Source organism: Lepus europaeus, chromosome 4, assembly GCF_033115175.1.
Source record: "Lepus europaeus isolate LE1 chromosome 4, mLepTim1.pri, whole genome shotgun sequence".
Taxonomy (NCBI): domain Eukaryota; kingdom Metazoa; phylum Chordata; class Mammalia; order Lagomorpha; family Leporidae; genus Lepus; species Lepus europaeus.
The window spans coordinates 134,135,000-134,361,680 of record NC_084830.1 but is presented as its reverse complement, the minus strand read 5'-3'; the positions used below and the strand labels follow the sequence as shown (position 1 = coordinate 134,361,680).

At 45.1% G+C, this 226,681-nt stretch overlaps 2 protein-coding genes across 4 annotated transcripts; one reads left to right on the top strand and one right to left on the bottom strand.

Moving 5' to 3' along the window:
- Positions 1 to 26,910: 26,910 nt before the first annotated feature.
- GRXCR2 (glutaredoxin and cysteine rich domain containing 2) lies at positions 26,911 to 40,781 on the bottom strand. Its single transcript, XM_062189738.1, has 3 exons — positions 40,446 to 40,781; positions 33,695 to 33,919; positions 26,911 to 27,093 (listed from the first exon to the last, which is right to left on the bottom strand). The coding sequence occupies exons 1-3, from the start codon at positions 40,779 to 40,781 to the stop codon at positions 26,911 to 26,913; spliced, it is 744 nt and encodes a 247-aa protein (XP_062045722.1).
- Positions 40,782 to 91,059: 50,278 nt separating this feature from the next.
- Positions 91,060 to 224,604, top strand: SH3RF2 (SH3 domain containing ring finger 2). Of its 3 annotated transcripts, none has more exons than XM_062189735.1 (11): positions 91,060 to 91,091; positions 92,119 to 92,607; positions 147,890 to 148,159; positions 151,824 to 151,919; positions 158,737 to 159,060; positions 191,563 to 191,654; positions 192,941 to 193,111; positions 201,580 to 201,812; positions 204,905 to 205,260; positions 207,667 to 207,975; positions 224,197 to 224,604. In XM_062189735.1, the coding sequence occupies exons 2-10, from the start codon at positions 92,230 to 92,232 to the stop codon at positions 207,940 to 207,942; spliced, it is 2,196 nt and encodes a 731-aa protein (XP_062045719.1). In that variant the 5' UTR covers positions 91,060 to 91,091; positions 92,119 to 92,229; the 3' UTR covers positions 207,943 to 207,975; positions 224,197 to 224,604. The 3 variants fall into 3 exon arrangements, with proteins under 3 accessions (XP_062045719.1, XP_062045720.1, XP_062045718.1); XM_062189736.1 differs by lacking the exon at positions 224,197 to 224,604 and adding an exon at positions 218,350 to 218,407; XM_062189734.1 differs by lacking the exon at positions 224,197 to 224,604 and having other exon boundaries at positions 207,667 to 208,331.
- Positions 224,605 to 226,681: the final 2,077 nt, after the last annotated feature.

Below are 226,681 nucleotides of genomic sequence, written 5' to 3'. Positions count from 1 at the left end.
TTTTGAGATACCAGGTGTCATCTGTACCTCCAAAGTGAAGCCCAATGATCTGAACATGGTAGACATCCAGCACATTTTAGTTCACAGAATGAATGGTTGACCCTTCTGAATGTTCTAGGGCTTAAGTGGATGGAAAGCTTCAGTCCTCTCTCCTTGCCCTCTCCTCTCTGTTCTTGTCTGACCTTCTTCACGCTGATTCACTTCCACTTTCTGACCATTTCTCTATCACTGATCTTTTTTTATGCAATCTTATTATTGTTTGTGCATATAAATTCTCCACTGGACCTGAAGGTGCTCAAGATTGGGAAAACTGTGTTACTCCTTCTTCTCTATCCAGTGTCTAGGATAATACTTGGCACATAATATGTGTTTAATAAATTCATAAATGAGATTTAAAGAGACTATAACCTTGAACAAATTCTGTCCTACCCCTGAAACTTAGTTTCTTCACCAGCAAAATGACTGAGTGAGCCAAGATTATATCTAAATTCCCTTCTAACAACCTAATATTTCAGATATGGATGAGAGACTTGGGCCAGGGCAGGCAACAGGGATATGGCTGCTGGAACCAGGTTCTTTAATGAGATTCCTTGGCAGGGGCGGGAGGAAGCAAGGGGAGGTATGGGGGTAATCAGGACAACTGTACTTCTTTTTGACTCAATCATATAAGTGAATCCCAAACCCTATCTGTGCTTGGTGTTGGGATGAAAAAGACAAAGTTAGCAAGTCTTTGGTTCTAATTCAGCTTCTAAGATCTTCTAATATCTTTGAATTCAAACCACCAAGAATCACACTTTGGGATATGGTTTTCTGAGTGCCAGTTGTCTGAACTTGATGTTTTAATAGAATCATTGGCAATTTGGTGTGGACAGGTGACTATAGAAGGCAGAGGGAAGCCCAGCGCTGTGGCTCACTTGGCTAATTCTCCACCTGCAGCACCGGCACCCTGGGTTCTAGTCCCAGTTGCTCCTCTTCCAGGCCAGCTCTCTGCCGTGACCCAGGAAGGCAGTGGAGAATGGTCCAAGTGCTTGGGTCCCTGCACCCACATGGGAGACCAGGAGGAAGCACCTGGCTCCTGGCTTCGGATCGGTGCAGCGCCGGCCACAGCGGCCGTTAGGGGAGTGAACCAACCGAAGGAAGACCTTTCTCTCTGTCTCTCTCTCACTGTCTATAACTCTCTCTCTCTCTCTCTCTCTCTTTCTCTCTCTCTCTCTATATATATATATCACTGTCTAACTCTGCCTGGCAAAAAATAAAAAAAATAAATAAATAAAAGAAGGCAGAGGGAAGACAGGCAAAGGCGATCGGGAAGCTACCACTGTAATCCAGACAAGAGACTGCGGTGGCTGAGATCACAGTGGTACCCGTGGAGGAGCTGAGAGGTTTTTAGATTCCAGATCAATTTTAAAGGGTAAGAAGGCAAGGTGTGCTGAAAGATGAGCAGTGGGACAAGAAAAAGGAGCCAAGGGCCTCACTAGCCACCACCCTGAGAAAGGCTGCCTGATGGCAGAAGGAAATGCATCCACAAGTATTACTTTCCTGGGACTGCAGTAACAAAGTACTGTAGGTTAAGTGGCTTACACAAGCAAAGTTAACTGTCTCACACTCTCAAGGCCAGACATCAGCTTCTGAGTGGGCTCTGTCTGGTGCTAGGAGAGAGACTCGGTAGCAGGCCTCTCTCCAGTCTCTAGGAGTCTCAGGCATGCCTTACCTCACAGAAGGGATTCTCCCTGTATTTTCCTTTTTTTAAGTTTTTATTTAATGAATGCATTTTTTCAGATTCCCTGTCTGCATGTCTTTCTGTCTGAACTTCTTATAAGGACACCAACTTATTCAATTAAGAGCCACCCAAATGACCTCATCCATTATGAGCTAAATGGTGTCATCCCAAAATTCTTGTGTTAAAGTCCTAATCCCCAGTGCCTCAGAATGTGACTGCATTTAACTTTGAGTTGGTAATTAAGGTCAAATGAGGTTAAGTGGGTTAAGTGGGCCCTAATCCATGTCTGGTACCATTATAAGAAGAAGTTAGAACAGAGACATATCCACAGGAAAGGCAGTGTGAAGACAAATGGAAAAGACAATCAACTACAAACCAAGGGAGAAAATCAACCCTGCTGATACCCTTGCCCTGGGCTTATCATCTCCAGAACCATAAGGAAGTACATTTATTTATTTGAAAGGCAGAATTACAGAGAGAGAGGGAAAGACAGAGAGAGATAGCTTCTATCTGTTGTTTCACTTCCCATTTGGCAGCAATGGCTAGAACTGGGCCAGACTGAAGCCAGGAACCAAGCACTTCTTCTGGGTCTCCCATATGGGTGGCAGGGGCCCAGGGACTTGGGCCATCTTTTGCTGCTTTCCCAGGTGCATTAATAGGGAGCTGGATTAGAAGTAGAGCAGCCAGGACTCAAACTGGTGACCACGTGGGATGCCAGGACTGCAGACAGCTTTACCTGCTATGCCACAGCCCCAGCCTCGGAATTACATTTCTACTGTTTGGTTCACTCATCCTGTGGTGCTTTGGAAGCTCACACAAACCAGTACGTCATCTTAACTTGATCATTGGGTAAAACTTTCTTTCCAAATGAGATCACATTCTTAGGTAGGGAGGTTAGCAGTTCAACATCTATTTGGAGGGCACAACTTAACCCAGAAGATCAGACTCAAATAAGCGGGATGCAACATACAGACAGGTTCAAGTGGCTCCTGATCTCTAGCTCTGGCACCGAAATGCACTTGCCCTAATTCCTGCAGCCCCTTCTTGGATCTCTGAGCTTCACCAGGAGCTTTCCAGTAAATCTCCTTTTGTATTTCATTTAATTTGAGTTGAAATTTCTATCACTGTGAACTGAGACTCTCATCTAACATGGAGTTGTGAGTTCATACACCGAAAAAGCAGAAAGAAAAAACAAAACTCTCTATAGCCCCGTTTTTTTCTATCTACAAATCAGTCCAGCTGCTGAAACCTTTGAAAGCTGAGCTGCTTGTCACATTTATATTTTCAATACCCTATTTTTACCCTCTTCACCATGATTGTTTAGAAATCCAGTAAGAATTTTAGTCATCATGTTTGTTTGGTAAAATTGCATCCTTTAAGGCCAATTCACCTCACAATTTAAGTACAAAGGGGGAAATTTTCTTTGTGATGGTAGGAACAATTAATGGCATGAATTTTAAAAGCATCTATTTAAGACGCTTGTTGTCTGGGAAGACCAATTTTAAAAGACTGATCTCATGCCAGACTGAAGGCTAGAAATTATTGAAGGGCAATTGTTATTGTACTATAGGCAATAATAATAAAACCAAAGGCACACAGAGAGAATTTCAAATGAAGTATAACTTATAAAGCCAAGGGGTAGCATATCGAGCCTCATTTAATATCAATATCAAATTTAACAATTCCTTTCCCTTCCCATGTATTTTAGGGAAGAAGGCATTGGCAAGAAGGTCCTGAAAGGTTGGGAAAGAGAGGAGGGGGCACAGAAGAAGTCAACCATGACAGGCCCCAGGACAAAGGAAGAGTAAGTTGAGGGACAAATAACAAACTTAACAACTTTGCTTTGGGCTGGTTGTTACATTTTTTTTTTTCTCAAAGGACTATTTGATTGATGAGATAGACTGAAATAGGAATGTTATCAGACAATGAAATACCACCCAAGAATAACGACAGCTATCAAATAACAAATCTATTCCAAAATCCAGGCGCTGTCCAAAGGGCTTTATGTACATATAAGCACTCAATCTTGGCAAGAAGCTGTCTTAGATTGTGTTCTCTGAAACAGACTATCTGACAAGGCATTACATAGAGATATGGGCCAGGGGAGGGGGAGAGATTACCTAAGAGGAGAAAAATGCAAGACTGAGCAAAGCGATAATGCACCCCCAAATTTGGTTCCAACTGAAGCCTCAGCCAATCCTACAGGAAGCTCTGGAGCTGAGTGGCCCCCACTGAGGCAAGGGGTTGGATGGGAAGTCGTCTGCAGTGGAGGACAAGCCCCAGCAAGCAGGGAGTAGTGAAGCGTGGGCCCTGAGCAGGGGATGTGGGTGGATGCTGGGCCACATCATTACCGTGACTGTCCACAACTCACAGATGAGTAAACTGCAGCCCGGAGCGATTAATACATTCACCAAAAGGAGCAGGATCAGATTTATCCCAAATTTTTCCTGCAAAAACGTAAATGAGTAGGTACAAAATCAGTGCAAGAAAAATGGAATGATGTGAAGACACAACACAAAGAATTGTTCAGATTGAAAGCCCTGATGTTTTCAAAGAAAGGATAAGCCAATCTAAAGAGGCGGTAGTGACTTACAAAAAATAAAGGAAAATAAAATTCAAGAGGTAAATATGGATACAGGAGAAATTATCCCTAAAAATAGAAGATTTCCATAAGGACTTAGAATAATCAATTCCTGTTTGGGGGCAGGAGGAAGGGGAATCTCTTCCTAAGATGATCATCTCAAGATTAATCTCAGCAACTACATTATTCCCATTTTGATTGACTCACCAAGCAAACTGATCTTAGCAGTAGGGCATTTCTTTTTTTTTTTTTTTCTTTAAGATTTATTTATTTATTTGAAAGTCAGAGTTACAGAGAGGCAAAGGCAGAGAGAGAGAGAAAGAGAGAGAGAAGGCCGGCGCCGTGGCTTAACAGGCTAATCCTCCGCCTTGCGGCGCCGGCACACCGGGTTCTAGTCCCGGTCGGGGCACCGGATTCTGTCCCGGTTGCCCCTCTTCCAGGACAGCTCTCTGCTATGGCCCGGGAAGGCAGTGGAGGATGGCCCAAGTGCTTGGGCCCTGCACCCGCATGGGAGACCAGGAGAAGTACCTGGCTCCTGGCTTCGGATCAGCGCAATGCGCCGGCCGCAGCGGCCATTGGAGGGTGAGCCAACGGCAAAAAGGAAGACCTTTCTCTCTGTCTCTCTCTCTCACTATCCACTCTGCCTGTCAAAAAAAAAAAAATTTAAAAAAACAAAAAAGAGAAAGAGAGAGACAGAGGTCTTCCATCCACTGGTTCACTCCACAACTGGTAGCAACGGCCAGAGCTGCTCTGATCCGAAACCAGGAGCTTCTTCCAGGTCTCCTACACTGGTTCAGGGACCCAAAGACCTGGGCCATCTTCTACTGCCTTCTCAGGCCATAGAAGAGATTCTGGACCAGAAGAGGAGCAGCTGCAACTTGAACTGGCACCCATATGGGATGCGGGGGCTGCAGGCTGCAGCTTTACCCCCTATGCCACAGCACCAGCCCTGCAATAAGGGCAGATCTAACTGGCGTGGTAGTGATGCCTCAGAATAAATAAGGAGGTTCCTGATTTTGCTTTACCTTCCCAATAGGTTGAACGGCTATTGTGTATGACTGTAAGTGTTGATCATACGTGCTCATTTCCCATAGTACACACTTAAGGCTCTTCATTAGAGAGGAGACAAAGCAGATGGGGAGACAGAGCAAACTGAAGTGTTAATTCCAGGGAGATGGCAGACATTTCTATGTCACATGCACCCTAATATTGTTTTCATATGTGATTGGGCATGACAGACTTGCTTTTCTTTCCGATAGTTATTACCGTTGGGTTTTTATATATGGTGACCGGGAAACTAAGCCACCCTGGCATTTCTGCATGCAATAACCACTCCAGTGTTGCTCTCAGAATCTCTCTGGGACAACCAATTAAACAACTGTTAAAGGATGGGAAAATCATTCTTAGTCTCCCTAAGATGCTAATTAGTCCATAACAGCTGCTTCCCTAACCTGGGAGCGAGAATAAAGAGGAAGCTTAAATGCCAGTTTTCCTGGGAACAAATCTTAAAAGATTGATTCACTGGCTACAAAACATGATACCAAGCATCCGAAAGATGCCCTTGTCCTCAGAATGAGTCATGATGACCACAGCTTCTGATTAGTCAATAGGGTCTCCATCAAGAAGGCCCTATGCAGACCCTCCTGCTAACACTCCAGGTACTAGGTGGAGTCCATGGCTGTACTGCTAAGAGAGCACATTTGGGCAAGAGTGTCAGCTCCTGGGACAAGTGTTCTGAGGTCTCACAGGCTTACATAAGGTGAATAAACAACTCTTTGGTAAGTCTATTTACTAGCCACTCTGTCTCCCAGGGTTTATTACATATTTTCTGTGCATCTACCACAGAACATATTAGAGCATAAAGAAAAGTAAGATATGGCTCTCTCTTCCCAGGGTAGACTGCAAATTGTAGTTTTTTATTTAGCATTCATTCTACTCTTCTGTCTTCAAAATAAATCCTGTTTTCCTTCAAGTTTTTATCCCACCCCTAATAAACATTAGCTCAGGGACCTGAAGGAAAGTTGACCCCACCTCCAGCCTCAGAGGTGGGCCTAATTCATCTAGGTACAGTCTCCACTGCCAAAGATTAGCAAGATTAGCAATAGAATAGGCATATCACCCCATCTGTTCGAACAAGACAAGAAGTTGGAAACTAGCTGCCCATCGTCCACTCTCCCCACCCGACATGAACAAGGAAATGTCCCTAGCTGGTGCTAGCAGACGTTCCATGGGTACATAGCTTTGGTTTGACATCATCCTATGATGAAAGGAGTCAACGGCTGGGGGGAAATTTGGGCTTTCAGTGGACACTGGGGAGCTCATGGACAAACCATCCCCAAATATAACACTATTCTCATTGTCCAATATCAGCAAACCCATTCTGAAGTTTAAGTTAACTTAAATTGAATTCCATTGCTTATAAACTAAAGAATTTTAACTGATAAAAAAGCTAACAGTCTAGAATCGGCTTCCCTAGAGCTAAGATCAACGTCTCTGTTGGAACTAGACTGCAACTTTCGCAAAGACAAGACTGAATGAATCTGGTATTTCTTCATGTCTCTAGCACCCTAAAGAGATTTAAGTGCTGGATCCTTCATGATATTCAGATAAAATAACAAATAAATAAGTGCTCTGACATTGAAATTACAGTTCAAATAAAATAATAAAGGAAATAAGACACTGGTTAGCATTTTTTGAGCACTTAATATGTGTCATGTACTGTTCTTCATGTAATCATTTTGAGTAATTTCATGTATTAGCTTATTTAATCCTTAATGCAATAACCAGGTACTATTATCCACAGCTTACAACTAACGAAGCCAAGGCACAACTTGTTTAGGTATGTTTTCTTGGGCATGTGTCATTACATAGCAGGTTAAGCTGCCCTTTATGACACTAGCATCCTACATAGAAGTGTCAGTGTGAGTCCAAGCTGCTCTGTTTCCAACCCAATGCATCCTGGAAGACAGAAAATGATGGTTCAAATATATGAGTCCCTTCTATCCCTGTGGCAGTCTCAGATGGAGTCCAGGCTCCTGGCTTTATGCAGACTCAGCCCTGGCTGTTTCAGGCATTTGGGGAGTGAATCAGCAGTAGATGAAAATAAATAATATAAGCCCCCCCAAATTTTCCTTACTTAAGATGAAAATTCTCTGGCCCAGAGCTGTGGCATAGCAGGTTAAACTGTTACCTGTGATACTGCATTCCATATGGGCACTGGTTCTTGTCCCAGCTACTCCATTTCCAATCCAACTCTCTTCTAATATGCCTGAGAAAGCAGCAGAGGATGGCCCAAGTGCCTGGGCCCCTACACCCATGTGGAAGACCTAGAAGAAGCTCCTGGCTCCTGGCTTTGGCCATCTCAGTCCTAGTACCAACCACTGCAGCCATTTGAGGAGTCAACCAGGAGATGGAAGATATTCTTTTCTCTCTCTATCCTCCCCTCTCTCCCTCCCTCTCTCCCTCTCTCTCTCCCTCCCTCTCTCTCTCCCTCTTTCCCTCCCTGTCTCCCTCCCTCTCTCTCTCCCTCCCTCTCCCTCTCTCTCTCTCTAACTCTGCCTTCCAAATAAATAAGTAAATCTAAAAAATGAAAATTCTAGGTAGTCAAATAACGACTGACAATTAAATTCAAAATTTTAAAGTATTGTACATTAACCAACAGGGCTTATCTCAGCCAGCTCATAACAGGACTGTGTTTCACCTTCTAAACAGAATGAGAGGTAGAAATAGAAATTTGCTTTGTTTTTCTTTTTCTTTGTTGATTTAGATTCCTGGAAGTCTGTTTCTTCATTTTACTGCAATCTAAAGGTTACTATCGGAGCATCTGATAACATGCTTTTATCTGTCCAATCTGTTACCTGCACTGTCTTACTAAAATGCGTCTACTTATTAACTTAAACATACCATACCACATGTCTTTGAGCAAAAACTCCCAATATTCAAATCGGTATTAGGATTCTTCAAAGAAAGAGAACCAATGGAATATATGAGTATATAGATATATACGGAGGATTTTATTATGGGAATCGGCTTGCATGGTAAGAGGTTTAGAAGCCCCACAGACTAAAGAACCAGGGAAGCTAGTCGTGTAATTCAGTCCAAGCTCAAAGATCAGAAGCCAGGAGAGTTGAGATCGTAACCAGTGCAAGGCTAAAGTCCTAGGAACTCAGGCAGCCACTGGTCTAAGTCCTGGAGGCTGAAGGCCCAAGAATCCAAAGTTCTGATGTCCAGGGGCAGCAGAATACAGATGTCCCAACTCCAGAAGAGAGATGAATTCGCTCTTTCTCAGCCTTTTTCTTGTAGCTGAGCCCTCAAGAACCCCTTTACAAGGGCCACTGATGCAGATTCTAATCTATTCTAGAAACATGCTCCGGAAATAACATTTTACCAGTTATCTGGTAACTTAGTCCAATCAAGTTGACACATGAAATCAATCTGTGTAGTATTTGCTGTCGTTTCATTCAGTAAATATTTTTGGGCAGACAATTTTCTAGATGCTGAAGAAATATCAATGAATAATGCAAATACTACTGATGCCCTCAAGCAGTTTACCTTCTAGTGAGGGAAACATACCAAACAAATTGTCGAACAAGTAAATGAACAACTATGTTTTCCCTTGACAGAAAGGTAAAGTGTGCTATGAGATAAGAAGAGGGGTATCTAAAATAATTTTGATGTTTTCCAAGGAAGCTTTTCTAAGAAAGAGACAGGAAACATAGGCTTTAAAGGAAACAGCTGATGATGTCTTGTGGGGTTTTTTTGTTTGTTTGTTTGTTTGTTTTCTCATCAAGCATCCATTCACAGACTTCCTGCATTCTCAATCTGTAGGCTTTCCAGACATTTCTACCACTCCTGGCTGCTGGGTGGAACTAAGGTCTAGGCTGAGTCTATCAACATAGTCTATCTTCCCAGTCACAGTGATGCATTCAGTTGGTTCAGGGATGAGCACATGACCTCTCTTAGGCCAATCATAGTAAAAAGACTCCACATAGCAGCTTGGCTTAAGCTACTAGTGAACCAGACTGTCTTATCCACCACAATGAGTATTGTGAAGATACAACCTTGAAACTAAGAGAAGGATGACCTAACAGAGGCAGCTAAGTCAAGAAATTAATTCTCTTGAGGCTGGCACTGTGGTGTGCTGGATAAAGCTGCCACCTGCAAGGCTAGCATCCCATATGGGCTCCAGTTCCAGTCCCAGCTGCTCCACTTTTGAGCCAGCTACCTTCTGACATGGGAAAAGTAGAAGAAGATGGTCCAAGTATATCAGACCCTGCCACCCACAAGAAGCTCCTGGGTACTGGCTTCAACCTGGCCCAGCCTTCTGGGGCATAAACCAGCAAGCAGAAGATTCTCTGTCTCTCTCTCTCTCTCTGTCTCTGTCTCTCTCTATCTCTCTCTCCTCTCTCTGTAACTCTGATTTTCAAATAAATAAATAAACCTTTAAAAAAGAAAGAAATGAATTCTCTTGACATCATTTGAGACCAGATTCAAGTTGAGCATGACCATACCCACCTGTGAGCTGTTCAGCTCTATGAGTCATATCTTATTTCTTTTTGGCTAAAGCAAAAATGATAATGGCTAACATTAGTGCTAAGCATTTCTTTTTCTATAAGGTCTGCTCCTCTGGACACATGGTAGAACTGTACTTCCTCACTCCTTAGACATAGGATTTGTAATCTGCTAAATGCCTGTCATTTCTGGACAGAAACTTTAAAGAGCCAGTGCTCACTCCACCATGCTTTCTATGCTGGCCATGGCAAGCAAGAGTATTCTGAATAGTGGTGACTCTGCTCTAACTAAGCATAACAGGGAGCACAGCTCCAACCAAGATGAAGAAATGAAAGCACTGACATTTTGGAGTTCTTTACTACAGTATCACCTAACTCATCCTGACTTACATCCACTAGTTTGAATTTTTTTTCTATCTTTTACAACAGAAAGTTTCCTAACCAACATAATGAATATAAGAAAGTGGTTAAAATAAAAGATAAAGCATTCCAGTGAACAGCCTGTGTGAAGGGAATTAACTGAATTGGAGGGAGCAACTCAACTGGAGGTTAGAATGGGGAAGACCTGTTTTGAAGCCATTGTGATAGTTCAGGCAGGAGGTGTTATTGATGGACTATGGTGATGGTAGGGAAAATGGAGACGGATGCAGGCACTTAAAACATATTTTGTAAGTAGAAAATGGGCACTGCTTTCTCATTTTGACTCTATGTTTACAAGACCAAGGAACACCATAGAAAAGGAATGAGCTGAGAATCAGGAGAAGCCAATTCTGGGGTTAAGTTGATGAATAAACAGGGTGTAATCTTGCCTTCTCAGACCTCTACATCTTTGTCCCCATAAAAGGAAGAATGGATTAGAATGTCTTTACTTTTCCCTTTGCAAACTAACAGTCTGTGAATGATTGTTGGAAGGAAAATGAAAAGAGTTTCACAGGATAAGTGCCTCTGGCCCAATTAAAGAAATACAGAATAAAAACCTGTAAGACTTGCCATAGTCTAGTCTTTTTTGTGAATGATTAAATACATTCCAGAGAGTAAATACATAACCAGAACCAGGTTTTAATTATGATTTCGTGATGATAGTTTCTTTAACACAAGTGACAGAAAAATGGCCAAGATGGTATATGTGCCATATTGTCACAATGACTCAGTGTAAGTTGGATTGCAATGCAGAAAAGGTGCCGCATCAACATTTGATGAGATGAAACTCACCAGCTCTTTATTATAACACTTCTTCACTCTAGTAGACTTTCCCAAAACATGTAGTTGAGATACTACAACTCACTCAATACACAAACACAAGTGAGGGGTCTTCAAAAAGTTCATGGAAAACGCTTATCACAGGGTTGGCACTATGGCATTGTGGGTAAAGCTGCTACATATGATGTCGGCATTCCCGGTGGATGCTGGTTTGGGTCCCAGCTGCTCCACTTCTGATCAGCTCCCTGCTAATGCACCTGGGAAAGCAGCACAGGATAGCCCATATCGTTGGGCCCCTGCTCCCATGTGGGAGACCCAGAAACTCCTGGCTCCTGGCTTAGGCTTGGCCCAGCCCTGGCCAACGAGGCCACTTTGAGAGTGAACCAGCAGATGGAAGATCTGTCTTTCTCTGTTTCTCCCTCTTTCTCTAATTCTGCCTTTCAAATAAATAAAATACATCTTTTAAATAAAAAGAAAATGTGTATCATGAAAATACTATGCACGATTTTTTTTTAAAGTTTAGACCACAATAACCTTATCTTTAGATTCTGTTTTTCCATGAATTTCTGAAGCACTGTCATATTTTTGGTAGTTTTCTCCCCTGATTTGATGTTTTAATTAGGGGAAAGCCAGACACTTAGTTTCTAGTTCAAATCTTTTCCTTTACTCACTTCGGCCCAACTGATGAGTTTGGAGGGAAATCTAAGTAGCACCGTCCTTCCCTTCCTTGGCATTTTTGAAAATGTCTCTTTCAGAGGAGGCGACATCTGCAGTGCTCTTGGCCAGGAGGTAAATGGGACCATACACACGAAAGGCTTGGCTGTGGAAATGCTTGTTGAACCCTGGCTTTCATCCTTGGGGAGTCCATCATTGCTCAACACCTAAGCTACATCCTCAGATGCAACTGTTGTCAGTAATGAAGATGACATCTTGAGCTCCACCTTCCCAATTCTTGTCTTCCAGGTGTCACTAAACTTGTGTGAAGGACATTGATATTTAGAGTCTTTTCAAATTCCAGTATTTATATATTCACCTTAATACATACTATATTGTCAATTAACTAAACTCTATGATTTCAGATACTATTGTTTAATAGGCAACTTACTGTTTTTAGAAGACCAATTTAATGTTGATTAAGTAAATATATTAAGAAAATAATATAGGCCACATAAAATTATGAATTTGGAAAATACAGCAAAAAATAAATACAACATGCATGGCCAAAGTTTGGAAATTGCTATACCAAAGAGAAATGAATATAATGTATGTCTTGGCTGCAACCAGGAGTTTCATGATACCCAAGAGACTGTCAATTCAGGGGAAAAGTTTGTAGTTGATGAAGCCTTATATAACACAAGAGAAGTATGAGATCGCAATATAGTGACTCAAATTGGAAATAACAGTGTGAAATAATCATCTGGAAAAGTGTTTTCCAGCTCTGAGTGGTCCCAGCAGAGCATCCACAGTACCCTATCTCACAGCACATCTCACATGCACCACCACAGAGCCTAGTGCCTGGTCTGTTAAATTAATGCCTAATAAAAGGAAACGGAACCTCTTGGAGGAGAACTAATTTCATTACTCAGGACAGAAAAATGGAAAACTTTTCTCCAACATCTTATTGTTGCCAAATGACAGAAGGTTTTCAAGGATGTCAGGAGTAGTATGTAAGGCTAAGGGGAACAACATAACCACACCCCCACAACACACACTGGCTATATGGTGGCAATTTTTGTTAAATAGAAATATTATTGTAAAAAATAAAGCATAAATAAAACAAACCAAATGCATACTCAGGTCAAAAAGTAGAACTTTGTCATCCCCCTGTATACTCCTTCCACGAACACTGACATCCCATCTTTTTCTGCATAGCTTCACTCGAAGTAATGAATTCTTTATATTTTTTATAGTTTTATCACCCAAAAAAAAAAATCAATGATTATCTCCTAATGAAAAAAATTGATGGCCGGCCCCGCGGCTCACTGGGTTAATCCTCCACCTGCGACACCAGCACCCCGGGTTCTAGTCCCGGTAGGGGCTCTGGTTCTTTCCCGGTCGCTCCTCTTCCAGTCCAGCTCTCTGCTGTGGCCTGAGAGTGCAGTGGAGGATGGCCCAAGTCCTTGGGCCCTGCACCCCATGGGAGACCAGGAGAAGCACCTGGCTCCTGGCTTCGGATCAGCGTGGTGCACTGGCCACAGCGGCCATTGGAGGGTGAACCAACAGAAGGAAGACCCTCCTCTCTGTCTCTCTCTCTCTCTCTCTCTCTCACTGTCTAACTCTGCCTGTCAAAAAAAAAAATTGATGATTATCTCCTGATGAAAATCACAATTCATTTCCTTACTTTAATTTTATTTGAAAGGTTAGAGAGAGACAGAGATCTTTCATCTGCCAGTTCACTCACCAAATGCCCATAAATAGCCAGGGATGGGGCCAGGCCAAAGTCAGGAGCCTAGAACTCCATACAGGCCTCCCCATGTGAGTGGCATGGACTCAAATATTTGAACTGTCATCCACTACCTTCCAGAGGGAATATGAGCAGGAAGCTGGATTAGAATGAAGGGAGCCAGGACTTCAGCAGGCACTATGAACTGGTGTGGGCATCTCAAGCAGTGACTTAATCACTGTGCCAAACCCTCACCCTGAAGTTACAGAGTCAGCATCAAAATCACTATCATTATCAACATCATTACCTCCATCTCCATCACCATGATAAGGAAAGAGGAGTCTTGTGAAAGTCCATGAATTCAAAATCACTCAAAATATAAAAGTTAATATGGGGGCCAGTGCTGTGGCATAATGGGTTAAGCTGCTGCCTGCAAAGCCGGCGTCCCATACAGGTGCTGATTTGAGTCCTAGTTGCTCCACTTTTGATCCAGCTCGCTGCTAATGTGCCTGGTAAAGCAGTGGAAGACATCCCAAGTGCCTGGGTCCCTGTACCCAAGTGGAAGATCTGGAAGAAGCTCTTGGCTCTTGGCTTTGACCTGGCTCAGCTCCAGCCATTGCAACCATTTGGGGAGTGAATCAGCAGATGGAAGATCTCTCTCCTCTCTCTCTCTCTCTCTTTCTGTGTGTGTGTGTGTGTGTCTCCTCCTTTCTCTGTAACTCTGCCTTTCAAATAAATAAATTTTAAAAGATGATAGTTTTATGGGAAAAAAGTTAGCATGAAGTCTTCTTCAAAGGTCATTGTAATAGAATAAAAGAGACTATAGACATGTTTACTTTGTACTGATTTTAATCATTAGGGAGGTTTGATATTCCATCTCATAACTTTGTGTGTTTATAAGGCACAGTCATATGCCTTTCTTTGTTTAAGGAAAATAAACATTAGAATCTGTAAGCCAATGGTCTCAGAAAAAGTAGTTAACAAGAACAGGAAGAGCTCTTAGATTTGAGTGGCACCCGGAGAAGGGCAAGATGGCGGAATAGGCAGGGAGCACACTTAGTCCAGGGGGACAGAAAGTTTAATATAAGTGGAGATACTGCAGGGTCAAGGAAGAGTAGGGGATGAAACAGCAGAGGAAACTCTTCCGGAACTAGTGATTCACAGTGGACCTTCATGGAGAGCGTGGGAGCCCAAGTTCGGGACACCAGCGGCAGACTCAACGCACCAGCGCTGGAACCCAAGGTGAGCCGAACCTCCATAGCCCGAGACACCAGCGGGCAAGCGGAAAGAGGAGGCTAGAGGGAACGAGGCTTGAAATTCCGTGGGGAAAAGTTCACCAGGCTAACTAGAAGAGAGAGAAAAAAAAATAAAAAAAGTGACTGATACGGACACAAGTTTCTCTCTCTCCGCTCACCTCTCAAAGGCGAGCAAGACAGAGCAGGCGCCATTTTGGACATACATCATAAGCAGGGCGACCTCAGGTCTGCACCAGCCCTGAGCCTAGCAGAAAAACCTGACTCTGTGGGGAGGGGTGAAATAACAGGAGATTAGCATCTAACTTGGCAACCCAGTGGGAGACTGCAGGAAAATTGGAGCCCACACTGAGGGCAGCAGAGATTCCCTGTGTGGTCCTCGGGAAAGAGCTTCTGATCTCTGGCTCCTGTGGGTATATCATTTGCCTGCTAACTACCTCCAATTACGTTCAGCTGTGTGGAATTACTTCCCTTTTAAATCAAAAAAAGAAAGAGAGATTTACCACACCTAACCTGGGAGTGTCATCTTTGACACACCCTCAACCCTGAGGAACCAAACACAGCTCTCAGTCCACACTCATCTCAAGCCTCTAAGGCTCCACTGAAAGAAGACAGTCCACTTAATATAGAGCCATAGTGTAACAAGAAAAAACACCACAGTGAAGAATCCAAATATCTCCAACATGCCAAACAACAAACGCAAAAACCAAGCTAACAAGAACAAGGAAGAAACTATGACGCCCCCAAATGAAAAAGACACCCCAATTCAAGATTATGAAGATGATGAGATCGAAGAAATGCAAGAAGCGGATCTCAAAAAATTGATAAGAACATTAAGAAGTTCTCAAAAACAAATTCTTGAACTACAGAAATCCTTCATGGACAAGATAGAAAATCTCTCTCGTGAAAGTGAAATATTAAGGAGGAATCAAAATGAAATGAAACAACTAGTGGAACAAGAAACTCTGATAGTGACTAGAAATCATAATGAAATGAAGAGTTCAATAGATCAAATGACAAACACATTAGAGAGCCTTAAAAACAGAATGGGCGAAGCAGAAGAGAGAATATCAGACTTAGAAGACAGAGAACAGGAAAGGAAACAGGCAAACCAAAGAAAAGAAGAAGAAATTAGAAATCTAAAAAATATTGTCGGGAATCTACAGGATACTATTAAAAAACCCAACATTCGGGTTCTAGGAGTTCCTGAAGGCATGGAGAGGGAGAAAGGATTAGAAGGCATTTTCAGTGAGATACTAGCAGAAAATTTCCCAGGTTTGGAGAAGGACAGAGGCATCTTAGTACAGGAAGCTTATAGAACCCCTAATAAACATGACCAAAAGAGATCCTCACCACGACATGTTGTAATCAAACTCACCACAGTGAAACATTAAGAAAAGATACTAAAAGGTGCAAGAGAGAAACGTCAGATCACTCTTAGAGGATCTCCAATTAGACTCACAGCAGACTTCTCATCAGAAACCCTACAAGCTAGAAGGGAATGGCGAGACATAGCCCAGGTACTAAGAGAGAAAAACTGCCAGCCCAGAATACTATATCCTGCAAAGCTCTCATTTGTGAATGAAGGTGAAATGAAGACTTTTCACAGCAAACAGAAACTGAAAGAATTTGTTGCCACTCATCCTGCCCTGCAAAAGATGCTTAAAGATGTGTTACACACAGAAACACAGAAACATGGTCACCAATATGAAAGAAGGTAAAAGAAGGAAACCTCACAGCAAAAGATCACAGGAAGCTCAATTTCTCTTTGACATAGAATTAAACTCTGATGCTCTGTTAAAGCAATGGGTTAAAGTAATCTATTATGTTCTCTTGATGTCTGTTAAATTCTAATTGTTCAAAAACAGCTGAATTTTTATTAAGAGCTATGGGTTATTTAAATATGTGCTTTTTTCAAAAATTTGAATAATCACCTTGTAACAATGATCAAATTTGGTCTATGTTATGTCATGATTTTAAGAAATCTTATTTCAACCAGATATTTTGGATTTTGAGCCTTCTTGGCATTCTTGACAGGCATTCAAAAAATCAAAGTTTCAAACAATCTGGTCTCTAAAATTTCCAGTAAATCCTGGACTTTGGTTTTTCCAGTTTGGGCCCAACTGAAAAAATCGAAGGACCTATGTCTCTCATCCTATAGAGACACCAACTAATCAGTCTATTTGGAGTATATTAGAAGGACTGTCAAGATGTGATGTGGTACCAGACTTTAAGTTTCTATAATGGAAAATGCTATTAATACAAATGTTTGAGAATTAAAAAGTCTAATGATCTTGTGTTACTAGACATGATAGTTATCTTAATGAGAAAGCCCCAGAGGCTTAAAGGGTGAAATACTTGTAAAATCCTACAGGTGCTTTCAAAAATACTGTGAAGTAAGCAAGTGCCTCTTGTTGGTTGATGAGTTTATAATTTTAAACATGGCGACTTAAAGTCTTTTGTCATCCACAGTTATATATGATCTGCTGCTCATAAAACTAAAGCGTTGTTGGTTCTGTGTTTAGCTGTCCTCCTATAGGTTCCTATGGACTTTTTCCAGCCACTTTTATTGTATTCAGTACTTTGGGACGGCTCTGTAAACAGATGAAGCCAATAATGTATTAACAGTACCAACTGAGAGAAAGTATGGTTAACTGAGGTTACTAAAAAGAAAAAGCAACTCAAATCAACTGGCAATCTACAAAAAGAGTTAAAGATTTTAAAAGCTATTATTAAAATTGCTATATTGGTCTATCATGCTATATTATATGTGTGTACATATTGTATGTCCACATGGGGAAATTTTATTAAGAGTTTTATTTTAAATGGCTTTTAGATAAGATTGTCCATAAATTTAAGCTGCTAAAATCAATCAAAGATACATTTTAATTTGTGTGACCTGAATCTGTGTATCATATGTTTTAGACTTGTTGGTAGAAAGAAACTAAAAACATTTTAGATGGTTGTGCTTAAGTTTACTGGCTAAACAAACTACACCATGTTAGATATTTAAGAGGTGTTTTCAAATACATGATTCTTAAAATTTATAGAAGGCATTGGACCTTCTGGTAAATGTTTTCTTAAGTTGTTATCTAATGGTTGAAATGGTTTGCTAAGTATTCATGTGATATTGCTATTGTCAGCAAGCGATCTAGGACTTGCTCCCTCATTTCTCTATTCTAAGCCCAACTTGTTCTTTCATTTCTCTATTCTCTTCAAGGTAGGAAACTAATTCTATTATGAAGGAATCTGTAGGACGCACAATTTAATCTTTAGACCTTATAAAAGAGATGGCTAACATTTTTCTGCAATAGCATAGCCAAAATAAGAACTTAAATAATAATCTCATAGCTAGATTCACTTCGCCATCAGCGAAGTATACAGTAAGTAGAAAAAACCTCCCTTTCAGACCAAAGGGAAAGAAAGTTTTAAAGTGAGAATATAATTTTCCTCATGGGCATTGTCTACCTTAGAAAAACTACTACAGAACATGCCTGTGACTATAGACTTGTAGTTCAGGCCACCGAAGATTAGAGATGGGACACGGGCACTCCCTTGACTTGCATCCTCTGGTCTGCTTTAACACAAACCAGGAGGAAAAGAAAGCTAGGCATCAGAAGCAATGGGTGGCAGGCCTATTAATGGCTGATCTGTACAGTGATCTGCCCTCAAGGAGACCCAACAGGCCAGTCCACTGCAGTGGCTTTCAATGTGGTAAGCCTGGGCTTCAGCAGAAGTCAGCTTGTGAAGAGCCCTGGCAGCTCTGCCAAGAGTTGGATCACTGGAAATGGACCTGCCCTGGAGTCGAAGGATGCCCAGGTCAGAGCCACAGATCTTATTGGCTCTAAGCTGAAAAGCCCTTCACTCAGCCCAACTTCCAAAGTGACCACTGCAGCTGAGGGTGTGGTCAAGTAGGGTCAGCAACATTGCAGGCAGAACTGTCAATTTCTTGTTAGAGATGCCCCCTGCCTTTACCTGGCCAGCTCTCCTCCCAGGCCAGCCAAGTAATGAAAGTCAACAGAGTGCCTTCCCCTAGGAGGTTCACACCTCCCTTAGGATATACCCCATGTGAAGAGATAGATAGGTCTGGGCCTCTGAATTTACAAGGCCTAAAGCCCACCAGATTATTATCAAGCCCCTTCTATCAGGTTCTATTTGCCTCTCAATCAGAAAACTTAATTGTAGCTTAGACAGCACCTTTCTTAGCTCCTCTAATAATGACTCTGTCCTTTGTTCTAGGCCCTGTCTAGTGCACTTGGGCCTCATTCCTTTGTAATCATAACCTCTACTCTACCACCAATGGCTCTACTCCCAACCTGTGTGTACTGATGGTCCTCTTCCCCACTTAATGCTGTATAATTGTTCAAACCTGGTAAATGCCACTCTTAGGATCATTGGTTACTATCCTCACTCTGTCTTTTATGACCTTGTCTAAATGTGATCGGAGTCGGCAAACTTGGAAGGCTTCCATAGCCTTGGCAACTCGTGACGACAGCCTAGGATGGTTGCTGGCGCTATAAACTAGAGTGTCAATTTGTTGGGTCAACAACAGGAGCCACTGTGCACTTGCTCCTCATGTGGGATCTCTGTCCTTAATGTGCTGTACATTGTAATTTAATGCTATAACTAGTACTCAAACAGTATGTTTCACTTTGTGTTTCTATGTGGGTGCAAACTGTTGAAATCTTTATACTAAATTGATCTTCTGTATATAAAGAGAATTGAAAATGAATCTTGATGCAAATGGAAGGGGAGAGGGAGCGGGAGAGGGGAGGGTTGCGGGTGGGAGGGAAGTTATGGGAGGGGGAAGCCATTGTACATAAGCTGTACACTGGAAATTTATATTCATTAAATAAAAGTTAAAAAAAAAAAAAAAAGATTTGAGTGGCACCCACAGCAATCAACCAGAAACAGGGTTTTAGAGTGTTTACCCAAGTAATGAATTAATAGATGACCTACAAAGAAACACTAACTATACAGATTCAATCCTTCAACTCCTAGGAGATTAAATCTCAGTGCTAATAAGGGAGATGTCAGTTTTTAATGCTAAGAGACCAAATCAATATTTGATTGTGACAGGATAATCGGTTATATAACTATGGCCAAGGGATAATTAAAATAATTTTTCAAGGGTAGATACTTGCAAAATTAAACCCTAGGCATAAGATAAGGCCTAAAATTGACTCACTGACATGACAGATAGGATTTAACTACAAGAAAGCTTACTATAAAAAGGTGGTTTGGGTTAGAATCACCTTGGGAGAAGCAAACAAGTCTAAGAATTAATCAGTCAATAAACCAGGTCCTGAAATCTAGGCTGTTCTGATAAGATAATATTTTCTTTGGGTCTGTTAACAATTTTGTGACTCCAGAAAGGAAAAATAATAGTACCACTGAAACCCAGCGGGCATATCAGAACCTAGAAAAACAAACACAGAAGTAAGAAAAGCATCATATCCATGATACTGATGCTTTAGAACGTATTTAAGTGAAACCATAGCAGTAAATTCTGTAATCTTTGCATGTCTGTGAATAAAGGTTTGGAAATGTTTTTAAAGAGTAACTCATCTAAATGTATAATTGCCATTAGCTTAAATTATTTTTAAATTATTTGCTTACTAAATTTATAGAGGCCCAAGAAAAATTGCTTTTCAGTTTTTTGGTGTTAGATTCATGAACTCAATAAATTGAGTATTAAAAAAAAGAACAAATGGGCCGGCACTGCGGCTCAATAGGCTAATCCTCCGCCTTGCGGCGCCGGCACACCGGGTTCTAGTCCCAGTTGGGGCACCAGATTCTGTCCCGGTTGCCCCTCTTCCAGGCCAGCTCTCTGCTATGGCCCGGGAGTGCAGTGGAGGATGGCCCAAGTCCTTGGGCCCTGCACCCCATGGGAGACCAGGAGAAGCACCTGGCTCCTGGCTTCGGATCAGCGTGGTGCACTGGCCACAGCAGCCATTGGAGGGTGAACCAACGGCAAAAAGGAAGACCTTTCTCTCTGTGTCTCTCTCTCTCACTATCCACTCTGCCTGTCAAAAAAAAAAAAAGAACAAATGGTTGTGAGTATTCTTTTCCTTGAAAAAACAAACAAACAAACAAAAAACAAAAAAATCCTTCAGACACAAAAATCAAAGCCAAAAAGGACCTAGACAGGAGATGGCCTTACTTTGTATGAGTTATTTATATCTATGTAACAAATCATCTGAAAATTTACTGACTCAAAACAACACTTATCATCCCACAGGCTAAGGATCTGGTAATGGCTTTGTTGAGTGGTTTTGGCTCCAGGTCTCACACAGGCTACAGTTAAGGTATCAACAAAGGGGCATCTCACAGCTCAACTGGGGAAAGAGCACTTTCCAAGTTCATTCACGTGGTCATTGGCAGGATTCACTCTCAGCAGATTTCTGGCTAATGGCCTCGGTTCCTTGCTGGCTGTTAACCAGAGGCCACCCTCTGCTCCTTGCCATGTGGACCTCTCTGTAAGGAAGCTCACGGCATGCAGCTGGCTTTATCAGGTGAGCAAGAAAGCCTTTGTAACCAAATCTGAAACCCAGAATCCTGTAATTTTGCCAAATCCTGTCATTAGAAATCAATCTCTGGTTCCAGTCCACCCTCAAGGGCAGGATATTATACAAGGGCAGGAATAACAAAAGGTGGGGATTGTTGGAATCATTTTAGATGCTGATGCTGTCCACCTGTGAAATCTTCCAAGGGACCGACCATAAAACAACAATGCCCTGTGTGTGCAACCAGAGGCCATTTCTCTGAAAACTACAAGTCACCGACATGTACTGAACATCTATGTGCCAGGCACTGTGGTGGGCGCTGGGAATACAGCGATGGGTGAGGCAGAGCTCCTGTCCACAAGGAGGAGCCCATAGCTGGATGAAGTAGACCAACAACAAAGGAGAGTTAACCACCCTCTACATTCTTTCTATCCATTGATACTTATCATTTTCTTTTGCAATTAATCATTTAAATCTCTGGTTCTCTATGAGATTATGATGTCCTTGGGAGAAAATATGATGTCTCTTTCATCTTCATGATTTCTTATGTCTTGACATACATGGAAAGTTTTCAAAAACATTCACATTTTGAACCTAGAAAAGCAGGCATGATCAACTATCACCCACTTACACATTAGTGTGGATTAAGAGCCCCATTCTTCTGAGAAATAATCATTAATAAGGGAGGAAGAGCTTGGGAGCTGTAGAGAAGTGAGTCCAAGGGCCCCGCACAGAAGGAATGCACAGCACTAAAGGAGATAAACGTTGGCTCCACGGTTATCAAGGTCTGAGTGAACTTCCACTCTCTCCTGCCTGCTTCCTGTCTCTCAAGCATGGAGGAAGTTTCCCCATGTTCTGCTTCCAGGTCTTTCCTTCTCTGAATTGTACATGTCTTTAACACAGGCAGTGATTATATGCCACAGTTTTGACAATGACATAACTCCATTTCTCTCTCGCATAATTGCGTGAATGTGAACTGTCTATAATTACTGCGTTTAATTAGAAAATGAGGAGATGCAGCTAATGAGAACAGGTGATAAAAACAACCACGAGCATTTCTTTCAAATTTACCTTGAGCATAAAATTCACTCCAATTAAGCTCCAGTGAACCACAGAAATTTTTATATAAATGTCACCAGCACCCATCTAAATGAATGTGTTCCCAGAGGGATTCATATTTGTGCAAGATTTAGAATAAGAAGAAAGATCTTTCCTGTGAACTTGAGCTTGATGTCTTTGGCTAGTTTAATTTGTAAAGGCAAATTACAGGTCACAAAGTTAATGCTTAATGCAGTTTTCAAAAACGTTTAAATGTGCAACTCTCTCTTCAACAAGCATCTTATTTGAAAGCCAAAATAAAAATAAAGGGATAAAAAAGCAGAATTGCTCTAGGGTAAGAGGGTTAAGGCCCATGCGCTCTGCCCTCCTCGCCCTCGATAGGCAGGGAGGGAGAGCATAGCGCCTTTTCAAATGATTGTCTTCCAAGAAAGGTGGGGTCTGGGAAAGGAAGCTTCCTTGACTCTGCAGAGCTTTGTGAGTGAGGAGGAGATAGACCTGGAGGCTGAGCCACGTGGAGGTGAGTCATTCTGCTAACAGAGGTATAGGTATAGGGATAAACTGGGATGGGAAGCTAAAGAAAGAAGGAACCAGCAGGATGGCTCTAAGTGGCTAGCGCAGTCAGCAAAAGAGGGCTTGCTCGTTATGTTGTCTCATTACTATGATGCAGCATCAGCGCCCTAAGCATATCTCCCATTGTCAGTACAGTTCCTGATGGCCACAGGGCTTGCTAGGGCAATAAGTTTCTGAGCAGCCCAGAGAAGGCCTATGTGTTTAGTCTGGGTGTGTGTGGCATGGAAAGACACAGCCTATCTTTGAGTAAGAAATGACCAATAATCTCCACTAACTGAACTTTGGTAAGACAATCCAAAGTTTATAAACACAAAGTGCTTAGAAGAGCATCCTGCACACAGTACGACTGTTCTGTACTTGTTATGTGAAAACAACAAATATGTTCTGTAACACAGACCCCAAATGGGCCCAGCTAACCTGGCCAAGCAGAGGAAATGAAAGTCAATGGGAAAAGCAGCATAGGTAGCCAGAGTGTTCTCCCCAAACTGCAAGGTCAAATTCATTTATTATGCTGAGGAGAGGTTCAAGACTGTAACCCCATTAATGATAAATACTAAGCCTTTTGCCATCTTTGTATTCTGAAGACCTTGTACAAATGCCTAGCACATAATAGAAACCCAATAAAATTTTTTCAATTAAGAATTGATGGATAAACATTATATTTTAAAGACATGCAATCACTTAAAATGTTTTGAACTTTCAAATCATTTAGTATTATTTTAATTAGAGTATCACTACAATGGTATTTTTTTAACTTTCAAACTTGTTTCTGGCTCTCAAGGGGATCTTGTAGTCCGATGAGTTGGCTAACCTTGACCTAAACTTACTCCTAAGCCTTTCCCATCCACTTGAAAATATTTGCAGTTCACAAATCAGGAAGATATTTTAGTGCAAACTTATCTCCACTAGTAGGCAAAGACCTCACATATGTTTTGCATGCAGCAGGTCATAAGCAATGTTAAACCACAAATTCTGAAATCAAAGGATCTCTGAATCAACAAGTATATTGAACCATTGCAAATGCTAATAGGAAAAGGAGGAGCCCAGAGGCAAGTTTCTACAGCGAGGCTAGAGAGCAATTTGAAAACATGTCCACTGGACCCAGAGCTAAGAGCACATTTATGAATTTTGGAAAACAAAAGCTCAAGTTATTTACAATGAACCCTCACTGGCTATAGATAACAGGCATGGATAAGGCACAGAGGGTTAAGTTTGGGAGCAGGAGGACAGTCCATAGGGAGAAGCACTTCTTGCTTTGGATTGGTTGAATTTAATGATCTGGGCAATTTATATGCAAACAGGTCACAGAGGCCCTGGAGTCAGGACAGGATTTAAGTCAAAGTTTCCACATACAATCAGAAATCTGAAATAAACTTCTTGATGGTTCCACCTATAGCTATTAACGGATTAACTTCTTTTTATCTCTTCCCCCTCCACCCTTTGGCCTTTGTAATTAGATTTAGGACACCTCAGCTTTTTTTTTTTTTTTATCAGCAATATTTCTGAGTACAAAGGACAGTAGACAAACCCTATGGTTCCACCTTCAATATATGCCCATAGTCCAAGTGCTTTTTACCATAATGGCTCAAGCCACCATTTAGCTGTCACCAGGACAGCTCCCTGGTCTCCACACTGGCCTCCCACTTGCATCCTTGCCCCACTGACTTCTCTCAGCACAGGAGCCGGAGTGGCCTGTTAACACATGAATCAGATCATGACCTTCCTCTGCTCTGAGCATTTATATCAGTCAGTGTCCAAGCAGCAAAATGGAAGCCACTCTAGATACTTTGAGCAGAGAAAATATGTTACAGGGAAGTGATTAGGAAAAGATTAGGAACTGCAGGAAGCCAATAGCATCACTAAGCTGGAGGAACAAAGGAAAAATGGTGCTGCTCTGAACCTGCAATCAGAGCTACTGAAGTGGTTCCTGTTGGCACCAGCTGCCAGAGCCAGCATTGCCATCTGCTGCTGCTGCTGCTGCTACTGCAGCTGTCCTGGGGAAGACGCTGCCAGGAGCCTGGTTCCAGAAGAGGAAGGAGGAGCCTTCCTCCCATCTTGCCAACTCCTGCAGTCCTCCCCTTGTCAGAACCTACTAGAGAGCCAGCAGGAAAGGGAGTCTGGGAAGTGTAGTTTGTGGATCTCTGCCCAGCAGTAAGGGGGGGGCCTAGGAGGAGAGTGTGTGCAGTTGACAGAAAAGAGGCCCCATCCACAGCAGGTCCTAACTGACAGCAAAGCCCAAATTCTTAATCATGGCTCCCAAGGAAAGGCATCCCCGTCGCCTGACACACACACACACACACGCACACACCCCACATACACGCCTTCACCTATGACTTCATTCTCCCTACTTGTCCACTTACTCACTCATCTGCCAGTATTGCCCTGCAGGAGGCGCTCACACAGTATTTGTGGTTAAACGCTCCTATCAAAGAGCAGAATGCGCTTAAAAGTTCTCTTGACGTCAATCCTTCCTCTGGGATCCTGGAAAGGCAGAGCAATCAATAACCGAGAAAACCTAGACAGAGGGAGGAGGTAATTAGGTGCAGAGCCAAGGAAGCTGGTGGAGATAGTAAGTCCTTGATGAGAGGGCCAGGCAATTTCAAAAAGTATTTTGATCATTTTTATTAGAACTGTTTATATTGCTTGAAAACAATTCCATTGTTGGAATATTTTAACAGCTGGATAGTAGAGAATAACAAACAAACCTTGAAAAATTATTGTTATGGAATCCAAATCATTATTATAGAAAAGCAATGAGTCTCGGTAGATAGCAGATTTTAACAGGGTTACTTTCCAAGGGTATGGGAATTGGAAGTTACAGCTACAAAAACTCATGAATAAAGGTACTTTTTAAATTTTTTAAATGATTGATTGATTCAAAAGGCAGAGAGAGAGAGAGAGAGACCTTCCATTTGCTGGTTTGCTCCCCAAATGCCCACAATAGCCTGGATTCAGCTGTGCCCATGCTAGATTCCAGGAATCCATTGAGGTCTCCCACGTGGGTGACAAGAATCCAAGTACTTGGGCCATCATCTGCTCTTTCCCCAGGCACATTAAAGGAAGCTGGATCAGAAACAGAAGTGCGACTGGATGCCAAGCACTTTGACAGGGGATGGGGGCATCTCAAGCAGTGGCTAACCTACTGTACAACACCTGTCCCCTTTTTAAATTTTATAACCAACTTTCAAATGAAACAATCATCTACATGTGTATTCATGGGTAGTAAAACATAATCGCTAAAAATCCACCATGGTTCACTATTCTTTTAGAGGTTTCCAGTAGATACCTATAAAATATCCACAGTCCTTTTTGAAAAGATCATGGCTAACCCTTAGACATAAAATAGATTTCTTTACTTGGTAATAATTCAGAGGCTAAAAGAAGTCCTTATCATACACGCATACTTGAGCACCAAATTTATCATAAATAGCTTTGAGTCGGCTTATAACTTCAGTAGTTAAAGGCGCACAAAAGTGTCTTATCTCATCTCGACCTAAGAAGTAGTAGTGCTCACTGCCTGTGTGAATATTACCCAAGCACATCACACAGGAGACTGGAGACTTTGAAAGGAAAGGCGTCCTTGGCTTCCTTCTCTCCAGAATGAACATCCTGCTTTGCTCACAGTAGTCTGCCTATGCCTTTCCTCTTCTGCTCAATTAGAAATTCAATTTGATCAATAACAATTCAAGATGCATAATAAGCAATGGGAATCCAGCTCATCAAAAACCTGCATTTTTTATTCCTTTCTCACAGCATAATTTTGCAAAATAACTCCTAACCAGAAAATGATTTTAACCTGCTGCCTGAAGTGTACATTTATTTGTTCACTGGTGCAAGGAGAAAATGGAGCTAAGTCAAGTGAGATGCATGCACATGTTTCTGGAAGGATAATTTTAAAACTGGTTTCAAAGCAGACTCTAATTTGAAAATGCCCCTGCTACCTAGACCCACATGGAGATGTTACCAGCTTCACTAAATGTCACAGAATAATTGAGTTTTGCCAGTGGTGGAGGTGACTGCAGTCACTGGGGCTTCCTTGCTGAAACAGGCAGGAGAAGGAGGAGGGAGCAGTTTATTAGAATAGCTTTAGGGAGGGTTTGGGAAAAGCAGACATGCAAAAGCCACAGGCTATTGATTGCAAATCTGGCAAGGCTGTAGGCCATTCTCGTTGCAGGCAGGGCACCTGAGGGCCCGATAGGACTCCTTGAATCTGTTGGCCAGCATCGAGAACTTGCTGCCGTGGCACAGAGAGCAGGTGGCACTGCCCGACCCTCGGCAGTGAAAACAGTTGTCCTCGGGCAGCTCCCCTTCCTGCAAGAGACAGGTCAGGGTTTAGTTGGAGCATCAATCCAAGTCCATTGTTCACACATGCAGGTCAAAATAGCACTGGGCTTTGGCAAAAGCTTGGACAGAATTAGAACGTGTTTCCCACACAAACACCACTGAAGGAACTGGCTGCGACACAGAATAATTATAGCAATTTTATCAGAGATAGTTTCCCTGCTGGACATCCCCTGCCACCACATCCTGCATTCCAAGGTTCTTCATTTCTCTTGGCCCTTATCACGCTCAACATGTTATTCTTGTAAGGCCCAGAGGGCAAGGACCTTATCGTCCTCCTTGCCAAATACTAACAGAGAACCCTTATTACATGCATGGGAGGTGCCAGGCATTGTTCTAAGAGCTTTGTATAAATCAATCCATCTAATCCTCACAACATCCAAATGAGATAGTATAATATTACCATGTTGTCCTACAGATGAGAAAATGAGATACTGAGAAGTTATTTGCCAACAGTCTCACACACAATTTGGAAGACACAGTTTGTTTTTATTATTTTTCATTTATTTATTTACTTATTTTATTTGGGCAGAGAGACAGAGACAGAGATCTCCCATCTTCTGGTTCACTTTCCAGATCCTCAGAACAGCAGGGGCTGAGCCAGACAGAAGCCAGAAATCAGGAACTCCATCCATCAGGAACTCCACCCATCAGGAACTCCATCCATCAGGAACTCCATCCAGGTCTCCCACGTGGGTGGAAGGAACTCAGCCACCTAAGCCATCACCCGCTGCCTCCCAGGTGCACTCTCAGGAAGCTGGAAACGGGAGCAGAAGAGCTGGGACTCAGACCCAGGCAACTCCAGTATGGGATGTGGGCATCCCCACTGTTAAACTCACTAATTGCTGGGTCAAAGGCCCACACAGAGGCAGGGCTGGATCCCAGGGATTTGAGGACCAGCATTCATGCTCCTAACGAGGACATTCACCACGCCTCATTGTAGGTGTCCAACAGTAAGTGCCCAGGAAACGCTGTTTGGTGTGACTGAGCAACTGAGCGGAGAAATGAATAAATGAACCAGTTACATACTCCAGAGCTGCAGCCGTTTATTCTGTTACAGAACTGAGTAAGGCTCAGTGAATTAGAGCTCTGTGCTCTGGAACTGGCAGACTAATGCTGAGGTTGTGTCTGACATCCACTGTGCAACTGGAACAACTACTTCACCCTCTCCCCATCTGTTTCCTTACCTGTGAAATGGAAATAGTCATGTTTACCCCTATGAGTAGCTGGAATATCAGATGAGGGGATATGAGGATGCCTTAAAAAGTTCGTGGAAAAATGGAAGGAAAAGATAAGTTTATGTGGATAAGATTCACAAAATACTTTGAAATCCATACACAGTTTTTTCATAGTAGGCATTTTTCATGAACTTTCTGCAGACATCTTGTGCATATGGATTTCAAAAATTTTTTCCCGGTGCCAGATGTGTGGCACGACAGGTTAAGCTGCCACCTACAGAGCCAGCATTCCAAATGGGTGCCTGTTAAAGTCCTGGCTGCTCCACTTTCCATCCAGCTGCCTGCTAATGTGCCTGGGTAAGCAGCAGAAGATAGCTCAAGTCCCTGGGCCCCTGCCACCCATGTGGGAGATCCAGAAGAAGCTCCTGGCTGCTTGCTCCTGGCTTTGGCCTTGCTTAGCTCCAGTGGTTACAGCCATTTGGGGAATAAACCAATGGATGGAAGATCTCTCTCTCTCTCTCTCTCTCTCTCTCTCTCTTGCTGTAACTGTGTCTTTCAAATACATAAATAAATCTTTTTTTTAAATTCCACTAAAACAAACTTATTTCTTAGTTCCTTTTCACATAAACTCTTAGGAGTGTCCTCATATAGGTAAACGCAATACTACCTGGCATAACAGAGGTTCTCCACAAGAATGAGTAACTTCTAAGCCTTTCCAACAAGATGCTGGTCCCTGACTCACTCCGCAGAAAGTGCCCCTGGTTACTGTCTTGCTCTTCCCCTAAGACAGTGGTGGGGAACCTCCTGCCCGCAGGCCATGTATGGCCCACGTAATCATCTCCTCTGGTCCGGCCAAGGCAGTCACAGGCAGGACTCAAAATCCAATAAATCTATAGCAGGCTAATTTTTAATTTGATAATTTTGCATGGCCTACAAATGATGTTATAAATGTCTAAGCGGCCACTGGCAGAAAAAAGGTTCTCCACCCCTGGATGACATCTTAAGGAAACTGACAATCCTTTTGTTCTCTGTACACTGTGAATCTTCCAGGAAATAAAGAAGATCAATATCAGGTGAATCAGGTAACAAGCCTGGTCTGTTTCACCTTCTGAACTCCTTCTCAAATCCATCCTGTTTTCTCCAGCCCACAGTCACATCAGGAAAATCCTCAGAATAAAATACAGTCTCATTAGTCAATTTAAATTTTTTGACACTTCATCCACTAGTCTCTTGTCTTTGGACGTGGCTACACTTGATCTCCAAGGACCTTTCCCTATGCCCACAAGAGCCAACTCCCACTTGTTCTCAGATATCAGCTGAGTAATGCTTCCTTAAGAAGCCTTGCTTGCCTACGCTTAAGGACCAAGGGCCCTCCCCATGGCCATCTGTACTGTTCATGCCATGGTGGGTGTTACACTCTGCTGGAAGTTTCAGCTGTCTAGACAGGCAGCTCTCTGGGCTAGTACTTTTCACCATCACTTACTGGACAGCTAGCATGGTATCCAGCACAATATTTGTTCACATATTGTCCAAATGAATCAACAAACAAAACAGCAATGTCTAGACCATCCTTCCCATTCTTAAGTTCTAAGGACTAACCAGACAAATGGAGCCCACTGGTTAACTCCACCCAGCCAACAGGTTTTCTTTATAATAAAAGTAATCATGGAAAAGGAAGCATCAGTTTTCAGAATTGCTTCATCATCCTGCAAACTGCTATTAAATTTTATTTATTCTAGATTTAGGGAATAGAACTGATTACCCAACTGACAAAAACTCGAATTATGTCCATGCACTCTGTTGTTAATATTTTATAGATCAGGCCGGCGCCATGGCTTAACAGGCTAATCCTCCGCCTTGCGGCGCCGGCACACCAGGTTCTAGTCCCGGTTGGGGCGCCGGATTCTATCCCAGTTGCCCCTCTTCCAGGACAGCTCTCTGCTATGGCCCGGGAAGGCAGTGGAGGATGGCCCAAGTCCTTGGGCCCTGCACCCACATGGGAGACCAGGAAAAGTACCTGGCTCCTGCCTTCGGATTAGCGAGATGCGCCAGCCTCAGCGGCCATTGGAGGGTGAACCAGCGGCAAAAAGGAAGACCTTTCTCTCTGTCTCTCTCTCTCACTATCCACTCTGCCTGTCAAAAAAAAATATATTTTATAGATCATTGCTGTGTTTTAATGTATTTTGGAAAATTTATTTTCTTTCCTTAAAGTATTCAAAATCAATTTATTTGCCAAGATATTTTTAAAACAAATTAACAGGGCCACCGTTGTGGCACAGCAGGTTAAGCTGCTGCCTGCAGTGCCAGCAGCCCACATGAGTACCAGTTCCAGCTCTCTGTTTGTGCACCTGGGAAAGCAGCGGAAGATGCCCCAAGTGTTTGGAACCTTGCCAATCAACGTGGGTGACCTGAATGGGGTTCCAGGCTCCTGGCTTCAGCCTGGGTTAGCCTTGGCTGTTGTGGCCATGTGGGGAGTGAACCAGTTGATGGAAATTCTCCCTCTCTTTCTGTCGTTCCTTCTCACTCTCTGTAACTCTGCCTTTTAAATAAATAAAATAAATCTTTTTAAAAAAATGCCACAATCCAATTGTCTGCAAAATCCAGTATTTCTAATGTCTTGTTCCTGATCCCAATGAGATTTTAATGATATAAGTATGAGTCAACGTTGCCAAGGAGAATACATTAAAATCCTACCACAATACCACAGATGTTATCTAAAAATTCTCTTGTACGTAGTGCCAGGACAAAAATTGAAAGATTGATGAAATGTTCTGACAATCTCACCAAAGAGAGTAAGAAAAATCTTCAAATTATATCACATGTTATAATTTTCTAAGCATGTGATGAGGAGTTTCATTGGATTTCCCATTTTTATCCTGGTTACCTCTCTTTCTCCAACCACCTACCCTCAACATGCTGTTCTTAATCATTCTGTGAATTCAACAAAACTTTAATGAGACCTACTTTATACAAGGCATTTAACAGTCTTCCTTTCTTTCTCACTATTTTTAAAGTTCTTCTCAGAAAAACTTCTCAGAGGGTTCAGGACATAGGTGCACAGCAAAGCTTAGGTTGTAGAATGCAATAGACATACCCAATCCACCTCTCACTAGCTCCATGACCAAGGAGAGCCAGGGCCATAGCTTTCACTGCAGACTCAAAGGGCTGTGTAACCCTGATGGTAACCAGCACCAGTGTAGAAACTGTTGGGTGGGTCTGATCATAAAATTGGTAGACAGGTGAACTTGGATTTGACTACTGGATCATGTGATCTCTGGGAAGTTACTTAGCTTCTCTGAGCCTCAGTTGTACCAGCTACAGAACGAAATAGTTAATAATCCCCACTTCACAGGGTCCTTATGAGAATTAGACAGACCAATTCATGAAACACACTGGGCGTAGTGCATGGCTATCATGAGCCTTCAATGAACGACAACTATTATTATCATCATCATCATTATTGTTATTACTATTATTATTATCTCAAAGGTGAGATCACATAAACCATATAGGTGCTCAGATGATTTACGGCTTCAAATTCACTAAGCACAAAAGCAGATTTTCCCGATTGCACATTTTATTGTGGCTCAACTCAATTATTCTCCTCTGTTTCTTTTGTGGTTAATACAGAGGTTCAAGTGTGGCCTGGCTTTCAGCCTTGCCCTGCTCTTTCATCAGGTTCACACCGCTTCCCTCTTCTATAAAACTGAACAAAGAGCCTGTGGGTCAGAAGGAGCTCTTTGATGTTCCTTGACCCTCTCTTTTAGAATAAAACTGGTCTGGGCATTACTGCATGAAGGGCTAGGCAAATAAATAGCAATTTAAAAGAGAGTTTAAAGGACAGGCAGGGGAAGCATAGCCTTTCACAGCAGCCTTCTGCTGCACACCTCTGTCCTAGCCCGCAGCATTACAGCTAAACAACGCAGATCTCTCCAAACTGAATTTGAAGATAATTGTCCTATCAGTCCTGCTGCTGCTTTTCCATTCAGACCGCAGGGTGACCTGAATTTTACCATTTCTGCCATTCTTGTGAAAACATATGCTTCTGCAAGTTACAATATGGGAAATAATACAACTTTTAAAGACTTTTAAGTGGGAAGGTCATGCTTCGTTTGGATCACAATGCCCAATCATCTGCTTGTTGCCATGCTGGGTTCTTAACAGTGCTGTGTAGAAGACAAGAGATGGCAATGGCAGAATGAATGCCTCTTACCAGGTGCAACTTTGGTTTCAGATTCACCAACCTTCTCTGTAGAAACATTTAACTAATATTTGTTAAGCACCTGTTATATGCCAGGTTCTACTTTAAACATTGCAGCTCAAGGTTGCACCCAACATAAACATGGCCCCCTGCTCTTATGGAGACTGAATCCTACTAAGAAAGAGGAAACATTAACCAAATAATCCTTAGGAAAAAGACTGCAACTGTGAAGAGGGATGTGAGGTACCCTGATGGGCCCATTCTAGAATATTTTATTCTCCTAGAAGTGCAGATTCCTCTGAGGATGGGTCTCCTTCCTGGGGAAGGCCTGGGGAATCTGGAGAACTTTCCAAACAGAGGGGGTTGCTTCTGGTAGGAAAAAGCAAAGAACACACAGGGAATGGATAGGTGGGCAGTGAGGCTGAGATGGAGAGAGATACGAAGACATGACGCTGGAGACACCAGCAGTGTCCATGTTTCAAAGAGCTTTCGGGAATAAGTATGGAGTTTGCGTCATCCCAAGAAATGAGAGGCCATCAAAAGCTTTGAGGGATGTGATGTTGACTGAGGAGGTGACCTGATAAGATTTTCATTTCAGAAATATCTTCAAGGGGCCTGTGTTGTGGCTCAGTATGTTAAGCCACTGCCTGCAATGTTGCCCACATCTCATATCAGAGCACAGGTTATAGTCCTGGCTGCTCCAATCCAGCTTGCTGCTAATGCACTGGAGAAGGCAGCAGATTCATGTGGTGCCAATTCACATGGCCCAATTCACGTGGCCCAATTCATGTGGCAGACCCGGAAGGAGTTACAGAATCATGGCTTCTGCCTTCTCCAGCCTTGACCAATGCAGCCATATGGGGAGTGAATCAGAGAATGGAAGATCTCTTTATCTGTTCCTCCCTCTCTATATTACTCTGGTATTAAAGTAAATAACAAAGTAAATCTTGAAAACATTATCTTCAGGTTCTAGAAGGACGCGAGTGGTTGTGAACAGAGCCTTCAGAGCCTTTCCTGGTGTCAGGTGGCCTGGGTCCCTAGGAAGAGAGAGAGAAGAAAGTGGACTCCAGAGAAGCTGCGGAGAGTTGGGTACATTTGGGAGATGAGAGAAGTGAGACGATAAGAAATCTTTGGCACCTGGACCCCAGGCTGTCTGTCAAAGCCCAGTGATACCCTGCCTGTTCTGACATACCTGCGCATACTGGCTGTGGAATGTGCTTTCCATCTCTGGCAGAGGCCCATGGTTCTGGTCCCTGTCTCCATAGCTTTCTTCTTTTCCCATCAGAGACTCCTCTTCAGCTTCCTCCTCTTTCTGGAGAATCTTCCTCATGAAGTCTCTCTTGTCCATCGGGGTTCGGATGATTTTCAAGTTATTCGTGTAGATGATTATCTTTCCAAAATCAATAATAGGTGGGGGCTAGAAAAATGAAGAGTGAACATTCCATTGCCACCAAACACCAAAAATAGGGCTATAGAACCTGTCTAATACCCAGAAAATAGGAGAGAAAGAATTTCTATCACCCAACAGTTAATGATCTCATCAAACACCACAGCTACAATTCAGCAATTCTTTCTATGGTTTTTCTCATTTCTCTGAAGCCATGAAACCCAGATTCCTTCCTGCTGTTGATAGTAACAATCAAAGCTCAATTTTAAAAATGTAAAAAATGTGCAAATCTCCGGAGGAAAGATCTAGACTTTCTGTTCCAACTGCATACCACTGTGGAGAACTGGGCACAGTGTATACTTAACAAATGCAAAAGAAGACATTTTGTTTTACATAGATGTCTCCCCAAATCTTTCTAAGCATAAATAGTAACACGAGTGGATACCATCTACTGAGCACTATTTGAGTGCTGGGCATTATGCTAAGCACTTTATCAACATGACCTCACTACTCCCCCTGAACATCACTATGATTGCCACACTTATAGATGAGGAAGCTGTGTCTCACTGGGGTTAAGGGCCTCCCCAACATGACAGAATTGCTCAGAGACTCAGAGACTGTGGCTAGGACTTGAACCCAAGTCTGCCCGAAAAGTCCCACAGTCTTGACACCTGCACTGAGCTATTGACAAGCATTCCCCCAAAACCTGTAAAAAAAAAAAGAAAAAAAAAAAAAAAACCCAGTATACAACTCTGTTATACCACACGCTTTCCACTATGCATATAATATGAAAACCTATTTATGTCAATAAGTACACTTCTAACACATTAATAGCTTTATGTCCCTTGTATAGTTTCAATGATGTGTTACTTAATCATTTGCCCAGAAATAAAGTGGAACAATACCACAATAGAGTAGAGACTCCTAGGGAGTAAAGGTTTAGGAATGACTTCACCAAGAATACATCTTTTTATCCAGAGTTAGGACAGCTTGGAGAGAAACCACATTGGACTTCAATTCTGCTGTTCACTTAGAGGGAGACACTGGAGTATCATGGAGCACGGATCTCTGAGAACTTCAGTTGTGCATCTGCAAACAGGCTGACATCCAGCGAGTGGGCACCACCCAGACAGAGCAGTTATCAAAATGTAGAAATACCTCCATGCTAACTTGTAAACAGGTGTTGTCCTGAGACTCCTAAGTCACCTCCTATTATCCCAAGCTTCCTTCGGAGAATCTCTAACATCCCCGAACCCAGTAATATAAGAGTTAATGGGCAGGACCCAACTCTCAGGACCTTGCCTCAACTCTTCTGACTTCCTTGCTGGTTTGTCAATGTCCCTGGGACTAAATATTTACACGCTTATCCCTGGGTTAATTGTATCACCTTCTAGGGGTCGGAGGTGCTCTGAAAAATACATAAAACATGGTTTGCAAGAGTGGGAGATAATATACAAGTGGCAGGCATTATTGCTATTGCTATTATTATTAAAAACTGTTCAATAATGCATGGCCAGGCGTATTATACACGTCTCAGCGTGAAATATTTTGCCATTTATAGAACTATTCAAATAAAAAATATTTAAATGTTATAGTTAAGCATTTTCATATTTAAAGCTCCCACATATTCAGAGAAAATCTGGCTTCAGCAAGACTTCACTATTCAGGTTCCTTATTAAAACACTCATAAGGGGACAGTGCTGTGGCATTCTGGGTTAAGCTGCTGTCTGCCGTCCTGGCATGCCAAGTAGTCACTAGTACTTGTACCAGCTGCTCCACTTCCAATCCAGCTCCCTGGTATCAACCCTGGGAAAGCAGTGGAAGATGGCCCAAGTGCCTGGACCCCTGTCCCCATGTGGGAGACTCAAATGAAGTTCCTGTCTCCTGGCTTCAGCCTTTCCCAAGCACAGCCAGTACAGCCCCCTAGGGAGTGAACTAGCAGATGAAAGCGCTCGCTCGCTCTCTCTCTCTCTCTCTCTCTGTGTGTGTGTGTGTTTCTCCCTCTGTGTAACTCTTTCAAATAAATAAATCTTTTTAAAAACCACACTCATAAAGTTTTCAATAATTATTTATTAAGCCACGAGCTTCCTATCTGGCCCTGTTTTCTCTCCCTCTCTTTAGGGGATCATGTAGCAGCTTCCATTTCCTATTGTTTCATGCACACTGGATTCCTATTTCACACTCTGGACTATCAGTTTCTGAACGCTGGAAGATAAGGATAGTGGTACCTTTGGAAGGTTCCATTTCTACTTCCAGTAATAGCCAAAGGGGCTCAGTTACTAGGAAGCTTTTTCACATCTGCAGCTGTGTTGTTTTGCTTTGCTTTTTGAAAGCAAAAGTTTCAATATGCTAAGAGAATCTGAGATCACCTAAGTCAACTGCATCTATCCTAGACAATGTTTGAGACACCAAGGACGGCAAACCTATTTTAGAATGTTCTTCCAAGATGGAAGGTCCCAAATCATCTTGAAGGTGTGCTTAAGTTTCAGTCAACATGACAACCAAATTCTTCCTTGCATCGAAGGAAACCCTCTGGGTGTAACTAAAGTTCACATTATCTGGTTACATCCAATTTCCCAGGGAGGAACATGTACTCTTGCATTATAGAGGACCAGGATGGAGCCAGGATCGTTTCATTTCCTTCCATAATGCCCCGAATGGCAACCTGTGTGATTGAACATCTGCAAATGTCCTAGTGTCCGTGGCAATATGCCCAGAGATCGCTACTCAAGCGCTCTTAAAGCTTCCCACTGCTCTGTGTTTAAATGCAGGAATGCCTTGTTGGATACTAAAAATTTAATGGGCTCTGGGGAGAGCCACATGCGAATTGAAATTTTATTCAAACACTATTTGACAACTATGTGGATATGAAAGTTATTTAACCCTTATGTACTTCTGTTTTTCCAATTTGTAAAACTTTTTTCCTAAAAACACTGTGGTGATGAAATTACATAATATGTGTAAAGTGGATATTCAGCAAACATCGCGTACCTTCCATTTTTTTAGTAAACCTTATCAACGTCAGTTGGTTTTAATTCCTCAAAATGTTTTAACTATTTATAACTATTTTCTCTACCCATTATATGAAATAAAAAAGACTCAGTATTTCTGTGTAAGAACCTGCTCATTATTGTAATACTGAGGAAGATTGCTGAGCACATGCAACATGCCAGGCACCATGATAAGTGCTTCTTATTGTTATCTTTTGCACTTGCCACAAGAACCCTCTTATGCAGAAAATTTTAATACCCTCACATCATAGATGATGTTGTTTAAGCTATACAAGATTAAGTCACTTGTCAGAGTTCACACAGCAAGTAGGTAGAACTGGACATCAAGCCAGGTTTGACTGACAGTTAAGCCCTTACTTTTCTCATAAATTATTACTATTATCATTGTTACTGTGAGAAAATATGCACACCATACTATTTTCTTTTGAATAATTATGATTATTGTGGAAAAATAGACATGCTGTAAAATTTATCACTATAACCATTTCTAAGTATAAAGAGTTTAGTAGCCTTAAGTGCATTCATAGTGTTGTGCAACCATCATCCCCACCTATCTCCAGATCTTTTACTTTCCTAACAGAAACTGAATTTATTTAACAATAACTCTTCCTTTTCTCCTGCTGCCAGCCTCAGCAACAAGTTTTGTACTTTCTGCCTGTATCTGACAAAATTTGACTATTCTAGGTACGTTGTCTAAGTGGAGTCATACAGTATTTGTATTTTTGTGACTGGCTGGTTTCACTTTACATTATGTCTTCAAGATTATTCCATGTTGTAGTATGTGTCAAAATGTCCTTTCTTCCAAGTCTGAATAATATTCCATTCTAAGTCCATATCACATTTTGTTTGCCCATTCATCAGTCAATGAACATCTGGATTGTGACTGCTTTTAGGCAACTGTGAATGATGCTATCATGAACACAAGTGTACAAAAAATCTGTTCAAGTTCAGAGTCTTTTCTTTGAATCATTGCTTTTAACCCAATGTGATCTCATTACCAGGATTTACTAGATTTTTTTTTTAATGATTGGAATCACTATTGAAAACTGGTGGCGAGGCCGGTGCCATGGCTCACTTGGTTAATCTTCCGCCTGCAGCGCCGGCATCCCATATGGGCGCCAGGTTCTAGTCCTGGTTGCTACTCTTCCAGTCCAGCTCTCTGCTATGGCCTGGGAGGGCAGTGGAGGATGGCCCAAGTGTTTGGGCCCCTGCACTCGCATGGGAGACCAGGAAGAAGCACCTGGCTCCTGGCTTCGGATCAGCACAGCGCCGGCCATGGCAGCCATTTGGGGAATGAACCAACGGAAGGAAGACCTTTCTCTCGTCTCTCTCTCTCTCTCTCTCTCACTGTCTCTAACTCTACCTGTCAAATAAAAAAAAAAAAATTACAAAAACTGGTGGCATCTCAGCTCCCATTTCTTTGTTTTTCATAAATATTTTGTTGAGTGGTGCTGTAGGAGTTCATTCTGGCCACACTCACACCCTCAGGCTGGCTCAGATTAGGACATGGCACTTGAATGGGCAACAAAGAAAATAAGAAAGCTGGAATGAAGCGGGACTCCTAACCTCAGTAAGATCTCTGGAGTGCTGTACATTAACGAACTGCATCATGTTGTCATGAAACTTCACTTATCTTTTTAAAAAAAAAATCTATGTCAAATCACCCACTTCCATAAGTGCCACATTTGGCACCTGACTTTAGAGCAGTCCAAAAACCATCCACTGTGGTTTTGTACAAGGTCTATATAAACTATAGGTTTGTCGATTCTAAACCCACAAATAAGATATAAAGAAATACTGGGGCAGACATCTAGGGCAGCAGTTATGTTGAGGCTTTGGATGCCTGCATCCCACACTGGAGAGCCTAGCTTGAGTCTCGGCTGCTCCATTTCTGATTCAGTTTCCTGATAATGCACACCCTGCAAAGCAGCAGATGGTGGTTCAAGTACCTAGGTACCTGTCACCCATTTGGGAGACCCAAACTGAATTCTTGGCTCTAGGCTATGGCCTGGCCCAGCCCCACATTTTGCAGGCACGTGGGGAAGGGGCCAGCAGGTGGAAGATCTCTGTCTCTGCCTCCCTGTCTTTAACATAAAAAGGAAATAAATAATTTTTAAAACAAGAAACACTGCAACTACAAGCTAGCGTTTAGCTACTAAGACCTAAGAAGCACTCAGTAAGTGGTACTATTACCATCATCATTGCTTGTATGTAATGATCTTGTTTTCTAGAAAGAAACATGCCATAAGGCAAAAAGTATGGGGAATCAGAAGATATGAGGTCTTGTTCTGACTCCCCGACTATGACCCTGTAAAATTGGGTGGTCTCTCAACAATTTTGCACTCAGCTTTTCTCAACTGCAAAGTAGGAGTGACCATACTTGGCCTTTCTTCTCGAGGTCACAGTAAAGAGCCAATGTGGTAGGTAGAGACAGAGACCGCATGTTACAGCATTTTGTAATGCAAAGGCCACTCCATAAACATAAGCGGTTTTTCATTGCAGTCCCCTTTAATATCAAAAAGAAACCTAGTATTATATTTTATAATTATGGATATGCCATAATTATGTTTTTACCAATGCCAGCAAAGCCAACACACTTGTCTACAACAGTTATATTACCTATTACCTTAGGAAACTAACAATAAAAATGATTAGAGAGGAAGTATCCGAATTTCACACTTTAAAGATGAGAACATATGCTATTTATTAATAAACTGGATATATTATATAACTGTATTTAATCTTCTTTAAAAAGGCATTCATGGCCCCACTGGCAGGGGGCTTATACACATCTCATATGAATTTTGGAAATCAGTGATATTTTCCAGGTTCTTCCAGCCTTAAAGAAAATCATGTCTGGGTTTTCGATTATTCAAGGTACTCGGGAAGATAGTTGAAATTCACAGATAAAACACGTGCTTTCATGGAGCTATTAGCTTAAACTTCTTCTCCATGTAACATAACCCCTGGCTGATTTACTTTTCATATCTCTTCTCGGTACTTCTGCTATGCAGAGCTCATGCTACCAAGCAATGGAAAGGCGAAAAACAAATAGACAAACATTTCAGAAAGTAGATATTAGGAAAGCAATCAGTGTGGGGTAAAAAAAAAAAGGCATAGATAAACCACAAGCTGAATAATTGGAATCAAATGAACACCTTCAAGCACTCAGCTCTTTCAGAAAACAAAACGACCCACTGCTGCATAATTTTCTAAAACAGCAGTCTGGCAACCTGCAAACCACTGCACCTCTATTTAATTTCCATACCACAAAAACCCAGCCAAAGACCCAATTACAATGTATTACCCTGGACAGAATTTGAGTACCATATATACGCTCATTGCACTTTCCAATGGGTAGTCAACAAGCATGCTATTTTTGCCCCAGAAATATTGTTCTAATAACATCTTCCCATTTAGTGCACCTTTAGCTCTAGTTGGGAGGCAAGAGTGAGCAAGATACAAATCGGAAGCACTTAGGTGCCCCTGTGAACACACTGCAGGAACCATACCCTTAAAGCTTATATGCCGCACACAATACCAACCTTATGGTCATTCGCCTTGTAATTGTTGAACAGTGGCTGGCTGCCCGCCAAAGTGTAGGCACTGCCCTCTCTAAACACACTGATCCTCTGAGCAGTGAGCTTAGGGGAGTACACTTGGGGCTTGGGAGGTTCCCCAGACCCATAAACACCATCCATGGGTTCAAGGGACTCCTGGAGAAAACTATGAGGATATTCTTCCTTCGGCGACTCTAATTCCTGCCCGTCCTCAAAGACCTGCTTCAACACTCGGCCACTGTAGGAGGAGGAGATTTTAAATCGCACTTTCCTGGGTTTGTCGTCGCTCTTCTGATTCAGTTTCTCCTCAGGGTCCCCCATCAGCAGAATGTTCACCCTGTGGTTTCCAGGCTTCCGGGCAGCCAGTGAAACAGGGGGCTCTGAGAAAAAGGCATTTTATTTTCTCTCCTCCTGCATATAATTAATTCAAGTTCTTGCTGGGGTATGCTCGGTTTACAGCAACTGACACCACGTGTTAAATATTGATGGACCCTCATGCAAAGGCAGGTGACTGCGGGGTTACAGAGTGCATGGATCACAGACGAGATTGGTTCCCCTCCTAATTCCAAGCTCGCTCGTACCTGACCCCAAGGCTTTCTCTTTCTAGCCTGAGGATGCGCAAGGTTACTTAGACGGAAAAGTGCGAATTCAACAAGGATCAAATACTCAGTGCCATGTTATTGGCAGCAGTAACTTCTATCTAGTGAATATTTAATGTCTCACAGAGTGGTACTTGCATTTTCTTACTTCCTACTCAAATAACCCTATTAAGAAAGTATGCTCTCTTTTTTTAAGATTTATTTTATTTATTTGAAAGACAGAGTGACAGAGAAACAAAGACAAAGTGAGAAAGAGACCTTCCATCCGCTGATTCACTGCTCAAATGGCTGTGACAGCCAGGGCTGGGGCAAGACACAGCCAGGAGCTTGGAAGTCCCCTGGAGTCTCTCACATTGGTGACAGGCCCCGAGTCTTTGACTATGAGCCCCTGCTTTCCCAGGTTTTATAGAAGGGGAAATGAAACATGGGGCCATTCCCTCATATCTCTGCCCTATTCAATATGAATGAGTGACAGGACAGGAATTTGAACTCAGATCAATCAGTCCACCAAGTTGAAAGTTTTCAAATTGTGCCTCTTGGGGTCCTAGATACAGTGGAGTTTCTTGGGGGCTATTGCTTAAAACAGTAAGAAGTGTAGAGTCCTGGATTCTAGACCTTCCATGCTTACATTAACCAGAGCAGCTGCACTTTGTGTATATTTTATATTTCAGAGACCATTCGCAAGCACAGCACTAGTCCCCAGTGCTTGCTGGGTCTGGCGAACGCCCAGCACTGTGCCGCAGCTGCTAGGAAGATCAGAAAACTGTGAGACGTGGGGCTGAGGACAATGCTGTAGTGCAGTTAAGGAAACAGGCCTGACACATATGCAGTGATAACTTCACGCCTAGGGAGCAGCTGTGCACTGCTGCATCCCAGGACAGCTGTTACAGGAAGGAGCCAGGACGGAGGAGAAGGCTTGTGCAGGAAACCGCCCTAGGGGTGGGCCTAGAAGAGTGGGCCAGGCTTCAAGTGCTGGAATGGTAGGGATAAAACTTTCTCCTGGTCTCTGCTGATGGCAGATATTCAGAATATCACAAACTGGCTCCCATGTGGATGCTGGTACTGTAGGCCGACTTAACCTGCTACGCCACCACCGGCCCTGCCTTGGTGTCTTGGAGGCATCACTCTCGTGTGAATGTGCAGACTGGAGTTGTGGATCAGTAGGAAAGTCAGTGGGAGGCAGCTGCAACTCTGAAAGTAGAAGTGATGATGGTTTGATCTTGAGATGAGGTTGTGGGGTGAATGAAAGGAGGTAGTGGAGATAGAAATCACTGGAATGGCTATAGGCATGCGGGGGAGGTCAGTTGGGGCATCTAAATTTGTGATGATGCCATCACTGCTCCACTTCTGATCCAGCTCTCTGCTAATGCACCTGGGAAAGCAGTAGAAGATGGTCCAAGTGCTTGGGCACCTGCACCTGCATGAGAGACCTGGAAGGAGCTCCTGGCTTCTGGCTTCAGACCAGCCCACCTCCAGCTGTTATGGCCCTTTGGGGAGTGAACCAGCAGATAGAAGATCTCTCTCTCTCTCTCTCTCTCTCTCTCTCTCTGACTCTCCCTTTCTCTCTTTAACTCTGCTTTTCAAATAAATAAATAAATATTAAAACAAACAAACAAAAAATGTACCAAGGCTACAGATGTCAGTCTCCTGCTGAGTATTTCTCAGTGGTCCAGTGCATAATAAGTCCTGACTCTTCCACGCAACAGATTTCCACAAAACCTCATCTCCTCTTCCTTCTTTTCCAGCCTCATCCTCCGTCATTTCAGCTGCCTGGAATTGGCATTCCAGGTGCACCAACAAGCTCACCTACTTCTCAGAACTATGAGTTTCTGTCTCTTACCCAGTACTCCATTTCCTTAGTGAAATGCCAAATGCCCACTCTTCCTTCAAGTCATTCCTCCATGTCACCACATCTGGGAGGCCCTTCCATCTGGGAGATTCTCCATCAGGGAGAACGCCGTGCACCTGCAGATCTGCCACCACTCAAGGGCTTCTCACTGCCCCTTGCCACTGCTGTATGAGTACTTCAGAATCAGAGCTGTCTACCATCTCCCCATTCCAGTGCTTATCGAAGTGCCTGGTGCCTAACAGAATACAGGCAATAGCTGTCAAATGAATGACTCCACATGGGAGAGATCAAAGTGAAACTTTTAGAACTAGAATTTAGTGAAGATGCAGGATAGGAATGTTGTTAAGAAAAACAACTTTGGGGCTGGCATTGTAACACAGCAAGTTAAGCTTCCACCTGTGAAGACGGCATCCCATACAGGTGCTGGTTCAACACCTGGCTGCTCCTCTTCCAATCCAGTTCCCTGCTAATTCACCAAGGAAAGCAGCAAAAGGTGGCCCAAGTTCTTGGACCCCTGCACCCTCATGAGAGATCCAGAAGAAGCTCCAGGCTGCTACTTTTGGCCTGGCCCAGCCTTGGCCGTTGCAGCTAACTGAGGAGTGAGGCAGCACATGGACAATCTCAATCTTGCTCTCTCTTTCTCTCTCTCCTCCTCCACCTCCTCTCTCTCTATAACTCTGCCTTTCAAATAAAAAAAAAATCTTTATAAAAGAAAACACTTTTACTATGGAGAGTGGCTGTTTCAGTTATAAAGCCTTGTTACCAGTGCATGAGAAAATAAGCAGAGCAACAAGATTTTAGAAAGGGGATGGGGGCAGCCTTGCTCTTCCTAACATCAGAAGACACATTCCTGTAAGTTCTGCAGGATGCGGAGCTGGCCAGGATGTGTCCTGAATGGTTAATGGGGGCTGACTCCTTGAACCCTGCAGCCTCAGGGCAGCCAGGTGTGCCCTGGACCACTGCAGACTCATTCATTTACTCCAGTGTATAGAACAACATCGCTACTTTCTATGTGTGCCCTAGGGTCCCTCACTAGAAGAGCATTTCTCCTATCTGCCCCTGATAGGGCACCAAGTGAGCAGCAGCTTATCTCCATCAGGAAGATGTATGCCTTCCACAGCTTCTAGGTAAACATTTCCAATTGCCTGAAAAAATGAGCAGCATTAACAAAGACAGCCTAGGGGCCAATGCTGTGGGCAGCAGGTTAACGCTCTGGCCTGAAGTGCCAGCATCCCCTATGGGTGCCAGTTTGAGACCCAGCTGCTCGACTTCCAATACAGCTCTCTGCTACGGCCTGGGAAAGCAATAGAAGATGGCTCGAGTCCTTGGGCCCCTGCACCCACGTGGGAGACCAGGAAGAAGCTCCTGGCTCCTGGTTTCAGATCAGCACAGTTCCAGCCATTGCAGCCAATTGGGGAGTGAACCAACAGATGGAAGACCTCTCTCCCTCTCTCTCTCTCTCTCTCTCTCTCTCTCTCTCTGCCTCTCCTTTCTCTGTGTAACCTGGCTTTCAAATAAATAAATAAACCAAAATAAATAAATAAATAAAAAGACAGCCTATCCAAGGGCAGACTTCAATTAGACCAAAAGCAAGAGATGAGTTTTCCACGTAACATTTGTCCAACACTGTCTTACGCCTTTCCCCATGTCCACAGATTTCAATAAGCCAAAATGAAATTATTGGAAGTTTCAAAGCAATCATGCTTACTTAGTAGTTTTTAGATTTGGGCATATTCAGAATATCACAACACACTTCCAAAAGCAGAATGAGTTGATAAATAGAATGCAATTTTGGCAATATTATCAAAAGCTTTAAAATTTTTCATATCTTTGAACCTTACTATGAAAGAAAATAACTGCATATATCAGGAGACATCATATCAAAATTCTAACATAAATTGCCTCTGGGTAGAGGTTGCAGAATAATTTTTTTACTCAAATTTATTATATTTTACTGTCTATGATAAGTTCATGTTACTTTGTTAAGCAGGAGGAAATAAATGCAAAAATCCATTCCATTGAAGCTAAAAATTTCTTGTAAGAAAACAATTTTTAAAATTATTTTAATTATATATGGTGAACAAATGTCATGTGATTCACATATACATTTAAGAGCGTAATGATACTTCCAACCCTACCCTCTCCCACCCATGCTCCCACCCCCCCTCCTTCCTTTCTTACTTTTTCTTTCACTTTTTACAATGACATATTTCCAGTTTAGTCTATAATCACAAGTTCAACCCTCAACTAAATAAAGAATTCAACAAGTAGTAACTGGAAAAACCACTGTTCCTCAAGAGTATAAACAAGCACTAAAAACAACAAAAATTTTAAAATGTCAATTTCACTCATATACATTTCATTTTTTTGTACTCAGTATATTAGTTACCACAAATCAGGGAAAGTATATGATATTTGTCTTTTTGGAACTGGCTTATTTCACTAAGCATAATGGTTTCCAGATACATCCATTTTGTTGCAAAAGACAGTATTTCATTCTTTTTTACAGGTTAGTAGTATTGCATAGTATATTTATACCACATTTTCTTTTTCCAGTCTTTAGCTGATGGAAATCTGGGTGAAGTCCATATTTTAGGTACTGTGAATTGAGCTGCAATAAACATCAGAGTATAGATAACTCTTTCATATTCTGATTTTATTTTGTTTGGGTAAATTTCCAAGAGTGGAAGCCTGGGTCATATGGAAGATCTATTTTCAGATTTCTGAGGAATCTCCATACTGTCTTCCACAATGATTGTCCTAGTTTACATTCCCACCAACAGTAGGTTAGGGTACCATTTTACCCACATTCTTGCCAGCATTTATTACCTTTTGAACTTTGGATTATAGCCATTCTAACTGGGGTGAGGTGAAACCTCATATAAGAAAAATCTTTACAGACCAGCATTGTAGCGTAGCAGGTAAAACCACGTGGGACACCTGCATCTCATATGGATGCCAGTTAGTATTCTCACTGCTCCACTTCTGATCCTGCTACTGGCCTGGGAAGCAATGGAGAATGGCCCAAGTGTCTGGCCTCTGCCACCCATATGGAAGACCCAGATGAAGCTCTGGTTCCTAGCTTCAGCCTGACCCAGAGCTGGCCATTTCAGCCATCTGGGGAATGAACCAGCAAATGGAATATTTCCCTCTCTCCCTCTAACTCTAACTTTCAAAATAAATAAATAAATCTTTTGGCAGAGGGTGTTGTGGTATAGCACATTAAAGTGCCACCTCCAACATTGGCATCCCATATGGTGCTTGTTCGAGTCCAGGCTGCTCCACTTCTAATCCAGCTCTCTGCTTATGTGCTGGGAAAGCAGGTGAAAATGGCCCAAGTACTCCCCTGCACCCATGAGGGGGAACCAGAAGAAGCTCCTGGTTTCGATCTGACCCAGCTCTCAACTTACTCCAGATGTTGCAGTCATTTGGGGAGTGAACCAGTGGATGAAAGATATCTTTCTCTCTCTGTCTCTCTCTCTCTGTAACTCTGCCTTTCAAATAAATAAATAAATATTTTTTAAAAAGGATAAAAAGAAGAAGTATAAGGGATAGATGGATAAGTAAAGTGGTCCAAAAAGATACAATCAAATAGCCATTCTGTAGGATATCCCACAAGACGGGTTCCATCATAACATTAACATATCAGGGTTGGGGGGAAGGTTGGAGTTAGAGAGGCATTCTAAATGGAAAGAAACTGGATAGTGGTCTGGAGCTGTGGTGTAGTTGGTTAAGCCTCCTGCAGTGCCATCCCATATGGGTGCCAGTTCATGTTCTGGATGCTCCTTTTCCAATCCAGCTCTCTGCTGGTGTCCTGGGAAAGTAGTGAAAGATGGCCCAAGTGTTTGGGGGTCCTGCACTCATGTGGGAGACCTGGAAGAAACTCCTGGCTCTTGGCTTCAGATTGGCCCAGCTCCAGCCAGTGCAGCCATATGGGGTGTGAACCAGCAGATGGAAGACCTTTCTGTCTCTCCTCTCTCTCTCTCTGGAACTAGCCTCTCAAGTAAATACATAAAATCTTTTAAAAAATGTTTTAAATTAAAAAAAAAAGAGAGAGAGACTAGAGAGGCACTAAATGCAATATATCAACTCCAATTGCTTCCTGAACAAATCTGATTCTAGGGTTGGTGTCAGATGGAACCAGAGAATTCTTGTTAATTTCCTAGGCAAGATAATGTTACATTTTCATGTGAGAGAATGTCCTTTTTGTAGCAGACATACACTAAAATATTTAAGGTGAGGTATAATAATGCCTGAAATTTTTATGAAAAAGTTTATTTCCCCATTGTGTACACATGTTTAAAGATGTGTATGTAGATGAAGTGAAAAATGAAGCAATGTTCCCCATTCTTTACAGTTGTTTATTGTACTATTACTCCAATTTTTTGTATAGCCAAACTGTTTATTATAAAAATCAGAGGGAAATCATGCTCTTACAAAAATGTTCAGAAACTTAGGTTTGCGTCTACGCATTTTGATTTAGACCCTTCTGTATTCTGAATCTTTCAAGGAGTCACATTTTTATCCTATCCTGTCTAATGTCATTTACTGGGCTTTATTTTTATGTGTATTTTGGGATTTGGGAGATTATATTAGATATGTATCTTGATGAAAGAAATGTGCAATTACTGCAAATTGAGTATGAACATTATCCTTTAGCAATCTTTCCACATCTATCATTTCTAATCAGAGTAGGGCTTATAAATTAAACATATCTTTCTAGTCTGCTCATACATTACTTTGCAGTGTGTGTGTGTGTGTATTTAAACTCCATTCCTGCCTTTCTCTTTGAAATATTGTTATTGCAGAAGGTTATTATAGTTATTGATCATTTGCAGAGAGCTGTAAGAGTTCATGGGACTTCATAAAAAGGCATGAAAAACAAAATCTGAGTTTATAGTTTACCTCTGCTCCACTACCAACTAAAATAGAAATTTCCAAGGCAATGCTTCCAGAGATGATTGTCACTTGCTATCACCTTTCTATGCTATTTTCCAAGGTTGTCTTGGCTCCCTCTAGAATGGAATTGTCATTACCGGTATAGGAGGCGTGGCACAGACTCTGGGGCTTGCCTTTCTTGTCTTCCTCCAGGTGGGGGGGCAGCCAACCCCAAGTGTGGGGTCAAGGGGCTCTGATTAGAAGGACTTTTTCTCCCACAACATTTCCCAGAGTGGCACACACAGAGGTAATAGCTACTTGGAGGCGGGGAATATATCCTAATAAAAATGAGTTTGGGATCTGTTGCAATATCCTGATGAGTGCAGGATTTCACAGCATGTTTAGTATATGAGTATTTTACACAATATTCATATACTCATTCTTTGTAAATCTCCTAACACCAAAATGGTATCTTATTTTTAGAATATGATTTCATGGGGTCAGAATTCGAAGGAAAATCGGCCAAGAAATGTTCTAAAAGGCTCCCCTGCTTCAAAATGCTCCCCACCTCCCTCTCTCAACCCTTCATGGTACAGATGCTTACTGGGCATTTCCTGGCTACAAAGGAGGTGTTTCACAGTCCAGAAAAGTAGGAACAAAAGTTCACACAAGCTCAGTCACCTGCTCAGGACTCCAGGGCCGGTGAGAAATGTCAGTGGCTCCCCTAACCCAGCTCTGCCCCCAGAGCTCCCATTCAAGCTTCACATGAAATTCTGCACTCAGAAAAAGAAAGACGGTGCCTTAAAGATGGGGCAGAAACTGATTTTGATGCGTTTCATCAGCTTCTAAAACTACAATGGCTTTGGGAATATACATGATCTGTGAGGGTGCCTGGGAAGTAACTGAGCAGGCCGTTGATTCTCTGAGCTCCGTCTCAGGGACCCGCCCCAGGTTCGCCTTGCACGCAGCCACCTGTGTTATCTGTGAGTCTGCAGCATGGAGAGATAAGCTGTCCTCCCTGTGCTTTCAGCGGCCTCTTCCTGGTTGTCTTGAATTGAGCTGGCACATGATTTGGTCTCTGTCCATGTCAGAAGGTAAAATGATGGCTCTCTGGGGACCCAGCCGAGATGAGTATAGTGGAAAAACATCAACCTTGCCAGAACCCACAAGGGCAAAACTGGAGATTTCATCAAAAAATAATCAGCATTTGGGCTGATTCTTCCAATCAAAGACTTTCTCACTGCAGTCCCAGCTTTGCCTTGCTGGAGAATAAGAGACCGATTTTTCTTACTTCTCCCTCATTTCTAACTTACACTGCATTCCTACCAGAGAACAGGAAGACATCTTTTCAAAGGATGGAAAGTGGTCCTGAGCTCATCCACTTGGCGTATCCCAACACTGTCAGCAGAACACGATGTAAGCCACATATGTAATTTTTAATTTTCCAGAAGCAACATTCAAAAACTGAAGAGAAACAGGTGAAATTAATTTGAACACTACTTACTTATGCCAATATTTTCAAAATTTTATCCTTTCACCAAGTCACCCAATGTAAGGAAAGTATTCGTGAGATAATTTGCATTCTGTGTTGTGGACTCAACCCTCTATGGGTATTTGACATTCCTAGAGCATCTCTACTGGTTCACAGGACTTTTAGAGAGAAATGTTTGGTCTGTATTCAGATTTCATAAAATGTGTAGATTCACATCTCCAAGGTGTTCCAATCATACTTAAAAGTTTCCCAATAACTGAATGGAGCATCTATTCTAAAATACACATGTGAATTAAATTAAATTTAAGTTTTAAGTCTTTAGGTGCAATAAAGGCCCTTAGCACTTAGTCAAGTTTTCAATGAGGTAGCTAGTGCCCCCTAGAGGGCATAATGGAAATTCATGCAAACATATGTTCTTTAGCCTTGTACTCCCAATAACTGATCATCACAGGCACACAGTGGATAGCAGGCCCAGGGATGCCAGACAAGACGCAATGTGAAGGCCACTCCTACCCAACAAAAGCTGTCCTCCAGTTCAGACTCGCATCTGCTTACAAGTAACAGAGCCCAGAACATAGCTGTTTGTTTATCTAACTTTTTTGGAGGAAGTGGTGACCTTAGCTTTGATATACATGTTGGTAAACTGAAAATGCATATCAATTAAGAAAAGGCGGTGTTTTGTTTTGTTCAGAGTTATAACAGGAGTTGAGAACCATTTTGGAAAATTATGCCACTAATTGAAATACTGCAGCCAAATCAGACAATACCTGTGGGTGTCTTATCACAGGGGTCCCAGATGTAGACATAGCATCTGATAATTTCACAATACTAAGAAAACCACCCTCAAGCATTTGCTGTTAAAATACAAGGGTACCTCAGAAATTTAGTGGAAAATGGAGGTAAAAAATAAGTTTTTACCTCACAAAGTTAGTGGAAAATGGAATTTAAAAAATAAGTTTATCTTGGTGCACAAAAAAATTTAAATCTGTACATACTTGTATACAATTATTGATACTGATTGCTTTCTTTTTATTTATCTTTATATTGGAGTAGGGGTTGTCTGTTTGTTTTTGAACTTACATTTGTATGTGATTATGCCATCTACTAATGTCATTCCAGAATCATAAAGGGGAACGGGGAAATATGTGTAACTGAAAGCGTGCTTACTACTCTGCAGTGAGAACCAGCCATTTCCAAGAGAGTGGGGCTAGTTCAAGCTGAGAAGACTGCCACCTACAGGGAGGAGAGTGAACTGTGGCTGCATCACAGATCCCACTACGAAAGGAGTGCATAGGACTGGGAAGAGCTGCTTCAGTTGACAAACACGTACTTTGGACCTACTAAGTGCAAAGCTCTGTGCAAGAAGATTCTACTACAGCAGCAATCCAAACAATCACAGCCCTTCTCTCAAGAAGCTCACCATCGAGGGCGGAGAAGAGTGAGCATCCGGGGAGGTGGGGATCAAGCCATCAGTCAAAGACAATCAACTGGTCAGAGATATCCCTGCTCTACTACCTGGCTCCAAACATAACAAGGGTGCTGAAGCTTGCATACATACACTGAATTTTTTTCAATATTTATATTAACTTAGAAAAGCTACACAAAAACACATAAGTAATACATGGACACATCTTTTGTAAGATAAATTTGAAAATTAGAGATCCAGGTAAATAACAGGACAGAAAACCTCCTTGACCCTCCTTAAAAAACTATTAGTGCAAGTCTAGAGTGTGTGCTTCCCAACAGTTTATGCATTTATGTATGTATATATGCAGACACAAATAGATGGCTTTGTTGGAAATTTTTTAAGGTAAAGGAAGTTATATAGTGTTGTGTGTGTGTGTGTACAACTTCTTTAATTTATGAATATGTTTTGGGGACTTTTCTATGTCAATAAATATAAGTCCTCCCTGTCCACGGGTAATGAAATTCCTTAATAAGCCACTATAAAGGAGAACTCATTCATTTATTTTTTCAACAAATATTTATGAAGCGCATATATTTATGAAGCACTTGAAACTATTCTGGTGCTAAGTATATAGAAATAAAGAGTAAAAGCAGAAACAAAGATAAACATCCTTGCTTTCAGGGAGCTTACATTCTAGTCTAAGGAAATAGAAATATGTATAATAATGTATACTGAGTGACAAGTGATTACTGCTATGAAAAAAAAAATAGAGCATAGGGATTGCTGAAGTAAACTAAACTGAGAGAACTCCGTTTAATGAGAAATAGGGTGGCTAAAGCAGGCCTCACTAAGAAGCAGGCTTGAGCAGATGAGGGAAGGAGCTCCCAGGTCATAATAGAAAAGAGGGTTCCAGGAAGCAGGTACAGCTAAGTGCAAAGGCCCTGAGGTAGGAATTAGCTAATAAGTTCAGGGAGCAGCAAGGGTGTCCCTGTAGCTAGAAGGGACAGGCGGGAAAGCAGGGAGGCCTGAAAAGCAATTGCAAGCAGCTGCAAACAGATGATAAGGGCCCAAGCTCAGGGTGGGAGCTGTGGATGTAATGAGAACTAGTCAGACCCTAAACATAATTGAAGATTTACTCCCGGCATCCAGAGCGGAGTGAGAGACTGGCAGGAATCAAAGCTCTGTGCTGCATTAACTGACTTGGGCCACAGTTGCTGGAACTCTGTCTTTATAAACTACGATTTTAGATTATTTCTGGATTTTCTCTATAATAAATGGTTCCATGAGGACTATCCTCCTACATGTATCTCTGTGCACACCATTTGGATCTCCCAAAATACAACAAAAATTTCTCCCACCTCTCTCCTTTGAAATGAACTGGAACCCAGCAGAAAGGGTAGGTGTGTACTCAGGACATGCAAAGGACTAAGTGTGTGAAGCCAAGGTAAACAGGAGGAAGAGGCAGTATTTCTCTACGTATTTCCCCTCCCTGCTTCTCTCTCCTCACCAGGTAAACTGTATTTTATACATCCAAGTAACAGGGCACATTTCTGAGCACTGAGTGTGGGACATGCTTCCAAGTGATCTGCAAACGTTATCCCCCTTGAACCTGCACAATAATTCCATGCGGGAAATGTTAAAATTATACCCATTGCACAGATCAGGAGCAAAAGAAGACCTTGAAAGGGCTGAGTACATCCTCAGGGTCACACAGGCGTAAGTGATGGGACCTGGATTTGTACTTCGAGAGTCTGGCCCTGGGAGTCACACCTTGATCCAGCTGCACTGTGTAGCATTCAAATATAAACCCCTACATATCCTTGTGATTTTTTCCCCTGAGACAAACAAGCAACAACTAATCCTTTCAACTGCATTTATAGTAAGGATCATGCCGAACCCCTTAAAAGCCAGGGCAGTACGAGCAAAGGGCCACAGGCTTTAGGATCAGCTGAGTCTAGCTGTGTGACCTGGAATAAACTGCTTAACCTCTCTGAATCTCAGAAAAGTGGCTCAGGGTCCAGAGAAAAGACAACTTAGCATGGCTAATTTTCTAGGGGGACTTGGGAGTGTAACAACCTCCTAAGGATCTTATATCCAAGCATCCTGTTGGTGGCTGACGACTGATAGTGATAGATGGAGGCTGCAGGGGAAATCTAGATCTTTCTCTCCAATCTCTGAGGACCCCATGATGAGTCAGTCTCCTCTTAAACTCAGCACCTCCCCTGCCTCCCTTCCACAAAATCCCTGCACCCCTTCAGAGCCGCCACTGAGGCCCCCAAAGGATTTCAGAGCTGTGAATAAAGGGTCTGAGTCAGGGTCAAAATTCAGAGCTCTTAATCCGGAAGAGATGCTGTGTGACGGAACTAGCACCTAGCCCTCTCTGGGTCGCTGTTCCCTCGTCTCTAAAAGCATGGATCTCAGTAAGTAATCTCTACATTCTCTGACGATGAGCATCCTACAGCCCGACCTCTGTTAGCACTGGGCAGGAACGGATGATGGATACTGTGAAAAAACTAAGACTCTGGCCTCCTACCCATTCTTATTGATTTGTCAGAGGCCAAAATTGTCTTTCCCTGGAATAAACATACAGCCGTCGCTCATGCAGCAAAAGCCTTTTTTTTTTTTTTTTTTTTTTTTTTTTTTTTTTTTTTTGGACTGAGGAAACAAAATGTTCCGGGAAATTTCACCAAAATCACTTTGGAATTGTCTAAAGAGCCACACATTCACACCAAGCGCAGCATTACTCGAAGCCTGAGGTCTCCAGTGCTGTCCATACACACCCAGGGAGCTGACCTGTGCGTGGCTGCAAGTCGCTGCCCAGGGTCACCGGTACCCAAGGCAGAGTTCAGAGAAGACTGCCTCACTCACACCAGGGCCCCTCCAGCCTAGCCCAGGTGGGACACCTGGACACACGCACACACACACACACAGAGCCCACCTCTGCCCCACTGCCACCGTGTGATACCTGGGTCCTTGCCTGAGGACTGGTGGGGTCTTTGCCCTAGAAAGGATCTTCCCTGGGTCTCAATTTTAGTATCTGTGACATGAAACTCTGGAGTTGAGTGTTTTAGCCTCTGACAGTCCCTTGAGGTGGTGACTGCCTTCCTGACCCCCTGGGGACATGGGCTGGCTTTCAGATCTGCCTGAGGCGCTGTCTGCAGATGTCACTTCCAGGGGGTCCATCCCACACAAACCCCCTTCTTTCAAAGTCTCCTCCCCTGCCAACGGTGGCCCTGGCAAGAGGCAGAACATTCCACAGCCCTGACCATGGGGCTGATGGGCTCAGGGTTGAGCAGAACAAACCAGTCTTGCCTGATGTTTCTGGTACCTATTACAGAATATCAGGTTGTCCTAAAACTTGATGATGTTAAAGATAACCATTATATTCCATCCCTCCCTCCCTCCCTCCCTCCCTCCTTCTCTCTCTCTCTCCCCCCACTCCGGGTGTTCTCTTATTTATTTATTTATTTATTTATATATTTGTTCATTGAAAAGGCAGAGAGATAGAGCAAGACATCAGCGGGCTCACTCCTCAAATGCCCACAACAGCCAGAGCTGGGCTGGGTTGAAGCAAGGAGTACGGAACTCCACTCAGATCTCTCCTGTAGGTAGCAGGAGACCGCTTGGGCCATCATCTCCAGCCTTTCCAGGACCATTAGCAGGAAGCGAGATCAGAAGCAGAGCAGCCACGCTGCAAGCAGCGGCCACAATGCTGCCCCTCTCTGCTGGTTCTGTAACTAGTCTGGCAGCCATCCAGAGGCAGGTGTGGGCTTGAGCATCCAGGAAGTCACTTACACACTGGCTGTGGGTGTTGGCAGCTGCTCAAGACCCAGCTGGGACTGTTGAGGGGAGTGGGGTTCTTCTCTGTGGCCTGTGTGGCTTCAGCCTCTCAGGCTTTGACAGCTGAGTTCCAAGAGTGTTTCAATTAAACAAATTCCAAGTAAACAAGCCAGCAGCTTATCAATATCATCCTCACATCATGCTTGCTAAGTTGGCTCAGTTAAGTCACACATCCACGCTCAGGGTCACTAAGAAGGAGACTACACGAGACAGTGACTACCAAAAGCCTGGTTCTTGGGGATCACTAGTGAGTCCCTTCTGTGCTCAAGTTGGTTTGAGTTTCTATAACTTGTCCCTAAAATATCCATGACTAAGAGTCAATATTGAATCTTAGCTCAATTCTTAACCTTTATCACTTATTAACTATGCAGCCAAAAAGTTAGCTGACTTACCAGGGATTCCATTCCTTCATCCTTAAAACAGAGATAATATCCAGTGCAGCACACCATTAGGAATAGCTATGACTTGTAAGGGCCAAAAGGATTTCATAAGCCAAATGTGCCAAACAAATAAACATATCACAGTGAGAACACAGAAGGAGATGTGAAGTTTCCATCAGTTCAGCTTATTCATTCATTTTACAAGCATTTATTAGATATCTAGTGTGTAGTCAACAAAACTGCCTGGCTGCATTAGAGATGTCCAAGACCTCAAAGAATTGAGAGACCAACAAGGGAAATAGGTCAGAACGTATATAACATCAGCCTGAGGCTCCTTATATTATGTAGAGGAAACAACATATGTTTCAGAGAGCAGTCACTAAATGAACAACAGCTGGGAGATGTATAGTAAGACTTTTACTAAGTGTCACTTGTGGCTGGATTGGTAAATGAATAAGGAAATGGTGGTCCAAAAACAGCAGCACATAGTTCAGTATTTCTGAAGCAAAGAGAATGTGGGAGGGTGTGGTGAGAGAAAATCATGGAGTAGTTTGGGGCTGCATTATGCTGAACCTTGAATCAGGAGTTTGGCATCAATGTATCTTCGGAAGGAGGCATTAAAGATTCTAAGACACAGAGGTGCCGGCACTGTGACATAGAAGTTGAAGCTTCCGGGGGCAGAGCCAAGATGGCGGATAGTGAGGACGTGCACCATAGTTTGGGAAAATAAAGTTTCATAAAAGTGTAATTACTGTAGCCTCAGGAAAAGATTCAAGAAAAAAACTGCAGAGGAAACGCTTCCGGATCTAGTGGATGTGACACAGAGGACCTACAGGGAGCCCACCGCATGGAAACCCAACCGCGGGAGACCAGCCTCAGAATCTCCCCAGCGCGGGAACGAACTGAAGGTAAGACAAAGGCATCAGAAACCCAAGACATTGGGGGGGAAAGCAGAGGCCTCAGAGCAAAACAAAGAGCAGGCACCATTTTACATATGTAAAGCACCGCCAAGGAGTTCACAAACTCAGTAAACTTGGAACTTGGGTGAAACTTGAGAACACATTGAGGGCTGCATAAACTCTTTGTGTGGTCCCAGGGGTAGATCAAACGAATACTCACAGAGGCCAGATTTCAACTACACTCAATTCCACTCACCTGTACCAAATAACTTCCCAAATGAGTCAAAAAGAGAGAGAGAGAGAGAGAGAGAGAGAGAGAGAGAGAGAGAGAGCAATCCAGCAAGGAGCAAGGGAGAGAACAATCTGGGTGAGTCGCTTTTTGCACAGCCTTAAACCCGAAGAATCAAGCGGAGCTCTCAGTCCACACTTATCTCAAGCCTCTAAGGCTCCACTGAAAGCAGACAGTCCACTTAATATAGAGCCATAGTGTAACAAGAAAAAACACCACAGTGAAGAAACCAAATATCTCCAACATGCCATACAACAAACGCAAAAACCGAGGTAACAAGAACAAGGAAGACACTATGACACCCCCAAATGAAAAAGACACCCCAATTCAAGATTATGAAGATGATGAGATAGAAGAAATAAAAGAAGCAGATCTCAAAAAATTGATAAGAACATTAAGAAGTTCTCAAAAACAAATTCTTGAACTACAGAAATCCTTAATGGACAAGATAGAAAATCTCTCTCGTGAAAATGAAATATTAAGGAGGAATCAAAATGAAATGAAACAACTAGTAGAACATGAAACTGTGATAGTGACAAAAAACCACAATGAAATGAAGACCTCAATAGATCAAATGACAAACACATTAGAGAGCCTTAAAAACAGAATGGGTGAAGCAGAAGAGAGAATATCGGAATTAGAAGACAGAGAACAGGAAAGGAAACAGTCAAATCAAAGAAAAGAAGAAGAAATCAGAAATCTAAAAAATACTGTCAGGAATCTACAGGATACTATTAAAAAACCCAACATTCGGGTTCTAGGAGTTCCTGAAGGCATGGAAAGGGAGAAAGGATTAGAAGGCCTTTTTAGTGAGATACTAGCAGAAAATTTCCCAGGTTTGGAGAAGGACAGAGACATCCTAGTACAGGAAGCTCATAGAACCCCTAATAAACATGATCAAAAGAGATCCTCACCACGACACGTCGTAATCAAACTCACCACAGTGAAACACAAAGAAAAGATCCTAAAATGTGCAAGAGAGAAACGCCAGATTACTCTCAGAGGATCTACAATTAGATTCACAGCTGACTTCTCATCAGAAACCCTACAAGCTAGGAGGGAATGGCGAGATATAGCCCAGGTACTAAGAGAGAAAAACTGCCAGCCCAGAATATTATATCCTGCAAAGCTCTCAATTGTGATTGAAGGTGAAATAAAGACCTTTCACAGCAAACAGAAACTGAAAGAATTTGTTGCCACTCATCCTGCCCTGCAAAAGATGCTTAAAGATGTGTTACATACAGAAACATGGTAACCAATATGAAAGAAGATAAAGGAAGGAAACCTCACAGCAAAAGATCACAGGAGTCTCAAACCATATATTAGAAAAAATCTTTGGCAAATGACAGGGCAAAGTTACTCCTTCTCAATAGTCACATTGAATGTTAATGGCTTGAACTGTCCAGTTAAAAGACACTGATTGGCTGATTGGGTTAAGGAACAAAACCCATCTTTTTGCTGATTACAAGAAACTCATCTTTCCAGCAAAGATGCATACAGACTGAAAGTGAAAGGCTGGAAAAATATATAGCACGCCAACAGAAATGAAAAAAGAGCGGGCGTAGCCATCTTAATATCGGACAACATAAACTTTACCACAAAAACTGTTAGGAGAGACAAAGAGGGGCACTATTTAATGATTAAGGGATCCATTCAACAGGAAGATATAACGATTATCAATGTATATGCACCTAATTACAGGGCACCAGCTTATTTAAAAGACTTGTTAAGGGACTTAAAGGGAGACTTAGACCCCAATACAGTAGTACTGGGGGACTTCAATACTCCACTCTCAGAGATAGACAGATCAACAGGACAGAAGATCAACAAGGAGACAGTAGATTTAAATGACACTATAGCCCAAATGGATCTAACAGATATCTACAGAACATTTCACCCTACATCTAAGGACTTTACATTCTTCTCAGCAGTACATGGAACCTTCTCTAGGATTGACCACATACTAGGCCATAAAGCAAGTCTCAGCAAATTCAAAAGAATTAGAATCATACCATGCAGCTTCTCAGACCACAAAGGAATGAAATTGGAAATTAGCAACTCGGGAATCCCTAGAGCACGTGCAAACACATGGAGATTGAACAACATGCTCCTGAATGAACAATGGGTCATGGAAGAAATTAAAAGAGAAATCAAAAATTTTCTGGAAGTAAATGAGGATAACAGCACAACATACCAAAACCTATGGGATACAACAAAAGCAGTGTTAAGAGGAAAGTTTATATCAATAGGTGCCTACATCAAGAAATTGGAAAGGCACCAAATAGATGAGCTTTCAAATCATCTCAAAGATCTAGAAAATCTGCAGCAAACCAAACCCAAACCCAGTAGGAGAAGAGAAATAATTAAAATCAAAGAAGAAATCAACAAGATTGAATCCAAAAAAACATTACAAAAAATCAGCCAAACAAGGAGCTGGTTTTTTGAAAAAATAAACAAAATTGACACCCCATTGGCCCAACTAACTAAAAAAAGAAGAGAAAAGACCCAAATCAATAGGATCAGAGATGAAAAGGGAAACGTAACAACAGACACCACAGAAATAAAAAGAATCATCAGAAATTACTACAAGGACTTGTATGCCAGCAAACAGGGAAATCTATCAGAAATGGACAGATTCTTGGACACATACAACCTCCCTAAATTGAGCCAGGAAGACATAGAAAACCTAAACAGACCAATAACTGACACAGAAATTGAAACAGTAATAAAGGCCCTCCCAACAAAGAAAAGCCCAGGACCAGACGGATTCACTGCTGAGTTCTACCAGACATTTAGAGAAGAATTAACTCCAAATCTTCTCAAACTATTCAAAACAATTGAAAAAGAGGGAATCCTCCCAAATTCTTTCTATGAAGCCACCATCACCTTAATTCCTAAGCTGGAAAAAGATGCAGCATTGAAAGAGAATTACAGACCAATATCCCTGATGAACACAGACGCAAAAATACTCAATAAAATTCTGGCCAATAGAATGCAACAACACATCAGAAAGATCATCCACCCAGACCAAGTGGGATTTATCCCTGGTATGCAGGGATGGTTCAACGTTTGCAAAACAATCAACGTGATACACTACATTAACAGACTGCAGAAGAAAAACCATATGATTCTCTCAATAGACGCAGAGAAAGCATTTGATAAAATACAACACCCTTTCATGATGAAAACTCGAAGAAAGCTGGGTATGAAAGGAACATTCCTCAATACAATCAAAGCAATATATGAAAAGCCCACGGCCAACATCCTATTGAATGGGGGAAAGATTGGAAGCATTTCCGCTGAGATCTGGTACCAGACAGGGATGCCCACTCTCACCACTGCTTTTCAATATAGTTCTGGAAGTTTTAGCCAGAGCTATTAGGCAAGAAAGAGAAATTAAAGGGATACAAATTAGGAAGGAAGAACTCAAACTATCCCTCTTTGCAGATGATATGATTCTTTATTTAGGGGACCCAAAGAACTCAACTAAGAGACTACTGGAACTCATCGAAGAGTTTGGCAAAGTAGCAGGATATAAAATCAATGCACAAAAATCAAGAGCCTTTGTATACACAGGCAATACCATGGCTGAGAAAGAACTGCTAAGATCAATCCCATTCACAATAGCTACAAAAACAATCAAATACCTTGGAATAAACTTAACCAAGGACGTTAAAGATCTCTACGATGAAAACTACAAAACCTTACAGAAAGAAATAGAAGAGGATACCAAAAAATGGAGAAATCTTCCATGCTCATGGATTGGAAGAATCAATATCATCAAAATGTCTATTCTCCCAAAAGAAATTTATACATTCAATGCAATACCAATCAAGATCCCGAAGACATTCTTCTCAGATCTGGAAAAAATGATGCTGAAATTCATATGGAGACACAGAAGACCTCGAATAGCCAAAGCAATCTTGTACAACAAAAACAAAGCCGGAGGCATCACAATACCAGATTTCAGGTCATACTACAGGGCAGTTGTTATCAAAACAGCATGGTACTGATACAGAAACAGAAGGATAGACCAATGGAACAGAATAGAAACACCAGAAATCAATCCAAACATCTACAGCCAACTTATATTTGATCAAAGATTCAAAACTAATCCCTGGAATAAGGACAGCCTATTCAATAAATGGTGCTGGGAAAATTGGATTTCCATGTGCAGAAGCTTGAAGCAAGACCCATACCTTTCACCTTACACAAAAATTCACTCAACATGGATTAAAGACTTAAATCTACAACCCGAAACCATCAAATTGTTAGAGAGCATTGGAGAAACCCTGCAAGATATAGGTACAGGCAAAGACTTCTTGGAAAAGACCCCAGGAGCACAGGCAGTCAAAACCAAAATTAACATTTGGGATTGCATCAAATTGAGAAGTTTCTGTACTGCAAAAGAAACAGTCAGGAAAGTGAAGAGGCAACCGACAGAATGGGAAAAATATTTGCAAACTATACTACAGATAAAGGGTTGATAACCAGAGTCTACAAAGAAATCAAGAAAATCCACAACAACAGAACAAACAACCCACTTAAGAGATGGGCCAAGGACCTCAATAGACATTTTTCGAAAGAGGAAATCCAAATGGCCAACAGACACATGAAAAAATGTTCAAGATCACTAGCCATCAGAGAAATGCAAATCAAAACCACATTGAGGTTTCACCTCACCCCGGTGAGAATGGCTCACATTCAGAAATATACCAACAATAGATGCTGGAGAGGATGTGGGGAAAAAGGGACACTAACCCACTGTTGGTGGGAATGCAGACTGGTTAAGCCACTATGGAAGTTAGTCTGGAGATTCCTCGGAAACCTGAACATAACCCTACCATACAACCCAGCCATCCCACTCCTTGGAATTTACCCAAAGGAAATTAATTTGGCTAATAAAAAAGCCATCTGCACATTAATGTTTATTGCAGCTCAATTCACAATAGCTAAGACCTGGAACCAACCCAAATGCCCATCAACAGTGGACTGGATAAAGAAATTATGGGACATGTACTCCATAGAATACTATACAGCAGTAAGGAACAATGAAACCCAGTCATTTGCAACAAGATGGAGGAATCTGGAACACATCATGCTGAGTGAATTAAGCCAGTCCCAGAGAGACAAATATCATTTGTTTTCCCTGATCGGCGACAACTGAGCACCAAAGGGGAAACCTGTTCAAGTGAAATGGACACTATAAGAAACAATGACCTGATCAGCTCTTGTCCTGACTCTAGATGTACAATGTAATACTTTATCCTTTTTAGTATTTGTTGTTGTTGTTGTTGTTGTTCTAGTACTAGTGGTTGAACTCTATAATTAACACACAATTATTCTTAGGTGTTTAAATTTTAACTGAAAGGTGATCCCTGTTAAATTTAAGAATGGAAAAAGAGAGGGAGGAGATGTACAATTTGGGACATGCACAATCAGACTTGCCCCAAATGATGGAGTTAGAAATGTGCCAGGGGATTCCAATACAGTCCCATCAAGGTGGCATGTACCAATGCCATCTCACTAGTCAAAGTGATCAATTTCAGTTCACATTCGATGGCTCGGATAGGTCTAAGAATCAAAGGGATCACACAAACAAGACAAGTGTCTGCTAATACTAACTGATAGAATCAAAAAGGGAGAGAAAGATCCAACATGGGAAGTGGGATACACAGCAGACTCATAGAATGGCAGACGTCCTAAACAACACTCTGGCCTCAGAATCAGCCCTTAAGGCATTCGGATCTTGCTGAAGAGCCCATGAGAGTATTGTAGGCATGGAAAGCCAAGACACCATGGAAAAGAAAAAAAAAAAGAAGACCTAAATGAAAGATCTCTCTGTGTGAGATCCCAGTGGAAAGAACGGGGCCATCAAAGAAGGAGGTACCCTTCTCCGAAGGGAGGAGAGAACCTCCACTTTGACTATGACCCTATCGGAATAAGATCAAAGTCAGTGAACTCTGAAGGCTTCCATAGCCCTGGCAACTCATGACTAGAGCCTAGGGAGATTACTGACGCCATGAACAGGAGTGTCAAATTGTTAAGTCAGCAACAGGAGTCACTGTGTACTTACATTCCATGTGGGATCTGTCCTTAATGTGTTGTCTAATGTGCAGTGATGCTATAACTAGTGCTGAAACAGTATTTTTACACTTTGTGTTTCTGCGTGGGTACAAACTGATGAGATCTTTACTAATTATATACTGAATCGATCTTCTGTATATAAAGATAATTGGAAATGAAAAAAAAAAAAACCTGGTGTTAAATTGGAAATGGCATAGAAAATTAATTTTTTTAAAAAAATATTATGTAGGATCTCTGTCTTTAATGTGCTGTACACTCTTATTTAATGCTATAACTAGTACTCCAACAGTATTTTTTTTCACTTTGTGTTGTTATATGGGGGCAAACTGTTGAAATCGTTACCTAATATATACTAAACTGATCTTTTGTATATAAAGAGAATTGAAAACGAATCATGATGTGATTGGAAGGGGAGAGGGAGCGGGGGGGGAGGGTTGTGGGTGGGAGGGAAGTTTTGGGAGGGGGAAGCCATTGTAACTCATAAGCTGTACTTTGGAAATTTATATTCATTAAATAAAAGTTTAATTAAAAAAAAAAAAAGAAGTTGAAGCTTCCGCCTGCAGTGATAGCAACCCATATGGGCACCAGTTTGAGTCCCAGCTGCTCCAATTCCAATCCAGCTATCTGCTGATGTGCCTGGAATAGCAGCAGAAGATAACCCAAGTATTTGGACCCCTGAACCCACACAGGAGACACAGATAAAGTTCTTGTCCTGGCTTAAGCCTGGCTCAGCCCTCATTGTGGCCACTTGGGAAGTGAACCAGTCTTTATCTATGACTTCCAAATAAAATAAAAATATCTTTAAAAACAAAGACTCTGGGACATAACAGGGACAAGAACAGAACAGTGGCTTACAAAGATCACTCTGGTAATCATGTGAGACTACTCTGGTAAGGGCACCTATAGCTCCCTTTGCACAAGCACCCCTCCCTCCATCAGTCTATGGGGTATTCCCTACTCTCTCCCTCTATTCCAGGGATGCTCAGATGGGTCACCTTAGCCAATAGGAACATTTCATCCTCTTCGATCACAGTGACTGGTCAAGGGTTGGGCCCTTGACTTGAGCCAGGCCAGTGAGATGCTCTCCTAGGACAGCAGGTAAAAGTGTTAGGAAAGAAGTGCTTCTGACTCACCTGTTGCAGCTGCCTAGCTGGTAGTATGGTAGCTTGAAGTGGATGGTGATGACAAGAACCTGCCTGAGAATGAAGCTGACGGAGCAGACCACAGAGATAATAGACAAGGGAGTCAATGGCTGATGGCTGCATTAGAGTCACTCTGGGATTAATGCTGTCCTGAATTTCCAGCAGCATTGGAGGGGTCCCATCACATCTCTTCTTGTTTGAATTGGTTTTCTGTCTTTTTCCAAGGGAGTGATTCATGCCTATATTTTATAGTCAGGCACTGTGCTAATCCCTTAACAGTCATTCGTTCATTAATAAAGATGTGCAAAGGCCTACTCACTACCAAATAGTATCTGGACCCTGGAAATGAAGTGGAAGAACAGACAGAAATACCTGTCTTCATGGAGCTTACAGTCTAGTGGGGGAGTGGGAGGCAGCCGATAATAAACAGGTCAAATATATGATGGGTTCTCAAACATTTCATGGAAAATGCATATTATGAAAAAATGTATAGATTTCAAAATGTTTTAAACCAAAATAAACTTATCTGTTAACTCCACTTTTCCATAGACTTTTTGAAAACACATAGCATGTCAGATGGTATTACATGTTTGGGGAAAATACAACAAGGCAGGGCCAGGAGCTGCAAGTACAGGCTGGGAGTGGTGAGGCGAGGACCGACAGGGGGAGCTGGACATTGGTGAGGGAGTGAGCCCTGAAGGAGAGAACGTCTTTGACTTCAGAAATAGAAAGCGACTGAAGAGTTTTGAGAAGAAGCACCAATGCAGACCTACAAGGCTCGCTGTGGCTGCCACAGTGAGTATGAAGAAGGGTCAGCGTGAAAGCAAAGGACTCAGGAGAGGGCAGAAACCACAGCGAGGGTGCCAAGAAGTGGTCAGCTCAGGAACTCTTGAAGGTACAGGCCAGCAGGTGTCACAGATGAGTGGGATACAGGATCACGTCTGCCCCCAGGGAAGTGTTGGGGAAGACTCCAGTGGGTTTACTTGAGCACCTCAAAGGACACAGTTATTAGCAGCAGCAGTGAGGAAGGCTGAGGATGAAGATGGGGTTTGGATTTATTGTCTTAGACTGGAGATGCCTGCTGGACTTTTCAGTGGAGGCACAGCTCAGGGGGTTGAATAACAAAGTCTCTTGTCCAGAAGTCTGGATTGGAGTTACCAGTCTGCACCGTCCACACAGACCTCAGAGAACGGTGTTGAGAATCTGCAGCCTTATCCGTTATGCTGGGGAAGATGTCACTTCTCCTCTGCCATGGTGTCTTTCTCTCATTTGCACCTGCAGCTGCCTTGCAAGGCAATGAACTCAGGGACACCTTCCTCCAGTCTTAGATGTAGATATTCCAACAATTCTAACCTAAACCACAACCCCCCCTTTTTTTTTAAGTTTTCAAGTTTAAAGTTCAGCTCTAGGAGTCCATGAGGATAGGAATGGCCAGGTGCAAAAAGCAAAACAAAACTCACCAGGAAGACAGAGTCCTACCCAAGAAGTCACCAGGAAACCTGGACATTCCTGGATTGTACACAAGGAGGAGCAAGATAGGCACAGAGTTAATGCCAGGGACAACAGGTGGCAGAGGAGTTGTCAATTCAGAGCCCTGGTGGGCTTCATCAGCTGATGGGTACTGAAATGCTCTGACAGTTTTGTATCTTCAAATAGAAACAATGAATATGGAGGGGTGCTTTAAATGTTAATAGAAACAGTGTTAAGGAAGAAAATTGGACCTATTGTTTTGCAAACAGCTGGATCTACTGAAGCAAATTTAGGGTACATTTCTGAGGGTTCCTTTCAAAATATACTTGATTATAATAAGAAAAAAATCCAGGGAGGTACACTGGGGGGAGGAGACCATGAAATCTGGAATCAGAAGGTCTGGCTTCCAACTCCAGTTCCCTGGCAAATCAATGCCTTCTGAAGGTCAAGTTCTGTAAGCAGGTTCTCAGAAGTGGTGAAGTGGAAGAAAGCCAATCTACTCAGTGCTCTCAGCCAGTGTGGTCAGCACCCCATGGAGGCCCTCATCTACATCTGGGAGATGTCACAGCAGGAAGGCTGGGGGCTCCGGACCAGCAGAGCCTGGGTGCAAACCCCATCTCTGCCTCTCACTTGCCAGGTGACCCAACACAGTTTGCTCCACTCTCTGCTCTCAGTCTCATCGCCAGCAAAAAGGGGACAACAGTGATTCTTACCTCCTTGTAGGGAGGCTGCCCGGGAGCTTACATGATCTCCTACATGGGAAGCACCCAGCAGAGTGCCCAGCGCATAATAAGCATTCAGTAATTATTAGCAGTCATTACTATCATGTGTTATTCTCATAACAAGGCTATGAGGTGTGCAGTCATCACTGCCATGTCACAGCCATCAAATTAGAATGACCAAAGAATTGGCCCAAAGCCACCTGTCTGGTAAACACTACACATCACCAGTAACTAGTAAAGAACATGGTAGTAGTGACTGTATTTCGGCATTTGAAGAGCGTTAGTGACTGATCTTCCCATTTTCTCCTAACGTAGACTTCATGTCAGGCTCTGCCATGCTGTTTCTCAGTGGTGGGGCTATCAACTTCCATCTTTTTGCAGCTGTCTACAGACACCCAGGTGCCACACACAATTCCCGGTCAGGGAAGTCTTTCCTGATCAGCCGCCTAAAGGAGTCTCTGTCATCCTCACCAGTGTAACTGTCCGTAATGCCACCCTGTTTCACTTTCATGACAGAAGGGGTGGATTGTCCAGTTCATCTGGCTTTTGACTATCTGCTCCCACCAGAATGGAAGCTCTGTAAGGGCACAACTTTCTTTATCCCTCAAGTCCCAGTACCTAGAAAGTGCCGAGCAAAAGCAGGTGCACCCTAAATGAAGGAAGACTACCTAAGAACACTTTTCTCTCACTGATCTGAGCTTCTGACTGTGATGTCATTTTACTTCTCTTATAAATCCTGCTCAATTATTCTACTGTCTCAGATCCATCAGCAAATGTCTGAGAAGTTAACATATACATTCCTGCTCTTAGGAGTAGCCATTCTGATATCAGACAAAATAGACTTTAACACAAAAACTGTTAAAAGAGACAAAGAAGGGCACTATGTAATGATTAAGGGATCAATTCAAAGAGAAGATGTGACTATAGTAAATGTATATGCATGTAACACCAGAGTGCTCACTATTTCAAAGCAATGATAGTGGAGCTAAAGGGAGACATAGACTCCAATACAATAATAATAGGGGACTTCAATACCCTAGTTTCATCAATGGACACATCAAATAGACAGAAATTCACAAAGAAACAAGAGAGTTAATCTACACTACAGACCAAATGGACCTAATATCTACAGAACCTTTCATCCCACAGCTGAAGAATACACATTCTTTTCATCAGTTCATGAAACTTTCTCCATGATAGAACATTTGCTAAGCCACAAAGCAAGTCTCAACAAATTCAAAAAAGCTGAAATCATACCATATATCTTTTCTGACCACAATGGAATGAAGCTGGAAATTAACAACTTAAGAAACTGCAGAAAATACGCAAACACATGAGGACTGAACAACACGCTCCTGACAGTGGATCACAGAAGAAATAAAAAAATTCCTGGAAATGAATGAAGATGACAACACAACATATGGGATACATAACACTAACAAACTGAAGAATAAAACTATATAATTGTCTCAACACATGCAGAGAAAGCATTTGATAAAATACAACATCCTTTCATGATAAAAACTTTAAGCAAATTCAGTATAAAAGGAACGTTCTTTAACACGATCAAGGTAATATATTACAAACCCACAGCCAGCATCATGTTGAATGGGGAACAGCTGGAAACATTTGCACTAAGATCCAGAACTAAGCAAGGATATCCACGTTCACTATTGCTATTCAGTATAGTTCTGGAAGTTGTATCCAGAGCCATTAGACCAAAAAAAAAAAAAGAATTATGGGGCCAGGGCTCTGGCGTAGTAGGTTAAGCCTCCACCTGTGGTGCCGGCATCCCATATAGGCACTGGTTCATGTCCCAGCTGCTCCTCTTCTGATCCAGCTCTCTGCTTACAGACTGGGAAAGCAGTGGGAGATGGCCCAAGTGCTTGGGTCCCTGTACCCATGTGGCAGACTTGGAAAAATCTCCTGACTCCTGGCTTCAAATAGGCTCAGCTCCAGCCGTGGTGGCCAACTGGGAGTGAACCAGCAAATGGAAGACTTTTCTCACTGTCTCCCTCTCTCTGTAAGTCTGCCTCTCAAATAAATAAATTTAAAAAAGTAAGAAAGAAAGAAAAAGAGGGGCCAGTACTGTGGCTTAGCAGGTAAAGCTCCCACCTTCAGTGCAGGCATCCCAGATGAGTGCAGGTTCAAGTCCTGGATGTTCCATTTCTGATCCAGCTCTCTGCTATGGCCTGGGAAAGCAGTGGAAGATGGCCCAGATCCTTGGGCTCCTGCATCCATGTGGGTGACCCAAAAGAAGCTCCTGGCTCCGACTCCGGATCGGCTCCTCTTTGGCCGTTGCGGTCATTTGGGGAGTGAACCAGCAAATGGAAGACCTCTCTTTCTCTCTGGCTCTACTTCTCTCTGTAACTCTTTCAAATAAATAAAATAATTCTTAAAAAAAAAATCAAAAGGCTGAGTTCAGTTATGTGAAGGGAGGATGTGTACATATCTATCTGTGTGTATGCATGCGACTATCCATAGCCACAATCCCCACTTTGTGGATGAGGAAGCCGAGGTGCTGGGGAGTTAAATCTGCCAAAAAGCATTCATGCATTAGCAAACAAGGTTTTGGGGAGCTTCATTTTTGGGTTTTTAAAAAAGATCTATTTTATTTATTTGAAAGAATTACAGAGAGAAGTAGAGCCAGAGAGAAAGAAAGGTCTTCCATTCGCTGGTTCACTCCCCAGATGAACACAACGGCCAGAGCTGAGCTGATTCAAAGCCAGGAGCAGGAGTTTCTTCAAGGTCTCCCATGCAGGTGCAGGGGCCCAAGGACTTGAGCCATCTTCTACTGCTTTCCCAGGTCATAACAGAAAACTGGATCAAAAGTGGAGCAGCCAGGATTTGAACCGGCACCCATATGGGATGCCGGCACTGCAGGCCTGGGCTTTAACTCACTGTGCCACCATGCAGACCCATTGGATTTTAAAGAGGCAAGTTCAAGTGTATCATTCCTTTATTAATTTATAAAACAGGAGTATTTTATTTGTTTCTTAATGAGTCAGTCAGAGAGAGTTTCTCCTCTATCCTCTAGGTTCACTCCCAAATACCCACAACAACCAGTACTAGGCCAGACCAAAGTCAGAAGCCTGGAACTCCATATATGTCTCCCACACAGCAAGGACCTAAGTACTTAAGTCGACACTGCTGCCTCCCGTGGTACACATGAGCAGAAAGTAGGAAGAGGAAGTGAAAGTAGAACTTAAAATCGGGCACTCCAATACTGGACGCAGGCCTGCCAAACAGTGTTTAACCAATGTGCCAAATACCTGTTCCCTATTTATTTAATTTGTTAATTATACATATTCAAGGTATACTGTGTGAAGGTCTGCCATACATATACACTATGTACCAATTATCATAGTCAAATCAACTAATAATAACCCATAGGTGATATTTTCGGAACTGTTTTGGCCTAACTCTGAATTATATACCCTTTTCACAATGCTATGCTGCTTCTCGCTTAAATCAGGTTCCCAGTTCAGCTGCAGGCGTGACTGTGGGTCTGTAGTTTGGAAATGTCCCTGGTTCAGGACCATCAGGGAGAAGGGGAGTGAGGAGACTGAAATGAAAGAAAGCACAAAGACCAAGAAGCACCCCCACCTATTGCCGGCAAGGGATCCAAGGAAATATATAGGAGATGAAACCGTAGGAAGCACTGGCCAGCAGCCAAGATACAATGGACACGTGTCCTGAGGTTGGCCCTCCTCTAGGCCTGCTTCAATATGGGATGCAGAGTTCCAAGCAATGTCTTAGTCACTGCACCAAATGCCCACCTCCAGAAAGAATGTTTCCAGAGGCTACTTCCATCACCCAGGCAAGAGGCGAAGAGACGTACTCAAAGCAATGGGGCAGGGAGTGTTCTCATATCTGCAAAACATCACCTCAGAAAAGACAGTTAATTTTAGCACCCCAAATTAGGAAGGACATAGGCCCAGAATAGACAGTCTTTTGTAATAAATTTAACTTTATGAAAAACTTAATATATTTTCCAAAATTTCCTCATTTTGCCTAAGAACAGTAAAACTTCAGACAAATCCATCCCAGTCTTGTCTAGAGTCTTATCTGTGAAGAACAACCTCTACAAAAGCATATTCAAAGAATCCTGACCACTTAGTCAACAAACATATACTGAGCACCTTTTGTGGGTCAACACCATGAAACAAACACCCCAGAGACCCGTGGTTCCGGGCCCCATAGCCTTTATGGAAGGATTCTGGTTTCAGATGCATGTTATGGATGGAGGAAATCAAGTAACTCATTGCGCAGGGACTGTTTGGAGATCTGTTACAAAGCTAATGGAGCTGGTGATTAAAGGCGACCTGACACGTCTGTGTTGGCTGCAAGAGATGCACAATTAGGGAGTGTTGCTCAGGAGATTGTATCTGGGATGGGAGAAGCAGCCACTCCTCTTCTTGGGAAAAAAAAAAAGAAAAGAGAGAGACTTCTGATGAAGTCGAGGCTTCCAGCAAAAATGGAATCAGAGGAAGCAAATTCTAGAGTGACTTTGGTTGCACCCACACCAAAACAAGCAGCAATTTTTAATAGAATTCTTTTATTTAATAAATATAAAAGTCATAAGTACAACTTTTAGATTACAGTGGTTCTTCTCCCCCATACCCGCCCTCCCACCCCAACCATCCCATCTCCTAGTCCCTCTCCTATCCCACTCTTCATTAAGATTCATTTTTAATTATCTTTATATACAGAAGATCAACTCTATACTAAGTAAAGATTTCAACAGTTTGCACCCACACAGACATAAAAAATATAAAGTACTATTTGAAGACTAGTTTTACCACTAATTCTCATAGTACAACACATTAAGGGCAGATGTCCTACATGGGGAGCAAGTGCACAGTGACTCCTGCTGTTGATTTAACAATTGACACTCGTATTATTTATTATGTCAGTAATCACCCTAGGCTCTTGTCATGAGCTGCCAAGGCTATGGAAGTCTCTTGAGTCCACAAACTCCGACCTTATTTAGACAAGGCCATAGTCAAAAGTGGAAGTTCTCTCCTCCTTTAGAGAAAGGTACCTCCTCCTTTGATTGCCCCTTCTTTCTGCTGGGATCTCACTCCCAGAGATCTTTCCTGTAGCAGCAATTGTTATTACCTGTTTTTCTTGCAGTATATGTTCCTATTTTTTCCTGGTCATTTCACTTGGTCTAAATATAGAAATCTTAGCACAAATGATAAAAATCCTTATCTTCATGAACAAGATTTAAAAATAACAGGGCCAGTGCTGTGGCACAGTGGGTAAAGCCACCACCTGCAGTGCCAGCATCCCATATGGGTGCCAGTTCGAGTCCCAGCTACTCCAATTCCAATCCAGCTCTCTGCAATGGCCTAGGAAAGCGGTAGAAGGCCCAAGTCCTTGGGCCCCTGCACCCACAAGGGAGACCTGGAGGAAGCTCCTGGCTCCTGGCTTCCGATCAGTGCAGCTCCAGCCATTGCAGCCAATTGGGGAGTCAACCAGCAGATGGAAGACACCTCTCTCTCTCTCTCTCTCTCTCTCTCTCTCTGCCTTTCTCTGCCTCTCCTTCTCGCTCTGTGTAACTCTGACTTTCAAATAAGTAAATCTTTTAAAAAATAACAAATATTTCTGAACTTCTACAATAAACACAAGCAGACAGAGGTGAATAGCTCCTCCATCACTTCCTCACCCACAGCAGAGTGAAGAACAAAAGGCAACTATGATCTAGTGGCGCTGGGGTCGTGGGGACACAGCTGGGCTCTCAGGAGTCGGGTGGCACTGTCTGAGGCATTCAGACCACTAACCAACTGGCAAGTTTTGTTTCCTTTTCCTAATGCAACGGGTCCAAGAGCAGGAGTGACTTTTAGATATTGCTGCGGGGTGTGTCATTAGGATCACTGAGGTTCTTGGTTAAGAATGAAAATTCCATGGTGGCTATTGTGCTACAGCATCCCATATCAGAGTGCATGGCTGGAGTCCTGGCACCTCTACTTCCCATCCAGCTTCCTGCTAGTGCATCCCAGGAGCAATACAACAGATGATGGCTCAAGTGCCTGGAACCCTGCCATCCGTGAGAGGGACCCAAATGGAGTTCCAGACTCCTGGCTTCAACCCGGCCCAGCCCTGGCTGTTGCAGCCATTTGAGACATGAACCAGATAATGGAAGATCTCTGTGTCTGTCTGTCTCTCTCTCTCTCTCTCTCTCTCTGCCATTCTGCCTTTCAAGTAGATTAAAAGGAGTAAATAAATATTTTTTTTTAAAAAGAATATTCCTGGGTCCCTCTGAATTGTCAATCAGAAACCCCAGGATTTGCATTTTAGGTAAGCCCAGTGACTCCCAAAACCTTTGAAAATTGGGAACTCCTGATATTTCCAGCAGCCATATGCCATTGGGCCATTCCTGGGCCCTCCTACCAGGTAGAAAATGGTCATTTTTGCTCATTGTAAAAGGCCTGTGCGTGCTCCATAGAGCCCAGCAGGTACTGCTGCTGCTTGGATTGACCTTTGTCCAGGCTATTGCCCACCGTGATCCTTGGGCCCCTTGGGCTGAGAACTCTGAGAGCCAGAAATCACCCTAGTATTCCCCAGCTCTCACCAAGTCTCCACATCAATCACACGCCAGTGAATCCTGCTGGGTGGAAAGGTGGGCTCTAGGGGAGGGCATCTGGCCCAGCCATGGACTGGGATCCCACACCTCCTGATTCCAGCTTTTCCTCCAATGTGTACCTTGTTAGGCACCTGACCACGGCTCAAACAGTTGCCTCCCACCTGAGATACCGGGATTAAGTTCCTGGCTCCTGGCCTTATCCAGCCCAGAGCCAGCCACTGGGGGCCACTTGGGGAAGTGACTCATCCTCTGGATGTGTTCTCTCTACTCATAAATAAATGAACACATAAGAAAGAAGGGAGGCTCTGGAATCTAGCTACTGCAGGGTGTGTGCCCTCCAGCGTCTTTCTCAGCTTCCTCATCTGCACAATGGGTTTATCACCAGGTGGCAAAGGAGACAATCTTTTCAAAGCTCTCCGTCTGTGCCTGGGACAGAATTAACACACGGCAAATAGTCAAACACAGCTAGCTGAAGAGGCTGGTTCTCCCAGGGGAAGCACCCAGAGCACGCCTGTCTGACCTAAGGGTCATCACGAGGGGTGGGAGAAACACCCAGAAGGGCTTCTTGGCGGAGGAGCAGAGGGAGCTCGGTGCAGAGCTCCGTGCAGCTGTGGGGGAGTTAAGGTGGCGCAGGAAGCGGGCACGCAGCTCCGGGCCCCTGCCTGCATCCGGGTGGGAATCGCCTGTCACCCTGGGTGAGCAACAGAGACACTACGAATCCTCAAGACGGGGCTGCATCATTAGGCGAGGAAGAAAAACGCTCTTTATTAGGGGGAAACTGATGCCCTGCAAAACCAAAGCTTGTTGAACAATCCGACTTTCTTCCAGGCTGGGGAAGTGTGGTTTCTTGCACAATCTGTCCCGGCTTTGGGGTCTTTTGCGCTCTTTTATTTCCTGTCCGGTTGCCCCCTTTTCTCCCGTGGCCCCGGGCTGAACCCTGAGGGGAAGCTGTGGGAACGCCCTGCAGGAACGCGCTGGGAGGTGGAGAATTTCTTGTCTGGGAGGACAGTTTGTATTTTGAAGGGCTTGGTTTCAACTGCTTAGCAAATACTTCGGAGGCAGATCTGGATAAGCTCAGTGACTCAACCTGTCGCTTTTCAAAGGAGGCCGCTCAGGGGGTGGAGAGGGGTATAGACAGTTGTCAGGCCTGGATGCAAACTAGGTTCAAATGAAGGTGACTTACTGTATGACTGTGAGGGGATCACTTTGCTCCTCTGAATCTCGGTTTTCTCATCTATAAATTGGGATGGAGATCATAATTAATTCTAGAGGGCTGTTATGAAAAATGAGGCAAAACATGCATGGGGCAGAGGAAAAGCTGTAGGGGAAAGGGCCCATTGCCATCAACATCACCATCAATGCCATTGTTATTATCTTTGGTGTCAATGGCTAAGGAGGTTAGGGAAGCAACAATGGAAACCACCTTAAAACCAAGAAGCTGAGGTTGTGCCACAGGGGGTTTAAGCTGCCACTGGCAATGCTGGCATCCCATATGGGAGCATCAGTTCTAGTCCTGGCTACTTCACTTCCAATCTGTGTTCCTGCTAATGTACCTGCTGCCTGGGAAGCCAGCAGCAGATGGCAAGTGCTTGGGTCCCTGCCATCCACGCGAGAGACTAGGACAGAGTTCCTGTCTTTGGGCTTCAGCCTGACCCAACCCTGGCTATTTGGGGAGTAAAACAATGGCTGGAAGATCTGTCTCTGTTGCTTTGCCTTTCAAATAAATAAACAGTAAAAAAAAAAAAAAAAGAAAAAAAGAAAAAAAAAAAAGAAAAAGGAGAAAGAATGAGAAGGAGTAGTTTCATTCAGAAAACACACAAAGCACCTGTTTCAACCCTAAGCACAATGGGAATTATGGTCAGATTGATTTTGTGAGATCCCTGCCCTTTTTGCAAAAGCAGTTATTTCCAAGCCAGGAAGCCTCCAGAATTCACAACTCCTCTTTTTTTTTTTTAATTTTTTTAAAAAAAATTTTAACAGGCAGAGTTAGAGAGAGAGACAGAAAGAAAGGTCTTCCTTCTGTTGGCTCACCACCAAATGGCTGCTACGGTTGGCATACTGCGGCTGGCGTGCTGCGCTGATCCGATGGCAGGAGCCAGGTGCTTCCTCCTGGTCTCCCATGGGGTGCAAGGCCCAAGGACCTGGGCCATCCTCCACTGCACTCCTGGGCCATAGCAGAGAGCTGGCCTGGATGAGGGGCAACTGGGACAGAATCCGGCGCCCCAACCGGGACTAGAACCCAGGGTGCCAGCACTGCAGGCGAGAATTAGCCAAGTGAGCCGCACACCACCACAGCTCCTTTTAAGACCCTGAACAGTATTGCTATGACAAGACAAATTCTCCACAAAATCTGGCCCTGACTCCCACCCCGCTCCCCCCAATTCCCAAGCCTCCTTTCTTCCCTAAAGGTGATCCCCAAGACATAAAGAGCTCAACATGAGAAGCAATCCTCACGTTCTTTCTTGGATTTCCCTGTTCTTTTAGATCCAAAATGGCAAACATACATTTTTCAGTCTCTCCAGAGCTGCAGGTCACTGTAAGGATATTTCAGAAGGAGAAGAGGTGGGAGAGTGAGAGCAGAGAGAATAGGGTCAAGGCCAATGATTCCCAAGAGCTCACACATTTCTCAGCCCATCAGTCCCGGACCCATTCTGTGAACCTGCCAGCACATCTGCTGAGTGCCGGGTGCTGTACTTGGGGCTGCACAGCGAAAGGGTTCACAGCCTGGAGGGCCAGCAGTGATAAAGGCGGGCAGAGAGGGTTCCTCAGGGTTCTCCCAGGGACACTTCACAGGATTACTGTACTTACATCCTGTGGACCAGCTCCAGGGATATCCTAAATTATCTCCCCATCCCTCTCTTCTCCATACCCGAACTCCCTCATTAGTCCCCATTAGTTCAAGATGGGGCACATCCTTGGGGGGAAGCCAGTATCCCCAGAGTGCCTCATTATCAGTCATGCCAAAATTGCTTTCCTTAGTTCCCTGAACAGAACTCTGCCGTTTACAAAACATCTCTGTGTTTAGCATCTGATGGTAGGGCAGGAAATTTTGTCCCCACCTGACTGATGAGGCAGTTAAACGATTAGCCTGCGGCCTCAGAGCTCAGTGGTGAAAGAGCTGGGACATGAACCCTGCCTGGTCTTCTGACCCCAAGTGTGGTACTCAAGGAAGACAGCCATGGATCCCCACCGTTTCCTGTCAAAACAAACACTTGGCAGTCCTGGTGAGGACGTGGGTTTGGACTGGCCTTAACACCCCACCTTGCCATCTGCAGAGAGCTCTGTGGAAGGAAGGGCTGCAGCAGAGATGGGCCAGTCCTGCAGGTGTGGGGAAAGGTGGAGGTGGAGGTAACCACTGGTTGTAACCACCAGTTCCTGGGTGCTCCCCATGGGCCCTGCACTGTGCAGCAACCTGCAGCTACATCACCCAAACAACCCCCCACATCAATTACGGGACTGCAGCCCTTCCCATCCAAACTTACCTTGTCATCTCCGTGGATGCTGTGACCTCCTGTAAAACACTCTTTTCTTGCCTGTGAGGCTGCCGCCTAGGACCTCAAACCCTTGTGAAATCAAACAGACTTGGGTTCCCTTCTGTTCTCCTGGCACCCTGGGGTAACACACCACGTGTAAGCCCTTTCCCCGACTTGACCCGGCATTTTGCCACCTTAGCTTGAACTACCAAGTCACCCACACGACCTGGGGAAAACAGGTCCTTTAGCTGTGGCTCTAATTACTGCTTCCTAGGGAACAAGAATTCTCCCAGAGCCTCCACTGTCCCTGTCTCCCCATTTCTTTCCCCAGGCCCCATAGGAAAGGCTCCTCCATTCTCTTTCCACCCAAAGCTACAGCCTCACAAACCAGTCAAGGAAAGCGCATAACCTGGGCCCCACAAACCAACTGAACATTGCTGAATAATCCTGGAAAGGTGATAGCTCAGGGAGGGTATGCAGGAGTGGATCCCAATAATAAACTCTTACAAAACCTCCTATAGTCGTAACAGTTGTCATTTATTGAGTCTTTACGAGCATATCTGATTAACCCTCACGAGAACCTTTGGAAATAAGCACTGTTACCATCCTCAGTTGAGATAACAATATGGTGGTCACTTGCAAGGCCACATCATGTTAAGAAGTAAAGAGGTAGGCCCTGCCTCTCTGACCCCATGACCTAGGCCTTTGACCCCGAATCCCACCCTGAGTCCCAACCTTTCCCACCCCAGCAGTGCTGGTGGGTCTGCAGATCCAAGTAGCATTTCTTGCAACTCAACTGCTCTGAGAAACAATGACTAAAGAGGGTTTAGGTGGTAGGGGTGGGAGGCAGAGAGGAGGACAAGCTGTTAATTTTAGATCAGTAGTTCCAACTGCTCATTAGGTGACAGAAATGTCACCTTGCCCCTTATCTTTGCCATCTACCTTCCAGAACGAGGAGTCGGGGCCTATGATTTCCTCAGTGGGAAAAGCCACCTATACACCCTGAGGATAGTGGGGCTTTTGAAAAGTCACCAAAGATGACCCTGGCCTGCGGAGGTCTCCTGTCATCTTCCCCACTCTTTCCCCAGAACATCCCTCACCATGTGGGAGACTTTTGTGCAGTAGGAAAATGCTCCAGACATTTGTTTTTCAATCCAGGCACACCTCAAGGGGGAAGGCTGATACAACTGCGTGGGGACCTGGCCATGAGGTCACGTACACGTCCTTGGCAGCAACAACTTCTGGATCTCAGCTCCTAGAACAACAAGTCCCTCCTCCCCACTCTTCATACTCATTCCACATAAATTGAAAATCGGGCGATTATGGGCATGGCCAAAATAAAGACCCTAAAATTAGGACTATAGACAAATGACCGACTCTGAAATATTAATCCCTCTCCAAAGTATAAAGCATGACAGTAGCCCAAGCCTCCTGGTGTTTTCTGTGTGCCAGGCACTGTTCTCAAAAAGTGAGTCACAAATGCATATTCCCAGGCTCCACCCAAACTTCTTAAGTCAGAAACTCTAGGAATGAGAGACCCAGAAATCTCTGAATTTTTTTTAAAAAAGTTGCTCATTGGGGCCAGCTCTGTGGCGCAGTAGGTTAATCCTCTACCTGCGGCACCGGTATCCCGTATGGGTGCAAGTTCTAGTCCCAGTTGCTCCTCTTCCAATCCAGCTCTCTGCTATAGCCTGGGAAAGCAGTGGAGGATGGCCCAAGTCCTTGGGCCCCTGCACCCGCGTGGGAGACCAGGAAGAAGCTCCTGGCTCCCAGCTTTGGATTGGTGCAGCTTGGGCCATTGCAACCAACTGGGGAGTGAACTAGCAGATGGAAGACCTCCCACCCCCTGGCTCTCACTGTCTGTAACTCTACCTCTCAAATAAATAAGTAAAAAATCTTTAACAAAAAAAAAAGTTTCATTTATTGAGTTGAAAGTCAGAGTTACAGAGAGAGAGGAAGAGACAAAGAAGGAGAGAGAAATTTTTCATCTGCTGGTTCACTCCCCCAGATGGCCTCAATGGCCAGGGCTGGGCCAGGCTGAACCCAGGAGGAAGAAGCTTCATTCGGGTACCCCTCGTGGGTGGCAGGGGCCCAACTGGGTCATCCTCCTCTGCTTTCCCAGGCCATTAGCAGGCAGCTGGGTCACAAGCAGAGCAGCAGGGACAGGAATCAGTGCCCATACAGGCAACAGCCTGACCTGCTGCACCACAATGCCGGCACCAGAAATCTGTGTTTAACAAGTGCTTCAGGTGATTCTGCTGCGTTCTACAGCTTGATAAACCTTGCCTAATTTACTTCAAGGTCAAAAGAAGGAGGAAGGTACAGGAACTAATAGGCACTGCTGTCGCTATTTGGAACCCAGGTCTCAACAATCCTGAGTGACCTGTCCAAAGTGAATGGTGACACCAAGCTTGAAAGGTAGGTCACTCTTTTCTCCAGCTTCCTCCTCCCCTATACACGCGTTTCCTTACTGCATAAAACCTAGCGTGACAGTTACGGAGACAAAAGGCCTTCCCAAAGTCGACCAAAAAAGGGTAGCATCAATTCAGGGTCAGAGAAGAAATAAATATGTGTCAAACCTCAATTGGGTGCCCATCACCACTTGCTATGGTCCGAGTGTTTGTGTTACCCTCAAATTCTTCTGTTGAAATCCTAACCTCCAAGGCGGTAGGATTGGGAGTGTTTCCATCATGGAGCAAAGGCTTCATGAGTGGGATCAGTGACTTTCCAAAAGAAACTACAAGTGACCCCTGCGCCTTTCTGCTGGGCGATGGTACAGTGAAAAGCCACCCTTGGTGAGCCAGAGAGCAGGCCTTCACCAAAACCCCACCTGCACACACTCCACAACCACAGTCAACTTCTATTGTTGATGAGCCATGCCAGTCAGGGGCTTTGCTGATCAGTCCAAACACAAAGACACTGTGCATAAATGTCTCATCTCATTTACTTCTCAGCACAGCTCACGCCAGACTCTGATTCCAAAATCAGATCAGGGAGTGTAAGCAACTTCCCCCAAGCTCTCCCAGCCCAGGACGTTGCAGGGTAGAAGTCGAGTCCTGATCAGTCTCTCTTGAATCTTCAAAGCCTCCGTTGGGGCACAGACTCTGTGGCAAAGAGGCCAGGAGGCCAAGGATGAATGAATATACAGTGGCAAATGAGATCACCCTGTGCCACTGTTGAAAATCCACCTCCCCAGTACCTGGGGGACTTTGACAGCATCACCAGTCACCTCAATCTGCTCCTCCCTCCACTCCCACATCCGCTCTCCAAAAACCACAGAATCTTCCCTTTCCACTGCAAGGGAGGGGAAGACAAGTCCCTACCAAATTGGACACGTCGGTTCTCCTCCCACTAAGTATTCAGCTACCTTTCCAGGGAAGCGAGGCCCTCAGTAGGTAGCAATGCCCGAGTGGGAGGAAATGCCAGTTGGCACCTTAGCAATATTCAGTGAGGATTAGCATAGTGTTGTGCATGCCTTTAACTTGCTCCCCACACACGCCCTCCAAACTGGCTCAGGATGCATCAGCCCCCTTCCAGATCGATGGCTTAATTAACTTCCAGGCTGTGTATGACATGTCAAGAGATGTCTCTATAGTCAAGCACCACAAAGAAGCTACAAAAACACAGATAGGTTTTCATATGAACTGTACTTACCCAGTCATCATCTGGTAGAGTAGATTTTTTAAAAAACAGATGGCGATTTGTTGTCACTGAAAGACACATTATTTTTACCTCTTGGATCATAGATTTAAGGAGACATAATGTCAAAACTTTGGGTAAAAATATGTGTTGACATAAATGTACCAATGGCCCCCAAATCTAAGGGGAATCTCTGTCACTCTCTAGCTTAAAACTCATCATTGGCTCTCAACTGCTGCTGGGATGGAGCCCAGGCAGAACTCACAAATTCTCTGTGATCAGGTAGCTGCCCACACTCTAGCCTGAGCCCGATTCTGGCTCAGGTTAGGCAGAGTACAGGCATTCCCAGAAGGTCCCAGGGCATCCTACCACTTATTTATTTATTTATTTTCATTTTTTAAAGATTTATATTATTGCTTTGAAAGGATGAATGACAGAGGGGAGGGGAGAGAGAAAAAGAGATCTTCTATCCACTGGTTCACTTCCCAATGCTCACAACAGCCAGGGCTGGGCCAGGCTGAAGCCAGCAGTCTGGAACTTAATCTAGGTCTACCACATGGGTGGCAGGGGCCCAAGCACTTGGGTCATCTTCCACTGCCTTCCCAGGCACGTTAACAAGGAGCTGGATTGCAAGGGGAGTAGCTGGGACTGGAACTGGAGCTCTGATATGGGATGCCAGCAACACAAGCGGCAAATTCACCTGCTGTGCCACATCAACCCCACTCCTTTACATCTCCACCTGTTGGGGCTTTCAGCCTGGAATCCACCCTCCACTTCTTTATCGTGCTATCTCCTTCTACTCATCCCTCAAAACTCAGCCCAGGGGCTACCTCTTCCAGAAAGCCTTCCCTGACCTTTCCTGGTGACTTCCATAGCACCACGCACTGACCCCCATCAGAACACTTTTCACAGGGTTCCTTGATGGTCTGCTTACTTCTGGGTCACCTCTAAAACTGGGAGGGAGCTTTAGGAAAGCATCCCAGTGTCATCACTGAGGCCCAGCAGTAGGCCATAAACATAGTAGGTACTTACCACATAGTTGAGTGAATGAATGAAAGATGAACACCTAGGTGTTCATGTTATCCACAGGCCTGGATTCACTACAGAAATGAGGGGTATGATTGCTGTCTCCCCACACTCTGCCAAAGCTGCTTCCACCCCAAGGGATTCACGTGGTTCAAGGTGGCCAGAAACGTCTTGAGGCTACAGAGAGTGTAGCCTAATCGCTATCTGGATGAGCACAGGAGTGGTCACCAAATTCAACATTCCTGGAAACAAAACCAATGTGAGGCCAAACTCTTGGAATAGGATCCAATCTGGAATGGTCTGGAAACTCACTTTGGTTCAGATCTTCCTAACATAAGGCCAGGTAAGTATACCCTGTATATTTGAGGCATATTTTAATTGCAAAAGAGGATACGCATTGCAGGAACCTCAACATGAAGCCATGTATGAAGTAGACAGTGGATGGTTATACCCTGCTATTGACCTATAGATGATTCTCCAGAGACAGCCACTGCCAAGAAGATTTTAAATGCTGACAGATAATGACCCTGCAAGATAATTCCAGCTCATTCCAGCCCATAGATGACCACATACAATGTGTTTCTAAAATATTCTACTAGTTGTCAAAAAATAAAAATCAAGATGGAAGTCACAAACCAGTATGCAAAGTCACGTGAATTCCAGCTTTTCTTGAAAAGTCCAAAGTCTGCCACCTGTGAGCCCGGATTAGCTGAAGTTGAGCGGTACCAGTTGATTAAAAAGCATGTGTTCTCAAAGTTGTCACAGTCCCCACCTGGTCTAGTTACAAAATCAGGCTAGCCTCCATGCATTTGAGTCTGCAATCACTGTTGGATTTCTGTTGGAAAACCTACAATATTATGAGTGTCATGCGCATTGCCTCCAGTCTCCTTTGTTCACTTATATCCATGTCAGTATATGTGATTTTCCCTGTTCCCTCTGGATGACTACGTCATGATGCCTACAACCAATCCTCTCCTAATGAGTATGGAGGTGAGCTCCACTTGTTTTCCATGACAAATCACGTAACCAGGAATGCCTTGCACATATATATTTCTCTTGGTTTAACTTCTATATGTAGAATTACACAGTGAAGGGAATGCACATTTAAAACTTTGATGAACAATTTCAAAACTGTTGACACTGGTTTGGAATCTAAGGCATGTTTAGCCCTGAGCAGGAGGCTGGGAGCAGTGCAGGCTGGTACTGTGCTCCAGTGGAGCCCTCTTCCTCAGCAGACACATTCGTGCACGCCAGCCTACTCAGCTGATTGCCACCACAGTAATATCACAAATGGGAGAGCCATACCCCGTAGGATGAAGATATTTTATTATTCTAGTTGGAAAGTGAATTCACAAATTGAACATGAAAAAAAAATCAGACAAATGTGGTTATATTTACAGGATTTTCCATTTGTTGTTGAAAATCAAAGGAATTTTTAGTGAAACGTCTTAAGTAGGTTTTATTTAGGTTGGTGGCATTTCTCATTATTTTTGTCTCAGAAAGAACTTGTCCTGTGCTCTCCTCTTTTCTGCTTCTTTTAGATTAACCTGATGTTACTGTGAGAAAGCTGCTGTGAACTCTACTGAATGGAACCAAAAATAAAAATGTGGGATCAAAGCTGCAATAAAATATTGATTAAGATCACCTCTTTTTTATATAATAAATGCAGTACAGTGAATGATATGAAGATTAAAAGTACTGCCTGGGAGCCAGCGTTGTGGCATAGAAGGTTAAACCTCTGCCTGTGACACCAGCATCCCAAATGGGCACCGTTCCAAGACCCAGCTGCTCCACTTGCGATTCAGCTCCCTGCTAACTGAGTGGGGAAGCAGTGGAAGCCCAAGTGCTTGGGCCCCTGCACCCATGTGGGAGACCCAGAAGCTCCTGGCTCCTGGCTTCGGTTTGTCCCAACCCTGGCATTTGCAGCCATCTGGAGAGTGAACCAGCAGATGGAAGACCTCTCTCTATCCCTGTCTCTGTAACTCAGCCTCTCAAATAAATAAATTAGATCTTAAAAAAAAAAAAAAAGTACAGACTAGAGCTGGCATTATGGTATAGCTGGTAAAGCCATTGCCTGAAACGCCAACACCCCTTATGGGTGTTGGTTCAAATCCTGGCTGTTCCATTTCTGATCCAGCTCCCTGTTAATGTCCTGGAAAAGCAGCAGAAGATGTTCCAAGTCCTTGGGTCCCTGCCACCTACCTGGGAGACCTGGAAGAAGCTCCCGGCTCCTGGCTTCAGACCAGCCCCCTCCCAGCTGTTGAGGCCATTTGGGGAGTGAACCAGCAGATGGAAGATCCCTCTATGTCTCTCCCTGTCTCTATCTGTAACTCTGTCTTTCAAATAAACAAATAAACCTTTAAGAAAAAAAAGTACAGGCTGTGTCTATGTTCTGAGTTCCCCACTCATTAGCTGGGGCAAAACATAACATCTCTCAGCCTTTGTTTCCTCATCTGTAAAATGGGAATAAAAATAGGGTTATGGTTATCTGCCCAGAATCTTGTACCAAATAATGGTAATTGTTATTATTTATTCTGGCATCATGTCCAACCACGCCCTGTCTTAAATTTCTGCAAGGTGCAGCAATGCCCAAGAACACACAAGCCCCCGGGGCAGCAACTCTGTGGGTTGACAGCCTTGTAATGGCCAAATCAGAATAAATAACCACTCCAGGAAAAGAAGTGAGGAGTTGGGCTCAGTTTTCTACTGTACTTTAGATGCCACATGATAGTTAATAAGAGGCCTGGGAAGGAGATAATAGAGACCTTTACTGAGCACTTACTCAGTGTCACACTCTCTGGGCATTTTAGAAGCATCGTCTCAGTGTGTGCTCACAATAGTCCAACAGGGTAAGTGGGTAAGTGCTATTACTACAGCCTCTTTATACAGATGAGAAGAAAAATCAAGTATACAGGGCTTTAGTAACTTGCTCTAGGTCACACTCTGATCTAATAAGATGGCTCAGGCCACTGTGGTGGGTTAGAAACAATAACAGAAGGAGATAAACTATAGCTGAGACAGAAGAAAAGTACAGAAACTGTGAACTAGCATTTTTTGAGCCCCTTCCATGCTAAGTGCTACCAATGCATTTCAGGAAACTGATTCCTTCCGACAAGGCTGAGAAGAACCTCTTACTGATCTCATTTTTAAGGATGGGGCTTAGAGCCGCTGAGCGGACAGGATCGCAGAGTTTCTAGTGGCTGTTTGCAAGGCCTATCTGCTGATCCTCCTCAGGAATTCAGGGAGAACTTCAAACACAGATGAGTCATCCACAAGACTCAGCAAATATTTATGAAGCACTCACTTAGGGCAGGCAAAAGTGATCAACAGAGACCTGCTTCCCGCACCACGGGACATAGGTTATGTAGGAGAGAGAGAATTTGCCAGGACACGTGACTTCACGACATATAATATGTATAATTAACACATAATGATCATCATCACAGGACCCCCAAAAAGTGTATAATTGATTTGATAAATGTTATTTACAGTCAGTTAAAGAAACACAATTCTAATTCTTCAAAAAAAGAAAAAAACATCTGTTTCTCCTGCATTTTGTATTATCCTAGAAGTCCTACCACCAAAGAGACATCAAGGACCAATGAGAGCACTGGGGAAGTACTGAATTTTGCAATTTTCCCACCTGTGTGAACAAAAGTACAAGATGTGGTTGCCCAACAGCCTAGGCAAATTGTCAGCTTTTGCACAGACTTGCTCTGAGTTTAATGAGAATTAAGTTTGTGTCCTGCTCATGGTTTTGAATCAAAACACTTAGGGATTTCGTCAGAAAGGCACCAGCAGAGGGAGAGGAGGGAGACTGGTTGGGAGGGAGATGACTGCTCACAGCCCTTTTCTTTTCGAGGTCAAAGGATCTAGCCCGGATTAGTGGACTGACAGCAGTTTCGGAGCTTTGTGATTCTTTCTAAGATGCACAGACAAAAACAGTAAGAGAGTGAAACAGAGGGAGAACTCCCATGCACTGGTTCACCCTACCAAAATGCTCACGGTGGCTGGAACTGGGCTGTGTCCAGCGCAATCCAGATCTCCCATATCACCACTATCTCCCAGAGCTGCATGAGTAAGATGCTGGAGTCAGAAGTGGAACTGGAACCCAAACTCAGGCACTCCGATGTGGTTTGCAGGCATCTGAACTGAACTCCAAGGCCATTTTTTAATGGCTCTCTTACCTACTGTAATGCAGAGGCTATCAGGGTTATAGGATTTAATTCCCCCTGTTGTAAATGTAAATTATAATGATTTAAGCCATTGGCATTATCTTTTAAAAATTATTATATAGTAATATACCTTCATTATAGAAAAATTAAAAATATACACAAGAAACAAGAGAAAATAAAAATCTACTAACAAGCACAGTGGCCAGAAATAACCACGGCTGACATTTTGGCATTTGTTCTTCTAGACTCAATATTGCACGTGTGCGTGCATGTGTGTGTGTGTATGTGTGCATGTGTCCCTTTTAAAGAACCTGGACTTATATGACTTAGAAGCTTCTATATTCACTTAATTCTGAATGTCTTTCATATCACTACACTTACATCTCACAGTTGTGCAGGATATACACATTACAGATTATATATATGGCATGTCCCACCATTTATTTACTCACTCCCCTATTTTTCTACCTTAATACTAAGTGGAACGAATTTGGGTACATAGGCCACATTAGTATAAATTCCTAGAGTGGTGTTTCAGTGCTAAGAGGTAAGGACTTAGTGTAGAGCTTTGGCTCTATACTACCTTTTTTATTCTTTATTTGGAAATAATTATACACTCACAAGAGGCTGCAAAAATGAGAGAAGTTCCATGCACCCTTCAACCAGATTTTCCCAAAGGTACCCCTCTTAGGTAACTATAACACATTATTTAAAAAAAAAAAAAAAAAAACTAGGAAGCTGACATTGGTCCAACACAATTAACTAGACCACAGACCTTACTTGTATTTTACTGGCTGAGTTATATTGCTCAACATTAACACAAAGGTCCTTCTTGCAATGTTGCCCTTGGAACGGAGTCCCTTCCAACCTTCGGTGAAGGAAAGAAGACAAATACGCTGTGTGGGACTACTTTCACTTTTTGAAGAATCAAGAGGGCGGAACACAGGGAAGAATCTCTCAGCAGATGCCAAGGTGGGCAAACCACTATTGACCGTGACACAGAAAGTGGGTAGAATTCTGTTCTCCTTGTGACTCCTCACATTTACCCCAGTGCCTTGCCTTTAGCATACACTACAGTGGTTTTCCAAAGCCTGGCATACCCCCCCACCCCGCCCCTACGCAAAATGAGTAACAGAATGAATCATTCCGTAAGAAAGTTACTCTTTTCATTGTCACTCTTCTGATTAGTTGAGGGGAAAGCCTCAGTTTAGGAGAGTCTTTAACGCCACTCTGTCACTTGTTAATCCTGCTCTTCCACACAAATTGCTCAGATTTCAAATTGAGATGTAGGTATGCAACAGCAGTTAACTGCAATTCAACTGTGTTTTATTGCTTTAATTAAATGTACATTTACTTTCACCTACAAAGTACAGCAAAGTGCATCATTTATGTGTTTTTTATAGTTCCTTTTAAATTAAAGTATTTCAATGAAAATTTTGACAATTTTTAATGTTCATTTATTTTCATCTGTTTGAAAGGCTGAGCAACACAGAGGCATGAGACAGAGACAGAGATAGACGGACAGAGGTAGAGAGAGAGAGAGAGAAGGGAGGGAGAACCTTCTATCTGCTGGTTCACTCCCAAAGCCAGACACCCCAAGCTGACATTTTTAACAAGTATGTGACTATAGCAAAAGGAATAAAGATGGTGTGCAATGTATATCCACAGAAGATAAGTTTACATGTGTTATACAACATTTTGGTCATTAATGAGCTGAGCGATTAGATGCCCTACCATGTTCCCTGAGTTCAGTTTAGGTTACCGTGAGAACCATTTGGTTCCTGGTTCTTTTGAGATCTGCTTACAACAACAACAACAAAAATTTAAAAAGGGAAGAGCTCTACACCTATTAAGCATTTATTGTACACAATTTCTCAACTAACTTCTCAAAACAACCCAATGAGGTCCTATTAGTAACCTTATTTTATACATGAATAGTCCAAGGGAGAAAGGAGTGATTTGCCTAACTGATCTATCTAGTAACCAGCAGAGCTAAGGTTTCGTCATGTCTGCTAGAGTCCAAAACCATTTTCCTGACTGCTGGTTTAAACTGCTTCTCATTAAACTTAAGGATCATAAATCGTGTAACAAAAATTTACAATGGCTCTTCAGCCTTGCCAAGAGTTTGGTCACTTTCCTGTGGATCTGCCGGTGGTGTGAGGATATCTTGAAGTACCTTTCTCACCTGCTAACACCCCCTGATTCCAGAGAAAATCCCAGTTGACTTCATCCTGGGCCTCATCTTTCAGACAGAATGTCTGCTGGCCACTCAACCCCGGCTATTCTGCTTTCCCTCACACCCCACGGGTGGAAAGATGCCGTCTCTCCCCCAGTCGTTCTGCTCTTTAACAGACCTGAAAGTTTCCTGGTATCATCAGAAAATGAAATCACAAGGGCACCATGTCGTGGAAACAGATAATACAGCTCCATTTAAATATTTAAAACATATATCTGTTATTATAGCAGGTTCTCAGGGAAGAGAGCAAAGAAGTACCAGCGTCTCCACCAACAAGACAAACTTCACAACCTGAAGCTCTAATCCTTTTGATTTCCAACGACCTGAGCTCCTTTGGTTTACAAATAACTAATTTTATGGGAGATTCTAAGATCATCAAAGGGTTAAGAATCCAAAAAAAAGCACATCTCCAAAATTACTCTTCCAATAAATACATAAGTGTGATCAACAAAAATTATAAGTACCTTAGCTTTGTGGTTTAATTTCAAATTTCATAGTAGCTGTCTCAGCTTGAGACAAAGCTTGTTCCCTTCAAGGTTATTTGAGAGCAAGAGTTAGGGACAGAGGAATGAAACAGGGAATGAGAGCTAACATAAGAATGCACTGTTGTGTTAGCCAGCCAATGGGTGAATGATATTCATCCCACCCAACCTTCTGAAGTGTCTTATGGAATCTCAGGATTGCCTGTCCCAAAAGATGAACACAGGAAGCATTAATCCACAAACCCTCGTAAATGAAAAATGGTCTACACTCTGGATCGTCCACGTGTAGGTACAGAGCAAGTTCCCATGGACCCATGGACAGTTCACATTATAGCATCAGAGAACCCTGGGGCAGGAGGCAAGAGGCACACAGCAGGGTCTTCAGGAGAAACACTGTCAGGTTGTATCCACCTACACCTGGTAAAACTTCATAATTTAAGACAGAGGTAGAACTGAGAACATTCAAGGTGGTAACCAAGGTGTCCCATACACAACCATTGTCCATAGTTTGCTGTAACCTAAGAATAACATTCCTTCTTCATTCATGAACCCATTCAACAGATGTTTACTGAGCATCAACCCCATGCCGGTCACTGTGTCAGATATGGGGACTAGAAGAGTGACAAGAAACGTAAGTTCCTTGCTCTCTGTGCTTGGCAGTCTGTTGGGGGAATCAGCATTAAATAAAACATGATAACATAATTACTGAATTATTAATTGTGGTAACTGTTATGGAGAAGTGTAGTACAAAAAAGTTCTGCATGAGAGTATAAAGGAAAGTTTCTCTGAGAAAGTAGTATTTAAGCTCAAATTTGAAACAGAGTATGTACAAAGCAAAGGTAGGGGGTGGGCATTTGGTTTGGTGGTTAAGATGCTGGTTGAGAGGCTCACATCCCATATCAGAGTGCCTGGGTTCAAGCCCTAGGTTCCATCTCCGATTCCAACTTCCTGAATGTGGGAGGCTGATGAAGTTTCCATCTCTTAGCTTTGATCTAGTACAGTCTCTTTCATTGTGGATATTTGGAGAGTACACTAGTGTATGAGATTTCTCTCTCTCTTCCTCTCTTACTCTTAAATAACTATTTAAGGGGGGGGGGGGGCCGGAGGAGGAAGTTAGTAACTACGAAGTATGTTGCAGACAGAAGAGCAAGAACAAGTATCCTATGGCAGAAAATGTAACTGCCCTAAGAAAGAAGAGAAGCAGCCAATGGGTCTGAACTAGGGTGTGTGAGTGGAGGTGTGGGTATAAGCGAAGGCAAGGGAGGCACGTGTAAGACACAACGTGAGGGCCAGTGCTGCGGTACGGCAGGTTAAACTGCTGTCTGCAGGCTGGAATCCCACATGGGCACCGGTTTGAGTTCTGGTTGTCCCACTACTGATCCAGCTCCCTGCTAACGCACCTGAGAAATGAGCAGAAGATAGCCCAACTGTTTGGGCCCCTGCACCCATGTGAGAGACTTGAAGGAGGCTCCTGGCTCCTGGCTCCTGGCTCCTGGCTCCTGGCTTCAGCCTGACCCAGCCTCAGCTGTTGCAACCATTTGGGGAGTGAACCAGGAGATGGAATCTCTCTCTCTCTCTCTCTCTCACTGTGACCTATAAATAAATAAAATAAACCTTTTTAAAAAAAGACACAATGTACAGGACCTGATAGGTCAGAAAAAGGATTTATATTTTATCCTAAGACCATTAGGAACCAACTTGAGGGTTTTAATGTGGAAACAATATGATCAGATTCTTTTTTGTTTGTCTTTTTAAGAAAATCAAAATGTACTATAAACACAAACAGCAGAAGCTCATAAATATCACACTAATATTTAAAATAAGCACAGCCTATGATTCTCATATAACAGAGGGGAATGGGGCAGCCTAGGCAAGGCATACAGAGCGCACCTTTTTGTTTGTTGATAAAGACTGAATGTTCATCTGATCTGACGCCAAGGTAGCATTTGGGTAAGCTGGGACAAAATCCCCGCTTAGAACTCTTCCTCTTCTCCAAAAGCTTCAAAAGAAATTTCTTCCTCAAGACTAGCCTTCTCTGTGGGTGGTGTTGTGGACACCTGCAGTGCATGGTTTGAGAGGTGCCACAGGACCACTCCTCTTGCTCTTCTGAAACTTTCTCTGGCCCCCAATAGTGCTTGAAATTTTACCACAGTAGCTATCAGGCTTAACTTTTAACTGCCTGGAAAACCAGCAGAGTCCCCCACCAGGTGCATGCTGCCTTCCTGGGTCTGAGCTGGGTTGCTTGTATTTGCTCAGGGATAGGAGGAATCAAAGCTGTTTTAGACCAGAGACCATGCAGGAGCATGAAGGGCCTGAGACTGGGCAGACCGCAGAGCAGATGCTCAGAGAAACCCAGTCTCCTGCTCTGACTTCATTTTGTCTTGAGTTGGCAACAGGATCAGTTGAGGTATATGCTATGGTGTACAGATAAACACATGTGGATTCATACAGTAGACACACGAGTATACTTGTGGCATGTACGTAATTTCCTAACATGAAAACTGCTGGTGATAAGAACACATTAGTATGGCATTAGTGGTCCCGTGGCTTGGATCACAGTTTTGTAAGCTGGAGAAAGTTACTGCAGGGCCAGGCGGAGGCCAGGAGCCAGAAATCAATCCAGGCCTCCCACATGGGTGCTATAGACCCAAGTACTTGAGCCATTACCCACTGCCTGCCAGGGTGCACAGTAGCAGGAAGCTGGACTGAAAGTGGAGCCGGGACTTGAACACAGGTTTGTGGGTTCCCTCGTGCAGTTTAACTACCGTACCAAATGCCTGCATCCAGCTAATCTGTTTAAAGATTTAGCACTCACTGATCTGTGGCATACAGCAAGTGCTCCATAAACGTCACTGTGATTGAGATTATGTGTATGTGCATTCTTGTGCAAGCTTGTGTGTCTATGTGCATGGAGGCACAGTCCTGGATATGTAAGGGAGATGGAGCATGTTTGGGAGTGAGAGAGGGGAGGAGAGAAGATGTTGCCAACCCTGCAGCAGGAGCCCCAGCTCTGTGGCCTAGCCCGAGGGTGAGGGGACTGCAGGGTGGCTCACGGAGGAGCAGGGCTCAGCTTTGACAAGTGGGCAATAGTAATGGACAGCAAAGGGTCTCAGACTCCAAGGGCTTCCTATGGGCACAGAATCGAGAGTAGAAATTCTTAAACATTCATTGATTTATTTGAAAGAGAGAGGATGAGAGATATTCCATCCACTGGTTCACTACCCACATGGTCTCAATGATTAGGGCTACCCCAGCCAAAGCAAAGAGCTAAGAACTCCATCTGGGTCTCCTGCATGGGTGTAGGGGCTCAATTACCTGAGTCATCTTCCCCTGCTTTTGCAGGCGCACTAGTAGGGCGCTGGATCAGAAGTGGAGCAGTCGGGACACGAACCCGTATCCATAGCGGATGCTGGCCTCGCAGGTGGTCACTTAACCTGTTGAGCCATGCTGGCCCCTGGCTAGCACTTATAAGGAGCTGTTTCTTCCAAGTGTCTGGCTTGTGTTTGTTATCATAGTTCTGATGAAAGAGTTTGACCTTCTCAGGGAATCCTCAAAAAGGTGTAAGATAAACAGTCACCTCAGGATCTTTATAACTGAGCTGGCTTCCACTTTTTGTATAGCAGAGAAAAAGGGAGAGGTGAGAACACACACTTTCTGAGTGCTTGGTCTTGGGGCCTGGATTCTGTTTTGCCCGGAATGGATTCAGCACCAGAGTCAACTCCCAGGAGAGGGGTGGTGCAGGTAGGCAGCCGCCCGGCGGCGAAAGCGTTAACAGCGCCTGGTAAGGCGAGCCCTTGAAGTGAGTAAGACTCCGAGTCCTCAAAGTTTTCTGAGCGGTGGCCGCTGGCGGCTGCAGCCGCACCGGGCAGAAAGGAAAGGAAGCCGGCCGGAGGGAGCGCACCCCTGCGCAGCGGAGCAAGGGGCCGCGTGGGCCCAGCCCAGGATCCCGGCGCAAGGTTAGTGAGCGGCCCCGCGCCTTCCCCGGCGCCGCGCCCGCCCCGCGCGAGAGGAGTCCCAGTCCCGGGGAGCCGCCGCGGCGCCGCCTCTCCCCTGCGCCTGTCATGTCCGCCTGCTGACGGCCGGCCGGGGCCACTGGCCCGCCTGCCCAAACTCGCCCTCGGCGTCCCCGCAAGCCCCCTTGTCCTCCGGGAGACTGCCCTACACTGGAGACCCCTTTGCAGACTTCAGAAAGGAAGCTGTTTCTGGATCAGGGATTATTTGAAGAACAACTCCCTACCCACCCACACCCACACCCACACCCACACCCACACCACACACCCCTACCTGCCCGCCTTGGTTTGAACAGGCTGTGGCCACAACCCGGAATTCTCTCTGCCTTACTTGGAACTAACTCAACAGGCTGCAGGGCTCTGCCTTGTAGGAGGAAGATTGTGGCTGAGGCTGGGGGAAAAAAAGAAAAGAAAAGAAAGGAAAATGCTTCCAAGTTCCCTGCCCTGTAGCTAAGGTGAAACATTTTTTTGCAAACGGGTTTTAGTAGAAATGGCTCTCTTACTTTGCTAGAATGAAATGGAGGGAGGGGAAGAAAGGCAGCGGTTATACTGTGAAGGAAATATTCTACATCCACATGAGATTCAGATAACCCGACCTGCCTAAACTCTGCGTGTGATGCAAACGTAGAAGGAGGCAAAGCGCAGAGAGTACACGGGTGTGTGTGTGTGTGTGTGTGTGATTATCCATTGCTTTCCCCAGGCAGGGGTAAGGACAGCAAAGGGAGCCAGCGACCACTTCAGCAGGCCAGAGTCCCTGAGCAGTCTCTGCCCAATCGCTCCCTCTGATCCTCGCAGCAGGCAGGAGCTGAGGCTTCCACCTGCTAGCTGAATCAGAATGAGTCATTTGGAACTTGGGTGCCGGAACAAAGTACTTGCAAACTCCCTAGTGAGACACTGCCTTCACGTAGGTGGGATAGGCCTCCGAGTGAGTGCAGTCACAGCTTTTCCCTCTCTCCCTGTCTCCTTCCGACAGGCAGGGATTCTGCCGCTCGCCAGAGACTCGCAAGCTGTGCCAACCTTGGCTGAGCCGACCCGGTGATGTGGACCCTGCTCCTCCGCGTGGGGACTGGAGTTTGGAAATAAAATGGATGATTTGACCTTGCTTGATCTTCTGGAGTGCCCTGTGTGCTTTGAGAAGCTCGATGTCACGGCCAAGGTTCTTCCTTGCCAGCACACCTTCTGCAAACCATGTCTGCAGAGGATTTTCAAGGCGCACAAGGAACTGCGGTGCCCCGAATGCAGGACCCTGGTGCTGTGCAGCATCGAGGCGCTGCCGGCCAACCTGCTGCTCGTGCGTCTTCTGGATAGCGTGCGCTTGGGGCAGAGCTCCGGGAGAAGGGGCTCCATCCGCAGGCCCGGTACACTGACCCTACAGGACGGCAGGAAAGGCAGGACCAACGCCAGAAGTCTGCAGGCTAGCCCTTTCCACCTGGTGCCCAGTGTCAGAATCCACATGGACGGGGTAAGAAAGATCTCATTTGTTGATGTCACCCACTGGAGGCTGGACTGTGTATACTGGGTGCAGGGATTGAGAACGTACTTAGAGTTAACATTTCCCCTGGGATAAGTTTGTGTAGGCAGTGATCACTTGACTGAAACGTGGTAGAATCCTGAGCCTACCTAATCTATTGCAGCCTTCACTTGAGAGCAGTCAAAGCCTCCTCGTTTGTCCATGCTTCTTATTCAGAAGGTCATAGACAAGGGAAACCTGTTAGATTGTACCTTCTGTTTGGAGGGTATGGGAAATGCAGGAAGGATGGGAAAAAGAGGAAAACAAATCCAATTCCTTGTTGCTTTTGAGATCTCTGAGGAGTTTCCAAATATCAGGGTTTGCCTTAATTTTACCCAAATCCATCTTTCCATGCCCTGCTGTAAAAAGCTATTATGAAAATGCTCATTCATGATCTGTTTGAAGCTATCAAGGTACTTGGTGCCTGAGATTGTGCAGGAGGGAAGCGTCTATGTGGGTGGACAGATTAACTGCAATTAATAGCTGGGCTGTGAAGTCTAACAGTTGTGCATAGGATACCTGCAGATGTGTCTCACTTTACAAAGTGAATAATACATGCAAAAAACTACACACCTCGGGCTGGCGCCACGACCCACTAGGCTAATCCTGCAGCGCCGGCACCCCGGGTTCTAGTCCTGGTTGGGGCGCCGGTTCTGTCCTAGTTGCTCCTCTTCCATTCCAGCTCTCTGCTGTAGCCCAGGAAGGCAGTGGAGGATGCCCCAGGTCCTTGGGCCCTGCACCTGCATGGGAGACCAAGAGGAAGCACCTGGCTCCTGGCTTCTAGATCAGTGTAGCACGCCAGCCTTAGCGGCCATTTAGGGGGTGAACCAACGGAAGGAAGACCTTGCTCTCTGTCTCTCTCTCTAACTATGCCTGTCAAAAAAAAAAACGAAAAAAAAAACAAAAAAACAAAAAAACTACACACCAGGGCTGCAACGAAACAGACCCGGTCCAGCTACATGGGAAATCCCTCAGTGCTGTTTTTCCTGTCTGGAAGCTGCGGATCCCTCTGGCCATCGTGTGGGCACAGCCTGAGGACTCTGTGTTTTAGCCTTGGTGTGGAATGCTCTGTGGGAAGAACATGGCCCTGGTGAGTCGAGCAGGGTGGTTTGCACTGTCACAATTGGAGCTGGCATGTCAAAGCGGACACAAAAAGCCACAGCGTGAGTGGTTGGCTACGCAGAAAGACAGTGCTGCGTTCTGGAAGTCTAGAGCAAGCTTTTATACCCGCAGCGGAGTCCCTGCCGTGAACAGTAATAGGTGGTGGGAGGGTCCTGCCTGGGACCCCTGTCCCCAGCTCAGGGGAAGAGGCTTGTGATGTGTATTCAGAACAATTTGCTCAAGCTGTGCCTCCAGAGCTCGCCCTCCCTGGGGCCGCGCACCTTTCAGCCACCCTTGGGGTGGAGGCCTGTGTGAACTTCCGAAGGGAAGAGCAGTTTGCTGCAGATTTTCATTGCTGCTGCACTTGTGTGTGTGAACGCATTCCAGAAAAAGGGCCTGGCCCTCCTCTTTGAGCACCTCCATTAGCCCCGGTCTTGTCATCAATCAGAACCCACAGGCCTGGAAAAGGTGGAGTGGGCGTGGAGGAGCCAACTTTTCTCAAATATGCCTTGTTTATACAGAAAAGTACTCTGTCTGGGTAGCAAACCCCCCTGGAATTCCTCAGGCCCAGCAACCTCTCCGCCCCCACTCTGCAGCAGTCCGGCTGGCTTGTCTCTCAGAGGAGCATCATCACTCACTCAGTAAACGTTCCCAGACCGGGAGGGCGTGGGCCCCTTATTGGCCTTGCACCTTTTTGTTCAGGTTTTCATTTTTGCCATGTGGTTTGTGTGGCCAAGAAAAGTAGCACTGAAGGGAGCCATGGCACCCAAGATTGTGAACCAAAGAGGATTCCCAGGGCCCTCCTGGAGCGTGGAATCGATTTGAGAGTGGCTCGCATGTAAGAGACATCCATCAAGATGTTGGGTATCTCTGGAACTCTTGCACGGGGACTTTTAACACCAGACTAAGGTGTAGTAATGTGTCTGTGCTCACCTGCCAAGCTGCTCTGGCCCAGTCCCGTCATGAGGCTGAAAAAGAACCAAGGTCTCCTGTGTTCAGGCTGGGCCGGTCAGTACAGACACGGCTGCAGAGCAGAGCTGGCACCCTGTTTCCTTCATTTCCCGAGCTTTCCTTTCTTGATGGGGCTCATCTCGCCCACCTTGCCTCTCTCAGAGAAGCCCATCCCTGCATGTGAATATGGCTGGCACCCTATAACCTGTCTCTCCTCCCCAAAATACAAACATGGAAGTTGAAAGCAACCATGCATCCCTCAAAAGAGAACTGAGGATTTCCTGCTGCCACACTCCACTCTGTTGTGCTGGACAGAGGAGGGGAGTTGCATCCTTAGTCTTAACCCTCCTGAATTACTTGCTTTCTCTGCCTCAGTCCGTGCAGTCTGGTCAGCAGCTAATAACATTTGTCCCCTACCTCCTGCAGGACAGCGTGAAAATTATCTTTGCAGATACCCACATTGCCCTGGAAAACATCTGCTAGGCAGATGCAAAGCATCATCATTAGCACAGATGTCAACTTGCCGCACAGCTCTGGGCAGCCCGCTGAAGTTTGCTGGGTCTCAATTTAAAATTCTGTAAAATGGGAAAATATATTATAAAAGCAGAGAGCTACTATGAGATGTAACTAATTAGTGTTTGCAAGGCACCTTGAGAGCCTTAGATGAAAGGCATTTGGAAGATGATTATCATAGTAAACATTATTATTGACTGTATATTGTGCCCTGCCATGCATGAGGCATTCTATAAAACCCAGGAGGAGTTACAGCCCTTGAAGGAGAGTAGAACAGGTATTATTATTGTACTTGATTCGACGATGAGTCCACACCAAGGTAAAACTATGCATAAAGTACTCCCCTAAGAGGGCATAAATCACCTGTTGTCACAGGGTAGCATTTTGTAAAACACCTCTTGCAGTGGACTCGCTGATAACGTGGCACTTGGAAAGAGTTCATTTAACTTCTGTTCATGAGCTTTTCATGCCCAAAGCCTATTCTGCTCTCCTAGGCTCCTTTCAAAAAACAAGCTCATCAGGATCTTTTTGTTGGCTCCAAGAGGCCTGATGTGTCTTGTACCAGCCAGTATGCTAGGGTGGAACCAATAGTCACACCTCATGGTGCAGCCCAAGAGAGAGAAAAATTAGCCCATTGTGCCTACACATTTGGTACCCTCCCAAGCTGATTGTGTAAAAAGAAAACTTGAGAAACAACTGTAGGTTTTTACAGCATGCGATTATTTCAAACCAACAGGCAGGATCCACAAGGTCCTGGAAAGTGCCTGCTGGTGCAGATCAAATCAAATCACAGGTCCTTCTTCCCTCCCTTTATAAAGTCAACCCAGAGGAACCACGTGAGCTTTTGAAGCTTCTGAGTCCCTGATCTGAATTAGGATAGGCCAGAAAATGGACAATTTGGGGGCTTCGGCCTGAGACATGTCAAAGTGCAAATGCTGATTCTGCCCCTCAATAGATGTGCAGTTTGCATGAGTCACTTCAACCTCTGGGCCTCCAGCTCTCCAACTGCAAAGTGAAGATAATAGGAGGACCCACCTCAGAGGGCTGTTGTGAGCGATGAATGAGATGATTCACACCTTAGCACATTGACTGGCTTATATTAAGTGCTCAATAAATGTTAGCTGCGATTGTTATTGAAGTGACTCAACACTTTCTACTCTAAATTCCATGCCCCCTTTTACCCTCTTGTTAATCGAGTGCCATTCAGAGATGGTCCTGAGGTTCCTGATTTCTGCCTGCTTTTGTTTGCCTCCAAACGATCTGTGGCCATGATTCAAACGTGGACTTCTTCCCAGCATACACTGGCTGCACAGCTCCCTTCTGGGACCCTTAGGGAGCTGTGAGTCAATTCTAGGAGAAAACTCCCTAATGAACATCACTCCTCCAAAGACCAAGTTCAAAGGAAAAGCACACAGAGGGGAAGAGCCTGGTCCACTCCCCCAGCATCATCAATTCTTCAATAACTATTATTTCTGTTCTTCTTCCCCTGCTTCTCAGTCTCTCCCCCCACACAAATGCTGCCACCCTGGGTCTTGCAGCGCTGGACTTTGTCCTTTCGTTGTGAAGCACTGAGCTGATCACACACATTCCTGTCTTCCTCGCCCTGTACAGGGAGAACACACCTGCCACCTCCAGCACACAGACCAGGTGGCTCCGTCCTAGAAACAGTTTCAACTGATGTTGCAAGCAAGCGAGGAGAGGAAAAACGAGGTCAGAAAGCACATCAGGGACTAGCGGTGGGGTGGAAAGCAGAAGGCTGGCCAGCCCAGCCCCATCCTGCGTCTCTGATGTGTCCTCTGATGGAGCTGTCACACAGATGGTGGTTTTGCTTAATTTGCAAGGGGATCAGAATCAACCCAGGCCCCTGAAAACAGCAGGCAGGTGCCACCTGAGATAGCAGGGCACTAGGTGGCAGGTGGAGGAGGACGTGAAGGGAGAGACCAAGGGTGAGAAGTCAGGAAACACAGATGGCTCTCTGGATTCGGCAACCTTTGCAAACACTGTTAAAACCACATGGCCCCAAATTGGCACTGCCCCCAGCCTCTCTCTGCACATCCTTCCTGGTTATAATCCCTCTTTTGTTATGCACTGCATTGTTTAAGGATTTAAGGTTTTGTTATATACTGCATTGTTTAAGGATCAAATGGCCCTGGGTTTGTCCTGGGATTTGATCACTTGGTAGCTGTGCAGCCTTAGGCAAGTCACTGGACTTCTCTGATCCTCAGTTTCCGTATCTGTATAGTAGAGATAATAATGGTGTACATAGATCATAAGGCTATTGTGAGGTTAAATGAGACATAAACAGAACTTAACAAATGTGTCTGGATATAATAGGGGTTACTAAGTGCTGGCAACAGTAAATAATACAACTGTAACAAGAGAAGAAACAGCCTAGGACAATGGAGGTCTCTGCGTGCACACACAAACGTACAAAAGACCCCATGAAAAATTAGTCAAAGGGGACTTAAGGGATGAGCAAAAGGAAAGAGGTTTCTCAGGAACACCCAAAGATGGTGATGGAAAACAGAGCAGTGGTTGCCCGGGGTTATGGGTCAGGGAGAGCCTCAGGATCAGCCTGAGACAGCTTCATGGGAGGACAAGGCTAATCTGTGTCCTGATCGTGATGATTCTAAATGAATCTGTACGTATATTAAAATTCATGGAAACACACCATGAGGAAAAAAGGCAATTTTACTGTATGATAATTTTTAGAAGGTTTTTTTTTTAATTTAATTTTATTTTTTGACAGGCAGAGTGGACAGTGAGAGAGAGAGAGACAGAGAGAAAGGTCTTCCTTTGCCGTTGGTTCACCCTCCAATGACTGCTGCATCTGGCGCACCGCGCTGATCCGAAGCCAGGAGCCAGGTGCTTCTCCTGGTCTCCCATGCGGGTGCAGGGCCCAAGCACTTGGGCCATCCTCCACTGCACTCCCTGGCCACAGCAGAGAGCTGGCCTGGAAGAGGTGCAACCGGGACAGAATCCGGCGCCCCGACCAGGACTAGAACCCAGTGTGCCGGCGCTGCAGGCGGAGGATTAGCCTATTGAGCTGCAGCGCCGGCCTGTATGATAATTTTTAAAATGTACATTTATTTATTTATTAAGACAGAGTTACAGAGAGAGGGAGAGATGACAGAGCCAGCAAGGGAGCTTCCATCCACTGATTTACTACCCACATGACCACAATGGCCAGGGCTGTGCCAGGCTGAGGCCAGGAACCTGGACTTGCATCTGAGTGTCCCAGACAGGAGGCATGCTCCCAAGCGCTTTGGCCATCTTCTGTGGCTTTCCTAGGCACAGTATCAGGGAGCTGGATTGGAAGTGGAATGGCCAGGACTCAAACTGGCACTCATATGGGAATGCTAGCATCACAGGGAACAGCTTAACACACTGCACCACAACACTGGCCCCTGTATATTAATTTTAAAAATAATACTGGGATGGACACTGTGGTGCCACTAGATTTAAGCTGCTGCTTAAGACACATCCCATTTTGAAGTGCCAGGTCAAGTCCTGGCTGCTCCATCTCCAATCTGCCTTCTGGCCAATGCATCCTGGAAGGCAGTGGATGACAGCTCAGTACTTGCGTCCCAGCTACCCAAGAGGGAGACCTGGATGGAAGTCCTCAAAAGTGGCTTCACCCTGGCCCAGCCTTGGCTATGGCACTCTGCCTTTCAAACAGATAAAAATAATCTTTTTAATTAAGAATAATATTGAAAAAAAAAGGAAAGGGAGTGCTTGTTTTTTGTTTGTTTTTTGTCTCTGCCTGATTTTCACTTGGATCACTCTGACTTCTTTTCATCTCTATGTGTATTGGGTCAGTGCTACTTCTAGGAAGGATTCTGGCATCATCCCTGCAGGTGGGCTCCTCCCTACCTTAGGGAGCTCATCTGTCACCTGCTTCAGTTGTCTCATCAGTTAAAGGTGTCTGGACAAACAGTGGACAAACACACCAGCTCGTTCCCCATGGGATGGCCTGAGCTAAGGCTGATGGGTGGAGCCTGAGGTTTTCCTTACTCAACCTCAATTACCCAAGACCTGCACTGGGCACATGTCACCTAAGGGATTAGCCAGCACATATTTTGGTGCTGTTTTCATTTGCTTTTAGGAAAGGTTGCCCACCCACGTAGCCCGCCACACTATGAAGCTCAGCCCTTGACTTGTGAAGAGCAGCCTGATCCGGCCCATTCAGGTGTCATGACATCACTGCGGGTTTCACTGGCACCGGCTCAAAGACAACTCTAGGCACTTTTTTTCTCCTCTCTTTCTCATTCGTTTTATTCATGCGCACGCCTTAGAGCAGCCTTCTGCAAGGCATATTCCGCAAGCTCTAAATGGAAGTTCTGCACAGCTCCAAGGTCAAATCTGAAATTAAAGCTAAACATTTTTTTCTTTGCTGCAGGACACTTCAGAATTTTTAGCATGCTAATGGATTGTGAATCTGTCCATGGGAGATTATAATAAGAAACTTTCACCAAATTCCTGCGACATTGGCACCCCCTCTCCTCCGATAGTAATGTTAATTGTCCATGGAACAAAATTTGGGAAATACTGCCTCAGACTTAAGGTGCTTAGTCATAATGCAAAAGATACTTTTAGAAAACTGCCTGAAATTCACTATCACCTCTCTCTGCAGTATTTTTCTAGTTCCTACTAGTTTCCAGCTATAGGCACTGGGGCAACCCACACAGCAACGTAGATTCTCACCTTCCCAGTGCTTACTGTCAGATGGAAAAATACCAATGCTGACTGGTTGGTAATCCATGTAGTCAGCTTACCTGTCTACACATACACAATACACAAACACATGTGTGTGCATGAGGGATATTGGTACCGATTTTAAGACATTATCCAGTAGAAGATGTATTGTCTGGTGAGTTATAGATAACACAGGAAAACAGACATGCTACTGTGTTAGATGCTCACCATAAAATGCATCCAATTTTAGAAATGATAAGGTATAAAAACATGAGTGTCTTACTCAAGAGTACATGTTATCTTATTCCATTTATATAAGATTCTAGAAGCAATCAAACTATAAACAGTAGTGATTTGGGGAGTAATGAGGATGTTTTATGGATGGTATATAGGGTTTTCAAAATGCATCAAACTGGACACTTGAAATGGGTGTATTTTATGTGTAAAATTTTTAAAAAGATTTAAATTATTTATTTAATAATTTAATTATTTATTATATTTAATTATTTTAATTATTTATTTATTTGAGAGGTGGAGTTAGAGAGAGAGAGAGAGAGGGAGAGGGAAGAAGAGATAGAGAAAAAGGTCCTTCATCCACTGGTTCACTCCCCAAATGCCTGAACAGCCAGGAGCCAGAAGCTTCTTCTAGGAATCCTAAACGGATACAGGGGCCCAAGCACTTGGGTTATCTTCCACCACTTTCCCAGGCCATAAGCAGAGAGTTAGACCAGAAGAGGAGCAGCCAGGACATGGACCAGTGCCCATATGGGATGCCCGGCGCCACAGAGTAGGCTTGGCCTACTAAGCCACAGCACTAGCCCCTTTGTGTGTAAATTGCAACCCACTGAAGCTGTGTGGTTTTTAAGATTTTATTTATTTATTTGAAAGGCAGAGTGACACAGAGACAGACAAACAGACACAGACAAGGAGAGAGCTTCTGTATGCTAGTTCACTCCCCTTATAGTGACAATAGTCAGTACTAGGCCAGGATGAAGCCAGGATCCAGGAACTCCATTCGGGTCTCCCATATGGGTGGCAGGGACCCAAGCACTTGGGCCATCTTCCTCTGCTTTCTCAGGTGCATTAGCAGGGAGTTGGATCAGAAGAAGGGCAGCCAGGACTTGAACCAACACTCTGATATGCGATGGTGGCGTCTCAAGCAATGGCTAAACCCACGGTGACGCATGCCAGCCCTTAGCTGTGTGTTCTAAAAAGTCTTAGACTCAAGAAATGATAGTATATGAGAATGTCAGTGTGGAGCTTCAGTTGGAAGAAAATGAAGCCTACTGAACAGAAGGAAACTTCCAGGGGAGGGGGAGAACTCGTGTCTGAAGGGCCAGGAAGGGTCTGGTGCAGTTTAGGAAAGGCTGGTCTCTTCTGAGCAGGTGGGTGCTGGGAAAGGCAGGCTGCAGCTGTGATATCATGAATTAGAATGGAAGCTGGAGGAGAGGCGGTAGGGAACAGATGGGAAAGGGACACCTGCCTTCTTATCAAGGCAACTAGACACCAGCAGGAAGGCGCACCCAAACTGCTCTCTGTAACGAAGTCTCTACAGTGGCCATCGTGCCAAACCCGTGTCATGCCATTGGGCGGCCACATCAGCTGTGCTGCTACAGCGTGCTGGAGTCTGCAGCCAAGCAAGAGATCTCCGCTCCAAGCAGATAACTGAGGAGCAGTCTCTATGTCACTGGCACAGAGCCAATCTCTTCCACTGAAATGGTCAGGTTACCTGATAGCCCTAACACATGGGAATGCCAGCCAAGGCACCTAGAGCAAGTGATAGGACACGCACAAGGAAAGACAAGCCCACTCAACGTGTGCGGCGGCCGGTCCTTCCAGGCCATGGCAGCCCCCAGGGTCCCACTGCTCCAGTGCTCACAAGCCAGTGTCCTTGAACACTGGCTCAAGGGGTAGGTTCTGTCTCAACAACACACCAGGGACGCTCGTGGGCTCAGACAGCAGAACTCAAGTGGTAACTCAGTCCATCTCAGATCTCTGTCACTTCTCCAATCTTTCGTGCAAGCACAAAAAAGAATAGTAACTCATCTTATCTCCTAAGACTGTGTACAGAGTACCCAGCCTACAACCTGGCCCCTACTGGGAAGGGCAAACTTTACTCCAAATGGAAGAGTAAATAAATAAACATGTTCATTTCTGTGGCAGACTTCATGGACCCATGAAATAATTCCTCGCGGTGCAGAAATGAAGCCTTCCCGACTTAAGCCATTACAGAGCTATGTGGGGAATGAGCAACACACTATGTTGGCTGTAAAGTCATGTGGCAACTGAGCTATTCATGACATGCATCACCTTATTAACTGCTTTTTGGGTGACAGACCTCACCCTCTGCAAAGTGCAGCGGCCCAGCAGCATAAGCACTTAGCTCATGAATCGCTGTCCTCGAGTCGGGAAACGCCACTCTGTGTGACTGACTTCCTGTGCTGGATAGCACAGAGTTCGGTGAACTTCTGATCTTGGGAGAGACGTTGTGTCTGAGTTAACTGACACTCAGCCACGGGGACACCAGTGACGAAAAAGAAGAATCTTGAAAGGAATTTGTCAGGGAGCTATGAGAAGAAGGCAGCAACAAGCCTGTACCCCTCACACTACCAACGCCTTTTATAATTGGTTCCATAATTATTTATCATGATAAGCAGGCATCTATAAATCTATCATTTTAGCCTTCTCTAAGTATACAGCTCAGTGACATGGAGTAAATTCATCACCAGCATCCATCTCCAGAGCATACTCATCTCCCCATACTGAAACTCTGTACCCGTTAAACAATAACTTTCTCCTCTCCCCCATACTCCCATGTGTGTGTCATGTGAGTCTTTGTGTGTGTATTCTATTTCTTTCTGAGTAAGAGGAATAGATATCATTTTAAAAATGTTTTCTGGGGCGGGCATTGTGGTGTAGCAGGCAGCCTGCAATGCCAGCGTTCCATGTGGGCTCCAGTTCATGTCCCAGCTGCCTCACTTCCAATCTAGCTCCCTGCTAATGTGCCTGGGAAAGCAGCAGAGGCAAGTGCTTCGGTCCCTCTCACCCATGTGGGAGACATGGAATAAGCTCCTGGCTCCTGGCTTCAGCCTGCTGCAGCCATGGCTATTGCAACCATTTGGGGAGTGAACCAGCTGATGGAGGATCTCTCGGTCTGTCCTTTTGTCTCTAACTCTGCCTTTCAACTAACTAAATAAAATTTTTTTAGAAAGTATTTTCCAATTTTCTACTGCCTCTGGCCTTAGACTTGCTGTGAGATAAGAAAGACAATGTGATTCAGAACAAAGCCTCTCCATTCATGAGTACTGGCTGGGTGCTTCTGGGTGAGTTACTTAGCAACTCTGAGCATGACTGCTGTCACTTGGGAACGCCAGGCTCAGCACATAGATGGATTTAGTAAGATAATACCTATAAAGTGCCTACTACAGGGCCTGGTATCAAAAAAGATCATAAAAACGTTAAGGATCTGCTTGTACTCCCTCTGATGGGTTTATCTTCTAATATGCTATCACGCTTAGCACAGTTGGCCCACTGTTGCCCTGTGCCATAGACATGGGGATAATAATGACCACAGTGTCAGAGGGTAAGTCAAAACGATTTTGTAAGGCTCTTATTCAGCACAGGGTCTGACATGTAGTCAACTCAGTGATGATCAATGTCAGACACTGTCATTGCTGCTACTCCCCAGGAATGGTCCACCCAACAGGTACATGCAGGATGCCTTTCACAGGTAAGACCTTCTTTTGGCCTTGAGTAGAAAACCAAAGTAAATGAGCCGTGATCCTTGTCTTCAAAGAACCCACGTAAGCTAATAATTACAATGCAGTTAATAAAACTTGAAGGGGTTCCTAATGTGTTAGGAGAGTTCTGGTGAAGGGCTGGTCGACCAACCAAGAGAACCGAGGATTTACTGTGTGCCACTCGCTGGACTCTGCACCTCTCCCGACAGCGCCTCCCTTAACACTACAGACAACCCACTGGGGTGAGTGCTCCTGGGTGTAAAGGCTCGTGCTCAGTAAATGCTGATAAAACAAGACAGGAGATACTACTACAGATCCAAATGTAGGGTCCAGGGCTAGCGCCATGGCTCACTTGGTTAATCCTCCACCTGTGGCACCGGCATCCCATGTGGGCACCAGGTTTAATCCTGGTTGCTCCTCTTCCAGTCCAGTTCTCTGCTGTGACCCGGGAAGGCAGTGGAGGATGGCCCAAGTGCTTGGTCCCTGCATCCGCAGGGGAGACCAGGAGGAAGCACCTGGCTCCTGGCTTCAGATTGGTGCAGCGCCGGCCATGGTGGCCATTTGTGGGGTGAACCAACGGAAGGAAAACCTTTCTCTCTCTCTCACTGTCTAACTCTGCCTGTCAAATTAAAAAAAAAGTAGGAATCCTGTGGTTAGGGGGGAGGGGAGGGCTCAGGGAAGTTACAGACATTGCATTTTAAAAAAAATACAGATGACCTGATCCCTAATCACCCAGGCACAACAGACACCCAGGACACTGAGGACTGAGGCTTCCAGATGTGTTGGGTGCTGGGTCCTGGCCCTGTGGCCCCAGCGCCCCTGGCTTTGGAGATTGTGCCTGTCAGTTTTCATTCACTGTTACCCTTCCCTGAAAAGCTAACAGAAAAACTTCAGCCTGAAGACTGGAGAAATAAGGCGAATAATCCCAGGGCGCTTAAAACGGACCCCCGGAGCTGAGGGCATTCGTCACTGCCAGTGTTAGAGAGGGGGCTTGATCAGTAAAGTACTCCCACATAGCTGACTGCAGCCCCTCCTGGGGTCTCAGCGCAGCCCCCCTCCCCCCCAGAAATCGGCTGAGGTGCCTCCACAGGGTTGCAGGGTGTCCACCATCCCCCAGCCTCCACAGCTCCTGTCCGGCTGCAGAGCGCTTTCTGCTCTGCTGGGCTGTCAGCTCCATGGGTAAGGAGGTGCCCTGTCATCCTCTGTACCTGGCAGGGGCTTGGACATGCAATCACTAAATATTAATTACACAGTGCGCAATGCCGTTCTGGCATTGCAAGGAACTGCAGTTACATTCGCCAGTCTCGTGCCTGAGGAGCTCTTGGTACCTTCCCCTGGGGCTCTGGGACAGGCCAGGCCCCGGCCATTTTGTGCACAGAATCTCTCCCAGCCCCCGTCTTGTTGACAAAGGTATTTCTTGACCGAAGGCCGGGTGTGTCCGGGATGGCACGCAGGAGCTTGCAGCATTTTCAGAGGTAATTGGGAGGTGAAGAAGTCAAACCGGAAAGGGGCGAGATGCCGAGGACTACAGCAACTCGCTGCTGGGCCGAGGCCTTCCGAGCAGGTTGCCCTGGTTTTTACAGAATTAAGAATGATCTCGTTGGACACACAAAAGTGTTCTAATTGGTTGCCAAGGCGATGCGGCAGAATCACCAAACACAGAGCAGGAAGAGGACTCTGCAGGGCTGTGTGTGTCTGTGATATTAACAAGCTGCCTGGATCTGCGAAGGCAAGGCGACAGTAAACTTTAATTGGGACTTTTGCCTAATAAACAAGAAAGGCAGAGAAATGGAGGGGCAGAAAAAAGACAACTTCCCCCTCCTGCTTTCCAGAAAAGTGGGAGAGGTGATCTTCCTGGTGCCACTTCTCTCCTTGGAGCGCAGGATTCGCGCAGCCTGGGGAAGGCCAGGTGGACTGGTTCCGCAAGTGCGGGGAGGAGGAGTCTGGTGAGAGAAGAATGGAGGGATCCAGGGGGCGGGTTTTAACAGGAAAGAAAAAAGCATTTCCTGCCTCTTGCCTTTATGTCCCTTTGTATTAGAAAGGAAAGCAGTTTTCAGCTGAATGCATTTCTTCTTGTCTTGCTTTACAATGTTTTGGAGAGACCAGGACAGGAGGTGGATGGAGTTGTTGCTGATTGTCTGGCTGCAGCCATCACAGAACACAGAGCACATGCCAGGCACTGTACAAAGGAAACATGCTTTTCTTTAATCTTCCCAAGGAACCCTTGGAGATCCATGTATCTCCCCATTTTAAAGGCAAAGAGGCCACTAGGAAGGGGCAGAGCCACTTGAAGGCTACACTGAGCCCTGAGCCATCAGCCACGTCCTGCTGGTTTATGGATTAGGTAGACAGTCCTTGGCTGAACCCAAGAACTGGGCTCTGAGCAGACCCAGCTCTGTGACGAAGAGCAGCTTGATGTTCCTGACACTATCTGCCCCTGATGGCTGGTTCTGGTCTAGCCCAACATTGGGACTTTAATGTTGCTGATGGGCTTCTCCGTATGCCATAATCCTCAGCAAATCCAACTCTGCATTAATGCTACACTGTGCCTTTACCGGGTACTGCTTCATCAGAAAATGAGGAGCTGGCATTGTGCCAGAGCTGGTAAAGCCACCGCCTGTGACACCAGCATCCCATATGGGTGTGGATTCGTGTCCTGGCTGCTCCGCTTCCAATCCAGCTTCCTACTAGTGGCCTGGGAAAAGCAGCAGAAGATGGCCCGTGTACTTTGGTCCTGACACCCCCTAGGGAGACCTGGATAAAGCTTCCGGCTCCTGGCTTTAGCCTGGCCCAGCCCTAGTCATCGTGGCCATCTGGGGAGTGAACCAGGAATGGAAGATTTCTCTTCCTCTGTCTCTATAACTCTGGTTTTCAAGATAAATAAATCTTTTTTCAAAAATGACATAGTAACAGTGAACCTAGGGAAAGAGAGGCAAGAGGAGGGGAAATCTAGAGAGATGAAAGAGGAGCATAGAAAAGGTAGAAGCAAAAAAAGTGCGTATGAGGTTTAGACAACGTAAACCAAAGCCGGGGAGAAAGGAGGGGTAAAGGGAAAAGAAAAAGGGAAGCAATCAGGTATGCAAGGGACGAGTCAGGAGCTATGACAAGCTCTGGTCTAGAACTGTAACTTCTGATCTGTCCCTTATAGGACCCCTCTTCTGGACATGGCAAAATGGTCCCTGACAGGAGCAGAGCAAGTAGAGCCTGAAATTCGGGAAACCTGGCTTCTAGTCCTATCTTAGCTGAAAACCATGTGACCCAAAATGTATCTGAGTGCTTACTAAATCTCAGCAATTCCTATGGTTATGGATAAAGTCTCAAGTTCTCTGAGTCTCAAGATCCCAGCATCCCACGTTTAAAATTTTTTCCTCTTCATGTTTGCACTTATGTTATTTAAAATTTTTTTGTTAGAAATGCAGAGTTAGAGAGAGAAAGGGAGAGGGAGAGTGAGAGAGGGAGAGGGAAAAGGATATATATATATATATATATATATATATATATATATATATATATATACTTATTTTACATTGGCTGGTTCCCTTCCCAAATGCCTGTAACAGCCAAGGCTAGGTCAGGCTGAAGCCAGGAGCCAGAACCCACATCCTGGTCTCCTACGTGAGTGGCAGGGACTCAAGGATTTCAGCCACAATCTGCTGCCTGCTCAGAAGCAGAGTACGCAGGATTCCAATCAGGCACTTCTGTTTGGGATACAGGTGTCCCAGGCAGTGCCTTAACGCGCTGCACCACCATACCCGCTCCTGCATTTATGTTTTTAAGAAAAAATACAAATGTAAAGGTTTACATAAAAATAGCGACCGGTTTTGAGTCCTTCCAGTCCTGGGGACCTGTGCTAAACTCTCTGCCGCAAAGGCAGATTCAATCCAGAGAAACGCTGCTTGTGCAGAAGGAACTGCGACACAGCAGGGCCAGGTAGTCAGCCCAGAGTCATCTCTGCAGACTGACGCCGAACCCACGTTTGCGACCACCAGTTATGCTGGTTCATCCTGCAGCACGTCATCCTGCAGCACGGAAGCCACGCCTCCCTCATGTGAAGACTGGGGACAGCACATGGCTTTTTCACTTAGAACAAGGCCTCAGCAAATCTCTCTAAAGTCACATTACTAGTATAAATCTTAGCACTCCAAAAACGCGAAAGAACAGCCACATGTGCAGAGACTGGAGGACTCTAATTCCCCTGTATTCTAGAATCTCACGTCCAACACAGAACTTAAAGCTCTCACCAGCCAGCCAACTTTAGCTTCCAGGCAGAGACTCATACAACTGTGCATTCAACTCTCCACCTCTGGGCAGAATATTTGAAACAATCTTCCTGAAATTGACCCATACAAAACACCTCTACCCCCTCTTTCATGGGAATTTATAAGTCTCTGAGGGGGATTCAGGAGGGGTGTGTATTTGTTAACTTTCTTTTTCAATCTTAGGTTCTCCAGGCTAAAGTACTTTTCTTAGTTCACTCAATGAGCTGGTTTTAAGTTTTTTTAACTCAAGGAATAAGATAGAGACATAGCCAAGACCAGAGGATATGAATTCTCATGGCCAGTTTCAAATCCCAATTCTGCCTCTTGTTAGCTATGTGCCTTTAGGAAAATCGGTTACCCTTCCCACACGGCAGTCTCTTCATGGAGAATGGAAATAACATCTAAGCCACCCCGTCCACTGACTCTGAGGATTAATCTACACTCTCAAGAACTGGCCTTTAAATGTACCAAGGACACATTCATGATTTTTATTACTATTTACTATTAGTAATGCCATTCTTTCTGAACAGGTATTCATCCTATTCCTCTTAAGGTACTTGATCCAGAATTACTTTCTGTTTAAATGAGCCACAAATAAGCACAAGGGGGTTGAGCCCCATAAAACGTCTCTGAAGTGTCTCATGTGTGGGGGATCACTCCAGGAGGAATTGCTGTGCTCCTGGGGAATCTCTCCTGGGACTCCTTCCCTGCAAAAAAGTCCCTGGCCATGACAGAACTTGCTAAAATAACACCTTCCCCAAAATGAAAAATGCTACCCTTGAAAGCATTATAGAGGAAAAAAAGATCTTTAGTCCTCAAAGTTTCAGGGAGCATATTTCACATTCTGTAGGAGCACGGCAGGCTACTGGTATAAACTAAAACTCTGTGAAGGGAAACAATGCTACTTCAATAATCGCCAACACTCACTCATTGCATAAATATGTATTGAGTGCTCACTATGCACCAGATGGGAAGCTAGGCACTAGGATATAATCATGAACAAGGTAGGCAGATGACATGCACAGTACAGGGCTGGATAAAAAGAACAACAACAAAATCCGTGATTATGGCTGGATTCCCGAGATGCGGACTGAGTGCTTAAGGATGATTTGGGAAGAGGAGTGGGGACATCACAGAGGATAGAGAGAGGCCAACAGAGAGATGTCATGGAGCCAGCTACCACAGTTGAGGATCAGAGCTTAACCATGGACATTGTTTGGGAAACCATGTAAAACTCAGATCAAAGAATCACACCGGCCAAAAAGTAGGGAATTTGGGATAGTTGTACCCCTGTACCTGTCAGTCATTGATTAAGAGCTGCGTCAGGAGCAAAGCAGGTTCTAGAAGGTTAAGAGAAGACTTCTAATAACATTGTAGTGCTGGCTGTTGGAAGCTGAGTGGCAGAGAAATAGCAAACGGCTCTAAGGTGATGTGAGCAGAACACCAACAGCTACTCTCTCTCCCTCCCTTCCTCCTCCTCCTATCTCTCCTTCCCATCCTCTCTCTTCCCTCTCCTCCTCCTTTTCTTACTCTCTCTCTCTTCCTTTCTATCCCTTCCTCACCTCCTGTTTTCCCTTCTTTCTCACCATAATAATCACACACGGTGATTCATGTCTGCCATATAAACCAACAATAAACAAGAAAGTGGAATGGAGGACAAAGGAAGATCTCTGATCAGAGCAGTGAGCCAACTTCTCTAGGGGAGGCAACTGTGCTGAGACTGGAGGACGAGTGGGGGCAGCCATATGATGAGCAGAGGACAGGGGCCAGCCGGGGAGGATACCGGCAGCCTGTGCCCAGAAACTGGAGAGAATGCCATGAATTCTGGGTCTGGGAACCGAGCAGAGGCCTGCGCGGCTGATGGGTGTTAAACCATGAGCTGAGTGCTATACGGTAAGGCCGCAGAGGAAGGGCCAGGACCAAAATACATGGCAGTGCAGTGGGCTTAGATCTCACATGCACCAAAGATTAAAGCAGGGAATAACCTGACCCGATTTTTAGTTCAAAGTACCACTGTGGCTCCTACGTGGAAAGACAGTTTCTGGAGGACAAGAATGGAAATAGAAGACCAATTCTGGCCTTTAGATGGGTGGCCTGGACTGGTGTGGCGGTAGCAGTGATGGAGAGAAGGGTTTGGATTTACCAACAAATCTGGAAGTAGGAACAATGGAGCAAATGCAACCCTTTATGCATCACTAACCTTATGGAAAACTCAATGTGCTAAGCACTTCCATACAATTATTACAGCCTCTGGGTGCTGATATCTTCATCATCACTTTACAGGTAAGATTGAGGCTCAGAAAGATGAAACGGTTCAAAGCCACACAGAGAAGAGACAAAGCTGGATTTGGCCAAAGCTGTTGCTCTGAAGGTGCTACATTCCGGCATTTAAACAGAGGTGCCACTCTGCCTGGTTCCACCAACTACTTTCATTCTGTTATTTAACATTCTAAATTATTTTTTAAAAAGCAGAAAATGATTACCAGATCAAAAGGGGGTTAACATTTTGAGACCCTGTATACAAAAACCTAACTGACTTTCACCTGTGTTTGCCAGGACTCTTTCAGTTCTCCTTGCTGAATGTGGTCCTCACTGTACCCTTCAGTAGCATCTACCTGCAGAACGTTGTCAGAGAAGGAGGCAATCATTGACGTTAAAACCAAAAGACCATGGTGGCTTGTATTTGTCTCTTTGTGCTTGCAAATTGCATTCTGCATGCTGTGGATCAAAGAAAGTAAGTCCTCCAGGGTTCTTGATTTCAAAAAGTAGAACCTACTTCAAAAAGCAAGATGTGGGGTCGGCGCTGTGGTGCAACGGGTTAATGCCCTGGCCTGAAGCGCCAGCATCCCATATGGTGCCGGTTCTAGTCCTGGCTGCTCCTCTTCCAATCCAGCTCTCTGCTATGGCCTGGGAAAGCAGTGGAAGATGGCCCAAGTCCTTGGGCCCTTGCACCCACATAGGAGACCCGCAAGAAGCTCCTGGCTCCTGGCTTCAGATTGGCTCAGCTCTGACCGTTGCGGCCAAATGGGGAGTGAACCAGCGGATGGAAGACCTCTATCTCTCTCCCTGCCTCTCCTCTCTCTGCGTAACTCTTTCAAATAAATAAATAAATCTTTAAAAAAAGAAAAAGCAAGATGTCAGAAGACAGGAGTCATAAAACAGATCCTAGCCAGTTCGCAGAAATCTGGGGGGCTAGAAAGCCTGATTAGAGGCCCCTCTGCCACCAGGAACCGCCACAATGACCACATGCTGGCTTCCAGGTCTGACTCCACTGGGACTGAACATGAAGGCTGTCCTGGCTTCATCCCTGTTGATGCAGCGGGAGGCTAATCTGCTTAAGGCCTCCACTACCTTCCCACAGAGGGACAAGGAATCTTCCCAGGCCCTCGCTTTGGGTCATCAACTCCCTATTTGAAATTCAGGTCAGGTCTATCTCATTGACAAAGCCGAGATCCCTGGATGAAAGCAAGGCATTTTCAGCTTCTCACTTTTGAAGCAGATTCTGCCATCCCCTAGAACTTGAGGAAAGGGAGTTCTCACACAGGGAAAGGGAGCTCAGAGGCGGGACACTCAGGAGAACCACAGGAGGTCTGGTACGATATATGATGACAGGGGTGGATACTGGCAATTAAGATGCCCATGTTCCACACTGGAGAACCTGGGGTCGACACTCTGCTCCAGCTCCTAACTCCAGCTTCCTGCTTAGGCTGATCTTGGGAAGCCGTGCTGGCGGCTCCAGATGCTGGATCCCTGCCACCCACGTGGAAAACCTAGTGAATGATTCAGAGCTTCAAACTGGCCAGCCCTGGCCATGGCAGGCATCTGAGGATGGAACCAGAAGGTGGGAACTCTCTCTCTCTCTCTCTCTCTCTCTCTCTCTCTCTCCCCCCCCCCTCACACATACACACATACACATACATGCACACTCTCTACATCTTATATGAATGAATAATTTTAACAAGGAAAGAAACATGTTAACAGGTCAGCAGCCATCTGGCTTCCAGAGTTCCAGCTCCACCACCCCGAAGAGAAGGAGATTCTTTCAGCATCAGTAGTTCAATGCCTGCCACATATTAAACATCGCTTTGATTGAAGTGATTCAGAAAGTTAACAATCAAGGCCTGATTCTAAATCCTGAGACTCTGTTGTACATGACACTGTCAAACCTAAGGTGGAATTAAAGTCCTGCGTCCCCCTAATTACTTATGTCTCCTGTACGTGTTCCCTGAGCTTTTATTTAAACATGGGCAGGCTGATGTGCTCCATTTTTGTTGAACTTTTATGGCTGTCTAATTTACTTCTGTGTGGAAGGGAAGGGATATATAATTTCTGAAAAATGGAAACCTGGCATTTTTTTTTACCAGTGAAGTCTACTAGAATAGAAAATGAGATTCTTACCTAGGAAGAATATTAACAGAATGTAAAATTGCTATCGGCACTTAAAGATACATTAGCAGGGTCAAAACTGGGATCAAAAAGAACCCAATAGGCAGGGCAGCTGGCAAATACAATTCTCAGTTTCACTGAGAAAAACCAGGCAGGAATTTAAAATACAATTTGTCAAAGAGCCTTCCCAGGTAGTGAGGTATTTGATAGCAGCACGACACTGATGAAAATTTTTATACAAATGCTGAAATTAGTTTTGCTAACACATACTCCTAGGGTGAGCACCATCCAGCCTTGACTCTTGCCTGTGGAGATAAAATAAAGAGGGCACATAGATAGCATTCTTGAAGATACTGGGATTTTTCAGGAGCTGCTGCTGCATTCCTACGTCCGTCCTTAATTTGTGTCCTTGTGTCAATTCCAAAGAGTTTGTAATGAGGGAAAAATCCAGAGGGCTCATGTTAGTTGTCACTAATGGCAGTCTGTCTTCCCTGGTGATAGAACTAAGAATGTGATGACTCATTGGAATGTTCCCATTTAGCAGGCAATAATCTGTGGGGCTCTTCTCTAACTACCATTGCCTCTTTTTGGCCTGGGGAGAAGGAGAGAGGTAACATTGCAGAGTTGGATGAAGTCTATTCATGGATGGGATTCTAGGTGCAGATCAGGAACAATCTCAGGATTCTTTGGAATGAAAGGACTCCAGTACCTAACATACAGGACATAATCCTGGTGAACAGTGGCTCAACGACTTAGCAGCTTTGGTCTAAAAAAACAGAAGTCTTGGCTGCCGCTTGGCCCTGTACTATAACCAAAAGAGTTTCATCCTTTTCACCGAAGTGGAAGAATGAAGCCATCGATTTAGTAAGAAAGAAAAGTTGGCCAAGCCAGGTGATAGCCCGACTTTTATTAACACTGATCAGACCAATTTTTCCAGAAAAACGTGTGCAAACACAGTTTATCTGCTTTGTGCGTGAGGACTCTTTCAGTTTGTAATTTGCAAAATTTCTTCTCACACTGAAAAAAGTGGAGGGCGGGATGATTAGAGGATTGATGGTGTCGGGGGGATTTGAAGGGTGGACCTCAGCCACAACAGGATCCATGGGTTCACATTCATGTTGATTCTGTATCTTTCTGTCTCTCAGCTCTGCCAGCTGCTTCTTTATTCTCAAGCTCTCTTCAGGAGCAGGATACTGGCAGCCAAGAACTGTTTCATTCGTTAAGCTCTTAATCTTTGAGAAATCGAAGGTATCTTCCATGACAGCTCTGCCAAGATGACGCCAATTAGCCTACTGTGGCTCCTGTGTGCATTTCTGAGCAATTGCTGTGGATGAGGTACAGGGAATACTCTGATTGGTCAGGACGAGGTCATGCGGTTCCCTGTAAAGTCACGGGGCTGGGCAGAGTCCACTCCCTGGCACCACACGGACGGAGTAAAATTACTAGGGAATAAAAAAAGGGATGGTTCACAAAAGGAGGGAATTCCATGCAGACAAATGTCTCCGTGGGAGTACATTTAAAGCCTTAGCACACTGTTAGGATTACTAACAATTTACACATGGGAGTTAAAAGCAAAACGGAACCAAAGTAACTTCATGCCTTATTATTTCTCACAACTCTCTGATGTTCAGTCCAACTTGACTACCCCACAAAAAGCTGTCAATCAAAACCCTGTCCACAGTTTGGAGGTTCTGTTCAAATGCTGCCTCTTTTGGAAATCTCCTTAGCTGGCAGGCGTCAGAGACTCTGCCCCCTCTACAGTTCCTGCAGCAAGACTCACCTGGCACCTTCTATTCTATGCCTTACAGATGCATTATTGTGCCCTGTGTTCCCCTGCTGCCAACTACCTCCAGATTAAAAGATCAGAAAATATGGGTCAGTGTTATGGTATAGCCGATGAAGCTGCTGCCTGCGTTGCCAGAATCCCATATGGGCACTGGCTCATGTCCTGGCTGCTCTGCTTCCAGCCCAGCTCCCTGCTAATGACCTGGAAAAGCAGCAGAGGATGGCCCAGGTGTTTGGCCCCTGCTACCCATGCGGGAGACCTGGAAGAAGCTCCTAGCTTCAGCCTAGCCCACCCCTGGCCATTATGGCCATCTGGAGAGTAAACCAGCAGAAGAAAGATCTGTTTTCATTCCCTCTCTCTCTGTAACTGTCTTTCAAATAAATAAATCTCTCTTTTTTTTATTTCACAGGCAGAGTTATAGGCAGTGAGAGAGAGACAGAGAGAAAGGTCTTCCTTCCGCTGGTTCACTTCCCAAATGGCTGCTACAGCCGGCGCTGCACTGATCCGAAGCCAGGAGCCAGGTGCCTCCTCCCAGTCTCCCATGCGGGTGCAGGGGCCCAAGCACTTGGGCCATCCTCCACTGCCTTCCTGGGCCACAGCAGAGAGCTGGACTGAAAGAGGAGCAACCGGGACTAGAACCCAGAGCTCATATGGGATGCCGGCGCGGCACCGCAGGTGGAGGATTAACTAAATGAACAACGGCGCTGGCCCTGTAAATAAATCTCTTAAAAAAAAAAAAAGAAAAGAAAAGAATTAAAGAGAGTAAGGGAACTAGAGAAGGAGGAAGAAAAGGAGGGACTCTGAATTCGGCGATTCTTCCCTTATAGCACTTATCTCCTTGTTATTTATTTCTTTTCTCTTTCTCCTTCTGGACTTGGGTTTCCTGAGGGCAATAACTGTATTGTTCAACGATGCCCTCTTGAATAGTGGATCCATGAATGAATAAATGAATGAATGACTTTATAGAGCTGGGTGTACGTCATTGATTACATAAAGTGCTCCCTTGTCCCAATAGGAAAGAATTCCTAAGAATGAATACATTAAAGACAGTTGAGTGATCAAAAATTTTATAATAGTAGGTGCCATTACCCTGTTCAAAACAGATGGATCGCACTACATTTCTGTATTGTATAAGAGTTTGTTTTGATATGATAAACTACTACCGTATAAGGCTGCTTAGACTCCCAATTCCTCTTACATTCATTTGTAACCGGTTTTCCACGTCTGCTGAAGACACAGAGGTGCATCAAATGGTATGCACAAACCTTCTGGGACCCTATCCCTCTACCCCCAGCACTTTGATTTCTGTAAATTTCCCTTAATTGTTTTAGGCTTTGTTTTGGTTTTTTTGTTTTTGTTTTTGTTTTTTTTTTTTTTTTTTTTTTGCTACATCCCCATATTACCAGAAAGCCCATAAACTTCAGTTATAATAAAGTTCTATTTACAGCAAAAATGAGACGGGAGCAGGTTGTAGCGACTTGCCTGTGAAAAGGGAGAAGTGAGAGGGCTGTGGAGACTTGTTCTGTGCAAACTGGGAGGAGAGCGGGCTGTAGGGACTTGCCCCATGTCCATCCTGGCTGTGGATCCCCAAGTAAGACACAGGGCTCTCTTTGGTTCTCATGAAGCACTCCAAGTAAAAGACATGTTCTTGTGTGTTCTGCAAATAATAAAGTGGCAAGCTCATTCTGTAGGCTTTTGTTCTTTCTGACAAGATTGTTCAGAAAAACGAAAAACTAGAAGAACTGCATTTCAGCCACCAGTTGTAATCATTCAGTTTTCCTTTTAGAAATAGACTGCTCTGGTTTGTCAATGGCATTTTTCCTAAGGCCATGTCTGATAGTGTAGGTTGCCATCAAGTGAAGAGTGCTGTGAGTTCACCTGGCTGTGTGGGCCCACACCAACCCCACAGGAAATACTCCTTTGACCCACTGTGTTAGAAATCATCTTTTTTATTTAAGACTTATTTGATTGATTTGAAAGGCACAGTCAGAAAGAGAGAGAGAGAAAGAGAGAGAGAGAGACATCTTCCATCCACTGGTTCCTCCCCAAATGGCCACAATGGTCAGGGCTGGACCAGGCCAAAACCTGGGAACCTGGAACTCAATGTGGGTCTCCCATATGGGTGACAAGTTGCCCAAGTACTTGGGCCATCTTCTACTGGCTCCCCAAGTGCATTATCAGGGAGCCAGATAGGAAGTGGAGCAGCCAGATTCAAACCAACCATGCAATACAGGATGCCGACACTGCAGGTAGCAGCTTAACCCACTGCACCACACGCTGGCCCCAGAGATGTCTGAGCCATCTTCACTCTGTCTACAGCCATCACTGTTTGGAATAGTGTGGTCACAGTGTCCTGTTAAACTAAGAGAAGGAAAAGAAAGTCAAAATTCAATTGTGTTCATTTCAATAAACATTGTCTTTTGTGGAGAGCATTGGACTGGGCATTGTGGGATTTTCGAAATTGAAAAGAACTAATGTCCACACGACCTAGTCTAAGCATCAGTCATCCTTTCAACACATATTTATTTGTTAGCCTCCGTCTGCCAGAAGGCTCGCTAGGGCCATGCGTGTACTGTGGAAAAGAATGCAGATGGCATCTCCACACTGATGGAGGGTGCAGTCCCTTCGGAGAGATGTTAGATAATAAAACACAAATAAATATGTGATTTTAGAATGTGATTTTTTAATGTTTGTAATATGCAAAAGTCTTGCAAAGTTCTGACCTATTTGAGGAGGGATGTTTTGGATAGTATTTAAGGAGGAAGGAATTAAAATAAGAATATGGGTTCCAAGAAAGTATTTTGTGAGATCATGAAGGATACATAAGGATGAGGCAAGTAAAGAGCTGGGTAGATGTACTTGAGGCAGAGAGAGTAGCAGACTGTGCAGAAGTCCCCAAGAGGGGAGACTGAATTGTTCAAGGATCTGACCGCGGGTGGAGAGAGGAGGGACCGTCTGATGTTAAGTATCTGGGAAGCCACTGAAAGGTTTCAAGCAGGAACAGCATGTAAGATCCAGTTTACACTTTCTGAACATTGTTCTGGCTGCCCTGAATGAGAACAAAGCAAAGCTGGAGGGTCCAAGCAGCGGAAGGTGGGCCAGAGAGGCACTGGTGGCAGTGCAAACAAGAAAAGTGGCATTCTTGTACATGATAACTACTTTTGGAAACTCAGTTTCCTCTATTGTAAAAGTGGAATCAGTAACACCCGCATCCCGGGCTGTGAGAAGAAAGGAAGACAGAGTATGTGATGAGCCTGTGACAATGCTTGACCTGGTGGAAATGCTAAATAAGTGTTCACTAGCAATAGTTATTGTTTTATTATTTCCAGGCTAGCAGGAATCATCTAAACACAAGCCTGCCTCTTTTCTGTACTGACAACCCTCTAGACCAGGGTTCCAGTTCACAAGAATTAGAATATGCATTCTCGGAGCTGGCGTTGTGGCGCAACAGGTAAAGCCACCGCCTGCCAGTTTCCCATATGGGGGCCAGTTCATGTCCCAGCAGCTCCACTTCTGATCCAGCTCTCTGCTCATGTGCCGGGGAGAGCAGCAGTAGATAGCCCATGTACCTGGGCCCCTGCACTCAGGTGGGAGATCCAGAAGAAGCTCCTGGTTCCCGGCTTTGGCCTGGCCCAACCCTGACCATTGTGGCCATTTGGGGAGTGAACCAGCAGATGGACGATATCTCTTTCTCTCTGTAACTGTGACTTTGAAATAAAAATAACATAATTCTTAAAAAAAAAAAAATAAGTAAGTAAGTATCCAACACTGCACCTGATGTCAGAGGGAGGCATGACAGAAAGATAGGATTTGGTTCTGGCACTGAAAACAATCTGGATTTCATCAGTGGAAATGAGGAGTTGCTAAGCTGAATCCTCACGGAACAAATAAAAGCGATCGCTTTCTAAGTAGAGACCCAGAGATCCCTCAAGGAATAGGAAGTCTCTGCTTTTATACTGGCAATGGAAATCCTCCGATGGGCAGAGAAGTCTTAGCGTGAGTGGAACACTGCTTAAGGCTCCTGTTTAGGCCACTGCTTCAAAACAATGGTTATGTGTGCAGGAAGGGCTCCAAAGGCATAAGCAAACTCTAAACAGCTCTCGGACTCCCCATGCATGAATCCTGTCCCATTCAGTCTCTGACCACTAAAAGCAATCTATTCACTCTATCAGTGAAACAAAGATGCCTCAAGGAAAAAAATTCCACCCACTGCCAAAAAGGAAGCCGTATTTATTCAGTACCTGCCACGTGCTAGACCCCCCGTCGGAGGAATTATTTCTCTGTTTTGTAGAGGAGAAGTGACTCGGTGAGCTTCAGGGATGTCCCTGTGCTCACAGAGATTGTGCGTGGCTGAGTAGGGTGTGAACTCGGGTCTGTCCACCACCACGGGGCCGGGGTCTCAACCAGCATGCGGGACTGTCTGCTTTCTAGGACTTTCAGAAGCTGAGTATGTGGGGAATTGTCCCTCTAGAAAAGATATCCTCACAACTTCACCTTCCAGGCATTCATGAAGTCCTGACCCTAGGAAAAGCTGTGTCGACAGCCAGGTGCAATGTCCTGCAAGGTACACAGACTCCATCAGATGCTCGAGAGGGCCCGTAACCCCCCAGATGTTAGGCACTTGACCTAATCTGCTGGGATTTAAAATGCATGTCCTTACTGCTGTAATAAGGTCACTTGTGAAATACCATGCAGTGCTTACCAGTGTTTGTGCACAGATGCTCAAACACTGCCACATTGTGTACGAAAGAAAACACTGGAAACAATCCAAAAACCCTTCAATAGGGACTTAATGAAACAATGATATATCCGCACAACAGAATATTACAGTCATTTTAAAAATGAGGTAGCTCTAAATAGTCTAATAAAATATGCCCACAGAGTACAGCTAACTGAAGAAAATAAGAGGTAGAACATATCTACATATTTTTGTTAAAAAAATTACATCTATATATATATGTTTATGAATATATGTGGGGTTTGTATATGAGTGTACTTCAGAGTGTTTATGGAAGACATATATTATGAAAAAATTATGCATGAATTTTAAGTTTTTGTACCAAAGTAAAATATATCTTTTTAAATATATATTTATCTTATTCATTTTTTGAAAGGTAGGGAGACAAAGACAGAGTACTTCCATCTGCTGCTTCCTGCCCCAGTGCGGCACAACAGCCAGGGCTCACGCTGGGGGCTGGGAACTCAGAAGAGTCTCTCATGTGAGTGGCAGGGGTGGAACATTACACCTGAGCCCTCACCTACCGCCTCCCAGTGTGACATGAGCAGGAAGGTGGAATTGGGAGTAGAGCCAGGACTCCAATCAGGTACTCCAATATGGTTTGCAGGAGTTCCAAGTGGTATCCACTACATCAAACACTCCCCCTAAGTAGTCTTCTAATTCACCTTCCATGAATTTTTGAGCTATCTTCATACATACGTTTGTGTGCATCTGAAAAATACCCAGTACCTTATCCATAATAAAAATATAATGTGATCCTCCTATATGATTTTAAATTTTTAGTAGCCACATTTAAAAAATAAAAGTAAAATTAAGTTTAATATATTTTATTTAATATAATTATTATTTCAACAAGTAATCAATGTAAAAACACTATTAATAAAATGTTACATTCTTTTTTCATACCAACTCTTTAAAAGCTAGTGCATATTTTTTATTTACAGCACATTCTAGCTCTAACTAGCCACATTTTAAGTGCTCATTAACCACTTGTAGCTAGTGGCTACCATATTGGACAGTGTAGTTTGGAAGTATATATTTCAAACTGTGGACACAAGTTGTCTTGACCAGGGAGTGGAATTAGAAAAGAGAGCAAAAGAGAAATTAATATTTTCTTTATGCATTCTATAGTGTCTATATTTCTTTATGGAGGACACAAATTGTTTTTCACACACACACATACATATATACATACATACATATATGTGTGTGTGTGTGTTCTGTGTGTTCATGGCCAAAGGTGTGGAGTACATATACGCTGTTGCCAAGCAGATAAACCAAGCCATGGAGTATTTATTAAACATTTGCAGTGTGAGCTGGACCCTACTGAGGTGATAAAAAGGCAGAAGACCCAATTCCTGCCTCAAGTTAAGAATCTTACTGGAAGTAAAGATTTATTTATAGAAAAATGAGATGAAGAAGCTCAAGGCTAAATGTCATCAGCAAGTCAGCCACGTAGGACCAACAGTGCCATGGGAGTCGGAGAAAGGGGAGCTGGTGGGGAATGAGAGGGAAGGGGTGGGGAGAGGATGAAGAAGCAGAAGGTGTCCACTCTGGGCAGAGTGGAACAGGCAGACTTGAGTCCCCTGCATACTGATGGTGATGGAAAAGTGTGGAGGGCAGATTCCAGCATGCCCAGATTCTTAACAGGCTAATCCTCCGCCTAGCAGCACCAGCACACCGGGTTCTAGTCCCGATCGGGGCGCCGGATTCTGCCCCGGTTGCCCCTCTTCCAGGCCAGCTCTCTGCTGTGGCCAGGGAGTGCAGTGGAGGATGGCCCAGTGCTTGGGCCCTGCACCCCATGGGAGACCAGGAGAAGCACCTGGCTCCTGCCATCGGATCAGCGCGGTGCGCCGGCCATAGCGCGCCAGCCACGGTGGCCATTGGAGGGTGAACCAACGGCAAAAGGAAGACCTTTCTCTCTGTCTCTCTCTCTCACTGTCCACTCTGCCTGTCAAAAATAAAAAAATTTAAAAAAATTTAAAAAAGAAGTTCATGGTCGCATCCACAGAGTGAGAAGGCAAAGGGGAGTACAGGAAAGGGAAACCCATGCTGTGCGTTGGCAAGGAGGAGCAGTCCATTGCGATGGGAGGGGGCAGTAGGCATTCTACCAAGGGGCACATGGTCTCCAGCACTGCAGGTGGCCTTGGGCAGGAGGTAGCCTTTGTAAGTACATTCTTCCTCCCAGTCCTTTGATCGGAGAACTCTACTTTCCCAGGAAACAAGAGATTCAAGTACAAAATAAAGCTGCTCGTATTGTCTAATAATAATGATCATGGCTAATTATGACCAAGCCCTTACTCACTGTAGTTTTACATGCACTAATTCATTTAATCCTCACCAAAAAAAAAAAAAAAAAAAAAAAAAAAACTTTGGCAGAGGTACCGTTATCATCTCATTTTAGAGAACAGGAAACTGAGGTTCAAGAAGATTAAGTGGCCTGTTTTTCCAGATTCTCACTGCCAGTCAGGGCTGGAGCTGGTATTTGGTATATCTGTACCCAGACCAACCCTCTTGACCGCAAAGCTACATCCTCTCCCCTTCCTTGGTTAGTGACTGAACCCTATCTGACCCTCAGTAAAAGAAAGGAAAGATTCTTTCTGTTCCCAAGCAACTGGAAACGGCCCGAGTTCAGAGCTGCGAGAATTTTTTTAAAAAAAGGAAGTGATTGTTACAGACTTGACATGTATCAGAAGAGGTGCTGATAATTTATGAGCGTGTAATTTTCACTGACATGGTTACAAATGCAATTTGATCTCCACATTATTCTTAGAGCAATTGAAAATAAGGGGGAAAAGCAATCTCTTTATGAAATGTTGAGTCGTTTTCAAATCCTAAGGAATATTAATGGGCACCTTGTTCCAAAGCCCCGCAGAGTCTAAATGGTCTCTGTCCTTGAGACTTCCTTAGCATTGAGCTGGTTGTGCTCTGACCAGGGCTCCATTTGTCCCTGCAAGGACTTAGCAATGCAGCCCAAAGCAACCTGTGAATATTAACTTTCATGGCTATGTCTGAACTTAACTCTGCAAGGAGCCATATTTGTTACATCTGCAGACCTAGCCCTTGGGCTTGAAAACTTATCCTGCCCACAAAAGCTGCCTAGCTGGCTTTATTGGGTTGTAAGTAAATGAAGCAACAGGCCAATAAACAATAACCTGCCTTGTTCCCTCCTCTTGGATCCAGCCGTTGGAACGGCCTATTCCAGTTATAGGACCCAGCCTAGAAGCTAAGGTCATTTCACCTTCTAAATGACCATCCTAAGTGGGATGCCACCTGACAGATGTGGAAACCAAAGCTGAGAACAGGTGCATTGTTTTTCCAAGCTCTCTCAGCTGTTAAATGGTTTGAAAGTCTGTGTTTAGTCCTCACTATGATGATGCTTTCCAGGGCGGGACAGGCCAAGCAGAAATGTATAAAGCATGCAGCGCAAGGAAAGACTAATGAGAGTCAGTTATTCTACTCAGCAGTCCACAAGGGTTGGCCAGGATGCCAGCTATGGCCTGCCATGTGCTAAATATTACAGTGAGTACTGAAGAAGAAAATTCCATGGTCCTAGATGACCCTAGTGAATGTTGATAAACAAAGCTATTACTTCTGGAAAGGCCAGACCTGAGGCTTGTATTGGATAAGTACTGACAGTAGTGATCATGGGATGCCTGATGGTTTTTGAGCATTTACCAAGTTCTCAGCAGGACAGATGCACTATCTCATCTGGTCCTGCAGCAGGGCATGAGGTTGGTGTTGTTATCATGCCCATTTTAAAGAGGAGGAGACTGAGCCAAGCTCACCTGACTGTAAGTGGGAAAGCTGAGATTTCAATCCAGCTTTTTATGTGTCTTGGGAAATACAGTCAGACAGACCTGATCCTTCTGTTCTGCTCACCGTCTGGCCATCTTGGGCATATTAACTTAGCATCAATGCATCTGAAAAAGAAAATGAACCTTTGATATCAAATTTCTTAAAAATTAAAGAAGATAGAAAGGTCACGGTCTTAATTATAGGAGGAGGAGAACACCGGGGATACTCTAGGATCTCAGCACAGTAGCAGAAGCTCCATTTCAGCTGCTCAGGTCCGCCACCTGCTAAGGACATGAGTGCAGAGACAAATGGGGGATGTGCCCCGCCCGCAACACCACCACCACCTGCTCCCTGTAGGTCAGGCTCCAGCGTGCCAGTCACATGACAATCACCAGTGGCCACCCAGAGCCATGGGAGGGAGCATGGACTGAGTGTGAAGTCCTCTCCCCACCTGAGCGCTGTCTCAGGGGCTGTTACAGGAAACAAGCATGTGCTGAACCCATTAGCACAGAGGTAGTTGTCTGCTCTGTGACTGCTCCTACATTGTCAGTAGCCTTCTGGGAGACACGGAAGCTGCTTAAATTATCTTTATCCTCAAAGGTCTGGCATCACAGCAAGTCCCACAATCTGTTTGCTGAAAGGATTTTGTGGGTAAGCAGAATCAAGCAGAGTCAGGCAATACCTTGATCCTAGCTTGAGCTCCAAAGGGGCTGAACTTTGTTCTATTTGCCTCAGTATTCATGGTGCCAGAATACAGAACCAGACAAGAGCATTATGGGAGGAAGCCAAATGTGAATGCTGCCGTTAAGGAACTATGGTCTGGTGGGGTGACCTAGGTACATAAACATGCAATTAAAATGCAGTGTAATGAGGATCTTATTGAGGCCATAAAGGATTCCGTGGAGAGACACCCAACCTGGGCTTGGGGTCAGGAAAGGCTTTCAGGAGTGAATGACACAACTGGAAAGATGAGTGACATTAGCTAGGTGGAGTAGCAGAAGTTTCAGAATGGGAAAAATGGCATGCACAAAGACTTTCAAGCAAGAGAGAATTCAGAAATTAGAGGACAAGAGAAACCATGAAGCTAAAGTGGCTGGCAGTGGCCTTTAGACCACATTGAGGGTCTGGATCTTATCTTAAGGGCAGTATGGAGACTGCTAAAAAGTTCTGAGTTGATGGGGTCAGCACTGTGGTGCAGGTAAGATCTCCTACAATGCCAGCATCCCATATGGGCACCAGTTTGAGTCCTGACTGTTCCCTTCTGTTCCATCCCACTGCTAATGTACCTGGGCCCTGCTACCCAAGTGGGAGACCTGGGTGGAGTTTCAGGTTCCTGGCTTCAACCTTGCTCAGCCCTGGCCTTTGTGGCCATTTAGATAGTGAGCCATCAGATGGAAATCTCTGTGTGTGTGTGTGTGTGTGTCACTCTCTCCCTCTGCCTTTTAAATAAATAAAAATAAAAGTTCTAAGCTGAAAAATGATATAGTTTAGGAGCTGGGTGTTTTCAATATTATCTTCCACACCATTTAAGAAAATCAGTGGTTATGGCCGGCGCCGTGGCTCAGTAGGCTAATCCTCCGCCTTGCGGCGCCGGCACACCAGATTCTAGTCCCGGTCGGGGCACCGATCCTGTCCCGGTTGCCCCTCTTCCAGGCCAGCTCTCTGCTGTAGCCAGGGAGTGCAGTGGAGGATGGCCCAAGTCCTTGGGCCCTGCACCCCATGGGAGACCAGGAGAAGCACCGGCCATTGGAGGGTGAGCCAGCGGCAAAAAGGAAGACCTTTCTCTCTGTCTCCCTCTACTGTCCACTCTGCCTGTCAAAAAAAAAAAAAAAAAAAAGAAAGAAAGAAAGAAAAGAAAAGAAAATCAGTGATTGTGAAACCAATGAGTTTCTCTCCAAAATAAGTCTTTGGAATCTCCCTCATTCTTTCAAACTTTTGGTCACATCTGTGATAATTGCTGGAATGTCCCAAAGTAGGTTTATCATTCAAAGAAGGAGGAGAAAGCGCTAAAAATCTCTCTTGATCCATGCAGCAGGAAAGAGATGGTGCTTCCTTCATGCTACAAAAACAACTCCAGCTTCCCCTAGGTCTTTCTCCAAGGATCCTTGAATCCATTCAACCCAAATCAATCTATTTTTTCGTTGCTGTTGTTTGTTTGTTTCTTATAGTTTTTTTGGTTTTTTGTGTTTTTTTTTATAGGCAGAGTTAGTCAGTGAGAGAGACAGAGAGAAAGGTCTTCCTTCCATTGGTTCACCCCTCAAATGGCTGCTCTGGCTGGTGCACTGTGCCATTCCGAAGCCAGGAGCCAGGTGCTTCCTCCTGGTCTCCCATGCGGGTGCAGGGCCCAAACACTTGGGCCATCCTCCACTGCCTTTCCAGGCCACAGCAGAGAGCTGGACTGGAAGAGGAGCAACTGGGACAGAATCCGGCGCCCAACTGAGACTAGAACCGGAGTACCAGTGCCACAGGCGGAGGATTAGCCTAGTGAGCCACGGCGCCGGCCTCTTATAGTTTTGACCATGAGACAAAATTGCCTTATCCTAAATATTTCAGCAATGGATGTACAGGAGTCTATGTCTGGGTCTATGTAACACTTACTAAGCATGTATTATCTACAAGGTGCTGAGAAAGTTGTCTTCCCAAGCATTTTACCTCATTTCTTCTTCCTCCAGACTCCAAGAGAAAATGAGAGTTCAAAGAAGTGAAGTGGCCCAAGGTCACAAGAAATAAAAAATAAAACCAGGATCCATACTTGTTTCTAGCAGATGCCATCGTTGAGAAAGAGGGAGGGAAAGGAGGGCAAAAGAGAAGACAGATAAAGGAGAGCAAACAGAGCTGATGCAAATTTGTTCCTACAAGAGTTGGCAATCAGTAAGGCAACCTGTAGGTCCACAATTCATTGGATTGGTTTCAACAGGAACCACCCAATTTAAAAAAAAAAAAAAAAGCCTTGAACTGAAGACCACAGATGAGTCTCATGCTCCTGCTCCCAGTTGTGGCCCACCTGGACTTTTCAGTCTAGAGACAAACACAGCCAGGGTGTGTTCAGAACCTTGGAGGCATCCGGCTCACCAGGAAGCATCTCGCATGCGTGTTCTGCCAAACTTCTGTGAGAGCACACCTGGGCCCAGGCAGCTAGACCAGGGCCCGGGCTTGTTTTTCACAGCTCATTTGCAATGTCCTGTTCTATTCCTGGACGTGGTGTCCTTCCCAGCTGACACTGGAGCTCAAGTTCCCAGTAGCCACTTTTAACGAGATGGCTCCAAAAGTGCTGCTCAGCATCAACCCTGGGAAAGCAGAATTTCCCAACACCTGCTCTAAGAGGGAAGGCTGAATGCGGCACAGCCATGACTGCCCTCTTAGCTGACCGGAGTCTCTTGTCTTAAAGGGGAAGCTGCAGACACCCTCATGCACACGCAAGGTGACTCGTGGCAATATGGGGGAAGAAATGTGGTTAGAAACTGGATCCCTCTTGCCCCAGTCCTGGGCAGATGGGTCAGCTTGTCCCACCCTCACCCCCAGCTCCCTGCACAATGACTCAACGAAGCCCCCAGCTGGTTCCCTCGGTACACTTCTAGCCCACTTATCCAGAAAGAGAGATGAGCAAAACCTATTATTTTGTGGTTTACAATCTACCAGGCTGGAGTAAAACCAAACAACAGAGTTGTGTGATATTCAAACTCTTACCCTCTTACCCTCAATGGAGAATCCAAAGAAACGGGAGACACTGTGCTCTCATGGCTGGGCGGTGCCTGGCTTGGCCATTTGTGACCTGTGGGGTTTTAGGCACATCCCTGCTCTGTACCTCATGTTCCCTACGTGTAAACTGAAGACAGTGAGCGGTCCTAGCCCTTGGACTGCTGTGCAGCTTCAGTGAGGCACTGCACTAGGACAAGTCCCAACGGCTCAGTAAGTCTCACTGAAGGTGGACACCCAGTAACGGATGCATGAAAGTAGCCTGACTCTTAGCCCATGTCTGCCTTTCCTGAGAGGCAGCTTGAGATGTTTTGTTACCTCCACGTTCACCTTGAGGACAGAAACTCTCCCCGCCTCACACGTGACAATGGCCGGGCATATTCATAGGAGAAGGTTGCAGAGACTAAGTTAAATCTGTGCAAACGGGAGAGCCAACACCAGGACTGGCTTCTGCAGAGAGTCTGTATATACTAACTGGGGCCCTCCCGCTACCTCCCCAACCTGCGGATTTGCAAAATAGAAGATACTCAAGTCAGAAAAGCCGACTGGTAAAGTTGTGCTTGTGAAAACAGAGAGCCGGCAGTAAATCAACATGTTCTGATTAGGAGCATTAATCCAGGATTTACCTCATTTTCCTTCCTAGTTTTGTTTTGTATAATATTTAGGAGGAAGGAGGTAGTTAAGAGAGAAGGGTGTTGTAAAAAAAAAAAAAAAAAAAACTTCTAAATTCATTAACTGAATTCCAGAGGACTATGGGAGCAGCCTCATAAGGATCCTGCACCAATAGCAGAGAAGTTGTAACTAGTTCACTTAGGGTAATTATAGGGCAGCCTTGTGCCAGGCTTTAAAGATAGACTTTGATACGTTTCTTTTTTCATTTGCCTTCTGCTATGTGCAGGGAGAGGCTCTGGCTCTGGGATTCCCGCCAGAGCTAACTGGGGCCAACTGGAGAGACGGGCACCAAGATCTGGCTCCTGTTTCCTTGTGTTCAGACTGTTGGGAACATCAACATCTTATCCAAGTGGTCTCCTGGGGAAAACTCACAGCCTAGAACCTAAATCCTCCCAGCAAACAGATGGCAAAGCCATGCCCCCAAGGAAGACCGTGGTGAGATACACAGCTTAGGATTTTATTGCAGAAGTGTGGCCTCGAGACCAGCAGTATCGGCATCACCTGGGAACTGGAGAGAAATGCATATGCTTGGGCTCCCTCTCAGATCTACTGCCTAAGAAACTCTGGGGGTGGAGTTCAGTAATCTGTGTACCAGCTGGTTCTGATGCACCCTAAAACATGGGACATGATGTTGAAGAGCTTTCTCTTATAGCTTTGTCTAGAAAGTAGGCATTACTTTGAAAGGGACATTTATTCACATAAAGCATATTCACACATATTCACACATGACCTTTGGAACTGGGCAGAATCAGGCTCTGCCATCCACCAATCATAGGACTTCAGACAAGTGACTTAAATGCTCCAAGCAGTAATGTGCTGGAAAATGTTTGACAAGCGACTCTGGGGGAACTGTAGTGCTTGCTCATTCTCATGGCATAAATTCTCCTATCTCGGGCACTTTTCAGCTATCAACATGTGTCAGCTATCTCAAATGATTCATGAAAATTTATCAATTCACTGTCATATGCCTGGAGAAGCTGCCTCTAACACTCTGTTATCTGAAAGACAATTTCTTCTTCTTTCCAATGGATGAATAACAGTGTTTATCTCATAGGGTTTGTTGGGAGGCTGAAGTGAGAAAACATTATCAGATGTTTATTGATTTAGACACTATTGTTCCTTCCATTTTGTGTATGAGGAAACTGAGCTCAAATAACTAAGCTGAAGTCTCACAGTTAACAAGTGGGAGAATCTGAGTTTGAGTCCGGAGCCTGCTAGAACACAGACATTAGCGACCTCTTTCCGTAACGCTCAGCACGGGGGAATGTTCAAGAACTAGTGGTTATGATCATGACACGCGGCAACTTCCGCAGCACCTCTTCACGTTGGAAGTGAAACATCTCAGCACCAGAAGCCACATCCATTTACTCCTGGGAGCAAGGGCCAAGTTGTCTGCTGGGAGAGCCAGCTGTTGGTTTCTCATGGCAATACATGATGGGAGCTATAGCTGACAACCACAGTTAATGCAGCAACTGAGACTCATTTTAACAGCTGTAAGTGCCTCTCCTTCCCAGATCAATGAAGTCTATGCTTTTCAGGCTTTATCTGTGTGTGTGCGCTAATATATGGGCAATGTTGAAAAAGAGCATGGACATTGCATGCTATGAAAAACTATGCATAGATTTCAAAAATGTTTAATTCTGTTTTCTACCAACTTTTGAAGTACTCTCATATATGTGTGTACACACACACACACACAGGTTTTATTTGGGTGTTAGTATACATATTTTTTAACCTAAGAATGCACTGCAGACATCGTTGCAGTCATGGTTCACACCAACCTTTCCCATTTTCTCCAAAGTAGCTTCCATAGCAGTACTCCACAGTAGTTACTTAGCGTCATTTACTTAACCAGTTCGCGATAGAAGGGCATTTATGCTGTTTCCAATTCTTCACTATTACAGATGGCCCTGCAGCCTGTCTTTTACATAGTCTCGAGCATTTGTCTGTAGAAGAGATTCCTAAAACTAGGATTCCTTGGGTTCAAGAGAACCCAGCGTTGTACCCAAATCACTTCTCAATGTGCAATTTCAAGTTGCCATCATTAAGGAAGATACCAATTGCCCATAACCTCACCAACATTGAGTGTTCTAATGATTTGTTTAAATTTTTATTATGAAATTTCTAAATATAAAAATAGACAAGATCATAATAACCAACACCTATGTACCCATCATCCAGCTTCAACAATTATAAAGATAAGGCTAATCATAGTTCATCTGTAACTCATTCACTTTCTTCACTTACTAAATTAAGGCAAAGCCTGTATATACTACTTTTTCATAAGTAAACCCTACAGTAGGTACCTTTAGTAGATATTCTATTTTTGATATTTATTTATTTATCATTTAAAAGAGTTATAGAAAGAGAGGGAGAGACAGAGGGAGAGAGATCTTCCATCCACCAGTTCACTCCCCAGCTGCACACAGCAACCAGGGCTGAACCAGGCCAAAGCCAGGAGCCAGGAGCTTCATCTGGTTCTTCCATGTGGGTGGAAGGGGCCTACGCACTTGGGCCATCTTCCACTGCTTTCCCAGGTCATTACCAGTGAGATGGATCAGAAATGGAGCAGGTGGGATATGAACCAGCACCCACATGGGATGCCAGTGTCACAAGCAGCAGCCTAAACCACTACACCACAATGTTAGCCCCAAGATTTTTATTTTTTAACATGACTTTAACCCTGTTATCACACTTAAAAATCCTTGCTATCATCAAATATCTAGTGTTCATATTTCCACAACCGTCACATAATTTTTTAATACTTTGTTTGAATCGGGATCTACCAGCACACACACATTGCAGTTGTTTGATATGCCTCCTAAACCTCTTAAACTCTATTCCCCCGCCCCCGACACACACACACACTCCTCCTCTTTTTCCCCATGTGCAATATATTTATTAGAGGGAGGGGATCATTTGTAGCTTCCCACTATCTGAATTTTTTTTGCAACCCTGTGGTGTCATTTAATCTGTTTTTCAGTCCAAGTATTTCTTTTAACTGGTAGATATGGAGTTATGCTGTCCAGTACAATAGCCACTAACCACGTGTGGCTATTCAAATGCAGGCTTAATTAAATGTAAATAAACATTGAAATTCAGTTCCTCTGTTGCCTTGGTCACATGGCAAATGCTTGACAACCACATCTGGGTAGTATCTGCTGCACTGGACGGTACACAATAGCCGGCTTCCATCACGGCAGAAGTTCTGTTGGACAACAATGTTTCTGGAGGCGTCACTAGATCCTCTGATGATTGTTAAATTATTCTTTCTTATGTGCACTGAGAGCAAAGAGGAGCACCGGGAAGCGTTTGTTACTAGACAGGCTCGGGTGATAAAAGGGAAGCCATGAATATGTGCTGGGCTCTGTGCACCTGTCTTCAATGCCTCAGGTGTGTCTGTGAGTCTGTGGGGATGAAGTGTCAGCAGCTCCCCAGGATACAAGTAGCCCTAACCTTTCTGCCTCCTCTGAGGGAAACTGAGGGAATCGGTGCTCATCTGGGCGGTTCAGTCCTGTAGTCACTGTAACATCTGCTAGTTCCTGCCCATTCCTACACATTCCTCCTCTCCTCAGGGTGCAGGTACCTCTGTAGGCTTCTTCCTGGCTGTGTGTGTGTGTGTGTGTGTCCTGGCAGGTGTGTAATGAGCACACCGAACAGGTTCTTCAGCTTGTTTCTGTGTCACTTTGTCAAGACAGAGCTGGTGAGCACCTGCAGCCGGCCATTGGCAAGGGCTGGCTGGCTGTGCCTTCCAGCAGCAGCTGGCCCAGTCCCTGAAAAAACCTCAGCCAGTCTGGAGGAAACTGGCTACTTGGTAATAGTGGTAAAACGCAGTGTATAAAATTTAGAATTGGGACACTATCATTCATAGATTCATTCTATGAAATATGCTGGAAACAGGTGTTGTGGCACAATGGGTGAAGATACCACTTTGGACACCCGCATCCTGTATCAGGGTGCCTGGTTCAAGGTACAGCTACTCTACTTCTGATTCAGCTTTCTGCTAATATACCGGGGAGGCAGCATATGTTGGCCCAAGTACTTGAGTTCCTGCTGCCCAGGTGGCAGGTGGCGGGTGGCAGACCAAGATGGAGTTCCTGGTTCCTGGCTTTGGCCTGGACCAACCTTGGCTCTTGCCGCCATTTAAGGAGTGAATCAGTGGATGGAGAGTCAATCATACTCTCTCTCTGTGTCTCTCTCTGTCTCTCTCTCTCTCCCTCTCTGCCTTTCAAATCAATTGATTAAAATAAAAATGACTTTTTGGGCCACTGTGCTGGGCAGTAAAACGAGGAGGCAGATCAATAAACAGGCTATTTCCACATTATTTGACAAGTACCGTGATGAAAGTACTGGAGAGTCTCATAAAGCCATGTGAGAGAAAGCCCTGACCGTGTCGGGAACATTCAGGGATGTGATATCTAAGCTGAGACCAAAAAGACAAGTAGCAATTGAGCAGGAGAAGGAGAAGGTAGAGTATAAAAAGAACATTCTGGGAAGAACTTAATGGGTGAGAATGTGAGAATGCATGGGCCACTGGTAGTACTTGCAAAGATGTTTGGTTTGGCTGTAATGGGTAGTATGAGTGGAGAACAGCCAGAGAGGAATTATTAAAACAGTAAACCCAGCTCTGTGAGCTGAGCCGAATCTTGTCTCCCCATTCCTCAATTTCCTCTCCCACCAAATAAGCAAGTAATGCCACACAACATTGTAGTTAGAGCCCAATGACATAGCAGATGCAAGAGCATTTTGCAGGGAAAGTTAGTGCTGCTAACCAGGAGCAAGGCTGCACTAGACAGGCTGCCGTTTGGGGGGGCACTGGAACCAGCTTCCACCAACACCCCCAAACTCCACATTCCATGCCGGCATACTGGAAGCAAGGCAGCAGGATTCATACCACAGAAGCCCGCAAATGTTACAAGCCAGAAACTGTTTCTTTTTTTTTTTTTTTTTTTTTTTTTGACAGGCAGAGTGGACAGTGAGAGAGAGACAGAGAGAAAGGTCTTCCTTTTTGCCATTGGTTCACCCTCCAATGGCCGCCGCGGTAGCGCGCTGCAGCCGGCGCACCGCGCTGATCCGATGGCAGGAGCCAGGTGCTTCTCCTGGTCTCCCATGGAGTGCAGGGCCCAAGGACTTGGAGAAACTGTTTCTTTTTTAACCAGGGGTGGGGTGGGGTGAGGGGATTGTTCTACCAGCACACTGAGTGAGGGTAAAAGTAACAAGAAGAGTAGTCACACCCTGCAGCAGAAATTAAGGAATATCTACCCATAACAGAAAACAAAAACAAAAGAGTTTGGCATGATTTTTGAGAGGGACTCTATAATTCTGCCATTTGGACTGGCCCACCCAAAGCCAGCCCTAGGGACAAGAATAAGAGGCCACTCTTGAATGCCAACCCATTCCCTGATATGCCAGATGAGTGTCATTGACACCAGCTCATGGAAAGGAGATTGAAGCCTCTCAGATCAACAGCTGCTGAGAGCTGCTTTCTTTGGCTCTTGTGGCCAGTGATAAATTGGATTTCAGTGCTGTGGCTAGGCGGAAAAAGATAGCTCCTTGCTCTCTCCTACTCCCTTTCCTGGAGCTGCCAGCTGGCGATTTTTTGTCACTCATCATGATTGCCTGAAGTGGAGATTACACACTTAGTGCAGAGGGCATGTAGGGAAAAAAAGAAAAAAGCTTCAACAAGCAGGAGTCTCCAAGCTAGGTATCAGTTGGAAAAAAAAATTACAATTGCAATACAGGATGAAAAGTGCTGTGATACGTCAAGTATTGGGTGCAAAGTCTCAAAGAGGATGACCCAACATACCTTAGGAGAAAGATACTGGAAAGGCTTTCCACTTCATTTAATTGTTTTAGTCGTATTTATTTCTCTTATTTATTTGAGAGGGAGAGAGAGAGTTACATAGACAGATACAGACATAACTCAAAGCGTGGTTAAAATTACTGAGCCTTTCTAAAGGATAGCCTAGAAAAATACTATATGTATCTGTGGCTATGTGCCTGGATACTCCCTAATTTGGGGAAAATAATTAGTTGGGTATGTTGTAGTTTTGTGTCAGGAGCAGTGATGACAAATATCAAGGTTTGGAGTTCAAATGGCATGGTTTTAGCGAATATTAATTCACGCATTGAACAAATAAATGGGTGCTTGCTGGTCACTGCTGGAATGTAAATCCTGTAAAGATGAAAGGTGGCCTTTCTTGTTTGTTGTAGGCACACTGAACGTTTTTGTTGAAGGAAGGAGTGGATGGCATCCCCTTGCCAGGCACAGGGGTATAAGAACAAGTCACGCAGACCCTGAAACTGAGGAGCTGACAGTCTGGTGCACAGACAAGGCAACAGCAATTGCAAACAGTGCTATAAAGAGGAAAGCATAAGGTGCAAGGGTTCACAAAAAGGAAGACGCAACTCAGGCTTGGGGAAGGAAATGAGAAAGGCTTTTAAAAAAAAAATATTCATTTGAGAGAAACACAGTAAACATAATGAGCCAGACAATAGAGTTCCCATCTGCTGGTTCTATCCAGAAATTCAATCAGGGAATTGAATCCAGGTCTCCCAAATGAGTGTCAGAGACTCAAATGAGTGAGCCATCACCTGCTGCCTCCCAGAGCCTGCATTAGCAGGAAGTTGTAATTGGGAGTGGAGACAGAACTCCAAGCCAGGCACTCTCATTCTGAATATGGGTGTCCCGGCTGGCGCCGTGGCTCAATAGGCTAATCCTCTGCCTGTGGCACCAGCACCTGGGGTTCTAGTCCCTGTCAGGGTGCCAGATTCTGTCCCGGTTGCTCCTCTTCCAGTCCAGCTCTCTGCTGTGGCCCGGGAGTGCAGGGGAGGATGGCCCAAGTGCTTGGGCCCTGCACGCACATGGGAGACCAGGAGAAGCACCTGGCTCCTGGCTTCAGATCAGCGCAGTGTGCCGGCCACAGCAGCTATTGGGGGGTGAACCAACGGCAAAGGAAGACCTTTCTCTCTGTCTCTCTCTCTCACTGTCCACTCTGCCTGTCCAAAAAAAAAAAATAATAAAAATTTTAAAAATGAATATGGGTGTCCCAACCAATGACTTAACTCCTGGGCCAGATGTTCACCCCAAATAAGACTTTCTGAACACACGTAGAGGACAATGCCAAAGATATTGGCACCTATCTGGATATGACTTTAGGGACAAAGAACCATCAACCTATTCTACAAGTTCTCATTTTTTGAACAGAGACTATTAGCTCTATTTCAGAGTGAAAAAGATTGTAAAAAACTGCTGGGGTACTTTGATAGCCTAACCATCAGTGATAGCTTTCATTTCTCAGAGACTTTCAGACAGTTTTCCTGAATTTGGCCCTTCTACTAACAGAAAAGACCCAGTACCCAGAGGGACAGATGACATGTGGGTCTTTAGCATCTCCTTGATACACAGTCACCTTCTACTTCCATGGAGTCCAACTCCATGCTTCATCTGCAAGGTCCTATCTTTTCCTTTTGGTATAAGTGAGAGGAGTGCTCTGAATTGTTATTTGAACCAGGTAAATGGCATACTTCCACAAAATCCTGATGCTGAAACATCTTGGCTCCAAGGACAGCTGAACGGAAAGAGAGGATTTTTTTTTAAGATGTATTTACTTATTTTTAATATCAGAATTAGAGCAAGAAAGAGGGAGAGGCAGAGGAAGAGAGAAATCTTCCATTGGCTGATTCACTCCCCAGATAGCTGCAACAGCCAGCACTGAGCTAGGCCAAAGCCAGGAGCCAAGAGCTTCTTTCATATTTCTCACATGATTGGCAGGGGCCCAAGGACTTGGGCCATCTTCCACTGCATTTCCTAGATCATTATCAGGGAGCTGGATCAGAAGTGGAGCAGCCAGGACACCAATCAGTGCCCACATGGGATGCCAGCATCACAGGCAGCAGCTTTACCCACTACACCACAATGCTGGCCCGGAATAGAAAAATTCTAACTTCCTACGGGTTGGTGTCTCCAAAAAACATCAAGGCAATTTTTCCTCTGGTGTCAGTAAATTAAAGTGAAAATATGCACATACAAACACACACACACATACGCACACACATACACACACGTACAAGTCTTGATGGATGGAGACCTTGAAGTAAGTTGTTTGAGGTGCAACTTTTAACAATGGAGGACGAGATCGGCCACATTAGCTCTCCTCTTCAAAGCCTGTGGCACAGCAGGTAAAGCTGCCACTTGCAGCGCCAGCATCCCATATGGGCACCGGTTCTAGTCCCAGCTGCTCCACTTCTGAGCCAGCTCTCTGCTATGGCCTAGGAAAGCAGTGAAAGATGGTCCAAGTCCTTGGGCCCCTGCACCTGTGTGGGAGACCCAGAAGAAGCTCCTAGCTCCTGCTTCGGACAGGCCCAGCTCCGGCCGTTGTGGCCATTTGGGCAGTGAACCAATGGACGGAAGACCTCTCTCTTTCTCTCTCTCACTGTCTGTAACTCCCCACCCATGACTCAATATTTTGCAGCTTTAGTTTCATCCACTCCATCACCTTTATTTCAGGATTATTTAAAAAATTCTCCTGGAGCTTCAATCTTTCGCCTTAAGAAGCTCTTTTATAGGAACAGGTGTTTAGCCCACATCAGACTGCCTGGGTTCAGTTCCCAACTCCAGCTTTTGACTCCTGCAGCTTCCTGCCAATGCAGGAAGACCCTGGGAGACAGCACTTGATGGCTGAAGTCGTTGGGTCTGTGTCACTCAAGTGGGAGACCTGGACTGTATTCCTGGTTGCCGGCTCTGGTCTCAATCCAGACCTAGCCATTGTAGGCATTTGGAGTTTCTTTCTCTCTTCCCCAACGCCTCAAATAAATTTAAAATGTTAAAAACATTCAAAAGCTTGTTATCTATAGAATGGAAGGAACAGTGAACAACACCTTCCCTGCACCACAGATGAGGAAAACAAGGCCCAGGAGAGCCGCTCTGGCTCGCTCAAAGACACCCCCAGGCCAGAGGGCCCATTTTCAGAAGCCGCCTTCTGTTTGCCTGGGTCATGTTGTCACTAGTCCTTCCTCGTTCAACTCCAGAGACTTCCACATCGAAGAGAAAGAGAGAAAACAACTCGGAAAGCCAGGGCACAGCATCCAGAGTTGTGCTGCTTTGTTTTCCTAAGGCAGGAGACAGGTGACAGTGGGAGGCTCATTCAACTCACTCTTCTTCCCTCACCATGGTGGGTTTGGCTCAGTTTCTCAAACACTGGGGGAAAGACTGGCCCACCAATGCCACACCTATTGGGAAAGCTCGCCATGGAAATGGGGATAATGGAAGGGAGTGGAGGAGGGAGCGCTCCCCCTTGTCCTCAGGATGCCGCATACCAACCCCACTTTCCCGCAGGTGTCCTGTGCCCTCCTGTGGGAACAGCTGGTGACAAAAATGCTTTGGTTCCCTGGGGAGTTCAGTGCTATTCCACTGAACATCTGTAAGACTTATCACCCAGCCCATTTCAAGAACATTCCCAAGCTATTTACTGAGAACCAGCTTGTGTGGACATGACTGGGATGACCTCCCGTGATGGGGAGATGCGGTCACCCCAAAGTCATCTCAGCGAAATGGTGGGAAAACAGGGAAGCATGCTTCTGGCAGCCCTGAGAAGGCACTGCTGGTCATGGTGGCCCCTTCTCTACCTGCTGCATGAATGCCTGCTTCCTTCACCCTTCTTCTGCTCCAGGACCCCTGGATCTCAGGAAGAAGGAAGGACCAAGGAGAACAGGATGCCATTTCCTGGGTGGTTATTTTTAATGTTTATGTATTTATTTTCATCTACTTGAATGACCGATGGAGAGAGACAGAGAGTGACACATACACACTCACACATACACACACACATACATACAGAGAGATATCATCTCATCTGCTGGTTTGCTTCCCAAATGCCTACAATATCCAGGGCTAGGCCAGACCAGAGCCAGGAACCTAAAACTCCAGCCAGGTCTCACAAGGGTAGCAGGGGCTTAAACACTTGAACCATCATCTGCCACCTCCTGGGATGCATTAGCAGGAAGCTGGATTGGAAGCAGAGCAGCCAGGATGGGAACCAGGCACTCTGATAGGGGATGCAGGTGTCCCAAGTACCAGCTTAACCCACTGCACCACAGTGTCTGCCCTGTTTCCTGGTGTTTGAAGTGGGGAGGAACTAATGTCATGCCTACTGAATCCAAGAGGCAGGAGATGGTTAAAGAAGGGAAAAAGAGACTTGTAAAACCTCAGCTTGCACTGGGGACTGGAAGAAGAGGGCCTAAGACAAAAGACTGAGGGTAGAGCAATGAAGAGACAGGCACAAAAGTCACAAAACAGAGTAGAATTGTAGACACTGGGATAGAGCTGGTAATGAGAATCCTTCGTAACTGGGTTTCCTTCCCATCTTTCAGTCTCTCCTCTCCCTAATCTTTCCCTGCATAGCATTCACTCCAGCTGATAATTGCAGATTTATCTGTGTTTATAACTTTGACTTTCTTTCCTTGACTAGAGGATAAGCTTGGCGAGGGTCTTGTATATACCTAGCACAATTGATACATGAAAAATATTTGTTGAAAGAAAAAAATGAATGAATGGTAAGGACAGCCAGGGAAGACAGCCAGCCAGAAGGCAGAATAGCAGCCTAAGTACTTCTCAATCCTCCTTGGGGCAAAACCCTAAACATCCTACTCGTGGAGCACGTATTATCTGCCAGGCATTCTACTAAGTATTCTATGTGGCTCATCTCATTGGTGCTTTCAGCAAACCCATGATAAGGTATGTTTGGGGGTCCCAAGACCACCTTCAGACTTGCTAGAAGAATTTACATAACTCAACAACAAGAAAAAAAACCTCACGGATATGGTTTATTCCAGTAAAAAGGATACAAATTTAACTCAGCTTTGGAAAAAGATGTGCACAGGGCAGAGTCCAGAGGGCATCAGGTCTCCAGCTGTCCTCTTCTGGTGGAGTCCTGCAGACAGCACTCCTTCTCCTAGCAATGTTGCGTGACAATGCACTTGAAGTATTGCAACCACAGAAGCTCACCCAATGCTTGGTCTCTAGGGACTTTACTGGCTTGGTTACATAAGCATGCTTGGTTCCCCACACGGCTGCCTCAGTCTCCAGCTCCTCCACTTGTCCCAGCATACCCACCATAAATCATAGTGTTAGTTTAGACTGTCTGGGGTGACCCAAGACCCACAAGGTCAACAAAGTCTCCTTGATCAGGCAGGCTATTTCAATGGCTTGGAGGTTATATCCTAGGGCAAGAGCCAAACCTTTTGTTGGAATGTGCAGGGTTTGGATAACCCAGCCTTGCTGAGTTGTGCTGAGCAAAGGGAAGTATTAGTATTAGCCTCAATTTGTGGATGATGCAATCTAAGGATCAGGGAGGCTAAATGATGTGGGCAAAGTTACAAAAGCCAGAACGTGCATCAATATCTTACCTAATTCTGCCTTGGCACCTCCATACCTCCCCTGTACAAGGAAATTCTCTACTATAAAAGGAAACTCACGTGGAGTGTCTCATAAGCCTCATCTCACATCTGCATGCTCAGATTCAGAGATTCCACTTGACAGCCTCACAGTACTGGCACGTTCTGGTGATCTTAAATACCCAGGCAATGGATGCTTTGGGATTTGCTAACGCCAGCTGGATCTGATCCTCCTATTGTATGAGCGTTAGGTCATGACATGGCTCACTCTCAGCACCTGAAAGGGGAAATACACACCATGGCTAACCAGCACTCCCCAACATCCACTCCATTGCCCCCGACAAACAGTTCCAAAAGGTTGGGTAAGCAGCCACTAGCAAGTTAAGATACAGGACAATTTGTTGATCTCTTGCCTCACCAGTGCAATAAATCATAAGGGAAGTCAAATGTACCCTACTCAGCATTCCAGAGGCATGTTCTCCTAATCCTGCAAAGTGGTCCAGGTGAAAATCCAAAAGTCACATGAGCAGAATAAAGTTTCCAAGAGGCCAGTCAACAAAGAGACCTAGGTGATCTTCTTTAACTCAGTATTTTCTGAGCTTATTTGACAAAGAAACTCTTTCTGTGTGTCTGGCTATATAATAGTAAATTATTAAGATGGGGGGACATCTGAAAAATATACCAAAACAGTACTTTTTTTCCCAGCTCATGGGAATAGATCTGCTTTTAAATAATTATTATCAGCCAAACTGTTCCTCCAAGGAACAGCAATGCATGGATCTTTTCTGATTAACCAATTCATTCACTCATCAAGCATTAAATATTAAATACCTACTGTGCCAAGGTCTCACAGATAGAGATATAGAGGTGTGTCAGACACCAATCCCGAATGTCCCAGCTGCAGATAATTCATAACCTGCTGAGGAAGAAGTGGAGTCGAAGGCAGGGATGCCCACTCCGTGTGATGTGCAATGACACGAGCAGCTCAGGGAGGTAACAGTCAGCTCAGCAGGCTCATTTCAGTCCCGCCCGATGCCAGGCCAATTCCTTACATGGCAACAGGTCAAGTTCTCACCCTTGTACTGTGGTGGTTCCACTACGTGCGGACTCCTTTTCTTACCCTGGTATCAATGCATGCCTCCCTTTATTTACTTAAACAGAAAATAAGTTCAGCCTGGTTGGCAGCTACAACTTCCCGCAGATTCTGAATTCCACTGTGTGGATAGTTCGTTGTTATGGGGTTTTGCTGTTTCTGGGTTTTGAATACGTATTAGGTCGTGTTTTGTTTCAAGTGTCCAAAGATAACTACAAATAGCTTAAGTAATAAATAGTAAATTGGCGGTATGACCTCATTTAAACTGAATCCTTCGGGCCCAGCTGGATCTAGGTATTCAAAGTTTATTGTCAAGGCTCTGGCTATATGGATGCTTGTTGCTGTGGTTTGAACGTCCCCACCAAAACGCATGCTGACATGTAATCCCCATTGTGAGGGTTCAGAGGTGGGACCTCTAAGAGGTGCCTGGGATTGGGTCATGAGGGCTCTGCCCTCTAGAACAGATTAATGGATTAGTGGATTAATGGGTTATGATGGGTGTGGGTTCATTAAACAAATCAAGCTCTCGCTGGCTGGCTTGCTCTGTCTTGCTGTGGGAGGCCGCCTGCCATGTCATGACCCAACAAGAAGGGGCTCATCAAAAGCCGAGCAGATGCCAGCCCCATGCTCTGGGACTTCCAGAGCCACGAGGTGAATAAACCTGTGTTCTTTGTAAATTATCCAGTCTGTGGTATTCAGACAAGAGCAGACTAAAACAACTATCCCACTAAAGCTGTGTTTCCTCTGCCTTCTGAAGCTTCTTGGGAAGATGGGTCAGCTGGTTGAGAAATATCACAGATCCCACAGTCCAATACTGGATCTCACTAACTGCATGGATAGCCCAAGACCTATATCATGAAGGCTCATGATCTGAAACTAAGATTCTCTCTCAGCACCCTATATATCAAAATACCGACTGGCCCTGAGTAGGGCGCATACCTACCCTGCACCAATCACTATGCCAGCAGGATTGGGTATTCTAACTGAACGGCCTGGGCCAGCTAGCCCTGTGCATAGTGTGACCAGAGTGAATGGCATGCCAGTCAGAAGAAAGAGAATAGGTCCCCGGAGAAGGGGACATGTGGCACAGCAACAACAGAAATTCATTGCTAATGTCTCTGCAAGCCCTTGTTTCCCATGTGCTGGGCTGCATGCATTATCCCTCCATCACATCATGGCCCTTGTGGTGTCCACCCCCTGTGAAGGAGACCAATGCAAAGACAGCCTTTTGAACCCCCAAAAAGGAAATCTTTAGGCGCACACACAAGCATCAGGGTGGATTATCTGGCTCTGTGAAAAACACCAGGAAAAAGAGTTTGGTACTGACCCTAGGTCTCCACACTCTCCACCCCTGCTCCTGCAGGGACAGAAAACAATTACTGGTGATAAAGCTGTCACTGACTCTGTGACCCAACCTGTAATACCTGATGCAGATCTGGGACTCATTTCCCCTGGAGAGAACTGTGGAGGACTGCACAGAATCACCCAGCTGAGTCTCTTCAGATGCTTAACGTCTACGTGAGGGCTCTGGAGTTCAGTAATTCATGCTAATATGGCCAAGAGCAAGCAAATTGTATTCACACTCTTTTCAGGTTGGATTACAAAAACAGAGCGCCCGATGAGTTTTGTGATGGAGAAACAGCGAAGGTGCCAGCAGCTGGGGGCAGCTGGGTGGAAGCGAGGGAGAGTGGTAGACGCACCGGGCTTTGAGGTCACATGAGCCTAAGTCAGTCTTGGGTCTGCCACATACTGACTGTGTGACCTTGTCTGCAGCATTTATCGTCTCAGAACTCGCATTTCCTCCTCAGTAAAATAGGGTGACATCACCCACGGCAGAGGCTTTGGAGACGGTATCAATGAGGAGACATGAAAAGTGCGGGAGTGTAACAAAGTAAAAACTGAGGCCTGGCAGAATCCCAGGAAATGTAGATTTCCTCACCTCTTCAGACCCTTTCAGCCTCTCACTCACTCTCTGCCCTCCACGCCCCCTCCCTGCCTGTCTCCCTCCACCCCGCTTCTGTAAAGTTCCTGGGCAGAGATCAGCCAGATGAAGAGAAAGAAGACGAAGAGGGACTTCACACAATTCACGCCTGAAATATTCACTTATGATGAAGAAAAGATGGAAATGGTCAAGCAATTAGTGCCATCTCAAAGTTTCGAAGTTTGGTCATCTTCAAAGCCGCTTAAACATTTTCTTCAATTTTAGACGGACATAGTCTCTCAGTAATCATTAAAATATGTAAGCCACTTGCACTGGAAACACCTTCCAGAGAGGAAACAAAGAAGGCTTCTAACAATTTTCAAAGCTCTTTTACCCCCTTTTGAATTAGAATAAGATGGAGCTTAGGCCAGCAGCACTAAACTTGGATGATGAAAGAGCTTGATAAAAATGCAGCTACTTGAACCCCATTCCAACAGATGCTGATCAAAAACAGGTTGGGGACAGGCAGCAGGAATCTGCACTTTAACATCTCCCCGGATCCCGGTGCAGGAAAACCACGGACTTATCATGGGAAATACTAGTTAAGAGTCGGCTTAGGGGAGAGACCTGAGTCCACATCCTAAATTCATCACTTTCTAGATCTGTGAATTCGAACAACTTTCAGCTTCCATGAGTCCCACTTTTCTAATCAGACAGTTGGAACTAGAAACAACACACATCTCAAGGATTGCTGTGAATTGAGTGACTTATGTTGACTTATGTATTCCTTTACTATCATCATTATTCTGTGATTTGGGATACATTTTGGAAAATATGATTTTTTTTAAAGATTTTATTTATTTATTTGAGAGAGAGAGTTACAGACACAGAGAGAGAGAGAGAGACAGAGAGAAAGGTCTTCCATCTGCTGGTTCACTCCCCAAATGGCCACAACAGCCAGAGCTATGCCAATCCGAAACCAGGAGCCAGGTGCTTCTTCCTGGGTACAGGGGCCTAAGCACTTGGGCCATCTTCCACTGCTTTCCCAGGTCATAGCAGAGAGCTGCAGAGAGCTGGATGGGAAGAGAAGCAGCCAGGACTAGAACCGGCACCCATATGGGATGCCGGCATTGCAAGCGGAAGGTTAACCTACTGCGCCACAGTGCCAGCCCTGGAAAATATGATTTTAGAACTCTATAGCCAAACAATATATGTATAAGATTTCAATAAATGAATTGCAAAACTCAAAAAAAAAAAAGGTTGCCATGAGATTTAAGTGAAATATATTTCACACAGTATATATTGCTTGGCTATAGAGTTCTAAAATCATATATCCTATATCATCATTTAGCTATAGAGTTCCAAAATCATATTTCACAAAGAAGCACTTAATGAATATTGGCTATTGATATTATTATTGTGGAAAACCACAGAGGCATGGAGTCTTCTTTTTTCTATATTTTCATTCTTTTCTTCCTTTTACTTTTCCTAAGTCCACAAGAACAGTGCATTCAGCAACATGGAAGTTTATTTGGTTTTCTGACGAAAGTCTAGGAGTGAAGCTGTCCAGGAAGGGTATGAAGCTCTGCTGCGCAGGCCTCTGCCCTCCCTAGTTGAACGTGGCTGTCATCCTCATTCTTCAGCCGGCAGCCAGAGCACCATGGACTGTGTCTGCGGCCACACAGCAAGGTGGAGGAAAGGAAAAAGCAATGTCTGCATGTGAAGTGAATATGGCAAAATGTAAAAAAAAAAAAATTAAATCTTAAAACTAAAGAAAAAACATAAAAATGTTCAGAAAAAAATGTCATTGTTAGAAAAGTTAGAAAACACAATTAAACGTGTAGGAATTTTTTTAATATTAAAAACCATACTACTTATAAATAACCACTATTCAAATGTTGGTTTACAACTATCACACAATTATCCAAGGTTAAAAACTATGTGTGTATGAGCATATATGTACATATAATGAAATGCAGCCTACAAAACTATTTTAACCTCTCCTATTAACAGTATGAGTAATGTTCAGTTATTAATTATAAATCAACACCATCACATTTAATGAGTGCTAAGTTTTTCATTGTATGGGTGGGTGTATCATAATTTATTCAACCAATTCCCTGCTTGCATCCACAGTACCATGTTAACCTGCCTACTACACATGTCTTTGCTCGCTTGTACACCAGTTTCCTGCGGCTGAGCTGTTTTCTGTGGTTTTTCTAACCTCTACGCCCTTCCTACTGTGTCCACAGCTCCACCATCCCATTAGAAAAGAGCTGTTAGATCTTTCTCCACCCCTACGCCGCTTGGCGTTCCCTTCTCCAGTGAACATTGCAAACCTGAAGATCTCTGGTGGCCAGTGTTAGTGCCTCCCTAGTGAACACTGGGAGTGCCACACTGAGACGGCACTACTTCACCCCACTGCTCAGAAAAGCCCACAATAACATTGCCGGGTGACAGAAGCACTTTCCACTCATCCTAAATTGTTAGAACTTTTAGTTTGCCATTTTTCTGTAATAGCATAGCCAAAATAAGAACTTAAATAATAATCTCATAGCTAGATTCACTTCGCCATCAGCAAAGTATACAGTAAGTAGAAAAAACCTCCCTTTCAGACCAAAGGGAAAGAAAGTTTTAAAGTGAGAATATAATTTTCCTCATGGGCATTGTCTACCTTAGAAAAACTACTACAGAACATGCCTGTGACTATAGACTTGTAGTTCAGGCCACCGAAGATTAGAGATGGGACACGGGCACTCCCTTGACTTGCATCCTCTGGTCTGCTTTAACACAAACCAGGAGGAAAAGAAAGCTAGGCATCAGAAGCAATGGGTGGCAGGCCTATTAATGGCTGATCTGTACAGTGATCTGCCCTCAAGGAGACCCAACAGGCCAGTCCACTGCAGTGGCTTGCAATGTGGTAAGCCTGGGCTTCAGCAGAAGTCAACTTGTGAAGAGCCCTGGCAGCTCTGCCAAGAGTTGGATCACTGGAAATGGGCCTGCCCTGGAGTCAAAGGATGCCCAGGTCAGAGCCACAGATCTTATTGGCTCTAAGCTGAAAAGCCCTTCACTCAGCCCAACTTCCAAAGTGACCACTGCAGCTGAGGGGATGGTCAAGTAGGGTCAGCAACATTGCAGGCAGAACTGTAAATTTCTTGTTAGAGATGCCCCCTGCCTTTACCTGGCCAGCTCTCCTCCCAGGCCAGCCAAGTAATGAAAGTCAACAGAGTGCCTTCCCCTAGGAGGTTCACACCTCCCTTAGGATATACCCCATGTGAAGAGATAGATAGGTCTGGGCCTCTTAACTTACAAGGCCTAAAGCCCACCAGATTATTATCAAGCCCCTTCTATCAGGTTCTATTTGCCTCTCAATCAGAAAACTTAATTGTAGCTTAGACAGCACCTTTCTTAGCTCCTCTAATAATGACTCTGTCCTTTGTTCTAGACCCTGTCTAGCATACTCGGGCCTCATTCCTTCGTAATCATAACCTCTACTCTACCACCAATGGCTCTACTCCCAACCTGTGTGTACTGATGGTCCTCTTCCCCACTTAATGCTGTATAATTGTTCAAACCTGGTTAATGCCACTGTTAGGATCATTGGTTACTATCCTCACTCTGTCTTTTATGACCTTGTCTAAATATGATCAGAGTCGGCAAACTTGGAAGGCTTCCATAGCCTTGGCAACTCATGACGACAGCCTAGGGTGGTTACTGGCGCCATAAACTAGAGTGTCAATTTGTTGGGTCAACAGCAGGAGCCACTGTGCACTTGCTCCTCATGTGGGATCTCTGTCCTTAATGTGCTGTACATTGTGATTTGATGCTATAACTAGTATTCAAACAGTATGTTTCACTTTGTGTGTCTATGTGAGTGCAAACTGTTGAAACCTTTATACTAAACTGATCTTCTGTATATAAAGAGAATTGAAAATGAATCTTGATGCAAATGGAGGGGGAGAGGGAGCGGGAGAGGGGAGGGTTGCGGGTGGGAGGGAAGTTATGGGAGGGGGAAGCCACTGTGGTCCATAAGCTGTACACTGGAAATTTATATTCATTAAATAAAAGTTTAAAAAAAAAACAAACAACAAAAAAAGAACTTTTAGTTTGCCAAGCTGATACAAAGCAAGGCCAGCATGAGGCCATTTCTGTGTGCAGGGAACAGTTTCATTTTGGGAAAAAAAAAAAAAAAAAGCACTTGACTGAAATAATTATTTAGACAGACAACTGATCTGACAAATGATGATTCATGAGCTGATTTTTAAAAAATTCCTGATGATTGCTTTCTGACTAATTGTTTCTTTGTCTCGGTTGAGCTTCTTAATGATCCAGACACTCATGAGATTTACGATTTCTAGAGATGGCAGAAGACCAATTCAGCTGCTTTACTCTCATATAACACTTTCTACTTTCTTCCCATCACCACTGAGAACTAGCAAGACCTGGAATCATTAGCCTTCCATTATAAAGTGGTGATGATAATGGATGCCATCCACTGAGCACATACTATATGCTAGGCAAGAAGTTAAATGCATGATTATTATTATTAATTCATCACAACAGCCGAATACCCCATTTCATAAATGAGCATGGTCTAAGAAAGGTTAGCCAACTTGCCACGTCACGCTAGTGCAAGGAGGTGAAGCATAATTCAAAATCAGGATTCACAAGCTGAGTCATCACTGCCTGCGGTTCACATAGTGGTGGAGTCGTGTCCAAGCCTGACCCCCGCATAGTGATTCGGAACAAGGGTTCTACCCAGAAAGACAAATCCATATGTTCTCCCTGACGCATGGCAGCTAAAGTTTAAACAAACAAAAAGCAATGCTGTGTGTATGAGTACTACTGCAAATACAGCTTTGTGGAACTTTGTTTCATACCTTTGTCAAACCAATGTTATACTACTATATTTTTACTATCTGTGATTACTTTAAAATTTACTGCATCTGAGTGAATTGGTCATTTTTCTACTCAATTGTTGTTTATAGCCATTGTCCATATTCCCACTAAACTAGAATCTTTTTTCTTGTTAAACTTTTTATTTGGTGTATTAAGCCTTTTTCCTTAAAATATACTTAAAATCTGTTATCTCAAAAACTAAAAAGAGACAGAAAGAGAGAAGGAAGGGGATATCATCATGTTCTGAGAATTGTATCTAGGGGCCGGTGCTGTGGTGTAGCAGGTAAAGGCCACGGCCTGGGGTGCCGGCATCCCATATGGGCACTGGTTCAAGACCCGGCTGCTCCACTTCCAATCCAGCTCTCTGTTATGGCCTGGGAAAGCAGTAGAAGATGGCCCAACTCCTTGGGCCCTGCACCCATGTGGAAGACCTGGAAGAAGCCCCTGGCTCCTGGCTTCAGATCGGCCCAGCTCTGGCTGTTGCAGCCATTTGGGGAGTGAACCAGCAGATGGAAGATCTCTCTCTCTCTCTCTCTCTCTCTCTACCTCTTCCTCTCTGTAATTCTGCCTTTCAAATCAATAAATAAATCTTTTTTTAAAAAAAACAGTTGTATTGCCAGTGCTGCAGCTCACTAGGCTAATCCTCCACCAGCAGCGCCAGCACCCCGGGTTCTAGTCCCTGTTGGGGCACCAGATTCTGTCCCGGTTGCTCCTCTTCCAGTCCAGCTCTCTGCTGTGCCTCAGGAGTACAGTGGAGGATGGCCCAAGTGCTTGGGCCCTACACCCACGTGGAAGACCAGGAGGAAGCACCTGGCTCCTGGCTTCGGATCAGCGCGGTGCGCTGGCCACAGTGCATTGTCTGTAGCGGCCATTGGATGGTGAACCAACGGAAAAGGAAGACCTTTCTCTCTGTCTCTCTCTCTCACTGTCCACTCTGCCTGTCAAAAAAAAAAAAAAAAAAACGATTCTAGAATCAGGTAGACTGAGTTCAGCTCTCATATCTGCCATTTCCCAGGTATGTCACTTTACACAGGTTATGGAACCACTCTATGCCTCAGTCACCCTAATTTATGAATGGGAGAAATTGAGTGCCTACCTCAAAGGGCAGGCATTTGGCATAGCAACTAAGACATCTGTTGGGACTGTCACATACCATACTAATAGTACCAGGTTTAAGTTCCAGCTCCAGTCCAGACTCCAGCTTGCTGCTAATGTGCACCCCAGGAGGCAGTGGTGATGGCCCAAGTGGTTGGGTCCCAGCCACCTCTGTGGGAGACTGGGATTGAGATCCAAACTCCTGAATTCAGCCAAGCCCAGCATCCGTGCTGCAGGCATTCAAGCAGTGAGCAAGCAAATGGAAGTATGTGTTCGCTGTTTCTTTACCTCTAAAATTAAAATTAAATAAATAAATAAAATTCTGGTCCATACTTAAAAGGAGGTGCTGGCTAGCTTAAAAGCCATAGTACATATATACATTCACCCACACACACTCAGTACATCAGAAGTGCTTGGGAATTAGTTATTACTATCAGACCTTCTGTCCCTCCAGTCTTTAAGCTAACTGCATGTGTTCCTGGTCTGTGCCACCACAGGTGCCTCGAGCCAAGGCCTTATGCAGCTACAGAGGCCAGAGTGCTGGTGACCTGAGCTTTAACAAGGGAGACGTCATCCTCCTCCGGAGACAGCTGGATGAGAATTGGTTCCAGGGGGAGATCAATGGAGTCAGTGGGATCTTCCCAGCCAGCGCTGTGGAAGTCATCAAGCACCTGCCCCAGCCACCCCCGCTCTGCAGGGCCCTCTACAACTTTGATCTACGAAACAAGGACAAGGGTGAGAACCAGGATTGCTTGACCTTCCTCAAGGTAAGGGTCTGGGTAACTACCAAAGTCACTGGGGACCACACAGAAGCCATAGTAGGGCCCAGATACATTTAACTGGCTGATTCTTAAAATTATATGCATCTTATACATAAATGTACTTGTGTGCACCTACATTTGTACATAGATCAAATTACATGGAAGTAAAATCTTCAGAGAAATCTGCTAACAAGAGTTTCATAGAAATCCTTAAGCTTTTCTATTGCAATTACAAAAATAAGTATTTACTCATTCATTCATTCAGCACTCACGTTTGAGTATTTATTCTTTGCAGACACTGGGGATGGAGCATGAACAACTCACTGTTCCTATCCTGGCAGAGCAATAGGAAAGATGTGGACAGAAAATGAAGACACCCTACTGCTCCAAACTGCAGTCCTACCTCCATCACATGGCCGGAAGGGCGCTCTTGTTACACTCACTTCTGGTTACCTAGTCCCGCTCACTTACAGCATTCTATTTGGTTGTAAACACAGCATTTAGAACACTCCAGACAAACACAATGGCCTTAGCATACCTGTATGCATAAGCAACCTCTTACAAGATCTATTTTCCAAGCACATTCATTACTCTAAGATTTTTTTTTTTGGTCTCTTTGTTTTCATTGGATGATTCTTCACCACTTGCAAGAAATGCCAATTCTACTACCTTAATTCTGTATATTCAGTACTTGTTATTCTAAAAAACATTCAGATTCTGTCTTAAGAATCAAAGTTGGGATTGTTTGTTTTCTACTTGTGCTAAGTAGATCGAGTGTAAGTATTGGAAATGGCACCACTGCAGTAGCTCAGGAAGTCTTATGTTTTGTGAAACATTTTTATTCCCCACTACCAGAAATGAGATTTACTTCAGATTTTCTCAAGCTATATAACCTCAGTTATATAACCACTTTGAAAGAATGGTTTTCATTATTGTCTTGGCACTTCAGAGTGAGAATCCTAAGGAAGATTGTTGTATAGCTCCAACTGCAAAGTTTATGCTTAGACTACAGTTAAAGCAAGGTCAGTTCATTCCTACAAACATTCATTTTACTTATTTATTTGGGGGTAGGAAGGGGCTCCCATCCACTAGTTCACTGTCCAAATGCTCAAAATGACTTGAGGGTTGAAGTGCAGAACGAGGAACACAATCAAGTTCTCCTGTACGGGTGGCAGGAGCCAAGTCACTTGAGCTATCACCACTGCCTCCCTAGATCTGTATTAGCAGGAAGCTAGAGTAGGAACCACAGCCAAGTATCAAACTCAAGCACTTCTTTGTGGGGCATGGATATCTTAACATTAGGCTAAGTGCCTTCCCCCACAAACATTTATTGAGTATTTACTTTGTGCTCGCATTAATCACTGAGCTCTGGTGACAATGTTGCAAGAAAACATAAGCAAGAGGCATTGTCTACTTCTGCAACTCTCTTAGGAATCCACACACCTACTCCACATGTTCATTCATTTCCTGAGCCCATCTGTGTGCCAAGCTGGCCACTGGGGATGCAGTGGCGGTTCACTGTCCCTGCCTTTGAGAAGTCAATAGTCCAGTGGAAGAAACAGACACATAATGGAAGATTATGACAACGAAAGGAAAAGTGACGATTGGATCTATCCTGCAGGACCATGGACAGCTGAGAGTATCCTGGGAAGTCCCATGGACTTCCTGAACTCAGCGTGTCCAAATTAAATGCAAGAGCTTCCCTCCCAAGGCTGCTCTTTTCCTAGTGCTTTCTCAGTAAACTGTGCAGCTTATTCCCATATTCACCCGTTCACTTATGCATGCATATATTCAAGAGATATTTGCTGAGACACCTGAAGGGGAACCACTGTGTTAGGTGTTAGGATGACAGAGATGAGCAAAATAAACCCTGCCCCTGAACACATGGAGTGTATAGTTTGATAGGGTGGACTGCCATTAATGAAATAATAACCAATAAATGTGCAGCTGCAAATTGTAATAAGGACAAAGGAAGCTAAGAAAAAGTATTATGCCATAATAAACTTAGATTTGCATTCATGTAGACTACAGAGGAGCATGAGCAGAAGCAGAGAGAGCAGGAGATCTTGACTGAGTTAATACACAGGCTCAGATTGATGAAGATGAATGGAAATGGAAAGGTGCTCCTGACATAGAAAACCAATGTGTCCCGTGGGCTTCACTTGTAGGAAGTACAACAATGGGCAAAATAAAGACTGTCCAGTGCTAGCAGTCAGAAGAGAGTGTTTCCATTGCTGATGGTAGGATAGTGCATAAATGAGACTTCTGGGTACTAGAAATGTTCTTGATCTGAGTGGGCTTTCATGGATATATTCAAATGTAAACTTCCTCAAGCATTACACTGAAATTATGCACTTCATTGTGTGCATGTGTTTTTAAGTTTTTTGAAATAATTATATTTGTTTTTTTTATGTTTTATCTTGACACAAAAGAATCTGGGAAAATGTGTCAAACAAGCTCTTAACAGTAGTTGTATCTATAGCAGCAGCAAATTTTTCTTGCTTTGCTTATCTATATTTTCAAATGTTTCTACAAATTTACATAAAACCTTTTGTAATGAGATAAATTTGAGGAGAAGCTTTTTGCTTGATATATTAAAAGTTGAAGAGGTTCTGAAAATTCTTCAAAATGAGAACACAATTTCATCCTTATTTCTTTTAAAATTTATTTGTTTACTTGAAAGGCAAAGTCACAGAGAGGAAAGGCAGAGAAGAGAAAGAGAGAAAGAGAGAGAGAGAATCTTCCATCTGCTGGCCGCAACAGCCAGGGCTGGTCCAGGCTGAAGCCAGGAATTCTATCCATGCTTCCCTCATGGGTGCAGGGATCCAAGCTCTTGGGCCATCTTCTGCTGCTTTCTCAGGTGCATTAGAAGGAAGCTGGATCAAAAATAAGCAGCAGCCACTTGAACTGGTGCCCATAGGGGATGCTGGCATGGCAAGTGGCAGCTTAACCTGCTACACCACAATGCCGGCTCCTATCCTTTTTGCCAAGCTGCAAGTATGTCTCCCTATGACTCCCATCTCAATTGCTCCATCAGATTAATTTAAATGAAAACCTTGGTTGCTGCTAGTGATTGACAATTAGAAACATCCAAGTTTCTCTACTGATTTCATTGATACTCCAAATTATTTCTATTCCCCTAGTAGTCTTGGTGACCCAACTCTAGTCCTTTATTGAAAAAGTTCACTTTAGGCCGGCGCTGTGGCTTAACAGGCTAATCCTCCGCCTTGTGGCGCCGGCACACCGGGTTCTAGTCCCGGTTGGGGCGCCGGATTCTATCCCGGTTGCCCCTCTTCCAGGCCAGCTCTCTGCTATGGCCCGGGAAGGCAGTGGAGGATGGCCCAAGTCCTCGGGCCCTGCACCCGCGTGGGAGACCAGGAGAAGCACCTGGCTCCTGGCTTCGGATCACTGAGATGCACCAGCCGCAGTGGCTGTTGGAGGGTGAACCAACAGCAAAAAGGAAGACCTTTCTCTCTGTTTCTCTCTCTCTCACTATCCACTCTGCCTGTCAAAAAAAAAAAAAAGTTCATTTTAGTAGCAAGCTTTGCTCAATAAATCATGCAAGAGCTACATGCACCTTACACCATCTGACTCCAATCTGATCTCCATTGAAAGCTTCTGTTACCTGAAAACCGAGAGTAAATGCTAACCATGAGACTTTCTGTTGCAGGATGACATCATCACTGTGATCAGCCGAGTGGATGAGAACTGGGCAGAAGGCAAGTTGGGAGATAAAGTAGGCATCTTCCCTATCTTGTTTGTGGAGGTACGTATCAGATCAGTGTCTGATCCAAGCTTACTCAGAACATGCATGGCCCCTGTGACACAGGAGAGCAATTCCTGTTTGACATGAGGCTTCTTTCAGATCTATCTAAAGTCTCCAAAGGAAAGATACCACGTGGTAATACCCAATTCTGGCAAGTGTGGAGAAATGGGCCCTTCCCATTCTGCTGTCAGGAGGGTAAATTGATGAAATCTCTCACATACAAACTCAAACAAATTCATATCAAAAACCTTAAAAATGTGCACCTCCTACAAGTCAGCAATTCCACATCTTGGAGTTCGCTGGAAGGAAATATTTAAACAAATACACAAATACATATGTATAAGATATGCAAAAATATTTGCCATTGTATTATATATAATAATACAATAGTGAAAAACAAAAAATAACCTAAATAACCAAAAATTAGGATTTGCTTTTCAAAAAAAATATGGTGATGGAAAAGAATATATACATCAAAAATAATGTTAGAGAATAATATTTGTATCATGGAATATTTGGTATTATGGGAAAAAAACTATGATTTATTTTCAGGTGAGAAATCAAGTTTAATGCATGGAGTTTCAATTTGTAAAATGAAGAAGTTATAGAAATCTGTTTCATCACTGTACTTCACAATAGTGAACTGTTGACATAAAAATGGTTAATATGGCAAATTTTGTATGTCTTTGCCAATAAAAACATAAATTGATTTATATGAAACTATAAAAATGTATGTGTGTGATTATAAATGGATCAACGATGAGATACATACAAAATACTGACAGTAGTGATCACTAGATGGTGAGAGTCAAAATGTTTTTTCTTCTGCCAGCTTGTATTTTCTAAGTCTTCTAAAATGAGTATATATTTATTTTGTGGTTTTGAAATATGCCTTTTTTATTTAAAAAAAAAAGTATACGAGGCTATTTCTCCAGTGTAATAATATAAACTATCATCTCTCACCTCACTGGCTATGTACTTCACTCTGGCTGGGAACAAGTCATGACAAATTTAAACAAGGGGTTTCATTGTTTAACTGCACTTATGAGGTGCTTAACATGCATAAAGCATTAAGAAGTAGTAAATATGAGTTTTTAAAATGAACAGTTAAAAATAAATAGTAGGGAGCTATGAACACAGTACAAGGTGTGCTGTTCTGCCCTCTGGGGGCTAAAGGGATGACAACAGAACGGAGGCATATTTGGGAGAAGAGACCAGTGCTTCCACTCACAGGAGCCAAAGCAGGTTCTGGAATGAGTGGTGTGCCCAGAGCATTGTCCAGCTTTCAAGATTCGCTGCGTGCCTTCTACTCAATTAGTGCCGCACTATAGAAGGGAGGGAGGAAAGAAGCATCCAGAGGGGCTGGTCCTCCTAGCATCTCTCCTAAACAATCCCCATCCCGAATGCTTTTTCTCTTGTTGGGACCCTTTCCAGTAATACTCACCCAATTCACTCAACTTGCTCAAATGGCACTCATTTTCCAAGGCTCAGATAGAAATCTACTTTCTTCACGAAATTTCAGAAGCTGGTTGGTCACTCGGTGTTCTCTTTCCTCTCTGAACACCTGATGGGTGTGTTGGTTGCACATCTCACACCAGCCTAATACACAATAAGCATACCATTTTGAAAGGAGAGTAGAGCAAGTGAATGAATGGAAGACTATCTGGAAGATGGTCATTGTCATCAGGAAAAAAATTAAGAGAACAGACAGTGGGACGCTGTCCTAAATGTATATTAAATCATTCAGGTAATTTTTCATGAAGTGTCTGCTATGTCTGGTCCTGTGCTATGTTCTAGAGTTTTAAAAACAAGACAAATATGGTTCCTACTGTCAGAGACTGGAAAGTCAGAGATTACTGAAGTTATCCTAAGTGTGATAAATAATGCAAAGAGAGAAGCAGAGGAACTCCTAGTGGGTTATGATGTACAACTTCCCGGGGTTGGGGTCAGCACACACTATTTAATCCAAGATCTGACAGATGATTGGAGTTAAACAGGCAAGAATGGAGGGAAGTGCATTTTAGAGAATGGAGACAGCATGTGTAAGAGTCCTTCAGGATGAAGAAGTGAAGTGTATCCAAGTGGCCTAAAGAATATCAAAGTCGGAGTTGAGAGAGCGTGAGAATAACAGAAAAATTAAGCCAGAGAAGTCGATGGGATCCAGATCACAGAGCGCTCTGTAAAGCATTCTATGAAAGTGGGATGGGCTAGGAAATGCTGCTGTAATAAACAGCACTACCATCTCAAAGGCTCAACAAAGAAAATGTTATTTCTCACTCACATTTCTTGTCTGGGCTAGAGCATCTTGTAACTGCACCATCAGGAACAGGTGGACTTCTAGTCACCGCCATAGAGGAAGAGTAGATGATGGAGTTGTGTACCAGCAGTTACATGCCTCAGCTCCTAAGTGACACATGTCACTCCCACTCATGTCCCACTGGCTTGAATAGTCATATACATAGCCCCACCTAACTTCAAGTCAGCTGAGAAATATAAGGGACCACAGGGACTATCTGGTATTGTCATCCTTGCCATATCATAAAGTTTAGATTTGATCCAAAGGCCAATAGAAGCCATTGAGAGGTTTTATGTGAGACAGTGACTTGATCATATTTGGCTTTTTAAAGACTGTCCTGACTACAGGACAAAAGGATAATTTGGAGAGGAGGCAGAAAAAAAGAAAATCAGAAAGACCGGCTAGGAAGTCAGGCTCAATTGGGAAATGATTGGGGCTTAGACCACTAGACTGGAGACAAGTGGTTAGGCCCCAGGTCCTTTCGGAAGGTAAAATCCACAGGACTTGAAGAGTGCAGAGTGGATGATACAGAGAGGGAGCGGACACGCTCAGCTTAGGTCAGTGATGGAACCATGGGCTAGGTTAAGCAACATGTGCTGCGGAAGCTCCGTTAGGATGATGGGGAGATGATGGTTAACGCTCCCGGACAGAGGTCAGCTACAACAAATATCCAGTGGGACCCTTAGGAGCTGCTCAAATGCTTGCATGGCCCTCTGCATTATTTTGAAAGGCCTCCACAAAGCCATGGTAGGGAAAGGAACCAACGCATTTTATTATCCATTTCTGAAACCTGTTTTTCCAAAACAACATTGAGTGCTTATTCATTTGGAAACTCTCCCTACCACCTCACCTCCAAAATTAGTGATTACAAGAACCTTCAAAATTATTGTCCAACTAGCCACTGCTTCATCTATTCTCCTAATTGCTGGGGGGGGGGGGGGAGATAATCAAGTGGTTTCTCTGATCCGGGAAACTGGTTTTCAAAAATTACTTGAAATCTAAATTGAGCTTTTTAAAGCAGCACTTCAATTCTGACTCCAGTCATTTCATTAAGGCTAGCACTTGCTGAGAACTCTTTATATAAGCTTTGAATTACTATCGCCATGCAAAGCAATTGGAAGGAAGGAATGCTTTTCTATGAGGGTGACGTGCTTTTTTGGCATATGCAGGATTTTTCCTCTTAATGTATCATTTGATTTACTGAATTGCACCTGCATGAAAAGGTGGTGAAACAGTGCTGAGTTTATGCCTGTTCTTGTCAGAACTTCTCCAATGAGGCCTGCCTGGGGTGTGTGGACCTAGCTCAGCCCAGGGAACCTCAAGGATATTGTTTCAAACGAGTGAGTGCAAATCTAAGAGACCTGCAGTCCTTCCCCCAAAGGAGCTATTAATCATGTTGGCAGAGGACAGAGCAGATGCAAGCCCTCGGGGGGCCCTTTGTCAATGGTGCCGATTGGAAAGCTGATGCTGGTACCCACCTGGAGACCGAACAGTTAGGTTGAAGCAGAAAAAATGAACCTATTTTGGTATAGCTGTGAGTGGCCGTGGAGAACTGTCTCATTCAATTCAAAGACTGCCTATTGTCTCTTACTGGGTGCACAACAGAAGGACAGGTGCTGCAGGGAATAGAAGGCGTTGTTCCTAACCAGGCTGCCACCAGAGCTGGCCCAAACAACTTCGCTGACTTCCTTGTGGTCTCCCTATGGCTACTCTAGCAATTCTGAATAACAGCCAAATGAGCTCCTTTTTTTAATTAATTAATTTTTTAAAATTTATTTGACAGGTTGTACTTTGGAAATTTATATTCATTAAATAAAAGTTTAATAAAAAAAAGAAAAATAATTTATTTGACAGGCAGCGTTGGACAGTGAGAGAAAGAGAGAGACAGAGAGAAAGGTCTTCCTTCCGTTGGTTCACTCCCCAAATGGCCACCATGGCCGGTGCTGCGCCAATCTGAAGCCAGGAGCCAGGTGCCTCTTCCTGGTCTCCCCATGCGGGTGCAGGGGCCCAAGCACTTAGGCCATCCTCTTTTTTTAAATTTATTTACAGTAACATTTATTATTTTTGGTGTCCAGTTTTATAAGTTTTGACAAGCACACATGACTGCGTGAGTACACGACAATCGACATATGGAACAGTTGCAACGCTCCCTTTCCAGTCACTTTCTTCTTGACTCCCAACCCCTGGAAACCACTCTGTTTTCTGCTCCTATGGTGTTCTTTCTCCAGGGTCACATAGATGAAATTACACAGACTGTAGCTTTTGAGCCTGTCATCTTTGACTTCATGAAATGCAGTTGAGATTCATCTGTGTTGTCTCATGTATCAGTAGTGCATCCCTTTGCACCACTGAGTAGTATTCCCCTGTGAGGGTATCAGAGTTTCTTTATCCGTTCACCTGTTGGAAGGAACTGGAGTTGTTTCCATCTGCTGGCAACTGTGAAGAAAGCTTCCATAAAATACTCCCCACTGTCTTTGACTGAATACACTTTTCATTTCATACTTACCTAGGATTGCTGGTCAGATGTTCAGTATGTGTTTGAGTGTCTACGAAACTGCCAGACTATTAAATGAACTTTTAAAAGCACGTGCCAGACGATGTCACACCTCTACCAAAATCCTGCCGAAGGCTTCTTGTTAAGCCTCTAGGCCCTGTGTGATCCAGACCCTGCCCAGCTCGGTGTCTTCCTCTCTCTCCACTTTCTCATCACCCACCCCGCTCCAACCTTCTGATCCTTTCTTTTTTTTTCTCAGTCTAAGTTCATTCCCCCTTAGGGCTCTGCAGCTGGCTTATAAACCCTTAGCCTGGCGTGTTCTTACCCCATCTTCATGTGGCTATCACCTTTTTCAAAAAAATTTACTTAAAGATTTATTTTATTTACTTGAAAGAGTTGAAAGAGATAGAGATACAGAGATACAGAGAGAGAGAGAGAGAGAGAGAGAGAGAGAGAGAGAGAGATTTTCTATTCATTGGTTCACTCCCCAAACGGCCACAATGACCAGGGCTGGGCCAGGCCGAAGCCAGGAGACACGAGCTGCATCTGGATCTCCCATGTTGGTGGCAGGGGCCCAAACAGGCTCTCTTCCTCATTTGTCATTGCAGTTGAAACGTCGCTCTGCCAGCATGTCTCCCTGAACACTATATTCTAAGAGGCTCCCTCCTGCCATGTCTGTCACACCAAGGCACTTACTAGTATCTGGTATTTTCAGTTTAGTCATTTGCATACTGGTCTGCTATTTATGTCACCCCTTTTGGGCCTCAGCTTTCTTATCTTAAAATGGACCTAATGGTCTCATTCCCCTACTTGATATATTTTTCACAATAGTACGAAGTTTTTAATCCTCTGAGCACTGTCATTCAGGGTTTCTGAATATGCAAATTCCCATTTGACCTTTATAGTTGAATTTCTAGACTCCCATGAAATGTGGTTTTACAGAACAGTGGATGACAACTGTAATCATGGAAATTTAAGTAATCCTGAAATGTAAGGGTTCTTCACACAGAAATTTCAGATTTCTAAAGGAAAGGAGCCCACAGGGACCTCACTGGGGAGGTCACTCACAGATACTTCTTCTGGGGAAGAACAGCAGTAACTCTGTGTTGTGCTGGAGTTGGCTGGTAGCAGATCACAAGAGCGGGGGTTACATTTTCAGGAATTTTGCTTGTCCGTTCTTTCACTATTAGTAGAGTGGCAAATTCCAGAAATCCAGATTTTTAAAAAAAAAAAAAAAAGCTGACCTACCATTATACCACTGACACAGAACAAGGGAGAACAGTGATGATATGAAAGTACGTAAAGGCAGCAATAAAAGACAGTTTTGCCATTAGGTTTCAGGTGCCCAAATGCACTTAAATTCTGGCTCAGACACTCATCACGTGCGTGAACTTGACCAACTTCATCCACTCACAGTCCACAAACAGCATGCATCCTCTCTGGGATACAAGACAGGATGGTAGGGTTAAGATACCTGCTGCCTGGGGGCTCACTGACCAAGGAGGGAAAAGGCAGGTGGAAGATCATGGTGTGGGGTGGAAATGCACTGACCCGGAGGCATGAGGCCCACCAGGGCACCAGGAAGGGCGAGCAGCCTGTCCACACCAGGACACCAGCAGCCTGTCCACACCAGCCTGTCCACACCAGCCTGTCCACACCAGCATTCAGGGATGAGCAGAGGAGGGCAGAAGCCCAGTAGGTGAAGAGGGCTGGGTGTGGCTGGGAGCAAAGGGTAAAGACAAAGACTCCTGACTAGGATCTAGAACTGTGGCTTATTATAATCACACTGGGCCTCGTAAAAGAGTAATACCTGCTTTCCTGGAGAGTCTTATGAATTTTCTGGTAGAGCAAAATGACTGGGACATATTGGTAAAAGATGAAAACTATTCTTATGCTGACTGAGGAATGTCACGTGGACCAGTGCCTGAGGAGGTGGCCTATGACCTGGCTTCAGAGCAGCCTGGGTAGGACTTAGCTACTCCCATTGGACCGCGAAGACTAACTCCATGGACCTGTTGTCTTTTCAGCCAAACCTCACGGCAAGGCACCTCCTAGAGAAGAACAAAGGCCGCCAGTCATCACACAACAAAAGCCTATCCCTGATGTCCTCACCCTCCAGAGGCAAAGCCACCAGCACGCCCACCCTCCGTAGGGGCCCAGGGTCCAGGAGGAAGGGGCCTGGGCAGTTCTCCATCACAACAGCCCTGAACACCCTCAACCAGATGGTGCATTCTCCTCCCGGGCGCCACAGGGTGGAGATCAGCACCCCAGTGCTCATCAGCTCCAGCAACCCCTCTGTGATCACCCAGCACATGGAGAAGGTGGACTTCACCCCCAGCTCTCCGGGACAGGTAGGGGACCCATCCCTGGAATGAGGGCACCTTGAAGGTGGGCAAGGGATCTGCACTATGTTGCCAGCAATATTCCATGTTTCATGCATGCTGGGCACCATGGGGCATTATTAATAATAAATGTCATATGCATTGCACATCAGAGCTGGATATGTATGACTTCATTATATCCTTGAGGAAGCTGTGAGATGAAATTATTATTATCCCATTTTACAGATGAGGAACCTGAGGATTAAGGGGGTTCAATGACTTGCCTGACTTCCCATCCCTTAGAGGAGGTCCCTTCAAGGACATCGTGAGCCTTTTCCAGAGCGAGAGTTTTGCATTGCAATTTGAGATTGAGTTGCCCATACTCTGACAAGGAAGTAGTCAGTGCATGGAAAGAAAGCAAAACAAACTATAGCTTATTGAGTGTTCTCAGGACTAGCGACACAATTTGTGGGGCCCAGCACAAGACAAAACTGCAAGCCCATTGCTTAAAATGGTTAAGAATTTCAAGATGGCAATAGCAGAGCATGAAATCCAGCGGCAGGCCCTGTGTAACTGAACGTGTTCCACACCCACGGAGCCAGCCCTGAGTCTCTTCAGATGGAGCATCTAAAGAGATCTGTATGGAAAGTGCTTAGTGATGCCCAGCGCATACAAAGCACCCCGTAACTGTTAGCTCATGATAGTATTACTGTTATTAACCTTGGGCACTGGGTTGCCAATTGGAGAGAGAGAAACACAGAGCAGTTGTGGCAATCAAGACGCTGAAGTGCTTCGAACAGCATGTGCCTATTTAGGTTGAAGGGTACTTTACAAGATGAAGGAGTGGAGGTATGAGCAGGGTCATTAGGAAGAATTGCATGTTGGGTATTCAGTGGAAAACACTCTTTGGAGCTGTGCAGGTGGCAACTTGAAAGGACAAACCTCAACTTGCACTGGTTTTTTTTTTTTTTGTTTTTGTTTTTTTGGAAGCTGTACATCTTGTTTTTAAACATGAATTTCTACCTCGGGATTAAATGGCTTAATTGAACTCTAATCCCTTTTTAACAAGACAAGAAGGAAGGAGAAAGTCAAGGGCTCCTCAAAGACCGGAATGCTTGTCTGAAAAGAAAACAATCACCTCCCACAACACTTCATAGCTCAGACCACGGTCTGAGTCTCTCCAAGACTGCTGTTCATGTAATTCTGGGCACCACCTGCCCTGCACACGTGCACATCCACACTCCCCTGATATCAAAAACAGAAAATGTCCTGCACACATTCCAAGCATGGTTTTACAAGTAAATACATGCTTTCTGCCCGAAGTTCTCGCTACACACACACACACACATTCTCTCTCTCTCTCTCTCTCTCTCTCTTTCTCTCACTCTAAAATGGGGACTTGTGACTCACAATTAAGCCAGAGTCAGAGTTTCTTGCAACCATTCTTTATATTTATAGGCACAGATATATAAAGCACAGCCCACACTCAGTAAAAATAAGCCAGCTCACTCTGCTGTCGGCTGGCTTCCCAAAAGATTTAGCCGCAAGTCCTTTTCCATGTGCCTTTTTAGTTCTTATTCCTGATCATTTGCCTCCTCTACAGAGAGGTTGGGCCCTAGTGGGAGAATCCTGGGACGATTAAAAGCAAGTCACGTTGCTTCCTAGCTGTCACAAACGGTGAGAACTCCAGCATATGGCTTTCACATAGCCTATTCCCAGGGAACCACCGCACAGCATCGACAGCCTTTTCTCAGTTCAGATCACTGTGGATCACAGTATTTATGCGTGTTTGCTCAGGTGTTGTCAAAACACACTTACAATGCCCCCACTTGCAAACTGCACCCAAAGATGAGCAGAAAGGTAAACAAATGAGAAGTTTTCTAACATCCTTCAGATCCGTGATTCGGTCTAGTTTATCAAGTTTCTCCTACCTTTCCTACCCCAGTGCCGTACACAGTGCCTAGACCCTAGGAGGTGCTCAATGAACCAAGGAATCAAGCCTCAAATATCTGGTCAGATAGTGGGAGCTTATAACTAGGGAAGGTTGGAAGAGGAGTCAGCTTCATATAGGAATATCACAGATCAGTGTCACTCTTTCAAGCAAAAAACATATATTGGGTGCTTACAGTGTGCTAGTAACCATAGTGAGTACTGGGATTCTATCACCAAAATATCAAGAACAGTAACCTCTCCTCTCCTTGTCTTTCCCTCTGTCACTCTTTTAAATAAATAATAAACCTTTTTTAAAAAAATCACATGGAGCTCAACAGGCTAATCCTCCGCCTTGCGGCACCGGCACACCGGGTTCTAGTCCCGGTTGGGGCGCCGGATTCTATCCCGGTTGCCCCTCTTCCAGGCCAGCTCTCTGCTATGGCCCGGGAAGGCAGTGGAGGATGGCCCGAGTGCTTGGGCCCTGCACCCCATGGGAGACCAGGAGAAGCACCTGGCTCCTGGCTTGGGATCAGCGTGGTGCGCCGGCCACGGCGGCCATTGGAGGGTGAACCAACGGCAAAGGAAGACCTTTCTCTCTGTCTCTCTCTCTCTCTCTCACTATCCACTCTGCCTGTCAAAAAAAAAAAAATCACATGGAGGATGGGCATTTCATTTGGCACAGCAGTGAGGACACATCTTGGGATGCCCACATACTGTATTGGAGTGCCTGGTTCAAGTCCCAGCTCTACATCCTATTCTAGCTTCCTGCTAATGCACAACTTGGGGGCAGCAGTGATGTCCCAAGTAGTTGGGTCCCTGCCACCCATATGGGAGACCTGGATTTAGTTCCAGGCTCCTGGCTAGCTGGCATGGCAGGCCTGTTGCTGGCATGGGGAGTAAACCAGCAGATGGGAGATATTTTTCTATTTGTGTCTCTGTTTTTGCTGTTTCTCTCTCTTTCCCTATCAAAATAAATGAATAAGATAAGATTTTTTAAAAACCACATGGTACTTCACAGATATTTACAACTTTTATGTATCAATTGATTCCAGGTAAATACACATGTGATCAGAGAGTATGTGGACTCCTGCGGAAGCAGAGAGAGGGGTTTTTGGGTTTGTTAAGTTCAGCCTCATGTCTCCCACTTGAGAGAGAATCTGATTATTGGGATGTGAGTACCACTGTGACTGTAGAGTAAAAAGTCCAGGGAAATTCTTTTAGGGAAAGTATAAAGCTGTCCAGGGCCCACCAACTCGAAGGAGGGAGGGTGGGAGGTAAGAAGTCGGTTTTCTGATTTCACTCCATTTGCCTTCCTAACGGGAGGCTGAATCTTGGTTGTCCCTCGGGTCTTAAACAGTAAAGGGTCCCTTCTCAGAAAGAGAAGTCAGAGCGGGGAATTCTGACCTCTCTCTGTGGTTGTGCCTTCCCACCTCTGGGAAAGCGCCTGACGGTGTGGGTAGAACATCAGGCAACGACCTAAGATGAAAACAATTTGGGATTCGACCTGAAGCCCTGAGTGGCTTCTGTGGACAACAGTGGTGGCAAAGGTTAAGTGAGCAGGTCAGAAACAACGCGGTGAGCCTCTGGGGAAGCCCAGGAGACCATGTCTAGGGGGGTACTGAGAAGGAACGTCTCGGAAGGAGACAGAACGTTAACTGCCGCACAAGAATTGGGGAAGAAGTCCCCCAGCAGGGGCCAAGTCCCAAGGCCTGCCTGGTGATTCTAAAACGCGTGGTTGACGAGGCGCTGCCTGGCCCCGTCTCCCACACGCACAGAACAATGAGGCATGCTTTTCTGTAACTGCGGGCTTCCTAGGTGGCTCTGCTCCTGACACATTCCCTTTCTTCCGCCTTGTCCACCATTCCCTCCGCATCACAGACCAGGGTAGTGGGACTGCTACACAGCCACCGAGCACCAGGCTCTCTCCTTTGCCTCTCACATCGAGCATGCCAGCAAGCTCGTTTTGCCACCCAAATAGTCAGTGCTGCTTTCTCTCCCCTCCCACCGCCTCAGTTTTGGTCCTCATCTCTTGCCTAGACTATTGCTCCAACCTCTTCAGGGGCCTACCAGAACCCAGGCTCATTTCCCTTGCTTCGCTTCCCATCATGTCCTCCAGAATGAGGCCCAAACCTTGAAAACCCAAACCTTTCCAGCCACCTCTCTTCTGCAAACCTCCATTCATTCCCAACAGTCCTCAGAAGCAGTTGTAGCTGCTGTTCATTCAGTGGCTACTGAAAACCAGAAACCCTAACAGATGATCCACAGACACTAAGACCGTCCTCCCAACCATTCAGTGTAGGCTTTTTACATGCATTATACCAGATGGGCAAACTTTGAGACAGAAAGATTAGAAAGATAACTTGTCTCAAGTCTCAAAGCTAGAAACATGGGGCCGGCGCTGTGGCATAGTGGGTAAAGCCACTGCTTGCAGTGCCAGCATCCCATATGGGCACCAGTTCTAGTCCCAGCTGCTCCTCTTCCAATCCAGCTCTGTGCTATGGCCTGGAGCCTGGGAAATCAGTAGAAGATGGCCCAAGTGCTGCACCCACATGGGAGACCCAGAGGAAGCTCCTGGCTCCTGCTTCGAATTGGCCCAGCTCTGGCCATTGTGGCCATTTGGGAAGTGAACCAGCAGATGGAAGTCTCTCTCTCTCTCTCTCTCTCTCTCTCTTTCTCTCTCTGTAACTCTGCCTTTCAAATAAATAAATTAATTAAAAAAAAAAAAAAGCTAGAAACAAGTCAGGATTTAAGGGAAGGCCTGTGCTTTCTTCCCTAAATGAGCTCTTTATACGGCACTCCCAACTCACCATGATCCGGCTACAGCCCGCCTTCCAACCACCCAGCCACACACACATACATAAACACATACACACATGTGCATTCCTAAACATGGCAGATACCAGAGCACCACTTAGTTCTTAGTTCTTTGTCTCTGTACCCAGTACAATGCCTGTGTTATTCTGGGTAGTCAATGCATACTTGTTGAATAAGAACTGTTTCTCCTTGAATTTATTTTCAGTGCCTACACCTGTTGCAGTCCTACCCATACCCAAGAAAGTCCCCTGCCACTCTGCCCTGTAGAATTCATGTTTCTCCCCTGTGTTCACAGTATGTTGTTTTTGCTTGTTATAACATAGATGTAGAACATATAACACCTCTGTATCTATGCTCAATAGATGAAAACTTCTTTCAAATTTTTACTTGAAAGAGTTACAGAGAGAAGTCTTCCATCTGCTGATTCATTACCCAAATGGCCACAACAGGCAAGGCAGGACCACACCAAAGCCAAGAGCCAGGAACTTGTTCCAGACCTCCCACATGAGTGCAGGGACCCAACCACTTGGGCCATCCTCCACTGCCCTCCAAGGTGCATTAGCAAGAACTGGATTGGAAATGGAGCAGCTGAGATTCGAACCAGTGGCCACATGGGATCCCAGTATTGCAGGCAGTAGCTTAACTTGCTATGCCACAACGCCAGCTGCTGAAAACTCCTTGAGGGCAGGGATGATCTCTTACTCACTCATACTGATGCTGAGTTTCTAAAGTCAGTTTTGTTTGTGATTACCCAGAAAAAATGAGAGAAGAGGGAAAGGCGGCCCGCCAACCTTGGTTTCAGAAATGCCATTTCCTCTCCTCCCTCTTCCATCCTGTGCCGGATGATAGTGACAAGCCCAAGCACCTTTCCTGGGCTCCTGGAAGATGAGCTGTCTTGTGCCTCAGGGGAATTCTGAGGTCTATGAAGCTGACTCTCCTTTTAACCCCATATTGAAAACATTCTGAATGCTCCCAGCTCTTCTCAGAATGTCATTTTGTCACCATCTTTCACAGGGAGTCTCCCAACACAACTGTGGTATTCCAGGCTGCCACAACAGATGGTTTTAACTTAATATTCAGATAATGTTTCCCCTCTGAACAACCTCTCAGTGCAAATTTATGCTTAAGATGCTTATTGAATCCTTCTTCGAAGGTAATTTACAGAGATAAATTAATCATAGGCATGTATATTTTAATTTTTTTAAATATTTATTTTATTTATTTGAAAGACAGTTAGAGAGAGAGGTAGACACAGAGAGAGAGGTCTTCCATCTGCTGGTTCGCTCCCCAGATGGCTGCAAAGGCCAGAACTGCACCAATCTGAAGCCAAGAGCCAGGAGCTTCTTCCAGGTCTCCCATGTGGGTACAGGGGCCCAAGGACTTGGGCCATCTTCCACTGCTTTCCCAGGCCATAGCAGAGAGCTGGATCAGAAGTGGAGCAGCTGGGACTAGAACTGGTACCCATATGGGCTGCCAGCACTGTAGGCCAGGGCTTTAACCTGCTGTGCCACAGCGCCGGCCCCAGCATATATTCTTTTTTCTATTTTTTTTTTAATTATTATTCATTTGAAAGGCAGAGTAACAGAGAGAGAGAGTAAAATCTTCCATCCAGTGGTTCCCTCCTCAAATGGCCACAACACCACGGATAGGCCAGGCCAAAGCCAGGAACCAGGAGCTTCTTCTGGATCTCCCACATGGCTACAGGGGCCCAAGCACTTGGGCCTTCCTCCTGCTGCTTTCCCAGGCGCATTAGCAGGCAGCAGGAGGAGAAGTGGAATATCCAGGACTTGAAGCGGCACCCATAAGGGATGCCAGTGTCACAGGCAGTGGCTTCACCCACTACACCACAATGCTCACCCCCATATGCATACATTCTTATGTTGATATCTCCCAATATAAATATCATTCATTTTACAATTATCACTCAACACATCTGTACTAACAAATCATGTTTTCAGAGCACTCTAGAACTAAGTAGTCTCAGAGAGCCATAGTAGAAGAGGAAGGGGGCTCCATTAAATGGACACCTGGCCCCAACATTGCTGTATCCCATGTCATCATTATCTGCCCCAAAGACCTGCTATGGGGCCCAACAACGCTTTGAAAGATGTCTTAAATTTTGAAGAAATTTTAAAGAATGTAGTCCCTGGGTAGGGATACACCCTTAAACTTATCTCATAAGTTATCAATTAATGCCTTGGCAGGGGTTCACTGGCAGGTGTCTGAAAGAAAGAAAGGACCAGAAGACAGTATTCAACTCCAGCCTGCCTGAGCCCTCTGGGTAAAGAGTTATCACAAAGCCACCTCGAGAAGCAGTTTGTGTAGATGGAGCCAGACCAGCCTAAATCCAGGCACCTTTTCCTCACCCCAGTGGTGGAGCCTTGAATGAGTAACACACACAGCTTCAGGTTCCCCTCAAGAAGATAGGGGATCACTTTATCTTCCAGGGTCACTGGGGAAATCCAAGGTTGGAAAGTGGATGCACAGCGCTTGGCCATCACATTAATATTCTTTTCATTTTTAGTATCCTAAATTATTGAGCAACGAGTTGCTAGATTGCTCTTTAGTCCTTAATCTGTATATATTTTTTGAACTTTTCATAATGAAAAATTATAACCATATATAAAACTTGAAAGAATCATAATGAATGGTAATGCACATATCCCTTGGTCTCAGCAATTATCTGCTCATATGCCAATCCTTTTTTTCAAAGATTTATATATTTATTTGAAAGTCAGAGTTATGGGGTGGGGGGGTGTCTTCCATCTGCTGGTTCACTCCCCAGATGGCCACAACAGCCAGAGCTGTGCTGATCCAATGCTAGGAGCCAGGAGCTTCCTCTGGATCTCCCAGATCGGTACAGGGGCCCAAGGACATGGGCCATCCTCAACTGCCCTCCCAGGCCATAGCAGAGAGCTGGATTGGAAGTGAAGCAGCCAGGACCTGAACAGGCACCCATATGGGATGCCGGCACTGATGATGGCAGCCTTAACTGCTACACCACAGAGCCAGTGCCTCATATGCCGGTCTTATTTCATGTATGACCCCACTTGTTCAGCTGACCCCCCCAGTTGAGTTATTTTAAAGCAAAGTTCAGATATTGTGTTATCTTACCCATAAACATTTCAGTAAGTCTCTCCTTCAAAATATTTTTAGCACAACCATGGTACCATTATCACACATTTTAAAATAAACAATTTTCTTTCAAATATTTAATATTCAGTGCTAAACTTTCCATATTTGCCTTATAAAGGTTTCTTTAAAATTTTATTTAATAAATATAAATTTTGAAAGTACAACTTTTGGATTGTAGCAGTTTTTCCCCCCATAACCACCCTCCCACTCACAAACCATTCCATCTCCTACTCCCTCTCCCATCCCATTCTTCATTAAGATTTATTTTTAATTATCTTTATATACAGAAGATCAACTTAGTAAATACTAAGTAAAGATTTCAATAGACTGCACCCACACAGACACACAAAGTATAAAGTGCTGCTTGAATAGTAGTTTTACCATTAATTCGCATAGTACAACTCATTGAGGACAAAGATCCTACATGAAGAGCAAGTGTACAGTGACTCCTGTTGTTGATTTAACAATTGACACTCTTATTTATGACGTCAGTGATCACCTGAGGCTCTTGTCATGAGCTGCCAAGGCTGTGGAAGCCTCTTGAGTTCACAAACTCTGACCTTATTTAGACAAGGCCATAACCAAAGTGGAAGTTCTCCCCTCCCTTCTGAGAAAGGTTCCTCCTTCTCTGATGGCCCGTTCCTTATAAAGGTGTTTTTTTTTTTTTTACAGTTGATTTATTCACATGGGATCCAAATGCTGTAAAAGCACATTGTACTGGGTTGATATGTCCAATAAATTTATGTTCTTTCTTCTCCTTCTTCTTCCTCCCTCTCTCTCTGGTTACCTCTCTTCTTGCCATGTATATGCTTAAAAAGAAACAAATCCTTTGTCTCATTGCATTGTCCACACTCTGAATATTTCCAGTTGCATCTTTACAGTATTAACACATTTCCCTCTCTGGGATACCCTCTATAACCTAGTTAGATTAACCTAGTTAGCTCTAAACAATTGATCAACTTCAGGTTCTGTGTTTTGGCAAGAATATTTCACAGACACTACTAAGTACTTCTTTTTTGTTGTGTTTTCTGTTTTTAGCATGAGCATACAACTCAGTGAGTTTTGGTTTATTCACAGGGTTGAACATCTATCACCATGATCAATTTCAACATTTTCACTATCCTGGAAGGGAACCCCTACCTCTCAGGCATTACTCCCCAGATCTTCCCTTTCCTCTAAGCACTCGGCAGCCACTGATCTATTTTCTGTTTCTCCAGATTTGCCTATTTTGGACATTTTTGTATGAACAGAAGTATATAGTATTTGCTCCTTTATAGATGGCTTCATCCACTTAACATAATATTTCATGGTTTATCCATTCTGTTGCACATATTAGTATTTCACTCATTTTTATGGTCAAATAACATTCCTGTGTGTGGATGTACCATATTTTGTTTGGCCATTCATCAGGTGATGAACATTTGCATTGTTTCTACTAGTTGGCTATCATCAATAATGCTGCCATGAACATCTGTATACAAGTTCTTACGTAGACATTCATTTTCATGTGGATATGTGCCTGAGTGTAATTATTAGATCATACAGTAACTCTGTGTTTATCCGTTTAAGTCATTGTCAAGTGTTTTCCAAAGTGATTGCATCATTTTGCATTCCCACCAATGGTCTGTGGGTGTTCCAGCTTTTCCGTATCTTCACCAACACTTGTTCTACTATCTTTTTTACTTTAGTCATCTTACTGGGTGTGAAGTGGCAGCTCATTGTGGTTTTGATTTGCATTTCCCTGATGACTAGTGATGCTGAACATCTGATCACATGCCTACTGGGCATGTGTTCCTTAGAGAACCAGCTATTCCTAGCCTTTGCACACTTGCAGATTCGGTTATTTGTCTTCTTATTCTTGACTTTCAAAAATCCTTTACATATTCTAGAAACAAGTCCCTTATGAGATATAGGAATTGCAAAATTTTTCTCCCAGTCTGTAGGTTGACTTTTCATTTTCTTGCTGGTATGCTTTGAAGTACAAAAGTTTTCAATTATGATATCCAATTTATCTGTTCTTGCCTTTGTTGCTTATGCTTTATCATATCTAAGAAATCATTGTTTGATTGAAATTTACAGACTTACCCCTATTTTTCTTTCTATAGTTTTTTGGTTGATAGTTTTATAGTTTAGCTAATACATTTAGGTTCATGATCCAGCTGGAGTTAAATTTTTCTATCTGTTGTGAGTTGAGGGTAGTGATACATACTTTCCATACTCAGATGTCGCAGAACCATTTACTGAAAAGGCTATTCTTTCCCCATTTTGTTACCTTAACAACCGATTAAAACTTAGGCACTTCTTATTGTCACACATCCAGAGGTACATAATGCGTGTATACTGCTCTGTTTACATTCAGATTCCCTCAGAAGTTATCAGCCTGCTCCACCCATTATAAAGTTCCCCATCAGCCCTTCATCTGATGGTTTGAACACTGTCTTACTTGAGGTGGCAAGCTATTAACACTGCAAATCTGTAATTCCTGCTAATTTTTTTAAAGCTACAATTCTTCTGTAATATTCACTATTTTCTGAGAGTTCACCACGTATCAGATGCTTCACAGTGAGCTTTGTCTAAATTATCTCATTGGGATCCCACACTTGCACATTGTAGACCCTCACCACGTACTGGGGTGTCCAAAGCTCATGTCCTTAATCTCTCTCCTCCTCCTTCTCTCTCTCTCTCTCTGACTCCCTGCCCCCACTCTGGTCCTGTCCCATGTTTGTTCCTGGGCACTGCCCTAGCTCCAACACAGGACTCATTTCTCGCCCCACTCCTGTCTGGTGTGTTTGCCATAACTGAACTAACACCCCTTTTTCCACTGGTCACTGCCAGCTGGGCTAATCCTCCCTGCCTGCCTGTGCCAGTCTGCTTGTTTATATCCTTATCACTGCCCTCAGGCCGGCCTCGGCGTCCTGGCCTCTTTGGCCGCATGTTCATTCCCTGCGCTTCCTGAGGTCTGGTTCCCACACTTGGGCTCAGACCAGGAGCAAGCAGCCTGGGTTTGTTCAGTCCGGAGAAGAAAAGTCTCCAGGGCTGATGTGCGGAGGGGTGATAACTTTGCTTTTCCAAACTTGGGTTTGTGTTGCTAGTTTTCTGTTCCTATGCTCAGAACAGAGAAAAAAACAGAAATCAAAATATAAGGAATTTGGGGAGGTACAATAGGAAATCTTTCTTTTCACTTGTTAAAAACTACATTCTGAGGGGTGTACAATTGGCCTAGCAGCTTAAGTCGCCACTGAGATGCTTATATCCAATATGGAAATGCCTGGCTCAGGCTTGACCTCCTCTGCTTGTGACCCACCTTCCTGCTCCTGCACATCCTAGGAGTCAGCGGAGGATGGCTCAAGTACTTGGGTTCCTGCCACCCAACATGACAGAATTAGAGGCAGTTCTGGGTTCCTGGATGTGACCTGGGACTGGCCTAGCTGTTGTAGGCATTTAGATAGTGAACCAATGGATGGCAGATCTGTGTGTGTCTGTGTGTGTACCTCCTTCCCTCCCTTCTTCTCTCTCCCTTTCAAATAGAATGAAAATAAATAAAATTTAGCTAACATTTAAGACAAAAAATAAAACTAAAATCTAAAAATGCTAGAGGATTCTGTGGAATCTGTTTCTTTTTATATTTTTATTTTTATTTTTTGTTTTCTCCTATAGATAAAGGCAGCTTAGTGTAGGTAAAAAGATTGAGTGAGCTTCTTGTTCTGGTTCTGGTGCCTAATAGTTAAGTGACAAGTGTTCACCCCATTGAGCCTCAGTGTCCTTATCTGTAAAATGGGGTAAATTCTTCCATGCAGGATTCTTTGCAAGGATTGCCAATACCTCAACAAGCTATAGCCGTTGTCATCATCCCCTACCCTCTTCCTTGCTCTAAACAGAGCTTCTAGAATGTCGTCATTTGTGAGGCTAACGAGAATCCCTGATTTACACAGGGAATGAGGCAAGTGTCTTCTACAATCCAGATGACTCTGAATTTCCTGTGGTGTATTATTCATAACTACTAACAAATACAGCATGGGGGTGGGTGGAACCTTGTTTTTTATATAAGAAAACTGGCAGGAAAAAGATCTGCTTTAAGAGACTCAAGGTCTCACCTGTAGAATTGAATAAGCATATAAATGAGTTTCCATTTAAAACAGAACTAAAAACCCTCGTGATGTAGAACTGAATGCCTTATCCCTAAGCCACACTGCCCCAGGTGACAGCAGAGGTGGTGGGTACTTCATTTAACTGTGAGGCTCTGGACAAGACTTGCTGCCCCCTGGTCCCAGTTGTCTCCTTAGCCAGGTAGAGTGATAAAACTGACCTGGCCCAGAATTACGTGGCTTTCTTCATGACCAGCACTCCCTGGAGGAGAGCTGTCCTGTTATTTAATAATCGTGGTCATAGGTGAAATCTCTCCCATCTCCTGGTTACACTCCCATTCACACCAAAGGCCTGGCTACTGCAAAGTCCTCTCAGCCCCAGCAGGTGTCCAGTAAGGTGGTTTGCCGAGGTAGAGAGCTTTTTAGCAAAGAGCCTCTCAAACATAAGGGGTTTAGGGTCAGCTAGATCTGAGATTCACACTGCCTCCTAATGAACAGAATAACCCTGGAGCAAGATACTTAATCTCTCTGAGCCTCAGTTTTTATATCTGTAAAAATGAGACTGATGGTAATTTTTATCAGATGGCTGCGAAGATAAAACAAGGCAATGCATGTACCTGCGATAATGGCCAGGGTTTAGCGGTGGTAAATGGCTTCATAAATCTTTGCTCAGTTATTATGATTGGGTCAAGCCAGGAAGCTGTAACCATCCCCCATCCTCACTGCTCCAAGGCCGGCCTGTGCCAACAGGCCTTGCCGGGAATGAGATTCGTCAGCCACACCCCACAGAGGGCTGACCTGCCGGGGCCTGCCTTGGAGTGCAGAGGCTTCCCAAAACCCCACTGCTTCCTTGATAGGCAGTGACAGGTTGGGAAGGAGTGTGACTTTGGCATTGCATCTAGGGAGCAATTGCAGCAGTCCAGGGAAGAGGACTTTGGACAAAGCAGATGTGGGTAGAGACGAAAGCGGGCCAGCCACCTGCCCACCATTTTCAATAGGCACTGTCTGCTTTCTCTCCGAGTCTTAACCTCACCTGGTACGTGCCCAGAACCTGTAGGGGGCCCTGGTTGCCAAAGCCCCTCACAGCCTTCCAGTGAACCGGTCCATAAAGAGCCATTGTGGATATGCACCATGCACCAGGGACTGAGTGGGCACAGGTCACACAGGGAACAAGACACGTGTGGTCCCTACCCTGTGGAAGTGCCCAGCAGGCGAGGAAGGCAAGTGCTGAACAATGTGTCATAAATACTTGATCACAAGATGCTAAGTGTGCAGCGTGCGATGAGGCACCAGAATGGGGAACAGAGGGGGTGGGTGACGGATGGCCCGTCTGGTCTGGGGGTCAGGAAACCTGCCTGGAGGACCTGACCTCCAGGTGGAGAAAAGGATGAGAGAAGTCAGAAGTTGACCAGGGGAGAACAGAAGGCACGCTGAGGTCCCGCGTGCACCTCTCCTTGGCCCCACCGCCGTGCCCTTTTCTCCACAGTCCCGCCACATTGGGCAGCACCAGCACTCGTGGTTCCCAGTGACGTCCGCAGTCCTCCCAGCTCCAGCCCTGCCCGGGCTCCCTGAGGTCCGCTGGGGGGGAAACCGCGCTGGTTTCTGGTGACTAAAGCAGGTTCGGTAATTAACACAGTCTCCTTCCTTGCTTCAGCATTTCTCCAAGGAGAGGTTAAACTTTACATCATCATTTTGTCCAATTAATCCTGCCAGGTGAGCCACAGATGAAGCTCGGCCCTGCCCCGGTGAAAGAGGGAGCGGCCCAGCCTGCACCTCAGACATTTTAACGTGGATTAGGTAGCACTGGAAGCCCGGGCTGGGGTGATTATTACCCAGGGTCATTGGGGCCTGCAAAACACTCGCACACACACACACATGCACACACACATGACCTGCAACACACACACACATGACCTGCAACACACACACGCGCACACACATGACCTGCAACACACACACACACGTCCTCCAGCACACACACAATTCAGCAAGAAGGAAAAACGGAGAAGCAAGATAAAATACAATGACAGGCAAAGGAGAAACTAGTGTATACAGGGCTGCAGTCTGAGAGAAGCAGAGAGACACAGAGGGCTTGAGCAGACAATGGTACATTGACCTTGGCCATGAGGATCAACCTTGCAAGACCTCAGTTTCATCATCTTAAAATGGGAAACTAACAGCATCTTGCATAGCCATCTGTTAAGGTGGGGAGTAAGACATTCACACACAGAAGGGTTTTCCAACCTCAGCCCTGCTGACATCTGGGGCCAGATAATTCTTTGTGGTGAGGCTGCCAGGTACACTGTAAGGGCTATCAGCAGCATCCATGGCCTTGGTCCACCAGATGCCTGCAGAAGCCACCATCCACTGTGGCAATGAAAAATATCTCCTGACATTGCCAAATGTTCCCTGGGATCAAAATCTTCTCCCCTTGAGAACCGCTGTCATGTGGGACAGAGCGCAGGGTGTGGCATACGGTGCATGTATGCAGGGTAGCTGGCCACCGAGTTAGGGCCTGTGTGCACAGATGCCCTTTTTCAATAGCCACAGCAGATCATTCTTCCCAAGCACATGCAAGAATGTAAGGGCTTAGGAGAAACCTGAAGCGTTTCCAAAGGCAGGACAGGTGGTTTTGCCAAGGCCTGTCACTGGAACAGTGCAAACAGAGACTAACACGTCCTGGCTGGAGAAGCCGAAGGGACCTGTGTCTGCAGTGAGCAGGTTGCTGGAACAAGTCCACCTTCCAGTCCTGTTCAGCTCCAAGGGAAAGAACACCTTTTGCCACAGACCAGTGTCTTGCACACCCCGCAGCTTAATAGATGTTACTGTTTGCATTTTAGATAAGAGGAACTGAAGTCCAGAAAAGCCAAGATGCTAGCTCAAAGTCACTCAGCAAGTGCATTTCAGGGTTTGGATCAGAAGCCAAGTCTGACAGCCTCCCACACCCAGGCTCTTTCCAAATCCAGGTAGCAGAAACGGGGCATCTTGCAGGCTAACTCAGCCACCCACAGTGAGGATACATGCGATACTGTGGAGCAGCAAACAGGGTCAGCAGAAAGTAGGAAGGAATGATGGGATTGATTAGCAATGCCTGTCATGGGCCCAGAATAGGAAATGGGGGCACATGTTCTATGTGTTTGCCATCCGCACACAGGCCTGTAAATCGGAGATTCGGTGATTCTGTGTTCTCCTATTTGGCAGCCTCTGGGAGCTGTGCTGAGTTAAGGGTGCAGCTTCTGTGCTGTGTGCCTCCTCCACATGGAAGCTGAAAATCAGGCCTTCTCCCTACGTGGGAGTTTCTGTGGAAGACACAAAGGGGGTATGATCTGCCATTGTTTCATGGAAAAGCAAGACGAGGGTCTCTATCAGAACCCTTTGCTAAGCTCAAGAATCTTACTTTTGGTGAACAACAATTTAAGAAAAGAAAATGAAAATGCCAAGGCGATGGGCCATTTCCTTCAGCACCCAAGCTTTGGCAGATGCGATACCCATCCTTCTCCCTCTCTCCCCAGCCCATCAAGGCCTGGTGGAACATTTCACAACTGGAAGCATAGTAAGATCTGCTTACATATGCAAAGAATGTTGCAGACACCAGTCTGTCTGTTCCCAAGGGGAAGCCCTGCTCCCTCACACGGAGGAGAGGGCGCTGAGGACACGATGGTCAGAGTCAGAAACGGGCAAATCATTTCCACTCTTGGGGCTCAGCTCAGGCGGCCTCACTGGGCTCCTGCACCTTTCCCCACCAGCTCTGGCCTGGCTGGCGTGACACCGATCACACAAGTCTTGCTGCCTTCATGCTTTGTTCCCAGACACAACGCACTTCCCACGTGCCAGTTGTCTATTCACTCAAGTCAGATTCACCGAGTCCCTGCCACGTGCCAGACCTTGAGTGTGCACCCAGGAAACGAACCCTAAACTGATTTGAACCAGACTTGCACGGGAGCACAGAGTTTAATCATCCACGGCCATTTGTGTCAAGTGGCCAGGACACTGGTGAGGCTGGAAAATCCCAACCCTTTGTTCTCAAAGTTTAATCTTTGCACCTGGGATTAGGTCCTTGCTGGGCCCTCATGTCTCTACGTAAGTGGAGACTACAGTCACCAGTAGTGGGTCTACCCACCCCCAAACTGTGTTACAGGCACCTGAAATCACCCACTGCTCATTAATTTCTTTGGGCTATAATTGGCAAACTACAGTCTACAGGCCAAATGCAGCCCGCTGCCTGTGTCTGTATGGCTATCAAGTTACGAATGGTTTTTACAGCTGGAAAAAAAAAAAAAAACTACAAAGAATAATACTCCATGACAAGTGAAAATGACATGAAATCCATTTTCAGTGTCTAAACATAAAGTTTTATTGGCATACAGCCAGGCTCATCGCTCTTAAGCTACAAGGGCAGAGCTGGGTGGCTGTGACAGAGACAATATGCAAAGCCTAAAATATCTACTGTTGGGCCCTTCACCAACGAAGTGTAGAGACCTCTGAGCTAAATCATTGCCTTCTTCCTTTGAAAGCCAAACACCCTAGGGCCCAGCAGCTTCTGAGGTTCCCAGTGCCTTTGGAGAACTATGTGTGCCTGGCCACGTCAGCCCTGTGGGGAGGATGGAGCGCAGGATGCCCAGGAGGGCAGCACCGGAACCCTCACAACTGACCCGTGTGTATGCTTCCAGAGGGATGCCTGTCACTGCCCACTCTGTTTAGGAGCTGATCTAAGTGCAGCCTTCCTGGCCTCAGCGCCTTCAGCTCTGGGTAGCTGGCATCCCCTTGACCTTTTCAGGGTAAAGCCCAGCTGAGCGTGGTATGGAGAGATGTTTGGTAAATGTTAGTTGGCTGTGTGAGTGAGGATGTGAATGATGCCTAGTGAATGTGTATGTACCTGTGGCTAAGTCAAAAAATGTGAACAAGAGACTATCAAGTGAATCTGTGAAAAATTAAGTGATGGCAAGATTTGGTGAGGATGAGTGTTTGAGAGCGAGAACTTTTGTTAGAATGAGGAATTGGATAAAGAAATAGCATGTAAGTGAATGAAAGGGGACAGATCCTTAGGGTGAGTTAGTGACAAGTAAGTGAAGGCTTTGGGGTCTTCACCGATGCCACAAAAACAGGGAGCAAAGGCATCAATGCCATTTCTGCTGATCTCACCGTTTGCCCTGCTTGCTCACGCCCTGCCAGCCCTGGGGATTTGGAGCTTAATCGATACCCTCCCTTGCGGAGGGTGTGCCCACACTTTGGTGCTGTAAAACCTGGGCTCTGTCAGAGGGACAGACCCACCTGCACCCCCGGGCTTAAGGCCTGGCAGCTATTCCTTCACACCTGCCGCCTCCCACATACTGAAGAGTGTGCCCTTCCCTGGTGTGCACCAGCAGCAGGTGAAGAGAACCTATGCCAAAAGCTGAGCGCCCCACCAAGGTGCACAACCCAAGTGCAAGTGGATGGTGTGCTGGTTTGGAAAGAGCTTCGTAGTCTCGGTCGTCCCAGATGGATAGGAGGACATGGAATCAAAACACCCTACCCAAGTAGGTCCCCTCATTATTCCAGCTCAGTTTCCTTTCTAGCACATATTTTAGTAGCCTTTTTCCCTGCTTATGGCTTTGCATGTGTTTGTTTTTTGGCCTGTTCCTTCACTCAATTGTCAGCTCCCTGAGGACAGAGTGAGACACATGGAAAGCTCAGTAAAGACTGGTTGAAAAGGAGTGAAACGTATCAGGAAAGAAAGTCAAGCAAACCAAACCCTGAGCCAGCCCCTGGACTTACTCCCCTCTGTCGGTGCTGCACCTGGCCCTGACTCTGTTGCCAATCCCATGATGACCTTCTCTTGCATTTCCTCTCTGAAGCTCAGGGGATGAATCGGATGATCCTTAAGGTCCCTTTCAGCTCTCACATAGTAGAATTCTAAAGAGGAAGGGACTTTGGGTTTTTCAAGATGCATAGAGTGAACACAAAGCACTCATTTGGCTGTTATACAGGGGCCAGCTGTTTATTCTGGCCCGAGATCAGGATCCAGCTGATGTCTCTATTTTGGCCAATGGCCATCTGAGCACTGCACTTGAAATGACCCGAATGCTCTCACTGCTGTCTCTCAGAGCCACAGCCCAGCATGACCTCTGCTGCCTGTGCCTCACACAAGTCCTAAAAGGGTGCCCATAAATGCCCCGTGGAGCAAGCACTGGAAAATGTTTTCTCAGACATCTTCACGGGCTTCCCAGAAACGGGACAAATGCTGCCTGGCTCAGCCCAACAGATGAAGCACAGAGAGCCAAGGAGGCTGCTGTCTGAGGGTTCCAGCCCTCACCAACTCCTCCCCTCTGAGACCCCTCCAGCCCCTCCAGCCAGCACCACCTGATCCCACTTCCAAAATTCACAAGCTGCCTCGGATGCTCTAGGTAAGGCCGAGGGGGCCGGTCCTGGGATCACATTGTGCAGGCTTGACTCCTAGTTCAGCTTATCCCCTGGCTCTGTGACCCTGGGCAAGTTACAATGGTACATTCTTACCTTGACACTCTTGTCTGTAAAACGGGAATAATGATGATAATAATAGGATTTAGTCCTTTGGCTTGATGTGATGATAATCAAGTGCTTAGGCATGTGTGGCCCCTAGCAAGTATTCTGTAGACTTTAGTTCTCTGGGTGGTTGTGATCGCAGAAATCTGTTTTGGTTTTGCCCATCTTATCTCCGAAATTACACGTCTCTTAAGGCTAGGGACCGTGCTTCCTCGTCCACCTCTTTTCATCTTCACCCTGCCTCACCAAGAGCTCAGACACCCAGAGCACCTGTCAACCAGAAGGGACCAGACACCCAAACCACTGCTCTCCACATGTGAGAGGTCCCTCGGGCAGCAGCCAGGAGCACTGCCCACAATCCTCTTTTGAGAAAAATGACACCCTCGTTTTAAGGGAAGTCATTGGTTGGGAAGGAGGCTGAGCTAGAGAACATCAAGGAAAGGCGAAGAACAAAAAGCAAGACTGCCCCAAAATGTCCCTCAATTATCTGCTGTTACCAAATTCTTCACATCAGCAGAAGAGAGAATTGGCAGAAGGGCGATTTCTTTACTTCTGTCCCAGATGGTTGTGCCATTGAACTTGCTGGGACATGGAACCAAACACTGGTTGAATGCTTAGGTATCGTTCTAAAAGCCACAGACACATAGTAAATTTCTATGTGATCTAAGGATGTGCCAAAATTAGGGATTCCTTCCTTCTTAATGCAAGGCCATGTTTTTTGTTTGTTTGTTTGTTTGTTTGTTTTCCTTTTTAGCACACTGAGATAACAATATTGGGATACCTAGAAAGAGTATGTGAGATTTTATTCTCCCTTGACTTGCTATCCGATGCAGTGCTATGGAAGACGAGATGCAACAACTGTCCAAACAGCCTGGGGCCCTGAGCTCATATGGTTCACTCAGTGGTGGGAGAAGGTGGCAGAGGACTGGCTGGCAGCATCTGGGAGCCTCCTCAGGCACCATGAGCGGGACCCTCTGGGCAGGTGGCCCCAGGGATGCAGCTAATCCACTGTTTAAATCTGAACCAAAACAGCGAGAGCCAAGCTGCTCCTGCCTTCCACAGAATCAGACACAGCCAGCAAGCAGACTGTCTAGGAAGGGACTCCAGGCACCGGCTTTGGGGATGCTTTCTCTTGCAGATCCCTGAGCCTATGTCCAGGAAGGACACCCGGGTCTCGGTAGACACTGCAGCCACATTCTATGTTAAACCCAAGAGTAGGGAAAATTGTAGTATGACCTGCAAGGTCTCAGCTTCAGTCGTGAGGTATCGTCCCCGAGGTCTCCTGTAACAACAGCTCGGGAGAGGAAGGAAGACTTGCCAACCAGAAGGTGTCAGGCAGTGCTGCACGACACTGGAGAGCATCAGGCCCTGTGACTTCTAAGGCTGCAGTCCTGGATCTGCTGAGGGACTCGATCACGCACAACGAACAAAGGCAAGTGCTTGCTAACGTAGGGGTGGTGAGCAGTTCTTTTCTTCTTTAAAAAAAAAAATCCACTGCTGTTGCCACAATACCCTTTGAGAAATTTCATAAAGAATCCAGAGACAGAATACATGGTAAAAAGTATACTTTCTGTAGTTACCAAGGTAAACTTGTTGTCCAGTAATTCTGGGCTCACTAAATTCTTTTAGAAGGGATCTTTTTAGTTAACTTTTCTTTCAGTCTGACTCCAATTTGCTTTACCAGTTACCTCCCCTAAAATGAGACCCTTAGCTGTGCAAATATTAATTCCTTGGAGAGAAACCTATTAGAGCTCACCGAAACCAGATGAAAGAATTCAGCAACAGGCAGGTTAAATAACTTGCCCAGGGTGACACAGTAAAAGAAAAGCAAAGCAGGAATGTATAACCTAAGTAATCTGAACTCAGAACCCCAGTTTCCTAGGCTCTCCCTTATGAATCCACTGTCCTTGGTTCAGGAAACAACTTTCACCAGCACTCTCTCCACCAGAAAAGCCACTTTGCAAAGACTGAAGGTCATTTAGTCTATCACAGGTGAGTGGGCATGGAAATTTCTAGATGTTGAGACACTGCCCATTTCTGGGACACTGTTGTCTGAAAAAATGAAAGCCAGACCCTGACGTGGGGGTGAAAGGCAGACTGGCACACAGTCTGCTGTGTCCATGAGAGTGCTGCCTTGTCACTGGTCCCCAGGACCTAGCACACTGCTTGGTGACTAGCAGGCACTTCAGAAGCATCTTCTGTGAATAAACGCCGGGAGGGGGCCTGAAGCAGTCTTACCAGGACTCTGTTTCAGTGTCTATAGCATTTAATGAAGCCCAGGGAGAGGACTTAACTATAATTATTGCCAACGGTTAATTCTTCAAATGGACTGTTTTGACTAGGAGGCCAAGGGTTATAATTAAGGTATTGGTGCACCCTGGCATTTCAAGAAACACTAACATACCCACGCCATCAGGCTCTGCCTCAACACCCAATTCCTGCTTTGAAGGCAGTAAGAAAGCATATGGTTGAAAATGACAGAGAGAGCAGCAGGGTGGGGCATTTGGACCCCAAGCAAAGGATCCAGCTAAGGGGGCAGAATTTTATCTTTTTAAATTTGTTTTATTTGACAGGTAGAGTTATAGACAGTGAGAGAGAGAGAGAGACAGAAAGAAAGGTCTTCCTTCCCTTGGTTCACTCCCCAAATGGCCGCCATGGCCGGCACACTGCACCAATCCGAAGCCAGGAGCCAGGTGCTTCTTCCTGGTCTCCCATGCGGGTGCAGGGGCCCAAGCACTTGAGCCATCCTCCACTGCCCTCCCGGGCCATAGAAGAGAGCTGGACTGGAAGAGGAGCAACCGGGGCTAGAACCGCCACCCATATGGGATGCCAGCGCTACAGGATATTGTCTTTATGAACTCAAATGTGAGTCGCATTTTCTGCTTTGTCCCAGAAAGCCAAAGCAAAGCACAGCTCTAGGGAAGTGCCAGACCCCACTCTTCAGTGGAAGCCTCTGCGTATATGGGTGATACGTAGTCCAACCTGGTGTCAGGGAAGAAAGATGCCTAAATACACGTCCACACCCAGGGCCAGCCACCCGTTCTCTGACTTCCTCAAAGCCACCTCAGCTTTGGCGGCTGGCCCTTGTGTCCTAGAGAATGAATCCTGCCTTCTTCACTCCGAGTCCTACTGAGAAGGTCCAGTTGCCTGCCTCTTCCCCCTGTGCTGCCTTGCGTGTCTCCCATCTCATAGCAGGGACAATAACCATTTACTGGGTACTTCACGAGAGCCAAACATTATGCATAGCCCTTTGTATGTGTATTCCGATGGCACCCTCACAAGAATCTCAAGAGGTATCTTCTGTTATTGCCCCCTTTTATAGATGAGGAAACTGAGGCTTGGAGGAACTGAGTCAGAGCCTGTAATTAATTACAGTGCCAGAATTCAAACACAGGTCAGACAGCCCGCAAAGTCCATTATCTCTTAATTTTTTAATTTTTTTTTTTTTTTTGGACAGGCAGAGTGGATAGTGAGAGAGAGAGAGAGAGAGACAGAGAGAAAGGTCTTCCTATTCCATTGGTTCACCCCCCAAATGGCCACTATGGCCGGCATGCTGTGGCAGTGCACCGTGCCAATCCAAAGCCAGGAGCCAAGTGCTTCTCCTGGTCTCCCATGTGGTTACAGGGCCCAAGCATTGGGGCCATCCTCCACTGCCTTCCCAGGCCACAGCAGAGAGCTGGACTGGAAGAGTAGCAACCAGGACAGAATCCGGCGCCCCAACCGGGATTAGAACCCAGGGTGCCGGCACCACAGGCGGAGGATTAGCCTAGTGAGCCGTGGCACCAGCCCATTATCTCTTAGCCATGGTTACACAGAGTTCCCAGAAGCTGCAAAAACTCACCTAAACTGTGACTGTTTCCATGGGGCTCTCGTTGAGTAAGGCACTGGGACTCTGGAGTCGTGTAAGGAGCTGACTGACAGTACGAGGATCCATACTGCCACGTGGGGTCTTCTAAGCCTCCGGGCAGATATTCCAAGGAGCACCTTAGCTCCCCAACAAGAGCCATTAGGCAAATTCTCCCTCAGGAATTGTTTTCAACAAATACTGTCCATGAAAAAACATTTCATGTGTATTAAACAACTCTCAGGAACCCTTCACTGCATTATTATAACCTTAAAGAAATTGATTCCATAAAGTCTTCCCACAAAGAAAATCCCAGAGCCAGATAGATTTATGAGTGAAATGTGTCACACTTTCAAGGAAAGGATAATTCAACTTTTTTTTTTTTTTTTGGACAGGCAGAGTGGACAGTGAGAGAGAGACAGAGAGAAAGGTCTTCCCTTGCCATTGGTTCACCCTCCAATGGCTGCCGCGGCCGGTGCACTGCGGCCGGCGCACCGCGCTGATCCGAAGCCAGGAGCCAGGTGCTTCTCCTAGTCTCCCATGCGGGTGCAGGGCCCAAGCACTTGGGCCATCCTCCACTGCACTCCCGGGCCACAGCAGAGAGCTGGCCTGGAAGAGGAGCGACCGGGACAGAATCCGGCGCCCCAACCGGGACTAGAACCCGGTGTGCCGGCGCCGCAAGGTGGAGGATTAGCCTGTTGAGCAGCGGCGCCGGCGATATTTCAACTTTTATACAAACTCTTCTAAAGGCTGGGAGAAAAGAAAACATCTCCCATTTCATGAGGCTAGCATATTCAAAATCAGAGAAAGACAGCATCATCAAGGAAGAGTGGAGTTTTACCTCACTAGTGAACACAGATACAAAGATCCTGAAGTGCACATTAGCAAACCAAATCCAGGGCTGAGTGGAAATGGAACACATCATGATCAAGTTGGATTTTTCCCAAGATTGAAAGCTTGGCTTAATATTAGAAAATTAACTGATATAATGCATCACATTAACTGATACAATGCATCACATTAACACACTAAAGGAGAAATTTGGTTTTGAATATGACACATTCAAAAGGTATAGAAAAATGTTTGATACAATTTCTATAATTCATTATAGATTTTTTAAAACAACAACATACGATGGAAACTTCCTTAATATGATTAAGAGAATCCCTCTAAAATGTGCAGCAAACATTATCCTCAATGGTGAATGCTAAAGGCATTCTCTTTCAGATTAGAAAAGAACAGGGTGGCCATTGTCGTGTTTCCACTCAGTGCCATGCTAGAGGGCCTGGCCAGCTCAGTAAGACTGGAAAAGGAACTAAGAGCTGAAGTACTGGGAAGGAGGAAACGTAACTGTCATTATTTGCAGATGATTTTATTGTCTATATAGAGAACTCAAAAGAATCTAGGAAAAATAGGTTGGAAATGAATATGAACACATCAAGCTTACTGGATTCAAATCAATAAGAAAGTCAATTGTATTTCTATACAGCAAAAAAGGAAATACATTTTTTGAAAGGTACCATTTATAGCAGCAACTAAAATTTTTAAATCCCTAGTAGTAAATCCAACAAAAGATGTTCAAGACCTTTATCCAAAAATTGTTTTAAACTTTATTGAAAGATGTCATTATGGTTTGAACTGGATTTGGCTTCCCAAACTCGTGTAGATATTTAAACTCCAAAGTCTTCTGTTAAGGGAGGAGGCTTGATCCAGTTTTGATATCTGAGGGTGGAGCCTTTGGTTGCTCCAGTGGAGCCCCACGGAGGACTCGGGATAGCTTTCCCAGGAGAGATCACAGGGAGGGTAGAGGAAGAGCGTGCTCACTGTGTCCTCCCTCCGCTTCCTGGCTCACCAGGAGATCTGCCCTCTGCCATATCCCAGCCTCATCAGATACCTAAAGCAACGGGGGCCCCCTGTAAACCTCCACAACCAGAAGCGGAAGCAAACCTTCTTCCTTCTCTGAGCTTCTCTCAGATATTTTTAAAATAATGAAAAACTAATTCACACAATGAAGATCTAAAATAAAGGGCAGCACTGTGGCATAGCAGCTTATAAGCTCCCGCCTGTAACACCAGCATCCCCTAAGGGCGCCGGTTCAAGTCCCAGCTCCTCCACTACCAATCAGCTTACTGCTAATGTGCCTGGGAAAGCAGCAGAGGATGGCCCAAGTGCTTGGGCCCCTGTTATCCAAGTGGGAGACCCAGGAGAAGCTCCTGGCTCCTGGCTTTAGCCTGGCTCAGTCCTGGCCATTGCGGCCATCTGGAGAGTGAACCAACGGATGGAAATTGATCTTTCTTCCTCTCCCTCTCTGTACCTCTTTCAAATAAATAAATAATGTATTTTTTAAAAGGACAAAAAGTCATGAGCTAAGACACTTCTAACAAAGAAGATGATGAAATGTGGTTGGAGTGAATGCCAGACTTACCTAATCAGATATCAAATTTTTGTTTTAAAGCTACAGTAATTCAGATGGCATGATTTTAGCATAGAGATCCTATTGAACTAAAGGAACATACTGGAGAACCTAGAAACATTCACAGAACAGAGCCTTGATTTATGACAGAGCAGGCTTTGAAGATCAGAAGGGGAGGATGAACTATGGTGCTGGACTAATTGGGTATCCATGTGGAAAAAGATGAAATTGGATTCCTCCCTTGTCAAAAATCAATTCCAGGTGGATTAAAGACTTAAATTGAAAGGCAAAACCATAAAACTTTTAGAAGACAATATAGAAGTATATCTTTATGACCTTGGCAGGGGGAGGGGGATCTTATTCAAGATTCTTTTAAAATATGAACCAAAAGGGAATGTATTAAAAATTTTCTTATATAAAAATAAGAATTTAGTTCATCAAAACATACTCGAGTAAAATATAAACTACAAAGAATTCAGACCCAAAATATTAAAACTCTGTAACTTAGTAAGAAAATAATAAATAGCCCAAGAAGGTGGGAAGAAGAACCAAGGGCACGAACAGCATCACATATAGCAATGGCCCAGAAACACTTCAGGGAGAAACTCAAGCCCTTTGCCACTCAGAGAAATTAATTTTAAACCAAAATGAGGTGGCACTTCACACCCGCCAGACAGAGCCATATTAAAAACCCTGGGCATTATCACTTGCTGGCAAGATTGTGGAGTAACAGGAACTGTCATTCGCTGCTAGTAGAAGTATAAATTGTTGCAGCCACCTGGGAAACAGTTTGTTTTCTCCTAATACAACTAAGCAGGCTCTTTGCTTTTGGCCCATCAATTCCACTGCTAAGTGAATCCTGGGGAAACTATTGGATGTGTGCACAAGGGCCATGTACAAGAGTCGTCTTGACAGCCCCAAACTGGAAACTGCCCAAATGACAAATAAAATGTTTACAAGGTGGTGTATCCATACAATGGAATATCACACTGCAGTGAAAATTAGCCACGCATACACAAAAACTTAAGTGAAAGATGCCAGTCACAGAAGACACACACTGTGAGTCTGTTCATAAATGTTCAAAGACAGGTGGAACTCAACAGTGTATTGTTGAGGGAGGTATGCCAAGATGGTGGAAACTACTTAGAAAAGCTTTGCAATGATTTATGACACAAATTTCAGCTTTGTAGTTGCCTCTGGGGAGGGAGGAGATGCCATCACAGAGGACAGGTAGAGCTTGTGAGGGCAGTAGTCAATTTCTACTTCTTAGTCTGTTTCTGAAGTTGTATGATATATATCCCAAGTCAGTTTTATTACTATTCTTTAAGCGCCACATGAAATTACATACTTATTTACATGCATAATGTATTTATAATATTAGCATTTAACAGCAAAGGAAAATAAGAGGTAGGAAGCTATGAGGCAGAGGTGGAGAGGTCAGGGCGACAGAAATAGCCAGTGTGAGCTGCTCAGAAGCTAAAAAGAGGGAGCCGGCGCTGTGGCACAGTGGGTTAAAGCCCTGGTCTGAGGCGCCGGCATTCCATATGGGCGCCGGTTCGAGTCCCAGCTGCTCCACTTCCCATCCAGCTCTCTGCTATGGCCTGGGAAAGCAGCAGAGGATGGCCCAAGTCCTTGGGCCCCTGCACCCACGTGAGAGACCCAGAAGAAGCTTATGGCTCCTGGCTTCAGATCTGCACAGCTCTGGCTATTGCAGCCAATCGGGGAGTGGACCATTGGATGGAGGACCTCTCTGTCTCTCTCTGTGCCTCTCCTCTCTCTGTGTAGTTCTGACTTTCACATAAAATAAAATAAATCTTATAGGGGGGGAAAAAAAAAAAAAGCTAAGAGGTGAGTGGTTAAGATGCTCATATCCCAGATCTGAGTGCTTGGCTTCCGGTACCGGCTCCACTCCCGATTCCAGCTTCCTGCCAGCGCCAACCCTGTGAGACAGCAGTGATGGCTCAAGGAACTGGGTTCCTCCACCGACGACCTGGGAGACCCACTGAGTTCCCAGCTCCTGGCTTCCGTCTGGCTCACCCCACCCATCTCAGGCATTTTGGGAGTGAGTGAGTTGATGGGATCTCTGTTAGTCTGTGCCTTTCTCTCTTTTTCTAGCTCTCAAATAGATAGATTAAAATTAATTCTACAATCAAATGCTGAGACAATACTCAGGGCTGAAGTGAAGGGACGAGGGGCGTGGAGGACGGTGAAACTGGGCAGGAAAGCAGCCGCCAGGTCACAGAGGACTTGGCAGCGGGAAATTCAGCAGTCTCAGAGCCTCATAAAACACGCCCCCTGCTGGCCTGCCCAGGTGCTTTAGGGGATTTTTTTGTAGATGGACCTAGAGGGACCTGCTAGCAGACCACACGTGAATTCTCTTTCCCAGGTAGTGTTTTTACTTGCAGGACTAATAAATATCCCAGGGTTCGCAGGGAGGCTGGCTCTGAGACAGGCACAGGTGGAGACAGACTGAGCAGTCGGTGGCAGGAGTTTTAGTGCCAGTGGTACCTGAGCTCTTCCAGGGATGGGAAAAGAAAAACAAGATTCCACCTGTCCTCGGCCCTATTCGGTATTACAGAGGACACTGGACAGAGAAACACAAACAATAACGTTGAATTCAGCCAAACAGATTATTTTTTTGGCGGGGAAGGATGGGGAGGTTGAGAGAGGCACACACATGCCACATATGTCTGACCCCCTTGGCCACAGTGCAAACCAGAATTTATGATGAGACTTCTTCAGCAAAGTCTCTGAGCCTTGGGTCCTTTTTTTCTGGTGTCAGCTTGACCCCCACACACTGGCCATGATCTTCTCTCACTTTGCCCATCTATAAAATGGGTATGATGACCATGGAGCCTATGTGTAAACCAACGCTGCCTTCATACCAAGTGAGAGTGAAACAGTCCTTGGTGATCAAGGCAAACCTCTCCTGGCTCCCGAAGTCTTCAACTTCCCCCACCCCTGTGCTCACAGAATTACAGGTTTAACTGCCTTCCTGATACGCACTGTGATTCCCACATGGGGATGTCACCTGCTGTGTCTTGCTTACTGCAGTAACTCCAGTGCCCAGTACACTGACCAGGACCCAATCTGGTCTACACACTGCAGTTACTGTCCCATAAAATGACACATCCCACCCAGCCTCCACAGAAACGAACCTCTTAGCAGATCAAAATAAATTAACACTTACCATGTGCCAGGCCCTGTGCGAAATAACTTAAATAGATTATCTTATTTAATCCTCCTAACAACTCCGAGAGAGAAACGCCATCGCTGCCCCCATTTAACAGATTTTGAGAAACAGGGGACGCCTGTGAGGCAGCTGTACTCTCCAAGGCCACGCGGCTGGTGGAGAAGGCAGCAGGGCCGGCATAGCTCTGCAGTCGGTACCAGGCTCCATACTCCTTTCCCCCTCACCTACCACCCCAAGACCTGGAAACACCCAGAGGCCACACAGCTATGGATTCTTCTGTGACTGATAAAGACTTCTTGACATGAGTCATTTCTTTCAATACGGAGGGAAAAATGTGTTTAGAGTTTAGCAGAAATGCTCACCTCCACCCTACTCTTGCATCCAAACCCACTCCCTGATCTCAGGGCCCTGAGCCCTGTGCCAGGAAGGATCCGAGGGTGAGGGACCCCAGCTCCAGCCTCACCAAGCGCTTGTGGCTCAGCACCTGAGGTCACAATTGAGCCCAGGCTTGCTCCCTCAGCAAGGTAAGGCCTCCTGTCCCCCATCCCAGTGACAGGAGCCGACTTGCCTCCTGGGAAACCAGCCGTCTATCTGGTTGTCTCTGTTGATGGGTGGGACCTTCCTTTCTGTCTCCTCTTTCCCACCCACTTCCCCTCTCCCCACCTTTATGTATTGTGCTCTCTTTTCCTTGCTGCCCAGCCATTCATTCATCCATTCCTTCTGTATTTGCCTGGTTGGTCTCTGGTCCGGAGGCTGCCAGCCGCAGGTCCTGTCCTGTTTGGCTGGCTCCCCTGCCGTGAGGGTCCCTTGCTCACTACCCATTATTAAGCTGAGCCGTCCTCGTGCCCTGCACTGACCCATTCCAGAGTCTGAGCTAGGCTACTTGGATGTTTCCTGCCAACTAGGTAATGTGCAATAGTCATATTTGCTTTCTTAACAGTTTATTGAGGTTTAATTGCATACAATAAAGGTTGACCATTTTAAGTGTGCAATTCAATGACTTGGCAAATGGATACAGCATGTACTTGCTGCTAAAGTCAAGAAAGAAGACATCTGCATCACCTCAAAAAAGTTTCCTTGTGTTCCTCTGTAGTTAATCCTACCCCTGCCTGCCAGCACTGGGCAATCCTTAATGTGCTTTGTGGCACCATAGTTCTGGCTTTACGGGAGGGTGTAAATTCATATAAATGGTCTTGTAAGGTATGTAATCTTTCGTGTTCTATTTTTACAGTGGATGATATTATTGAAATTCACTCATATCATTGCATACATTACTGTGGAGTATTCCACTTTCACTCACATCATTGTATATATTACCGAGGAGTATTTCACTGTGGTTACACCACAGTGTATCGATTTGCCAGCAGATTGGCATTTGTGTTTGCAGTCTTAAGCCTAAAATGAATCAAGTTGCTAAAAACATTCACGTGCAAGTCACTGGGTGGACATATGTTTCCAGTTCTCTTGGATAAACACCTAAATGATTGCTGAGCTACATGCTACATGTTTAGGAAATAGTCAACCTGTTTCCTAAAGTGGCTCTATCATTTTGTATCCCCACCAGAAGTGGGCGAGAACTCCAGTTACCCCACAGTTCCACCAACACTTGGTGCATTCTCCTAGGTGTGTGGTAGCATCTCATGGGGGTTTCAATTTACACTTTCCCTGGTAGTGATTGAAGTTGAACTTTTTTCATGTGCTTCTGGGTCATTCTGTATAGCTGCTTTTGTGACAGCCTTTGCCCATTTGTATTGAGTGGTTTTTTATTCATACTAACGTGTCATCTCATAAGAGTTACCTTGATCTGTGTGTGTCTCTCTTTCTTCTATCCTTTCTCCAACAGGCATTCTGGACCCCTCTTTCTTCCTTTCAGTCTGACTGCCCGTGCTGGGGGTCCTTTTCTGCCTCTGCTTCTTCCCCCTTTTTGCCTCCTTCCTGTTTGTTTGCATGATGTCCTCCCTAACACATGGAAACCTGAGAACCTGGCCTTCCTCCCCATCCCAGACTAGCAATAGCTCCATCACAAGCCCACAGGCTTCTATTCTGGCCAGGGTCAGTGTTGCAGGGAGGAGAAAGGACCCTCCTCCCCCAGATGAAGGCCCAGAGAAGTCAAAGATAAAGCCTGGAGTGATGGAGCGATGGTTTCTCATTCTGCCACCGTGCTGCACCCTAAATGATGAATGCTGTTTATGGATGGAAGTGCTTTTTATTCAAACATCACATTGCAAAGTCAGGGGCATTAAATGAGGCTCGTCCTGCTTAATCAGTGGCTCAGCAGCCTCCACAAACCTAGGATTAGTTGTGTGCATAACAAGGCTCTCCCTTGGCACACGTCCTGAGCCCAGAAGGGGTTACTTTACCCAATCTCAGGGAAGGAGCAGCTTAGCCCAAAACCAGCTCCTTTTCAAGTCTGTCTGCAGGAACCAGCATAATGACACCTGACTGCAAACTCAGCGCACTTTATGCAATACGAGAGTACCTGGGATGGGTGATCATGGAACGATTTCAAGAGCTTTATTGAGATATAGTTCACCTGGCATACAATTTATCCACCTAAAGGGTGCAATTCCATGGCTTCTAGTACATACACAGGTAAGTGTAGCCATCACCACAATTTTAGGACGTTTTATCACTTCCAAAAGAAACTATCTCCCTCAAAGTCCTCTGTCCCCTCCACCTTGGAAACCACTAATCCACTTTCTATGCCTACAGTTACCTCTTCTGGACATCTCACATACATGGAATCAAACAACATGTAGTGTTTTGTATCGGGCTTTCTTCACTTAGTATAATGTATATGTATATGTATATAATGTATTCAAAGTTCATCCATGTCCTCACATGCATCAACATTTCATTCTTCTTATGACTGAATAGTATGCCACAGTATGGACATACCATAATGTTTATCCATTCATAAGCTGATAGACATCTGCGTTGTTTCTGCCTTTTGCTGCTGTAAACATTCATATACAAGTCTTTGTATAGACATACATTTCCATTCTTCTTGGACATATACTAGGTATTTCACAGACTATATACCAGGAGGTGACCTACTGGGTCACTTATTAACCCTATGTTAAATCATTTGAGGAACTGTCAGACTATTTTCCAAAGAGATTCCACCATTTTACATTCCCATCAGCAATGTGTGAGGTTTTCAGTTTTTCTACTTTCACACCAATACATGTTATCTGACCAGAATGCTTTTCTGACCATACAAACATTCTCAGTGTGTCACAAATACTGATACATACACAATCACAAATATGTTTACACAATCCCTGTTACAAACATATGTGCAAAATTACAGTTGTACACACAGCTCTGGAGTTCACATATAAAGAATCCTATATACACATTTACAATTACATAAACAACTGGGTATATGTAAGTCACATGCAGCATGCTCATATCAATCTATGGAGCACATGCATGAATATAATCACACATATCATAGACCAATGCCACCACATATGCACAAACAATTGCCACATGTTCTAAGCAAACATTCATTTCTACACAGAACCAGAGATACGTGTGCTCAATAATGTATTCACATCTCTACAAACACAAGAACCCAAACAATACATGTACCCACAAATGAACAGTACAAGAAAGACACACATTTATAGTTATCATAGGTGGATAACCAGACATAGATCGAATGCATTACACTCTGAATGGCACAGAAGTGGTTAAGGTTGCATTAGTCCTTGGTGTGCTGGGTAGAAACACCTTTTCATTCACTCATTGATTTGTTCTTTTAGCTACAAGTACACTGAACACACAAGAAATACAATGACAAACAAAACTGACAGTCTCTGCCCTCATGAAATTTCGAGTCGAGTGGGAGAGATGATCAGTGATCAGGGCCAAGTCTTAGGATGGGAGGCAGATCTGGGGAGCTCTGATAGCTACTGTCTCCTCTTTCATCCTCAAAGAGTCAAAGGGACTCAGATCGATGCTCTGTAAGTCACTGGATACATGGCCATGTATGTGTGTATATGTGTGTGTGTGATAGCAGCAGTAAATAAGAATATTGGGCTCACAACCTAAACTCTTCACTGATTTAAAGTTTTCTTTGTTTCATACTAGTGGGGTGACCTTTTTCCCTTCCTTGTCTCAGGTTTTTACCTAAAGAATGCATGTTATATAATAGTACCTTTAATAAGGATTCAATCAACTGGTGCTTTACAATTCTCAAAGCTACCTTGCAGGTGCTACATTCTGAATCATTATCAGCCATCCTACCATTTGCTGAGAGCAGGTTGTGATACAGGGAGAGAGCATACTGGGAGATGGGAGGGGCTGGGCAGTGAGCCTGGCAGTGCCCTGTTGACTAGAAATTGGACAACTCCTCATCCATATCTGAACAGCCTGGAGGAATGCAGGCCTGGCATTCCACCCCAGCAGGACATGCGTTAGTCTGTCACCACCCTGTTATGCCCACAGCCACAAACCACAGTGAAGATGCACAGTGGGTGGTGCTGGGTGTGGCTCTTGGTTTTCAGCTGTGTCAGGCCTTTCCATAGCAGCCTCATTTGCTCCGGGCCTGGCTTGTGGTGTTCACTGGTTCTGCTTGTCTGTCTTTTTCGTCTGTGTGTCTGTGCAGGTCAGCACTTACCACTCGGCACCTGCCTCCCCGGGGCACCCCACAGCCATGGTCAGTCTGCCCGGCTCCCAGCAACACCTCTCAGCCAACATGTGAGTAAAAACCTCAGCCCTCACCCCAGCTCCTGGCTCACGAGGTCTGCCCTGCCAACCCCTTTGCCCACTGAGCCTCTTCACTACCTACACAAGGCAACAACCCCCCTTCCTCTTCTACTCTAAAGGAAATGTTGTTAATACACATACATACACACACACACAAATTAGCCAGTCATGTCATCATAGCTCATTATTTTACAAAAGTAGAAAGAGACTGCAAAATTGTATACCACATCATCACTGGGAGATTGGGTACTGAGCAATCTCTATTGTCCTCCTTTAGATTCAAAATTCCGGGTCATAAATAGATGTTGCTCTAGTAATCAGCAAAAAACAAATATAGAGTTTTAGGAAGGAAAAAAAAAAAAAGCACACAGAGGAGAGCATTCCCCTATTCCCTTCCCTAAAACGTACCAGCGTCTCCCAGTCCCTGCAGCTGGGAAGGACCTGCTAAGGTCTACCGTGAGGGTCATATACTGCTGACCCCTGAGTGTGCCACGCTGAAGTGAGGTATGGCATGCCCTATGCCTTCAGTGCAGTTCTCGCTGCACTGCCTCACTGTTCCCTCTTGTCCTCACCCTGACTCATTCCTAGACGGCACCACCTGATTCCAGTGAAAGGGACACAGGATGCAGATCAGGGCTAACCCCAGGACATCTGTGCTGTGTTACAAGCCCATTCTACTCCATGTGATATGAAGCCAGGATTCTACTGTGTGTTGCCCCCTTCCTACCCCACCATAAGAAAGAATTAAGCCCTGCCTCCTACTTGCCCATGTCCACTTCCTTGCCTACATTTAGCTAGCTTCTCAGGCCACTCCTGGGAGCCAAGCATCTCTCTCTCTCTCAGGAGAGTGGCTAAGAGACCTCTGGTTTCCCTGAACCCTTGCTGGCTGCAAATAAATAAATAATAAATAAGCAGCCTCAGAAAAGCCATCACTTCTAGGTTTAACACCCAGCCCTGCCTCTGATTCTTAGTCACCAGCTGCTTTCTCTGCTGGAGGCCAGTTTTCTCCTTATTAAAGTTTCCACATTGACCTAAATTTGTGATTTATGCTTGTGTGGGGCCACATGGAAGAGGAGGAGGGAGATGGAGAAGGCAAGGATCTGGCCGCCTCCACTGCTTTTTCAGCCAGGTTCTTCCACTTTTACACGCCTTACACTTCAGTTTCAGTTTTGAAAAGGTTTTTATTGCTAACCCCTGGGTTGCTGGGCTCTGCGATTCCAGCTCCTTCTGCCAGGCATCTTCACCTTCTTCCCTCACCCCTTTCCTTTGTCTCCCAGGTTTGTAGCCATGCACTCCTACTCAGCCCACGGACCCGATGAGCTGGACCTGCAGAAGGGAGAAGGTGTCAGGGTCATGGGGAAGCCCCAGGACGGCTGGCTCAGGGGCATCTCCTTGGTCACTGGCCGAGTGGGCATCTTCCCCCATCATTATGTCATCCCTATCTTCAGGTGGGTCTCCTCCTGTCTGAGGCACTGGGAGGTGGGACCATGCTGGGCCGGGAGCCATCTGTGGGTAGAATTGTTGGAAGGACTCAATGCTCTTTCAGTGGCTTTGACCGTAGACCTTCCTAACTCAAAACCAGAAAAATCGCGAAAGTGGTTACCTTTTTATAGTTCTTCACAGATTACAAGAACCTTTTCTCTTTTAACTCGCTGGATTTGCCCAAGAGTACTACATAGTAGATATTATTTTATAGATGAGGAAACTGAGGACAGAGTTAAGCAAGTCACTCAAGAATGAAATTTCAGACCGGCGCCGCAGCTCACTAGGCTAATCCTCCGCCTGCAGTGCCGGCACCCCGGGTTCTAGTCCCGGTTGGGGCGCCAGATTCTGTCCCGATTGCTCCTCTTCCAGTCCAGCTCTCTGCTGTGGCTCGGGAGGGCAGTGGAGGATGGCCCAGATGCTTGGGCCCTGCGCCCGCATGGGAGACCAGGAGGAAGCACCTGGCTCCTGGCTTCGGATAGGCACAGTGTGCCGGCCACAGCGGCCGTTTGGGGGGTGAACCAATGGAAAGGAAGACTTTTCTCTCTGTCTCTCTCTCACTGTCTAACTCTGCCTGTCAAAAAAAAAAAAAAAAGTAGAGATTTCAGGTTTTCTTCTACACAAATCCCAGAAATCCCACTTCACATCCTCCACCCTGACACTGTCTAGCGGTGCTCAGATAACCTCCCTGGAGCACCATGGGAAAGCTCCCAGGATGCTAGACCAGGAGGCAGTGTTTCCATGAACTCAGACCTCCACCTGTCCATCTGCACCCCAGATTGAACACTAGCTACCTGCAGGTCCTCCTCAACAGCTTTTCCCAGCCTCTGTCCTGCAGTATAGATGTGCATTTCACTGACCCACAGTCTGTCTTGTCACCCCACACAATGGCCTCAGAAGCACACCGACCTAAAACATCCCATGACTCTTCCCACCTCCACCCCCTAACAGCCCAGGCAAAGCCACAAGGCAGTGAAGCCATTACCAGACATCAACAACTGCCTTTATGACATACCAGAGGGTCACAACTCCAAGGAAAGGGACAGTGACATGCACACTCTGGGGGACCTTCATTAAGGCAGGGCACTGTGTCTGGAGGAGGGCAGCAAGGATGGTAAGGAGACAGAAAACGACACTATTCGGGGAATGGATAAAGAAACTAGGCTTTTTAACCCGTAGAAGACAAGGGTCAGAGGGATTGGAATAGACTGTGTAGAGCGGGAAGTTGATTTGTTCTAGGAGGGGGCAGTAGAGTAGACCAGGGGATACAACTTAGAAGGTTTTGGTTCAATAAGAGGCTGCCTTTTCTAACCCATAGATTTTTTCCAGCCAGACTAGCTGGTGAGGAGGTAATCCCCTTCCTAGGAATTGTACAGGTTCTCACAGATTCACAGTGGGAGAGAAAGATTTCTTCATGTGGCAAGAAGTAAGGATAGAAGATCATAGGTATTCCTTTCAATAGAAGGTTCTTGGGATTGGTTATAAAGTTACAAAATATCTGAAGGCAAACTACAGGCATCTATAACTAATGCTTTAATTCATTTCTCCAACAAGTATTTATTGAGCACTAGCTCTATGTCAGGCACATTTCCAGGCACTGGAGAAAAACCAATAAGCAAAACATACAAAACTTTGCCAACAGGTGCTCACAATCCAGTGGGAGAGACAGATTATAAACAGCATGGGTATAAGCAAGCGTACTTCAAAATTTTCATGGTAACATGGAATTAAAAGATTATTTCAGGGACAGTTGTGGCACAGCAGGTTAAGCTGCAGCTTCCCTCACTGGCATCCCGTATCAGAGTACTGACTCGATCTCAGCTGTTCCACTTCCAATCCAGCTTCCTGCCAACGCTCCTGGGAAGGCAGCAGATGATGGCCCAAGTGCTTAAGTTCCTGCCATGCATTTGGGAGACCCAAATGGTATTCCTCAGCCTGGCCCAGCCCCTGCTCTTGCAGGCATTTGGGGACTGAACCAGCAGATGAAAAATTCCTGTCTCTGTAACTCTGCATTTCAAATAAATAAATAATTTTTAAAAAGTTTATTTTGATGCAAAAAAAAGTTGAAATCTATGAATAGTTTTTCATAATATATACTTCATGAATTTTTGAAGACCATTCATGCATAGATTTCAAATTTTTTACACCAAAATTACTGATGTTTTAATGACTTTTCCACAAACTTTGTAAAGTAGCCTCATACGTAATATATACAGTATGTTAAGGAGGAAGATTAAGAAAAAAATCAGAAAGGTGGAACAGAATCTGGGTGAGTAGGTAAGTTTTAGATAGGTTGGTCGGGGTGCCCTTGCTAAGAAGTTAGAAGGAGGAGTGAAGGAAACGAGAGTGAGCCATGTACATCCCTGGAGGAAGTGCATTCCAGGGCAAAGGAGCAGCAATACGAAGGTCCTGATGTGGGAATGTGCACGACACTGGATTATAGCAAATGAAGGGGAGATTCACGAGGTCAGAATGCTAGCAAGAGGATGGAGAGCAGATCCTGCAGAATGTTCCAGATCATGAGAGATGTGATTTTACCCTATTACAGGGCTTTTTGCCAAAGAGTGACATGATCTAACTTATATCAGAATCTCTCTAGTTGTTGAGTATAAACTATACTAGGGAAGAAAAGGGGGGGAAACAGAGACACCAGTTAAAAGTACATTGTAATAATCCTTGGGAGAAGTGATAGTGAACTGAACCAGGGTGTTGTTAGCTGTTGAGACAGGCAGAAGGGGTTAGATTCTGGACATACCCCAAAGTCAGGATTTTCTAAAAGATCAAATGTTGGGTATGAAAGAATACAGAATTCAAGATGAGTCCAAGCTTTTGCTCTGAGTGACTGGGTGACAGAGCTGCCTTTTACTGAAATGGTGAAGATGAAAACCCTAACAGGAAAAGATTTGAGGTGTGGGGAGAAACATAACCTGAGTCCGAGATGTGTATTAGTGATCCAAGTAGAGACGTTTGTGGGCAGCTAAGTACACAAGCCTAGCAGTTTAAGAGCTCCAGGCTTGGGATGGTACTTAAAGCTCTAAGACTAGATGAGATCACCCATGTTAGGCTCTGTTGTGTCCAGAGACTGACTGATCCAGAAGCTAAGATCGTCAAGGAACGAGAGGAGAGGCCTACAGGGCAAATGATGACTGGAACAAGCTGGGGTGGTTGGTGGTGGAATCTGTCAAAGCTGGGATGCACTGTGGAAGGTGCAGAATGGTCTCTAAGTGACAGGAGCAAAGGGACCCATCTGTTATGAAGAATTTCTCCATGGAAGCTAACATGAATTCCCTAGGGCCCATGCCTACAGCGAGGGCATTTACTTAGACAGTAAGCCATGGCCCAAACTCCTGGTTATCAAAGAACCATTAGAATAAAGAAAGACCATATATTTTATCATCCACACTAACATACTTTTGAGCAGGAGTAAACTGAGACTTTGCTGGAGAAACCAGAACAAATGATCGCCCTAACTACAATGTACATAGAATTTCATTCAAGTGTATGAGGGTACTTTTAAAAGTTCATGGAAAGCGGCCAGCGCCACGGCTCACTTGGCTAATCCTCTGCCTGCGGCACCGGTACCCCGGGTCCTAGTCCCGGATGGGGCGCCAGATTCTGTCCCGATTGCTCCTCTTCCAGACCAGCTCTCTGCTGTAGCCCAGGAAGCTCCTGGCTTCGGATCGGTGCAGCGCTCCGGCCGTAGCAGCCATTGGGGGGTTGAACCAATGGAAGGAAGACCGACCTCTCTCTCTCTCTCTCTCTCTCACTGTCTAACTCTGCCTATCAAAAAAAAAAAAAAAGTTAATGGAAAGATAGAATTAAAAGATGTTTATTTTGGTGCAAAAACAATGGAAGCCCATGAATAGTTCCTTCATAAAATACATTTTCCATAAATCCTTTAAAGACCCCTTCTTTCCACAGATTTCACAATTTTCTGTACCATTTTTTTACAAACTATTTGATGTGCTTTTTTTTTTTTTTTGATGGTGCACTCTTTTTTTTCACCCAGCTAGCATTTATTTTAGGTATACAAACTTCATGCATTTCATAAACTTAGGAACATTGTGATTCTTCCTACCCTACCCTCACTCCTTCCCATACTCCCACCCTTCTTCCTCTTCCCTCTCCTATTCCCATTCATATTTTTTACTAAAATTCAGCCTACATTAAGTAAAGAGTTCAACAAATAGTATGAAAAAAAAAAAACTGTTCCTCAACAGTCAAGACAAGGGCTGTTCAAAGTCATCATATCACAAAGTGTCAATTTCACTTCTTTAGATTACCTTTTAGGTACTCTATAGTTACCACAGATCAGGGAGAACTTACGGTATTTGCCTTTTTGGGACTGGCTTATTTCACTAAGTATAATGCTTTCCAGTTGCATCCATTTTGTTGCAAACGTTAGGATTTCTTTTTTTTTTTTTTTTTTTTTTTTTTTTACCACTGTGTCATATTTTCTTTATTCAGTCTTCAGTTGACAGAGATCTGGGTTGATCCCATATCTTAGCTATTGTGAATTAAGCTGCAATAAATATGGGGGTACAGGTAATTCTCTCATATGCTGATTTCATTTCCATTAGGTAAATTCCCAGGAGTGGGAGGGCTGGGTCATATGGTGGGTCTATATTCAGATTTCTGAGGTGTCTCCAAACTGTCTTGAGGTGCTCTTGTATTTCAAGGCCCCAGCTTCCATTTCTCTCCTTGGCTTTTCTCTTGGGTAGATCTATTTCTTTCTTGGGGAAGTCATGAGCATCTAAACTCCCTGTATTGAGACAACTGCATTTCAAATACTGGGTGGAATGTCAGCATCGCATTCGCCATTGAGTCCACCCCTTCCTCCCAACTGATAGAAATCTGAACGTATGTGTAAGTTGAGATGCTATTCATGTTGAGACATGATTTGTGTATGGGGAACCTACATTCCCAAGGAGAACAAGTCCACTTTGAGTATCTGTTCCTAAGGGTTAGCAATTGGCAAAGGGTCAGGGTCAATGATTTTTTAGTGTTGCTGTTTGCCTTGATGATCTTTCTGATGTAAACAAAGTTCCTGTCCTCACTGATCTTGGATGAGAATGGCATATGGCAATTTGTCCACGTAGGTAGAGCTAACCCTTGTTCTTTTTTTTTTTTTTTTTTTTTGAGATTTATTTATTCAAAAGGCAAACTTACAGAGAGAGAGGCAGAGGGGGAAAGGGAGAGGGGGGAAAGAAGGGGAGGAAAGAAGGAGGGAGAAAGAGAAGGGGAGCAGAGAGGGGAGAGAGAGGGAGAGAGAGAGAGATCTTCCATCTGCTGGTTCACTCCCAAAATTGCCACAGTTGCCAGGGCTGGGCCAGGCCAAAGTCAGGAGACCAAGACTCCATTTAGGTCTCCCACAGGGTGCCGGGGCCCACAAGTATTTGGGCCATCTTCCACTGCTTTCCCAGGTACATTAGCAGGGAGTTGGAGCAGAAATGGAGCACCTAGGACTCAAACCTGGAGTCTTACGGGATTACTGGTGTTGCAGGCACTGTAGGTAGCAGCTTAACCCACTGTGCCATGGATGCCAGCCCCAAACGAACCCTTGTTCCTTCCCTTTCCATTGTGAGAAATTCCATTCTTCCTGTTTCTCAAGACTGCGTAATGCTGTCCTTTGTGAGCTGCATGTATATGATTATTACCAGGTTATCTGTAGGAACTGAGTTAGTTGGGCTACAGGTGCAAAGCTCCTTGTTTGCTTTTTTTAAGTCTGTGTATTTGGGATTTTTTTTTTCCTCTCAAGTCTTTGCTTTCCGTTTGCAATAATAGCTCTGCACTGCCACCCAGACTCTTGTTGTATAGTGCACCCTTTTACACAATAGTACTTCAAGGTAGCAGATGCCTGCTATAGACTAGAATTGACAAAAATGTCAGGTTTAGATTTGAGAGTAAGCAAGTGAGCTCTTACCTGGGAAGAGAGCAAATGCTGCTGTGCTAGTTCCTGCTCCAGCACTCCATGCCAGAGATGACACCAACTTGTCCAGCTTTTATTAACCACCACTAAATCTCTGCCACCATGATGCTTCTTTCCAGATCCTGAAGCCATCCATTGGCTCAGGTTGCACAGAACACTGGTGCTCATCTCTCCAGCATCCAATTTAATAGCACCAATATTCTTTTTGGTCACTTCTTTGCTAAATCCATCCCCACAGCCTCAGCTAATATTGCACTCCCTTGAAGGACTCTGAAACTTGAGCAAGGGAGGAGAGGCTGGGGGCAGAGTGAAGACCTTTCATGGTGACAGCACCAGCCACAGATTCTCATCGGATCTTCCTGCAGCTCAGCTCCCTGCAGCCTGCTTGGGTCTTGTTGCCTTTCCTCTCCCTCCAGTCTTCCCAGTAAATTCCCTTCTGTGCAACTATCCGGGCTCTTTCTCTTTCTTGCAACCTTCACAGACACATATACCCACTACAGATACCTTTCAGGTAGAAAAAAGTGACAATTCACTATTCATTTGCCTTTAACGTTGTACACAGAACTATGTCAAGATTGTCAAGGTCCAACCTTTCTCCTTCCCAGGAGGCTGCTGCCAGTGGTGGGCAGTGTAGAGCTGCTGTATGTAATGTCCCTTCTAAGTATCAGACACGTTCTTAAGGGTAAATATCCCAGATAAAGCAAAGGCCATGGGAACCTACACAATCGAGCAAATGGCAAGCAACATCCACTGCTCTCATGGAAGCCAGGATGTCTGTCAGTCTCCCCATCTGGAAACAAGGGTCATAATGCTGCAGATCTGGGCGTCATGGGGATTAATTAATCAATGTTAGCAAAATGCTTGGAATAAAGTGCTAGGCAACTGCTATGCTTCTGCCCAAGAACACAGAGAGACTCGGTGTTGCATACAGGACTTGGGATTTAAGAGTTCCTGGAATCCATCCCAGTGCTGGGCTCAGACAAACGAGGGACATCTCAGTCTATAAAGAGTTGTTCACAGAAGGAACTCGAAGAATAAGATTGTCCTAGGCCTAATTGGCTGTAGTCCATCCTTGCTGCTACTGCTACCGTTGGAAACAATTTTTATAACCTGTCCTTCCCACTGCTGATCCATGTTCAGCATCCGACACCTTGAGGTCTCTGTTCGAAAGACAAGTTGCTCCCCGTACTCATGCACAGAAGCCAGTGCTGGGAAATCCTCTCCACCTCCCAGACCCTCACTCCTAACTGCACCATCCCAAGGACCACAGGCAGACGGACAGCTGTGGACACAAGTCCCCTTGCCACAGGCATCAGTTCCTAGAGCATTTGGCCGCATGTATAAAGGTGTCTTCAAAAAATTCATGAAAATGTGTATCATGAGAAAACTATGCATAGATTTCTATTTTTGGTGCCAAAATAAACATTTTTAATTCCATTTTTTCATGAACTCTTTGAGGTACCGCATTGGCTAAAAAACTGATGTCTTGCTTGTGTTCTTATATAACTGAATCATTATTAACTAAGTATCCCTTAATCAAAAGAAGGAGGAAGAAAAAAAAAGAGAAATAATCTAAAAAAAAAAAAAAAACCTGGAGGTGCTGATAGGAAGGAAACTATGAAGGCATTTCTGTGTCAGGGGCTTGACTGAGTTCTGTATTCCCATGGGAATTAGCCAAGGTTCCTTAATCAGCAGGGTGACAGGGTGATCGATGGGCTGCTTGGTTGGAGATGTGATATTGGGGTTGGACTGGTAAACAGCAAAAAGGCATGTGACCGACAGCTACTACCCCAGGCAGCTCAGGGAATTGCAGGCTGGGAGCAGCAGACAAAGGATTGTTGTTTTATAAAACTTTAAGATGTTGTTGAGAATCCCAACTCAAGGCTGAAATTGCCTCTGTGAAACCAAATGAGCACAAACGAGATCATGCGCTCTGAAGTCAGGACGGAAAGGATGTGGAGCGAGGATTAGAAGACGATGAAATTCAGGTCTAGCTCCACCAGGCCCTCACCGTGAGCTCCTCTCCCTGCCCTCAGCACACCCACACATTGTCAAGCTCTAGGCTGGCGAGCCCACTTAGACCTGCAATTGACAAAAAAGAGTGTGTATGAGCAGAAAAAGGGGAGGATCAGTCATATTTAGCATATCGTTGGGAAATGATGGTTTGTTTTAAATTTATTTATTTGAAAGGCAGAGCAACAGAGAGGGAGAGACAAAGAGGGATCTTCCATCCATTGGTACACTCCTCAAATGCTCTTAGCACCAGGGCTGGGCCAGGCCAAAGCCAGGAGCTCCATCCAGGTCCCCAACATGGGTGGCAGGAACCCAAGTCCTTGGGCCATCTTCCACTACCTTCCCAGGTGCATTAGCAGGGAGCTGGATCAGAAGCAGAGCAGTGAGGGCTCAAACTGGCTCTCGGATATGGGATGCTGGGGTCACAAGCAGCTTAACCTTGACTGAACATTTTCTTTTCTATTTCTTTTCTTTAAAATGTCCAACAACCAGCAAGAATTCTAGTTTCCCCGATTCCCGAAATCCTGGTCTCTACACCACATGGACGTTATCCACCTCCTCTGTGCCCTCACAAGGCAGCCTATCAGAAGGTGACCCCCGGCAAAGCCGTCCCTTCAAATCTGTCTTTGTGCCCACTGCCGTAGTCAACCCTGTGAGGAGCACAGCCGGCCCCGGGACTTCAGGACAAGGGTCTCTTCGGAAAGGGCGGAGCAGCATGAGAAAGAGTAAGTGGTGGCAAAGAGGTACGTGCGTAGTGCTAAGTGATAGGTCCCGACCCCAGGGGTGCTTTTCACAGAAACCAGATCCTGGCTTGAAAATGAGCCTCTGCAAAGGGTATTCACAGTCCCCCAGTGATGAGCCGCTTTATTGCATGGAGCCAGATAGGCTCAAAGTCACCGCCTTCATGCAGGTTGATAACAGTCCTGAGTGCCAGTTGCTAATGAGAACACTGCCAAGGTAGATGCTGGCTCCTACTGACACAGAGCAGCCAAGGCACTTGCTGGATCTGTGCTTCTCAAACTGTACTCCAGGGAACCCCTCAGGAAGTACCACAGAGAAACAGGGGAGATGGGGAAGGGGGGAAGGATAGCATGAGTGGGCAGGGGGTGGAAGCAGAAAATGAGAATTAAGGAGGCTGTGCACAGAGCCAATTCCTACTGTTAGGAATGGGAGAGTACACAGAGTGTGCAAAAGCAAGTCTCCCTCACAGCCTTCATCCCCAGTCCCAGGGACAGGCAGATACACAAACACCCGTCAATCATACTCACCATACAATGCTGTGACTTGCTTTTACTTTTACTTTTACCTGCATAGCATCCACATTGCACACACGGCAACACACACAGGCCCTTTGTCTTAAGAACCATGCTTTCATCTCTTAACCTGAACTTCCACAGAAGATTCCCTTTTTAGAGGTTCTAAAAAGTGTTTGAAGTCCATTATCCTATAAGGACCAAGATTTAAACCTTTACACTCTTGCAGAAGACAATAAGCCAAGCTTGGCACAAAGAGTTTATTCTGTGTCCCTTGATATAAACTGGGCTCTGCAATCCCTCTTAGAATCTTAAATGTTTAAATGTGACAATGCCGCATGGCTAGTCAGTGCAGGAGAGTAATGTGTGGGACAGTACGCCACTAAGGAAAAGAGAGCAAATGTCATAGCTCCACCCTGTCCCAGAGCTTCTGTCTGACACCCTGCTGGGCCACCAGTCCCATGATTCTGGCCCCTTCCTTCCACCCAACCTGCCTCCTTCCACAACCTCAAGTTCCCCCTTCTGTATGTCCATCCCCTCCACATTCTAGACGCAACATAAATAATCCCTCTATGATCACCTTGGTAACTGACCAATCCTTTCAGTCTTACGTTTTCTTCTTTATAAAGTGGAAATAAAAATAGCATCTACTTCATGAGCATTCGGTCTAAGGATTTAATAAAATAAACCATGGAAGGCTGATGGCACAGAGCCTGGCACACTGTAAGCCCTCCAGAAGTGGTAATTTTGAATAAAAGTTTTATTTGATTAGTGTTACCATTGCCGCTATAGCTAAACAGACCATCTTGCATTCAGATAGACCACAATTGAGCTTGGAGTCAAATTGTTCACAGTGTAACCACTTAGGAGTGCAGAGAACTGCACCCCACAGGTATCTGCTCACACTCCCCTTATTATACTCCCCTCCGCTCCTCCCTCTGCATGAATCTTGATTGGCCTGGCACTTCGCTTGCCTTGTGTGTACCTGGAATAAGAAAGAATTCACTGTGTTGGAAATTAGGGACTCACAAGACAAATGGGTAGGGCATGAAACCAATTTTTCACCCATTTATGGGAGCCTAAGGACCTGTCTGTCTGGTGCTGCTTTGGCCTCCTAGACCCCCAAGGCTTTCTCCTCCACCTTTTCCCAAGGTGAAGCAGGACAAGCTATCAATCTCCCCAAAGCAAAGCGAAATGACAGGAGAATTGACCATGTACACCTCACAGGGCTGTCAGTGGAAAAATCAATGTCTAAATTGAAAGGTCAGCCTTGTGTAGACGGTGACGGGCTTGCTTGAGGCAGCTGAGAACCCCGAGTGTGTTTAGTGAGTGTTTGGCTCTTCATGTTCACATCTGCTCAATGAAGAGCCACAGTGCATAACGTGGCCTGGCTCAGGCCTCTGTGCTGGACACAAATGACTTTGGTCAAATCCATGTCTGTGGAGTGTCGCAAAGGACTAACATCTCTGGCTGGGACACAGTCAGTGGCTGTCTACGTGTCTCCAGCCTCCAGAATGTAATAAAGTCCTGATTCCCCAGGTCACCTGCAGCGTAGGGATCTGCTGTCTTCAGAGAATTTGAGGGAAAGGAAGGGCTTCCTTTTACTGAGGGAAGACCTTCTCAATCTTAAGAAGAAGGAAGAAGAACGAGTTCAGGGAGGATCAAAATCAAACTATTAGACCTTGCATTTTTAGCGTATGCTACCCTTTACCCAGAAGCAATGAATGGTAGCTGATGAGGAAGGGGCGTTTACCATGTCCCAGGCACTGTTCTAGTACCTTGCACGCATCATAATACGTCGTCCTCACCACAGTCCCGTGACATCCTCTCATTACCTCCTGCTCACCAGTGAGGGAGGAGGTGGTGTGACTTACTCATCCTCAGCTCCCGGGGGGGAGGTCCGATTCCAGACCCTGTGTCACAACACCTGCAAAGCTCACCCACACACAGCCCTAACACAGGAATAAACTTCCCGAGTATTCCACCGAGTGGCCCATTTGTCCAGCATGAGCACTTTCTACTCCTTCCACTCATCTTCCCTTGATGCCACCAACACACACCTAAAGCTCATGTTGGGACTTTGTGCAGCAAGCAGGGGTTCAGAACCTCCCTCCACCCCCTTTTCCCTCCTCCTCCTCATTCTCTTAGCTGTCTTCCTCTTGTGTGTCTCAACTTCTCTTTCTGTCTCTTGCATCCTTTCTCTGGTCTGCCTGCTTCTTACTAAAAAGCTGTCTCTCTTCTTCACTCTGTCTCAAAGGCCTAGGAGAAAGGAGTGTGTGTGTGTGTGTGTGTGTTTGTCAGAGAGAGAGAAGGGCAACAGTGTACCTCTGACATGCCCGCCATACATACAACATTCAGCTAGCCAGTTATTTGCTGCCAACATCAACAAACAGCACTAAAGAAAGAATAAGGTCACCTCTAAAGACCCCAAGAGAGTGAGAGTGTAGTCCAATTAGGAAAGCACTTAACTACTCTGGGATATCAGCACACACTGCTTCCCCAGCCCCGAACGCACCCACCGTCTGCCGCCCTGTTGCTGACATCTCTGTCGTGTCATTCCCTAGATGGATCCCTGCAGAGACCCGTTCCATCTGGGATCCCCACCCTTGTGGTGGGCTCCCTCAGGCGTAGCCCCACCGTGGTGCTACAACCTCAGCAGTTCCAGTTCTACCAGCCACAGGGGGCCCCCTCGTCCCCCTCAGCGGTGCTCGAGGTGGGTCCCAAACCTGCTCCTATGGGAGAGCCAGCCCTCACATGTATGAGCAAGGGCAGCGACTCCAGGGTGCACTCGGCCGCCAGCTCTCTCATCATGGAAGGCAAGGAAATCCCCATCAAGAGTGAGCCTCTGCCAAAACCGCCTGCCTCTGCTCCACCATCCATCCTGGTGAAACCCGAAAACTCAAGAAATGGCATTGAAAAGGTAGGAGGGGCTTAAGTCTGCAGCCCTGACTCTGCAGGCCTCCAATTCTGCATGGTGTCCCAGCTCTGAAACTGTGGTATTAGTGGACAAGGAACAACAATTGCAGCCTCAAAAGAACCCCCACTCACATCTCCATACCCATCACCACTCCCAGACACGTTACTGATGATCTGTTGTGCTTCCCAGGTATTTTACATGAAATGTGCTTTTGGCACCAGACAAATCTTGACTTGAATTTCAGCTCTGCTGCTTGCTGGCTGTGCAACTTTAGCCAACATACTTCACCCTCTTGAAACGATTTATTTACTTATTTATTTAGCCTAATCTGTTAAAGAGGAGTAAGGATAATGATGGCCACACAAGAATGGCCTTTTGGGATGAGAAGACATAGGAAGCATTTACATGGGGTTTGAAACATAATTATTGTATCAAAGAGGCAACTAAGACTTCCAGGCCAGGGCTTTTCCCAGAGAAGATACGAGTCTTGAACATTCTTGAAGCAGGAGGGATGGTGGAAAGAAAAAGTGACATTAAGAAAATCAGGTGATACTCATTGTGCCTTTTAGTTTTTTACACACCACCACCACCATCATAACCACTGCTATTGCCACCATCTCACCATTACCACCTTCCTACCACCACCATCATCATCAACACCACCAACAGTAGCAGCACTCCCACTACCACCATCATCACCCTCACCACCAACAGCACCACCAGCAGCACCACTGTCATTACTACCACTACCACCATCATCCTCACCACCATCAACACCACCACCAGCACTGAACTACTACCATTACCGCCATCATCACTACCACTGTCACCACCATCACCAATAAGAGCACTACCAATACAATTACCACAATACCACTGTCACTCACAAATGCAAAAGGGATATGGGTTTCTCCTATTTGGTAAGCACTTACTGAATACTAACAACCTGATAGGTCTTCACAAGTCCAATCTTTAATCCTAACTACACCAGATGTAAGCATTATTTTCTGCTTTGCTTTAAAATGAGGAGATGAAAGCTTAGGGCTCTAAAGAATGTCACTCAAAATCATGTAGCTGACACACATGAACGTCTGGAATAGAATCCAGATCTGATACAACAAACTGATGTTCCTACTACTAAGCTATAAGCCAATGGAGAAAGGCATTTGGACAAAGTTAGCAGTTCTTAGTCCATATTATAATCAGTTTTCCAGGCCCCATTTGCCTTTACTGCAAGCCAGAAAGTACAGCTTTTAAAGCACTTAGTGAGTGCCCAGACCTCAGTTACAGGTGATGAGGGTCAAAAATTCTGAGTAAACTTGGATTCTCAGTGAGGGATGCTGGGATTGAATTCATGGGAAAAAAAAAAATCGTGCTTTAAGAGGTAGCAGAGAACACTTCACTAAGCCCTAAGACAGGGATTGGACAAAGTACACAAGCCAAAGGTTGCTTAATGAAGGGGAGACATTCTGAGAAATGGGTAGCCAGGTGTTGTCATATTTATGCAGGTATCACAGACTGTACTTGCACAGGCTAAGACAGGTGTGATGGGACCGCTGTCCTGTATGTGGCCCACGGGTGACTGAAACATCTTATGCAGCCCATGACTGTTCCTCTAGGTGCCAGGCTAGGAGAGGAGGAGGAGGAACGGAGGGTAAGAAGGGGCTTGGGGCATCACGCAAAGGGGGCCTGCTCCTCGATTCCCGTCAGATGCTGCCAGGAGACCTCGGCCCAGACTGGCAGAGCTTTGATTTGGAGACAAGCTGTGATTTTTCTATGCAATCTCCCAATTTTTATGTGTTGGCCAGTAAATCAAACCCTTGCACATTTCTGCTAAATTCAGCCAGCAGGTGTCCAGCCTGCAAACTGCTCTGAGGACTTCAAAGGCCATTAGAGAACTCTCTAAATGGAGTCGCAGCAGGGGGCTCAAGGAAGAGGTAGGCCTTGGGATAAGCCTTCAGGATTGGCAAGGAGGAAATGAACTTTTTATTTTCTAGAAAGGATCTTACTCTCTGCATAGGTCAGTGCCTCCCCAGTCTCCCAGATAATGCTTAATCACTTCTCAGTTTGCAGTTTAAACATCTCTGCCTCTAGGAAGGCCTCCCTGACTACCCCCATCCCAGCTGGGGTTGGACAGCCCCCAGCATTCTCACCATCTTAACTTCTCCCATTAAATGCTCATCATCATCGGCAGGGCGGTCTTGTTCACACTGTAGCACCTCACAGTGCATGCTGCAGAGTTGACACTCATGGTAGACACAAATATGTGCTGAATAAACACACAGTGTGACATGGCAGTGGGGATACGTATGGAGAAAAGGTTCAATCCCAGTCACAGGGGGCAGGGAGGGGATAACACACACCCCCGCCCACCTCACCTCTGTTCCTTTGCTGTCCTTTCTCTTGCAGCAAGTCAAAACCGTCAGATTTCAGAATTACAGCCCTCCTCCTACAAAACATTACACCTCCCAACCCACCTCCGGCAAGCCTGAACAGCCAGCCACCGTCAAGGGGCCCCAACTGGAAGCAGCCTCCGCAGGCCCGGAAATGACCGTCCTATTCGCCCACCGAAGCGGCTGCCACTCAGGACAACAAACAGACCTCCGGAGAAAGTCACCGTTTGGCAAGGCCACACCCCCGGTGTCCACTTCCTCAGCCACGCAGACCACATTTCCCAGCAAATGAATCTACACGTGGCTTTTGCTAGACCCCAAAGAGGTGAATTGCATTTCAATACAGTCTGCCTCCACACAGGTGTCCTGCGAGTCTCTGGGGTCTTGGGCAAGGTGCTTGTTCTGCCCCTTGTATCTCCATGAAAGGCGAGGTGTAAGCAGGACCTCCTGCCCCCAGTGGGAGGGCAGATTGGTGGCCTTCCAAACCTAACAGTTTGCTGCAGCGAGGCCCAGCACTCAGACTAACGGGTGGAGGCCACTTTGTTGTGCAGCGTGGAGCACGCAGCCTCTCAGCCCCCGTCTTCTGTGTAGAACTGCTATGGTGTCCCAAAAGGACTCAGCCAGAAGTCTGACAAGGGCAGGATGACCGGTGTTGCTTCTTTAACCTTATTATTGCCATCTCAGAACAGCATCTGCCATCTCCTGGGGCCTGGACGTGGCCACTAGTAGCCATCATGCCTGTTTCCCTTCACAAAGTCATAATCCTGGCTGCAAAGGATCATGCGAAGGGAGGGGAACGTGGTGGAGACTTTGAGCAGTCTGAGAACTCACACTGAAGGCAGGCAGCTTGTCCAGTCGCTCTAGACAGAAGGCCAGAGAGGAAGCTGACCACCACGTAACCAAGATGACCCTGCTCCAAGCTTCCCCTTCTGTTTTCCCATGCAGCATTCTACACAGTAGACAAGCAGGAATGCTGGCGCTGCATGGCATTGCCAACAAGGAACCCACCCTTCCCCTAGCACACACGGCGTGCTTACAAACAACCTGGGATGGGGTTTGAGTGTAGGTTTATGCTCTGCTTGCATGGCACCCTTCTTTACTTTCTCTGGTTTCTTCTCATTAGGGACAGGTCGGTTGTTTTACTGATCAGGCAACAGGCTGCAGCGGATGGCACTTCCTAGGGGAAAGCTGCCATCGGAGAGGCTAGACAAAGAAGGGTGGAGAAGAAAAGGAGGAAAGAGGGAAAGTAAAATGTCTTATTTTTTACTTATATGTAAAAAGTATATATGAAAAATTATATATATATATATATATATATATGAAAGAGGAGATGAGAGGAAGAGGGAAATAGGGGATTGAAAGAAAACATCAGAGTCAAGAAGGTATTAGTGGCCAGGGGAGGAGACAACCTTGACATTCCTGACAGGTGGGGAAGGAAAAACAGGGTCTGCAGTGGAGAAGGGGGCAAAAATAGTCAACGCACCAAGGAGGCCGCCGTGAGCAGAACCGGCCAGGCAGAGCCATGGAAACGGGTGAGGAGGCATCCCATGGAGCCAAGGACATGTTACAAGACAACCCATTAATTCTCATTACACTTAATTGTTCTGATTTAACATTTATTGCATGCCCATCAATGAGGGCACTTTAACTCATAAAAATAAAGACAGGTCTAATTAGGCCTTTCCCCTCGACAATTCTTGAAGGTCCTGGGATTCAAAATACACATCTTTTTTTTTTTTTTTTTACACACCCACCCACACAGTCAGCAAACTCAATTATCCAGACTTTTCCAGAGCTTAATAAAACACAATGAAAGCATCATCTTGCCAAGGAATACTGCACATGTGTCAGGCCTTTGGGGTGGCACAGCCAATATGGTAGCATGTTGTTCTGCCATTTCTGTAAGAAATCCCGGCCCATGTGTACTCCACGAAACCAACACAGCCTACTCCGTGCTCCATTAAACTCGGTGGAACAAACCAGATGCAGAAATGGGACAAAGTCACAAGGATAGGAAGAACTGTATGATTTGAGTGGCAGAGATGTGACAAGTTCCGCAAACCTAGAAGGCCTCGGTGGGAATGGTTCCACTCGATTTTTAACTTTTGTGGTTACTTGGGTGCCATGAAGATACCAAGCATGGCTTCCAAATGAAACTAAAAATGCTTCCCATCGTCCACTCTCTGTATGGAAGAACCTGTCTGAGAAACTTACATAACTCCAAGGCTTCCCACGCTGCCCTCACCACCTCCGTCCTCTTCACCCACGGTAGCATCAGATTTGCCCCTTTCCACACAGCATCTAATTTCTGTAGAGTTTTAGCAGAGTTTGCAAGGATGTCTCCAAGTAAGACTGACTGCACTGACACCTTCTACTCATTCATTCCACTAACAGGTTTCCTAGGCTTACTTTATGGTAGGCACAGCAGCGAGGACAACTGACACAGCCTTTCAAGTCATTTTTACCGCACCTTATAGAAATTGAGGCTTAGAGGTTAACCACAGATAGTGGCCGAGCAAAGAGGCAGACTCAAAGCCCATTGTGGAACTGTGCTGTATGAACCAAAAGACGCTCGACTTCTGGGCTCTGACTCCAGAACACTAGGAGGCACAATAGTGCAGTGTGGTGGCAAATGCTGGGCACAGTTTTTGGTTTCAGCAAGCTCTATTGCATGCAAACTGAGTTCAAATCCTCATTTACTATTTCCTGGTTACGTGATGCCAGGCATGTTAACCTCTGGGATCCACAGCGTATTCCCTTAAACGGGAATGACAATAGTATGAACCTCACTGGGCTATGGTGAGGATGAGCTGAGAAAGCAGTGTAGAGTGCCTTACCCAGTGCCAGCACATAGTGGACATCTAACCCTTGTTAGACTCGGAGGTCTTGGCAATTCCACGTGAAAATTCTAAAACAAGGACATGCCCAAGACTATCATGGTAAAAAAAAAAAAAAAAAAAAAAAAAAAAAAAAAAAAAGTGGCCTAGTCTCAGACTCAGAGCACAGTCTGAGCTCAATCATGATGAAGGACGAGAGTCAGTGAGAAGGGGATGGGAAGAAGGGAGGAAGTTTCAGCAATTGGCTGTAAATGTGGCGATCAAGCCACCATTCTCTAATAATTGCAGGATTTCATTCATTCAAGGAACATCCCAGACATCCCCAGTAGAACCGCAGCCCCTCCGGGTCTAAAGCAGAAAACTCTACCTTGTGAGCGCTGCATGCCTCAGCCATGACTCAGGTGGTCCCTAGGCAGGGTGCCCCTGTGCCCCATTGTCAAACCCCGGCACCCTGTTGCCAGGGAAGGTTCGGAGGGTAGCACTGGATTGGAGGAAGCAGAGGGGCGACCGAGAGGCAAAGGCAGGCTGCGGTCACCCGCGAACGGGCTCTGAGGACCACGCTTGAGGAAGGGTGTCATTAAGCAGCACCCAGCTTCTCCCTCGGCTGTGTCCCTCCCTCAGCCTGTGGGACCAGCCTCCACGCCTCCCACAGACAGCTTCCAGAGCAGGCAGAACTGAACGCAGTGCCCCACCTGCGGAGAGGCAGGGGGAGCTCAGTACCTGAGTCGATGACTTCCTGCATCTCTTCACAACGCAGAGGCTCTGTCCCCAGCAGGGCTGAGCAGCTGCCATCCAGGGGAACTGGGCCAGAGCCGGGCAGACGTCGATTAAAGAGACGTGCACTCTTCATGTTGCAGTGTCCACCAATGTCACTCACTCACATGACCGTGGCTGAATTCAGCATTTGCCCCTAGAGACCATATGCTGGACACCATCTCTCGAGTCAGCATCAACCTCTCCAAAGTCAGAGCCGAGTCCCTAGAGGTCGGCAGTCTCGCCAGAGTAGTGAACGTGGCCTGGGCCCTTACTCAGTCATGAAGCTCCCCAAGTGATCCTGATGCATGCGAAGCATGAGGATCTAAATCACGTCTCCCATAGTGCAGCCCAGAGCCGACCTTCAGCTGACACTCTGCAAGGCTGTGGCCACGCTGGTTGCTAAAATATTCACAGAGATCTGTGCTGAGAGCTGAACAGCAGACGCTCTGAGCTCTGGAGGCGTCTCCTCCTCCGCACCCTGACCCTTCTCCCAGGTTGCCCCCACCACTTTATCATCTGGCAGCCAAAGGGCGCGAGCCAGGGCACAGCTGAAACCTCCAGTAATCAAGCCCACTTTATTCTGATCGGCAAGTGTCTCTGCCACCTGATTGCTGAACATCTTGACTGTTGGCCTTTGGTACAGACTAACCCTGGAGAAGCCACTGAGGCCAAGGGCACAGTTAGCAAGCCCGGGGCTCTTCCCAGCCCCATCCTGGTGCTGTCCAGGCCTTGACAATCACCTTTGCTATGCCCTTAGCCTTGGACAGCTGAATGGGAGGGAGGGCAGTTCCATGCTCACAGGTCTACCTTTCCAGATAACATTTTCCCAGGCAGTCTCAATGCCTGTGGGCACTGCAGCTCCTCTGGCGTCAGCTTAGCTCACACACAAGTCACCTGTCACAATTAGATGAGCAGGCAGGCATGCTCATCCTGTCGCCCTCCTCTGACTACACAAGCCAGCCTCACACCTCTGCACTCCTTCCTGGGGAGTGAACAGCTGTGGCAAGCAGACTAGCAAAGTCCTCTCAAGTCTCTCCAGCTGGGAACGATTGCTTAGCAAGCCGGCCCAGGGCAAGGCCAGAGCCAGCAGCTGCTGCCACTGATGTTTCTCTTGTTAACCTATTGAGGGATAAGAACGCAGCCCTCCCTTTGGCTAAGAGAAGAGCATATTAGCATTCCAGCAACCTCTCCGGTGACCGGGAAAGACCGGCCCTTAAGGAATGTGTTTGGGAGGCAGGACCAACCCAGGGAAATGAACTCCAAAGATCCTTGCAGCAGGTTCATGTCATTGGGAGTAGGTCACGTCAGGACATGTTGCTTGCAATAGAGCGATGTTAAATGATCTAGCTGTCTGTTTGCCAGTATTGTGTTCCCCACCAGAACAGAGACAAAATGTTCCCAGGAGGCCCTGTGCCCACAGATCTACACTTTGGCGAACAGAAAGCAGCAGATCCAAGACCTTGGTATCCAAGGTACACCTTCAAATCAGAGATGGCGGGGGCAAGGTTGGGGCACGAGGGAGCACTACTCATCCATTCAACAAGAGTTGCCCATCACCCACCCTGGATCAGGCTTTGGGACAGTGAGGGTGCGGTGGTTAACAGGAAAGATAAAAACAGGTATAGCCTTCCAAGAGATGTGTTTGTTACTGATTGCTTTTCTGGATTTTGGACTCCTTTCTGCTCTTCTCCGCTTTTTATTACTAAATGTTCCATATATATGAGTAGATACAATTGTTTAGTTATATGGGATCATAAATAACCATATACCCACCACCCAGTTTTCTTTTGTTTATGTTTGGTTTTTCATCTACTTAAAAGGCAGAGTAAGAGAGAAAGAGAAACAGAAATATCTTCCATCCAGTGGTTCACTCCCCAAATGCCTACAACAACCAGAACTGGGCTAGGCTGAAACCAGGAGCCCAGAACTCCAACTTGGTCTCCCACATGGTTCGCAAGGGCCCGAGTAACTGAGCCATCATATGCTGCTTTCCCAGGAGGCATTAAAAGCAAACTGGATCAAAAGCAGAGCAGCATAAGGCTGGTGCTGTGGCACAGTGGGTAAAGCCACCGCCTATAGTGCCAGCATCCCATATGGGGGCCGGTTCTAGTCCTGGCTGCTCCACTTCTGATCCAGCTCTCTGCTGTGGCCTTTGAAAGCAGTAGAAGATGGCCCAAGTCCTTGGGCCCCAGCACCAATGTGGGAGATCCAGAAGAAACTCCTGGCTTCAGATAGGCACAGCTCTGGCCATTGTAGCCATCTGGGAAGTGAACCAGTGGATAGAACACCTCTTTTCTCTCTGATTCTGCCTCTCTATAACACTGCCTCTCAAATAAACAAATAAATCTTTAAAGAAAAGGAGCAGAGCAGCCAAGACTCAAAACAGCACTGAGATATAGGATTGCAGGCTTCCCAAAAGATAGCTTAACCCACTGCACCACAACACCTGTCCCACCTGCTTTTCAAAATAATAATAATTGTCAAGATTGAAACCCAGGGGCCGGCATTGTAACATAGCAGGCTAAGCCTCTGCCTGCAATGCAAGCATCCCATATAGGTGCTTATTCAGGTCCCCACAGCTCCACTACTGATCTAGTCCCCGCTAATGGGCTTGGGAAGGCAGCAGAAGATGGCCTAAGAGCTTGGGCCCCTGCCACCCATGTGGGAGATGCAGATGAAATTCCAGGTCCCTGCCTCAGCCTGGCCCAGCTCTGGCTGTTACAGCCATCTGGAGGGTGAACCAGTGAGTAAAAGATCTCTGTCTCTCCTTCTCTCTGTAGCTCTGCCTTTCCAAATAAAAACATATTTTTTTAAAAAGTATAAAACAATATTAAAGCCCATTTTGTGCCTCTTCCAATCTGATTCCCCTCTCCCCCTCCCCCCAAATTCTTCACAACTATCCCAAATTCCATACGTATCCTTCTCCTGGCAATTTTCCCACATGTGAGCCATATAGAATTTTCAGTGCAACCCACACAGGTACTGGTTAAACACTGCTCAAAGCAAAAAACCCAAGGCCAAAAATCTCCTGCCTGAATACTTGAGCTCCCATCCGGAGCTCCCATCCTGTCACTGGGATCCTAAGGCATGTTCTCATTATTGGAAACAGATTCTGATGCACCAGCAAGACGGGTGTCAAGAGGTTTGGAGGGAGATTTATGGGAATTCTTCCAAATAACACTCTTTTGGGAGACTTCGTTGCTCCCAAATGGGGAAAGATGAATTGTGGCTGTGCCCAAATTGTCTGAGGACAGGACTGTCCTCTGGACCTTGCCTGGCACCCCTGGGGAGCAGACTACAGAAACCAAAAGCAGCTCCTAGAAATCAAAATCGTTAAGAAATCTCACGACTGCCACTACCACTGGTAAACTTTCGTGTGAAAGGGAAATGTTATGTCTGTCCCCAGACTACAGAATACTAAGGTCCAGAATGTTTCTATTCCTTACCCAAGGTCAAAAAAAGTTTGAGATGGAATGGGAACCAAGAAAAAAAAAATCCATCTCTGATGCCTCATCCAGCAGTAGTTGCTATCGTTTATCATCTGCTATATGTCAAGCACTTTATGTGCCTCATGCATTCTGTTATCCAGCGCTTCCCATCTCTGTGAGACAGGTGCTGCTATTACCCCATTTCAGAAATTAGAATCAAGGCTCAGAGGCCGGGGATCTCTCCAGGGCAACGAGGACTGGAACCCAGGACTCTGAGCCCAAAGCTTAATTTTAAATCACTGCCTTGCTCTTCTTCAATGGCAATTATAAGCATGATTCTAACAGGGTTGAGTTTGGAGAGCACAGACAAATAGGTGTGTGCTGGTGAGAGAACCAGGATGGGAGTGGAGATAGGGGGTGGGAGGTTTAACTCAGAGTCAAGTTCTCCCAGAAACAAAAAAAAAAGGAAAATAGCAAGGTGAGCTCTTATGGTCCAAGCAGTAATGGTGGGAAGCAAAGCAACTGTGAGGGTTCTACACAGAGAAGTCCAAAAAGCAAACACACCCCTGCGGCAAGGGCTGCCAGACACAGCCAGGCCAACTTGAAAAAGAACTGAAGCTATAATGTGGTTCTGGATCATTGACGTCAAAACGCAGGAGCATTTTGCATTCCCCAGATCGCTCTGTCTTCGTGAGATTATTTCTGGCTTTGCTTGTCCTCACTCTAAATGATACAGAGCAGAGTCCCAGAAGAAGGGGGTTGCAATTTCCAAAATGACCCCACTTTCCTCTCCTCTGTGGGAACAAGAGAGCTCAGAGGGCTGACATGTCCCAGTATTCTGTACTGGTGTTTATCCAGAGTTCAAAGGCAACACCCATAGATGCAAGCTAATTATGCAAATAGGGTCACTGCTGGATGGACAAGAACTACAGCATGGGAAGGACTAACAGAATGCCAGCCAAGACCCGGGATGAAAGGCAAAAGGCATTAGCAGAGGCCCTTTGTGCACTGTGTGCATTTTGTGCTAATGCTCTCGGAGTCCATGCTAGCGTAACGGACCAACTTGATGAGAGCCTTCTGCAATGTCAGGATGTGACTGCTGGAGGTCGTACGTGTCCTGGAGCCAAGCCACGCTAATGTTCTTCCCATGAACACGGCGAACCCCTCACCATCAAAGATGACTGTGAAAGCTATTTGCATTTAGGAGAGCCCTACAAATAAGCAAAAAGAAACTTGGAGTCAAAACACATAGAGACAGCTAATGCAGGACTGGAGGGGACTAAGTGGTTAAAATGCCACTTGAGATTCCTGCATATCAGAATACCTGGGTTCAAGTTGTGGCTCCAGGTGCAATTCCAGCTTCTGGGTAAGAGACCCTAACTGGTAGCAGTGATGGCTCAAGTAATTGGGTCCCTGCTATCCATGTGGAAGACCCAGATTGAGTTCCCAGCCCCTGTCTTTGACATGCCCCATCCCCAGCAGTTTGGGGGCACTTGGGGAATAAAGCAGTAGACAGGAGTTCTTTCTGTATTTGTTTCTCTCTCTGCCTCTCAAATAAATAAACTTAAATTTTTTAAAAAAATGTATTTGAAAAGCAGAATGAGAGAGAAGGAAAGACAGTGAAGGAGATCTTCAACCTGCTGGTTCATGCCCCAAATGGCTACAATAGCCAGGGCTGGGCCGGGCCAAAGCCAGGAGCCAAGAGCTCCATCCTGGTCTCCTATGTGGGTGGCAGGGGCCCAAGTACTTGAGCCATCATCTGGTGCCTTTCCAGGCACATTAGCAGAGAGCTGGATGAGAAGGGAGCAGCTAGGACTCACGCTAGCACTCTAACATGGAATGCCAGTGTCATATGCAGTGGCCTAACCTGCTGTGCCACAATGCACTAAATGCATTAAAAAGGGCCTGGAAGAGCAAAGAGGAATTCAGATAAATATTGGGTTTCAAAGGATTGCACTGAGATTCTACTCACCACCACCTCCTTCTCCTCAGTCCCTTGGGAGATGTTTCCTGTGTCCCGTCAAGAGGAGTGGCAGATTGCCTTACATGAGGGGACATGCCACTCGCAACTCCAGAAAGAGTGTTCCAGATTCCATGGCAAGGTCCAGGACTGTCAGTCTGAAGGGGTGATGGATACTTTTTGAAGGGAAGGGTAATTTTAGATATCAGAGCCATACTTCGAAATAGTCTGTTCTGCACATTCTATTTATAAGCTTTTTTTTTTTTTAAAGCTTAAGTTGTTTTTAGATGTTGGTGAGTTTGCTTCTGCCTTTTCATTATGGGAGCCTCCAAAAGAAGACCAGCTTTTAAAGCATCAGACAATAAGGATCTGGGCATTGCTGTAATAGCCATGTTCCCGATGCATCAGAAGTCTACAGGATCTGGAAAGGCAGTGCAAGAGAATAGGACCCACAGTGTGGGGACCATCTCACCTGGGTTTTTTTTCCAAGCTCTGTTACTCACTTTTGCCATGTTTCCTTTGGCAATTAACTAAAGAAAGTTGGAAGAGCTACAGCACCTCTCTAGACCTCAATTTTCTCATCTGTTAAGTGGGGATCAGCATACCCACATCCTAGGGTTCTAGAGGTGAGACTAAATGCCATCATGCATGTCCAGTTCAGGCCATGGTCTTGAGAGCATCAAGCTGCTCCACAAATAACAGCTGTTAACGATATTTGCACATGGGCATATACTTTTTATTCTGAAATTAAAAAGTGCAAGAATGATCTAGGTCTGGGGCATAGAAAGAAGTGAGAGAGGAGAACAATAAAGGAGTGTTTCAGTTGTCACACGAGTTTCCTCAGGGGAAAAGGTTCAGCAAGATGGGCAGCATGGAGAGATGCCATAGTATGAAAGCAAAGCACCCAGGCTCTGGGTCACACGTCCCTGGCTTCAAATCCCGGCCCCACCACTGCTTGCCTCCCTGACCTCCCTGAGCACGTGAAAGGTGGCAACAGTGTGAGGCTCTTGCAAGGGCTTGGGAAAGAGCGACTGAGACAAATGGGCCGGCTGTGGGCGTGCAGGAGGGGCTCCAGGAGAGGTAGCTGTTGGAGGAGCCTGCAGGCACGACAAGAACTGAATCCCGCCAGCTGCCACTTCTTAGACACGTGCCACATACCAGCCGCCAAGCTAATGCCAGGTACTCAGCAGGGCTGCTGCAGGGTGACTAAGAGCGTGGTGGAGTCAGACAGCATGGGTGCAGACCCGGGCTCTGTACTTCCTCATCACGTCGTCATGGGCAGTTCACTGAACCCCTCCATATGCGAGCTCCATCACTTATAAAGTGCACGTTTTAATTGTGCTTTCTTTGGAATACTTTGGTGAGGATTAAATTGGTGCATAAAGAAGTCAGCACAGCGCCCAACACATAGAAAACACTGTCGTGTTAGCTACTATTATTATGTGTGTGCATTTTCTCATTTCATGCTCACACAACCCTCTGAGTTAAGTGTTCTTTTCCCCTGTGTAGAGATCAAACAGGTAAAGCTCAGAAGATAAATAAAGCCCTCTCTAAGGTCACAGGTAGGAGCCAGGGGGGCCAGCTCGGAAGCAGTACACATCCACTTCTTTGCTCTCTTACCCTCTCGGGTAAGCTGGTAACGCACCAGGGTCTCATCAGTCGGACGATCATTTCAAGATGCATGTTATGCCATAACCCTCATCTGTCTTTTCCGGTAGGGACCACCTGACCACCTCATCTGCTGCAAGTTGAAGGGTCACGCCTGCCTGTACCCCAGAACACAGCCAGCAAGCACACTGGCGCTGCCATCTGGGGACTCGCTGCTTCAAAGGGTGGACACAGTTTATGAAATGTCTATTCTGATTTGCTAATAGGTCTGACACAGACCTGCTTCCAGCTGGCTGGTGATTTTGATAACAACCCCTCCTCCTCAGCGCCAATTAACAGAAATTAAATGTCCCTGGCACACTTTGTTATGCAGAAACTGCATGTGCTGATTAGCTAAACCCCTGCTGGACTCTCCAGGATGGCCTAAGGGATCCCGGCCAATGGCCCTCTCACTCCATCTCCATTTAAAGCCACAGAATGTTGTTTTCCTGGGGGAAGGTCAATGTCATTTCATTCATTTCTTCATTCTGTTTTTATTCAACAAATGCTGATGGAGACCTGCTAGGTGCCAGGTATGTTCCATTGCAGGTGGGATACAGCAGTGAGCAATCCTGTGGAAATCCCTGCCTTTGGGAAGGGGACACACAGAATTTCCAAATGACGTGTTATGAAGGAAACAGAGGGACAGGGTAGGAGGAAGAATGGCTGAGTGTGTGAGCTATGTCAGGTGGGGAGCCAGGGGAGGCTTCTCCAGGGAAGTGATATTTGAACTGAGACCTGCAGGTTAGGAAGGAGCCAGACGCACAGCATGGTGCGGAGGGTGGCAACAAGCTCAGCACAGCCCTGCAGAGGGGGTGGACAAATTCCATGACTCATCAGAATGTTTGCTCCCACAATAAGTGGAAGGAGCACTTGGAGAACAGGTGCATCCCCTCCCCTACCCCCGACAAGAAGGGGCTCCCGAGGAAGAAGGAGCATGGAGGAGATGTTGCTGGAGTGAGTTCCAGTGGCCAGGCAAGCGACACCCCTTTCTCCCCCTGCTCTCATCTCTGAAGCAAGGGGCACAGCTCAGCCTCTACCATCCCCCGACACTGGGATCTTAGGGACTCCCGGTCCGAAGGGACTGACTCTCACAGCTCTTTAAAGCAATGACTCTACGGCAAGCAGGCAGCAGCTCCTTGTTTTTAAAGAAAGTGGCTGCTTGGAATTGTATAAACAAGGCATGAAATGTCATCTTCCTTGCTGTCATTAGGATGTACTTATTGAATTTCCATGCCCACTTACTCCTTCAGGGAGTACTTATTATCACTCGTTAGTCTCTCTCTCTCTCTGTCCCTCACTCACCCCTCCTTTTCTTTCTCTCCTCTCTTCCGAAGCACAGGCATTCAGAGCCCAGGCTATAGAATTGCACACCTGAGTTGTGACTAAAGTGGCTTGCTATGTAACTATGGTCAACTCCGTTCACCTCTCAATGGTCTCACTTATGCAATGCGAATAATAACAGAGGCCATCTCACAACAGCTATATAAAGTACATACTCTGCTATTATCATCCTCACTTCGTAGATTAGGGTATAAGCTGTTCACTCAGGAAACTGAGGCCGGTCTTTAAAATGCCAGAACCTCTCACCGTGAGTGTTGTAGTGAGCCACTGTTTTAATGATCTGTTTCCTTCTGTAGTATTTTCCATTCTTAATGATCATGAAGAAGCAAACTCATGACAAACAGCCTTCAAGAGGTCGCTTAATTTATAATAATAACTTTGAGTCAACAATTACAGAATCCCTGCTGTGTGCTAGACCCTGTTCTATATGCTTTAGTTATTGCACTCATTTAAACAAGCTCAACCCAACCATACCAAGTAAATACTGTCACAATGCCCGTGTTACCAGTAAGGAAACTGAGACCCAGAGAGATTAAATAACTTGCAGGGGTCTCAAGCCTAGGAAGGCAGAGTTTGGAAAGAGACCCGGGCCAGCTGGCGCCAGTGCTTGCCACTTCTTTAAGGTGGGACGCAAAGGCCATCCTGCAGACATTAGGGTTTTCTACTGGAAATTCACACGCACTTGTCCTCTGAGCACAAGGCAAACCAAGAGTTATCACTCACCTAATGCTGAACCCCCCACCCCCAGCCTGTAGACACAAGAGCTGCCATGTGGTGCTGCACCACGCCAACCGGGGGAAATCCCACACTTCCCACCCGTGATGGGACTCTCAGGTGCTATTAAATGTCTGCCGATCTCTGGGTAGGGCTCTTTGTACGTTATTAGGGCAACCTGAACGTCAGGTTCATGTGGCAGTGACTTCCCCACCGCTTCCCAGCCCTGCCCACCCTCAGAAATGCGATATCACAACCAATGTAGCCGAAAGAGCAAACAGCTGCCCACTCCGCCCTTGGGCTCCAGAGGCAGTCATCCCTGACAACCCTGCCTTCCAGCTCAGAGGGTCGTCTGCCCAGCTGCGGACGCCGGGACTGATGTGCTAACCCACGCGGCTGCAGCTGGGATGTTTTTCCCACAGGCAGGTGCCCTGCATCAGCACAGCCACCAACCTAGGCACCAGCAGGAGAGGCAGGCTGTGTTAAGACCAGGAGCCTTCTCCTTTCAGAGCTAAAATCCATGAATAATAAAAAGAAACTCCGGTCCACGTTCAGTGGTGCGTGGTGACGGGACACAGGGTGATCCCTCATCATCACCCACTTTGCATCCCAGCCACTCTGGCCACTGAATGTAAAGTGGCCACCTCAGCCTCCTCCAGCTCCCTCTGGCTGCAGTGAGCACACGAGCCAAAGAGGATGAGCTGCTCCGAATTCGCAGGCCCCAGAGCTCAGAGACATTCACATCTGGGCCCAAATAGGGCTGCCTGCTTGAAAGCCTGGGTTCTGGCCGACGCCGCGGCTCACTTGGCTAATCCTCCGCCTGTGGCGCCGGCACACCGGGTCCTAGTCCCGGTAAGGGCACCGGATTCTGTCCTGGTTGCCCCTCTTGCAGGCCAGCTCTCTGCTGTGGCCCGGGAAGGCAGTGGAGGATGGCCCAAGTGCTTGGGCCCTGCACCCGCATGGGAGACCAGGAGAAGCACCTGGCTCCTGCCTTTGGATCAGCGTGGTGTGCCGGCCGCGGCGGCCATTGGAGGGTGAACCAACAGCAAAGGAAGACCTTTTTCTCTGTCTCTCTCTCTCTCTGTCCACTCTGCCTGTCAAAAAAAAAAAAAAAAAAAAAAGAAAGCCTGGGTTCTGCAGTCACAGATCATAGCTCTGCCTTTGGAGACTAGGGAAAGTGAGGTGAGGCTCCCAAAAAATGAGTGAATTGCAGCACCTGCTTGCAGGATCTGGCTGCCCCCAGCCAAACCCTCCTCGCACTCATAAAAATGTAATGACGCTGGGGTCATCATCAGAGGTTCCCCAAAGGGAAAAGCAGCAGTGAAATCTGCACAAGCCCATGGAGACAAGTCAGGCTCTAGCTTCAGGAAATGGGGAGGAGACAGAAAGCTACTTCTACCTACTGCCTGTTTTCCTGGGTGTTCATGGGGACTTGGTTGTAGACAAATGCCGGGGCTGAGTCTTTAGCAGGTGAGTCTGAACAAATGTTATCGGGGCCAATCGGACCCATCTTTTGCCTCTCTCCCTTCCTCCTTCAGTAAGGTCGTTGGGCTTAATTTGCACTCATAAAAGCCAAGAGCCAACATGGCAACAAAGCCATGCACATCACCCAGCTCCTGTAATGTCCATTCAAACCACTGACCTACAGGGGTTGTCGGGCTGCAATTCCCTCCTAAGCATGCTCAAGCTAAAAAGAGCAAAGGGGACAAAAGAGGGGACCACGGGGGGGACACTGATGACAAATGTGAGGGGATGGGGTTGCAAGAGTTCAGTAATCAAAATATTTCAAAGCTTCAGAGAAACTCTGAATTTTAAAATTTTATTTTTGAAATAATTTATTTACATAAATGTTTGATAACACTGTACAAAGAATCCCTGTAAACCCTCTACTAAGTTCTCAAAATATTTTACTATGTTCATCTTGGTGATTTTCTGTATCATTTAAGAATAGCATAAATACCAAGCCTTCAGTTATCCCTAAACCTTTCAGGGTTATATTTTCTAAAGATAAGAATATGCTCTTATATAACCATAGTTCAATTTGGAAAATCAGGAAACCAACAATGACACAGTACTGTTGACTGGTCTATGAATCTTATCCAATTGCCCTACTGTATTTTCAATTGTCCCACTACTTTCCTTTATAGAAAATTATTTCTGAAAGTCTTTTCTGTTGCAGGAGAGGAGGGGTGGTCTTGTGACACAGATTAGTGCTCCATTTGTGAAGCCAGCATGCCATACTTGAGTCCTGGCTGTTCCACTTTCCATCTAGCTCCCTGCTGGTGTGCCAGGGAAAGCAGAGGAAGATGTTGCAAGTACTTAGACCCCTGCCACCCATGTGAGAGACCTGGATACCGTTCCAGGCTCTTGCCTTCAGTGTGGACCAGTCCTGGGCATTGCAGCCATTTGGGGAGAAAACCAGTGAACGAGATCCCTTCCCTTCCCTCCCCTCACTCCCACTCTATCTCTCTCTGTTGCTCTGCCTTACAAATAAATAAATCTTGCCTAGGATCCTGTCCAGGTTCACATATTACATGTAATGGTGACGTCACTAAAGTTTCCTTTACTCTGTAACAGTTCTTCAGGGCCCATTTCTTTCATGGTCTCAGCATTTTGAAGAGTATAAGTCCTCTGATTTCATTTTTAAAGGTTACTTATTTATTTGAAAGGTAGAGTTACAGAGAGAGAAGGAGAAATGCTGGTTCACTCACGAAGTGGCTGCAACAGATGGAGCTGGGCCTGACAAAAACCAGGATCCCAGACTCCATCCAGGTCTCCCACAGGGGTGGCAGGGGCCCAGTCATTTGTGCCATCTTAAGCTGCTGTCCCCAGTGCATTAGCAGGGAGCTGAATCAGAAACAGAGCAGCCAGGACTCAAATTGGCGCCCCTATGGAAAATTGGCATTGCAAGCAGCAGCTTAACGTGCTGCACCACATGCTGGCACCAGTCCACTGATTTTATAGAACGTCTCTCCGTGTGAGTCTGTCTTCTATTAATTAAAATCAGACCATTTGCTTTTGACAGTAATGGATGATAACCATAGAATCAAATAGGAATCTCTGAGTCCATACTGATGTAAACAAATAAATAGAGACGGGAAAGTGCCAGCTGCTAAGTGTGGAAGGAATGATGGAATTTGAACATCACCATTTGGCAGCCACTACAGGAATAACTGGTTCAGGAAAAAAAATCATCAGTGACTGTTAAAACTAGCAAGTGCATGCTTGAAGTATCAGAGTCTTTCTTCACCAGATACTTATTGATCATAATGGGAAAAATTAAAACCACACAGTATACAAATCTGGTAGGCAGCTACCTTAATCAAAAGACCAAAGTCACCATCACCAGTTATGGGGAAAGAGCATTATGTCTGTCCTGATATAATGGACTGAGAAGGACACAGTTTCTCTCCTGCAAACAAGACAAATTCCTGCCCAGAAGTCTTAGACTTTTAAGGAGGGGCTGGTGCTATGGCGTAGCAGATACAGCTGCTGCCTGCAATACCAGTGTCCGCCATGGGCACCAGTTTGAGTCCTGGCTGCTCCACTTCCAACCAGCTCCCTGTATTGGCCTGGGAAAGCAGCAAAAGATGGCCCAAAAGGCTTGGGACCCTGCACCCATGTGGGAGGCCTGAATGAACCTGATGGCTCCTGGCTTTGACCTAGCCCAGCTCTGGCCATTGTGGCCATTTGGGGAGAGAACCAGTAGATGGAAGTTCTCTCTCTGTCTCTTTCTGTGTAACTCTACTTTCAAATAAATAAATAAACCCTTTTTAAAAAAACAGACTTTTAAGAAACCATAGTTCTTCCCAGGCTGCATTCACAAATAATGGATTCTCAACTCTTCATCACCTTCACAGAGCCTGCCTTGGTAATCTTCTCAGGAGCAAGCTCCAGCTGGGATGTGAAGAGAACAGTCTGCCTGGATGGAAATTGTGCAATGGAGAGTTTGGGGACCACGCAGTATTCCTTGACCATCAGGAGCGAGAAAGGAATACCTATAGTCTGGCCTCCAAGACAAGAGGAAAATAGAAGAAGGAGAAGCACCCATCTTCACCTGCAGTATTAATGGCTAATGGGCCAGGATGAAGAAGTGAGTCGTGCGCTATTGCAGGTTACACCAAACTCCCACCCCAAAGCCAACGTGATTTTGCCAGCTTCTCATAGCTTGGAGGCTAACTAACAAATGAAAAGACCACACATCAAATGCTCTCCAGCTCTGGGTCTGGCCTGCCTCTCCAGCTCAGATTTAGAATAATGCATGAGATGACACCATATTCTTCTCTCAGATGTTCCATCAGAGAGGCCAATGCGTCCTGACAATGTCCCCTAGCCTTCATCCCACCCTGGGCTCCCCTCTGAGCATCCAGCACCCCTCCAGCACATCCTTGTTCTCTTCCATGGCCATTCCCTTGTGTCTTTCCCTCTGATACCGTCTCATCAAGAGGAATTCTATTGGAACACCCTGATCAAGGAAATAAGGTACATAAAAAAAGTCAGGCAAGAAATATCTATGATGTTATGAGAGATACCACAGACCACAATGCTGACAAAGAGGCTATTTGAAGTAGAAAGATATAAAAATCAGTTATAACTGCATCCATTTATGTTTATAAATAAATCATCACAAAGAACAAGCCATTAGAAGACATTCTGCTTCAAGTTGAAAAAAAAGAAACTGTGATCTAAACTAAATTTTTAAATTATCTGTGCTATCCTGAGAGAACCACTGTACAGATAAGTAAAAGTCACAAATACCCTAAGCCCTTTTGGAAATTTTTGCTAATTTACATACGTGGCAGAGATGAAAAGAGAGACAGACACAGAGACAGAGAGCTCCCTTACACTGCTTTACTCCCCAGTGCTCCAAACACTCAGTCGGGGATGAAGCCCGGAAGCAGAGCGTCAAGCTAGGTCTCCCATGTGAATGGCAAATACTCGATTACTTGAGCTTCACCGCTCCCACCAAGGGCTGCATTCGAGGGAAGCTGAAGTCAGGAGTTGGACCAGAAACTGAACCCATTCTGACATGGAATGCAAGTATCCTAGCCAGTGTCTTAATCACAAGGCATGTATTTTCATCTTCTCATCTATCTTGAAACACTAATAAGAATTTTGATCTTAGGCTGCCCTGATTATCATGTAGCATCTCTGAAAAATGTTGTTTTCAAGTTCAGGATCCTAATTTTGCATCAAAGCATTTTTAGTCTTTCATGCAATACTTCTCATAAACAAGAGTGATCATCAACCAAGCCATGCTGCATTTCGCGATTACAGACATTTCTTCTAAGTGAAGCCATCATACACAGGACTTAAACTGGCTGGCACCCATCTTTTAGCAGAATAAAGAACTTGGACATCTTAATCATATGCCTCTTTTATTTACCCACAGGAGAAAGTGATAAAAAGCAGCAAGAAGCCCAAAAGTATAATGCTTTACCTTCCAAGTGGTGAGTGAGAGGAGGTGGAACTGAACCACAGAATGGATAACTTGATGATGACACCTCCTTCTCATGTAGGGTCAAAGACGGTGCTGTCAATTGTCAGTCCTATCTTTTTTCTGAACTACTGTCACTAAATGTTTGTTTTGTTTCCTATGGGATGAATTCAGACTGGCTTCTAGTTAGCCTTAGCCACAGTGAATATGGAGATTCTGCCTTCTAATTCTGGAATCTACGTGTCACTACCACGAGGCCTTACAGACAACCTTTAAGTTGGTTTCAGGGATTTCCTTTTCCAGGAAGAAATTTCAGTGTCATAGATGATGTGGGGAAGAGTTAGGTGTATGCAGGCTGGCTATATAAAGCTAGGGGAGCAATGTAACCTTTAGTCCCCAGAAACCATTGACCATTGGCTAGTTGCAGTCTTGTTTTTTATCAATTTTTTTTAAAGATTTATTTATTTGAGAGGCAGAGTTGGGGGTGGGGAACAAAAAGAGAGATCTTCCATCTGCTGGTTTTCTCCCCAGATGGCCACAATGGTGAAGGCTGGCCAAGTCAAAATCAGTAGCTTGGAACTTCATCCAGATCTCTCACGTGAGCAGCAACAGTCCAAGTACTTGTGCCATCTTCCCCTGATTTCCCAGGCACATTAGCAGGCAGCTGGATCAGAAGTGCAGCAGTTAGGGCCCAAGCAAGCATTCACATGGGATGCTGGTGTCATAGGCACCGGCTTAACCCACTGTACCACAATGCTGACCACTGGAGCCTTGGCTTGAAGCCCTCTTACTGACATTTCCATCTTCATCCATTGGCTTCCCTCTCTCACAATTGGAGTAACAGGAAGCTACCACTCCTAGTGCTTACTAATGCTGTTTTCTAAGTCTCTGCAAACTTCCCATGTCAT

What these genes read in the sequence shown, in the direction of transcription:
- GRXCR2 (XM_062189738.1), bottom strand. Translation starts at nt 40,781, where the DNA reads ATGGGGGACCCTGAGGAGAAACTGAATCAGAAGAGCGACGACAAACCC. An exon ending in ACAAGGCGAATGACCATAAG is followed by an intron (nt 33,920 to 40,445) that starts GTTGGTATTGTG and finishes TCATTTTTCTAG; the next exon opens with CCCCCACCTATTATTGATTT. An exon ending in TCCACAGCCAGTATGCGCAG is followed by an intron (nt 27,094 to 33,694) that starts GTATGTCAGAAC and finishes TGTCTCTTGCAG; the next exon opens with GAAGGGGAGCTGCCCGAGGA.
- SH3RF2 (XM_062189735.1), top strand. Translation starts at nt 92,230, where the DNA reads ATGGATGATTTGACCTTGCTTGATCTTCTGGAGTGCCCTGTGTGCTTT. An exon ending in ATTGCTTGACCTTCCTCAAG is followed by an intron (nt 148,160 to 151,823) that starts GTAAGGGTCTGG and finishes TTTCTGTTGCAG; the next exon opens with GATGACATCATCACTGTGAT. An exon ending in CCCCCAGCTCTCCGGGACAG is followed by an intron (nt 159,061 to 191,562) that starts GTAGGGGACCCA and finishes GTGTCTGTGCAG; the next exon opens with GTCAGCACTTACCACTCGGC.